At 40.2% G+C, this 288,358-nt stretch overlaps 1 protein-coding gene across 3 annotated transcripts; it reads left to right on the top strand.

Moving 5' to 3' along the window:
• Positions 1-154,923: 154,923 nt before the first annotated feature.
• On the top strand, positions 154,924-285,760 carry LDAH (lipid droplet associated hydrolase). Of its 3 annotated transcripts, XM_054194790.1 has the most exons (7): positions 154,924-155,034; positions 170,295-170,453; positions 188,624-188,758; positions 210,128-210,297; positions 241,845-242,085; positions 266,683-266,765; positions 282,462-285,751. In XM_054194790.1, the coding sequence occupies exons 2-7, from the start codon at positions 170,300-170,302 to the stop codon at positions 282,651-282,653; spliced, it is 975 nt and encodes a 324-aa protein (XP_054050765.1). In that variant the 5' UTR covers positions 154,924-155,034; positions 170,295-170,299; the 3' UTR covers positions 282,654-285,751. The 3 variants fall into 3 exon arrangements, with proteins under 3 accessions (XP_054050765.1, XP_054050767.1, XP_054050766.1); XM_054194792.1 differs by lacking the exon at positions 188,624-188,758 and having other exon boundaries at positions 282,462-285,760; XM_054194791.1 differs by lacking the exons at positions 266,683-266,765; positions 282,462-285,751 and adding an exon at positions 250,346-250,613.
• Positions 285,761-288,358: the final 2,598 nt, after the last annotated feature.

The following is a 288,358-nucleotide window of genomic DNA, read 5'->3' as shown; positions in this document are numbered from 1 at the left end:
TCCCCCAAACTAATGAAATTTTCAACTAATGGGTACTTAAGTTAATAAAGTGTGCCACACATCTGCTAGAAGCCATTTGTAAAATAAAGCACTGGAGTTCAATTTTGAGATCATTGACATAATGTTTGAGTGGCATCCCACAGGGACCCAGCATGGCACCAAATTAAGGAGAGTAACACAATAAACGTGTGAGAAATAACGTTAGTATATAAACAGTAAGTAGGAGCTTCTCTTTCTTTAAAGGAAGCGTAATACTACTTGGGGTTCATACCATCGCTAATGAATTGAACGGGACAAATCCTGATCTCCCCTCGCAGCCAATGAGTATTTGGACAATGACTTCAATAGGACCAGGATTTAACCTGGGGAATTATTTTGACGGAAATTGGCAACAAGCTGGTTCTTATAGCTAAAAAGTATCTTTTCACTGAACTTGTGCATGGCTAAAATTCCCCACTCCACTCTATTTTGTCCTGTCTTTTGTGGAGGAAATTGGAGGGAAAAAAAACATTTCAGCAGAGCCTAAGAGATTTATTTTTTAATTCCTGAAGTTACCTAGATTGATGCAATTCAAGCTAAATGTCTCTTAGCAGTAACAAAGCTCTCCTTTTCTATAGCCCTTAGGGATTAGACACAGGAGTTGTTCTAGAATATCAGCTGAATTTTAATAGTTCACTTTCCTGTGCCACTCACTGCAAACCAAGGAGCAGCCTGGAATATCAGAGACTGTTTTCTCACCTCCGCTGGCATTGCCTTTTTAAAAAAGGTACTTTTCAAAAATTGCATTATTATAGTTGGCCAACATTTTTGCATGAAAACACATTTTCCATTGAAAAATTGAAAACAAGAAAGTTCTGAGAGTATTATTCATAATCTTTTTTTTTTAAAAAGGTAAACCAAATATGTGAAAAAAATCAATGGATTTTTTTTAATAAAGAAAAATCATCTTATTTTTTGTAGTACTGCCATATTTTTTGAAGAGATAAGCTAGAGAAGTTGCTACATTAGTAGAACTAAAATTTTAATTCAAAAACAGCGAGCGGGATTTGCAGCTCTATTTACTAGTGACTCCCTTCCTCAGAGTTTATATAGAGGAGACATATGTTGGTTTTACAAGCAAGATCTTTATACCTCCTCGTTAACATACTCCTAAAGCAGTTTTTCAGTGAAATCGGCGGATGCCAGGTGATACGAAAGGTTATACTGAAGAATCAGCAGAGTTTATGCCTTGACGTTGCCACAGGTGAATAGTTACTCTCCCGTTGCAGATGGGACGAAACCTGATTGTAGAGAAGAGCTCCAGGCCTGCCTTTGCTCTGCAGACCCTGCAGTGCAATCCTGGAAAATGATGTTAAACTGTGATTGCGTTTACAACAAACATTGGAAATGATTCAACCTATATTTTTTCCTAATAAAGCCTCACCATTTTTAACCTGCTTCGTTCATACCCCACATAGCTTAACATTGTAAACATGCTTCTTTCCCTCCCTTCATTCAGTTGTCCTCCTTTTCAGCTTTTAGCTTTGGAAAACAGGAAACAAATACCCATCCAAGTTCCTGGGCTGAGCCTAAATCTGGCCTTAATCTAAATGTGGTTGAAGCCCCCTTTAACCACCCCACACTGGCACACGTTCCCTCTCATCCCTCAGCACATACATATGCTGTTCCAAGAATAATGTCTCTCACAATATTTCTAAGCTTTCAACACTGAGTCCAATTGTCTTTTACAGTACATATGGGGGGGGCGGGGGGGAGTAGCTGGGGATGTGCAGAGGAAGATCCCACTCGAACATCACTGCTGTGAGGCTGTTTTTTCCAAGCTGGTTCACTCCAGGATACGTTCATGCAATAATGCCATTTCCCATAGCAGACCACTTCTGTGGTCATCATCTTATATCACGCAAATCTATGGGAGCCTTCTGAGCGACTACAGTGGGTTTTGAACCACAGCCTGCTTTTTTCCATAAAAATAACCCAACTTGAGTGGACTTTGTGTCTGTTGTGTCTGCTGTGGCTGCCCATGGCTGAGCGTGTGGGTGGGTGAACATGGAGTGAAGTTTGACTTTGGTCAGGGCAACATCCACGCTGGCTTGGGTCACTCGGCTGCTCGCCTTGCCTGTTTTACCCTGCTCTCAAATGTCACCCTATGGCTTCGCCTCTCCAGGCTTGAGTGGTTGTCAGTGCAAAGTGCTAAATATTTGTTTTACTGAACCCCTCAGCAGCTGAATTTGGCATCTTTGAGTCGTCTGTCTCTGTCGTCATGAACTCTGCGGGTTGTTAGGGAGGGACGAATCTGGAAGCCCAAGAGAGGCGAGATTGCAGCAGCTTCATGCCCCAGGTCCAACCAGCGGTGGGGCTGAGCAAGTATTCCCAGTGGGCACTCTTACACAAACACACACAGACACACTCAAAACATAGACAAATGCAAACAGTTCCCCCTCTGGCTGATCAGGATGAAGGTCTGTTGGTGGAAAAAATACAGTGTGTATATACAAATTAGCAATGCATATCCCTCCATCAGCTGGGCTCAGCCACCCAGTCTGCCCAGTAGCTGCCTGTGATCCCAGTCTCCCCAGTTGCTGGTGCCTGGACATACAAGCCCCCGAGGCAGCAGCCCCACTCCAGCTGCTGGTACAGACTATTCCACACACGTAAGCACAAACACACATACCCATACACATACAAATACCTCCACAGCTCTTCAGCAGCTGGCCAGGACTCCCCTGGCCCCCTCCAGTAGCCAACCCACCCATGGTGTCACTCTCAGAGACCCACATCACCCCCACGCTCTGGACATTTCCTCAACTCAACAGCTAGCCCAGCCTGATCTGCGCCATCGATCGCACACCCGCAGTCACGGAAGTTGGGGCTCTATGGACTCAGAGACCATCTGACCAACAGTCTGACCCCAGGTGCTGGCCCTCAGACCCCCATACACACACATCCACTCAAAATGGGGAGTCCCTCACCCAGGAAAAGATTTAGAAATGGAGTTTAATAAGAAGACAGGACAGAACGCGTTGATCTGCTGCCAGGAATGGCCAGACGAGCATACTGACTGGCAAACTATTTACATGCAACCAGACCCTTTTAATGCTTTAACCCTCTGTGTGCCCATGCTTGTTCCTCCCCAGATCACCTAAATAACTCCATTTCCCTACCTAAACGTCACATCATAAGTCCAATGCAATCCTGAAACACATCCCATAATGTGTCCTGCACCCCTAGGGTAACCCCCCCCTCAATCCAAAAGGCACTCCAGCATTGACTCATGGCGTCGGGTGTCACATCTGGCCATGGGGCTGCGGATCTTCTGGGACAGCCCAGGGAGGGGTCCAGACTGGGTGTCCCTTCCTCTGAGTCCCTAATTTGGGTTCCCACCTGCCTTTTTGCCTCTGGGGTCCTCTGATCTTGTAGAGATGGCCTGTGATGGGCTACTGGGATGGACCTGAAACGAGCCAGAGCAGGGTGTCGTTTGGGTTTCTCCCTCACCACTGCCTCTCTGTGCTCCTCCATGGGTGTGTGGATAAACTTTTATCATGTAAACTAACATGAACAGTATGTGACCTTAATGAGTTCAAGCATGGTATTCTAAACATAGACCAATAACGAAGCCCAGGAGGTTTTGGGATCTCAGAAGCTTGACGTTTTTTCAACTGTATCTCTGGCATTAATAAAAACTATTCTCTCTCTTTATAAACTGTGCCACAATCACCCTGTTGCAGAATGTTTCAGCTGCAGGGGTCAAATTTCAGAGCAGTCTGAGCATCACAAATTTTTGTAGCGGAAGAAACAGAACCACAGTGATGTGCTAACCTCACCTACAGAGTAGGTCAATGGTAGGGCCAGGAATATATTCCCAGCTTCCCAGGTGCCAGGAAGGGAGGAAGACTAACCCAACATATATCTTAATTCTCATAATTGACCCCACCTGAAATTCTGTGGGTTCATTTCTAGCCAGCAAGACTCTCCTGCTTTTCATTCTGATTAGACTAAGCCATTTTGATGCCAGGTGAAAGCTGATGTACTTCTCCTGGATTGCAGACTTAGTTATTGGTTTGTTTGTTTTCCCTGCAGATGGATCGCTTGTCAATTTTTCATAAGCACATTGGCAATTCTTCCCTGCTTGGACTCACCATTAAAAAGAAAAGAGAAAAATAAAGAGAATGAAAGAAAAGGAAAAAGGAAAAAAAAGAGTCCAACTTGACTTGTGACTTGCTCACAGGAGTTACGTGTTGAATTAATTTCAACACATCACTTATTTGTTGAGATACTGAGTGATTTCATTTTGTGAAAGGAGAAAAAGGAAGGAACTAAAAAAAATCACGCAAATTGACGAAATTTGCCTCCCTTTCCAAGACTGCTACTTACTCACCTCCCGTTCAGTGAGACCCAAGGAGAGACTGGGCTGGGTTGCAGCTGTGCTGGAAGACAGAAAGGCGGCTGTGCAGGCACGCAGGGGAGAGCAAAGGATGAGGGTCGGAGACAGAACTGGGCAGGTTTATGGGGGTTAAATTGAGGTGCATTTGGGCCAATACTTGTGAGGTGAGAAAAAACAGCCAAGCACAGCAGGGACCGGCCGGCGGGACAGGGCAGGCAGCTCGGTGTGGCCGCCTGCACCCCCAGTGCCATCGGTGCTCTGGGAAGCCCTGACCTGGTAGAGAGGATTATGTATTTTGGATGAAGGGTCGGTGGGTTCCTCATCCTATATATTATTCTGTTTCCCTTCTCTTGCCTTTTTCTCCCTCCCTCCAAAGAAATTACTCCTACTCGTTTGATCCCACTTCATGACCAAATTGCCAGATGTTTTGGTTCAGTCTTCCTTGGGGTTTGTGCGTGCGATGGAGTGAGGAGTCTCAGATGTTAATCCATGTCTTGGTTGCTGGTGGGTAAATCCTCGCCAAAAGACGAAATACGTAGCATAAAGATACATACATGTGTGTCTATACCCATCTTGTTTGGTTTTATGCCAGAAAACAGCACAGTCCCCACCTACCAGTATTTAGTTCCATTTTTTTACCTAAAATCTTCTGTCCTTTACCCAGCTATGCTTCTTCCTGTGTATTCCTGGACACGTCTGAAATGTTAACGACAATCCAAAACCTTCTTTGGCCACAGAGAGGAAAAGATTGTGGTTATCACAGCAGACATTTGTCCATTCCCTCAAAGCCTGAGTCATTCCAGCACGAAACAGATTGGCCAGGCACTTGACAGCCATGGTCTTGTAGGAGTAAATCTGTGTCTCTACACAACATCGCAATCCAGTCCACATCCAACACACTCTAGTGGCCACTGCACATGAAATACGAAGGGATGAGCAGAGCCTGGCTGCTTTCTGATCCAGAGATCTCACTTAGTACTTCCAGTGGTATAAAACCATTAATGGCAGTGGAAGTAGCCCTGGCTGAAAGAAGTCCACGTAACACTTGGCAGCTTTCATGGACAAAAGGCCCTTCTTTTTTACTCCCAATTCACATTCAGACCTCCGCTGACTTTAACTGATTTATACCATTACAAATGAGAGGAGGAGCCACCCTACAGATTGCAGTTCTGCACTCTCTACCAAGGTGTGACTTCAGCTGGTGTCCTTGAGGATGAAACTGCTGTAACTAAGGACATGGTGGGACCTGCCTTTATGTATTTGGACTGATCCTGGCACCTGAGGCAAAGGAAAGTAATCTCCCCTCCGAGGCTGCTGAGGCAGCAGGTTAAGATTTAGCAATGCCTTCTTGAAATTGCCAAATAGAGCTGATGAAAAAAAAACCGAAACCTTCTCTATTTCAAATGTTTTCATTTTGAAGTATTTCTCTCTTCCATTTTCCTGATTCCTCCCCATGTTTCTAATTCAAAAAGCATTATGGGAATAGCCACCAACATTTTTCATTTATCAAATACAGAGGTTTTGACACATGATATATTTTAACATAAATTTCATTATGCTTTCCATAAAAAAGTATTTAAATAATATTGGGGAGATCACAAATTATTTCCTGGTCAAAATTCATGCCAAAAGTCTACTTGCCCATGCTATCTTTTAGGGGGAAGAAGTTGCCACTATATCTATTATAAACTCTTCCTTTTTAGGGAAACACCTGCACAATCTGCACAGGGGAATCTGGCAGAACTCCACTTCAGTCTCCTCGGGTCTCAGAGTTACTATTACAGCTTGAGGTTAAATTCTGCTGGCAACACACATTTATGTTCTGGAAGCAATTTTTTGTTAACACCTATGGTAACTCTTAGCGTCAAGTTACTTAACATGACAATTAGTAGGAATCATAGCAGCGGTGCTCTCTTTTATGCCAAATTCCTACCAAGACACCGAAAAGGGAATTAGCTACATCATATGAAGAGAAGAAACACCATCTAAGCATCGTTTGGAATAAGAAAAAAAGCGCCAGACTCCATGAATCCTATTATAAACTTATTTGTGCCGTAGATTTTATGTGAGTAATCGTTAGACATTACATATGCTGTCAGTGCATGTTTTAAAACAGAACTAAAAATTCTCTTTAGTCCTTCCTTTCTCCAAGATGGGGTAAGTTTTTGCATATCTACAACTTTGAATTGGTACCTACACCCTCACCCAGTTTTTCTTCTGGAAGGTCACATTTTTCCAGTTAAAGAATATTTGCTATGAGCTTAGCAAAAGGACCTTAAGCACCTCCTAACAGATAATGATGTTTTCAAGTTCAGGTCCCACCTTTCTGGACAAATGAAGTATGGATATCAGACACCTAAATGGTGATTAAGTTATTTCTCATGTGCACTTCAAAACGTGTCCCCTGCACATCAAATCAAATGGAGTTTCAGTGCACAATACCGATAGCATATACCGCAGATCTCCGGAGCAGTGTTAATTACCGCACTGTGAACACAAGGTGAAATCCCTCTGCAAACCCATTCCATGTACCTAGCACTTGGAGGAAAAAGCTGCCTGGAATGACTGCACTTCAAAGTGTGTGGCCAGGATGTACTGCTGCATAGAGGCAAGAGAGGAATCCAGATGAGAGACTTCTAAGGATCATAGAATCATAGAACCATAGAATGGTTTGGGTTGGAAGGGACCTTAAAGATCATCTAGCCCAACCCCCCTGCCATGGGCAGGGACACCTCCCACTAGACCAGGCTGCTCAAAGACTCATCCAGCCTGGCCTTGAACACTTCCAGGGATGGGGCAGCCACAGCTTCTCCGGGCAACCTGTGCCAGTGTCTCACCACCCTCACAGTAAAGAGTTTCCTCCTAATATCTAATCTAAATCTCCCCTCTTTCAGTTTAAAACCGTTACCCCTCATCCTATTGCCTTTCAGCCTTAAATTATCAGTGTGTTTATGCGGCAGCAAGTTGGAAATGGTAAAGAAGATGAGGTCAAGGGATCAGTAGCTGGACCTCATGTGGCAATCATGGCCCTGACCCTTAAACACATCTTGGTGCCTAAATATTTTTGTAAATTTTGATCTCAGCATCCACATAAGAAGAGATAATCTGGTCTCCAAAGATGATTAATTCATAAATTTCATAATTAGACATGCATATTTATGAAGAGAATTAGAAGTGCATATTTCTAAAGAGAAATCACTAATTTCTTGGAGAAGAAGAGTGGAGGGACAAACACGTTCTGCCGCAAGGGAACTGGAATCACATTGTGCGAGCAGCATCAGCAAACTCCATCTGTAATTGTCATCTCCCTGGTGGGCCACACTGTGAAGCATCTCTGAGGTCTGTCATGGTCTCTTTGCTCTGTAGCGAATAAGGATATTCATCAAAAAGCTCCAGGTTCCCAGCTCTCGCACATGGGTGGCTCCACTTGGGAGTGAAAGGATACAACTGTATTGGAAAATAGCCACTTTATAAATCCAGGAAAGGAAGGGATTTTGTAATAAACAGGGAATATCAGAGACAAATGAGAAATAAAAAAGTAAAGAGCCCCCTCCAGTGTCACCACATACGTGATTAATGAGACTTAAGGAATTCGCCAATAGACTCTCCAAGCAACTGAGTTTTGTTTCAATGGTATGCAGTCAGGTTGTATTTGTATTCAGAAATCCCAGCTGTACTCGATACCCAGGACTATTCCATATATGTGAAAAGAATTACACGCAACTCAGTTACGAAAAAAAGGAATCACCATTCAAATATAGGATATTTTTAAGGCCAGGATATTGCTATGGGCATTTTTGCTATCCAACAGTTTCTCCCCTCCTTCTTTTATGTGGAATGCAGGGAAATCAGAAAGAGCTGAAGTTATTAAAAAGTCGTAAGTTTACAGGAATCTTCAGAAAAGCTCACTTTGCCTGGTACAAAATGAAATGATTGTACTTTCTAAAAGAACAAAATACAAATACAATGTGGTGAAAAATGAAGATAATGAGGTTCTGTCTGCCTGACCTTTGTCTTGTTATCTAACTCGCATGCTTAGCTTCTCCTTGAACCTGATCTCACTGCCAGTGGAAAGAAGACACACTTTCCCCAGGTACTTTATTTTTCAGACTGCTGGCTTAGATCTGAAAAGTCCCCTGTGCATCCTGCACATTGGTCATCTTTCCATGTGTTGGAGGCCACACACTGGGTCTTTGAGATTGTGGCAGTAAGACTGAAGACTAATCGACTTCACATCTGTAGAAAACTTAAGGAGAGAAACCTGAATAAATATTTCAAGGGGTGGATAAAGTAGCATTTATACAATTCTGGTCCATTTCTTATGCCCACTGAGATCCCTGGCTGTTTCAGTGTGAAGCCAGAAGTAAACCAAAGTTGAGTTCCTTTCCCATTCATAGTTGTTCTGTCTCTATTTAAAAACAATATTTTAAAACATTTAAACCATATGGTCTTTTTATAGATAGTTTACATTTTTCTGCAGTCAAAAATGAATCAATAGCTCCCTATTAACTGATAATATGATATGATGATAATATCTTAATAGTTGGATAAGAATTAATATATAAACCAGGAATAGTACCTAGCCTAAAAATCAAGAATCCACATCTTAGGACAATCCAGAAAGGGCTACGGTGGTTGTACGCGGTTTGGATGGAATGTTCTATGAGGAAAGATTATGTTTAGTCTGGCAAGGATTCACTTGAAAAGTGGTTTAATGATAGTATACAAAACACAGACAACTGAAATCTGGACAAAAGACAGAGGTATTAAAGAACCTAATTTCTTCAAATACTGTAAGATGATTAAAGTAAAAAAAACAATCAGATCTTATTCTACCAGACAACTGCTGGTCTTGTGTAGCCCTTTAGCCTTTTAAAAATAACCAGGAGAATTGCAGAACAATTAGTAGAACAAATATTTGTTCTTACAAAAAGCATATTGAATAGATTTGGAACACAGGATGCAAGTAATTATTAGAATCAAAATAGGCTAATGTTCTCCTGATGCTATTTGTAAAGCAATTTGAGTTTCATTATTAGAATGTGTATTTAACATATCATTTTGAATCTCATTACATGCTATTTGGACTAAACTTAATAGGATTATTATTTTTGGCATTCATGGTCATGCAATATCCATAAACAATGTTTCCAAACCCTTTAATACAAGAAGCAGACATATGGTGTCAAGAAATGAGCAGACCTTTCTGCATTTTTAACAACACACTTATAACATGCTTTTCATTCCTATATTTCTAAGAATATTTGTGATTGTGTCGCTGTTAAAGTATTACTTGTCCATCTCTGCTTATCTGCTCTGCCTTCTACGGATCAGAATAACTATGGCTTGATTAAAAACCTTATTATATTATTTATTGTCCCCAGTTATGGCTCATTTTGAAATTTTTTCTAGCACATTTCTGGAGAATTGCTTCATGCTTACAAGGTGATAGAGAAAAAATGTTAGCACTCATTTTGTTCTAAAAGTACAAGAAAAGGAAACAACATAAATCTTATTTCTCAAACGTGAGAAGTCAAATTGCCTCCGCCCTACATCTAGCATATTTTCTAATACACACTGCAAAGCCCCCGTGCCTGTCAGTGGGCTGCACTACAGCGAATGTCAACAGAGGTGTTTGAGATCAACCTTGAGTAGCCCAAAGTCAGAACAAGGTGAAAGCTGCCCTGCCCTTCAGATATGAAACCACCATGCGTGTAGCAACAAAGCTTAGTATTCTTCCTATTTATCCACTGGGGAACATATCTGCTGCTTCTTCCAAGCTATGGGCCAGAAAAGAAGGAAGCAGAGAGATAGGGAGCAGGAGCAAGAAGGGACTGTTTCCTGCGCTTGAGGTCTGCAGCCGCCTGAAAGATCAAACATGGGAGAACAGCTGTGATGAAATGAACTCATACATGAAAATCAGGCATGGTTTCCATTTTAGGCTGGATGTCCATCACGTGCTGATGCTATAGATGGTCAGTGAGCTTCAAGGTGAACATTTATGAATGGATATTTAAACATAGAATTACAGAATTGCAGAATGGTCTTGGTCGGAAGGGATCTTTAAAGACCATCTAGCCCAACATCTCTGCTGTGGGCAGGGGCATCTTTCACTAGATCAGGTTGGTCAAAGCCCCATCCAACTTGACCTTGAACATTTCCAGTGATGGGACATCCACAACTTCTCTGAGCAACCTGTTCTGTTGTCCCACCACCCTCATTGTAAAATATTTCTTCCTTATGTCCAATCTAATTCTACCGTCTTCCAGTTTAAAACCGTTGCTCCTTGTCCTGCCACTACAGGCCTCGGTAAAAAGTCTCTCTCTGTTTTTCTTATAAGCCACATAATGAAAGGCCACAAAAAGGTCTCCCCCAAGCCTTCTCCAAAACATTAAAAGCTTGCTTTCTCCATGCCCCACCAATCTCTGCTTGCTCTCTGTCACCCATCCTGTAGCACCTCTTTTGAGAAAGGCTGAAAAATCACTTCTGTCGCTTACTTCTGCATCATGGCAAGTATCTAACTCGGCCAGCTGGGAATCTGCCACGTTTCACTGGAGATGCCAAAGAAGAACACAGGACTTGGACAGAATAGACCTTTTGTAATAAGCCATCAAGAACTGTTTAGTGGTTTGATCCCTGTGAAGTCAGTCATGATTGCCCTGATAATTTGTGCTGAAGGGAGGGAATGAATCTCCTGACAGGACATCAGATGGAGCCTTCTTCACAAGATGTTGTATTTTTGCTTGTTTTATCCATATTATTTAACCCAGTGTGATGCCTGTGTCATGCACAAACATCTGTCAATGGATTTTGTGTGGGAGAACGAAATAAAAAAGACTGAATATGCGTGAGACTATGGTGATTTTAACTGTTAATATGGAGTAGGAAGAAGTTCAGAAGAGGAACTGAAAACACTGCAGTAATAGTTGGTGCTGCCTGACAGAATTTATACCAGCCCCATCCAAGTGACTTGCTACTGAGTTTTTTTCCTTTAATCTTGCCTTGACTAAGTCTTTGTGCTAAATTACAAACTCTTTGGGAGAGGGACTGTGCAAATGTTTAAGGAACACCTACTGCAAAAGGGTCACAATTATGACTTGGCAGCATGTAGGAAATAATGAAGAAAAGACGAATGAGAATTGGGCTCTTGAAATGGCATTGTTCAACCTTCAGTATCCCACAAAGCTACAATTGAAAGTAACTAAACAGTAGGCTAAATCCCACAGGTCTGAAAGGATTCCTGAAAGAATTTCCAGCCTCTTCAAAACAACAAAGGAAGCTGCCAGTCTGGCATGTAAGGATAGATTGGTGCCTGGTGGAAGTAAATTCCTCGTCTGAGGCAAACATTTCAATTACATAGCAGGAAATCCTATAGCAAAAGAGTTTCTGCCACATTCAGGAAGATTATAAGGGCTCAACTCTACGCCTTGCACAGCAGAGAACGCTGAGAACATTTCTCTGGCTTCTCTGAGCAAGAAAAAGGGGGATACTGTTCACTTTCTGCCTTTCGCCCTTAAACAGGTGCTGTGATATGAGATTGTACCCAGGTATCAATGAAATGTAGTTCATGGCGAAACGGCGTGCAAGTAAACAGGAAGCAGGGGGAAGAGACGCCATCTCCTCTGGAACTCCAAACTGCAGTCAGCCTGCGATTATGCAACCAGAAACTGGCCAAGGATGCGAAGTTTAGTAATTTGTTGTTTCCCACAGTTTGTTAATACATCCTCCAAGATCAAAGCTTTGCAGCAAATGTTGTTTTCATCAGAAAATTTTAATTGCTTTATACCAAAATTTAGGCTTTTGTAATTCGGTGCAAGCTTTCAATTACGTTTCAAAAAATGTGTGTGATTTTAACTTCGCGTTGTATTTCAGCACAGTGAAAAAATGAAATATTAAGAATTACCAGAGAACTATGTTGTGCTCAGCTCAAGCTTTTGTCTTACATCTGAGACATCCCTTTTAGAACTGAATGCTAGCTCATTCAGTAACTCACTGGATTAATGGGCTTCCTACTGATTTCTCATGTGATTTTGGGAAGTACTTAGTTATTTGGAAGAATCCTTTTCCAACACTGTTTTGGCATAAAGTTGCTTAATTAATTAAATATGACAGAAATCAAGGCAAAAAATAGATCACAGATTCATGAGATTTATGGACAAAAGGAGAATATTGTAATGGTCCTGCAAATATGGGCTAGCATGGGAAAAAAGGACACAGACACAAGAAATGGGTTTAGGACAACAGTTTGCAATGGGTTACTTCTCTTTTTCCATTCAGCACCAAACTGATGGTAAGTCAGAAAAGGCATCTGGTCATTACAAGGGAAAGGATTGTTATTAAATATGCATTTTTCCTCTGAATGAGAACAGTGATAGTGCTCGTAAGAGGGGTTTCAATATGAAGTGCTTGTCTATAAACAGTTTTATACCGCTGTGACTAAATCAACAGAAAATTGGTGCAGCCCCGTAGCGTAAAAGGAGATTTCTTGAGGTGTGTATATAATGCTGTTTGCACTGTGTGACATTTTAACTAGAGGTTTTTGCCTCTGTCTTTGTCCGTTCACCCAGCCAACGCCATAATGACTATAGGTCCACATATACTCCAAATACCCCTGTGTCCTGGCACTGCTCGTCCCACTAATAGAGGCAGCAGGTCGTACGGTGAGGTTGGGAAAAGGGCTGCCACAATGTCAATGTGTCTGCCACCTCCGTCCTGTCTTCCCCTGCTTTCTCAAAGCACCTTATTTCAAGTGCAAATGAACAAATGGTCCAGAAGAAAAGGGGCCCCAGATTTACTCTGTACCTCTGCAAGGCGAGATTTTTAGCTGTACAGCTCTGTTCACCATCAAACTCTTCTTTCAGCTTTCAAAATGCTGGTTTGGAGGAAGGCAAAGAAATGGAAATTTGGGGAAATATATCATGCAGTTAATGTTAATTTAAATGACCTAAGGGGAAGATGAGTGAAAATAAGAAAAGCAGGTACAAAGAAAGCACAAATGTTGATCAGAAGTAGAAAGGCTTTAGCACATTTATGAATGTGATTAAAAATGGCTTTCGCCCTGTGCTTAAGTACTTAGAACATTCGTGCTTAGAAAATTAATAAGGCAAAAACATCATTAAAATAGATTTTGAAACAATATTCATATCACGCAAAGTGTATAAACTTTAATAAGGCTTTCACATACAGCCTGTTTTGTGAAAGAAACCACTCAGAGGTAACGGAGTCTCCGTGACAAGGAGTACATCCCTGCATGAGAGAAAACAGTACCACGTTTACTCTTGGAGTGAGCCAGTCTGCACTGTCTGCCTGGCCAAATCCTGCCATCGTTAGGGCTTGAGAAGCAAGGAGGCGCGTAGAGAGGCACGGGTGTTTGAAGGCGCCGGGTGGCTCAAGGCTGGCTCCCAGGGTTAGGTTTTGACACTGAGCAGTCCCCACCAACAGTGAACACAGCTGAGCCCCTTGGGTCTGCTCGGGGGACAGGCGGTGCCGTACTGAAGGTAAACTCAGCCTGAACAACTCAGGCTAACCCTCAGTTAAAAAACAACTCATATGCCAGAAGTCCAGGAGTTTTATGTATGTTGGTAACGTAAGAGAAAGCAAAAAGCATGAGGCTGCCAAAAGGCATAAAATAGAAATCACAGTTTGCTGAGCAGTCAGGACTATTTTCGCACTGTAGCTTGTGTTGCAGCAACCCCTTCTTTACAGTGTTTCACTAGATTATAAAGCATGGTTTCCCCCATGAGGAGTGTTTTTCTTTCAGGCTAGATACTGCTCCAGCTTGGACCGCTGCACCCGAACCGTCCCGCTGAACTCATGGGACACTGGAACTCAAGTGCCTGGCCACAGCTGGGCACCAAACTCAGATCATCGTCTGGGTCAGAAGTGACTACAGCCAGAAATAAAGGTATAACGCACCCAAACTTTTTCCAGCCTTTACCACATCTTGTATCCTCGCACAGGTTTACTTCCTAATGACTACTTGTAGCCATATGCTAAGCAAACTTATTTGCTCATCCCACTCCTCATTTGAAATTCAAACACGAAGAGTGCATTCCCAGAAGACTTCATAAATAACAAGGGAGGTCAAAAAGTTGAGCCCATCTTAAGACCTGCCTCACTCTCCCCACAGGGGAAATGACCCCCTGCCGACTGAAGCCGCCCAGAGAACCCTGCCTCTGCTGCCCCGGGATCTGCAGAGGGGCACCCTAGTCATAGCATAAGCCCAGCTTTCACAAGAACTGGCAAGACACTAGAGGGCTAGATGGCCTTCAAAGTGGACACGCTCTGCGTCTGCAGTTTACGTTGCCATTCAGTGAGAAAGAAACACAAGTCAGTCATTTTCAAATGAAGCCACCAAGCCACAGAGCTTGTGTTTTATGCGCTTCCACAGACAGTTGCGATTCCCCAAAGGACTAATTTCTTGGTGGGGGCTTTTCAAAAGGCACGCTCTGAGTGTTATATTTCGTTTTCCGCTAGCGCTACATATGCTGGTGTTGTTTAATAGGCAGCAAATAGTGAACTGTAACTTAAAGTTCTGCTTGCCATGGCTAAGATCTTAGAAATCTTAGAAATCTCTTGCTTATAGAGGATGCTCTGAGATGTGTAGCAAGTTGTTATTTTTCTACAATGTTGTGTTTTGGAGTCTTGGGGGTTTTTTTGTTAAACACAGATGATGGTCTGTTAGAAGCTAGAACCAGGGAGCCTCTAGAGCACTGTTCTGTAGATAAATGAAATATTTGGAAAAGGCAGGTTTATTTATGTAAAATATTTATTTTGATAGAATGTTTGCTCATGTTTTAAAAAGAGAAAAATGTATTTTAGTCCACAGCAAGGATTCGTAGTGTTTGTTCTCAAAGAAGGCAGCTCCAGTTCTGTTAAGTTGGTGTAACTTGGTCAAAGAGCTGGTCTAGACTCTGTCATCAAATATGCTGAATGTCCATTTCACAGACCGATCTTGGAAGAACAGAACCTATAAATGAGACATCTCAAAGAGAATTTCTTATAAGGCAGTAAAAAATGGTCAAACATATAAAGCAGCTTAGAAATTTTTGTGGAAGAGGAGGGGAACAAAAAGAAATCAGGAAAAAGTCTGTTTTTTTCACAAAATATGCCTCCCTACATGTTTCCCAGTACCCAAACTCAGATTCAAGTGATCTCATTTCAGGCATTTAGCTCCAGCAACCAAGACAGAGGAGCCTACACATCTTTGTGTTCCTCCTGTGGCCAGTGGATGGAAAGAAGTTTCCAGAATGTGGTGCAGCTTCTGAATTGTCCCCTGGGAGAGTCTTTTTTCACTGACTGTTGGGTTCCAGAGGCACCTGGTTGTCAAACAGCTCTGGGTACGCAGGATGGATCTAGGTTGCAGAACGGAGTGAAGCATTTGAAACATCAACCTCATTTCAAAATTGCCAATATTCTAAATCAAAATAAGTATAAATTGTTCTTATAAGTACTCAAAAACCTCTTAGCCTTTGAGCTCATGTAGACTTTACCAGCAGCAAAAAACAACGGAGAGCTCAAGCCTACCATCAATAGCCTAACACGTTATCATAGAACATAGGAAGTTCCGTTCAAATACACGGAAAAACTTCTTTACAGTGAGGGTGACAGAGCACTGGAACAGGCTGCCCAGGGAGGTTGTGGAGTCCCCTTCTCTGGAGATTTTCAAGACCCGCCTGGATGCAGCCCTGAGGGATGTGCTTTAGGCAACCCTGCTCTAGCAGGGGAGTTGGACTAGATGATCTCTAGAGGTCCCTTCCAACTCTGAAGATTCCGTGATTCCGTGACTCCGTGATCATACCTGACTGTGTCACTGGTTCTATGTTGTTAATATCATTCCACCTCTCCACCAATGCACTTATGGTAATGAGGATACACATCCATCAGGCATGAAAATGAGGTCAGTCTTTCTCCTCATCATCATTTTCACCTTCCTTTCGATCTTACACTACAGCTATGTTCAGCCAGTAGCTAGCTTGCAAATAGAGCTTAAACCAAATATTAAATATGTGTCGTCCATCAAACAGTTTAACTAAACTGCAGCTAGGTTGCCAGGTGACAAGTATGCACATATAGATGTATATAAGCCCTATATATAATAAATATAAGCCCTATATATAAGAAAATAAAGTAATGCCAACTTAATTTTTAATCTCTCAGACTGCATAGTAATGACGATGAAAGATTATTTTGAACGTACATTCAGTTCGTGACTCATCAGCATTCACGGATGGTAACCCTGCTGTATTGCTAGGGGTTTTTCTCTTTTTCCTGGAGTCTGATGGAGTGAGTACCTTATTGACTTCTATGAGGCAACTTTTCTTTTACTTACTTAAAAGCTGTCTTCCATGCGGGATTGACCATGCCAAAATACACACCTGATTTATGTGGGGGATTTGTTGCAGCACAATTGCCACTACACATAGTCATAAATGATGCAAGAAACCCATTAATATCTCTAAGTCAGCATTCAAAGCTGTTTATTTAGATGTAGCCAAAGCCATGAGGTGTCTGGATAGATCCCAGCCTGGACAATGAGTTCAGCCATAGCTCTGCCAAAGACAAACTCCTCCTTTGCTTCCAGGTGCTTGTCTACCACAGAAATTACTTAACACCTAAGCTGTCATTCAGTGACGTTATGAAAACATCCCAGTTTCTTTAGCCCTGGTCTGCAGAGTGTGGATGGCACCAGCTTAGTCCATCAGAGCGCTGGAGTGAGATTTTCCACTGTGCTCATTTCACTGGACTGGTGTGCAATTACCTTCGGAGGAAAATAAATCTTTCTAGAATAATCATTTAGCTCAACAAGCTTTAATCCAGCAGAGCATGCTGGCATCACCTCCGTATATAATAAATACATGTCTAATAAATAAATGTCCAAAGGAGGCTTCATGGCAATAGAATCACATTAATGGGGGTCAGGGTTTTACATCAATGCCTATCAGAGCCCTCTCCAAAGCAGTAGGCTGCTTTTCAGGTCTACTGAGGAGGTTTTGCTTTCTTATACAAGCGAATGTGGTTCACCTCAAGGGAAAAGAAAACAGATCATTTGATCGTTCACAGTCGGCCTGCACGCCACGCTGCTAATCATGAAGGACTCATGGAAATACACCAGGTGAAAGGCACCACCATCTAATCCAGCAGACCTTTCCCTGGAGCCAGCTCTGGGGACCCGGTCCTTCAGAGAATAATAAAACGGTGAGGGAAAATGCAAAAACAAAATGCAGAAAGATTAATTAAATAAAGGGCATCCTTCCAAAAAAACTGTAACAACTCTGTGAAATGTGTTTTCAACACCACAATACTCCTTCTCTGTTTTGTTTCACAGCAAAACCATTACATGTAAGTGTTGCCTTTGAAACTCCAGAGAAAGACACTGATGAATGTTACACAGCAGACCAGAGGCTGCCAAAACTAACAGATTTCTGTTTAGAGACCCTAAGAGTGAAATCCCTGTGAAGTAGCAGAGCTTGAAGAGTAATTAGCCACAACCATAACAAAACAGTGAGCTACTCACCACTCAAATCTCTATGACTTCTCTGTTGTAACTGACATCGGTTTTGCAGGTTGCTGAGAACGGACTGTCCACGACAGAAATGCTTAGCATAAAACCAGCCAAATCAATAAGATTCAAAAAGGTCATTTGTTATAACATACAAAAAACTCTCAACATTAGTGAGCACTGCTTTACCTGTTCCCACCCTTTAAAGACTTAAGGCAAAATTAATGTAAATACAACCCCACTCATTCCAGTGGAGACAACACCGGGGTAGGTGTGGCCCAGCAATTACCATTTCATCATCAAGGATTAACTCAAAGGCTTTTCTCTGAGTTCTCATTAGCCGGGTAAAAGGAACTTTCTCATCAATTTTTTTTATACCTTGCTTGGGAGAATTTTTGCTATGATATTCCTGCTTTTGCCCTAAAAAAAGGCAATAGTCAACAGAAGTCCGGTCTGCATATCCAATGAACTGACATTTCATTTGCCGTGCTTTCGGCATCCGCTGTGTGTGCGATGGCAGAGCGGTAATGTGCCGATAGCTGGTTTACAGCGGTGATCCCGCATTGGCTGCGATCAGTAATTTCCAATAAAGCACCCAAGAAAAAACTTACAAAACCTCATAAAACCCAGAACTACCTTTTTGGTTCTTCAAGGACAAAGATGGACAGGCTAGAAGAACATGAAAAGAAATATTTTCATAATATCCTCACACATTAATAATAATTTATCCTTAGAAAGGTAGGGTTTTCTTATTTCTGCACTTCTGCACTGTTTTATTATTTTCTTTATAACGTTGTTTGTAAACTAATAAGCACCTGCCCTTCACTTTCCAAATAATAGATTGATCAAAAATAATAGTAAAATAAAAAATTAATAAATCTGAAGTTTAAACCCTATAGAAATGTGAATTAAGTAAAATAAGTCCACATTAAATAAAGTAATAGGCATCAGATGTTTTGATACGACTGATCATTATTTTCCCTAAGCTTCAGTGAAGCAGAACCTCAAAAGAGAACACCTTTAAATTTTGCAGAAACCCAATGCGAGATTTCCGAGGACTTCTAAGGGAGACACCTTAAGAGTCATAAAAATAGCCAGATCTAGTTAAGTTGTCATCAGCTTTTTGTAGAGATGAAAATCAAACAGCAGGGTAGTATTTTATTGAATTTCGTCTACTTTTTATTGTATATATTTCAGCCAATTGCCTTTTTGACTATCCTGGCCACCCTTTTGACAATTCAGTTTTTCTGTAATTTCAACACATCAAGAGACCAAAGTTGGAAAAATGCCTTTCCCACCAAAACTACCCACAAATTGCAGAATCAACACTGAACTATTTTGTAGCGATTATTCCAGCGACAGGATTTGAACTTAACATCCTCTGATCCAGGGGACTGAGATAATTTATTCACTCTTTATGAAAATAAAACCCAGCAATGTCCAAAGGAATTACCCTCTTCTGTAGGCTGAAACAATTATACAAAATGGTTTCCTTGTCAGCCGCAGGAACAGTAGTCCTTTTGACACCACCATTTTTTCTAATGCTGTCTAACTGGAAATATTAGGATTCAGCATTATAGCCTCAGACTTGCTGACTCGGAAGTGTCAGTATTACCCTACGATTTAGTTAAAGCACCATCTTTCTTTCTGAACTGTTATTCTGTTATTCTATAACAGTTATTTGTATACTGTGGCCTCTGCAATAACATGCATAAAAATCCAGGTTGCAGAAAAGTCAGGTCTCAGGTCATTTTGAAGTGGAAACAGAACTTTGTGTGCTATCTAAAGAAGTTTGCCACTTGACATAGTTACACAAGTTTCTGTAATCAGACCGTGATAAATCCTGTCACTCGGTTTAGGATCGATTTTGACATTCCAAGGCTTTGCCGTCGCAGATACACATGGGGAGGCCTTTGCTCACTTTAGCAATCTCTAGAGACTTTAGCATAAGATTGGGAAGATGTGGAGCCCTAGCTGTCCGGTTAGCACAGGTCTGTCAGTGGTGATAATCATGGAAATTACTGAGCACAGGTGTGTGACCTAGACAGCATGGTGGAAAAGTATCTCTGTCTCCTCCACGTCACAGCTCCTATTTTACCAACATGCTGACTTTCCATATTACATTTTTCACTCCTCCTTAGCTTCAGAAAGTCTCATGCTGAAAACAGCAAGTGTGTGAACTGGTCCCTTACTGTTGATAATCTCCTTCTCAGCTGCCCTTAATCAGTAGCTGGGTTATCCCATTAATCTTCAGTGTGAGAGAGGAGCCATCCAACCTTCCAGCTCACAACTCATTTCCTCCGGATCCCAGTGGACCACCAGTCCTTCCAGGAGCTTCTTCCTCCGATTTCTCTTGGCAATTTCTTAGAGCAATGTTTTCCTGACACAGCATGTTAGACAACAAGGAATAGCTCCGGCAGGACTATAGAGAACAGCAATAACGTTGCTGGGAAGAGATGTGTGATGGGGTTGTTTATAAACCTTTCTGAGTCTCCATGTTCAGTAAAGATTAATTTAAGATGTGACAGAAACAAAGTCTGTTTTTATAGGAAGATGCAATCAGCACCTGTGCAGTCTAGAACTTGTTGGTCTAGCTGTAAAACAAAAGGAGCAACGGTGTAATTATTCTTTAAACCTACGGGAGAAACACAGGCATCAGGAAAATAAATCTGCTTGAAAGTGAAGAAAATGTTGACAGAAGAATAAATGGATATAAACTCATATAAATATAAGTTAATGTAGAAAATTAAAACCAAATTAAATTAAAACAATTAAAATTAATCAACTTTTTAATCTTTGGAGTGGAGCACTGTTGAAATGGGGAGGGTGGAATAGAAATAATTTCTACCTCTACTCAAGAGTTTCTAATGGGATTGCCTGTCCTGCAGTGGGCTGGGTAGTGGCTCTTTCAGGCCCTTTTCACACTTTTACACCCAGAATTCTACAGCCATCACCCAGCTCCCCCACACGGCCTAGAAAGGACAGCCCTGATGGCAAGAAAGAAGCCACCCCATTTTTTTCATGGTGTTTTGCCACCCGCTTGTCATGCGTCATTGCTGAGTACCTTGTCTCATTTGATGTCATTTTTGGTCTTGCTTTGCAGTAAATACGTCAAGACCTCTTCTACACAGAGCTAAGACATGACTGTCGCTGGTTTGTGTAACAACTGACCCTGCCTCTGCCAATTTCTGTTTCCAGAAAATAGGAAAAACAGAGAACACTTTCAAAAGGACAGAAAAAAGGCTTTATTACAGCCTAATTTTCTGTTAGCTAGGTAATTACATTTCCAAAATCTTTCTGAAACCTTTCCATATTGCAGTTCTCAATTATCTAGCCAGAGGACACTTGAAAGTGATAATTAGGTGTTAAAAACCAGCCCTGTTCCTGCAGATAGCCCTCCTACCAGCCATTTAACACTTACTCTGGTGCTAAAGCTATGAGTGATGTGTTTTTCAACAGCATTTAGGTGCTAGTAAATTATCACACAGTTTGAAAGCAAGGGCCTGCCTAGATGGGAGAGGCCGTGGGCAGTGATCTCCTTGACCTGCAGCATCCGGAGCCATCTCATCTCGGGAAGGGTGGCCCAGGCTTGCTGGTGCGGTTGCTGTATTTCCACACAGTAGAGGCACCCCTGGACAAGTCAAGGGCGATTGTCTCACACTTACAAATGCCTCTTTTTGAAATGGAAAGCTAACTTAGAATCATCAAATCGTAGAATGATTTAGGTTGGAAGGGACCTTAAAGACCATCTAGTTCCAACCCCCTGCCATGGGCAGGGACACCTCCCTCTAGATCAGGTTGCTCAGTTTATCTGTGGGATTAAGTCTTGAGATCCCTCTCTTGTGTGTCCAGAGTTTCATACTGCCAGACGGGGCTACCCTGTGCAGATACAGTCGTCTAGACAGGTAAATTCCACTTCTCCTCTTCTCTCACTATTAAGTATGACTGACTTAAATCTTTTCTGAAGCAGGACTAAGCTAGAAATGCTGCCTGCCAGCCACTAAAAGGATGTCAAGAGTTGTAATTCTTCTGGACTATGTATGTTACATTCACCTCCATAGTTTATAGCAAATAAATTCTCCACTTGAAATAATGTTTACGTGGATTTACAGTTTAAATCAAGAGCCCCAAAAGTGGTTCAGCATCTAAACTCCTATCTGGCTGCTAGCACATGTTTCGGAGGTGCTAACAGAGTAGACATAAAGACATCATGTCAAAACTGCCCCTCTGCGCTAGATACACCAACTCCTGTCCCAGGACTGGAAATTACTTACAATTTTATGCTTCTATGCCTATATTCCTCATACCTAGGTAGAGTTTGCTGTGGAAGACACATGGCCTCTATAAGTGATCTACAGTATATGATACCAACATCTCTGGCAGGATTAGAAATGGGCTCAACTGGGCTAAAACATGATTTATCTATCAGTGGCTAGATAGATAAATATCCACACGCACATACCTTCGCGTACATTTTCCTGACAAGTGTTTGCTATGTTCTGAATCTGTTTTTTCGCTCAACAGTGGAATCAGTCAAGGATCACCACAATGCAGCAATATGGCTTCATGGAAGGCAAAAATCTCATGGGAATGAGACAAAGGCAAGGCCAAAAGTGATAGATACATAACATAGGTATGCCTAAAATAGGTATCTTTGTTTGTCCTTAGGTGCTTCAGGGCATCCTACCTGTCATCTATTTACCTGTTGCCTCAGGCAGGCTTCAGTAGGTCCTGTCTCACATTCCAGCCTCCTGTGAGTACCCTGGTGTACTGCAACTTGTTGGGATGGAGATAACCTTCTTCACAGCCACCTGTATGGTGCTGTTCTTTGAATTGGTGGCTGAAACCGTGCTGGTTAACACACCAGTGTTTTTGCTACTCGTGAACAGAGCTTGCAGAGCATCGACTTTCTCTCTTTCCCACTCTGCCTCCCAGAGGGTGGGCTGGGGGTACATGAGAAGCTGGGAGGGGGCACAGCTGGGACTGCTGACCCCAGCCGACCAAAGGGATATCCCATGCCATATGACATTGTGCTCAGCAGTAAAAGCTGGGGGAAAGGAGCAGGAATGGGAGGTAGACTTTCATGGTTATGGATTTATCTTCCCAAGTAACCGTTACGTGTGACAAAGCCCCGCTTTCCTCAAATTGGCTGAACATCTGCCTGACAATGGGAAATAGTGAACAAATGCCTCTTTTTGCTTTTCTTATGCACACAGCTTTTGCTTTCCCTATTAAACCATCATTATCTTGATCCGTGAGGCTTTTTGCCTTCTACTTTCTCTCCATCCTTCTGGGGGAGTATGAGTGAGTGGGTGGGCAGGTGTTTGGCTGTTGGCCTGGAGCAACCCCACACACCTGGACACCTAAGGATAGCACTAGATGTCTATATTTAGGCATACAACTTAGTCTCCTACTGTTGACCCTTCGAGGAAGTTTTGTGTCAGGGTAACAGGTATACAAAACCTGAAAGAGTAGGAAGAAATGGAAATGAAGCATAGCCACAAAAACTTAGCTAATATTGTCCATTTTGTATGGTTACCCTCAATGTGAAGGATATGATGGGATAGAGGCTTACAGATCTTCTGTTCATGTATTGCCTGAATCCAGCCCTGTCTGTGTCTGTTCCCTTTCCTGTTATTCTGTTCATTCTAAGCTCTTGTCCATCCAACAGGGCTAATAAAAGAAGCTGCAGCCAGTTCTGCCCTCACTGCTGTGAGAAATGCTGGCTTTGTTCATTACCGCGTTTATTTGGGGATTCCATTTTAACAGCTAGCCCAAGGAGAATTGCTCACTTATCTCCTTCTGGAAGAAACTGAGCCAAATGCCATACAAATGTACATTTGTACTCTATAGCGGCATTGTCTTTGATAACTGAGGTTCTCTGCTGGCAACCAAACATCTCACATACTGCAAGTCTTCTGTGAAGAAATGAAAACAAACAGTTAAGGAAAAATCACTTAAGAAAAAATTTCAGCCAAACTGGACCAAATGGTTTAAGGCTCGTCTTTCTCTGTAAATAAAGTGGGGAAGAGAATGAGATGTTTCAGTGAAGTGCTCAGCTCCAGCAGAGGTACAGATGAATGAAACCAATGTATGCACAACTAGAAAATGTTGAGTTAGGGAAATTGTTCTACAAATGCCTTTTTTCCTTTCTTCTTATCCCCCTTGTGTATGCATTCCTCGGGGAAAGTGCTGTTTTGTTATGGCAAAGGAATTTTGCAAGTACGAATATTCATCTGTCCCTTAACAGAAGGAAATGCTTGAGGTACAACGTAACTTGTACCAGTGTATTGGAGTGGTCCAGTCAGTAAGTTTTGTGCAAAGGCACTGAATGATTCAGGATTTATACACTCTGACGAAGAAAAAACGTTTCCCATCCTCTATAAGTAAAGGCTTTAGAATAAATTCTTATTTATATTATAGATATTTTATATCCACTATGCCAATGTAAGAAGACCTTGAAATACGTATAATGGGTGTCTTATGGCCTCTTTATATTGCCAGAACATTTCATAGAGATTTTATAGATTTTATAAGATAGAGGCTACGAATCCTCATTGCTGTTAAGTTTTAAGAACAAGCATCTGCCAGGTATTACACAGCTCAAGCTGGTCTGGCCTCAAGGGAGAACAGAGGAGATGACATTTTCCAGCTACAGAGTTGGTGGCATCCTGCATTTTTTGTACCGAGAACATGCAGCAGCTGTACTTGTATTTAGTTCTTATACTTGCACACACCTACAGTGCTACTTACAGAGCAAGTATCTCAAGAACCTGGGAAAGGAAGCTGGGTGGCATCAGCAACACTCTGATTTTCATTAAGTAGCCGTCACTCTCACTAACCACCTTGCTCGGAATCAGGCATTACAGGAGGTATTTGCAGACAACTTCTGATTGACTTTCTATTATCATTTAAGGTGGTGATAAAATGGCTGGAATCATAGTAAATGAAAGCATCAGAAACTAGCTTTCTGCAACTCATTGGCAAGAAATTTTGTTAACAACGGCAGATAAAAAAAAAAATGAAAAATATGTTTAAAGATGTGGAGTGAAGGTATTCCTGCTGGTTTCTCATAGCTGAACAGGATAGTACAGAAGAGGAAGAGAATTCAGTGAAAAATGGTGGAGAGGGGTAGCAAAGTTGCCGAGCTACTAAATCAAAGGAAAAAATGCTGACTTAACCTGAACAATAATCTGGACTATGTATTTTACACGTTTTCTGCACTTTCCACTATTAAAATTATGCCTAATACATTACTCAGATTGGAACCCTGTTTGTGGATGTAAGTTGCAAAGACATTTTGAATTATTTCAATCATTCAGAAAAAAAAAAATCTTTAAATGAAACCCTGTATCAGGTTTGAGGTTGAACTCTGGGTTTCAGTCCAGAGGCTAAAAATAAAAATTTTATCTACCAGGCTAGGGTTTCAGAAAACACTGCCAATTTATCATAATTGTTGATTAGAAACCAATACCATGAAAAGGTTGTTAAATTTCCATCTGTGGATACATTCGTAACCTTCTTAGGAAAAGGCACTGAGCAATATGGTCCAGCTTTGGATTCAGCACTGCTTTGAGCAGGGGATGGGACCAGATGACCTTCACATGTAAATTGTTCTGTGATTCTATGAGTGGCAAAATATATTTTCTAATCTGCTGATATTTATTTATTGTAATTGGGAAGAAATTTATGAACTTTGCCTGCCCTTTGGCTTTCAAACTCCTAATCAGTCTTGCTATCCAGAAGTATTGCACAGAATCACAGAATCGTAGAATGGTTCAGGTTGGAAGGGACCTCTAAAGGTCATCTAGTTCCACCCCCCCTGCCATGGGCAGAGACACCTCCCACTAGACCAGGCTGCTCAAAGCCCCATCCAGCCTGGCCTTGAACACTTCCAGGGATGGGGAATCCACAGCTTCCCTTGGCAACCTGTGCCAGTGTCTCACCACTCTCATAGTAAAAAATTTCCTCCTGATATCTTATCTAAATCTACCCTCTTCCAGTATGAAGTCGTTACACCTCATCCTATCACCACATGGCCTCACAAACAGCCCCTCCCCAGCTTTCCTGTAGGCCCCCTTCAGATCCTGTGAGGCTGCTATAAGGTCTCCCCAGAGCTTTGTCTTCTCTGGGCTGAATAACCCCAACTCTCTCAGCCTGTCCTCATAAGAAAGGCTGCATTCTCTCATGATTGTTGATATTAGGGACAGGATTTGTGTGAGTGACTTGCTATTTCAGGTACGCTCTTTTTTAAAACCTTTTAAGGGGCAACTACCTGTATGCATGGCCAGTGGAGCATTGTGAACCTGAGGGGTGTCCAAAGCCCATGTGTCGACAGCTACTCAGCAAGTTAAAAGGTATCAGTGGAGCTGCTGCAGTTCTCCAAGCACGCAGCCTTCCCTATTGCAAATATAATGTAATTTAGCTTTAAATGCTCTATCCCTGGCAGCCAAGCTGCGTTACCTTGCCCTTTCCACGTGCGAACAGTATGTTCACAGCCAGTGGGAGCACCCCAGATGTATTGTAGCTTGTCAAGGAACAGGGACATGATGATCTATCCGAACCTTCCTGTGCTTCTTTCTGAACTTTGACTACCTTCATTATTAGTCTCCTTTATTATTAATCTACTTAAGAAAGCAAGAAAGAGTGACTGAGTAACCACTGAAAGGTGATAAATTCCCAGAGCGGTTCTTCAGAAGGTCTAACGAAGCCCGAGCATCAGTCAGGTCAGCAATTTGGCACACTGGTGGCTCCAGGGTGCAGTTCAGCCCCCCCTGAAATCTGTGAAAAGGCTCTGGGAACTGGATGATGCCCTAAATGAACAAGGGCTGTTGTTCCACAGACTGAGTGACATTAAGTATTCCCAAAGGGTTTTCTTTTATTAGATTAGAATCAGTTCTTAAATCACTAAACTGTGTGGAAATTTCCCATTCCAGAAGTAAGCAAATATTCAAGAGTATATATACTTTACTTAGCAGCTACCACAGAAAAATATACAAAGTGGGAATCTGTTAAATACAAAACCTAACTGGATATAAAAATGTGTTCCCTTGACAGGTCTGTTTCTTTAATAGAATTTCATTAAAGAGGGCACCATTGTTTTATGGAATATTCTGTGGTTTAATATATAAAATATGCAGCCGTTTAATATATCTCAAAAAGTTCAGTTTTGCATTGTATTTTAATTTTTCATCAGTATAAGTTTCTCTCTAATAATTCTCTGTAAAGAGGCTTCACTTTGCTTCAGTGCTTGTAAAATGCTTTCTTGGATCAGGTTTATTACCTAAGTTAATTTGTAATTATCCAATTCAGATAGGTGACTTTAAAGGTATAGTACATTAATTAAGAGTTGAACAGATTCTTGAGACTGGATTCTTATAAATCATAAGTTTAGGGTCACACTAGTTGGGGCCAAAGGAGGTCAAAAGGGTGAAAGCTGGGAGATATTTGTTGAGTTTTGTGAAATATCTGAGTTGTTTAGTTCTTTTTGCCTAGCGGACTGGTAATGATGACAGTAAAACCGGAGCAGGCTGTGACACACTGAAAGGAAAGGAATTCCCTTAAAGCAAAAAGATTAAAATTCAGAAAAGCCAAGGTGTTTTTACTTCATGTCTGCTATAGTCACCCAATCCAAAGCCTGAGCACAAAGAGAAACCTGCACCTCTGAACACACATGTAATAACAATAACTGCAGAAAGGCCAAAAAAAGTAGGTCAACGTCAAAAGTTTCCTCGTTTAGCCCAAGACATGATGCTCCTCTGCCAGAATGAAAGGATGGCAATCAGTCAGGCCCTCTTTGTGTTAAATATAGTTTACTATATATAGGAAATTATATGTATAAGACAATTCACAAATATGGAAATATATATCTACTGTATAGATATATGTGTATGAGGCATCTGTAATGCAAATGCATAGTTAGAGGAATTAGGACTGAATAGAATAGTCCTGGGAGCCAGGAGCAGCTTTATTTTTATTGTTATCCTGGTTGATTCGTCATTTACAATAAGTTTAAACAGATAACATAAAGCAGGCTAAGTGCTGCAATTGTTTCTGCAGGGCATGCTGTCAGCTTACCCGTTAGCAAACAGGTGCGAAGGACTGTGTGCAAGCGGCACATCTCAGGCCTGATGGAAGGGACACAATATCTCTATTTTAGAAATGCTCGATTTCACCTGAGGAATAAATATTTGCAGCGCAAATGCGCTCCCAACTCGAAAAATCTCGGCCAATATTCAGAGTAGAAGCGAGACAAACATTTTACCCCACCAGAACAACATATGTTTGAAACAGCTTTTGTAGGACAGACCCTCCATCCTTTGATTCAAGCCTGACGGTCTTCTCGGCGGCATGCCTCAGCTCACACATGGGTAACACAAGTGGTCCAGGCCTGACTTGAGTAATTTTTTATAGTGCTCTTTGTAGCATATCACACAATGTGGCCACAGAAGCCTCTTCAGGTCTTGAAGGAGCCAACCAGGAGGACATACGCAATATCTTTCAGGATACTTGGATACAGGGGCCTCTGCGTCAGACCTGCCCACTCACAAGGTGAAACAGTTTAAGGCGTTATCCGAAAAAAACGGGACTGATTCGCCCAATGCAGTATTACAAAATTCTCATGCTTGCACAGTATCGAACAAAACTGCCAAATTTAAAAGGATACCAATTTAAATTTCAGTTAGTTTATTAAATAACTTGGCCATATTTCAGACAACGTACCTGCCCTCTTGTTTCTCTTTCTTTGTTCTGGGGGCTTAAGATCACAGTTTGCTTCATTTGACCTTCAGCTTGTCTAAATTCCAATTAACACTAATGGAGGTATGCTAATGTACTCCAGCTTGGACCTGACTCACCGAGAGATTTGGGGATTTTTCACAGAAGTGGTTTGTTTCCCATACAAACGGAAAAGGCCGATTATGGACGGGGAAAGTGAAACCGCCGCACCGCTTCCACACGGTGCTGTCAAATAAATTAATGTTCCCGTCCCAGAAGGCGAATTTGGTGTGCAGACCTGTGAATGCAATCGGTGCCCGTTAATGCAAACAGAAGGACGGAGGGGGAACTGTGACTTGCCTGCTAAAGGCTATAACCAATTATTCTCCTCACTTTCCCATCCACCGATGCCCCGGTACTTCTTCACGGTTGCGATGTTTTCAGCCTCTGCTTGCCTTGTAGCGTTAAATGGCTCATCGGCATACCACGTTAATAGGTTCCCTTGTGAAGAATGCAGGGTGTAATTTTCACATTGCAAGGAATATTACACGTACAGCCTGGCGTGCATGCAGGCGCACGAGTGTCTCAAACCACTCTTCCACACTCCCCTTCCTACACAACAGGGCAATAAGCCAGTATAAGCACAGGTCTACTGTATGCATGGCTTTAATGAGAAGAGGAGACAGTGTAGATCAGCCATGATCTGGAAATCAGTCTGGAATTCAGTCTGGAAAAAAGATGACTGAGGGGGGATCTTATCAATGCTTATCAATACTGAAAGGGTGGGTGTCAGGAGGGTGGGGCCAGGCTCTTTTCAGTGGTGCCCAGTGACAGGACAAGAGGTAACGGGCACAGACTTGAGCATAGGAAGTTCCACCTAAACATGAGGAGGAACTTCTTTACTCTGAGGGTGACAGAGCCCTGGCACAGGCTGCCCAGAGATGTGGTGGAGTCTCCGTCTCTGGAGACATTCCAAACCCGCCTGGACGCGTTCCTGTGCCACCTGCTCTGGGTGACCCTGCTCTGGCAGGGGGGTTGGACTAGATGATCTTCAGAGGTCCCTTCCAACCCTATGATTCTATGACTCTATGATATATCTGGTGAGGATGTCAATTTTTCTAGCCATATTCAATAACTGAGACTTGTTCATCATAGTAGCAGAATGTCACAGCCTCTCTTATGTCATGTTGCGGAGCATGATGCTGCTTTTGCCCTCTGCTTCTACGTCGATGTAACAAATGGTACAAATGCTTCCATCAGCCCTACACATACTCCATACCCATTTTAACCACACATATCATTGCAACAGCAACAGTTTTCGTGCATTGTAATCCCATGCTGGTTTAGTTCTAGTGTTAATCACAGAGTTCGTACCCATGATGAGCTCTGCTAAACTTCAGAAGCCCTAAAAACCCAGTGAAAGAGTGAATTTTATCTTGCATAGAGAGTAGGTTATAAAAATTTTCAGACCCACAACCTCAGTATAGAATCATTGAATCACAGAATCTTCATGGTTGGAAAGGACCTTTGAGATCATCGAGTCCAACCATACACACACCAAAAACAAACAAACAAATAAACAAACAAACAAAAACAACAAAGAAACCTACAAACAAACAACCTACAATCTCTGCCACTAGAGCGTGCCCTGAAGTGCCACATCTAGATGTTTCTTAAACACCTCTAGGGATGGTGACTCAACCACCTCCCTGGGCAGGCTGTTCCAGTGCCTGACCACTCTTTCAGTAAAGGAATTCTTCCTAATATCTAACCTAAACCTCCCCTGCCACAACTTCAGACCATGTCCTCTGGTCCTGTCGTTATTCACCTGGGAGAAGAGGCCAACACCCACCTCTCTCCAACCTCCTTTCAGGTAGTTGTAGAGGGCAATGAGGTCTCCCCGCAGCCTCCTCTTCTCCAAGTAGTGCAGTCAGCTCCCTTGTGTGACTCCGCTCACCGATTTCTTGTGTGGAAACAGCAAACCAACAAATCTTCAGCTCAGCCTGTGTTGGGGTACTCCAAGTATCTCAGCTAGATTCCTTTTGCTTAGTGAATAACGTGGTTATGTATACTATAGCCTGTTGACAACATACAGTTACTTTCTACACTTGACTATACTGTACCATAGCAATAATAGCACTTGAAGATGCCAAAATTAGTGTTTCGGAGCCTTACAAATATTGTGGGGTTTTTCCCATTATTGAAATTTAAGTTTCATGAAGAGAGTCCTGCTATTAAAGCAGCAATAATTCTCCATTAGCCACAGCTGAATGACACTGTTGGTCTTTCATTCATGTACTTGTTCTGATGCTCTTACTCAGCAAACTCCTTGTACCACTGTTAATCTGTCACCTGGAAATGACACTACACATGCTACTTACACCAAGCAAGTTCTACAGGAAAATTCATCGTTTGTCACATGGAATATCAGTTATGTAATGTTCAGGCTCTTTTTCCATGGTTTAATTACAAATTTGTTTTAAATACAGGCTGAGAAGACAACAGCAGAATTAGACCCTAATTCAGCAAAAATCTAAGCATGTAGTTAGCTTCCACTGCAAGAGTAACACAACTAAAATCATGATGAATTGTTTGCTGAATTTGCTTTGCTTTGATGAAGCCATATCTATGGAACAAAATCTAGGCTGCTGCACTAAGGGATGCAGTAAGTAGTTTTTACTGGTTGAGGATGAGTTATAAGATCTGATCCCTTATTCTGCCCTGACTCCCTGACCCCTACAGTATGACTCCCAGCTTAACCACAAAGTGGAGGAACAGCAAACTGCCCAACCAGAAGATGTTGGCAAAGCGGCAACCATTATCTTCAAATGCAGTTTGTTTGAAAGTGGACAATTTTCGGAGTTCACTTTTCTCCTATGCAAAATGGGATCTCCTGACTCCATTTGCTTCCACCTTTCTCATGCAAACCTGTGGTCCAGGACAACTAGACGGGTCTTCTTTGGGGAATCATAGTGAAGACAATAGTCAAAGATATCCCCCAGTAGGATAACCATAATTTTCAGTGACCTTAGCTCTCACAAGTCATGAAAATTGTTTGATGTTTCCCACCACAACATCATTTACACTTTGTCTGCACTACTACTTTGCCTTCATCCCACGTTTGTCATGTCTGGTGGGATTGCTACCTCCTCTAGCCCAGGTTTACACAAAGCTTGGAGGACACAATCATATTAATTTCATAGCTCCTCCTTAGGCAATTAACTACTGAAATTCAGAATAAAACAGTAACAATGACACTTTGCAATCCAAGGTAAGTGCCTCATCTCAAATAACAAATGGGGCTCCTTGTAGGTCAGTGGAAAGAAAGACACTTCAATACCTAACTGCCAAATGCCTGAGTGAAGGCATGAATTCTTCCACAGAACTTCTTACACATCTATGTAAAATCCAGACCTCACTGCGGAGGCCAAACTTATATTAACTTCAGCAGCGCCAAGATTTCACCCTCAGTTTTAAGCTCCAGCAAGGTAGAAAGCCAGCTTTGGAGAAAGTGATGGAACTGGGAAAAAGGAGAAATTAGAAAGTTGGGGGTGCAATAACAATTAAAATTAATGATGAATTTCAACTGTGGTAGAACTGAGAAAAACTGTCAATACTGACAATGCTGTTTCAGCTGGGATTTGATTCTACTTATTCTATGAAGAATACTTCAGCAGAACAAAAGCAATTTAACAGGGTCTTTTCTGAAAACTCTCCAAGTTTGTCCAAAGACACAGCCTGTTCTTCCTTTTCTTACATGTTTTTTTTACCCTTTTACCTATTTTTACCTTCTACTCACCAACACTTTTCCAAGTTGCTCAGCTTGGTTCTTCACTCTCTCCATAGTATGAAAGCTTTATTGTTCCCTGTGAATGCTCCATCACTTACCCTTCCCAGCTCCGCGTTTTGGCACAAATGGACTCTTTTGAGCTTCTGTGTGAAGACCACCTGCAGCAGACCTTGAAATGACTAACGCGGAGGCAGGCTGAGATCAGCTTAAACCTAAGTTTCAAATGTACTCTACAACTCTTGCTGTTTCCTACTCCCCAAAACGACTTCATTTCCTACACCAACTGCTAAAGCAATAGTCCCGAAAGAGGGAGCAATAATTTACAGTAACTCTTCTTAATACATGAACATTAATTTTATTTATTGTACCAAGAACCAAATTTACTAGAGACACAGTCCATGATTGGCATTTTGAAGGAAATATGGTAAATTACTCAAATCTATGGATATAGCTGTAGAGATTTATAAAACATTGCCTTCAATAGTTAGAACATGATATATGACTAGCGCTGAGGTCATGTCCAATGTTCATTTTGCTCATTTACTTTTGCAGGTGGAGTTGAAATAGTTGCCAATTCAGAAAATGAAGGGGTTTTTTTCGATAATAATATATTGAAAAGTAGGTTTGTGAAGACAGACTAAATAAAATCTGTTACTTAATAGCAAACACATAAACTCATAAACTACTTGTGATACTTTATCCTTGAAAAAGAAAAAAAATAAAACCTAGTAATGGTCTGATCTTATGAAGACTCAGTACTAGTCAAAGGGCATTACTTGACTAGTCCCATGCCTGGTAGAGAGTGCCGAAAGGGACTACTCACAGTAGTCAAGCACTGCAGCCGATGATATTTACAGGGTCGGTTATGATAGCTCAGTTCTCTGCTACACTCTTAATCAGGTAAGGAATACATTGAAACCAATGAAATTGCTCAGCTTTAAGAGTGCGGAACCAGCCCCCATAGGAAAATTTCTTATTGTGCAACTAAGCAGATAAGAAAAAGCTGCTGTTTTCAAATATCCCAGACACGCACCAGCCAGACACACGCACCAATGCATGTGCTGGGGAAATGAAATTAGCAAGTGTTGTCATATGTTTTAGCATATGATCGCATCTGACAGGTATGAGCTTGTCTCTGATGTGTTTTCTTGTTGGTGCTGGAAAGAAGAAAAATGTGAAGCCCGTTAGACATGTTTCCGAATGCGATGCTCTCCTTTTCTCCCCCCTTTCTTTCTTTTTCCTTTCTTTCAGTAAAAACACTGGAGATGTTTAAAATCCCTAAATCATACAAGGCATATTTTTAATATCTTGTACTAGGGATAACCTTTTTAATAGTACTGGAAATCCCCATATACCATATCTAGGTGTATCCAGATGGATTGTTTCCATATGAAGACATTTTCTTTTGCCATTTTTCATTCTATTGTACGTATCTGTAACGTATGCTTTTTATAATGAAGGGCTACTCTTAATAACCTTGTATTTATTTTATTTTATTTTTTTTTAGAAAGAGCAGATGTGATGAAGTGAATGAGAGCTATTGGTTTAATAAAGCACAGTCATCTTCCCTCAGATGTTACAATAAACCAGATTAGATAGAGCTCTAATGGAGAAAGCTCCAATGTTACTTCTGCTGTTGATAAATGGTCTGAAATTTCATTTTCTCTGCTCTGTGTATCTTGCATACGTGCCTGTGTTTAACTGTTTAGAATCTGGCATTACCATAATGACATGAAAGCAAAGAACCCTAGGATCTCAAAATAGCTGCTTATACAAGTGATGATTCCTACCTGATAGGGAGAAGTGAAAGGTGACAAAGCCTTCCCTCTCAATTAAATTCCTTTCATGAGAGTCTTCAGTACATTTCTGACTATAATGTCAGTCAAGCAATAACAGAAAACTCAGTGTCATTATGGAAAAAAGACATTAAAACCTTTTTAGGGGTGGAGAGAGGGGATATGCGAATATACTTCAAAGAGAGGGTCTTATTTTCCTTTTATTCCCTCAGTATTTCCATGAAACCTAAGGCAATGACATCACAACAAAACAAGGTTGCCAAGATATACTATACAAAAACATGTTTTCACATGGTTACATTTTCTGCAAATTATAGTTCTTGGAGTATAAATCAGAATAATTGTTTAAATCAGAGTGACTGTTGAAACAGATTTACAGAGATCAAATCAAAAATGTAATAATTCTTGTGGTTTCACTAATGCTCAGAGCACCAAATACTTCTGAAAATTTTGGTTGTCAGTTATATATAGTGTTTACATTAACATGCTGCTTGAACAGAGAAAATATATATTTTAAGATGAAAATGTGAATCCAGGGTTACAAGAATGTTTCTGAAACAGCTAAGTCATCTTGTTTCAAGTAAAACCAGATGTTTGCTTAAAGTGAAAGGCAATCATTTCTTTTAATTATGTTCACTGGTTAGGCCACCAGGAATATCCATATGTGCACACAATGATCCGATTAAAATCAAAGACCTTACGATGGAGAAAGCAATCAACAACTGAAAGACCACCAAATGACATGCGAGGCACTGACCTGGATTCCACTACCTCCATTCGCTCATTTTCACTCAGCAAGTCAAACAGGAGAGACCGCTGGAGTCCACCGAGATCCCCTGGGTGAGTCACGTCCCCAGACCCTGGAGGTATCTCCAGGAGCGATGGCCTCCTAAACAGTTGCTCCAAATTGATGAACCTGGACTAAACACATTTCTCAACTTTGCACGGGGTCGATATCTGCAAAAAACATTCAGTATGCAGTAAGGAATCAGCTGCATCGTGCTTCTTTGTTCATTTCAGGATGTGTGATACTGTGGTGAGTCTAGTGGAAGAGGGAAAAACACGGAAACAAAGTGTTTTGCATGAATACTTCAACAGAAGAGAAGTGGATGGATAAATGGATCAAAGAAGTGGATTTTCATGTCCTTCTGAAATCCTGCCTGTAGGTGCTATGTGACTTCGTTTAGCAGAGACCGCAAAGCACAAAACATTAGCATGAAGCTTCTAAAATAACCCATGCTGTAACAGTTCTTCCTGTCCTGGATGTTTCAAACACACTTATCACCTGAATTTTTATTGGTGACTGATTGCTTTGAAGCTTTACACCACTTCTCATAGTTTGAAATTTCTATTCAAAACTATGTTGCTCATGAATACAGGCATCTGTTCTTAGCTCTTCTGTGAAGAAACACCAAAATCTCTGGCCTATGGAAGGAGATGCACGTTCTACTGGTTTACAGGGCAATAAACCATTGTCTGGGAACTGGCACCTGCCTCTTGTAGGACCTGCTCAGCTCCTCTGTGATCCTACCAGCAGACATGCACAGCTCTATAACCATCTATTTCAATGACAACTATGTATCGTATATCAAAAATTGTACATTACATTTATTTATTATATAATATACACATAACATTCACATAAACACACATGGACAAAGGGAAGGGAAGGGAAGGGAAGGGAAGGGAAGGGAAGGGAAGGGAAGGGAAGGGAAGGGAAGGGAAGGGAAGGGCAAGGGAACTTTGCTTCAGTAACAGATGTTCTCTGGCCACATGCATTTATCAGAAAAGTTGGCCTTTTCAGAAGGTCAGACTGAATACATAATCAGGTGAAAAAATATCTTTACAAAAAAAATGGATAAAACGTATAGCTCCAGTGAAGCCATTAGGATTTTTAACCCTGATTTCAATGATCCCAACCTCTCTCTATGTTTCCATGCTACTTCTATCATGGCAGGGTACTTTATTTTACACGTACAGTTTCTGTGCTGATGGTGTTCCCCTCTCCTGCTTGTGCATGATCTGCGCTCAATCACTGTATTGTTTTGCATTTGTTTTCTAGTCCACTCTTTTCAGCAAATCCCCTCACCGAAGGGGAGATCCTTTCCTTCCATCCTCACAGCTCTGCAAGACAACCTTTTCCTCACCCAAACATAAATCTTAGAGTAAGTTCAGCCCCTACATTGTCCTTCGATAAACATGTATCTGTGTATGTAGACATCCATCTCCATGACAATTCTATTTTGGTCTTGAGGGTCCTGTGGCTGTGTACAGTCTTTTAACTGTTCCTCTTTCACATGGCTTTACTTAAGTGTCAGTGTTCTCACAGGGCCCTGAGTGCGTTGCATCCAGTCCCTGAAAGCTCCTCTCATTGTTTTGACTAATAAGCAGTTACATTAAAACTTTGGGCCAGGATATTTAGAGGCAAAAAATCATGCAGACCCTGCAAATTTCGCAGCAGACACTTGATCTTTGCTGATTAGCTCGTAGATGATGTTGCCAGCAATATCTTCTCCAAGGCATACTCCTGTCTTGAAATATAACATCTTCACCAGTTTTCAACATGAGACAGGAACCGAAACTAGTTAGCATTGGAGTGGATGACCTCCAAGTACCTCTGGCGCTGCTCGATGGAAAGTAGATGGCATTAATGCTGATACAGAAGAGCAGCAGGCAGGCTAATTTGTAACCCAGCAGGATCCCAAAATATGTCCAAAATATTATTTATGACTAAAATTATAAAATAGAGTTAAGGCAGATTTTATTGTTTACTTATCCAAGTCATAAAATATACAAGCACAGCAAATATAAACAACAGCAAAACCAGCTGAGCAAAGGCAAGCTTTCAACTAGCTTAATCATCTCTAAATTCTAAATATTATCTCATGAGGGATGGCTGCTGGAGTCCGCGAAGGACGATACCAAATCCCATTCCCTGTTCCACGCAGACCACCCCTATCGAGGACACTTCCATCCTACTGCATTATCACAAATCCTGCCTTGAAACAGAAAATTTAATTTCCCCATCACCATTTGGTGAGTCTTATGCTGGAAAAGGGCCTGCTGCCTACCTTTCCCCTGACCAGCTTTTGCAGATTGAATTGTTCTTTTCCAGTGTCTTTGAAGGAACAGTCAAGAATGTCTCCCCTAATATGCTGATCTGGTGAGTTTTTCTAGTCTAGTTTTTATACCCTTTACGTGACTAAATTCTAAATATTTACCAGTGGTATGTTAAGTGCTACAAGCAATATCTGTTACATATACTGTGAGCTCCGGCTCGTTCTCATTTATTACTCTCCTTTCCGATACTGCTTCAGAAGCAGTACATACTTCCTTCTGCACATACTTCTTTCCACACCGCACCACTAAGTACCCTACTGCTTATCTGAGAGTGGCTCAGGAAGAGGACATAAAACCAGAGGATTACATAAAAAATGGCCACAAATGATATAAACAGAACATTTAACATAACTACGTGCCCATGCAGGGTCCATATATCCATGATGACAGACACATGCATGTTTGGTTTTAAATCCTCCACTGACCAGGACTCTACAGCTTCTCCAGAAAATTTGATCCACTCCTTCACTGTGGCTTTTTTTCCCCAATATTTAACAAAATTGTCCCTCACTGCAAGTTACACTGGGTACTTCTTCTACACATCATGGCTGTGAAGAGCAGATTATTCCACTTTCCTGTGACTGAAAGACTCCTAAAAAACAAACAATTGTTTTTGAAGCCCCCTGACTGCATGGGCTGGATTCAGCATATCTGGAATAACTTAATTAACAGAATTAATACTATGAGACTTGATCAGTCTGAACCAATCATCCTATTTCAAACTAGGCTGAAAAGAGCAGTTCTAGAACTTACAGACAAATTGTATTTTGGATGGCAATGTCATTGTAAAATACCATAAGTTTGCAAAATGAATCAATTTTTACAACTACTTTGTGAAGCTGGAAAAAGTGAGGCTTAAATGAGAAAAGTCCAATATTTGTCTTTTCCTCTCCCACTTCTCATTTCATTTAGCCAGAAAATGAACTCAAAAGTATGTTCTATATCAAATAATATCTAATTACTACATTTGTTAAATAAAGATTAATAATTAAGCAGCCTGAAATGCAATCACTATTACAGTTTACAGATAAGAGAAAAACATTTGAAAGGATCTTAAGTAAACTACAAAAGCATGGGCTAATCTTACAGACAAATGAAAATCCATAATCCTGCTTAGGCCACGGTCTGCTGATAATGCATTTGCAATTAAAGTACTGCATGATTTATGGAAGTCAAAAAGGAAATTACTCAAAACCATCTACACTGAAGGCTTGTAACTAGCCCCCCCTCTCCCAAAGGACAGGACTTCAACCATCCCCATGGCTCAGCTGAGAAGATCTTTGACTTGTTTTGCAAAACGTTTGCTTGACTTCTTCAACTTCATCGGTCAAATGTGCTTAGCCCAGTAAGATAACAACTGGCACACAAGGTTACGCAAGACTTGTAATTACAGTATCAATCCTTGTAAGATATTTTGTAACAAATGGAGGAGTCTATTTTTACTCTATTTTCCTATTCCTTGAGGAAAATGTTCAGACTAACTAATTTCCATTAATATCTATAACTCAGCACACCAATAAATATAATCATGATCTCTTTCCATTTTTAAAATTTTAGACTGTTTCAGTCTGTTCTAGTTATTAAAAGATCTATCCAGGATATGCATATTAGTGACAATGATAAAAATGAAAACTTTTTTCACAAAGAATCAAAATTCCACAGTTGTTTTCATTTTAAATTTTTTACGATAGACTGCTTTTACCTTGTTTTTAAAAAGCCAAAATTGTTTAAAGTTGCCACATTAAAACATATTGAGACCATTTTGATGGAATATATAGGTTACAGTAAAAAAAGAATTAATGAAACCTGAAGCAAAGTATTTGTAAGTTTTCTTTAGTCACGATAATCCACCAGAAATCCTGAGGGGATAAAATGCGATAACAGAAGATAAGAAAAAAAACATCTTGCAATCATGAATACAGGTTGCTCTCAACTTATTGATCCTGCTTTAATCATATTTATCTTTTTTATAGGAAAGCTGTGAATGAACTACTGATTTGCTGGTATTGAGGAACAAGATGTGGTTCAAGGCTTATGGCACAGTAAGCCCCGCTTCATGCATGTTCACCTGTACTTTTTGGTCTTCACTGTAGAAGAAATCCATTGCGGAGACACAAGTAGCAGAGCTGATTCACAATACTGGCAGCATTAGTCCTATCCTGAGAGATGGAACTGATTTTATGAGTGAAAAAATAACACTGACCTTGGGAAAAAATGCCAACAAAAATATTCCGTGGCACTTCCTGACCTGAGAAGTCATCCTTCCTAAGTCTTTTCCTGCTTATTGGTAAGTGCAGATGTGCATTTTGAGAACTACTGTAACTGATGGTCGTGATTCAGCTGGGATCTGAAATTATTGCACTTTTGAACTTCATCAGTACAGTGAACATACAGGATCCACAAATTACTGGTAGGTACTTACAATCTATTTATCTTCACAATGCTGTTGGAAAAATTGAGTCTAACAAATAACAAATGTATTTGAAAATCAACAAAAAGTTTTGTTCAGTGGTAAAAATCTACACCAAATGAGGTTCTAATTAATCTTTCCTTTGAAAATCTGTAAATGTCAGATGGCCGGCTCTGCTCTGTCATCTGCAAGATGACTTTCAGCTAGTACCTGGAGAAGGAGAGACAGTGAAGGGCTGCAGAACCCAACTGGAGCTGGGAAGAGGCTGGAAGGACAGGCTGTCCATAGTGGTCCTCACTAATTACCAAGTGAGTCAAGAGATGGTGAGACCCCAGTTCTGCAAATACAAAGAGACCTGCAGGCAGAATGTTGTCAGCTGCAGCCTCCCAGACCACTGATGCTACTCACAGATTACTTCCATGCTGCAGCCAAAAAACGATCACGGTATCATATCAATGTACCCAAGAGAACTTGAAGAAATTGTGCAAATTCTGATTGCAGCCTGGCAACCCTGGTAGGTTTAAGGTGTGGGGGCAGGAGGTAAAGGGAAGAAGCTGAAGCTCCAAACACTCCCCATCCCTCCAAGCAGCAGCTCCAGAAACAGCCCGGAATTTGGGTGAGAAGACAAGAAGATGTCTGTTGGTGGAATTGCCACCATCACTATCACAGTTGCATCTGCCCTGGACCTGAAAACAGCAGCATTATAATAAATTTCAAGGTATTTCTGGCATTTCTCACTTTAAGGGATGAAGATCATCCTTGAGATAGGGGATGTGAGTGCAGGGAAGGGTTTTATTTGGCCTGTAGTCATGTTATTTTGTCATATATCCCAGCTTGCCAATAAATTTAACCTTGTTCACCAAATTCAACCACACTTGTCAGCAGAACAGACAGTTCATAAATATTCATTTATTCTCATCTGGTGGATGAGAAGCTCAACATGAGCCGGCAATGTGCGCTCGCAGCCCAGAAAGCCAACCGCATCCTGGGCTGCATCAAAAGCAGCATGGCCAGCAGGTCAAGGGAGGTGATTCTGCCCCTTGGCTCCACTCTGGTGAGACCCCACCTGGAGTACTGCGTCCAGCTTTGGAGTCCCCAACATAAGAAGGACATGGACCTGTTGGAATGACTCCAGAGGAGGGCCACGAAGGTGATGAGAGGGCTGGGTCACCTCCGCTATGAGGACAGGCTGAGAGACTTGAGGTTGTTCAGCCTGGAGAAGAGAAGGCTCCAGGGAGACCTTATAGTGGCCTTCCAGTACCTGAAAGGGACCTACAGGAAAGATGGGGAGGGACTCTTTATCAGGGAGTGGAGCGAGATGATGAGGGGTGACAGTTTTAAAATGAAAGAAGGGAAATTTAGATTAGGTATTAGGAAGAAATTCTTCACTGTGAGGGTGGTGAGGCACTGGAACAGGTTGCCCAGAGAAGCTGTGGATGCCCCATCCCTGGAAGTGTTCAAGGCCAGGCTGGACGGGGCTTTGAGCAGCCTGGTCTAGTGGGAGGTGTCCCTGCCCATGGCAGAGGGGTTGGAACTGGGTGATCTTGAAGGTCTCTTCCAACCCAAACCATTCTATGATTCTATGATTAAAATTCTAAAAGATCTGGGAAAGATCTGGACTAAGAAAAGATGGCAGGTTAGCATCCCTCCTGTCAGAAAAGCTGCTCTGTCTGCATGGTGACATTACTAGACACCAGAGAAGCCATTAAGAAAGATTCCCCCCAAAAGCAAGGCTTGTTCAGGTCTGGTCTTCATGGGAATGATTTGCATTTTGTTTTTGTTTATTGGTTGCTTGCTCAGTGTTTTCTGAGGGAGCTGGATGCTTACATTGTTTCTCACTTAATGGTGAAATACTTTGTCTGAATACAAGTTGAGGAAATGTCCCAGGTTTTCTGGGAAACAGCTTTCTGGATGGTGGTAGAATTATCACATCCAGTTGATTGGTATTTTGTCACCAATGCACACATACTCTGTCCCCCAACAAGTCTGTCTGATTGGAGTAAATAAGAAACAACACTTTGTTTTACAGGAAACAAAGGAGAAATCCCATTTTCCTTTGTGTACCATGCATTTATCTCTTAAGTGCTCTTAGATATACAGCTTAAATTTTAAAAAATTCACCTTAATAAAACTGCACTTTTTTTTTCTTTTAAGCTCACAAAACTCTATATGTAGAACTAAAACCACCATGGAACACAGTTTAGGAACAATAATATGCAGTAGGTTTCTATAATCTGTCCCACTCAGTTAATGTAGGAAAATTCCCATTTCTACAATTAAGTTAGAAATTGGCATTATATAAGTTTCAGAAAACCAAAAATGAGGATTTGAAGACAGAGCATTAGATCACTTCACACCAAACGATTTCTGAAGGATGCATGTTTTGCTGGATGCGTGTTCTGCTGAACGCCTGCGTACAGCATTTCTTATCCAAACAGTGTGCATGGAGCCTTTTGTCAAGTTTTTCAGTCCTTCTGGGATTCTTATGGTTTCCTGAAAGGTAATAATTTTTTTTCCCAAAGGAATTAGGTGAATTGCAACAAACTTGCTGTTTGGCGAAATCAAGTTGTGAAGTCCGACAGTAGATCATACATATGGGATGAAATCTCTTTCCATTATTTCTGCTTTGCTGTGATGTCTTCTTAGCTGAGTTACGCTTATAATCAGAAAAGCCTGTAAAAAATTCTATTCCAATGTAGATGTCATTCTAAGCATTGTTATAAATATTAACACATTACAAGATCAGATTACTTAAATTCCTAAGCTTTAAAGATAAGTTTTGTCATACATTTTGAAAGAAATTCAAGCAGTTTCTTGTCATCAAAAGTATCTCTCCAGCACCTTCGTGTTCATCTTTTCTGACTTACGTGTTCCTAGTCTAATAGATTAATACACAAAGGTAATTTCAAACAGCTTGAAACCAGTTTAGGAGCTTTTCCTTTGCAAAACATATACCAGTTTATGCATTGTCAAATTATGGAACATACTACTTAAGCATGTCTATGTAATTAAATTTAAAAAATATTTCCTTGAATTAAGTAATTTTGAAAATCTTTTGGAACATGAGAAAAAATATTGTTTCTCATTTTAGGCCTAGGATGTTTCTTCTACAGTGCATTTTGTTGCATTGTGCAATTTATAAAAAGTGCAACTTGCTAGAAACAATGCTCTTTCGCATTTTGCGCTGTACACACACAAGCTGGCGTTTCACAAAATCAAGAGGCTGCAAATAGCAACAGAGTGTCAACGTTTATTTTTTTCTTTTTTTTTTCTTATTTACTTGTCACATTTTCAAGTACTCTTAAGTGTCTTGAAAATAATTACACAGCCTCAGATTCCTCCATTGCAGCAGCAGTAGTTTATCTCAAACTTTTGGATGTCTCTGTGGTTTGAGGCATATGTGACTATATGAAAAAATAGGCCCTTCCCAACCATGTCTGTAGGCATCCTCACAACTGAAAGAGAAGCACATTACTGGGAATATAAGAAGCTTTTATCCTACCAGGATGCTCCACGAGCCTTCTGCAAGCCCCAAGCAATATGTACGATTCTGTCACAAGGAGGTGATCTACAAGAGCGACCTTGGGTAACAACACAACACACCTCTATTGCTTACAGAGCTTAACCACGGTTTCAGCAGGGAGGGAGGGGTTCTCCTTAAACATTAGGCTAGAAGAATTGTTACAGTCCATTTCACTTCATGCTTTTTTACACCTAACAGCCCAATATGCACATCTGATTCACTTCTGTGTACACCACTTAATAAAAGCCTTACAGTAGTTTTTACTGATACATGCAACATCATCTCCCATTTCCTTCTGCAAAGAGGAAGGATTCTTTCCTCTTTCTTTCAGGAACTCATTGATAAAACATTATGACCCAAACAGTGACCCTGGTGTTTTATCCCTAACAGATATTTCAACCCACGAAAATCCATAAATAATATTCAGATGCAAACTTCAGTGATTATCACCCCTTCTGCTCTTTACTTCCAGTCTTAAGTGGTCTCTGGGCTCAGACTCTGTGACTAGCAGGTGGTTTTAGCCATTGCGATGTATGGAATAAAGTAATTGTTAATATTGAAGCATTGAGTATACAAGTAAATCATGCTGCAGTCATTTTAGACAGAATTATTCTGTAACTATATTTCAAGTTTATCTTTTGATATTCCAGAGGCAGTGGAATTAATGTCTGTATGAAGTATGTGAAGAAATCTAGGATCCTTTGATTTTAAACTATCCTGCAGCATTGATTTATGCATGCGAGTATTTACAAATTGTTAAAGCCCAACTCTTTATCTATCTTCTGAAAAAAGGACTTACATTCGTGTGAGTTTTTCAGTACCTGATTTACTCTTTGGTGCTCTTCTTTGACACCATCTCATTGATCTTCAAAGATCTTTGCACTTGGACATCAAAATAAGGCTCCAGGGTGGTTTGTACCAAATTTGAGGAGCTATTGATGACTGAATGCTTCCCTTTTATATATTCAAATATCACCTTCACCTTTGTATCCATTAGTCCACATGGGGAGTCTGTTTGCAGCTGATAATCCACTATGATTTTTCATCCTTTTTAAAGTTATGACCTTTTTTTTCACCTGATAATGATTCTCTGCTTAAAATTATTTATTGGGATCTATTCCTTAGGCAGATTACATCTATTATGTTAGGTTGATTCCATGCCCTTTCCATCTCTTAATGAACAAACATCAACAAAAATTAAAATATATAACACTGACCTTTTTCTCTTATCATCAGTATAATATGTTGCTGTAATGTTATTGCTACATCGAAGTATTTTAACATCTATTTTCATAAGCAAATGCTGGTTGACTTTAATTAAATTCTTTAAATTTATTATGAATGAGATTGACTAATATGTATTCCATGCTTTTGTCTGAAACCAGTTTTCTCCCAACAATCCTGTAATCACCAGCATCACCATATTTATTCTGTTTATGTACAGGCTTGGCACTATCTTTCTTCCAACTGTCTGGCATTTCCGAAGTCTTGAAATACTCACTGAAAGTGAGCATTATTGATTCTAAAATCTTCCTGGGGCAGCTATTTTAAACCTCTCAAATGGAAAAAATCTGGATCTAATGCTGATCGTTATGTAAGAACTTTGATTATTACTAGATAATGTTTTTATATAATATAAATGTATTACCTACCTTTTTCTTTTAATTCTGAACAAAAATATTTATTAAACACAGATGTCTTTTTAATGATTGCTATTTACTGTTCTAAAAATGGATCAATAACTCTGTTTATTTTCTTTCTTTCCCCCAAAAATCCTTTCTTCATATTGCCCTTAACATTTACAGCCAGATTTCCTCTTCACAGTGTCAGTTTTCCACAGCTTCCAATATAAAAAACACAACAAAACCCACATTATAAATTGTTTTCTTGCTACACCTGTTATAGATATAGGTATTGTTACTGCTGCTTTCATCGGTAAGCATTTTTGGTTCCTTTAAACAAGCTTTCCAGTTGTGGGATTGCACTGTTTAGGGTTTGAAGTAAAGAGTTTTTAATTACCATTCACATTTTTCTGATTAAATTTTTACTCCCAGATGATTTGATTCATAATTGTTTTCAGCCTTGTGAAACTGATCCCTGCAAAGCATACAGGGGATGCACACACACACACGCACACGCACACGCGCACACACACACACACACACATTACAGACATTAATACCTGCGTGTCTGTGTGTGTGTGAGAGTATTCAGGAGTGCGTGCGGGTGTGTGTCTGCATGTGTATTGCCCAGCCTTGCACACATGGTTAGCATTTTATTGTGTTTACACAAAGCAACTATAATCAAGTCGCAAACACTTGAGCTGAACCACAAGTGCTGGGAAATTCTTCTACTAACTTGATGCCGAACGCAGAGTTGTCCTGTGCTCTATGCAGCACTTTCTGACTTAGACGATCAACATGTACGGTATTTTGAAATTCTCAGGACATTGAGTACTGGCAGCATGCAGACACCAGCCAGCATTTCCCAGCCTCCTGAAAACGCCCCGAAGAAATCCTTCATCCTTCCCTGGGCACTGAGATCGGTGCTGCTTGTTTGATTTGGTCGTTGTGACCAATACTGACAACGATTTCGAAATAAATTAAGATCACAACAGGAATAGCAGCATAGCAGAATATGAATGCAAATTACAGATCTCTCCATTATTGAAGGGATTAAAACTAGAGATGGGACGATTCAGACTGGACGTTAGGAAGAAGTTCTTCACCATGAGGGTGGCGAGACACTGTAACGGGCTGCCCAGAGAGGTGGTGGAAGCCCCATCCCCGGAAGTGTTCAAGACCAGGTTGGATGGGGCTCTGAGCAACCTGGACTAGTGGGAGGTGTCCCTGCCCATGGCAGGGGGGTTGGAACTAGGTGATCTTTAAGGTCCCTTCCATCCCTAACAATTCTATGATTCTGTGATTCTATAATCATGTTAATGCTAAATAAGATAGTCAGAAAATATTGAAGAGGCAGAGATTCAGAAGTTAAAATAAGCAGGTGATTTCCATGGGCAGAGATCAAAAAGCCAACCTGATCAAACCCAACCAAATGTTATACATTCTGTGGTGTCAGATAGATAGAATAATTTCGTATTAGAAATCAGAAATAAATACATCTGTCTTACACAGATAGGGGTAATTTAGCATCAGTGGTATCTGATTTTCCTATATGTAGGGGAATAAAAGTTTTTATCTTTGATGAACTTGTAAGAGAAAGGTTGAGCTCATTGATACTCTTTATTTTGGCATTGTTTCTACAGCCACACATGTTACCCAAGATCTGTTTTGAAACCCAGGGAGAGGTTGCATTGCCTAAACAGAAGGATTCAGTGTCATTTTAGGCACTGAGTTGTGTCCTACCGGGCCTCCACCTGACTCTGTAGAAGGGAGCAGAGTTTCCTGAAGTCCTGAGACCTATCTCCCACCTTGACTTAGATATCTTGGATAATTTGAAGCACCTCACATTTAGGCAACAGAATCCCACTCGTAGCCTCAAACTTCAGGTTGGGTGGATAGGATTTCTTTCTTTACAGGTTGGCCATCTGCTAAGAATTTTCTAAGTAAAATTTAATTTTCACATTTAAATACTTAATCTCTTTTTTTTATTTGTGTTTACTCTTTTTATTGATCTGATCGTGTATTTTATACACTTCATACATGTATGAACTCATATCTTAGCTGTATCGTACCAATCCTCATTTTCTTACCAGTTCTTGTGTTTCAGATTTTAAGTAAAACTGACCTTAGTGTTTCTGATGCAAAATTTTGCATCGTTCTCAGTTCAGATCTGGAGGCAGGGTATCAGCATTTCTATCTTTCCTTCATTCCTTTCTTCTGTCAGGTCAGTGCCTCCTAAATGGGTTCACTGTGAATTTCCCAAGAACTTCACGGGTTTTCCTGCTGCAATGATGCATGCCTGAAGTACATCCTTCTTTCACCACCAAAAATAATCAAATGCTTCATTAAAATGCAAGACCTTTGCAAAGACTGTGAGTGTGTTGGACAAGATGAGATATTCAACTCTGCATCCCACGCAAGAGCAGGGTATTTTCCACATTGCCAACACTGAGACATGACAACCAGGGAGAACCTTCAGCAATGTCTCTTTCTCCCAGACTCTTCCTGCTTGTGCTCAGAACATGAGCACGTGACCCCTTTTCCTGGAGTTATGCAGAACACTGCCTGATCCTCATGCTTTCAAGTTCACAAACATAGAATCATAGAACCATAGAATTGTTAGGGTTGGAAGGGACCTTAAAGATCATGATTCCTTTCTTTCTTTCTTTCTTTCTTTCTTTCTTTCTTTCTTTCTTTCTTTCTTTCTTTCTTTCTTTCTTTCTTTCTTTCTTTCTTTCTTTCTTTCTTTCTTTCTCTCTTTCTCTCTTTCTCTCTTTCTCTCTTTCTCTCTTTCTCTCTTTCTCTCTTTCTCTCTTTCTCTCTTTCTCTTTCTTTCTTTCTTTCTTTCTTTCTTTCTTTCTCTCTTTCTTTCTTTCTCTCTTTCTTTCTTTCTCTCTTTCTTTCTCTCTTTCTTTCTTTCCCTTCCTTCCTTCCCTCCTTCCTTCCTTCCCTCCTTCCTTCTTCCTTCCTTCCTTCCTTCCTTCCTTCCTTCCTTCCTTCCTTCCTTCCTTCCTTCTTCCCTCCCTCCCCCCCCCCGTCTGTCTGTCTGTCTGTCTGTCTGTCTATCTATCTATCTATCTATCTATCTATCTATCTACCTACCTACCTACCTACCTATTTATCTATCTAATTTGGTTCCCTGGTCATCAGGCAATTATTTCTTGAATAATAAATAATAATGAGTAATGATGAATAATGACAATAATAAATAATACATTCTCCCAAAGCTATCACACACTCTTTAATGCCTAATTGTCAAAATACTTTTCAACCCCTCGTTAGTTTCTGCAGTATAACTAGTACTGGTCTTCCCCAAACAGAAATCTTTTCATTTTGCAGAGCCAAGAAAGAGAATTGAGGACCACAACTGCTCATCAGAGGAATCACATACACATCTTTCTAGTAGGGCTTGTAGTGATAGGACAAGAGGTAATGGTTTTAAACTAAAAGAGGGGTCAGACTGGATACTAGGAAGAAATTTTTTACAATGAGGGTGGTGAAACACTGGCCCAGGTTGCCCAGAGAGGTGGTCGATGCACCATCCCTGGAAGCATTCAAGGTCAGGTTAGACGGGACTCTGAGCAACCTGATCTAGTTGAAGATGTCCCTGCTCATTGCAGTGGGGTTGGACTAGATGGCTGTTAAAGGTCCTTCCAACCCAAACTATTCTATGATTCTGTCGAACGTGCTTTTAGCGCACTGTAATTTTGAAATAAAATGTTTATTTAATGGATCATTTTTTTATAGACGCTAGTTTGCTCATAGGCAAATTTATCCACGTTAAACATATATTTGCAGCATAATCTTCTTAGGGAGGGGCCAGATAAAAATAAGTAGATTCATTTAAATGTGCTGTCTTGGGACCACTCAATAGTCATCAGGAAAAGATGAAGGAATCTCCAGGGAGAGTTCATTCCACTCATTTCAGGATGGAATTAAATAACTTTCTGATGTGTCTATTTCCCTACAAGGAGCATGTAGCTGCATATGTCAGACGCTCAGCATTCAGACAGCTGAAGTTAACTGAAAAGAATCCCACCCTAAACATTAAACTGAGAAATCCCCTTTTCTATGAATCATTATAAATGACCAGTAAAAAAAAATACATCTACCCTCTGCCTTTGTTAAGAGCTTGATTTACAACAGCCCTTAGGACATTATCTACTGATTATGATGACAGATTAATCAAGTAAAGTGTGTTAACAAAATTTATGGCACACCATATCACATCTCCAATGTGAGGAAAAGGGAGAAAGGAATAGCATGCCTTAAGCTCCTATTTGAATACTGTTTTCATTTGGGCTCTTCTGATGCTCTAATGTTTACATAACCAAATAATAAATCAGGATGTATTTACCATAATGGTTATGTAGCAGCTCACATAGCGGTTAAAATTAATGTTCTCATTAACTGTGTTAAAGATCAAGCTATTACATACAAGTATTCAGACACAGTGATGACAGGCACAGTATATGATCTCAAATGGACATGTATTGGTTGGGTCAGTGCATACACGGATGTCTTGAACCATAACTAGAGCTTCTGGGACCTGCCAATACACAAGTAGAACTTCTTACCATCAGTAGCAATTGAGAAGGGACACTCAGTCAGCTAACACCTCCACGGGGAACCACCACACCTCTCTGTGTGTGAAAGAAAAAGAAAGAAAGAAAGAAAGAAAGAAATCATGATCTTTAAGGTCCCTTCCAACCCTAACAATTCTATGGTTCTATGATTCTATGTTTGTGAACTTGAACTTTCTGCAAGCAAAACTGAAGGCTCCCAGTCTCTGAAGATGAGCTTTATCAGAACACAAAACATTAAACTGGGAAAAGATGTTAGATAATAATAAAAGTTCAAAATAAATCTTACCCTAAAGCCAATGTATCCTAACGTGGCAAGTTCTGTTCTCCTATCTAAGGCTTAGTGGAGACCTAAGAAGGCTTAGGGGAGACCTTATCACCATGATCCAGCATTTAAAGGGTGGCTTCAAAGAAGATGGAGGCTCCCTTTTTTACAAGGAGTCACATGCAAAAGATGAGAGGTGATGGGTACAAGTTACTCCGGGAGAGATTCTGATTGGATGCAAGAGGAAAATTTTTCCCAGTGAGAACAATCAGCCATTGGAATAACCTCCCCAGGGAAGTGGTGGATTCCCCATCATTGGACACTTTTAAGATTCAGCTGGACAGGGTGCTGGGCCAGCTTGTCTAGACTGTGCTTCTGCCAAGAAAGGTTGGACCAGATGACCCTTGAGGTTCCTTCCAACCTGGCATTCTATGATTCTATGATCTTGCTCTCTAACTGTTCAGTATTTTCGTGGTTTGAATAAGCTCTACTCATTTCCTTGGGAAAGACTCCTTCTTTTTTAAACTTGCCTGTGTATTTCTTCCCTGCTCCTCTTGTGAGCTGTGAAAGTCAGGCAGTGCCACACTGCACCTGAGGTCCCATGGGACACTCTCAGCAGCCTCTCTTTTACGTGAGCAGAATCTGTACCTACACTTCCACTGTTATGCTGTTCACAACACAAGCCTCTTGTCTCGTTAAATACTAGCTTGCTCCTCCTCTTCTCAGGAGGACAGGTTAGCACTGTACATGATGCAAAGATAGGACTGGCTGCAGAATGACAGGCTGTGTGCCTAGATCTGAACAGCTCCACCTGTAATCTTCGGCCTTTCTCCATTTCATCTTAGGGGTGCCTTAGGCCTTATTTCTTGCTCCACGTTCGCTATTACCTCTCTCTCCAAAGTGCTTCTCTCCGTAAATTGATAGGGTGAGAATAGTTACTGTGTTCTAGAGCAGCCTTCCCCTTAAAGGACTGATCAGAAATTCAAAAAGTCAACAAAACCACAATGATTTTGATTAAATTCTCGTTGGATCAAGCATTTCTGCCTGTTTTCTAGAAAGAGAGCACCACATTACAAAAGCATGGAACAAGTGACTTGCTCCAAGTGTGCTCCATCCTCATCGTCAAGGATATTTGAATAGCTACAAAAATGGATATCCTTCTCCATGATCTAAATTAGTAGGAGTATCAATCATGGTTTTGCCATTAAACTACTCCGTGATCTTGTGCAATTCATTTCAATGTCTGGGCCTGCTTCCAACCTTTTCTTTCTTTCTTCCTTTTGTCTGCTTATCTATACGTCTGGCTTTTGATTTGTGTTTCAGCAATGCTGGGTACCTTTTGGCCTGATGCTGGGTGGGGGTCCTATGAGCTACTGTAGTATTATCGTCATCCTCATCCTCAGCCATGCATGCTGGATTGTGACCATGTGGCCCACAATACGGGAACATCCATGTGGAGTCCGTGAAAGGTGCTAGACATGGCCCTGACATACATGAGCATTACTCCCCCTGAAATCTCTGGGAGTTATGTGTACATCTCAGGGCAGAGTTCGGGCCATAAAGTTTAAGTACAAGCATCTGGGCACAATTTTCTCCAGTGAGCAGGATTCCAAGTTTCTGTAACATCTGCTGTGGGAACTATAAGTACTTTATATTAATGTTTTACACTGTGTTAGCTATAATCACCTTTTTAATGGGAAAAAATGCAGTCATCTCCACCTGGTGATTCCAGTGATGCACACACCTGTCTGCTACGAATTGGAGTGAGACCATCAGTGCATTTCACGCAGGCAATTGAAGGGCTAGGAGATGGTAATGGCCTTAGGTTATAATTTGCAAGTGACCCATGCATGCTGGGTTTTTTCCATGAGAATATCATTTTTAGATAAGTTCTTGTTTCTCTGTAGGGATTCAGCCGGTTCTGTCACTTCATATTTTTGCAAACTGTTTGGCTGAGACATAACAAACGCGTTCACACATAGGAAAGAATGCTTTAGCAGTGCGGTTTGCACAGAAATCAGACCAATGCTGTAGAATCTATTATGATTCTCTTCATCTTTTTTCTACATCTATATGTAAATATATAGCTACTAATGATGTTTTAATGTTTTCCAATAACATCAGTAGTCCTCTTAGCCGTTTGTGGTTTCTTGATGTTTGTTGTCGATCTCATTATGCATGTGGTCCTGATTAAGGCAAAGTACTTGACTACAGTTTATACTTAAAGCTAATTTTTCTCATCTATCTAATTAAGAGAAGAGTGAAAAGCAGCCTAAGTCACACAGCCCCCACTCAGGTGTATGTTGCCATTTGTAGACTGTTATCAATACTTGAGTCAGTCAGATTAAAAGAAGCTGGAATAAATCTCCACTGTCACTTTTTAACTACAGTTGTAAACTTGAACTATAGATAGTTATGAAGAGCTAGGTATGTACTCAGGTGCGTTTTAACTAAAAATAAATCCTGCAAGAATCTTTCTATCCGAGGAGGAATATTTTACCTCTCCTGCTCCTATGCTTACTTCAGTTCCAAAAACACCCAAAAGGTATTATTTTCAGCTGCATTTTTTATTTAGTTCTTACTGCCTGCCCTGTGGAAAACGAGTTGAAGAAAAAGTAAAATATAGTGGTAAACTTTTCCCATAGTTTCCCATTTTTAATGTGATGCACTGTCAATAAGCAGCATACTATTCCTTTTGAAAAGGAAGAATATATTTAGGAAAATTGACGGGGATTCAGTCTATTTCAGTACCAAAGTAAATCAAGACCTAGATCCCTGCCCGATATAGCACCCGGCTGTACCCTGGTCTGGTGTCAGCATCAAGAGAAGGTGTTTCTGAACTTACGAAGACAGCTATATGGATATATACATGTATTATTATAAACAGAATCTGTAAGATGAAATGTGTACCTAAAACCCAGCATCCTACTAAAAAGACATGCAGGAATCCTTTTACCAGCAGTAAAGGAGAAACCACTGAGTGACTTTCGTCTTCACTGAATGAACCCCAGTATGAACCTCCTGGAGATAAAATCACCCTCACTCAGAAGAACGGTGCCCAAGGGTGTGCCACGTGCCTGCGGAACCCCAGGGAGAAAAAACTCTCTTCCTCTGCAGTTCTAACTCTCACGTCGCAGCACCTAAATGCAATTTTGCCTTCTTGGATGAACATGAATGAATTATGAAGCTTTTTTATCATCCACCGTGTATTTGCTAAGTTGTAAAACCAAGCGACTTCTAATACTTGCCTCTTAGTCAGGGCCGAGTAGGCAAGATACCAACATAGCTGAAAAAGGTTGGTTTGCTAAAGCCAACTCAAAGTCAATATGGGAGTATAATTTTCCTCTATTTATGAGTTTCTTCCCAGTGATTCCAGCTCCAGGCATTGAGATGGGCTGATGAATGCATGTTTTTACTGGATAAGCAGATAGAGAAGTCACAGACAAAAAAATTCCATGGAACCTTTATTTTTACCGTACTTAAGTTGTTGCTAAGGAGTAGGTTTTCTTCCATGCAAAATAAAATGAAATTGAATAGATTGAAGTTCTCCAGCTTAAACTACATGTTATTAACACTGGCTAAGAAAAGTACTAATTTTCTGGCACCTTCAAGCAGTATGCCTTCAAAAGGAAAAATTAATAACTTGCTTCTTACCACAAGAATGGACCATAGGCAGTATTGCCAGTCAACAGCTTTAAGCTCTTCAGTTGTCTGGATGTGAATGGCCTACGAGAATCTTTCTGGATTCACCAACATTGTGGGAACCTTCCACTTACGCTTGGCTTGGGAAGTGTGAATTCTTATTTTGCAAAGAGCCTGGGGATCTTGCCAAAGCTAATATTCTGGGGTCCACATGTGTTAAGTGATTGGCAATTCTGGAACATGGCATCAGGGAGTCAAATGGGGGAAGCCTCTCAGAGACACTTCAGCCAAGGGTAGGAATTTGGATTTTTTCAAGAATAACTTTAAAGCAGAGAAACTGCCAAGAAGAGATCATTTGAATTTTGGAAAAATCTAAGACAAGAGAACTTTTGTCCAGGCTATATGTATCACAAGCGGTCTTGAGGGGTGCTTTTTACAGCAATTTTCTGTGTTGCTTTAAGTGACATGCACTTTCCTTAACACTGAATGTGTAAAATGAAATGTCACTGCACTCAGGATAGTGACCTCTGAGACCACAAAAATACGCATTTTTTACTAAACCTTTTCTACATCCATTGGAATGAATATATGCCAGTTATTGCAAGAATCCTGAGAGTGATAAAGCACCAAATATTTACACGTGGTACTTGCCCATTCATTACATATCAAGAACGCAAATCATTGTTGTGTACTTTCTGATGTTTTAACAGAATCTGGCTAGAACTGAAAAAAGCCCCAAAAGTCTCATCTTCTTCTCTTTTACATTTGTCCACCAAAGCTCTAAATGTTATGTCATCCATAATTCAAGGGCTTATAGTTGGAAACACATATTCCTAACCTCACTCTTTCTGAGTGATGCTCCCATTGATGTGAATGCATGCAGTCATGGGTAGGTTTCTAAGCGTTATTAAACACATATTCTAAAATATCTTTGAGACATTAATATAGTTGGCTATAAGAAGCGGCCAAAATCAGGAGAAATTCATCCAGTTTACAGCACACATATAACAGCTCTGATGAATATCCTCAAAATATGACTTAAATAATTCCAACTCATTTACGCAGCAGTTAATTTAATCACACATAATAATATGCATAGTATCTACAATGAAGCTTCATAACAATACCCACTATAGAGATCACTGCTTTCCCGGCTTCCAGGAAAGGTGAACTGTTCTTAGAAAAACATGAACAAACATTAACACTGTCTCTGGGATCATTCCGTGAAATTATTTTTGATCTCTCTTTGTTTACTGTATGGATTTTAGTATCACTCTGCTAAACCAAAATCCCACATAATTTCATAAGTAAAACTGGTATTAAACATTAAACATACTGGACTTTGTCAGTTTTTCAATATAAGTTTGATAGTTCGGTGCTAGAAAAAACAATTAGCATTGAAGTTTCAGGTTGCCTGACTGTTTAGAGTGAAAAGTAAATATCCTAGTAGTTCTTCATGACTGCAGCTTTCTTAACAACTGACGTCCTCTGTGTAATATACGATGGCATTGGCTTAGCAAAGTTTCACATATATAATTCTATTAAAATGTATGGTTTCATCAAACAAAATCATGTCTCTCTCCTTAGTTAACTCCCTCTCCAGAAGTGAAGAATACTTCTACTAAGGAAACAGCAGGTGGTTTTTAAGAGAGGTTGATGTAAACATGGTAACAAGAGGAAGGGCCAGCAAGCAGATGCTCTTCTGACTTCTCATTTTAGAGCTACTGTAGCAGGTGTTGAAAAAGCCTTCCACCCTCTTGATGTAAAAAAGTGGGGAAAACAGCCTTTTAGGAAAACCACAGAAAAGAGTAATGACTGTATTTTCTGTCATCTACCAATAGGAAATGTTCAAAAATGCAATTCCTTTCATGGAACTGATTAATATTTCAAACAAATGTGTACCACACAAAGGAGATGTGGCTATTCACAGTGGCTATAAATTACTGCAGATTACTCCGAAGAAAGGTCTGGGAAATGAACACTCACTGTTCACAAGGGCCAGGATGTTGGCATGAAAATAGTTTGTATTTACATTCTAGCATTTTCATAACATCAGATCAAGCCATTTCAGAGTAAGTGTTCTTATTCTGATTTCGTTGCATTGCAGCCTTTTGTGTTTTCCTTGGCGGCCTCCCTGCCACTCACCACAACACAAGTGCATGTACAAACACAAACACACACACACACACACACACACACAGAGTTAGGCAAAAAAAAAAAGCACATTGCATCCAGTTGTTAGAGAAGGTGTAGAATTGTCTATCATGCAATAGCTATGAATATTGAAATAATGAAAAAAATAAATTTCAGTTAATTCCTTTCCTCCTCCTGTTTTCCTATTTAGTGCGGAAAAGGGGAAGAATGCAAAGAGGAGGAAATACCAAATATGTTCAGGATTATAATCCAAAGAGAAGTTCTCCCTTGTGGATTTTTTTTAAGTCTAAAACCCAACTGAGATTCTAAATTTCTTCTCTCTTCCTTCTGCAAAACTCTACTTTATAGCCATCACCGCCCTTTCTGAGATCTAACATACACTCATGAGGTCAGCTGGCTGGAAGACACAGTTCCTTCATTTTATTGACTCCATAAATAGTCAAATAAGAATGATTGTGCTCAAGTTTCAGGGAACATCTAGTTCACACCAGGCAAGCTCAGTGGATTAACATTATAAATCACATCCTTTACTCTTCTTCACAGCATTTCTACAGTTAATCTTGTAATTTGAGTATGAACACTCAAACACATATGAACCAGAACTGAATATCTGAATAGGAAGGATGCAGTTCATCTAACAGTCTAAATGACTGACACCATTTTTATTAGTATTCATTTAAATCAATTACAAAAATATAAAATCATAGTATTCTGTACTTATTTCAATCACTGGGTTTCACTTCTGATCATCAGATTTTCAGAAACAGTCTCAGATTTTGAAAGGATTTGGGTTTGCCTATTCAATTTGAAAAACTTATTTTTTATTTTGTGGACATGATGTATTTGCTGCTTTTATTAACTGCAATTGAGTTACAGCTTACTAAGGCCTCAACAACAAACATTTTTTTTAATTAAATTAATTAGATTAAATGAATTTTAACTAAATTAATCTTAGGCATCAAAAATCAGTAATCATGTATAAAACCATTTAGAAACAAGCACCATATATCTCAGAACTAGTACTTATTTTACTTTGCTGAACACACAAACTAAAAATAATGACTCATCGGAATTGTCTTTTCTTAGTACGAACCATAAGTATTTTATATGAAAAGAGTGGAATTACATGAATGTAGACATATCTGGTGTAAATAAAGGGAAAAAAATCCAAATAAGTAACAAAATATATGCCTTTCTGCACTTAGAAACTTAAAGTACTAATAATCCACAAGGGTGAAGAAGATAAATTTCCATTAGATTTATCTCCTGGTTATTATCCTAGACTCGCAAAATAATTTACGTTGGAAAGAACCTCTGGAGATCTCTACTCAGCAAAGAATCCCCTACTCAAAATAGGGTCAATTTGGATCAGGTCCTTGTCCAGTCAAGCTTTGAGTATCCCCAAGGCTGGAGGTTGGACAACCTGTTCCAGTGTTTGACCACTTTCATGGTGAAAAACTGTTTCCTAATATGTCGTTGGAATTTCCTGTGGTTTTTAGCCTCAGAATTTCATCAATGAGCATCTCTGAGAAGAGTCTGGCCCTGCCTTCTCTATACTACCACATTAGGTAACCATAGGCAACAGAAAGACCCTGGTTGCCGTTCACTGGACTTGCTCCAGCATGTCCATGTCTTTCTTGCACTGGGGAGCCCAGAACTGGATGCAGTACTCCAGATGTGGTGACACAAACGCCAGATAACAGGGAATAGTCACTAACTTAAAAGATATTCTGTCTTCTCCTTTTCTGCAAGACTTCAGAGAAGAACAAAGAAATGGTGAGAAATTGACTTATAGGAAAGCATTGACTATTAAAATCAGGTGAAGAATGAACACAATAATAGGGTAAGAAATATTTCAAGGATATAAACAATGGAGGAGAAATACTAATTTTATTATTTAAGATGGTCATCTGCAAGAACAGACTGTTGGGATTAAATGGTCTAGAAGTCTCCAGCCTAATAACAGGGAAGGTCCATCACTTAGCAAAGCAAAATAAATGGGACAATAAAGACTAGATCCAGTGGTTTCTGAAGAGAGTGGAAAAAATACATCAGAAATAACAGGATTAGAACTGTAAGGAAGAAACATTCTCAGTCCTGAGATGAACAGTTATATCACAACACAGCACGTATCCTTACAGCTAAATATTCAAACCCTACCCCTTTTGGTGGCCTTATCACACGTCCAATTGTGAACGGCTCCTGGCCCACCCCAACCCCAAGCTGTACCCAGGTACTGGCTGCAGAAATACTATCTAGCCCAGAACTGTGTGAACAACTTTACAATATGGGTGATTTGCATGCCACTGCTTGAGTCGATGTCCTGGATCTGTTTGGTCTGCTAATGTAGGCAAAGAATCCTGTGGAGCATCTCAGGAATCCCTTTCCCTACCTTCCCCAGGTGTTCAAATCCAGAAAACTTAGCAACAGAGTTTGATGAATGTAAGTCACGAAGACCTCAAAGTAAAAATCAAAATCTATGTCCCACAAATAAGCAATTTCTGTCCATGTGCCAGGAAGAGTAAATAAATAAAAATAATTAAAAAAAAAAAACCAGACAGAACGTTCCAAAGATCTACAAATCAGTATTTTATTGGACGAAGCAGAAGAATGTGTTTCAGTGAGGCAAAGAGTATATTAGTAACAGTCCTTATCTTCCATCAGAGAACAGCTAGCTGGAGTGTCCCTGCAGGAAAGAGAGACATCTATGTGGCAGCCAAAGTCCAAAACATCTTTAGCTTTATGGGGGGAAGACAGCATCTTTAATTCCAGTCTGGACCTAACCAGCAATCTGTGAAGTTGCATCATCTACTTCCTGCGCAATGCACCACTTGCCATAAGAACAGATGTACTGGGTCAGATCAAAGGTCCATCTAGTCCAAAATCTTTTCTCTGACAGTGGCCAGTAGCAAAAATGTTAATAAAGAGGAATGGGCGAAAATCAAAAGCAGGGGTCTGAACGGCCATGAACTTTGAAATCCAAATCATCAGTCAGGTGCTAAATTATTCGGACAGTTTCTAGCCCTAAACCAGGTCCAGTCAATCCCCTCTCACACTGCAAACCCTATCTGAAGGCGCTGAATTTGGTGTGTGTCAGTGGGTGTGAGTGGAAAGAGGCAGGAAGCAGAGAGATGAATTCCACACTTTGAACTCCATGCTTTGTAATAAACATTGCTTTTAAAACATCGTGGAATTGGCCCAAGAGATTTGAATCGTTCTGCTGCTTGTTTCAATAATCTATTAAAGACGTACAAACTTGCATATTCTCTCTCCATATTTTCATTTTCTGACCAGCTGGATAAATGTTGGTAACATGGTAAACATTTCTATTTTTAAAAAAGCTCCATACCTCAAGGATGTGCATTTATAGGATTATTGGACTTCTTCATGACATAATATAAACTCTTCTGCCAAAGGATGGACTTGATGTGAAGGCCAAATTTTAACTGGAAACACCCTTGTTTTTTTGCAGCAGAATGCCACACACTGTGTGTGGGAAGACTCTTGTCCAAGTCAGCCTTGCAGGGATTACTGAAATATGAACGCTGTTCCTAAAGAACTGCATTTGAAAATCCTCCGATCACTTGTATAGTTGTGGATTAGTTTGATTAAAAATACACATAGTCATCCGTCCTCTGGATAACTGGAGTACGTAGCGGAAACAGGATGCCAGAGATATGTAGATTCTTCCAAACTGGCGTTTCTGGTGCTTTTATTTACGTTATAACCATCATCACAGTACTTCACTTTCAGAGATCACACCCATAAATCAAATCCAAGTGTGCTCAATTTGTTCACTGCTGCCAGTAATGAATCTCAGTCTTAACTCCAAGCACGAACTGTCTTCTCAGAATAAACCAAAAAAAATTCTCCTATTTCAGACTCAGTCATGACCACAATGTTTTGCACCTGCAAAGCTAAAGGGACCTAAGAAAGCTATTTTTCCCTAAGAAGGCAGCTCTCACTATGGCAAAGGGAGGGAAGATCTGTAGGAGGAGTAGGCAGTCACGGGCAGGGACGAGTCTTGAGTCCCCCCACCCCAAATGGCCCAAACAGGTTGGCCACAGGATCAACAAGAGAATCTAAAAGAGCCATTTTTTCCCACAGAAAGAGGTAACATCTCTTCATCTCTTCCGAGTAGGAGTATATTTTAGTCCCCTAATTATCACGTATACACACATCTGTGTGTTGGTGTGTACACCTGTAAAGACAGCATTTGGTCGTGGTCCAGAAGACACCCTAGTATTGAGGTTTCAATTTTTGCTCATCAAAAGGCACCTTCCAACATCTTCCCCCTCTCACTGTTTCCATTCTCCTGCAGCTTTCAGGCCTTGGATACCGACATCCAGGCACCGGAAAGCATTTCAACAAAATGTTTACTAATGAAAAAAAAAAAAAAAAGAAACAGCAGGAAGCCATGCATTTTTATGTAATGCCCATGAACTCAAATCAATGAAAATTTCAGTTCCCCTATAAACATTTCAGCCAGCTCTGAGCAATATACAGCTGACACTTCCTCTACTCCAGGAAGCACTAAACAGCAACAAAGGTTTCAGTCCAAACTATTACGTTAATGGAGCAACAACAGAGCGTTGTGCCATCTAGCTGACTTCTAAAGGTCCGCTCATTGCCACACCTGGCAAGGCAGTTTGCACTGACGCTGCTTGTGTCGCGAAGGCAGGAAACTCAGGAGTCACCAGGGGTAAACCATGGAGCTGACAGGCAAAAGAGAGGGACTTCTGCTCTACAGGTCTAAGCAAAGCACTCATGGTTCTGTTTGAATCTCTTAAAGTTTGCTGTCCCCCACACTTTTGAATTTTCAGTAGAAGCTAAAGTTTTTCAGCCCTATCCTTAACCACTCCATAAAAACAGTGGGGGATCGACTCGGCTTAACTTACATGAAGGGAACAGGGCTGGCTTTCCAACCTGGCAGTGTCTCTCCTTCGCTTGCCGAAGCCAAGCGCGCTGCCAGCAAGCCCCAGGTGTGCGCCACATGAGCAGGTGAAGAAAATAAAAAATGTTTATGCGCATTGCGATGACAGTTCTGAGTCCATATAAAGCATAATACATGACAAGGAGTGTGGTTATCCCAAGATACTAACATTCCTCATGTGCACAAACAGGCAGAAATCCAAAGGCACGACGCCTTCATCTTCTTGGAAAATTCATTGGACTGTTGCTCTTTCGCGTGGATTTTTATTTTATTTTTTTAAAGTTGATTTGTTTTCTCTGCTAAACTTTTTTTTTTTTTAATACATTTTAACTTTTCCTCAAAATAAGCAGCAAGGAACCGTTTTACAAGAAGACAGGATGTCATACTACATTTACACAACTGCATCAATTTAAGTGAGATCAGAATCAAGCACAGACAGGTCCTTTCAAAACCACTAATTAAACCAGCCTTTGAAACCAAAGTTTAAATTGGATTTGTCCCTGTGACAAAACTCTCCATGCTGATATAGCTCAAACAAGAAAGATCTAATACACAGCTTCCTTTGAGACACTAACAAAGCTGGTGAGGGGTCTGGAGCACAAGTCTTGTGAGGAGCGGCTGAGGTAGCTGGGGGTGTTCAGCCTGGAGAAAAGGAGGCTGAGGGGAAACCTTCTCGCTCTCTACAACTGCCTGAAAGGAGGGTGTAGAAAGGTGGGGGTCGGTCTCTTCTCCCAAGTAACAGGCAATAGGACAAGAGGAAACGGCCTCAAGTTGCACCAGGGAAAGTTTAGATTGGATATTAGGAAAAATTTCTTCACTGAAAGGGTCATCAAGCATTGGAACAGGCTGCCCAGGGAAGTTGTTGAGTCACCATCCCTGGAGGTATTTAAAAGATGTGTGGATGTGGCGCTTAGGGACATGGTTTAGTGGTGGACTTGGCAGTGTTAGGTTAATGCTTGGACTTGATACCCTTAAAGGTATCTTCCCAACCTAAATGATTCCATGATTCTACTCTATGATTCTACATGAAACTCCACCAACTTGTAGAAAGCATCCCAAGTTGATTTTCACCTGTTGATAAAAAGCTTACATACAACCAAAGCCAAGTGAACTTTATGATAAAAAAAGGAAACTTCTTGCCCTGTGTTCCCATGAGAGGAGGCAAGAGGTTTGATCTTTAAAGAACCAATCTGATTATATTTGTGGTGTATCTTGAACAAAACCTCTTCTCTTGGGCAAATGGGAATTAATACCATATGAACACCAACACCTATCCACTAATGCACATTCTATCAAATTAAAAAGAGTGATTTTAAAAATATATGGTAAATATGGCAGAAAATACAACAATCAGCAGACCAGATCACCAGAGTCACTGTGGTACTTATATGACTCTATGAACAGTGAGAAAGAGACAAAGATGCTTTAGATGTGACATAAGGGGATGCGGTCTTGTATATTAAACCTCAGGATATTTTATATACCAAAGTATTTCAGCTTGGTACAGGCTGAAACTTTCTGTTAAGAAAATAACACATGCATTATCCAACTAATTCAGATTCTAAAATGGGGTTTTGGAGTTGAAGATAACATTTGCTGTTAGGTATAGAAGAATCTTTCTTTTTTTATCTTAAAATCTCATGAGATTTTTAAAAAGTATCCAAAATAGTCATACACCTGCTTGATTCAATGCCTGTTTCCAGTGTGCTTGTTGGCACAGGGGGGTGTGTGTATGTGCGTGAGCAAAAGCAAAAGAGCCCGCGAAAGAGCGTGTGTATGTATATGTTTTCCTCTTATCTAAGCAGGGACATAAATTTCAACCACAAGAATGGGATCATGCTAGGTTTAAGTTGAACAACGGAAAACAAAACTGGCCTCTTAAGATTTTATTACCATCTTCACCTTTAAAAAAGGAATATCTTTAAATTGTAATCTACAAAGTAAATGGAGTATGTATATCTAGAACTGCATCTGCTTTGGAAACATGAAACAGCCCTACAGTTCAGGTTGGGAGGTAGAGAGCTGGTGGCTTCCAACCAAATGAGTTACTAGCTACATTCTCTTTCCTGAACGTGCACTGGCTGCTCTGCTCTGTGGATTGTTACCAGCTTCAGCATTTTTAAAATATTTCCCATTACCCTTTATTTGATATTTTATGCTTCCCCTCATAAACCCTTTAAGCAGATTAATTGTGCCTGTGATGTTTGTTTGTAAGTACAGCTGCTCTTCCTTCCAGTTTGTTTTATAATTGTGATGTCTCAAAGATATCCTCATAAAACTGACGGGTGGATCTGCAAACAACCAGAGTTTTATCAGAAAGGAAATCCAGATTAAAGTTATTGGAGAAAACATTTGAGTAATGCTCAATGTTACAAAAAAAAAAAACAACAAACCCACCAAAAAAAAAAAATCACAAAGGAAAGTTTAAAAAAATCCATAACTTGAGCTACATGTTTATTATATATACATAAATACTATTAATCCTGTAGTTTATTTTATTCAGCATATACACATATACAGTTCCGGTAAAGTAGGACGTCTTAGAACAAATAATAAACCCAACCTCAAGAGTCTAGGAGTAGTACTAATTGGTTCAGGGGCTGTCATGCTGTACCTCCAACAAGTGCTATATTTCAGGGTTCTTTTGGTTATTAGTTGGAAAGGATGGGTGAGGTTTCAGACCAAAGCAATTGCTAACTATAAAACCAGATCAAATAAAGGCTTGTTTGAAAGTGCACCTTTAAAGTCTATTTGTGAGATACACTGTTCAGCTGTTAAATGTCTTGTAAGTTTTCCAAGAACTTTGGTGAGCTTTCTTCATAAAATGTATATTATTTTCATTGAAGATTAATGATAGGCTTATTAAAAAATCAAAAACTTGGAGAGGTTTTCTGTGATTATGAGCAAGGGTCATCACACTACATTACTTTGGAATGTTTTTATAAGCTTTGTCAGTAGAACTACACTTCAAAAAAAAAAAATCTATAGACCAACTTCTTCAAGTCTGTTTTTCATTTTTAAAGGATATAATCTATTTTTTCTCTTTTGTTTACAAGTACATGCACAACAGCAAAATATCATCCTCAGTTCCAGCCACACAGTACCATTGGATCTAGTTTTGTTATCGTTTGTAACGGAGCAACGGTGGTCAAATCGACATGGCTACGCAGGTATTCGACAGGGAGGATCTTCCTGGTGGACTAGCAAAGGTCTGCACACTGCAAATGAAGACAGAGCATGTATGGAGGGGAAGCAGGCCCTGATCCTCCAGTTGGTGGCCCAGAGTTGGGCTCCTGCCCTGTGTTGGCCTGAGCCAATGCAGGATAAAGGGTGCGGAGTCTCATATGGCTGCCAGGGTGGACTTGTGTTTCAGGATGGACAACTTTCATAACACAAACAAGAAATGCTTTGGGGCTACTACAGGTAGTAAAGAATGCCACAGGAAGCAACCGATGTGAACCAGGGAACAAATAGTCCTTCCTGCCCCTTGACAGCCCATCAGGGTGCAGTGCTTTCAGCGCCTGCTGAGGGACTTCTCTTTCTTTTCCTGCAGAGTAAAAATTATTATCAACTACTGTGGTAGTTGGTGTGGTAAGAGCCAAGCAACAAAACAAACAAACAGAAAAGTCCAGACAGGGGTCTGGTTATCGACCTGACCTCTCTCTGTTCACTGCCTCCACGATGGAGGACAGGATTACTCTGCCTTTTACCCAACAGATGTCCACAACTGCCTCTATCTGTTTAAATGGACTCATGAATCAGAAAGTGGTTTAGGTAAAAGCATAAGCCACATTTTCCACAACGCCCAATTTGAGATACTCTAAAAGCAGCTGAAAGCCAAGAAAGCCAGCTTCTCTAAGACATCAAAAACGGGCACCCAAAATGTAACTAGCTACCTAGAGGTCTTGGGTCGCAGCGGCCTGGGTTCGTGCCATACTGGGGCAGCACTGCCATGGACGGGATTGGTTTTGCCTTCACCCATCAGTCAGTACAGACAGGTATCTGCAGAAAGCAGCTGAGGTCTTACAGAGCAATTCAGGTGCTGAAGGAGACCATATTACTCCTGGTGGTGCCTATTTCTCCATAGTCAGAAAGAGAACAAACCGAGGCTGTGTTCCTAACTCAAGCACCTTAATTCGGTTACCTGAAACCAGGCCTCTGTGTTTAAATATCTTTCTTTAAGCTTCTGTAACATAAGTAACCACCTGCAATGGTATGCATATTTTTAAACAACTTCTTGAAGTGCAAAGTCATCAGTCATTGCTAGAAAGCACAACATTTAACAGAGAGAAAGAATATAATTTAGAATAAAGACATCTATCATTTTTACCTGGAGGAAAATTAGGACTGAAATGGTAGAAGCACATTGGGTCATTCTGGACAATTCCTATAAGCAACAGCGTCAGGATACCACCTTCTGTTGCTAAGTACCTGAACTTGAAATCAAGGAACAAGTATAAACAACCTAAAACCTTTTTCTACAGAAAAAAAAAAAAAAACCCAAACAAACCAGCCATGCTGGAATCTGTTCCCTCTCCGAGAGAACCCTATAGTCATTCAGATGTCCCTGCAAACAGCCTTTCCCAGTTTGCAAAAATCAAGGCGAGGAAAGGTGTTAAATATATTTGAAAGAGGAACACTGCAGATGTAAAGTGTGGTTTGGTAAAGCCTGGGATTTTTTTAGAGGATGCAAAACTTCTGTTAGCTTAATAATTAACAAAACACTTATAATAGTAGATTAAAATTCCTGAACGTACCCTTCACTGGGATGCCTGCCCTTTTTCCAGGGTCTCTCTTCCCCAGTGTGAGGAATGCTGTGCGTTTTTCATCCTCTACCTTTCCCTACCTTGTTGCCTTTCTTCCTCCCCACGTACCTGGGGTTTCCCTCTCTTGCCCAAGCCGTGCCGTTTGTGTGTGTGCTCCCCTGTGCCTCCTGTCCTCCAAACCAAATGCTCCGTGACGCTCAGCTCCATCTGCCCCAGGAGCCTGCACTCCCCTGCAAACGCCCAGTGGAAGCTGGAAATAAAATCATCTCCATTACACAACTGGTTCTTCAGTCTCTTCCTTCTGGTCCGTAACTGTCAGGTACTTCGCAGTAAAGGCAGCAAGGAACAACTTCTAAAATGCCCAGTACCTGTCTAGTTCTTACATGAAATTAGTAACATTCTACCTATTCACACCATGCAAATTCCTTGAAATTTCAGAACTCATTAGGTATAGCATTTACACATTAGCATAAGAGAGATGGAAGCAGAAAAATGACACCAGCTAGAGGAGCAGCACCTTATGACTGTTAAACCTCAACTCACATACAATTATTTGCATACCAATCCTAGACATATGGGTCAAATTTGTTGCCTTTTATGAAGCATGGCTCAAAGAATTGACAAATCTTATTCTAAAAACTCTAAATGCACAAAACCCAAAAATGTCGCTACTTCCACTTTAAAGATATTTAACTGAAACAAGGAAGACAAAACCTCTTATCTAAGGTCACAGAGGTCTCCTTAGCCTACTGAATTAAAGAGTGGCCAGGCACGTGCCTAGCACCAGAATGTCATGGCTTGCACCATCACCCTGTCAGATGGTCCCTGGCACAGTTTTGGTCTGAGCCAGCTAATACTCCTCCAAAACTGTTCCTCAGCACACTTTGAGCATTAACATAGGTCAGGGACTCTAAGGAGTTTTATTATGAAGTCCTGCTCTGGACAGAAAGTGAGTTGAAGGGTGTGGATGTGGGCGGGTCCAGGCCAGCTGGTCTGGTTGATAGGAAATGGGCACCAGCTGCGTTTGGGTTCCCCAGCACGGCCGCAAAGGAGCGGTGACGGGCAGAGGACTTGAACAGATGCAACTCTCTACACATCTGAAATATGCAACTTTATTCATTTTCAAGTCTAAAATCTACACCTCTGACCAAAAACTAAGGGTTCTGTTGCTTCCCAAATGTGAAACACCAAATAAAAACTGAGATAAACTCTCACACTTTGTCTTGTCTTCTAATTACCTGCTAATAATTAAGTCACACGGTTCTCCATCAGCATGGCTATTGCAATGGCAACTCATAATGACATGAGTATTTCCTAATACTTCCATGCTGACGTTCTGTGATGTTCAATCTACAGAAAGCTTTCCTGTCTCCATCACTGCCAAGTTGGGAGCAAACTCCCAACAGGTTCCTAGGGATGGGAAAAGGCAGGCAATTGTACAGTTCTGTGGGAGAGGTGCTGGGGTCCTATACCTTTGCAGCCACCTTCATGGTCTTCTCCGTGGTGACACTAATTCCTGCAGAAGTGACAATAGCCTGTGGTCGTCATGCCAATTTAGTCATTATGGTGGTGGACTCTGAAAGCTAGAGGGCACCAACCTATTATTAACCCTAGTCATATACTGCAGCAATCATTTTGAGTTACTACCAAGCTAAGCCAGATTTGAACTGCTGACCAAGAAGTGAAAGGCTTTGTATCCTATTACCAATATCCTAAATCATCCAGCCTCCCCTGCAACTATATTTTTTGGATTATTATGTAGGAACAATAATAGAATACCCCATAAACAGGTTCTTTAGATATTCAAACATGTCAGGTTGTACTTTCTACATTTTCAGATAATTGTGGAGTAAATATTTGTTAAATGAAGTATTTTACATCTGTCTTGGACCAAAGCGATCTTTCTGTCAGTAATACCACTGAACACTTGTAAAAGTATGCCGGCCATTACAGAGTTATGCACTCTTGGCAAATACAGTCTTTGAACTCATGTTACTGTGCTGCCAATAAAAAATATGTTCTTTTTTATCAACTGGATGTCTTTCAATTATACAATCATTGTCCGACAGAAAAGCAGTTGAAATAGATTTTAAAAAATCCTTTTTTTTAATTTCACACCAGTTGGCAAAAGGTTGACGTTTGTTTGCCTAACTCTCAAAGAGACATTTGGTGTGGTTCAACAGTACAGAGAAAATACTGTGTAAAGATCAAAAGGAAAAAAAAAGCATGTACACTTTCCTATGAAAGACAACACATGGTCCTTGCAGAAGGAAATGCTTCATTTCTTTCCCATACATCAGAGCTAGTCCTTCACCTCATCATATGTTCATCTGCAGTCAAAGTGAATGGTGCTGGAGCTGGAGGCCTGGGCTGACCAATGTTTTCATAACCCATTTTAATCCTATAGAACACCAAAAGCAAACATCTAAAAAGCAACTGTGCTCGCAGCCCTGGCCTGTTAGAATAAAATAGCTGCTTCAGTCTAAACCGCAACTGTACAGATGCTTATATATGCAGTATAATTCAGACTACACTTAAAATTGCTAAATTATCTTTCCTATCACTGTAATCACTGAAACTCAACGAAATTACTTTTCAAGGCAATAATAGCATTCAAAACACCCCCGCGTATTCAGAACCACACACGACAACATGGATGCACTTTGTGCTCCACCATGTACCACACTTTATTCATTACAACACGACCTCCCACATACCCAATATCTGCACAAACTTTACTTCATCCACAGGTTTACAACTGAAAAAATACACTTCCAAATACTAAAGGTGTGCTGAGGTGTCCCCATCTCTGAAATACATGCAACTCCATCAGTTTTTACAAGCAATGCAAATTTTTTTGTTGGCACTCTGAAAGCTAATTTAAACTACGGCCCTCTTATGAAGAAAGGACGTGCTTTTAATTGTCATCCGTTTAATCACCCTCTCTGTCTACTCTTATTTCTGTGTGCAATTATGCCAGTAATTGCCTAACTGATGTGTGATTGCACTGATGTGGAATGCACTTGATAACCCTTTATTGTCTTTTCTGCCACATGTATTGTCCTATTTATGTTTTGCATTATATCACTTGAAAATTTTCCCTTTCCATGTGCAAGGTCCCACCTCATTTCTTCTCCCCAGCTCATACCACTTAGTCAATACTTTTTCATCAGCCACCTGCCTCAGTGTTGTTCATGTTCCTCTTTTCTCCTTGCATTCTCCTCTATACAGCTACTATAATTATCTTTTCAATGATCTGATTAGTAGAAGGTGTGAAGACACCTCAGGTCTTGCCCATTTGTGCTAGATGAATTTTTTAGTCAAATCAGATACTTTCTCTTCCTTTTAGTCGTGTTCTCACACAGAACATGTTCATTGATAACTTTCCCACGTTTGCTATTTTTCACCATACTTTTGAGCTCCTATGAGCTGTTTCTTTTTCAGTGTGGACAGACAGTTAAGTAGGCTGCACTGGGCCAGTGGAACGGGAAATACTAATTCCAAAATACCAACCAATTCGCACATTTTAATCCTGCTGAAGGGAAAGCTTCACTGATGGGCTGCTCTACCCACTTTTTCACCTCTCCCAGCATGAATCACTTAGAGGTGCTGCAGTCTTCTGTCTCCTGGGAAGACGGTGTTGTTTCAAGGGTAGTGAAGGCAGAGAGAAAGAGGAATGAAAGTCTCCAGAAGCCCAAGACGGCCACCTCTCTTCCTGTTTTTGCTGTGATGCATGGGAAAGCTATACTTCTTTCTTCATCCCAGTGTCTTCTGCTCATGGCACCATTCCCTACAGAAAGGAATAGTTACTTGATCCACCTATAGGCGTGGGAGAGGAAGATGCTATAGCTGAAACAGACGAAGTCTGAAGGAAGGATGGGTAGAAGGAATAGGCTGAATATACTTGAGCTTGCTAGAGACATGTATGTTAAGGAGACTGTATGATCAAAACTGCTTCACACAAAGATTTGGATTCACTGAGGGCTGAAGCACATATCATTTATGTCTTTAGAGTTGTCTTTAGACAACTCTGATATCAAAATTTCCAACCCAGACAGAATATTTTTGTGTTTCTGACTCAGGATTTATAAAACTTTGTACCCTGGTACTTCTTTGTATGAGAAAGAGATTTGAAGGTGTGGTGAGCATTCCGTAACACATGTGGCACATATCAACTCTCAGGTGGCAGTAGACAGTCCAGAAATGGGCATTTACAGAGAGCTGTTCGCTCCACCTAAGCCCCAAATCCTCCTTTGAATACGCTTTTCTATTTCTAGTGCATATAACAGAAACTGTAAGACGATTAAAAACTGTAGGGCAACTTTTGGCAACTGGATTCCTAAATTAAGCACATCAGTAAAATGCCTGATTTTACTGATGTGCTGTAAAAAAAAAATGATGTGCTGTAAAAAAAAAAGATGAAGCTGAACACTTCAGTAACAGTCATCCATAAAGAGCAATTAATCCTACCTACCTAAGATACCCACATCACCTCTCACCCTGCCTATTTCGCTGTCTTGTATAAACAGAGAGTATAGATTACTATATTTATATTTGAAATATTCATCTTAAATTGTCTTGTTGACAACGGAAATAGACTCCTTCAGAGAATGATTCACTTAACTTAGACTGCATCCTGAAAGTCTCTGTTCCTCTCCATTGACTATAGCAGGAATTTTGAGGGTTTGCTCAGACTTGTCTGCATTATAGCTACCTACATTTGGCTATACGAATGCTGTTCGAAGTATCTACATCCTTTGACAGGAGGCTTGTGGAATTTAAAAAGCCAGAATCACATCACTTGATCCTCCTCAAATAACTTACTGCAGCTCTACCAATAAATCTACAGCCATAAAGGGCCAGCTCCAAACCTTTCCTCATTTTTATAACTTCTCCGTAACTAAAAAACTTTTCCATCCTTGTAATACACTTGTGTCATGAATCACCAGAGATCCTACTTTTCTTGTTTCTTTTATGGCATTTGCTGTGAGGCAGGCTCCTTGATAGTACAGCCCTCCGTTCTGCACAGCTCAGTGGTCCAAATGGATGTGTTGGTCACCTACGTGATTAGACCAAACAATTAATGAATGATTAGGCATTTCCCTTCTAAAATAACTCAGCACAAAAGCTCAAATACACTGTGGAAAATAGAAAAAGTATCACATTGTGTTCTGAGCCATTATGTCTTGTACAGGCACTTTCCACACTTCACTCATTAGATACAAGATGCCCAGATGATGGAAAGAGGAAAGACACAAATGCAGAGAATAATCCTGCCAGGTCCTGAAAGGTGTTGGGCGTCCAGTGAGTTTTTATAGCTAATGATAACTATGGACATTCTGCATCCATCAAGACTAAGTTCATACGAAACGTGCTTTATCTGTATGTGTGTAGCTTCTGTGCACATGGCCATCAGGTTCCAGGGGCACAGAATCTCCCCAAGAAACTGTCTTTCCAAGAAACACACAATAGAAATGCTACTTCAAGTCTTTCATATCCATCATTTTGAACAGTGAACTGACCTGAATAACATTAATGTTAATGAGATAGACAATCCGTGAAGTGGGGTTTCTTTTCACTTTATCATTGAAAAAATTCTATTATACTCTGGCTTGCAATGGCAACCCTCAAATAAAGGCAAAATGTGCCAATTTTTGAATGAGAAATATCAATTATGAGCAATAATTCAGGTGAATTTTTTAATGTATTTTACCAATGAAAACAAAGGAGAGCAAAAGTCAAGTAAATGGACATTTTTTAACATTTATATACTTCTGGCTGTTTGCCAACTTTAATAATCCAACCTCTGTTTAAATTAAAATATCGTGTCAGCTTTTAATACAAACCCTACATGAGTTGCAAATTCACAATATGTGTTAAATCTAAAAAAATCATCATCTATCATTGCACTATTTCAGCAGTGGCAGCTGGGTGTTTTTAAAAGGTTCCTATGAACACAGATATTAGTTTAAATGTAATATTATGTTATATTACTCACACTTGAACTGACCTTCATAAATATCAAATCCTTACAATTATAAGTCCTGACATTTAATACTTTCCTGCAGACTAAGCGGGACCATGTTACATTATAAGGTCACTTGTCATTTGCAGCTTTTAGAGAAACTTATCATTTTAATGAAGACACTAACTCAGACACATACAGTAATGAAATTGTGGACAAACACACTTCAGATTGGCTCAGGGGTGCATATTCTCGCTGCACCGTACGGCACTGAAAGACTTTAAAAATGCCTTGCGAGTTCCCTGCTCATCTGTATTAACAAGCAGCATATGCTTTGCATTCTTACCGTAGGAAATCACTTCTTAAGTGGTCCTAGTGAGCACTGAAGGGTTAACCCTTCCTGGGATGAAACTAATCGGCTTCCCCAAAGGGTTGCTCTTCCCCAGGCAGTAAGCAAGGAAGCTGCTTTTGCTCACTTGACCGTTCAGCCAAGCAACTGGGCAAAACGTCAGATTGATCCAAGAATGTGTTGTACCCATAAGTTTAAATTATGTCACTTTAAGTGCTTTGCTGAGCCACCTACATCCTAGGCTCCCGCTAGAGTGAATGGCATCTCTGGGCAGCAGTTCAACCCAGCTGAGATGGAACACCTTGAATAAAAGACTGAAAATTCTAAAGCAAAAGCAAACAGGGATAATTTCAACACATGCACATTTCATCTTACTTTGACACCAGACCTGTTACAATGCCTATAATAGTCAGGTCCAGATGACAACAGAACAACAGTGGAAGAAAGAGGGAATGTTTTCTTTCTTGCACGCTCCACAATCGAGTTCCTGCAGATCTTCCTAATATAAACTCACAGCCAGGTTTCTGATACTGTATTTGCATTTGCTTTTGCATTTGTGGGAGAAAATAGTGCAATACCCACAACAAGTAAGTATGTTATGTTACAGGCGATGACGAATATGGTAGAACCACAAAAACCAACACACTACAACCAGAAATGTTATGCCAGATTGCCTCTGGCTTCCAGGTGCGCTTCCACAGCAGATATTATAACCTTTGTGAAATTTTCTGCTATCCACCTGCTTTTCTATAGATGAACTTTCAAACAATATCAACCTTCATTCAGCTAAAAGCCCCCCCAAACTCCCAAAACGCAGCTACTAAATAAATGTACAGTATGAGAAGAGACAGAAAGAAAAATTACCTAAAGAGAAGAATAAGAGATCACTGTTTTTCAAACCATTTTCTTTACGTTCCAGACTTTCACTTATCACCAATAACAAGGGTGGAATGGACAGCAAAACAGACCATAAAGATGTCAGAGATGTGTCTCCCGCATGAAAGTGATATCATTCTTTTCACAATAGCATGACTTGTCTACTAATAGGATTTCCAAATGTGCTGAAATGGCTGATAGAAAAAAATAAATCAGTACAGAAATGGAGTCACATCAATATGCAGACATGATAATTCTTTCATATGGTGATCATTATCATTTGAATAATGTAGAGTACCCAGTCCAACAGACAGTTTTGGAAACGTCTTGGACCTGTATATATTCCATTGATATTGTGCACCTGAATAAGGATGCCCATCATCCTGGGATCACTCTGAAGTCAGTGGAGAGAAAGAAGTGCCTTCAGGCTACTTCTATACATGGAGCCAGGGCATGAACACATGCACTACAGCTTGACCATGCAAATTATTAAGTCACTTGTCCATGGAGTATGCTGACCCAGATAAGCTTGTACTCTCCCAGACAATTTGAGAATTGCCACAGGCCAAGGACCTTTTGCCATGGGCAGTTTCAGCATGGCCATCTTGTTTTGGAGCGTAAGATAATTTAATAATATGGACCTTATCAAAGAGTACCAGCTGGCCTAAAGACCAAAGAAAGAACCTTAGCAATATTTAATTTATTAGTATACATAGCCCTAAGAGGGCAGTTCAGATGGGATGCTTGCTGACTTGTTCCCTGGAATTGTCTAACCCCTCATCAGAGAAGCCTACAGCTGATTGCTATCCCAACTTCAGGGCTTTAGATAAGTAATATAAAAAGCCACTGACAAAAAAAGAACATTAGACCTATCATTGGGTCTAATACATCTGACAGCTGTCATCTTCCAGAACTGGGACAGAAAACCAGGAGGTATTTCAAGTATGGAATCCATTTCACAGCATCATCTAACAACAGTCCTGAAACTGTCAAGAAAAATCTCAGGGAAGATCCTTGTTTCAGTGTTTTTTATTTTCTCACTTAAAGAGATGCCTTTTGTGAATCTCCCTCTGAGCTGGCTACCATTCACCTTTACATATCTCAGCAACTTTGGCACACACCCCAATATTTTGAATACCACTCCTATGTATCACTTTGAAATATCGCAACACTGGGCACTATAATGACTCACAGAATCACAGAATCACAGAATCCTTCCCTTTCAGGATCTGGTGCTGAGTATCTAACAGCAAGAAACCAAGGACAATTTATTACCAAACGGCGTGGTAAGAAGTGGCCAGAAGCCCAATAGGGACAAATGACTGACTCCTTCCTTGTGACCTTCCTTTCCAATGAATAGGAGCTAACTGAACTGATCAGGAAGAAAGTAGGCCCGTGTTCCTACACACATCTAAACCCCCAGAGAGGTTTTAGGAAAGGAAAAGGTGTACATATATTGCCTTTTCTTCAAGAATGACATATCACTGAAGACAGCATGCACAGACTGGGAAAGCCCTCGGAGTTTATGGTTACAGTGTTATCCCTCAACTCTTCACTCTTAACGACGCACAAGGCATGATCTAGCCCTAAGCATGATGCACTGTGCTGTGTTTCAATAATGAGGAGAGATTCCATGTTTCAGGTCCTACAGGTGATTGATACCTGTGTAATTTTATACTGCTGCCAATAAAGCAAGCAAGTCCTGTGTCTGAAACAGTTTTCAGACGGATGTGTATATGCCTACTTAGTCAGGAAACCACATCCAGAAAGGCTGGATATATATTACGTTTTGAATGTTTTATGTTGTACATTTAAAAAAATAATGCCATTCCAGATAAAAAATGGTCTGATCTTCAAGTACTCACCATGTTCTAAATGGAAGTAACCGGTATCATTTATAGGAAAAATAACGGTGCATTGAAAAAGAAGAAAGACAGGTAAATTGATGCTGCAGTGTTTACTGCAGTATTTGTTACAACAGACCTAAGGTTCTCATTCTCCCCTAGGAGCTATATGTCCCATAAATTTGGAAAGACCCATTAAAACCCCAACTCCGAACAAAAACAATCAAAATAGTCAAAGGAACTGAAACAAGATGCCTTAGGTTGGAATAATTACACATTATAGCTTCTATTGCAGACTTCCTGATCACTCTTTAGTTAATTCCTTTTCTCACAGTCTTCCACTATTATTTATATCTGAAGGTGTGAGCTTTGTGCAAATAAAGCAATTCAGTGTTTATACAATTAAAATCAGCTGTACTTTACCATCAGTATTTACGAGTCTCTATGCTTTGTGTTAGACACGAAATCTGAATTGTACTCACGGGTATGTCAAAGAAGAATGGGGAGATCCAAGAAGAAGTGATAGATTCCTAAAAAAAAAATAAAAAAAAAAAATGAAAAAATGAAGAGAAAGCAAAGACTGAAGAAGAGGAAGCTGGACAGTTGTGATAAAACATATAATGGTCACACAATAATTATGACCCCCATCGGTAATCCTTTTCTTTTCTTTTTAAAACCATCAGACAAGGAAAAGCAACAATGGGTACATAACTAAAGCTTCAGATTCCTTCAGCTTTTGCATGGCAAGCCCTCTAAATCTGCTATTGCTAATAATCATTACACAAGTCACCAGACTCTGAAGATGAACAAAGTTTCTTCTTTTGGCTGCAATCGAAAACCAAATGTAGTATTGATATATTGCCTAATGATAGCTTAATGATAGTCAGACTTACAATGAGATCGGTTGATCCAAAAAGGTTATGCAGTGTTTTATACCTTCAGAATGTCTCAAAACTATTTCCGTCAACACGACTCTTTGCCTGGCAGTCATAACCCTGAATGACCCAAAATGTCATCGGCAGGATAACAGAATGATATTTGTGCTTAAACATAACTGTTTTTCTGGATTAGCATGTGAAAATGTACAAAATGGACTTTAAGCATGCTTAACCCTGCATATCCTACCCTCTCTTCTTTTATTTTCCCCTTTAAGTAGTGGTGCTGTAAGGTGATGCGAAATCTTGCGTTTCCATTCACAGCAGAGGACTCCGTAGAGGGCTCTGACTTGTGACCCTTAATCTTGCCACACATCCTTGCTCAGGAGCATGATCACTTTGGACAGCCTGCTGTGCCCCACACTGGGATTTACAGTAGCACAGACTAAATATTATCCATTTCAACTTATACCTATAGATCCCAAGCAAGCAAAGCTGGAGACATTTCCTTCTCAGTTCCTAATATCAGAATAAACTAATACGGACTTTACGTATGTATATGTAGATATATATATACATTGGACTCGATGATCCCAAGGGTCTTTTCCAACCTAACTGATTCTATGATTCTACGATTGCACTGTTGATCCCTCCTTTATGGTCTACACTGGTGGCAGTGCTTTCTGTTTCTAATCGCCATGGCCTTTATGATACTGTACTTAATGAATTATGCTCCTCAGGAGGAGGTCAGTGAAAGAATTAAGCTAAAAACCCCTAACAGTGTTGTTGGCCAGGAGCCAGCTCTTTCGAGGCTGTGTTTCTGCATGAGGTCTACCACAGCTGGAGCGAAACGACTTGCAGGTGGCTCAGTGGGCAACAGATCACACAGTACTGCTCTGTCCGCCCCTCGACAGCAAGGAGGGAGTCACCTATGCCTGCCGTTGGTGGCTGAAAATGAGCAGGAAACGTCTGACAATCTTGATTAAGAACTCCCAAGCACTGAACTTTCCATAAGGAAAAGGCACACTCAGATCTCTTGGCTTTGACGTTCCAACTTAAAATTCCAATTTAAATACTGTTTGGGCTCCAGGAGAAAACACTAACGCTTGTCCTTATGATGTTAGGCTGTGGATGCCTTAATAAAGATGATGTGCATGGCCCAGTCCGCGCAGCAAAGGCTGGGTAGTGAAGTTGGTATGCTCCGTTCCCCACCCCCCGCCCCCCCCGCCCCGTTTCATTCATAGAGAATTTATAGGCTTTATTTTAAAAGTAGCTGAAACATACTAAGTAATTTTCTGGCGTGTTTTTAAACTATTAATTTCTAAATTACATGAACAGATGCATATGCACAGTGGAAAATAGCATCAAATAGCTTGGGGGAACAGCGGAGCTCAAAGACCCAGCCAAATAAAGTCAGGTTCCACTAACAGCCTGCTTGGATAACTCCTTTCACCTCCCTGGGAACCCCACCACTCATCTGTTCAGCTTCACTTTCTTGCAGATTAATCATTTGTGGTTTTAAAAATACATAAATCTTAAATATCTACAGAAATTGAGGAACAGAAGGCTTTTCCACACCTCAGTGGACAAAACCTACTGTCCATTTGCTGCAGGACTCATTTGAGGCTCCTCAGCAAAACAGGCTTGGATGAAACAGGAGGACGAAGGGCTGGAGTGACCCTCCCATACACAGGCTGGGAGCCAGCTGGGCTGTGGGGCAAAGACCAGGGAGCCTGAGGATGGTGGTCATGATGAATACTCATAGAATCACAGAATCACAGAATCACCTAGGTTGGAAGGAACCTTTCAGATGATCTAGTCCATCAACCTAACTCTGACAAAAACCATATCTCTAAGCACTACGTCTACCTATCTTTTAAATACCTCCAGGGATGGTGCCTCAACCACTTCCCTGGGCAGCCTGTTCCAGTGCTTGATAACCCTTTCAGTGTAAAAATTTTTCCTAATACTTCCTCACAAACACCTTTCCATCAGTAACCACAGGTAGGTAGGTGCTGGGTGTCACCACAGCAGTCACAACTCTGCCTCTCGTAGACACCTTGTAAGGCTCCTCATAAGCAAAAGCAGACAGCAAACCCAGCACACAGCAAACCTGACCGCACGACTGCAGTGTTATTATATGAGGGTACACAGGAACCTCAGATTTACATGTGCTCATCAAATCTGCCGCTGCTTTCAGCCACTCGGCTGTTTCTCAGCTATCCCCGGTGAGAATTTTGTGCGGTTCTAGAAACCCTGTGGCTTAGAAGGAAGACCGCTAGTGACAAGAAAGCTGGTGCTTTTCTCCAGAAAATACTAAGTCAGTCCCGTTCTAGAAATTTGAATGCAGTGTGAGGAACAAGCATGCTGAAGTCTTTGGTGCTGGGGGTCCTTGATTCTGGTGGGACAATAAAGCAGGGGTTTAAATTTGGGATCAGCAGAATGCTTTGCTGAGCCTTCACGAGCGTATTCAATTCTATGCTCCTTATAGTGATGCAGGTAGACACTGATGTCATGATCCACAAAAAAGGAAAGACCTTAATGATTTCTACCATACTTTTCTAATTCTTAAAATGGCTGCTACTCCTCCTGCAAAAGTAAAAAGTGAACGGCTTGATCTGTGGCCTCCTGTTCTTTACCAGCCCTCCTTACTAATTAGATTTATGAAATGAGGAATGAGAAACGATAGTATGTGACTAAGGTGAACATAAAATGGTTAAAAAACACAACAAAAAACAAACAAGAAACGAATGGTGTTTATGTGTAAGTATAAAAGTCGATATTTTGTCATTGAATATAACTACCAAACAAGTTAACGAAGAGATAACTAGGTCTGTGTGCAAAGAACTGGCTAAAAGTATATAGAAAATGTGCTTGGCCAAACTTTAATGAGCAGCCTCTTCTGGCTCCTGATTTACCTACTGAGTCTTACAACATCTACCGCACAGTTTCTTCTCCATTTCCACCATGCAAAGCCACACAAATTCACAGGGACCCAACCCAAAGTCCCACAACTCCAGGAATTTTATTATATTGCAGACAGGCCCACATGATCTGGAGAGAGCCACACAGAGCCAGAAGAAGCTAACGCTGATAGGTGTATTCTTAATTATCTCCATGCTCATCTGGTACTGCAGTACTTGTAGTACTTCTGGACAGGACAGGCTCTGGGATTAACAACCAGTAAGAGTCAGTGGCACAGCGTGTACAGCAAAGAGCCCTCAGCTCTTCCCATCTGCTCTCTAATCCTCATTCCTGCACCCTTGATCATTAAGTCTTACTTTATTGCAGTTTAAACAAAAAAATGTATTACGAGTAACATACAAGTTCACGTTCCTGGTAGCTCTCATTCCCTATAAATTCCCACTACACCTAGGAAACTGTGGTTTGATTTTCTGCATTGCTAATTGGTGAGCGCAGCCAAAGAAATTGCTAGCAGGTTTTCATCTCTTGAATTTATTTACCACCGTGGAAGGGGAAGGGGGACGTTCCCCCAGGAAGGAGAGAGAAGCTGGAAGGATTACGTTATTTTGACCTCACGTCTGAGCTGACATCTAGCACAGCACTAAATCAATGCCTTGGCACGGGAGACGGGATTAGCACGGGTGGGTTACAAGCAGTTTGCAGGACCGGAGCTGCCCTGTGGCTACCAGTGGATGTCAGCAGAGGCTCCGCTTGCAAAGGAGCCAAATGCAAAGAGACAAAGGAAAGAAAACCCTCCAGGTTCTCTTAGTGAAGGCGGTGCAGAATGCACAAGCACACTCCAAAATGGCTAGTCTCTCCCAGCTAATGATTTAGGACTACCAGCGAGCAGTAGTACATTAGAGGATGAAGCAAAGCTGATCGGGCTGCTTGTAATTCTTTATGCTTTTACCTTTCAAAAGCAATATTTTTTCGGTTAATTTAAAAACAATGAACGAAGTCTGAAGGCCCACTGTTGGAATAGTAGTGACGCTGGACGACAGATTAAAAAGAAGCAAAACATATATCATCTGCTCCCTCTCCTCCGGCAGAGCAGCCACTGCTCCAGGAACACTTAAATGCAACAATAAAAAGCAAAGCTCTCTAATTACTGCTTTGCAGGGGTTGGACTGCAACCTTTTAGTGAAGCAAACAATTTGGACAAACTAAGCACAGAGTTTTAGCTAAACTCTTAACAATTTTAACTAGAACATACAAACAAACAAACAAACAGACACACAGACACACAAATGGAAGGGATTTCCGTTGTTAAATTATAGCCCATCACCTTGTACAAGCAAAAGCTGACCTCACTTCCCCAGTGAACATTCCTGGTGGTGGAGTCACTGTCGAGGGTGACTGAACTCCCTGTTCAGGGACAAATCCTGATGCCATCGCTTACGCTGAAAAACATGGTTCTTATGGGCAAATAAGGTGTTACCGAACAAAACAGGCATCTCTCAGTTTTAAGAGGTTTCATCCAAGAAAATACCATCACCGTTAGACTTTTCCTCAAAGTAAATGTGGACTTTTCAGGTCTTTCCATCCCGAAGTAGCGCAAAATAAGTTCATTTATCAGATAGGAACCTGACGCTATAAAGTTTTGTCAGTGCGTGAAAGCTTTCCTACTCCCAGCTGATAGAAAGCAGTGTCCTGTGACATAAGGGCTGAGAATCCCTCTTAGTTATTCTAGCTTGGGTGGATGCTGTTTGGCTTAACATTTTCTGCTCTTCCAGTCTGCCTAGTCTGTAAATACAAATTATTATAGCTCCTGTGGTCACTAGCGCTGGTCATGCGTTTCAAGAAAATATTTTTTCATTGGAAAAAAGCCAATCCTAGAAACTGACATGCTTCATGGGAACATACAAGTTTTAACAAACTTTTGTTGGGAAAATTTTCTTGGGTCCAGAATGGAATTTTTGGTTAAAACCACAGAGAGAGAAGGAGAAAGATCTACCTCATAATAACAAATACCACAGTGATCATCTTGCCTCATAAATCAATCCTTTGAGGCTTCCAACTATTTTTCAGCCCGGTTTCCGACCCAAATGAAAGTTACATGATTGCAGGATTTGTCTGTTTATCTCTCAGTCGTCACTTTAAAAGATTGGAACCCATTGACCAAATTCAGTATTTACAGAGGTTAGCCTGCGCTGTTTGGGAGTTTTGGAGGAACCAGGGGCTGACTAAAGGAGAGAGATGTAGCTACTCTGCCCATTGTGGGAAAGTCTTCAGCATGAGAACAGACATGATTTTTTCCTGCTAGCTTGGGAAAAAGTCCCACAGACGTGAGGTAGGGAATTGGAGATGCTCCAAAGACACTGAGAGGGAAGGCGATCGTAGACAAAATGAAGGAAGAATCTGAGATAATTGCAGTGGATGGGTGATGAGAAGAAGAGACACACGATTCATCCATAGGAAACGTGAATTCTCTATTAGTTCTTCCCAGAACCGCTTGCACTATTTTTCTGTAGGTTGTCAGCATTTTCCTGATAATGCCGTTTTCAGAACTGAGCAGCACAGAGGAGAAAGCACAGAGCTGTACAAAGATCTGCTACTTTCCTCTTTTTTGAGCCCCAAACTAATTTTCTGTATCTTTCAGCCGTATCTTTTCTGTATCTTTCTTCACAGGCATCCCTATCTGCCTCAGGCACTTTCCATTTTATTTTTCCCCATGTCTTTTGGCTTGATTTTACATCATTGGTGTTCAAGACTATATCTCAGGTGCCCTGAAAGCATTAGTTTCTGCTTTTCTTGTTCCTTTGATTTCGTCTAACATGAGAAGCATCTCACGTCTGAACTGTGCTCCTCCTCAGCCATTTCCCTTCTCCCCTTCTGTAGCTGTAGGAGTACACTCACCGGGGATTATGAGTCACAAAGATACATCAGCCAGGGTTTGGCAGTCTTTGAGACAGGTAAAGTAGGACTTGAGAGACCAGACAAGTCTCACTGGAGGATAAAAAAAAAAAAACAACAGGCTTCTGATTTACCAAGAGCAAGGAAGCTTCTGTGGAAAAATACTGGAGAAAGCTATTAAAAATGAGCAGGTGCATTGCTGTGACTAAAACTTTTCTGACACCAGTTTAGCCACAGAAGGGGGAGATTAGCTTCAATTCAGCCTCTGAGTATTTACAGGTTATGAACAGATTTTGCAAAGCAGGCTGAGCTTCACACAACCGCAGGACACGCTCTTTTCAGGGTCTGAACGAGCTCATTTAAAAGTGTGATTGACATGTATTGGCATCTTCAGAGAAACCCAAATAAACATAAAATAGCTCTAAAGCCTACTCCCTACTGGTTCATCTGAAAATATTTTATGATTGGAACGGGCTTTCTTCTTGTAGCCCTCAGCACTAGAGTGGGTGCATTGTCCCTCTTAACTAAATTTATCAAAGGGATGTGCAAACCCAAAATAACAAGAGGAGAAAACCAGCATTGTTCATAATGAGTTATTTTATAGGGTGTTTCCCATCTTCAGCTTCAGTGTTCTGGTAATTCAACACATGGAATAATACCAGCTAGTAATTTTGGCTTTGAATGTTGTTATTTCATGTCTTATGAGAAGTTAATTGCATCTTAGACACAGTCAAAAAGGAAAAGAAAAAATCCCTGAGATATGGGGCAGATTTCTTTATATTGCTGCTTTCTATTCATTCAGCACCAGCCCGTGCTAGACCAAGCAGAACTGAAAATGGAGGGGGGGGGGGGGGGGGGAAGTGGACACAGCAGGTGTAACAGAGAGCTCAGACCACAAAAGGGTGCTATCATTTTATAACATGAGCTAGCCTTCCATAGCGACCTGCAAAGAATGTGGCCTTTGAAATAGCTGCACTAGAATTAGTAGCCTTTCAGGAAATATTACTATTGTTCTGAATTCCACTTGAAAATTTAATTTGCCCCCTGTTATTTTCAGGCAAATTCCAGCAGAGCTTTATTCTATGAAATCTGCGTAGGTGCATAAGAAACGTCGTCTTGACTCAAGAAATACATACGCCTTTGTACCCAGAGTGATCTATTTGTCGTGTGTGTTTATCTGCTCACGAAGAAAGGGCTTGTGCAGAAATAATTCATGTGTAGGTGTGTGTGTTCTGTACTGAAATCACATGCGTTCTATAAGCACACTGTGTTATACCATGAAATGCCTAATTAATGAGGAAGTATTGAAATGTTAACCAGTAAGTATTGAAATGTGAAACTTCAGAGTTTGTTCTTAAAAACATGCATAATACCAATACTTCAGTACAGAAAAAACATGACGTGATGCAGCTTTCATACGAACAGTGTGCCAGAAAAGACCTTGCCCACTGACTAGAAGTCAGACTTCCATTCGGAACACTCTTGGTTTGAGCAGTGTAAATCAGGTAGCTCTGAGCTGAATCCACTTGTGGCTGTCTCAGACAAAGGATGGCTCGGTTGTCTTTCCATCATGATGCCAAGAAGGAGGTAAGTCTAGCTGGTTACATCGGTGTGGTGATCAGATGTGGTTGACTTCCAGAGACCTGCTTAAGCTTATTTTACCAGCAGCTATCAAGGTAGCCATGCCGATGTGGCTGCAGTCCCATCAGTGGAGTGCAAGAAGCCAGGGCAGCCAGAGCCCCTGTGGGTCAGGAATGTCCCTGTGAGCTGGCATCGCACCTCCACGCTGCACTGAAGACATGGCCAGGATCTCAAAGCCAGATGACGATTTAAATGAGTGGATTGCACACGCGTTGCTAATTCACAGTGGCTCCAGTTGCAGATGACATAGCCTTTTACTTTACTCAGATTTTCCCCAAGCTTATAGCAGAAAAAACACCCAAAACATTATCAACCATCTCTTTAACATTATTTATTTAGTTTAGGAATCTAACTTCTTTTAATAATATGAAAAATATGAGGTGTACGATACAATTTGGGAAACACATTAATAAATTGCCCTATTTCTGCATTGAAGAATGTCAATGTTTTGTTAAATGTGTCGATAAAAATGACAATAACTGCCGGGATCATCTGTGTAATTCTGAAACTTACTACTTTATAAACATAAAACTGATTTTTTGGGTTGGATTCTGATGTGCTCAGCTAAACAGCCAAATTTCTCGCTCTAAACAAAAAGGTGAACAGATCTTTCATTTATCCTGCTTTGATATAGTATATATTGTACATTTTGTAAAGAAATATTGAGCAGATACCACTTTGTTTAAAGTCATTGTGTAATAAGATTACTGGATTTGTATTTTTTTGTCATGCTAACTTTACTTTTTACTATCTGAAAGAACCTTCAGATATGTGGACATCTCTTCTACCCAGCTGTACGGCCAGTTATGACCGGCTACCAGTAGTCACACTCTGCTATTTCTTACTGCCATCTCTGACAAGATGTCTTGGCAGAGCAAGACACGTCAGAAATTCATGAGCTAAAATACACATTTTGGAAAAATAAAATAAAATAAATAAAATACCAGTTCTCTGTAATCTAACCAAGTAGCAAATATGTGACCAACTAGTTGACGGCCAATTTGGAAAGGAACATATACCACTTCCTTCCCTCTCTATACAATTAGTGGGTGAGAGGGGTCTGTCAGCAGGGGAAGAAAAATGTGAAACTAAGGGCAAGAAAGTCCACAAGAGCTGCTTATATGGCCTCCACTTTGGTTTGGGTTTTGGTTTTCTTTATTTTCCTTTTTTTTTTTTTTCTTGCAGGATAAATTAATAGCTCATGGCATTTTCTTTTCTGCTGTGGAAAATGTGGGTCCAGAGAAACCGGACATTTTATGAATTCTAATCAATTCCAACAAATTTTTCTTTAACAGAAAAGAACTGGAAAACACCCTAGAAGTTGAAAGATTTCTCGTTTTCCATTTGAAGTGACTTTTAGCTTTGAAATGTATTTCAAATGTATTTTTTTCAAATGTCAAAAAGCAATATGCCTTAGGAATCAAAATAATTAATTTGAAGAGAAACAAAGCATTTTTCGACTCAAAATATTTTCAGTTTTTTCTGTCTGAATAAAAAGCGATATAGTTTAAACTGCCTTGACTGACAATTATTCCCCTTCCATGTTTTCTGACCTGCCAAGCTAAACCAAAATTTATTATTTTCACTGCAATGTACCAAAATATGCATAAATCTATCTAGTTTTCTGTTGGATGTCAGTCAGGAAAAGCAGGTGGAAATTTAAAATCAGTCTGTACAGGGAAAAAAAATGAGGTAGAGGTTAACCAATAATCTGTTATAGATAATGTACACTAATTTTGGGAACCATAACTCGGAAAAGAGCTTGCTAGAATTATTGATAGCAATGCTAAAAAAGAGAGTACTTACGAGCTTTCTATGAATTGATCAGAATTTAAATGAAATCACAGTATGATAAAAAGCATCAGATATACATGTATGTATTTTAATTACACTCTAGTTTCAACTTTTGCTATAAAGTTTTGCTGTAGCACAAGCAAAGGGCAAATTTCCAGACACCTGGGGAGTCATACTTAGCCCTGCACCCTCTCTCTTGTAATGAGGTCATTACTCACTCGTCACTCCAATAATACTGCTATAACTGCAATAAACCTTATAATAATCAGGGTAGATAAAAACCAAGAAGTAATTTTTAATAACTAATTATCTTTTCTTTTTCTTCACCGGATATAGAAGATATTTACAAGTTTAGCAACGGTTAAATCTCCTGCCTAAAGTGGCCTGGTTTAACTTGGCAAAACCATGACCAACTTTTCATAGTGGAACTACCTCTTTCCAGTTTCTGCCATTTGTGTCTCTGATCAATCTTCATTCTGATGTATGTGGCAGAATAAGTACGGTGCTCACACGTACAGCCTAACTGTAAGGACTTTGATGATACAGTTCATGTAACAGCTGAGTTTTTAGGATCTGCTTACCACTGACTTTGGGATCCCTGCTAACCTCAGGACATGTCTTCCCTGAGCAGTGGACTGCAAGGCAGAAATCTCCTAGAGGCCCTTGGAGCAGGTCCAGCAGAGGCCATGAAGATGATCAAAAGGCTGGAGCACCTCTCCTATGAGGACAGGGTGAGAGAGTTGGGGTTGTTGGGCCTGGAGAAGAGAAGGCCCCGGGGAGACCTTGTAGCAGCCTTCCAGTCCCTGACGGGGGCTACAGGAAAGGTGGGGAGGGGCTGTTTGCAAGGGCATGTAGTGATAGGACAAGGGGCAATGGTTATCAACTAGAGCAGGGCAGGTTTAGATTAGACATTAGGAAGAAGTTCTTTACAATGAGGGTGGTGAGACACTGGAACAGGTTGTCCAGAGAGGTGGTGGAGGCCCCATCTCTGGAGACTTTCAAGGCCAGGCTTGATGAAGCTCTGAGAAATCTGATCTAGTTGAAGATGTCCCTGCTTACTGCAGGGGGGTTGGACTAGATGACCTTTAAAGGTCCCTTCCAACCCAACACATTCTATGATTCTAGACTCTGTTAGATCCAGAATGAGCATCAGCAGTGTCAAGGCAGGGCAATGGACAAGAAGATAAGCCCTGCTTCTCAGCGGCAGAGACACACACAGCTCTGATGCGACTGACCTTTCTTCTCATGGGGCTAGGCTGTGCAAAGCTGATATATCAGATGGTGTGGGTGCCGGTTTAGGTGTCTTTGGACATTGTTCCAATGCCTTTGTACACCCCCTGTGCAAGGCACAACTTCAGTTCTTGTGTCTGAGCTTCCTCTCCCTCTAGGCTTCACTCCTGATCTTAAAATAACACCTTTTTCCCTGTAGTGTCTACTGTGGAGACACAGCAGTTAATGAAAACTCAAAATGCATCATGCTGGGCGTGCGAGCCCATTCTCAAAAGCAGTTGGGCTGTATCAGTGCTGCTCCCTGTGCAGCCTAGTAAGGTCTCCCTCTCTGTAACATACTTTAGCTCAGCTGTAGCACCAGAGTGTTGTGACAAGGCTGCTTCCAGCCACCCCACGGCAAAGCAATGGCAGAGGCCTTTGGTACACAACCAGGGTCCAGCCCTCAGAAACGTCCCTTGGCACTGACTGATTTACTGTCATAGACACAGCCATGGAATTCAACTTGCTGCAGCCTTGCAGCACTGATGCGACTGATCTCACACATCTAACCCATGAAACAAATGTGAAGTCAATTTGTACATCTGCAGTGGCCATTTGCTCAGGATATCTGAGCACAGGGCAGCTTCACTGGAGCTATTGAGCTTCTCCAAAGAGCCTGCCAATTGCCTGGAATTCCTAGACTAGTGGCCAAAAAAGCAGCAGGACAGTAGATGATGTATAAAGATTTGCTGCCAGATATGGTGGAATTGGCACCTGTGACTTTGGCTCAGTACTGCAGTTCCCACTGTGAAGATCAGTGATTATTGCTTTAATAAGCAGTTCTTAAGTGAGGTACCTGATATGTGTTGTTGCAAGAGATGGAGTGCCAAAGGCACAAAAGATGGGGAAGTTATAAAAAAAAAAAACAACACCCTAATCCTTGGGGCTCACCATCCAACTTACCTAGGGTTTTATTATTATTGAAAAAAAATTCTTTGAGGTATTTCACCAAAAAAACAGTACACACAAAGAGATTTCTCAGTAGGTTGCTTATTAGTTGAGATTTTACAAGTTGCCAAGAGTGCCTAGATTTCTGAGTCCCATTTTACAAGAATCAAAACTGCACAAGGCCTCCAAAACTTGATACTAACCTGTCTGCAATAGCACAACACTGTCCTACAATGGAAGACATCACCATGGTGTTGGTTCATAACTCACTGATGCCAGCAGGACTCCGAAACGATTCTTATTCAAAAACCTCCATTAAAGCCTGTGTCTCTTTAAACATCAGAAGTGGACATGCATTTATGTAAACATATTATAGGTAGGTCAATTCTGTCGAGCGTGTGTGTACTTTCTCTAAGTCATATTAACACTAAAAGAAGGAGGAAAGGGAGGGCAATGTGATGTTCAGCAGCAGTTTAGTTGCTGTTTATCTTTACAATGGAAACATCAATCGTACCGTCTGAGACTTGCCAATAATTAATTCAGATGTAAAGAACTTTTGTCTTTGAATCTATATGTGCTGTGCTTTTCAATAAATGTACATTAGTGAAGTATTTTATATATGAATCGTAGTGTCTTAATTGGTCACATATTTTTCAGTTAATATAGAACATCAAGTCTGGAGAAAACGGTAAAAGGTCAGCGTTGTAAAAAACCCTGTCCTTAAAACCAGAGGTTGGATCTCTTAAGATTGCTCCAAATAGTATCTCTTTCTGAAGCACAGAAGGTCACATTCTGTAGTCAAGAAAAATCTCAGGACGATGTGACTTGTGGCATACGTAACTATTATGCCCAGGCCTTATGCAAAAGTTGTCAAAGAATGTTTCCATCACTAAATGGGGAACAGAAGTTTACAAAGGTAGGTTTGTCTCAGGCTTACCAGCAGATGGAGTTGGAACCAGGGTCTTGATACGCATCGTCATTAACACAAATAAGGTTCTTTTCTGGAATAGCAGCACATAGCTGGTGTACTAGTGACATCTCAATTTCTAATAGAACAAGTATGCAAGATTTAAGTTGGAGAGAGATTTTTTTATTCAAATGCAAGTGAGAAAATACACTTGAGATGCCTGGAATCTGTGCTGCAATGTCTAGCGCGATTTGGAAAAGCTAAGAAAAAGGACAAATCTGGCTTTTTCCATTCACAAGCAACTGACTGGGTTATGAAAGTGACGTGTAAGGCTTTAAACTACTTCCAGAGAAAGTAAGCTTATGACAAAAAAAGCACTGTGCCAAAGAATACATTGTTACAGATCCTCTTTACATACAGTTAATTACTATAGCGAGTGACTTATTTACATTAATAACTCCAGTGACAAAGATGTTACCTGGATAGTTTGGGACTGAAAACTTTAAGGATTTATTTAATGAAATCAAGAAGTTAAGAAGATATGAAAAAAATCTTACCTTTCCCCTTCTTCCCTTTCAGCTGACAACGCTTCAGCTGTAGGTATAGATGCTTCTCACCTAAAACAATAATGGAACAAAGAGGCTAATGAACATGAAAGTGTTGCTTCCACTTTCATGAAACATATGAAACAAAACTCACCCTCTGACTATTGTATTTTGGTATGAGGACATTCCATGAGTCTTTACATTGGAAGAAGCTGTTCAGATTGCAGACCACAAACCTCTCGTTAAAATTCTTGGAGCAGAAACTGATTATCTGGCTGATACATTACAGAAGTGGACATTAAGGCAAACTTCTTATCATTATGATATCATAGCTAAGTTATCTGAAAAACAAAGGAAAGCTGCACTTTTCCTGTTGACTATTAGAGATGAAAAAGTTGCCGCAAAGAATCCTTCCACTTACTACTCCTGCCTCCCTCCCCTTGTGGAGAAGTAGGACCATGTACCTTGGCATGAGTCACAGCAGAAATGGAAAAAGTCCCTCAGCGTGATTTCCTGCTGCCCTGCAGCTTGTGTAGGCTTTAGAACCTGGGCAAAGTAGGTGAGAATTGTTGCCATCTGGACTGGCAGTTTTCTACACTCACTCTGTACAGGTGCAAATGGTTGCAAGGTGTTGGGCAGTGAAGGAGCAAGAACACGCAGTTCAGAAAGATTCAGGAATTTGTGTACAAATAGTCAAGCCATCCTGCTCACCGGCAGCCCCCAGATGAACTCTGTCAGAGTGACTGCAGCACTATCTCCCTCCAGATGTTCTGGTAAACAGGTAGGAGCAGAGTCAGGGACAAACACAGAAGTCAGTTAATTCTCAGTGGCCCACCCGAGTACTAATTTTGATGTCGGGGGGTTGAAATGGCTGCTATGAAGGTGAGAAAGTCTTTCTTTTGAACACCGAGAGGCTTAACCACACCTGAAAGGAAACTTGTGTGATCACCTAAAACTTTCGCTTAGTGCCTCTTCCCAAATGCTTCACCTGACCGCAGAGAATGCACCTAGGAGCATGCTATCAGTTGTCAGAATGATGAACTCTAATAATCTGAAAACTACATGCGTCTTTTTTTTCACTTCCATTTTACCTTTAATCTGGTATTGCCCCTTAAAGCCTAGAGTAAAAGGTTAGTTTTGCCTTTGTGGCCAAACATCACCAATGCACATACATGCCTACAACACTTGCTGTAAACACTGGAGCCTTCTTAGCTGCTCTTTAATCCTGGCAACGCTCAGAGGTGCTCCTTTTGCATATACTTGACTCTTTCACGTCTCTGCTCAAATGGGTTTCATAAACTAGATACAGAATCACAGAATCACAGAAACTTCAGAGTTGGAAGGGACCTCTAGAGATCATCTAGTCCAACTCCCCTGCTAGAGCAGGGTTGCCCAGAGCACATTACTCAGGACTGCATCCAGGTGAGTCTTGAAAATCTCCAGAGAAGGGGACTCCACAACCTCCCTGGGCAGCCTGTTCCAGTGCTCTGTCACCCTCACCGTAAAGTTTTTCTGTGTATTTGAACGGAACTTCCTATGTTCTAACTTGTGCCCGTTGCCCCTCATCCTGTCACTGGGAACCATTGAAAAGAGTCTCGCACCATCCTCCTTCAACCCACCCTTTAGATACTTGTATGCCATAATAAGGTCTCCCCTCAGCCTTCTCTTCTCCAGGCTAAAGAGTCCCAGCTCTTTCAGCCTTTCCTCATAAGGGAGGTGCTCCAGTCCCATAATCATCTTGGTTGCCCTACGCTGGACTCGCTCCAGTAGTTCCCTGTCCCTCTTGAACTGGGGAGCCCAAAACTGGACACAGTACTCCAGTTGTGGCCTCACCAGTGCAGAGCAGAGGGGGAGAATGACCTCCCTCGACCTACTGGCCACAGTCTTCCCTATGCAGCCCAGGATGCCATTGGCCTTTTTGGCAGCAAGGGCACATTGTTGGCTCATGGATAATTTACTGTCTACCAGGATCCCCAGATCCTTCTCCTCAGAACTACTTCCCAGCAGGTCCACCCCTAACCTATACTGGCGCTTAGCATTCTTCCTCCCCAGGTGGAGGACCTTGCAGTCCTTGCATACCTCCCAGTTAGATTTACCTGCAGTGTTTAATCTAGGAGGAACCATGTGGCTGCATCTATACCAGTACCTTAAGCAGCACTAGCACAACGGCATATGTAATGGCATTCCATAAGTTACTCTGTGAATTTATTAGAGTACTCCCTGGCATACCTACGGGCCAGGCCAACTAGCGATCTCCTAAATTTCTGGGCACAATCAAGAAGTTAGGAAAAGCCAAGAAACATTCCCAAGAGACCGTTTGCATCTGACCATCCTGTTCTATAGGAGGACATGGTCAGGCTGTGACAACTCCTGCACTGTTACATTTACAAGCTGAGATGTAAGCTCAGAGTTCATCTACAAGACAGGAACCCAGAACAAATGCTGGAGACCAAAACCTTTCTTTAAAAATACAAAGAGGAAGACCTCCTTCGGGTTTACTCATCTGCTCATTGGCAGAAGCTCTAAATGAGGGTAGGGGAAACGATCTTTGGAGGATTGGTATCCTCACTCACCCATACACGACTGTAGGGAATCAGGCTCACTCACGGTCCCTCTTAGCACAAGAAAACGTGAGGTCCTGTATCCAAAAAGTGGCATAAATTCAATCAACACCATTGTATTGCCCAACACCTGATTTTTTGAAGTCACTCCTCAGGAAAGGAGAATAGATTCGAATACTCATACATTTCCCACACCGCAGTGTCCCGATCTGCTGCAAGGAGGAGGGCACCATACACGCATCCTGCTTCAAGAGCAAAAAACCCCTTTTAACTTATCACCAAAAAAAGACAGAGCGCTATTTCAACAAAGACAACTCAACTACAGATCCTGAAGGAAGGGATTTGTGTTACTGATTTCAGAAACTTGCAGGTGTTCAGCATTTGGGAAGCAAAGGCAGCTCAGAGTGCTGCATTTAGGCATCCTCACTCCTGAGCATCTCTCCACAGGGTGCTCGGGCCCTTTCTCAGGGCTGTGGAGCCCACTGAAGGGCCAGGCTCCTTCAGGTGCATTAAGGGTAGCAGGACAGTGAGGTTCTTCTGCAGATCTTAGGCCAAGGCTTATCTAACATCCAGTCTTTTCTGCAAATACTTCCTATAAGTTCACTTGGATACTTTGCAGCTCCACATATTTCCATAATCCACGCTTTAAAAAATAATGGTCCTCTCTCTTTTCTCATTTATGTGCATGTAAATCCCACACAACTCCACTGAAACCAGTGAAGCAAAAGCGTACACAAACAATAGGAAAAATCAGGCTCTGCATTTCTTGGTTACGATTCTCGTATGTGACAAATTATTCTGGGGCCCTATTTTGGAAGTATCTAACTTGAAACAGCTTTTCAAATCAAAGTACTTAATATTGTCTAAAGATCAGTCTTCTGTAGGGCACCCAAAAGTGAATTTCCCAGTATTGCAAGTCACTCTTAAAAATCTTGGCCATTTTTTCAAAGGACGTGTCAGTGTCTCCAACAGATGCAAAAGCAATGACCACTCAAATAGTTTGGTGTTTACAGGTTCATCAATCAAAACGAAACACTTTGATCACCTGACATGATTCAAACAACATTCTTGATATCTGATACCAGACCGAGATCATACAGATCTAATAAACTCTTGGCTCCTGCAAATTTCTTTTAAAAAATATAAAAGAGGATCAGTTATAGAGAAGTTGATTAATATGCACTCTGCTCAAACAGTCTTGAACATCTGTGTATTAAATTCATTTATTAAATTATACCAATCTGTATTTTAATGAGTAAAAGATACTTATTCTGCCATCCATCAAAATAAACTCAGGAAATACTTAACATTATAATCATTTTTCTTGTTTGAACATGAGTTATGAAATATGAATCCCACACTAAGAATGCTGTACTTGCCATTATGATCAAATATGTTTTTACAGGTGCACCAAATATTCTGGTTTCATTTCATTCTCAAACTGTTGAAAATATAAACCATGTTTTATATTTCTTAGGTAGGTAATATTGCCTTTTTCCCCCCACATGGCACCCATTATTAGTGAGTTATTACCATGCCTTTTTTCAAGCACACACTACATATCCTAAAGTTGCTTAGTAATGAAAATACAGATTTATGTAACATCTAGTATCAAATAACATTTAGGGCACACTTTGGTATTGAAAGGTTTGGGGCACTAATAACTTTCAAGTGCATGTTAATATTGCCAGATAAGGTGTATACAATCTGTTGGGTCAAGTTCAGTCTTTTACCACTTTGCTTTCTTTTCCTGAGGACAGGTAACTTTTAGGTACAACAGGATTTAATATATGCATGCATTGAATTTTTGTTTCTTATTGTTCTGATAACTGTGATTTTTATTTCCATTTTCTTGGTCTCCTTTTATTAAGAGAAAAAGAAAAGGAGAAAATCCTGGCAGACAGACAGCAAGCCCAGCTGGGACAGCAGGTGAGCTAAACTGTAGACTTCTTCCCAGTATCAATCTGACACAATATCAAACACTAAGTACAGTCATTAAAAAAATTCCTCCCTTCTATTTATACAGAGTAAATAGCCGGTTAAAGACAGAGCTTAGTGCTGGAAACCATATTCTGAAAGAAAACAATATTTGAGAGAGAGCAGTGAAGAAAAGCAAGATATGACTGCAAGGCACAGAGCTTCTCAGCCGGTATTGAATCCGCATGCCTCTGGTGACTCCACTGGAGCTGCAAGTCCAATACGGAGGTTTGGCACTGGGACTGTAATAAGCAGGTAAAACTCACCATATTAATAAGTGAGACTACAATGCTACTTTCAACAAATAAATAAACAAACGTGAATTTTTCTCCATTGATTTCAATGGGAGTGGGTTCAGACCATGAAAGAACATATCAGCAGTAGAGCCAGCACACTATAAAAAAGCAGCCACATTCTGTAAAGCAAATGTAACCGCACATTAATCCGTTCTCTTGTAAAACAAATCAAGAGAGTAGGAAATAATTTGGCATTTTACTGGCAAAGGGGGAACACCCTTCAACAAAGCCGTCGCCTCATACAGGTGCAACCACAGCGCCCGTTACCATCATGCCAAAATTACAGCTGAGGCAATGTCAACCCTTTTCATGGGTACATGGAAAACAGCTGATATGAGAAAAGAGGAAAATGGTAGAGAGGAAAATCTGTATACAGAAGTTGTATGGTGAGTGAGAGAGACCAGTAAGTCTGTCATAGTTGATTATGTCCAAATATGGCACTAGGAATGGGAAAATTTACCACTTCTAATTTAAATACGGTATTTAGAAAACTAATTTTCATCAAAGAGATCTCATTATTGCCACTGCACTTATGATTTTTACTCCCTAGCTAATTAGTCAATATCATACTTTACATTTTAAGTAATTTCTTGTTGAAAACGCCACCTTTTTTGTTCTGTACTAACAGTTTGTATAGATCTAGAAAGTGAAGAAAAGCCACTGGTCTGAACTCTCAAAATATACAGGCCAAAGGGCTTGACTAATAGCTAGTACATCATATTCTTAACTATTTTTTGCCTTGAACTTATCATCCTTAGAAAGATATCCAGTCTTGACTGCAATACTTACCATGATGAAAAGAAGCTATCACATTCCAATACGAGTTATTACAAATATTACTTATGGCTATTGAATTTTCCACCTTATTTTTAAGCATAATTAATGTAGGATTGTGTTCTGAATACTAGATTCCATTGAGAACACTTATGCACCAGTCTTCAAAGATAAGGAAAAAAAATTACATCTGACAGAAGAACAGAGCACCACCTGATCTACCAGAAGCATCTGGAAATCTAGCAAATTCCTGTCTATTGTATATCTACTTAAAAAAAGAGCACACAAATCCCTCCAGTTGGCAAAGCCGACATCCATTGACTTTTCTGTATTATACAGAATAAAATATGGGCACATGTACACGCGTAATAAACTACAAAGAGCATTTTATTTACCAGAGGTGGCATTTTTCCTGACAGTCGTCAGGAAAAGTTCCTTCTTGACTTAATTATTTGAAAATTGCCTTTCTAAATTGCACTCTAGGGATAGGTTGCAAATGTTTGAAATGTCACATTTATTGTTTAGTTGGGGTGATCAACACAGATTCATGATTGAATGCAAATAAATTATTCATGGCATGTTCTCTCCATTTTACCATTTCTAATCAATACAGCAAAAGGAAAAACTTCAACTTGAGTTGGTGGAATGATTCCTGGATCCCATTGGTCTCAACTGATTTCAGGAGGAATCCCTATCAATATAGAAATCCACCCTTGTCAGCCACAAACAGGGCTTTAATAGTCACAATTCTCATAAACTCCTCAACAATAAACATATAGAAAAAGAAATCCGCATTAAGTAGCAACCCAAAAGCTGAGTATAGATTGAGTTCATATCCAAGATAATACTTAGTTAAATGCTCAACAAAGTAGTGTCAGAAATACTGAGGACGCTTTAAGTCAATTACTCAAGTCATTGAATTGTTTTGGGGAATGTCCTTCACTGCAAGTCTCTCAGCATTCAGCTTCAGTTTTGATCATCTTTTTCAGGCCTGAAACATATATGAAAATTTAGCGATTATTTTATGACAAAGCAGGAACCCCACACTCTTCTATAAACTTGTGAAAGTTGGAGTAGTTTGGTAATTTCTCCTCCTCGGTCTCCACCCTTATTTGTAATAAATAAACCAACATAACATTTCAGGCTAAACCGGAAAAAGAGTCAATGAGCAACTCTTGGACTATTTCTTACCCGACCCAAATCTAGAAGTTAAATTCTTGGTCCTTACTAAAGAGATTGCTCAACCTTTTGCCATCATAAGGAAACTCAAATAGAGGAAAGCTACACTTCAGACTGTGGGTGGCTATCCTGTTCATAGGAAAAATTGGCAGCAAGAGTTTTCTTTCTTTTACTCATTAAGACGCCAGATGGCTGCAAAAGATTTTGCATGGGAAGAACTTGTTAATTTAATTAATTTTTAAGACAATAAAGAGAAGGAAATAGCATTGTGTTTATCAGCGTTCCACAGAAGTGCTAACTGCAACATCTACAGGCAGAGGAATACCATCAGGGTGTAATTCCTGGTCCCAAACTCAGACACATTATCCCCACCCAAGAATGCAACTAACAATCTTCAGAATCAAAAATGTGCTTTTCTATCTGTAAGCATTTTCCTTTGCCCCTTGTGGGCTACCATGAGTATCTGTGAGACATCCTCCATTTTGGTGTCTAGTGGTCACGAAGTAAATGTAAGTCTTCAGTAGAGAGAAAACTCAAGCTAAGACTCTTTAAGTGAACTGCCTACCACCAAACTATTGCACCTATTGGGTTTTGCATATTTTCTATTTTTCTTCTTTTAAAATTGATGTTCCTAATTATTTGCCAAAGGGAATTTAACTTCCCCGTGTCCCAACATATGCTTCACTGGATTTCATTCTTCACATACCTGTTTTTAACTGCCATCTGAGGCCCTTGGCAAGCAATATACTACTGAAACTTTCTAATCATTATATTAAATAATAAGTTTTTCAAGACCCTCTGAATGCACATAATTAACACAAGGGTGTAGAAAATAAAAATCATGATAACAGATAAAAAGGTATTATTTAACATGAAGAAAACCTCTTAGAACAAATAACTCGAAGCAGAGACAGTTCACACTGAAGAAGATACCTAGCTAGCGGTAATGCTGGGAAAAGCTTTGGTAAAAGAGGCAAATGCAAATTCAGTGCACATTTACAAGGTTATATGGCTGCAACAGAGGCAAATACAGCTCTGAACTACATATATAGAAAAAGAAATGTTCTTTTCGCTTTTATCTCCTGAAGTTTTCTGTGGTCCTACCTGCCTTGGTCCTTGGAAGTTACTGACAAATTGGAGGGAACTCACAGGAAAGTACATAAATTGTCCAAGGTTTTATAGCAGCTGATTCAAAATGAATGTGTGAACTTCAGACAGGTAAGTGCTAAGTAAAGAGAGAACATAATAGCAACGTACATATATTTCAAAGTCCTAAACACTGAAGTTGTAACAGAATTATTTAGGATGGCAGCAGGAAAGTGAGAATTCAGGCAAAATTAACTGAGAGACCTATTTAAGCACAGAATAGTTTACAAAAGAAAGTAAAGGATCCGAGTATTTAAATGGGGCAGTCTAATGTGTTCAACGTTATTCTTCAGAGAAGGATTTAATTTTTGCAAGGGAATAAATTAGATCACTGGTGTTTAACCATCCTGGCTGGGTAAGCCACATCATCTTTCATCAACATTTGGAGACACATAGGCCTTACCACAAAAGTCTTGGTTCACATGTTCAATTTTTATGTGTGTATAGGTGCAGAGCTCCCAGAAAGCAGCAAAGGTACTGCAAATCTGTAAATCATCTGAACTGCACATGCGTTACTTCCACATACCCGAGTCCTGGATTCATGCTGGTCTTGGAACCAGCACGCTTACCCCACGTACATTACCTAACACAAGTCCACCCAGAAGTCTCTGTGAGTTCTTAGTTGGCTGTCAAAGACAGACATCTGCGAATGGGCTACTTCCACTATTAACAGTTGGACAGATTACTCCTGGTTGCCTTTTTCTTCTCAAGGCAACTTGGGGGTATAAATGCTTTGAGGGCAACCTCAAAAAGACTTTATCCTCCCAGCTGTAATGAGAAGAACATTGCTATTGCTGCAGTAGATCAATTGAAATATTTATTTTTGTTTATACTATGTATCAGATTTACATATATCTCTCAGAAGCCATATCTTGTCAAATCTGTCTGCTAACGAGATCATTGTTGTTTATTTCCTGTATGCTGTCTTTTTTATTCACTACACCAAGAAAAGCAATTGGCAAAGAGCAGACACAACAAAGATAATGCAACAGTAGAGAAGATAACCATAACTGATAGGCATTATTTACCAATTTACCATAAAAATATTTTAAGTGAAATATGAACTGAAATTTTGTCTTGGAGATAGTTGAAAATAGTCCCTTAAGACAAAGGAGTAAGAGATTGTTTATAAGAGCTGGTTCTCAGCAGAGGTTTTGGGAAGGAAATAAGCATTCTTCACCAGTTGCACAGTATATTGCCTTAGGCAGAGGACAATGATACTAAAACAGTTTGTCTTATTATTCATCTGTGTTCATTTCTGCAGTTGGTTTTGGTGTTGACATGAAAATAAATGAATAACAGAGTATCTAAACAAATGTTTTGTCTAATGGAGATCTTATAAATGACATGCCAGTTACATAAAATGTCAGATTCTCTTCTGTCGCTGTGTTTTGCATCAAAACAAAGTATGTGATTTATGAGGAAAACAATTAAATACAAGAAAAAGAGCATGGAAGGACTCTCCCTAAATTCCACAGAGCTACAAAATGGATTTTATTTTTTTTAATAAGAAATAAAAGTTACTGACAAAAAAAAAATTAACCTCAGAAGGCCCATGGGGATATTAAGAAAATTACACTACTCTGAAAAGAAAGACCTAGTGGAAGCTCCACAAAACACTTATAAAGAGGGATGGCAAAGCAAGAAAATCAAAAAAAAGACGCATACAGTAGATGTAGATTAGATTACCATAATGTAATCCATTAATATTTTGTACAGAAGACTACAATTCCCCCCAAAATATAATTATAAATACAAAAAGTTTCAAAGTGACCAGTATTTCTGTCACCTAACTTACAGATTTCTTATGGTGCTAACAGAAGGAAAGAAAGACTACCAAAAAGAATGATTAAAAGCATCTAAGTGAGGTTTCTGCCCTGAATTCTTCAGTGGAGTCTAGAGAAGGACTTGCAGGGTCACGGATTTGCAATGCCTAGTCCTACGTATCTCTCCTCTTGCTACAGCTAGGAGAGTAAGCACCTGTGTCTTTCCATAAAGCTTCATAATCATCTTGTGGAATAACTTCAAATATTCATCAGACTTGAAGTGGAATGGTACAAATTCCTCCAACAAAGACTTGTTGAGTGTTCTTCCCAGGTCTTCATTTCTGACTGGTCACAAGCTGCTTTTTCTCACCATTGAGTATGAATATTACCAATACTCCCATAATCCTACTCCATCATGACAGCCCATGGTGCAACTTACCCACTGATTAATTACCGCTTCAGAATGCATTTCTAATTCCTCTTGTCTTCTGGGGACTCACGCTTGCCCAGACACATGACTACACTGCACACTGTGTGAGTTACAAAAATTGTCACAAAGCTTGGTGCCTATCGTTAGGTCTGAATTCCTTCTGTGAGAACATAAAGGAAATACTTTTTTTTTGACAAAACTGTGACACCTACAGATCTATACATTTTATTCTATCGGTTCCTTTCAGATTATTTAAAGGAAGGGGACAAGAAGACCACCAACGGACCAAGTCAGAAAAACATTCTGGACCAAGTCAGGAAATGCGGATCAGTCACGTCAGTCCTTGAGTCAGTCAAGGATGCTGAAAACTCTTCTTGGGATGAAGCAAGGATTGTTGATCAACACTTTTATTGGAGCACATATCTTAGGTTCCAATGTGACTTGATTTCAAACATCTGACGTCAGGGCCCTGATTGGCCTCACTTGGGACTGTCACCCTTACCTCCTGCTGACAGGACCAGGAGCTCCATCTCGGGCCAGTGCCTTCAGTTCCTCCATGAGCTGTGTCATAGATGTCTCCATGCCTGACCATGTACCCTGTTGATTTGGACTCAGACCTGTGGACCCAGTTCCTGGCTTAACCTTGGACCAACCTGGGGATCACCGGACTGTGTCTGATCCTAGTTACCATTACCCAACATGATCCTGACCCTGATTCATGCTCCTGGCTTCACCCTGGCCTGCCTTGTCACCAGGTACTTGCATGATGATCTGGACTCTTGGCTGATCCCAGCTGCCATCACTAGGCCTGCCTTGCTGTCTTGCTTGGAGGCAGTGGGACGGGGCTGGCAAGGCCCCTGCCCTGCCCATGGCTCCCAGCTACCCACCCCTTAGGGAGGAGTTGACCCTCACTTGCATCCTGATACCTGGCCTTGGAAGAGTGATCCAGTCATCCCAGTATAAATGCCTAAATTCCTCTTCGTGCAGGCTCCACTCAAGGTATTAAAAACAAGGCACTCTTTGCACAGTAGGTCAACAGTAGCTGTATTGTTCTCCCCCATGCTCTACACCCTGCTTGCCACGCACAGAATTGCCCCCTGTACAGAAAATTCACCCCCATGTTAAACTTGAGGGGGCTTGATGCCTCATCTTCTGCATTTCAAGAGAACTTTCCTCAAGCATATTGTTCAAGACTTTCCTTGTCTACCTTGGAGCTGACTCAATGTACATGCAGGAATTCAAAAGCGACAAGCCCAGAAGGGCAGAGGAGGAGATGACCATCAATCCCCTTGGAAGGGGCACATGTGGGGTCCTAGACCCAGTTCCTCAGAACAAGCATTGCATTAGGCCATCTCTAGATAAAAGAAATGGAAGCAGTTCAGAGATCAGACATTATGTGTGTTCCCTGTTCCACTCATATCCTAATAGCTAGATGAAGGTTGCTTTTGCCTTTTTTCTTTCTTTTCCTAGACATCTGCATTTACAACCACACAGCCAACCAGTTTCAAACATCTTCAACCTCAAGAAGAGGTGAGCTCCCTAAGCAGTACAATGTTATGAAAGAAACTCTCTAGTAACCGGGTAGGGTTTGAATACCTCTGTTCTATGCAGGGTTAATGCGCTTATTTTAAGACAGATGCTATTTAGAAACTGCAGAAATGAATTTATAATTAATTTATAAGTAGCATGTTAATTTAATAAGCTGAAAAACTGGAGAAAAATTAGTGCAGAAAATGTCTTGCGCATTCTAAATAACACTTTTTAACTCTAAACTGTACTTGCATTCAAAGGCACATGACAAAAATTATACCATGCAAATATAAGGTAGAACCCCTCCACACACCTGTAGAGTCATCTGAAACTGAACCACCTCTCAAAGTAAAAAGAATCTTGAACTAAGAAGGGTATGAATTATAAACTAATGCATTCCCAGTTGTTTTAAAATTCTGTCAAATAAAAGAAGAATTATACCAAATTAAGATGTGGGTAAATTGCTGTCAGTTATACCTACCAGTGAGTTATGCCAAAGCAAAACAAAATTTAAAAAGCTGAATTTAGAATTTTTAATCACAAAGTGAAAATATGGATTTGTTTACCTGGGGAAATGAAGGCATATTCTACTATAACTACTGAACAATGACTCTACCGAGGTAGTTTTAAGAAACATAGTGGTTTTATTCTTAAGTAATTTCTAAGAAGATTCCTTTATTCTAGAATCATTTTGACCAAAGGGCTTTAACTAAGTTTCTACTAAGCAGTTGCAAAAGAATACTAACTAGACCTTAGAACAACTGTGGAATTTTGTGTCTACCGGAAAAAAAAAGTCATGGCTGTCTATTCTTACTAAGGAAGAACGTACATTTGCACTGATTTAGGTAGTTTAAATTTCTAATGTTCAATTATGAGACTTCCCTTTGATTGAACTATTTATGGGATCATTGTTAGTCTCATAAACTCTAAGCACATTAAAACCCTGCTCACAATCTGAAAAAAATCTGGATGGAAGAGGCCAGATTTCAAGTTTCCTTTTAATATAAAACTGTTACTTTAGAATTCTATAGAATCAGAATAAATACACCATTGAGCCCTATTGTTTTACGTAATTTGATTTACTAAAAGATCTAATATAAACTTTAAAAAAAAATCTTAATATTGCTTTTATTTAACTTTAAACTCTGCTTTGAATTCATAGAGTTGCAAAGCAAGTAAAAATTAAATAACTTCATAAGAAACATGTTATGGATAATTGCCTAATTAAAATTCCTGAAGCAGTATTGGTGTTTTGTACTGCACTCACCCTAATATTTGCCCATTGCGTATGTGTTTATTAATCTTCTTTTATTTGACTGTGTAGTTTCTCTCCTTTTCTGGGTTATATATTGCGAAAATAATATTGCTAGTTCTCATTTACGTAATCAGAATATACTGTATTCTCTTAATTTGTGCATTTCTCTTCTCTAGCTTGATACGGTTATTAACATTATAGGCCAGAACATGGCATGGTTGGTGAAGTTTTTTCTGAAAGACTGTGTGCTGGTTAGAACTGAAATTACCATTTGTTTCAAAATGTTCCAGGGAATGATTGCCCACTGAGATAATGTAAGTTAAGTAAAGAAAACTTCAAACAGAGTTTAACAATGAAGTTATATCATTTGTATTTAAGGGAAATCTGATGTATTTAATACAGTGCCCTGTGTTGCAGAGTGCAATACTAGTCTTTTTAAAAAAGCTTTTTCTTCCTTTTTTTCTAATAGTACCATAAAAAATCATTGTTACAATTCATCATTCCAAACAGTCAAGGCTAGCATTTTATAGAAGCACAAGTAATTATAAGGAAAGGATATGTTATAGAAATAATAAAACCCCAGTATAAATGTCAAGCTATGTGAAGCAAAAAGCTTTTATTAAAGAACCTCTAGTTCTGACCTAGAGACCCTCAAAATCATTATGATCATCCCTACCTCTGTTAAAATTAAATGGTTCGGTCAAGAAACATATTTTAATACCTTCAGCATAACTTTTACTTAGAATGCATTCTTGAAAGATCAAATTGTAGCAATGCCAGGGGGATATGTGTACAGAATATCAGCATTTACGAATAGCAACTGTACCCAGTCTGTCTCCTACTTTATTTTGCTCTTCCTTGTGCTTCTGATTCTTTACTTCCAAGAAAAATTTGGAGCAATATTTAGTTTCGTCTTAGTCTAAAAACTATTGAAGCAAATTCACTCTGGATTAACCTTTTTATATACTGTTACTAGAGCAGCCAGAAGGTCCAGCTTCGTCAACCCAAATATTATGAAATCTTGTAAAAACTACAATAACTGTACAAAAGTCTTAGACAGGAGGTGATAAATTCATGAGCCCAAAAGGCAGAAAACATAAAATAACAGTGAGAGGATTATGAACAGCAATTGCTCAGTGACCATTCATAACTGTTCTGCAAAAAGGCATGCGACCAAAGAAAAAAAAGGGGGATACAAACGTGTATTTGAAGAGAACACAAATGAACACAGTTCTCCGACTACAAAGGATAACTCATTGACAGCTCATTGTAATATACTCTACATGATTTTTCTGCCTTCCAGTGTCAACTCTTCCACAAAGTATTTTCAGATTTTTTTCTTAGCTATTATTTTAGCTTCGCTTGTTTCACAGTAAAAGGCAAGGGAAAAATATTTGCAATATAAGCTATAAAATCTAAGACACACGTAACAGGCAAGTGTCATTCAAACATGATGGAAGATGCTGAATGAGATAGAACCACATGGATAAGTGAATAACTGTGAACTTGTCAATTTTTTGCTAAGCTCCTGGAAAAGCAACACTGTTTAGGAAGTCAGCTGGATGTCAATGAAGCGCACTCTGGTCTGTAATGGATGTAGAAAACTCTAAGGCTAGGATTTTTTGAACAGTGCCTAAAAGGTTCAACAGTTGATGAAATTGATGGGAATTCCATGTCTCATTTTCAGAACTGGATTTGAAAACCGTTACTTTAAGTGCACTTTTCAACTGGAAATATGAAGCATTTCTATGATGGAGAATGAAAGTCTTTCAATGTTCTTCCACAGACCGCCCAGGCACTGACGAGAACATCCTTCGTATTCTTCCCTTCTCTGCATCCACTTCATTCTTCTTCTCCATTCATAGAAACTCTTCTTCAGCATAAACTCCACGTTTTTTCTATTTTCCCCATCTTTTTAACTCTATTGCTTATTGTATTCATTAACAGGTGAACATATATTTTAATTGAACACACATGTATAAAAAATAACATTAAAAAACCTTTTTAAAGTCATATGCAAAAGTGAGAGCATGCCAGAAATAAGCTTGCCACGCAACCTCAACTGATTTATTTGGGCGTATGCATTTTGATACAGGCTTTAATTACACGATCACAAACTTTTTTCCATAGCGGCCCAGCCATTTCAGTGCTCAGATTAGATGGTGTTTACTTAACGAACAGCTGTTCAATATTTACTTCATTGTTCAATACATGGTCACATTGTTCAATGGATGGCCTCGTGCCATCTTTGTTGCACACTATTCAAACCCTTCTCTAAAGACATTTATTAACTTCCCCATGAGTTTTCTCTTATGATGCTCATCAGTGTAGTTTTGAAAGCTTTAAAAATATTAATTATATCCACAATATCCATATGAGATGATGGGTTTCAGGCCCATCCTACAAACGCGGAACTAAAGCAGGGAGGTTACAGTTAATATCCATGAATTTTAAGTTTCCAGTCTGAAATACCTTGGGTTTGATTTGCAGCTCCCATTGACCTAAGTTGCAGCTGGGAGTCCTCAGCACTTCTTCAAATTTCTTTCCACAATCTCAGGCTGGGTACCAAAAAAATGAAGCACATTCTGCTAGCAGAAATGTATGCAAAGTTGGCTTTAAGTTACTTTCCCAGTATCTCAAATCTAGCACTGAGATGGGAAGAGAATTCAACTGTGTAGTCTAGCATCAGCATCTTCATGATAAGGCTCTCGCTTACTGAAATCTCTTGCTTCAGCTTTACGTTCCTTCCCACCACTGCAACAAACGGGTAATGAAGACAACCTTATCTGTCATACACACTCCAGAGAGATAATCTCCATCCTCTCGTTGGGACAGAGATCCTAGAAGTAAAAACATATGGATCTATAACTAAAAGTTGTATCTTGATACATAGGCAAACTTTTAAAGTAGAATTTCCTACTCTTGGATGCCCTGAATTTTCAACCCAAATAATGTCTCACTTCCCACTTCCAGCTTTCCCTATTATTGACTCTTTGCCCAGGTAATCTCAGTTTCCTCTCTAGTTTCCTCTTTGTTTTCCTTTAGCTCTCCCCTACATTCCTGAGTCCTTGTTGCTCTAGATATGTTGTTTCAGTCCAGCCCTTCTCTTTCCCAAATTCACCTCCTGTTTCTATTGCATCTACTCAGGCGGTTCCTTCTTTTCATGATAGAAGCAGGGTTATAGCTGACAACTGATAATTGTCATAAAGAGCATAATGCAAGACCAGTTCCCTGCTCTCATTTTAGTGTCCATATAAACCAGAAAGTCTGTCTTCGTCTCCATCACGGTGAGCTAGGGCACACTCAGTCACTCGGTGAGGGTTGGTGCCTACCGAGTACAGAAAGATCTAGGGATATTGAGACACCTGAGGATGCTTTGGAATTTTTAATCCTTAAAACTCAAGGGTTTTTATCTGCATCTTTAATGAAGTACCAAAAAAGTCACCAAAGGCATATCTTTTCTTGCCAAACCAATCCCCTGAATATTTTCATATTTCTTTCCCTAGGTTTAGGAGCACTGGCACATTTCAAAGCACGGATTTCAAGAACGTCAGTGACATGGGCAAAAATACATATTTTTTCCTTGCATCATTCCTAGAAATGGCCGAAGTATTTTGTCTGGAGCTTTCCAGAAAAGTACAGCCTGGGACAGCTACTTGGCACAGAAAACTTCAGTCAAAACAGTTACAGTTTGGCACTATTATAAGTAGACAAAATCAAGGTTTCATAATAGGAAGCATTAGGTAATTTTAATAATAGGCAGTTCTACCACCTATAAAACCTTTAAACATAACAAAATATTATGTGTGTAAACAAATATCAAGAAAAGACCTATTAAAAAGTGTCCCAGTGCAATGAAAAGGAGAAAAAACAAACATGCAAAAATATGAAATATCACATCCTGACGCTGAAAAATAGACACATACACTTCTCCACCTTAACACAGCAAGTGTCTTGAGCTTTCTTCACCTCAGTGCAAAAACAGAAGAACACAAAACATAACTTTAATCTGCCAGGAAAAAAAGAAAAGCAAATATTAAGTTAGAGTCCTTGAGCTTCCTTGCTTCCCTGAACCAAAGCATGGCTAGTCTAGGGCCTAACCTCTGACATTCTTCTGGCTGCTTTAATGTAACATAATGAATCTGCAGATGTATTTTCATTTTCTCTGTGTATTACAATCTGGTGAACCTTCTTTTTTCATATCTCTCTCTCATTTTCCCATTCTGTCAATATCCAAAATTTGAAGAACACCCGATTGCCCTAGATTGCAGTCTCGTGGGCCAGGACTTACCTCAAAACATTAAAATGTCTTTTACTGACTTTTTAACAATTTTATTACAAAACACTGTCCTGGAATGAAACACAGTAGTGATATTGAAGGAATATCAGTTTGGAGTGCTTTAGTTAAAAATCACATTTATTCAATAGTTCCTACCATTTAAAGACAAAGAGGGTTTTATGACTCCCTAATCTGTCTTGCATAACATACTATAAATCTCCCACAATATTTTCTGCATTATTCGTATAATTTTTTTTATTTGCTACAGAACATGATTCAGAATCATATTCACTCTGGATTTAAAATCTTCGTGTAATAGCAAATATATCACATCTTTGGAATGGTGGATTTAGTCATGAAAAGTAGACGATCCAGCACCAGCCCTACGTTGAAAGAAACCCCCCAAAGTCTGTTGTACTGAGTGCAGCAAAGGATTGACTTGAATAAAACTGATCACAGGCTATGCGGATAGTTCAGAATTCATATCAACTAGCACAAAATCCCCGGGATGAAAAGAGTTATCTAAATTAAAGGGTTATACGGAGATATACAATGCAATATAACTTGTAAATATTGCTTCTATTGTTTACCATAATCCTAGGCAGTAAACTCACAGGACCTTGCTGGTTTAAATAAAATGCAAGAAGGAACTGACTGAAGGATACATTTTAATAGCCCTCTGTCAGAGGGAGTTAACACACTTGCACCTCTAACAACAGCATTTTTATTAAATCTTTATTATGTTGTATTAAAAAAAGTCCCCTTAGCCCACAGGTAGTTGGTTGATGCTGAGTTTTCAAATGAAATATTTATGAAGTTCTTTGTTTAGAAGTTTAATTGTATCTTTAAATGACTTTCATATGTTTATATGCTTTACCCTCCAATATAAATGCCATATGATGCTCTATCATACTGTCCGGAATAGTCATTATGCATTTCACCATCACAACTGTTACATAACAATAAGCAGAAAAAAAGGACAAAAGGATAACTAAGTTAAACCAGATCCTATACATACTTATTTTGTTGGTAACACAGATCGTATCTCCAGGAAAATGTGCTTCTAATCATGTAACATACCATAATACTGTAATACTTTCCATATTTAAACTTTTGGTCAATGTCTGATACTATAAAAGATACTAAGATGTACTCTGTACTGACCTTTCAATTTCTCTGCCATGGGCAGGGGGAAGGAGAAGACTCTTACGGATAAAGAACAGCGGTGGAATGATGAGACCTAAGGTCTAGTCCTTAAATGAAATTCAGTTTTGCTTTTTATAAGGGCTGTAGAGATCCGTCACTCTTATGGTACAACATTTAAAGGAAAAGCATGGGTTAGGACATTTGTTATCTTCCAAAGTAATGGACGACAATTTTGAAATCACCTTCCTGATTTAGGAGTTAAAGGGACATTCTCTAAAGTGAAAGTGTGCTAGGGATCCATGTCACTTCATATGGAAGCGGTGCTGCATTAACTCTGATCCCACTGTCTTCTACAACGCTCTTTGGGTGTTTCCTGTAGAACAGATTTTGGACATCTCCAGGCAGTCTCTGTGGCTAGTCTTCAAGGGGTTTAGGCCAGCTAGATGACATGATAGGAGATCCCAAATAAACCTGTCCAAAGTTTACACATGGAAGACACTCACCCGTCCACCTATGCAGCCCTTTTCTGACCCACAACCAGGGAGTCATATCATGAAACCATCTCAATTTTCTTGTGAAAAGTGACACCCTTCTCCATGTCCTGGACAGGCTGGAGACTCATTCCAGGCAGAAAGCAGAGGAAAGAAAAAGATGAGGCAAACTTAAAGGAATAAAGAAAATTATAGATTCCATAGGTGGGATACTTGCTTTGGTAGTTGTCAGCGGGGATGGTGAAGGATATGATAACTATGTTTTATATTAACAATACATTACTATTATACAATTATAGATACTAATACAGTATGTTAGCTCACAATGCTACTTAAATACACTTCGCAGACTTTTTTGTTGCTCAAGTACTACCTTACAACCCTTTGAGGGAAGTATCAGTTCACAGCTCATGAAAGACATTAGTTTTGCAAAGCCAGCATAAAACCCCCTGTTGATCCAGAGGACTGTCAGTGTACGACTGAATAACATTCCCTGTCTTTCTAAAATAGCAAATTCTGTCTTGCTAAATTTTTTCTCTTGATGAAAATTTTCATTGTAACAAATGCCCCCTAAAAATCTGTCTGTCCCGTAGAAGGAACCTACTCCAGTTATTATACTAACAGCCAACATCAGCTGAGAAATAATCTCACTTATCATTTAAGGTAGAAAACAGGATTTTCCTACATAATACATTAGAATAAAGTCTATTTTAAAAAGGAAAAGCAGTGGAAAGTACCTATGAGGACCACTGGTTTCAGAAATGAAGTTAAGGAGCTTTTTTTAAAGCTGCTGCTAGTCTATCGCAAAATCCACCTGCAAGAACTGACAGTTTTGCAAGTTTTTATAAAATTGCTCCGGCACGATGTATGCGGCTTTTCAGTTCCGCATGTTAATTGCATTAGTTGAAAATTAATGGAACTCTTCACATCAAAATGCCTATTTTGGAAAGACAAACTTTAAGCCAGACATGATCAAACCCGGTAACCTTTTATGTCACACCAAAAAAACTAACTGCAAGTTTTTTCAATATTTTATAGTGTGAACACCATTTTCTGCTATGATTTTACACCCAAGTGACAGAAGTATTTACCCAATTTCAGCAACTAGTTAGTTAAATGTATCACACATAAAACAGAGACTTTTCCCTATTTTGTTCTCATACAAAGGCTGGATTTTATTCTAGTCTCATTGATATAATTCTATTTATTTCACAGTCATTGCTTATTAACACCAAGAGGAAGAGAAACAGAGCCATTAAATCTGAGTTTCCTCTTTTTTCCTTGATGCAACCTGATGCTTTTTGGTTTACCATGGAATGGTTGCATGGTGAGACAGATTTGCTTGTGTTTTTAATAATGTGTTCTCTTCAGAGAGAGTCAATATTTGTCCTGCCTAATTTGGCTGGCTTCACTTTAAAAATCATTATCTCTGGTTTAAGAAGATTGGAGATGGTAAAGAACGTGTTCATTAGGACTTGCTACCACTGGGGACATGTGACTGAGAGGAACATCCATTTTCGTCAGAGAGAATTATATTATGCAATTTCTTTTGCGAAGTGAGCAAGTTCTGCCCTAAAACTAAATAAAGCCCTTTACATCCACTGGAATGTCATCCAAGAACGTGACGCTTAAAACCCTTTCAATAATTCTCCGTGTCAGACTTCGTAACCATTTCATCTCAATTTGTTCCTGGGCCAACCCTGTCCAACAGCCATTCCTTGTGTGTATTCATCCCTTTCTGATCCACTACTCGACAGCAAGTGTGTACCCCTTGCCTCTTTTTTCCTGCACTGAATTAGCTTGGTACTTCCATCTCATCTGATAAGAACTTAATTCCCCTTATTGTGCTGGATTTTTCTGCTTTCTTGAAAATGCTTACCAGAACAGTACACACTATTCCAGATAAGGTCTTATCAGAGAGCTGTATCAGGACAAATAGCCTATCTTTATGGAAGAACTGTTTTGGAAGGATTTCAATTGAAATTTAATGGAAATGCCATTAAGCTTTGTTTGGCTTTGTAAAAGGTGATACAAAATACTCTGAATCAGCGCAGCTGAAAAAATACAGCCCTCACTGATGCTCACTGAGAAAAAAAGATAATTCCCTTTTGAGAGGACTTGGTTAATTATTTTGCTTATTTGTGACCCAAAATGAAAAGAAAAAGCAAAAAGCGCTGTCATTACTCATTAAGTACACAATTTATCACAGAATACAGTTCTGTCCCTCTGCTTATTAAGCCTCTCCCAGACATTCTTTTGTGTTCTGGGCTTCTGTAAAAGCCTTAAGTAAAACCGATGCTACCTAACTGAATCACTGCAGTCTTCTGCAAACCTCTGAGCTCACTGCTGCTTTCTCACTAGTATACTGAAGCTGATTTAGGATTTTAAATATTTCATGTGCTGCATGAAATGAAAGAACATGATTATTCAGGCATCATATGGGTTACTCTCTTTTTTACTATGAAAAAAAACCACCTCAACAATTTGTACTAGTTATATTGCATTGTGCTCAGGCTGGACTCTACCCTGCTCATCTCTCCAGTGCAGCCTTCTGTGAGTGAAATATTATACGTGGCATGAAAGGGCGAGCAAACGTACCACTCGAGAATGAGAAGGATCACTTTGCCTTGCATTTCTTTCTCCTTCTCTGACTGATCTCTCCTTTGAGAAACTCTTGCGGGCATTTAGACGGGCTGTCCAGGGAAGTGGTGGAATCACCATCCCTGGAGATATTTAAAGACGAGTAGACGTGGTGCTCAGGGACATGGTTTAGTGGTGTTTTTGGCAGTGCTAGGTTAATGGTTGGACTCAATGATCTGAAAGGTCCCTTCCAACCTAGACAATTCTATGATTTGCTGGTGCAGTTACAGTCCTCTGCTGCCCCAACGGCGTGTAGGTCTGTCAAAAAGATCCAGGTGGGTTGTGTTGATATTAGCTCAAGAGACAAAGGCTAATTGCCTGGTGATCCTTGGAAGCCATCTGGAGGGAGTCAGCTCCAGCGGTTAGCCAGGAGTGGTGGACAGGAACAGCCCGCAAGTGTTTCTCAAAGGAGAGATCAGTCAGAGGAGTCTGCAGCTGTAGAGCAGGGAGGTGCTCTGTTATTGCTCCTCTTTTTCTTTTTTTTTTTTTAAAGTAGATTATTTTTCCTTTAAGTAAATCAGGCTCACCCATGTTAGCCTTTCGGTTCAGCTCTGAGTGTTACATTGGAACTCTATGCTGAAAATAAGGTTGTGATTTTCAAAATGCCTATGGACTTTGGACCGACAGAACTCAAATAAAAGCTGAGATATTTTATGTTGGCATCTTTTGAGTGAATTTCACGGTCTGAATTTGCAGTGAGACCTATGCAATAACTGAACCGCATTCCCATTCCTCTGGAATGCTGCTTCTCCCTTGTACTGCAGAGTAGAAACAGAAGGGAAGGATCAGGCTGTGCTGTATCAGGCAATGGTCTTCTTCATTCTCTTCCTTCTCCCACCTTTTCTCCTTTGCCATTGCAAGAATGAGAGGGAACGTAATCCCAACACCACGTCCGGGGTGGAGCAGTCACAACCCAGTTTTTGCCCATGGTAGATAGGAAAGGTTTAGTGACAAACCATGAAGTCACAGGCCAAGATCATGCCTCTGCACGTGTTCAAGCAGGTTTATGAGCCTCCTTCACCTCAAAGTCCCTGGCCATGCCCTCCTGCCTGCCCCAGGGAAGCCCTGCTCAGCAGCTCAGCTGCAAAAAGCTGCACCGCTCCAACACATCACGCCTGTCAGACTGTATTTCTTCGGGAACAGATTTGCAGGAACGGATGCTGGAATCTAAACCTGAACTAACGCCGAACACTAGAGGTGGTATCAGGTATTGGTGAATTGCTATTAGTAGTAGTAAATAAAATTTAACCAGGTAGCTTGACTTTACGGTGCCTCTGTCTACTGTAAGAGCTTTTCCTGGGTGTAGGTGTATGGATGGCACAACGGACTCCCCCACGGCAGGTGACACTAACAGCCAGCAACAGCTATTCAATTTCTAGCTTCTTAACAAAAACACAATGAACTTTCCTAGTTAAACTTTTACGCTCATTTTTGCAAGCCCCAAACCCCTCCCCTGCCCCCAAAGCCCAAATCTTTTTACCAGGGGTGGAGGGGGAAGAAATAGAGAGGAAGAATATTTTTTTGATGGGCTTGTACAGTTAAAAATCATAAACAGTAAAGAAATCCACGTGCTAAGGTTCCAACAGAAACAGAGACTTGGCTGACTTCTGTAACGTGAACTTTTCATTAATTAAGTGTTTTGAATTTGATTAGAATAAATTAGCCATCTCGTTTGGTCCAGCATTTGCCCCTTTCCAGCCGTTTTAAAAACCATATCCAAGATGATCTGGGATCCTAACCAGAGGAAGGAGAAGGGAGGGAGGAGGAGGGGGAATTGAGGGCAGAAAGATACGCAGGGACCAAACTGAAAAAACAGCTGCCATCTGCCTAGGATTTGCATTTGGATTGTGTATCTGTCTTACCTTGTGAGTGCTGCACTGACAACACTCCCACCTTAATACTGAATTCACATATTTTATGCATGTATTTTTTATTGGAACATAATTATTTTATGAAACTAAGAAACGTCAAATAAACATGGTAACAATTATTGGTGCTTTGTTCCTGCTTTTGTTGGATCTTGGAGAGGCACTTGACAACCCAGACGAGGGCTACTTTGACAGTGTTTGAAGAACCAGTTCAGTTCAGCCATAGGTTGATGTCATCTGCGCTAATCAGAACTCTATCAGTCGATAACTGTATTCATATGTTCCACTAGACTACTCAGATATGCGTGGCAAGCTCCATGGTGGACACGGGCTATTTGACTTTAGCTTTCTTTTTCAGACAATTTATTTTGAAATTATTAATTCAGCTGCGGTGTCACTATAATTTTTCCTTCAAATACAGATTCACCCATTCCTGTTAACACGCGTAGAAGCGTGACCGCCTCGCTTGTTTTGAAACCTTGGAGGAGTTCACTGCTGCAATGCCTTGCAAGGAGAGCGCAGGAGCAGCAGGAACATACCTGTAGCTCAGTTCCCCCTTCAGCTACAGAGAGCCTGAACCCTCAGACCCCATTCCCTGCTGCCCTGACCAGCCGGCTACGCGCCCCGCGCTGTTTGTGCAAGGACGCGAGCGTGTCCGCCTAGAGAGGAAAGGGGGAAGGTGTTGAAATCTGTTCTGTGCCGCAGCCAAGAATTCAAGATTCCTGGGGCCAGACAGACACTTAACCGAGTTCGATTGTGTAATCTGCTGGGCAACCCACCGTCCTGGGAAGCAGAAGCAGAAGCTGCTGATCTGAATTCCCCATCTTCTCCCTCGACTTTGTACTTTAAGCGTAGCTGTGGCTGTTATGCTCCATATTGGATTTAACATTGCCTACGCATCAGGCAGCTCAGGGACCATGCGTTGTTTCCTTGTGTAAAAGCTACGCCTGTATGGCCTTCTGAGGACGTGCTTTCAAAACATGCAGATGCAGCAAAAGGTGCCTTAAAGCACACGCTGCAGCTGAACTGTAGACACTTAAAGCTTTTAGCAGAATATTTAGACCCTGTATCCCGGTTATTATTCTTGGATTTAGATGATTCACATCAGTTGTGTTCCGGGCAACTTTGTGTTGTTCTGGATCTCATCTTAGACATCCACAACTTAAGAGACCTTTAGCTCCCGCTGTTAACTCCTGCAGTGCCCCAGTGCTTTTGGTTTTCTACTGAGTTGAGCAGGGAGATGTCTGAACTGAGTCCAGTAGTTCATTACTGTGCCACTTAGGATGTATGTGTTTCTGCTCAGGAATTCAAACACTCGTAGAATAATTGGGCACGCTGAAATATTTCACTTGTCTTTTGATCATCTAGAATATTTTTCCAAGTGCTATATGTAGTTTGAAAAGCAATTTTATGCTAAAACCTGCTGCTTTTTTAATGCAGAAGTGAAAAAGAGAACCTGCAAACAGTTTCCTTTCCAAATACATGGTGAAACGGTGTGTTGTCAGAAATTTGCTATTCAGTTGCATCAGGATCTTAGTCATGGAGTTTTATCACTTGAAGACTCATCTCATGGGAAGCACAAGACCCATGTTAGTAGGGGGAATGTATGCTGAGCAGAAACTGGCAATACCATGTCTGTTGATCCAGGAAGTTGCCAGTTTGGCCCCTCCAATACTGCTGTAATAGTGGCAGTAGAAACAAGGTTTCTTCCAGGTTTCTGACCCAACCATGCCCTTTACCCCTCTGTGTGCATCTGGAGCCTGCAGCCAAAGTCCGTGGTCCCAGGCATTTCAAAGAACAGTTTAGTTTCTATAAAATTATCTAGAGCTACTGTTTCATATTGCAAAATACATTTCCTTTTGTAACACCATGCCTTTGGCATGGCATGGTCCTAACTACAGCCCTTGTCCTGGCCCAGGGCTTATGTATCAGCAAAGCTCCGTTTTGCTCGGTAGGCCTTATTCTGCTGTATGTCACTTGGAAATTTGTTCGCAAGACAAAGCTCACAACCCCAGTGCTCCACTTATCTGTATTAAGTTACTCGCCCTGTTGCTACACAATGAGGAAACTTGGTATCAGTCAGTTTTAAATGGATTGCTCTACAATTGTAAGAGACCACAAAAGGATTTCTGAATGCTCTGTTTATAATAACAAACAGGAGTTTTGTTTCCACCCCATATTTTCCATGATGTCTACAAAACACTTAGCGCTAGTGAGAATGCTAGAGTGCTGAGATCACTGTTTGTCATCATGACCAAAATTATTTTACAGTTTCCCTGTGCTCCCCATTCCCCTTTAGCTCTCTGCTCTTGTCTTATAACCAGACTGTAAATTCCTCCAGGTATCTTTTTCTTTGTTTTTACAACACTTAGCACAACAGGATCCCAAATGTTTCAGTAATACTGCAACCAACAATGAAATCTTTGGTGTTCAGTCCAGTGTGTTTTAGTTGCAAATCTGTAAAGATAGGGAAAGAAAAGAATTATCTTTACAGTTCATCTTTTCCACTTCCTTTCAATACTGTTCAGACAGTTTGTACTGCTAGGGCTGGGTTGGCTGTGGGGTCAGTCCAGCAGTACAGTTTTCTCCAGCCAAGTCCTCTGTCTGCTGTACAAAGCTGAGCTCAATGGGCATCGTTATCTGCAATGACACGGGCTACGGCCTTCCCCGCCGCTCTAGTCATGTTTGTATATGTTGGGGTTTTTTCAATTTACTTAATTGAGACTACTACATAATAAATCAACTCAAAGTCATTCCTAAAGACCCTCTTCAGTACCAGAAGTGTCAGATGTGTCAGATCACACCACCTAAACCGACAAGAAAGCATCCACTAGCTATAAGCAGATTTCTACATGGAGTAGCCACCCGAGAAGTTAAATGATCCCCTCTCCTCTATTACAGAGGAGATGTCTCACTTTCGAGACATCAAGTGGCCAATGCTTCAGAACAGAGAATCCAGAAAAGACTGAGGTTACACCCGAGGAGGAACAAAAGACATAGGTAGCATCTGTGCAATAGAACACTTCCACTCCCACTGTCTCACTGCTCAGATTAGACACAAAGATTATTGGGAAATGTATTTGGAGGGGCTGCTGTGAAGGAAAAGGAGAAGAAAGCAGGGCTGATGTAATATTTTGGCAATTGGATGAAGAGGTAGGAATGGTTTCTGAAGTCACAATGGAGAAAGTAATGATAATAATCAGAAGAGAATTAAAAAAAAATAAGAAAAATAACATCCATCGTGTAAATATAGACATCAGTGAGCAGGTGCTATTGCCGGTGCTGACAGGTGGGAAGGAAAGTGAGTGGTTGTGCTTTGGTTGATTCTGCTGTAAGGATGAAATGTTTCACTGCACGCATAAAAAACCAAAGTGGGTCAAAGAGAGGGAGATGGCCAAGGAAGAAGGCTCTGCGGTGCTACCCGGAGAGCTGGGAGGCAGAACAGGGGAAGGAAGAGGGGAAAGGGGAAAAGGAGAAGAAGGGAAGGGAAGGGAAGGGAAGGGAAGGGAAGGGAAGGGAAGGGAAGGGAAGGGAAGGGAAGGGAAGGGAAGGGAAGGGAAGGGAAGGGAAGGGAAGGGAAGGGAAGGGAAAGCCGAAAACAGAGAGAGAGAGATGATCAAGCAGCACACCGATCAGTAACATCAGCGGCCTCAGGAACTCGCTATTAAAAATCACTCCTGTAGATGCAAAGAACTGAAGAAAAAGCTTAAAAAGCTTTTCATTTTAGGTTTGCTTCCATGTATTTAAGTCAGATTTTTTTCTATGTTTTTTCCATATGCCCAAAGTGAGTTTCTTAAATTACTCTGTTTAGAAATAAACACATGGAAACAATAAACATTTAGAACATTAGCTTGCATATTTCCTTAATATATGCATATTTCTCTCCAATTTTCCACATGAAATGAGACTAATTCACTTAAATTTCTTGGGATCCACCCTCTGTCAAAGTTTCCATGATTTCAGAGTTAGCTCAGCAGTTAATTAATACCTTTGAGAGGTAATACGTAGAGTTGTGGACTTATAAATTTTAAGTCAGCTGCTCAGCTGGCACATAGCAAAATATTTACACTGAATTCAAGTGACCTCTGTCAATTTACACAGATGAGAAATGGCCCATTATTTATTTTTCTTATCATGAAAAAATAAGGAGAATATTATGCATATAGAAGTCACTCCTCCTAAAGTAATACAATCAAGGTTTCCTCAAAGGTTTTTCTACTTTGGGATTATTTTGTGCCTCATTTTTTATATATTCTTGGAAATTTAAATATGCTGGTTTACATTCCACAGTTATTTGCAAATGTAAAATTAACTCACCTCTGCTCTCGTTCACAGTCTTCCTCTGGATTAATACCGTAAGCAGAATTTTACTCAATATGAGCGTTCCTTCACTACTTTTTTCTTGCATTCCTGGAGCAGAGAACTTGTCCTCAGACCGTTTAACCCTGCTGTCCCAGCAGCGGCAAAAGGAGATGCACATGACAGCGCATGATCTTGGCTACTTCTTGTACTACATTCCCTTCAAAAACTCCTGTACCCCATAGCCATCATAAGAGGGATGCCAGAGAACACATACCTGCCCTTTTAATATCTGCTAATGGACTGTTGTCCATTAATTTGACTAATCCAGTTTTGAACCTGCTGACACCGCCTCCACAACATCCCGGCACGGCACATTTCAGAATTTCATTACCTCTTTTATAAAGAATAACTTTTTCTGGACGGTTTTCCCTTTTTTTCATTATTATGCCCTGTGACAGTTTAGATTCTGTATAGGTGACTCATGCCAAATTCTCACTGACTACTGTTATGAGTTACCAGACCCAATTCAACCCAGAGAGGCTATGGCTTGTTTTGCTTTTAATATAGTAGTGACAACAAATTCCCTGGCTGGAAGGAAAGCCTGGCCCAGTTTGCAGGAAGGGTAAAAGAGAGAGGATGTAAGCACAGCGACACGCACTCCGGGTACCATGAACAAAGACAACAGGTCATGGGCAGCTGAGGAGATCTCTTAATATATTAAATTATTCTCAAGGACTAGTTTAACATATGGTTGGGATCAAGCAAAGACAAAAAAAAAAATAAATCCAGAATTTGTGTGTCCCTCCCCTGTCACTTATATTTTCACAGAGTTCTATATGTTACCACTAAAGATTTTATGCTGTTCTAACCCAGTGGTCCCCAACCATTACGAGCTCATATGCCATTAATACTGATTAGAAACAACCTCTGTGTACACCCTCTTTTGGACTTTCTGTCTGATTTACTTCAAATGTCTTACTGTCCTGCAAGCATGAACAATACCAGAAGACAGAGTCCATCATCTTCCAAAGCATGGCATTAAGATTTCATCTGTTGAATAGCACAGGCCAAATACCTTAGCATGCTGTTATGGAGCCCCAGAGTTTATCAACTGTCAGCTAGAGTTTATCTGTTAGAAAGATTTCCATTATTTATCTATTTGACATGATGTCAAACCCATCGCAGTCCTCACTGCACAACACTCACTGTGAACTGCATGACTGTGAAAATCAAGCTGCATGCTTCCATTTTTTTCCTGGTCTTCAAATTCTGTGCTATTGTATTCTTTCATCCCTTTTCTTTGTTACACTGAAGAATGCTGGAATATTAAATATTTTGTTCTCTGTACACACAGATGTGTTTTAATAAATCTGTTAATTTGGTTTATATATCACTGAACTCCTTTGTGCTTGTGAACCATGCTGTTCTGAACCATGCTTTTGCTTCTTCTTAAGTCTTTTAGTTTTATAAAATATGGACATGGGTAATGGACAGAGCATGCCAGAAGTGGCTGTATTAAGTGTAGAAGTTACACGCGTGACAGAAAGACAGAATACTGTCCTCACTTCTGCCCGCTATTTGCCAGTCTCCATGTCACCTAAGGGTGTGCAACTCCACGCTTCAGCTGTCCCCGGGATAGCTCACTGCTTGTTGCTACAGATTCATCGTTATGTATACAACTACTTCAGCGGTGATTTTTCATGTAGGAGATTCCCATTGATGTTTATTTTTAGGCATCCCGTTTATTTTCTTATGCTCCGTTTAAACCAGCATTTTCTTCGTATGATACCTTCTTTTTCTGTGATCAACTGCCAGTGGTCCTCCCGTAGAATCTTATCTCTCTTCTCCACCATACCCTTAAAGGTTGTTTCATGTAAAGGCTATAAAAATGTCAACATGGATTAGCTACATTCATATTTTTAATTATCCAATCATTTGTGAAGGACCCGCTTTCAACTGAATGGCTCTGCAATTGCTTCATTCCCTTCACTCATTGCTTTTATTAAAACCGACACGCTGTCCAGCCTCTTTGGCAGCCACGCAGGAGTCGCACAAACAGAAGACAAGGAGCTGACAGACTTTCACCCAGGTGTTTTGACATCACCCCATCATGTACACCTCTTTGGAACACACAGTTATGACTTTCAGGCCTACTGCCGGATAATCAAGTCTGTCAGATGATGCTCTTTTTCCCGCTGCTGCCTGTACTCTCATAAACGGATAAAAGATTTGCTCTATTTGAGAATTACTAAGTGAATTTTAAATCAGGCAGATAACAATTTTCTATAACTGAGCTACAGCTGAACTTACGAGAATGATCCCACTCTATTTTTATGAGGTTTATGACTTTTATTAGATACCATCGTTAATGTCTCAAAATTTAATATTTCAAAAGTTGCCAAGTCCCAAAGTCAAAAAGGAACACTTGAAACTTTTAATAGGCAAGCTTTTGTATGACAACATACCTACCTACCTAGATATAAGTACAAGTCTGAGGCAGAAAATTCAAAGTAGGAAAAAGTACTCATTTTCGTAAGTATTTGCTGGAACAAATTACATGGCAACACGATATCTTTTTTTCCTCTTAGTATCTTCTGATCAAGATTCTTCCTGCAACTACAGGTTAACCAACTGCAAGGTATCACATGCAAGAAGGAGTAATTGTTTGAAATTTACAATATATATACTGCATAATAAAATTATATTGAATAATATAACATTATTCTGGCCATGAACTCCGTGAACTTTTTAGGATGTACGTATTGCAGTTGCAATAGCAATTCATTTACTTTGAAGTTCACATGTCATTCTTATTCAGTAAATCTCTATTTTCAAATTTTCGGGGAAAATTTTCTATACAAAAATGTTGTACTTCTTGACACAGCCCAATGACGTTCTGCCAAGATGTTAAGGTAAAAAAAAATTTCCAGTTGGGCAGAGGTACATGAAGCATTCTCAGGAGAAAACTTGCTTCTATGAGAGTAAAAGCATTCATTAATTCCACACTTTGACCCTTCTATAAAAATAAAACTTTCCCATTTTTTTCCTAAACTTTCTAAAATCCATTGAATATGCATTTTTTTCTGTAGTCAGATTTATCTATCTATCTGCCGATTTTCCATCCAGCATGTTTCTCTGCTTGGATTGTTTAACTTCTCAGCTCTTCCTCAGAGAAGCAGGAATGGGAGACCTCGGCTTTCCCTATGGCCTCCAGTGAGGTAGTGGTTTGATGGATAGGATGGAGACAGACAGTAAAGGTAGGTCTACTTTACTGGACGGTCAGATGGAAAACATGACTTCTTTTCCTCTTGCAGCATTCATGTTTCTCCTGTTTGCAGGAATAGGTCCTGTTGGCACTCAACAGGTGTGGTGATATGGAAATAGCAATCCCCTCCCGACCTATTAGTGAAGAAGCGTGTTCCCAACTCTCATCACATTTTAAGCTCCGCAGACCCCAGGCTGCAGTGAGGTACAAGACTCCTTGCAATTGCTCCTCCTAGGAGCTTTGGTTTCTTTTGTGAGATGCAGCATTTATTTTATGGATGTCAAGAAGCTGGAGAGGATGGTTTGTTAACAGAGACTTTTTCTAAGATAGGCAAGTTGAATCTCCGCTGAGGAGGAGCGAAGGCTGGATGCAATAAGGGCTGCATCCCTATGTACGTCTCAAGGGAACTGCAAACAATACTCACAAAGGTCTGATAAATTTCAATGAGCAGAGGATCCCAGGCACAGACAATGAATGATTTTTTACCACCTTCCTCCAAATGTATGTCCTGTTCCACAACCACAGACTTGAAATCAAGCCAGACCAGGGGCTGTGAATGTATATGCAATAAGACTTGGTCAGCTCACGCTGCATGAAAGGTATATGTGATGTGCCGTTGCCTTCCCCTCCCAATTCTAGTTGGATGTTTTCTTAATTGTTAGCATGCCACATTTTGTTTTGTTTCTCTTTTGACTATATTTTATAGTTTATTTATAGTATATTTTATTGGGAAAATATTCAGACATTTGCCCTGAAATAGAAGCTGGAAATCAACATGAGATACGGTGAGGTGAGTACCTGTTAGCAGGTGATCCCTCCCAGCCCTTTCACATACTCAAAGTAAATGCTGGAGTTGGAGTGGAATTCTTTGTTCCCAGAGGTTCAACACAAAACAGATTTTAATCTACAGTTTGTGCTTTTGCTGGTAACACACATTAAGACACTTGATATCTTAATGAGTTGCCATACTCAAAGTACAGAATGGGGAAAAATAGATTTCAGATGGAAGCTAAGCCCCTTGTAGGCACCCTGAAGCAAAACAGCCATTCCGACTGTATGTTTTCCCTTTCAGAGAGGCACACATGCAAACGCATCATTTAGGGCCTCCTCCGAAGCAGTACAAACCTCAGGAACTTCAGCCGTGCCTCTCTGCAGAAAGCATCTTAATGGCCCTATTTCCAGCAGTAATGAAAATGAATCAAGACTTATTCTCTGCCCAACTGACATAGTAGAGCTTTCATCCATACAACTGACCCGTCTTACTCCCCAAACCGGGTGGTACCTCTGAACTGCTTTCTGGGAACCACCTCTGGTACACGCCACCCTTCGGTCTCTGTTCAAGCATCACCTGGAAGACACCTTCTTGGCAGAAGTGAAAAGCACGGGCGGGACTGTGTGCTGACGAACAATATGGATGACCATGCGGCAATGCCTGGATCCACGCCAGCACTGATCATTGTATTAGCAGAGATGGAGCCAAGGTATCTATCTAGCTCTAATTATTTAACGTCAAAGTGTTCAGCAGCCATGAGAGCCTAGCCTGGGCTACCTTCAGTGCTGCTTTTGGGTGCCTTATCCTCTAACACTCCAAACAAACATGCTGCAATGAACACATAAGCAATGTCTAGGAAAATGCTCATTTATCAGGATGAGAGGCCAGGGCAGCTGTGCTTCCAGTAGTTTTTGTTGTCATAAGTAAACCCAGCGGAGCTGTATTGGTCAAACTAACAGACCATCCATCCAGTCTGCTGTAGAGAGAAGAGACTGAGTTATCTTTTGTCCCTGGCAGTAATTCTTCCATAGTAATACAATGCAGTTGTATGGGTGCTTTCCAAACACAGTCTACACTATTCTCACAAGCCTGGAGGGCTTCTATTTATCTGTGCACAATGTTTGTTTTTTAATTGGACATTATGGAAACTCTGACAGTAATGTAAAAGATGATTAGCAATAAAACAAAGTATGAACCAATGGCTTCTAAATTTAATAATAGGCTAAATGTCTACATTCAGACATGGTTAATCAAAACCAGTTTGTAAACTTCATTTTATTCAGGTCAGCCAGTCAACAGTACATGTAATGCATACTATAAAACTGATTTAGGGCTTTTGGACACCCAAGCATCTACATAAACCAAGCAAGGATTAACTAGGTCTGTCTACTCATAAATTACAGCACATTGTTTTTAAGTGAACAGGATAAAAAGCAACATGCCGTGAACCATCTACATCATGCTTTTTTCTCCTTTGACCAATTTCCCAGTTACTCTCTCAAATTATCACTCCAGTTCCTCCTTTGTTCATCCCTGTATTGTTTCCATATAACTGTCCAAATCCGCCTGCAAGGCAACTAATCAAAAAAGGCTGAAGCAGAAGAACATTGACCACTTGATAGTTTGCCCAGCTTATTAAAAATATGAGTTTGACATCCTGCAGCATGTTTTAACAATTGGTTCGCAAATTACAGCATGGCTAAATACAATTAAATTCATTCCATTGTACACAATAACTATTTAACATATGCTGTGAATCTTGTACACAGATCAGGACTCTGCAGTGTTTTTCTACAGCTGTTAGTCAAGCCTTGTTGCCTTGTGCTACAGACTCATCAGATCTCATAACATAAACAGGCTTGGGCTGGGTCATAGCTTGGTTGCAATTTTAACAAAACAAAACAAAACAAAAAAACCCTCAAAACCCCTTTCAGATGGTTTTTAGATGCGGCGATGGCCTTCCATAAGGTGATGGCCTTCAATGCTCTGTACTCACTGAAAATCACTACTGGGCTCAGTCACGGCTGTACTTGTAGAGGTGAACCATCCCCAGCAACTGGAGCAGTGCCACGACTCCTTATCTCAAATACCTGACCACGTGCAGAGCTGTAAGCACTTACCGCTTATTCCAATAGCAGGTTTTGCATAACTTTATAGTACTTTACCTCCCCTTTCAGAGGCTGAACCTGCAAAGGACATATTTTACCCAGCACAATATATGTGATAATATATTGGCTCATGTGAACTAACATGATATAGTATCTGTCCCACAGAAATTACATGCCACTCCATACGCACCAGATCTGAGAAGCACGTGATATACAACTCTCGGGGGATATGAAACACATGTGGGTCTGATTCGCCACTTTGTTATTCCAACTGTACACCGTTGCAACTCTAACGAAGTTACACCCGTGTAAAACTGTTGTACTGAAGTGGAGGATTAAGCCCATATGTCTTTCTATATGAGCCAAATTTATGGGACAAAGTTATTCAGATACATTCAGTAAACTTTTCAGACCTCAGTCCTATACCTGTTTAGTCCTCAGACAATACTTTTCCCGCTTCAGGAAAAAACTTTACCTTAAAGACAGCAACTGCTGTTTGTTAAAAGGATGTCAGTAATAATCTGAGTTATTAAAAACAACAAAACAAAACAAAACAAAAAGATTGTGAAGATTTGCGATGCACAAAACATTTAAAACAAGACGGCATTTCCTCCAACTCCCTCAGCTATGATTAAACCCCCCTTTCCCTGCCTATATGCATACCTCTTTGCATAATTAGAAGCACGACACATCACCATTTGCAAATTCTTGTGATTTCACTGTGCAACTTTTCAAGTGTTTTTTCTGGCCTCTTTCCAGAAAGTACACCTGCATAGTAGTTTAGCAACATTTTACTGCAATTGAAAATTAACTAATTCTGTTTGATTTGGATTTGTATAAAATTCTGAAAACTATATGTTTATATACTAAGTTGGATACATTTATCCAGCAACAGATAAAGATATTAATAAAACAAATATCAGACTGACTCTCATAAAGTGCTAGGGATCTGTGCTGGTGCTCTGAGAGTACGTGATTAATTTAGTTCAATGGACAAACCAAAAAATTCAGATTAACTCCATATATATTTCTTCACAACATTTCACTGTATTCAAAAAGTTGAAATTTCCTTATGGTTGAAGAAAAATTATTCAATCAGCCTAAAGAATCAGGCTTCATTTCCCCCCACAATTTTGATCGCTGTTTTAATGCTACACAAAAAGTACTGACGTTATGTAATAATTATAATAATAATAAATAATAGTAGTAGCACGGTACTACTACCACTAGTAGTAGTAATAATAATAGTAATACTTTATTTGGAAGACATGACAAATAGAGTGGTAACTTTTTCTGCTTTAAATTTATTTATACAATTCACAAAAAATACACTTTCAAGAAGTTTCAGTCACTTAAATGCTACATTTTCCGAAAGAAAAAGCTTTTCCTGAAAAAAAAAGAAAAAAAAATCCATCCCCACTCCCACTATGTTCAATTCCATTGCTACTGAACTCGATTACTTAACGAGCAATTTTTATGTCATATATGTGGTGACTGCAAGATCAGTTTTTTATACCATCTTCTGGGAAGTTTTACTATTAAAAACATTCAGCGATATTGTTCCAGTGTCAACCAAAATCATTCTAAAATAATACAATAAAAAAAAATCCTTATGTATTTTAATTTCAAACACTTATAGCTCAATTCTGACTGTATGTTACAAATTCTTTTCCTCCTGAAAGTGTCTTTGATAAAGGCATCAGTGTATTTTTTTGTTAAGTATTTAAAAACTATTCTATACCTCACCACTTAAACCTGTAATGTGATTAGATATGGCAATCAATAATTAAACTCTCTGACCGGTTTTATATTTAGTTATTATAAGATTACGTATTTATATAGTTATTAATATGGTAACAAAGAAACAGTAGTGACTTCAGTTATTGAAGAGCATAAATAATATCTCGCAGAAATATTATTCATGAAGTAAGTACGTTAGAGCCAGAAGGGCATATCTAAATACCAAAATTTCTATGATATAAATACTTCTCTCTTTTTAAAGAATTATGTCTAGACGCTTCTTCAGGGTGTGATTCCTCTCACCTAATTCTAATACTAACAAATGTTAGGGAGTTGATTCAGTCACTTAAATGTAGGTGTCGTGTACTCAGGTGAAGGTGCTGAACACCTAGGGGGTGAACAGTAGGGGACCCAAGGCACCCACAGGGCTGGTAGCTCTGACGTACCATTTGCAGTCTTCTGGAGCAGCAGCTGGCAGTCAGTCAGGAAACAATTATATTCCCATTATAATCTGAATTTCCAGTTTCAGCAGTACAGTCAGTACTGCCATTCAACTCACCTGGAACACTTAGGGGAGGATTCAGTTACTTAAACGCAGGCATCTGTTGCCATTGGGAAGCATGAGGGTCCTCTGAGAGTAGCATCCATCCACTCTATTCTAATAGAGATGTGTAAAATAGGACAGAGAAAGTGACCATTCTTCATTGAAAATAAAGAGACTTTCATAAAGCTGAATTAGATGGTGATCCCTGGGATTCCATTCATTTGCCTACACACAAGTGCCTAGTGTCATTTTAGATTCCCTACTGTGTCTGAGATGACCACATAGTGATGGACATTCTGCAGCCTTCTTCAGGCCTTCTGCAGCAGCAGCTAGGATGCAACGGAATCAAGGTCTTATGGTGGGATCTAGGCGTTAGGAGCCATTTTAGATGCCATTTTAGGTATCTGAAAGTTATGCATGAGACCAACAAGTGTTAAACAGAACCTACAGAAAAGCCACATCTTTCACCAACTGAAAGCCAGGTGGGATCTCACATGTGATGTCTCATGAATCCCACCCATACAGTCTAACACCATTGTTTCGTCACTTCTTGGGATTTGATCCAACATCCATTAGCTGGTAGAAACACTTGGATTGTTGGGAGGAGCTCTGCTGTATGGGAATTTACTTAACATAATTGACCAGCGAATCAATTTCACCTCCTCCTTAGTCTCCTCTATGCTCTCTCTGGGTTCATTCCTGTTTCTAGCATAGCTTTCACACAGCTTTCTGGAGGATGACTGGTCACTTCACGTGTGCTGCTGTTTCCCAGAATATCAGTCTCAGTAAACGATATTTTGCAGTACTGTGTTCTCATGGACAAGATCTTACAACTAATGCTGCTAGAAATACACAATTTTTGTGTAGGTTCACCTCTAAATCCTGTAAACACCGAGTCCAGGATTTGGGTTTTTTTCCCTACATTTCTGAGGCTTCAACATTTTTTTACATAAGACGATTAAGCACCATTCCAAGCCTCAAATGTTACAGAAATGGGTAAAGATGGCAAATCTTTGGGCTAAACCCAGCTAGGAAAACAGAAGGAAATATTATGACAAAATTCTTGTATATCTGAATATGTATCTAACATCTGAATCAAAATAATTTCTACTTAAAGGAGAATTACATTACAGGTGCCTCTAATAATACTGCATACAGCAAGAGACATCGCAAAATACAAAAGCCTCCGTGATGCTTTGGAAATGCATGCAAATTTAAATGAGATAAAAACCAGACATCTTTTAATCCTTCTTCAAGCTTTGTCCCATCTTTTCTTCCTGTTCACAACATGACTCAGAGGGGCAGATCCTCACCTGATATAAAACAGTCAGGCCAGCTTTATCAAAGCCAAAGAAGTTACAGTCACACCAAAGGAAAATCTGGCATGGTGCACCTAAACTGCAGATAGAACATTAACTGTGAATAATTGTGAGTGCTGTAGATGTTTCCTTCCTACGCATGGTTATGTCTTTACCTGAGTATCTTTCTGCTTTTTATTATTAGGCTTAAATAGGACATCAAAGGTTATTTTTTTAAAATCTGCATGGAAAAATGTCGCTCATTTCCATACCATTCTCTAAACTTCTCCTTCTTACTTTAATATGCTTCTGAGGACTTCAAAACATCTTACTGTCCGCAGTAGAAGAAACATCTGTTGAAGTCATACATAGTTTATTGGCTGGAATCAGTGATAAAAGACAGCATAGAGACTCACCAAAACATTTCATTGCTATCAATGTAAACCAAAATATTACAAAAAGCAAGCGTCTTTTTGTGTTTGGTTTTTTTTTTTTTTTTTTAATAAGAGAAACGTGGTGGAAATTTTGCAAGCCAAACAGACAAGAAAAACCGTGACTTTAATTCATCAAGCCTCACATGACTGGATTTTGTATCCCAGCCAGCTAAGGCCTAACCGCGCTACAAAAAATGGTTTTTAATTAGCTAAGAAAGAGAAACAATTTATGGACAATGATACTTCTCTCCACAGAATTTCCTGTTTAGAGGAATTGCTTTCCACACTACAATTGATTTTTGCTCTTTCTACCTACTGATCTGTTTTACCACTTGCCTTCTGCAGCCTGAAATTAATTACTGCTTTTTTTTTTTTTTTTTTTTTTTGCATAAAACACCAACAAGGCCCCAACATCGCATTTCAGATCTAAGCCAGCCTCCTAGGAGGTGAGGTGGGAAGTACATGCAGTGGATTTAGCACTGGCATATTTTTTTTATCCTTTTTATTAGTCTTCTCCAATTAATCACCTCTCTGCATCAGGCAGAGAGAATTCGAGAATGATGCCCGCCTGGCAAGCTTACTGAAACCCCACTGTCTTACTGGCATGACAACACACAGGCAAATCATTTGGATAACGCCTCTGGTAATGAGGAGGAAGAATTGCAAGATGGTACGTCTGAAGTTTCGTTTCCCAAGTTACACTTCTTGTGTGGGAGCAACGACTGATACTTAGCAAGTGTGATCCCCTTTGGATATTTTGGCAATTTGATACACTTGTCTATTCAATTTCCATCTAGTCGCAGGTCTTCAAGGAGGTTCTAGTTCTAGTGCTTTTGCTCAATTACTCTTTACTCGTTTGTATTTTGATATTCCATTTCCTTTTGAATGGTACCTTACATGTTTTTTGCTTTACCTGTTTTTCTTTCTGCCTTACACCCTAGAAAATTAAAATCTGCCCGTTTTCTCATTATATAGTTTAGTCTTTTCCTTTGGCAGATTCCACTTTCCATCATCTTCCTTACTTGTAAGCACAATTTGATGTGATTCACCTTTTCTCCCTCCTGATTCCTACCTTTCTTCCTTTCCTCTTAGCACTACTTATTAAATTTTATTTTCCTTCATGTTAATTTTTGTCTAGTTTATTTTATTTTCCATTTCCTTCTCTGGCTTTTTTTGAGGCTCTCCGTTGTACCTCAATCTCCATTGTACACACACATTAGCATTAGAGAGCGTGGAATAAGGCAACAAATGCAATGAAGCCTACTGGTCAAAGCACTGGGGATCCGGTTGTCTCTTGCATTTCTTTTCTGCATTTTTCTCCAGCTTGGTGATCGTTTTGTTCCTCAATGTCCTTCACACTTTTCCAATAGCATCAGTTGTTTTTGCTTGAGGTAAGCACTGTTTATTCAACAAAAAATGTTTTGCTTCTGCATATACAATTGTGGAAAAGGCGCAACTATTAACTATGGATGAACAGATAGGTTTTGCCTTTTTGTGCCAGATTTCTTAATTCCAAGGTTCAGAGGTTTATGACTTGTTTCTTGTAGTTCCAGATCTGCGGTCAGGATGCCCTAGCATTCAGTTGGAAGGATCTATGGCTTCTTTAAATATTTTTTGCATTTTGCTATTTCAGACAACTCTGTAACACTTATGTCAAGCATCAATATCTTAATAAACGCACAGTAGCCATGAAGATCTTCTTCATAACCTTTTTTCTAAAGCAGGTAAGCATTCTTTCTCCTTCAAGGAAGCTGCAGAATACCAGAAAGATATGAAATACAGAAGGATAAGGCAGTGTAAATGATTCAGAGCAGAATCTTTACAAAATATAGTTTAGCAAGGTAAGAAGTAATAAGTTATAGATATCTATAAAGCAAAAAGTAGAATCTGTAATAAACAGTCCTTGCTACTTGCTTCTACTCTGAAAAGTTTGTTTATGCACTTGGCTGTTTCTAGAGATGTTAGAAACAGCACAGAGCTGTTCTGTTTCTACACCTGAGTTTCTAATCTCTTCCCATAATTGTGGAAAAGAAAAAAAAAGTCTTAGGATACTACTGGTTTAAACATAACAAGATTATGTTTCTCTGCAAAGATGCACACTTTAATGGATCTTGGGTTTTAAGATGCTCATCGATACTTACAGATTATGTGATGAGCAGAAGCTCCGAGATACTATCAAGATTCATGGAGTCAGAGAATGGAGCTGTATTGTAACTTAACAACGAGATTTTTAAAGTCACACTATTGTTTTTCCTTTTCTAAAAAATGTAGTAAAGCTTGGCATAACAAGCAGTACGCCATATTTTCCAGTGTAACATCTTGTTGAATTTCTGTAGATGACCTACCTAGAGCTCTACTACACAATCTTGTTTCTATAACCTTAGTCTTGTATATTCTAAGTTCCTGAGAATACAGACCTACTATATTTGTGTCTGTTATAGTGATTATCAAGCCCATGAGCAATCGCAAATAGATTGGGTCAGCATTCAAGAGGTAATCTAAAGCAACCCCCCCACTGGCTGCTGCAACAGAGAGATATATTTTTGCTGAAGAAACCAAATCCTGAAGGGACTGTATGAAGGTAACAATAAAGGGAGAAGTTATCGTGAAATGCCAATATATAATTAAACGCCACATTATTTAAAAAAAAACCAAACAAACACAGGATCATTTCACCAGTGCTAAAGAGATCTGAGAATATAAACTAAGTAATTTTTGGCTGCTGGTTATTACCACTTGACATTTTTTCTATAGCCTGTGTAAAATGGAAAGGTAGTCTTAGCCACCTCCTTAGGACTGCAGGCCATAACAATTCTTTTTGTGCTAAATATTCTTTCCATAGGAACTAAAGGTTCCATAGGAACTAAAGGGAATCTTAGATACCCAGTTCACATGCAGTTGCATAAATACTGACATATATTCAAGTTTAGACTCTAAATTATGGAGGATTAATCCTACCCTTCATGTTATTCCCCAGCATTTATGTCGCACAGAAAGGACGCTGCTTTTTAATGCTAGAACGTTAGCTATTGCTATGTCAGGTACTAGTTTGCAAGCTCTTAGTATTGAAGGCTGTTGCCTAAACTTAAAACCCTGAGATGGCCTGGAGTATCTGAAACACCCACGTGGCACCGGCAGATGCAGCTTAGGAGCGAGAGGAGATCCATGCCTTTCTGAGGTGTCAATCTGAGGCCACGTGGGGATCTCAACTGGCATGCTGGAGCAACGGGACTGCACCACAAGCATGATTAGTTCACTGCTGGGAGTGTCTCTTCAAGATCAGAGACGATGCACAGTAACAAGGCGACGCCTATTGAAGTTTTTGATGCATTTCATAGAATCATAGAATCATAGAATGGTTAAAGAAGGGACCTTAAAGATCACCTAGTTCCAACCCCTCTGCCATGGGCAGGGATGCCTCCCACTAGACCAGGTTGCTCAAAGCCCCATCCAGCCTGGCCTTGAACACTTCCAAGGATGGGGCATCCACAGCTTCCCTGGGCAACCTGTTCCAGTGTCTCACCTTTCTTCCTAATCTCTAATCTAAATCTACCCTCTTCCAGTTTGAAGCCATTACCCCTCGTCCTATCACTACATGCCCTTGTAAAAAGTCCCTCTCCAGCTTTCTTCTAGGCCCCCTTCAGATACTGCTATAAGGTCTGCCTGGAGCCTTCTCTTCTCCAGGCCTAACATCCCCAACTCTCAGCCTATTTTCATAGGAGAGGTGCTCCAGCGCTCTGATCATCTTCGTGGCCCTCTTCTGGACCCACTTTCATTTACTGAATAAAAAGACAACTGGAACATTTCTGTTCCGCCGGCAGTGTATTGGCCTCTGTGAGATTTACACTCCCTGAGAAAACAGAGGGGAAAAGACAAGCATAGTTGCCAGGCATCTCAAAGTTGAATAAAAAGTAGGCTATAATAGGAAGGAATATTTGCATCCTTTGAGTTTGAGATGTGTTAAAACAGTCAAAATAGTGAACAGACTGTATCAAAGGCTGCTTTCTTAAATTTGTTTCCTTAATTATTCTCAGTAGTTTTGGTCAAATAGTGTGTGTATTTTTCAAGTAAGTGCAGCTGATCTTCGGGGTTTGCAGCCCCTTTATAGTTGGTAGCCTCCACTAACTCTCTGGTTATATAGACCTAAAATGCCAACTATCATTAAAAGGTATATTATTTTTATTACAGAATGATGGAAGTGGACTCTCATGGAAGTTTCCGTGAGATATACTGCAAAAATAAACAGTTCAGAAAAAGTAAGATAAAACTTCCAGAATTTTCAGATCATTCATCTAACAAGCTCCATACGTATGTCAAAATATGATGAGAAAGTTGGCAGATAATAATATGGCAAGGCACTCTGTTATGTTTAGTTGCATCACACAATGCTTGTTCAAAGAATTAATAGTAACAGTTGCTGTGTTTGATCCGGAGCAGATAGCCAAAAAGGAAGATTCGCTTACGTTATGCTCTTAAGCTAAAGTCTCCCCATATTTAAATTGTTTCAATTATTTAAATTATTAAAATTAATATATTACTGACTCTGCTTGGGTCAGAATTATGTCTTTGTTCATGAGGATTTATTATCGGTGCTTCCCTGATGACTGATGGTTGCCTGCAACAACTGAACCACCATAGGTAGTTATTTCTGCATTTAAACAAGTTAACAATTCCAGTGCTTTATACGATACTGTGCAACAAACTACTAATAACGCTTGAGGGTAGGAAGGCTCTACAGAGGGACCTGGACAGGCTGGATCCATGGGCCAAGGCCAACTGTATGAGGTTTAATAAGGCCAAGTGCCAGGTCCTGCATTTTGGTCACAACAACCCCAAGCAGCGCTACAGGCTTGGGGAAGAGTGGCTGAAAAGCTGCCCAGCAGAAAAGGACCTGGGGGTGCTGGTGGACGGCCAGCTTAACATGAGCCAGCAGTGTGCCCAGGTGGCCAAGAAGGCCAACAGCATTCTGGCTTGTATCAGGAATAGCGTGGCCAGCAGGAGCAGGGAAGTGATGGTGCCTCTGTACTCGGCACTGGTGAGGCCTCACCTCGAGTACTGTGTTCAGGTCTGGGCCCCTCTGGACAAGAGGGACATTGAAGTGCTGGAGCGTGTCCAGAGGAGAGCTACCAGGCTGGTGAGGGGTCTGGAGACCAGGGCATATGAGGAGAGGCTGAGGGAGCTGGGCATGTTTAGCTTGGAGAAGAGGAGGCTGAGGGGAGACCTCATTGCCCTCTACAACTACCTGAAAGGAGGTTGGAGAGAGGTGGGTGTTGGCCTCTTCTCCCAGGTGAATAATGACAGGACCAGAGGAATGGTCTGAAGTTGTGGCAGGGGAGGTTTAGATTAGATATTAGGAAGAATTCCTTTACTGAAAGAGTGGTCAGGCACTGGAACAGCCTGCCCAGGGAGGTGGTTGAGTCACCATCCCTAGAGGTGTTTAAGAAACGTCTAGATGTGGCACTTCAGGGCATGCTCTAGTGGCAGAGATTGTAGGTTGGTTGGTTGGACTCGGTGATCTTAAGGGTCTTTCCCAACCATGAAGATTCTATGATTCTATGATTCTATGATAATATTTGGCTTTTCTGGTAACCACTGAATTCAGGGAAGTCAAAGAATTATAGATAATCTTATTATTTTTGGCTTCTCAGTGGACATTTACTTCAAGTTCATATAAGGTGCACTAATTAAGTGATAAAGGCTTATCTATCTAAGTGCCTCAATATTCATTAATCTCTGTAATATTCAGAGCTGAATAAATGCAGGGCAATACAGGATACACATAATTCACTGAGTTTACTTCTCTGCTTTGGTCAGTCTGCATCAGCTTTAAAGGCTATCCTGAACTGATCAGCCATGTTATCAGGATTATTTGCTTTCTGGTAATGTCAAAGAGATCAATGAGGACTGAAACCCCATTACTGCAGGCACTGAGCCTCTTTTCCTTTAATAGCTGATCTCTGCAGCAGTGCTTCCAGACTTCAAAGGCAAGAATCATCGAACTCTTCTTGTAAAATAGGCCAACGTCTACCCAGAGAGTGCAAAAACATGTGTAAAATTGGATACAAACTGACAAGGTCTTCAGATGTACTGTAGGTAGTGAAAGAACTCTAAAAACATGAAATACGTGACTGAGGCTGGAGCCTGTAAAATCACTGCGGTTTTGCCAACATAACATTCTCCTACAGACTTGGAAACACACAAGAAATTTAAACATTACAGAACAAAGCTGAGAGAAAATGAACCAAAAAAAATCAGGATTTTATGCACTTTATAGTGAATTATATTTTTATGATCAATCCAACTGATAAATTTCCAAGATTATACAATGAAAGGGTTCCTACTTAATTTGAGTACTTAATTAGCCAATGTGGTGGGCTGACCCTGGCCAGCAGCCAGATACCCACCCTCCCACCCACTCTCTTGCTCCCCTCTCCCGTGGGACGGGGAGAAAGAAGAAGGAAGGTGAGAAGACTCGTGGACTGAGATAATGACAGTTTAACAGGGAAAACAAAAGTTGCACATGCAAGCAAAGCAAAATAAGGAATGAATTCACTACTTCCCATTGGCCAGCAGATGTCCAGCCTCTTCCTGGAAGCAAGGCCTCTGCCCATGCAATGGTTAATTGGGAAGACAAACGCCATAACTCTGAACATCCTCCCTTCTTCCTTCTTTCCCCCAGCTTTTCTTGCTGAGCACAGTGTCACATGGCATGGGATATCCCTTTGGTGAGTGGTGGTCAGCTGTCCTAGCTGTGTCCTCCTGCCAACCTCTTGCCCTCTCCCAGCCTATCCACTGGCAGTAGGGATGCGGGGAGGGAAAGCCTTGACACTGTGTAAGCAGTGTTCAGCAAGAGCCAAACACTGGTGTGTTACCAACACTGTGTCAGCCACAAATCCAAAGCACAGCACCACACAGGGTGCTGGGATGAAAATTAATTCCATCCCAAGCAGACCCAGTCCAGCCAAACCAAAAAGAAATTAGTATTTGTCTGAGTGGCTGGATAGTAAATACATAATAAAGACTAATTCAAGTATAACTGGATTAATGAATTGTGGAAGGAAGGATCTAGAAAAGTCACCAACTACCAGTAAACAAGGACTTAATTGAGGATTCCATTGTCCAACACCACATGCTGCAAGCGCTTCAGTGACCCCACAAGAAGGAAGGAGAGAAGAAAGTAAAGTGTTTCATGAAGGTGAAGGATCTCATCACCATGCAATAATATACAACTGGCAATTACACCCATTCTGTGAGGAGAAAAAAGGGGGCTGTAATGCAAGAAGGGTAATTAGAAGAACTCTAATAAACATTTTCTTGAAAACATTGCAATATGAATAGTACGTGCAAATTCTTCCTTATGATGAAAAGGAATTATCAAGCCAGCAATCAGGCAAATTATTTCAAAGTTCTTCCAGTTTTGAGCAATTTCCATAGATCTAGGCACACTCCCTGCTTTTCACACTGTTTTACGAGAGAAAGTGGTGATTTTCTTTACATTAGCGTTTCCCACAGACCCAACCACATGTGAGCTCACTCGCCCACTTGTGCAAATGGAAGTGGGTTTGCAAGCCTGGTGTTTTACGCAAAAAAGTTTTGGAACCCTCCTTTGGCCTGGAATCCATTCAAGTGTCGCAGAGGACAAAACTTTTGCCATTAAAAAAAAAAACACCAAAAAACACCCAAAATCATCTTTTCTTTTGACGCACTGCTCTGTACCTCGGATCATTCTCTTCAAGAACTTGGCTTACCCTGTTGTCAATGCAGATTAAGTTTGGTCACTGTTTTGGACTTCTTACTATGCACAAGAAGTTTTCTCACTATTTTTTGTATACTCTTCCAAGAATTAATCTGGCAGGGTGCTGACCATTCTGGCCTGATCCAGAAAAACACTTAAGCCTGTCTTTAAGCACCAGAGTAGTTCTAACCAGATTGAGCTCATAATACTATTGTTTTACAAGATGTTGAAATATCTGTTTACTCATTAAAGTCTGAATATTAAGATTCAAGATTGCTCGTTATATCCATTACAGATGTTTTCTCCTCATAAATGACAATCAAAATTTCATTTGTTTGATGTTTATATCTTTGTTCAGTTCTCTACTCTATTGGATAACTCACAGTGAAAAATTCCAGGCTCTTCTTGAACAGTTTATTGTTCTTTTCTCTTTCTTCATTATTATTAATGGGAAATTCCAAACTTTGCAGATAAGATTTATATAGTCTTTCAAATGGGTCAGAACAAGACAATATCAGAAATGTTTAAAAAGCCTGTTTTGCAATTTATGGCTTTATTAAAAAAAAACCAAAAGCTTCAACTCCTTTAAAAAGTATAAAATTGCCAAAACCTCTGAGACTGATGCACCACAAAGGAATCTGTCTTGCAAACGCTTATGTGCCCAATTAATTTTAAGCACATGAGTAGCACGCCACATTGTATACTTTCATTAATGACCTAGATAATAGGAGACAGAACATGACTATTACGCTTTTAGATGACACCGTGAGAGGAGAATTAACAATGTCATGTCGTAAAAAAAAGTTAGGCTTTATATTTGCTGCATAATAATAGATTTATTTCCGCTTTTAAAGGGATTTTTCTGCTTTTAGTTTTAAATTAAATGTAATTAAATTGGGGACCATAATGATCTTTCAACATGAAAAACCTCAGATGACTGAATATTTCCAAATAGCTCAGCACTGCATTTAGCACAAAACTATTAATCTGAGAAGTCTTGCCCAGCTCTAATCTGCAATGCCTATTATTTCTTGCAGCAAAAGAGTTACCTCTACATCCTTATTCTCCCTCAGGATCAAAGCCTGTAGGGTCCTGACTGATACAAGAGATGACAGCAATAAAGTCTTTCTGGCTTTTGCAAGACTTTTCTGACTATTTCTCCGAATTCAGGATTATTCATGTTTATTCATAATTTCTCATCTAGAAATTAAGTTGCTGTTTCTCACCAGAATACCACTTTCAAGTTCAAGTTCCATGTCATGAAGTCATCTCACACCATTTGAGGCTTAACGGCTGGAAGAACACCCTGAGTAACCCCATCCAGTCACTTGTTGACAGAGGTTGAATATCACAAATTCCTTCCACAAACTTTTTAAAATCCGTAACAGAAGGGGTAAATTTAGTTGCCCTTGCAGGCTGTTTTCTATTCTTGACTCTTGCAAAGGCCATGGGTCTCTTTGCAATGCCCAACCTAAGTTAGTCACAGCTTCTTTATATCCATTTCTCCTTATGCTGTTCTTTAGTTTAACTAGCTCTTTTCCCTCTCTGGTAGTCACATTCTTGATATAGCTAGAGATAACAATTATGCCCTTTTCCAAACAATCTATTTAGATGCTCCCGTAATTCATCATCTTCTCATCGTGCTGATTTTTCTTAAACACATATGACTCAAACTGCACAGTGTATCAAGCAAGTGAAGCATTTTCTTTCTCCTGTGACATTCTGATTCTCCGTGTCTTGGTATACTTCTCAGCTTTGTGTCAGTGGATTTTGTTAGAAGTGTACATATATTTCTTCTGTACTCATGAATATTTTTTGCCTTGGAGAGTCCATTTAGTCAAGGGAAAATTCATTCAATCATTATTTTTTCTGAGTCCTCGAGCTTAATTTTGTCTCTGGAAGGAATTGAAGGTAGTGGCTTCTGGATACAAAACCCAATGTGATTTTGGTCATATAAAACTGATAGATATTACCGCTCTTTATAAACCATTATAACAGTCCAGCTTACTTGCATGGGTCAACATTAGAGCATACAGATTAAAACACTAAAGTCTATCAATAGTATGGTAGCCTCAGTGATATTTTATGTTCTAGGATCCTTCAGCTTTTTTAATCACTTTTGGGACAAGGTATGACTTTTCATAAGACTTTGCTCAAGATTTTTCTCAAGCTTTTGGCTGTGCCTTTTTGAAAAGATGAGTGTTCATATTTCAGCAGAACTACAATAAATTTTAATAACCTTAATATCTAATATCTTAGTATCGATCTTCTCAGTGTCACCCAGTGACAGGATGAGAAGCATTGAAACACAAGAAATTCCATTTCAGAAAAAGAAAAAACTTTTTTTTTGACTGTGAAGTTGATGCAACACTGGAATGGGTTGTCCAGAAAATTTGCAGAGTCTCCATCCCTGTAGATGTTCAAACTCCAACTGGATGCAAACCCCTGTGCAAGTGGATCTAATTGACCCTACTTTGAGGGGGTGGGTTGGACTATGCAACCTCCAGAGATCTCTGATAACCTCAGCCGTACTGTGGGTTAATGATTCTATGAAACTTGACTCTTCTTTGACGATGTTCAGGTCCACTCAACAAGGACGTGGACAACTGTCTTCCAAAAACTACAGCAGTAGAACATTTGGTCATCTTACAAATTGAAGCCACTCTAACAATAAAGGTTGATAGGAAACCCAATAGCAAAGAGTAAAGGTCATTCTGCTGGGATTGTAGATGCTGACCCTAGGATTGTTTATATGTTTATGTCAGACAGTCACTGGATAACATAAAACCAGTTTCTGTATTTCTTAGCAGTCAATATTGAGTAAACTGCAAACTCGGGCTTCCTCTCCTTCCAGCCACTGTTAACTTCCTCGTTCACAGGTGTACAATGTTTTAGCTTCACCAACAGAGATAAGGTATGAATCATCTTACTTCTTCCTTCTCTCTTGGTGGCTAGCATACTTCTCTCTTCCTTCTTGGTGGTTAGCATACTTTCTTAGACTATGAGATAACTTTCCAGTCCCTCCAATCCTATCTCTTAGGTAAATACCTTAACTGTGAAACTTCTGTATCAAAGACATTGCTGCTGCTCCACTGGCTGATGCATAGGGCCTTAAAATCTGAGTGCTGACTAAGGAAGTCTTAATTCGACCATGACTAGATGTTTAATATCATAGCCAAGTGCTCTTGAGCTTTGTTCTGAGCGATAAGCATAAAAGCTTATAAATCAGTTAAGGGGTTTTTAAATCATTCTTTACTGAACGTATATAATACAGCAAAGAAACTAAGAGTTCAAACACCAGTCATAAGTAAATGATATAGGAAATATGTGTATATATAATTATAGTTTGTGTCCCGTAAAGATAATCTTTGTTATGCAACACTGAAAACAAATATAGAATCAAAACCACAAAAAATGGGAAAGAATGGGCAGAAAGGAAAAGAAAACAAGTGAGATTAACGTAATCTGCAGTATATTATTCTGCTATCTGATACTCAACCTGAGTGTGTTCTGTAACACTGAGCTATGACTCGACTGATCTGATCGGAATAAATTGGTCAGTCAGTCAGTTTGTGAAAACCAAAAAGTGTAGCCATAACCGGTCTTATATATTCAACTTATTTACTCTGATCAGGTCTTGTTCTGTACAAAGCTTCTCACCTCTGGTAGCAAATGTTAACATTGCATCATAAGATAGTATAATAATAATAAAGGATATTATTTTGATCATATTTCCATCGTACACTTAATATTCTTTACAAACGGGAAAGTAAAATAAAAAGAAAAATCAATTTCCCAATTACTATTTTGTAGGTGTCACTAATCTTCTTGTAGCACAGCATTTTACAGAAAATATTTATCTTTTTCAGTTGTTAACTTTTCTTTACTCAAGAATATTTGTCAAAATGTGTCTGGCTAATGTCACAAGACCAAGGGTATCAGTTTTCAAAAGTGCTGTGCTGTACAGGCCTGCCAGCTTATTTGGAAACAACTCAACAATGTCTTATAGGGCAGTGTTTAACAGCGACAAAAACCTTAACCTAAAAGTGCTATGTCACCTTTGAAAATAGGACTAAACTCACTTGGCTGGTACCACTAGAGCCCCTGGTGGATTTTTTTTTACATTGCAAAACTATAGTGCAGATACTGAATTCTGTGGTTGATAGGACTGTTATTCTGCTGGAGAAACAGTGAAAATTCACAGGTTCCAATACAACTGTCTCATCTAAATAGTATCATCATGACATATTCTCTTGAGTACCTAAAGCAAGGCTTTTCACCACTTACTTCCAAGTAACCTTTCACACTATGCTCAGATTTTGAGGAAAGACTCTATGCCTTTGTCTGGAAACTGAAAGTGCTTTGATGACAAAAACATGCGTCTTTATTATAAATATAAGGAGCCAGAATCAGCTGCATACACATAAACTGCTCATGTTATTTTAGATGAAGCAGGATTTACATTTACAAGCACGTAGATGCTGCTTGAGTAAAGCACCTTTTTTCCCTACACTACGCCAGCCTAATGGAGATGTCTTGGATATTGTAAAGCATCTCAAATAACAATGTACACATATGTAGGCAACAGAAAGGAGCCTAAGCGATGGGATTCAGATCCAGACATCTGAACTTAGATGTCTACCACATAAAGTATCTACAAGTGAGCTATATGTTTAAGCTCCTATTATAACCAGTGGAGATCTACTCAATACAATCACTGCAGCCTGGAGTGCTCTCACCTTACAGTAGCCACCTAGTTCCTTATGTACAGGCTGCATTTACAATGCCCAGGGTGTTCCACCCGGCTCCAGCCACCTCCCCAGAAGGTGAAGAAGCTCCTACAGATCCTGCATCACATCTGCCATAAGACACAGTTGTCTCGAATGCCCAAGGGCACCTCAAGTGGCAGTAGACACTTAAGTGAGGACAGCTGAATCAAGTCCATATATTTTGTTACTTACCTAGGTCATACATAGATACCTATATTGTAGACATCTTCATCCAGATGCCTGCATCTGAATCTGACTCTAAATCCCAACAGGGGTGTTGACTTGGTGTTCCATAACTAGAAAGAAAGTATTTTCCAAACCAGCTTATTAACCAGAAGTCTACTACAAAAATCTTAAAGAAAGCCAGTGGTAAAATCCCTAGATTTTTATTATATACTTAGAAGTAGATACTTAGAAGCTTTGCAAAAACCCATGCTGCACATCTATGCACTTTGGTACTTACATATTAAGTGATGACATCAAATGACATAATACGTGACAGTCTGCAAGCGCAGGACTCCAAAAAATCTTCTGTATTCTTCTGAATAAAATGAATTTTACAGTAAAATAAATACCTTGGCAGGAGTAGAGGATTTTGGTGAAATACTTCAGAATTTGTAAGCAATATTGACATGATGACTGCACAGTACCACTACAATATGGTGCAATTACATGCAAAATGGGTTTTGTGCATCTTGGTCATTATATTAAATGGGCACATTTTCTCTTAGATTGATTTAGCATATTTTTTAAAAATTGTTAATGGTTTCTTATAGTACATCAAATTATCCCAGGAAATGCATGGTCACGTTTGGAAGCATGAAATCTATTTTGCAAAATTGCTTTCACATTTTAAGAAAAGATTTCATTCTACTTATTGTGTTTTAGAGCAATTAATCGCAGTAAGAAGAAATTTGTGATTCTTCTTCACATGTCAGTGGCTGGCCACGGTTTTAGTTTTTAAAGCAGAAAAGCTCTAATTAAGAAACAACCGTGCACCTCTAAATGACGGATAAAAGCTAGCAGGAAAACTGAAAAGGCAGCCTACTGGGTTTTTTGGATTTTTCTTAGTAGATTTCTTTGAGGATTTTTCATTTTGGAAGTTCATCACTTAATCTTTTTTTTCAGCGTACATACTTTAAACAAAATCACCATGATTTTCAACAGTCTATTTATTGTGCTACACATCACAATTAGTAATTTAGAAAAATTAACAGTTTCTCTAGAACACATTATCAAAGAACATGTATAAGTCTTATTTACCAGAAGGATTTTTTCTCCCACAAAATCCACTGATGCACATCCAAGAAACCCCTGGATAGAGCCTGCTGAAGATCTTTTGCACTTCATGTATAAGACTACTCAATTCAAATAATGTGTGCGATGCCGAACCTAAAAGGCATTAATGCCAGAAACAACAACTGCACTATATCAAGCCCAGGAAAAAGTAATGGGACTAGAAAGGGAGATTTTCCAAAAATCAGAGTTTTTATTTCATCTGTAATATCGTTGATAAATGGAAACGCTACCATGCAAAATCTCAGCACTTTTTTGGCCGGAAAGGCACTCATGCTAATATAATGAGTCTGGATTACAGAGGTTTGCCAAGCTTAGATCATGTATAGATTAATAATGATGTCTTTTAATGTCTTAATGATCTCTTAATGAAATACATTTATAATGCTACAATTTGGTGAGGACTCATTAAACATTTTTCATATCAGAACACGATGTTCAAAGCCAGGTTCTTAATAATAATTAACACATGTACTGCGCTTTTTCTCTTCAAAGTGCTCTAGGAACATTAGTAATTAGTTAAAAACTCATGTGCTGAGTGTACACTATCTGTTTAGGCTCTAAGAGGCCCACAACAATCAAACTGGAGCTAGCCAGGAAAGTCCAAGCAGAAAATAGTAATTTCTTCTGTGTTCTGAAGAATTTTAGATCAAGGCAGGAAAGACATGTCACAAGTTAAATTAAATGCAGGTGGCGGCCACTTCATACAAATACTATTAAACAAATAATATAAACATGGACTACACTCTAAAAAATGTATACAGAATATTAAGCCCTAATTTTTTCTTTTCTAAAAGAAGTGAAAGAGAAGGCAACCTCTGAAACAGAAGACTCCCCCAGACCATCTGAAACTTCTTATTTTGCTAATTTCTGTTCTCAGCATCCAAAGTGAGGATTTTAGCATAAGCAATCTGAGGCTTGCGGTGATGAATCAAAACTCGCTAATACTCAGTATTGGCAAGCTATAAGAAAACCCTATATAAATCATACCCACTTGCTCCTGTGGCTGTTACCTGGCAGCACAGGGGTTAACTGACCAAATAAGAGATTGCAGCTGGCTCATTTGCTAGGGTTCATCATCTGCCAGACAAGTACAGATACGAAAAGAAATCAGAGATCAGTTGTAGCCAAGCAAGACTCGTCTTGTGTACTCAGAGAACATGGTAGCTTGGGAAGAGAGGCTTCCCTTCTCAGGTTTACCATATCCCCCAAACCAGGCAAAAATTTATGCTGAGAAATTCCCTTCCATGCTAGAATAAAAGAATTGTTTTGCACCATTGTATTGCTTTGGATGGAAGAATTAACTAACTCATGATAACATTAATTGAGAGACTTTGTTCTATATTTGGGAATATTAAAGAATTTTGATTTTCACAAATATTTCAAATACATCTTTGAAAACTCATGCAGGAAGCTAGCTGTATTTACAAATCTGGATTTTCTGTTCAAGCTAGATTTTAAGGTTTGAATACCTAATGCAACCAATGTGCTTTTTTTCTAAGTACAGACAACAGCAATTCCTACATTCACAGGGATATTGTGAAGATAAACATATAAAATATTCATCAGTAATAGGGTTATGTGCTTAAAATAAATCTGTACCTAGATTTAGTCAGCTGAAGTTGTGAAAGATTTGGTTATCTGCTCATGATCTCAGTTTCAAGGAGAGAAAAAAAAATCTGAAGTGTTTGTATTTAACTGAATTTGAATTTCAGCAGTGTTAATTTTTATCACTTCTAATTTTCTTTGTCATTTTTCAGCAATGTAAGATTTAAAATATTGTAAGATTGTAAGATTTACAAGTATCTTAAATCTTACAAAAAATTGTAAGATTTAAGATACTGCCAGCTTAATTAATATGAAGCCCTATGAAAAAATTCTAATAGTAAAGCCAATATGTTTTAGCAAAACAGGTTTTTTTTTTATTTAATTTGAGAAAGGAAGAAGTTGGGGGAGTAGAGAATTTGGCGATGAAAAGAATGGCAAGAGATATTCAAACACTAAAGAACTGGTTGTAACAAAGGAAACACCTTTAGTAAAGGGCAGAAGCTGAAAGACTGATTATTTACACATTGCACTCTCTTGGACTTCTTCCAGCCATATACTGGAATTTCATTTTATCTTATGTTAATTTTTTGGCAAATGGCAGCGTGATGCTTGTGAGGTCTTCAGAAATATGACCCCGAAAAAGCTGATGGCAAATTCTTGAACACACTTGTTTTATTTAAATCATACAGACAGCACAGGAGAAATACAAAGTAAGGGAAGATGGTTGAAAAATGCAGAGTGAGGCTATGGGATCTCAAGCTGCTGACTTCTGAGTCTGAAGAAAGAGGTGACCAATTTCCATTCTTTTTTTTGGAAGCCGCAGTGTGGCCAAGTTTCATGGAGCAAGCCTTGCCCTACGTAGCCACCTCCCTCCTGCCTGCTGAAGAGTCAGTCTACCCAGTAAGGCAAGTGATTCTGATAGATCTCTGAAACCTAAGGCAGGAAATTCCTTTCAGCACAGCTTTCAGCAATGAAACACACTGTCAAAACATCTTCCCAGAGGATTGCAGGGCTCCTGCCCAGGAATTAGCAGAGAAAGTTCGGCACTTACATTAGTACAATACCCCCCAGCTCCACTTCAGCCATAACAAGGGCAGCTTTAACATACATTTATGCTGAGGCTAGTTAACACTTTCAAGCTCGGTGCAGGAATGTCACTTTTGTAATATAGGCTATTAAGAACTTCTAAAAAGACATCAAATGTAAGAAAATGCTTCTTCTTGTCTAAAGTACAATCTAGTGCATGTCCTTCCCAGCTTGTAAATGGAGTTGTTTTCTTAATGAAATATGCAATCTTTCTTATTTATGTCCCATGTCTTACATAATTTTATTAAAGACCTTTTTATAGTCCTCCCAAAAATCCCCAGCCAATCATATGCCATCACATTCTGCATGTACAGGTGTCAGAGGAGGTATGCATATATGTGTCTTCTGCCCTCTTTCAGCCATAGTAAGCTGGTGAACTTACTGGCCATTGGAAATGTTGTTAATTATAGAGGCTTTTTTAATTCAATTGATAACATGGTGCTACTCACTGGAATTCACTCAATGATGGCTGCCTGCCAGGATAGGATTTGGTTCCATAAACATACATGGAAGTGCCAGCCATGATGTCGTACTGTATGTTGCTGTGTCCTGAGATGTTCGGACACCAGCTGCCAGACCACAAAGTGCCTGATAGGTCCTGTCTCATCTGTGCCAGACTCCTGCAGATGTCTTAGATGCACAAGAACACCTCAAAAAAGCACTAGATGCCAAGGTTTAGATGCCAGCTGAATCCAGTTACCAATGACTATACAAATAGAATGAACAGCGTAACTGCCACAACGGCAAAACAGCTGAGAGCTCAGTAGCTGTGGTAACAGCCCAATCCCATCTCTGTGCTACTTCAAAAAATCATTGTCTTGAAAATAGCACCCCCTCCCCCAAGAAAAAAACCAAAACCAAAACCCAACAGGTTCCCCAAGACTATAATGGAATATAACTGTAGAACATTACAGAGTATCACTGAAATAGAATTGCTTGGTTTTATTACCATAATATGCTTTGTAACTTAACAGGAGTTTCTTGACAGTCATATGCTAGTGAGCCGCAGAGTAAAATTTGTATCATTTGCTATAGTTTTTGTATTTTTAAATAGGTAAGTATCCCAGGGAAACAAACAAACAAAGATCACAACCCCTGTCCTCGTCCCCTCCCTTTCTCCAAATTACGGAGTAAATGCACCTGCCTTGGACCCGAATGATAAAACCAATAGAAACTGGAGAGATGTGTCTGTCTGTAAGCCAGAAGGAAACGCTGCCATCTTTTAGAAACTTGTCAGGGAAAAAGTGGAGTAACGTTACAGAAAGATAGAGCCTTGCTGGAAAGTCAGTGCCCAGGCAGCGTTCTGGAGGGAGGCATACGGGAAAAGCTTCTCCACTATTGCTAAATGACAGAAAATATAAACCAGCCCAAATGAGATTCCCTTCTTCTGTACAGAGGAAAAAGATACCCTGTGAAGTCAGAAACAAAGGGACAAGGAAAAGGCAGAAGAATTTACCCAGGAATAACAGATGAGTCATTCTAGGTGCTTTCATTCAAACTGTAAGGAAATCTGAAGCACTGCATATTGGGAAACTGACAGAAGCCACCGCAAAATATCAACAACTGTATTGGGTTTGGGTGGCAAGGTTTTGGTAGCAGGGGGGCTACAGAGGTGGCTTCTGTAAGAAGCTGCTAGAAGCTTCCCCTATGTCCGACAGAGCCAAGGCCAGCTGGCTTCAAGATGGACCCGCAAGTGGCCAAGGCCAAGCCCATCAGCGATGGTGGTAGCACCTCTGGGATAACATATTTAAGAAGGAGGAAAAAAACCTGTGCAACTCTGGCAATTGCAGCCAGAGAGAGGAGGGAGAATGTGTGAAAGCAATAACTCTGCAGACACCAAGGTCAGTGAAGAAGGAGGCGGAGGCAATGATGCTCCAGGCGCCGGAGAAGAGATTCCCCTGCAGCCCATGGTGAAGACCATGATGAGGCAGGCTGTCCCCCATGGAGGTGAACAGCGGAGCAGATATCCACCTGCAGCCCATGGAGGACCCCACGGTGGAGCAGGTGGATGCCTGAAGGAGGCTGTGACCCTGTGGGAAGCCGTGCTGGAGCAGGCTCCTGGCAGGACTTGTGGACCCAAGAAAAGGGGCCCACACTGAAGCAGGTTTGCTGGCAGGACTTGTGACTCCATGGAGGACCCATGCTGGAGCAGTCTGTTCCTGAAGGACTGCACCATGTGGAAGGGACCCACACTGGAGCAGTTTGTGAATAACTGCAGCCTATGGGAAGGACTCATGCTGGAGAAGTGCATGGAGGACTGTCTCCTGTGGGAGGGACCCCACACTGCAGCAGGGGAAGAGTGTGAGAAGTGAGAAGTCCTCCTGAGGAGGAAGGCGCAGCAGAGACAACATGTAAGGAACTGACCACAGCCCCCATTCCCCATCCCCCTGCACCATTTGGGGCAAGGAAGTAGAGAAATTGGGAGTGAGGTTGAGCCTGGGAAGAAGTGGGGGGGAGGAAGGCATTTTAAGATTTGTTTTTATTTCTCATTATCCTACTTTGATTTGATTGGTAATAAATTAAACTAATTTCCTCAAGTCAAGTCTGTTTTGCCCATGACAGTAATTGGTGAATGATCTCCCAGTCCTTATCTCAACCCAAAAGCCTTTTCTTGTTTCTTTCCCTTGTCCTGCTGAGGAGGGCGAGTGATAGAGTGGCTTTGGTGTCCAGCCAGGGTCAGCCCACCACAACAACCAAGAGCCAGAACTAGACAATGGATAAGCTTCATTTTGAAGAACAGGCTGGGAATTTAAGGAGGGCAAGTTCATAATCTCTGCAAAACTAGGCTCAAATGCAAGGAGCTTTGCTTTAGACAGGATAGAGTCAGACGAGAGATTCTAGAAATGGATCAGAGCGGGTGTCAACACAGGAGACATCATAGCACAAATCTGCCACCAGCTCCCTTGTTGAGAGCACCTCTGTAAAGCTTTTGACACTGTTTCCCATAACATTCTCATAGACAAACTGAAGAAGTGCAGGCTAGATAAATACTGGCTGAACTGCTGGGTTCAAAGGGCTGTGATCACTGGCATGAAGTTCAGTTGAAGGCCAGTCACTAATAGTGCACCCAGGGGTCGATACTGGGACCAACACAGTTTAACCTCTGCATTCATGACCCAGACGACAGGGCAGACTGCACCCTCAGCAAAACTGAAAGGAGTGGGGGTGGACGTGCTGCCATTCCGAGGAACCTCAACGGGTTGCAGAGATGGGCATAGAAGAACCTCATGCAGTTCCACAAAGGAAAAAAAAATATGAAGTCCTGCACAGGGAAAAGGAATAACCCCAAACACCCATGCAGGCTGGGGACCAACTACTTGGAAAGCAGTTTTGCAGAGAACGACCTGGGAGTCCTGGTGACAATAAGCTGACTGTAAGCCAGCAACGCACCCTTGCAGAAAGGAAGGCCAACAGTACCCTGGGCTCTGTCAGGGAAAGCATCACCAGCAAGTTGAGAGCAGGGATCCTTCTCTTCTACCCAGCAGTGGTGAGGCCACATTTGGAGTGCTGTGTCCAGTGATGGGCTCCCCAGTGCAAGAGAGACATGGACTTACTTCGGCTAGTCTAGCAAAGGGCCAGAAAGAAGACTGAGGGATAGAAGCATCTGACCTACAAGGGAAGGTTGCAAGAGCTGAGACTGTTCAGCCTGGAGAAGAGAAACCTCAGGGGGGATCGTATCAACGGGTGTAACTATCTGATGTGGGGAAGTAAAGAAGATGGAGCCAGATTCATCCCAGTGGTGCCCAGTGATGTGACAAGAGAAAATGGGCACAAACAGAAACACAGGAAATTCAATTAAAAAAAACCAACCAAACCAACCAACTTTTTTACTGTGAGACTGGTGAAACACTGGAAGAGGTTGCTCAGAAAACTCGTAGCATCTCCATTCTTGGAGAGATTCAAAACCCAACTGGTCACAAAACCCTGAGCGACCTGCTACAGCTGACCCTGCTTTGAGCAGGGGGGGGGTTGTCCTAGACTATCTTCAGAGGTCCCTTCCAACGTCATCCATCCTGTGAGTCTGTGAATCTATAAGTGTAGTTTAAAAGTGCAGATGAAAATGGTGAAAAATAAACATTTTGTTTTATCTGTCCCATCCTTTACTTTAAGAGTAAAATTATATCTACCTAACTACACTTGTCCGGGTACTCTATTCCCCATTTGTGCAAGACTCAGGAGCAGACAGGTTGACCTAACTTTATTTTGATGTCTAAAACTCATGTTTATTTTGGAACTACATCTCTTTCCAAAATTACACAACGAAGTAGAAAATCAGTCACCTACTCCACCCTATAAAGTTCTGCACCAATATAATGGTGGCAGGGAAGGGCGAACGAAGATTATAAGATGTCACTAAATTAAAAGGCTGTGGTCAAAGTATTAGATTGTATTTCACCAACAGGACACAGTTTTAGAATATGAAGAATATTGCATTATCATCAAAGATGCAGACACAACATATATAGTTTTTTAGGGGATTTAATGTAGCTAAACTTGGGCAAAAGCTGTTGTAAAAGAGAAAAATTTCATATATTTAAAATGACTGAAGCAGAAAGAATTTTAATTTACTATCTGCTGAGGGACTAAAACCAAAACATTACCACAGCAGGTCTTTGCTGCATATTGACCTCAAAGGAAAAGTAGTTGGTCACATCAATAACAAGAATGAAAAAGTGTAGAAAGGTGTTTGGAAAGCTCAACACTTTCTAGTGGTTTAGATTTCACTGTCTCCCTCTAACTCTGCATATGGATCTATGATTGTTTAGTGGTAGACCATGTTCAGGTAATCATAAATAACAGTTGAGAATAAAACTCACTATTTTGCAGAGGCTAAGCAGAAAAGTGATTCATGGGCCTTAGGCAATGGTTAGGGATAGAACTGACATTTTGCAACAGACTGAATTCTACACCTGAGCTGAAACCTGCACCCTCTGAAACACCAGAAAATCTCTGATGAAGACTCTTGGCCAAACCCTGGTGTGATTTACGACTTACAGTTCTCATGGTCAGTTTTAGATAGCAACAGGGGAAGGCAAGGGAAAAAAACCAACAAATTATTTGACTAGTTCTCAAATGTACTTATAAATGGAATTTACTTTCATGAAATTCAATGTTTTATTTCATATTACAGTTTGCAGCTATTAAATATGAGGCAGTTGCTGTGTGAGTTGTTCCAGTACACACAGCTGCATTAACAGCTAACTACAAATACATTTTACACTGGTGGGTACTTTCAAGAACCAAATGTCTCTTCAGGAAGTTTTACCAGCAACTTTTTTTCATGTATTTACGCACTTTCAGCTAATTCTGTATGTTACTTTCCACATATATGCACTTTTTTTTCTGTCTCTGCTGCCTGAAAACTAATTCCCACTCATCCGTGGGGCAAAATTAACAAAGACATTACCATCTGTTCCTCGACAGGATTTGCTATCATATAACTGTTGACATGTAAAGGGTATTTTATATTTTGATTGGACATTAATTGTGCTTTTTTTGGATTAAGTATTTTAAACCAAACTATGAAAATAGCCTTAAATATATAGGTCATAGCAATTATTGTGTTATTTACATTACTAAACAAGTACGCAGCAGATGGCCTCCAGGGCCCTAGCCAGAAGAACCTATCTCCTGCAGATTTATTTGGTGCTTGGAGATAGTACCAACTAACTTCTCAAACCTGTTTGAATGCCATTGTGCCTCTCATTTGTTGCCAGCAAAAACATTCCAGGCTTGTTTGTTTCAACACCAATATTTCTCAAGGCCTTCCTGGTACCTGGCTATATAAAATGTTCATACTTGGGCCTTGTCAGAGGCCATGCCCCTGCAGTTAAATGAAATAGCACCAGGCACCCTTAACTAGTCAAATGGCCATGGTATGGCCACATTGACATTTCTTAGTACTTGGCCCAAGCCCTGGGTGGTACCACTGTGGCCATTAGGCATAATTGTTATATTGTGTAGGGTTTTTTTTTTCATTAATAAATGCTGAAAAATGCAAAGACTGTACTGCAGCCCTCCACTGTGATTTCTCCATTCCACTGTGATTTCTCCAACTTAGGTTGTATGCAGCGTGGGAGCATGTGATGTTTGAGAGTGCAAAGCCAGCTAGGACAGCTTTGGAAGACCATGTGAGGTGGACAACACCACGTTTGGCGCAGTCTTGTCCATGCTGCCTACTGAGCATGGCTTCTGGTGCAAGCCTGTACCCTGAACTGTGCCCAGGATTGTTCACAAGAGTGTTCACAGGCCCAAAACAGGTTAGTACTTAACCTGGACAATCAGTGGTACGGCACTGGAGGACGCTCACTGGTCCTGTTTTACATCGCAGTAAAAACATAACCACGGAAATCATGCGAAATACTCAGGAATATCTGACCTTATAAAGCACTACCCAAGCTTTCATGACATAAATTCTTTTTTTCTTTATTCCTATCCCTGAGTTAAACTGGCCCTTAAACGTACTTATTCTGTTCCACCTTGATCTATCAAAATTTTTATGCATGTGAGCTGCTTTAAGCTCACTGTTTTCAAGGGGGCTGTTTGTATAAGCAAAATCTACGCATGCTCAGAAGCTCTGGGACCATTGCTTTATGTGAGACCATTCACATGCTCCAAGTTTTGTGTTTGCTGTACTCCGACTTTACATACTTAAAAAAAAAATCACACGAGAGCAATACTATATATACAATATATAAAAATATACAACCTCTAATTAACTTCCATTTCCAAATGCCTGCAGTTAGCTTATTTAGTCTTATAAGACAGTAATACATGCTAAAATATTATTGCTGCCATTTACAACATGAACATACTCAAATGCATACCACAAGGTCTGCATGTGCCCACACAGAAGGGCACAATGAGCCAATCAATAGTATGTCAAGTCCATTTTTTTCCATAGAGATGTGGAATAACAACCTTTTCTTACTTAAAGTTTCTCTTTCTTACATCTTCTTTCACCTGCAAAGCCAGCTTAGTCCTTGGAAGACCTTTACTCATTTGCAATGTCTGTTTCAGTTGTTTTGGGAACTGACAATGCAACTACTTTTTGAAACATTTCACTGTCTCTTGGACATCACTTCTAACTCATCACGTAAAAATACATGAATTTCCAACTGCTATGCAGTAAAAAAAAATAATTCGAAAAGAACAAATGATTTATTTACGTAATTATGAAAATTCTCTTCAGACAAAATGAGTATGCACACAATAACTGAACTGTTCAGTGTTGAAATCTACTTCCATGAGAAATCTAAATCTTTATATCAACCATGTATATTTTTTAATTCTTAATATCTTGGTTATATAGAAGTTTGTGATATTTAATTCTGAGGGAGTGAATAGTTCCACTGAGAATCTATTCAGGATCCAAATGTTGAGATCTATTGTTTGCCTTCCCTGTGCAGTCAAATATCTCCATTAGTGCAGTGTGTGTTTACAGAATAGGACACATAGGTTAAAAAAAAAAAAAAAGAAAGAAAACAGGATTGTATATAAATAAAAAAATTGTAATGGAAGCTGGACATGAAGATGCAGGGAAACCCCTTTTTTTCCTCCCATTGATTAAACACGTAATTTAAAATATTAGTGACACTGCAGACCTATGGACTTCTTCAAAGAGAATTATATCAGTGTCCTGTGACAGATCCTATTTATCATTATTGTAACTCTACCTTTAGCAAACTGTCTCCAAAAATTTTATGCTTTAGCAACATGAAGACTCATGTTTTAACTGTAAAATAATCACCGAATTATTTTATCTTGACCATAGGTTACCCTTTTGGCATCGCCTTTCCCTCTGTCACCTTTAATTCATTACATTTTTTCCTGTGAGTCCATCAAAGAGGAGTCACACAGACCAGAAACACCTTTCTATTGCGTTCAAAGCACCAGACAATAGAAGAAACAAACGAGCTGGAGAGTAAAGGCAGTTATATAATTTAGTGACTATTAAAGATGACTAGTTTTCATATTTACAGATAATCTACTGAAAATAATAACTACTTAGGTGTGTCTTATTGATACATATGTATGAATTCATAGAATCATAGACTCATAGAATGGTTTAGGTTGGAAGGGACCTTAAAGATCATCTAGACATACACATGAATTCATAGAATCATAGAATCATAGAATGGTTTTGGTCAGAAGGGACCTTAAAGATCATCTAGTTCCAACCCCCCTGCCATGGGCAGGGACACCTCTCACTAGACCAGGCTGCTCAAAGCCCCATCCAGCCTGGCCTTGAACACTTTCCGGGATGGGGCATCCACAACTTCCCTGGGCAACCTGTGCCAGTGCCTCACCACCCCCATAGTGAAAAATTTCTTCCTAATCTCTAATCTAAATCTACCCTCTTCCAGTTTGAAGCCATTACCCCTTGTCCTATCACTACATGCCCTTGTAAAAAGTCCCTCTCCAGCTTTCTTATAGGCACCCTTCAGATACTGGAAGGGCAGTAGCAGAAAGCTGCTAAAAGGTCTCCCTGGAGCCTTCTCTTCTCCAGCTGAACAATCCCAACCCTCTCAGCCTGTCTTCATAGCAGAGGTGCTCCAGACCTCTGATCATCTTCGTGACTCTCTGGACTCGCTCCAACAGGTCCATGACCTACTTATGTTGGGGGGTCCAGAGCTGACACAGTACTCCAGGTGGGGTCTCACGAGAGCAGAGTAGAGGGGGGGAATCACCTCCCTCAACCTGCTGGCTACGCTTCTTTTGATGCAGCCCAGGATACGGTTGCCTTTCTGGGCTGCAAGCGCACATGTATTCATATATACTGTCCCACTTTACTGCTAAGCTTATAAATTATACAGTCAGAAATTGGGAAAAATTTGTGATCTGTTGAAAATACATTCTCTGGACTGAATGACAATGAATCTTTGAAGAAATATTTGAACACTGAAAAGATTCTAAATCTTTGATTTCTACCTCACATAGAAATTTAGCTAAAGAAATACAATCATAAATTGGAGAACTGATGATTTTAAGGGGTTAAGGAGAGTTTTCCCCTTATGTGAGGATACAAGTGATGAAAACACGTATCTAAAAATCAATTCTGGAGATGAAAGGAATGACTGCCCAATGTCACAGCTGAGTACACAGTGGCTACGCACGTGATGAGCTGAGATGGTGGGCTATTAAACAAAACATGTTGCCCTCAAAACACCCTGCTTTATTGACTTACATTCCGCCACTACATCACTGAGTCTTTAGCATAGACACTGGTTTGATTAACCTCTATTTTCATTACTTGTTTACTACATTAAAGCACCCAGATCAACTACAAGTCTGTAATCCATAAAGTTAGTTGTAAATTCACAAAGAATACCTACCAAAAGAAGCACATTACAAACATCAAGACGGAAAACAAATCAACAAATAGCTAGCTTATACTGAATTATTATTAGTAGTAGTACTATTCCTATTAAAATATTGGTGCATATGGGCAATGTCTTTGATCAATGCAAATGCACCACAGAACCCTGTCTGAACAAAGCACACATGAGATGCTTTAAGTCACCCCTCTGTGGATCACACCCAGTGAGAGTTGTTCATGCAGTCCCTTCCCTGAGGAAAACCACTGTGAAAATTCATGCTGATCAGCAATTTTATGGTCTCACACAATTAAAAGTCACTGAGAACTAGCCCTCTAAGAAACATACACCAACCACACATAAAATCATGGCTTATACTTTTCCTGTGAGGACAACTACCAGTTTTCTCAACTATTAAAAAAAACCTAAGAAAATAAGCCCAGCCAAGTTACAACACAGCCACTGAAAACCAGAATATTGGCCTGATCATACTGCGGTGACCATTCCAACCCCCTCCTCCCACTTTCTGTCATCTGCCGTCATCACAATTAGCAATCAGATCACAAATTGCTGAGCAAAAGCCTAATGTTGATCCTCTTGCAGGGAAGAAGGTGATGCCAGCAACCTTGGAATTTACATCTAACCATTGTGATTTAGGCTGCTGTTATTAACATTTTTAAGTGGGGAACCTGAATGTCAGAACATTTAAATGATTTCTTCAGGAACAGAAATTCATGTGTAAAATCCAGGACAAAACTGAGGAATTCTGATTCCTTTGAGCATCCATTCAGAACAGACCAGGGAAAACTGCCTCACTTTTCCACAAAGTGAAAGAAAGTATTTTTTGTGACTTCACTGCAGGAACTTACCAACTCCACTTCATATCAAATGTAATACACACAGTCATTGTTTTGATATTCACCCAGAAGCTTACCTGCTGCTGACAATTAAGTTTTATAAACAGTTTAATAAAATAGTGTAGTCTGATCAACAGTACCTCAGGCATCTTTTGATATTTTAAACACACATTAGGCAAACTGAGTTCTGGAATAAGAAATAACCTGCAGGACTTGACATGAATTTCAGGAAAAAAAGCAATGTTCATTGCAAATAGGAACATGAAAACTGTATCAGATCAGGCCAACAGTCCATTCTGTCTTTGATAGTATCCAGCAGTAGGTGCCGAGGAAAGGGCAAGCACATTGGGCTACTTCCCTGGTACAACGTCCAGAAGACTGATGGCCTTCGGGCATCACTGAGCCTTTAAGCAGCATCTTCACATGTAATAGCCCCTGATGGATTTGCCTTCCATAAATCTGCTTTATCTTTTTGCAAACCACTGTAAACTTTTAGGAATCTGTGACATTTCCAATGGAGTTTATGACTACATTAAAATACTTTTTTTGTTTTGAAACTGCTGCCTATTAGCTTAATTTGCTTTCCACAGGTTTTGCATTAGAAATTACAATGAGGAATCACTGTCCATTCAACTCAGTTTCACAAAGCATTGTATAGGCTTTTGTCGTTATTTCCCCAACATCCTTGTCCTATGAGCTTGTCTTCCGACTTCCATTTTATTTAGTGCTCCCTATGTGGAAGTATTTCAGACTTGTGAAAACCTTTGTCACACCTTTCTTTATCTTTTGCAGCTTTACTGTACCCTTTCTGAGAGGTGGGAACTGCCAGACTTGGCAGTCGCCATCCAAGCAGTAAGCACATCACCGTCACACAGAGTGAGAATGACGGCACCGATTTCCAAATGGTTACTAAATCTTACTTGATTTTGACCACTGGAAGCACAGAGCACTGAGATTTCACAAAGCATCTGTTGTGACTCCAAGGTCTTGCTCACAAACGGGAATCATTTGTTGAGAGCCTATTATTCCATCTAAACACTCAGTTTCTTCTCGTATGTCAACACGTCTATCATTTTACTGCTCTCAAAGGAATTCGAAGGTCCTTCTGAAACCTGAAAATGATTTTTACTAACCTGAATTAACTCAGTACGAACAACAGATTTTACTACTCCACTATCCATCCCTTTTTCCAGACTATTTATGACTTTGTTTAACAGTACTGATCTTCACACAAATTCCTGTACAACCCCACCTGTTCGCCAATCCATTGAAGAAGATGGTAATTGATTCCTACCTTTTCTTTCCTATCTTTTCATTGGGTATCCATCCATCTGAAGGTTGTAACCTTTCTCTTGACTGATGAGTGTTCTAAGAACCTTTGATGAAAGCTCTTGCCCAAATGCCTTTTGGAAATCCAAGTTCATCGATCTGGCTTGCCTTGGCCAGGTGTGACCACTTGGCTCCTCCAAAGACTCCCACAGGTTTCTGAGGCACAATGTCCCTCCATAAAAGATGATACTGGTGGTTCTCTGGTGCATCATATTTATTCCTGTTCCACTCGCTCTTGTCTTTGTTATTCTTCCCACTGATTTGATGAACATGCACGTTGACCTTAGGGGCTCCTCTTGGAGCCATTCAGGTTTTGGCTACAGGCGGCACCCCCCCAGTCCCCCAACACCGTGGTTACATGGTACGCTCAGCAGCCCTAATCCCTCTGTAACTCCTGGATAAACACCATCTGATCTTGCCAATTTCCTATGATTTATTTGCTTATTACCTTCTACCCTAACTTCAACTGGAAACACCTCCTCCAACGCTTTTCTCCAAAAAGCAGCATTTCAGCATGAAAACCTCCCTAAGGCCTTCTTTGACAACCAGGGGGTTTAGTTTTTTCATTACAGCCTCATCTTCCCTGAGCTCCCCTCACACCGCAACGAGCGGACATTCAGACTCCATGGCAGGATGCTGGTGGGTTGGGACAGGATTTACTGCTACTTTTTCTGTCTTTTGCGAGCTGATCCTCAAAATCTTTTTTTTTTTTTTTTTTTTTTTGAGGGGAGACTGCTTTACCTTGGTGTTACACTCCAGCTGCCCACGTCCAGTTTCCTCCTTTAGATGCAACTTCAAACTCCCTGAAGGATGAGTCTGTGATTCTGCTACCCCTTTCTCTGCCTTTTTTTAAGCACCCCACCTCATTTTGCTCCTGCGAAAATACCGATTTTTTTTCTTTCTTTGCCAAAATTCCCAAAGAAACTCTGAGATTTGGGCAAGCGTGAATGACAGAAATGGAAGGAAACTCCCAAAACGTGCGTCCCTGAGGAACTTGGCTCTTGCTCCCGCCTTTCCCTACCGGGCGACGGGCCTCCTCCGGGCGGCCCCACCGGCCACCGGTCCGTCGGGAACGGCTTCCCTATCGCCCCAGGGTAGACGGCCGCCGGCGGGGGAGGCGCTGCTCGGGGCGGCGGCCGGCCTGAGGGAAGGGGCGGCCATTCCCCGGCCACCGCCCTCAGGGAGCGGGGCGGCGGGAGGCGGGGCTGCCCTCAGCCCACCCCGCGCGGCCCCGGCGGAAGGAGCGGCCTCACCGGCTGCTTCCGCCCGGTTTAGGCAGACGCCGCCGCCGCGCTGGGTGTCGGGGAGCCTGCGAAGGGGGAAGGTACGTGCCTCAGCGATGGCGGCGGCGGCGGTCGCTCCGCTGTCCGCCCCGCCGCCTTGGGGCGCCATGTGGGGCGGGGGCAGCGCGGACCGGGGTGTGCTCCCGCCGAGGGCGGGTGGCGGGGCCGGCCGGGCCCCTCACGGTGTGCCGGGCGGGCCTTCCCCTCCTTTCCCTCCCCTCCCTTTCCTCCCTTCCCTCCCTTCCCTTCTCTCCCCGTGCCCGGCGGGCGGTGTCGGGTCCGAGACGGCCGTGCTCCTCGGGCCTCGCCGCTCCCTGAGGGGCGGCAGCCGGCGGTGGGACTGAGGGGGCGCCTGGCTGGGCCGTGAGGGGAGGGGGTGTGTGTGTCTGTGTGCCCCGGGCCTCATACAACGGCCGTGGAGAAATCAGGTTTATACATCATACACTCGTGTTCCATGTTGTCGATTTCTAGGCGTAAGGTTAAGGATGGAGTAACACATCCCACGCAGTAAGCAACGCTTCGTACCTGCTCCCTTGACTTGTTTTTCCTTGGGTTGGGAGGAGGCTTGAGGAAAAAAGACCTTAAGCAGCGTCTCCTTGTCTAAAAAACAACTGCGGTGATACTACTTGCGGTGTTTTTGCTATATGTCAGTAGTTGTTCCTGTGAAGCATCACTTGGAGCCGACTGATGCTCGTTATCTAAGCAGCAAGTTATAAAACAGGTAGGAAGAAAAAGTCCGTGGCCTGAAGGGTCTATAAATGAAGAAAATAAGGTAGTGAATGCTTATAAGTTAAAAGTGAGGTGAGATTTGTAAGTAGAAAGCAGCATGTTTTAATAGAGGAACTAATTGGTTTGGAAAAGCCGAGAGTCTGGCAGGCGTACACAGCCCGCCTTCAGGAACCCTCTGTCTGTCAGTTTTGCTCTTCGGGCTGATCCCCGAGTATCACCGCTGTTAGTAAATGCAGGCTTGAAGGCAGCTGCTAGGAAAGAGAAAAAAAATGCCTGTGCCAGACAGGAGGTGAGCAGCCGGTTCAGGAAGCAGTGTGAACGGTGATATGGAAATGAAATGATGATAACGATGAGGCACTGTTGAGTCATGACAGTTGTCACGGGCTTTCTCACCGGTAACTTTTTCATTGTGTTTGCAAAAATGATGAAACGGCTTCTTTTCGTGCAACTTAAGTATAATATCAAAGCCTTATCATCAGAAGACTTGAACGGCTTGAATGATGCAGACCCTGATTTTTTTAAGGTGCGGTATACTCCTAGCCCTCTGGGATTTTATGATAGCCAATTAAGGTCTGAGAGTCCATCTGCATGGACCTGTTGCAGAATCTGGATATGAATTTGTATTTTATGTGTCTCAGAGACTAGAAGCCTTCAATTATTAATTAGGATTATGGCAGTTTCCTATTTTCTTGCGGCGCTTGCTTATGATGTCAGTGAGGGAAGTGGTCACACGTTTACTGGGTAAGCGACAGCACTAGCATTTAATATTTTCCATCATGGAAAGCTACTAGAAGGATTGTATAAGATCAGTTGAAGTCAGTGATCTTTCAAGAATCTTTGACACTACCTTAAGCAGATGCTTGTGAAAGAGGCAAGCATTTTTCTTTACCTCGTCCTGCTATGTAAGTATCTATCTACTCTGCCTGCAACAAAGTGCAGCCCAGGAGCTTTCTGGAACAGATGTACTGAAGACTTAAAGCTCCGCAGTAGATTTCTTCTCTACCAACTCCTCCCTGCCTTGCATCCGTGTGGAGCTCTAGTGTTCACAATATCCAGCCTCAAGTAGTTCAGTGAGTCAAAGGTACGCTATCTCAGGAGGCACCTCTATTGGTTTTGAATATGCTTTCTGCTACTTCTGTTTGGTATTTCCTACTTTGTAAATTAGATGAGACACTGATGGGTTATTACCTATTTATCTGCCTCATGTGAGTCACAGAGGCAAATACAATAGATTGTGTATGGGTAATGGTAAATCAGAATTTCCAATATGACTGCCAAGCCAAAGAATTTAACAGTATATTTGACAAGATTCACTCTAAAGCTTCCTCATAGCACTGTTCTTACTGTTTGGTTTTGTTTTTGTTTTTTTTTTGATAGCTTTGATTTCTTTTAAATTACATTTTTGCCATTATTATAATGAGGGCACCTTGGCTGGAAAAAGGGGTAGTCCCCATTTTGGATAATGTCTAGGTTATACTTACCACGTATTAGGAGCTGAATTTCAAGGTTTAAGCCTTAGTGATGTTGTACATTGGTACAGATAACACGCATGCAGGATATGAAGGACAGGTAGATTTTGCTTATTTAAATCAGGCATGCTCTTAATAGAAATGTGTTGTGATATTTTGTCTAGCGATGTTTTGTCTGCTTTTGACAAACCAGTGTGTAATACCGAATTTTCAGTAAAATGTTTGACTAAATTTCATTCCAGCTTACACTTTGAACGATAACATTTAGTTGTCCAGTAAGGTTTGTGAACAGGTTACTCTGGGGGAAGTCAGTCATTCTGATGAAAGAATGTTCATAATAGGAAACAAATGTGTAATATGAAAGGTCTGAGCTTAAAAGAGTCTTAAGCTTAAACAAATTCAAGTTTTTACATAGAAATACTAGCCTGAGTACATAGCCAAAAGAGTGAAATGAAGGAGAGAACTGTTGATTTACCTAGCTAAGATTGCCCAATCACCTAATGCAGCTGTGCATTGGGTGGTAGGTGGCTTGTTATCATATGTTAGGTAATCCTGATGTGCCAGAACAATGTCTAAATAGAGATATTACAACTCCAAATATGGCAGGATTTCTTTCATCAGTATCCTCATTTCTTTCCTCAGTCTCCTTCCTTCTTCCTACTGCTGCTGGTAACTGTGCTGTTCTTCTGGTACTTTCCTTTTTACTTCTCATCTCCTGCTTCTGTTTATATCCTGTTCCTGTTGTCCTTTGTTTAGACAGATTCTTTACTCAAATTTCTCGTTTTTTTTTTTTAAACCTAATAGAAAAAAAACTAATAGAAAAAAATAGAAAAAAAAAATAGAAAATTCTTGTGGAAATCCAACCCCCCCAAATTTTACCTCTTAAAAGAAATTGTAGCACTAATTGTAAATAAAAATAGTATCAGATGATAACTGGATTACTATTTGCACCTATGATGAACACAGGCTTTGTTTATGTATGTATTTGTATGTTAGCATGTGTTGTCAGGGTTTGGCAGGATTGTTTTGATGGGAGGAGCTGGGTCCCTGCGCACAATAGTGGTACTTCAAGGGTTATCCTCCTTTTGAGGAGCAAGCTAGCAATGTTTCCAGCATGGACTTGGATCCTCTTGTTACTAGAACTGTAGGTCTGTATATCGGAGCACTGGTGTGCACGTCTTCCAGCAGCACTGTTTCTGGGAGAAACCTTTTGGCTACTGCAGCACTTTCTCCAGCCTGGCTGTTCAACTCCCTGTCCCATCCCCCTGATCAGCAGAGTGATGAACATCACCATTGCTTCTTTCTGGGAAGGGCTTGGACTCCAGGCCTCATATTAATAGTATAGACAATTATATTACTGTAGTGACTCAGAAAGGGATCTAATACTATCTGGTATTATTCTTTGTAGTCTCTGGTTTATGTCTCCTGTTTGATTCTTCTGTTTGATTTCCCTTGTCTTTTACACAGAGCTGCATACAGTCTATTTGTTTTCATGTTTCTGCTTACAGTGCCTTCCTAGCCTGTTTAGGTTAGTAAATGAGTGTCGGAATGTACACCTGCTGCAGTAAATATAAGAAGGAAGTGGTAAGCAGCAGACACAGGTTAGTGATTACTGGAGAATGCTGTTGTAACCAGTAAGTTGGTCTACTGTAAATAAATGCTATTTTGACTAATCCTTTTATATCCTTATTAGAAAGCTAGAGAGCTAAGTTGAAAGTGAGATAAACAGTTGATGTAAGAATACATATAAGTCGAAATAATAAAATGTGAAGAAAAGAAAAAAAAAAGAATTCAGAGCATATGTTAGGAGAAAGCTAATGTGGAAATATGGAACAAACATATAGAAATAAGAGATAGTTCATTAGGGAGATTCATGCTGAACAGCACAGTGAAAGATGAAGGAAGTTAAATCAAGGACAGCATGATGCTAATTGGATTGGTGTATGGTGTTTTTTTTTTTTTTTTGCTTTGATAGCTACTTCTTGCTAGTATTTATTATGCTCTTTGAGCTTTCCTTTACTTAACAAGAACAAAGAAAGAATAGTGCTCTCCATTGAGTAGTGAATCTTATTCTGATAGGAGGTAGAAAAGGAGTTATTTAACATAAGATGAAACAGCAACTGCTTTTTACTGCTTTTGCCTGTCAATACAGCTCCTGAAAGATGGAAGTTTCTGCAAATGTTCAAGTGTTTAACTTTTGGGTGCGGTGGTTTAAATACACAAATAGGTTACTGTTACTTTAAATTCTTGCATTTTTGTGTTTCACTGAATGTTGTCCGGATTACCTGCATGACTTAAATGGTTGTCCAAGAGAATTGTAGGGCTTGTAGGGTTTTTGATGTAGTAGAAAAAAATAAGAATATAGAACGTATGGTTGCAGAGCCAAATAGTTCTTTGACTGTTTTTTTTCTTTTGAAAAGGTGCAAAGTTCTTGTTTTCCCTAGATATAGTAGGGATCAAAGGTCAAAGAAGCATCATCTTTGTTTAGTGAGCAAGCATTTTTTCAAAACCCTTAGGCCACAAGCAAAACTTTTTGCATGTGCATGTTTTCTCTCTCTCAAACCCGTTTTCAGTTTCTTCTTGTGCATGTGTCCTTGATTATCTGTTCTTTCACTTTTTTGTAGTCTTTCTGCTATTTCTCACTCTTCTATTGAAGCAATACCCCATGAAAGGCTGTGTCGACTCTTCTTGCACATAAGTCACATACCTGTTCAATTTTGAACATGCTCTGTCTTGGGTGGTGGTATGTACCGAAGTTTGAAGGCCACTGATGTTTTTTTCTCTGTATCCAGACATAAGCATGATGGGTTCTTATTCATGAAGTATAACATTCCTACCTCTAACTTCAGAAAGATTTTAGCCCAGTGTGTAATCATGGTGTTACATTTCAATTTTGCCCAGTAGATCCCAAAATACTGATGTTCGACATAATCCACGTTCAAATAAACAATTAAAAAAATTGCGTATTTTGCAGACTTTACTGTATTTGTAGCAATTTTCTCATGGTATCCATTCCAAACCACGATTTATTTCCCTTTGATTTTCTAATGTAGAATTTTTGCTTTTTGCTTGATTTTCCTGCAGGTAGCTGTGAAAGTTCATTTACAAGAATCTCTTGATGTGAGTCTGCTGTTTCTGTGAAATTTGCTGGTCAGAGGAGACCTGGCATAGTTTTCTCCCTGGAAACCTTCTTTACCATGAAGATGATGTACTTCAGCAGCAGCTTTTTATATTCTCACGTAGAAATTCCATCTTTACTTGACTGAGGCTTTACTAACATTGCAGTCTAATCTCAGAACATATATTTAAAGTATATTTATTATACCCACCTATTATTCATGCTCCCCACCTTCTCTTTATTTATCTGTCAGATTTCAGTTTTAAACTCCCTGAGATTTTCCTTTAGGTCTAATACTTTAATGCAGTATTTGGAGGGAAAGCTGTCTGAAAGCTACTTCATGTGTCCCGTAGATCTTAATACTATGTGCAAAGGAACAACTGTTTCTTCCCTTGGGGCTAAAATGTTTCCCGAGATCCCACTTTCTGTTCTGAAAAACATGCCATATTACACCAAATTAAACCATTATGTTTGTTTTCATGCAAACTATCACCACTTCCTCGACTGCACTTGTTTCTTTAAGTGATGAATTTCTTGCTTGCTTCTTTTCAGGCTTGCATATTAACTGGAAAATGGTGGAGTTGCTAGGAGTATGTAAAGTATTACTTTAATGTGATCTGTAGGATTCCCCACCTTAATTATGCTTATGAAGTTACTTTAAAAAAAAAAAAACAAAACAAAAAAACCCTCACAGTCTTTTGGGATAATTTTTATGTTGGTAGCTCTGAACTGTTCACAAACTATTTGTGATGCTTTAGCTCCTTTGAAAAAGTGAAAGTTACCACCTGGGTGTGATTAAATAGATTGACAGGACATGATATGTAGGACCTCTTCCACAATGCTGAAATGTGTTCAATAAAACATTTAGAATTTCATGTGTGTGTTTTTTTTTCTTTTGGATCCATTTATAGTTGCTGGTATTGTATGAAGCCGCAGGGGATCCTCAGCCACACCAGGGTGACTTCTGGGCTTTTTCTTCTGCTTGCTATGACTCCAGTGCTACATGTTTCTAACTGGGTGTTAAAAGTTGCAATGGCAAATGGAGGATCTCTTCATCTACCTAATAATAAGGGATGTGGACTCTGCTATTTGAGTGCTGGGCAAGCATAACTGGGTTTTTGAGACCCTTGTGAAAGGAGCGTCAGCACAAGCAGAAACTGAGGTCTGTGATAGCCAAAGGAGAAAGAGAGACAAGACATAAAACTTAGTGTTTTGTTGCCAGAACTGCAATGAAACATCAGATCTGCTTGCCGACTATGTTGAGTGCTGTAGGCCAACAGTTGATGCTTTCAAGCTTGTGACTGCTTTCATAAACATTGCCATTGTGCCTGATTCCCTTGGAAGCCTTTCATTTGCTGTTTCATCTTCTTGCAAGTAGTGTGGAAATCAAGATCAAGAGTGCTGTAATAGTTCTATTATGATAATTAACAAGAGCTCCATTTATTTATTTATTTGTCAGTCATTAGGACATGCTGAACTCTTTAAAGCCAAAACTCTCAGTGGGTTGTTAAGATTGGTTAAAAGTTATGGTTGGCCTTCCTAATCTGTTTCCCCAGGGTTTTGACCACCCTCTCTGTTGAATAAGTTTGTACCAGACCAATGTAGACTTTATCATTGTGGGATCTGAAAATGTTTTTTGATTTCTTGATTCCTTACCCCTGAAACTCTTCCAAGTTGTTCATACCAGAGCAAAGCACCTTGTTAGAACAAGGTTGATGAGGGATCCATCCATTCCTGATTTGAATCCACAAAATCTGGACCTTTCCAAGCTAACACTTTTTTTGATTTGCGAGTCCTCTGCTGCTTTGCTGAAAAGCTGTCTCAATAACTGATTTTATAATGTTTGGCACTGACAAGGGGCCACTTGTCCAGTACAAAATTGATACCCATAAGTTATTTTCCCTGCTTCCCTTCCACCAGAACAGTACGTGCTTTCTTGGTGACTGCTACAAGGTTATTAGCGGTAATGAAATCTAAATTTAGTGATGATACTGTAGGTCCAAGTCTTAAAACTAAGTTTCTTCCTACTTAGGTCTATGCACAGTCTCCTGTATGGTGTCTTTGTACAAGGTTCAGAAATGAAAACTGATTCCCACTTTCGTTCTGCGCTTCAGCTTTTTATCATTACAGCTCTAAGCATGAGTAAGCTGTACCCCATTTCTATGCATTTCCACAGATATTTTTGCATGGTCATCAGTGAAATTCTCCTAGCTTTTTTTTTTTTTGCTTGAGGGAGGGGCAGGGGGGGAATGACACAGGAACAAAACAAATTGAAGGCATCAAGGCATCAGATTGCTAGGTCATTGAATGATCCCTGAAAATAAGGCTGCCTCATTTCTTCAGTTGTTTTAGACAAAAACAGCCTGCTGCTCTGAACTGCCTTAGGTAAAGATGGTTGAGTTTTATTGGGATATTTTCTATAACTACATTTCTTTATTTGAAGTGTCCATAGTGTTAACTTTTTAGTTTTGCTCCCTTTTACAAATAACACCTAAGAGTTTTTATTTACTAATTCAGAACTAAGGTGAAAGGGGCTAGTGGGTCCTTGCCATCATACGACTTTGACAGAGAATTGTACTGTAAAGTACAATGAAGAAATGTTTCAGTTTTATGTGCTACTGGCGGCTGCTGCTGCTTTTCTTGTACAGAACTGGTCAAGATTTGTGACTGATGTCACAACAGCTTACAAAGTCTTTGGCCTACGTTTGGTGTTTTTCTGTAGAAAATCTGGCATCCAGTGTTTGTCTGTAGTTTGTCCAAAGAAATCCTTGATGAGATCTAGGCATCCTGTGTTCCCCCCCTCTTCCCCTTGTTCATCGTTGCAGGTTTCCTACCAGGTCGGTCAGTCTGTCCCTTCTGCTTCTAGTTCTCAGCTATGAGCATGTTCGTTCCAGTCTGCAAATCAAGGAGCTTACGTCAGGTCGGGATGATTCTCTTCTGGGGATAATGGTGCGGAAATTGTTAGAGCCTTAGCATAGCAGGCAGCTGAAGGAATCTTGCTTTCTATTTTTCCAGTTATTGTTTTGCATTGTGATACTGAATTCAATCACATAAGCTCACCAGTTAGGGCAGTGTTTCTTTTTTATTTAGGCCAGTACAGATAATCCATGAAATACATCTACTTCAGTTTCCTATGGTTCGTGAAGCTTTTCCTTAGAATTTGTGTGCTCTAGGCTGCTCAGCCTCTGGGTAGTTATCGACTTGACCCTCCTACATTTCCCTATGCCTTTCTTGATCTCGTGGGGTGAATAAAACTAGGCGCAGTATTGCAGTTATGTCTTCGTGAGACTGTTGAATAGAGGGGAAGGGTAACTTCCCTCAAACTGCTGGCTACGCTTCTTGAATTTCGGTCTGGTTCATAGATTGCCTTACTGTGCGGAGATTGCATTGTTGTCTTTCAGTTTGGCATCCATCATGACAAACATATCTTTTTCAGCAGGGCTGCTACTCAGCCAGTTATTTCTGAGCTGCTTCTGAAACATGGTGTTCCACTCCACGTGTGGATCTTTGTGCTTTCCACTGCTGAGCATCATGAGGGATTTGTTGGCCCAGTCCTTAAGGTTCTCAAGGAAACAGCTCTCTGAATTAGAGCTCTGCTCTGGCTGTAACCACTAACCCAGATGATTTAGCATTGCTTGCATTTTTTGTCTCATCGTCTCCAACTTTCTGATGAAAGGCTCCAGTATTGACCCAAGATTACTTGACTTGTTTGACATTCAGCTGACAGCCAGTAGTTGACTATCTTTTAAGCTTGTTCAGCTAGTTTTCAAACTGTGCGAGTCAGTTTATTCAGCCTGTGTTTCCTTAGCATGGAAAGGAGAATGCAGTGGGCAACAGTGCCGAAAGTCTTGATAAGGCAGTGTGCATTACATCTACCTCTTTTCTTTCATTCTTGTAGCTAGGTATTTTATCATTGAAGGCAGTGGCATTGTTTAAACATGATTTGCCATTGGGAAATTGGTTTCCTATTCTGGATTAACGTCTTTTCCTTTATGTGATTAGAAGAATACATGCTCCTGTGATTTTTTTTCTGAGGATTCAGCTAAGCCACATCAGCCTATAGTGCCTTGGGTGCTCCTCCTTACCTTTCTTGATTGAAAATGGCTATGATTTTCGACAATTTTTTTTCCTGGCTTCCCCCCACCACCAACCGTGAAGAGCTTCTCTGATTTACCGTGATTCTGTGAAAAGCAGCAGCCTGCAATTGCATCAGCCATTTCTTTTGGCACTTCCCAGGTGTATCTATTCCAGTCTCATGAATTTACATACAACCAACTTCTGTAGGTCTTCCCTGAGCTGTAGTCCAGCTCCTTTCTCAGAAAGAGCTAAGTAGGTCAGGTTGCTGGAAGCATTGTCCAGTCAAGCATGAATATCGCCAAGGTTAGAGTTTCTCTGGGCAACTTCTTCCATTTTTTAATAATCCTCAGTGTGTGTGTGGGGAAACCTCTTTGTCATTAGAATTTCCTTCATTGCAACTTTTGACTGTTTGTTGGTCCTTGTCCTTTGGACATACATCACATGCTTCAGCATTCATATCATCTAATTGATTCTCTCCAGTATATTGATATCTTCCTTGTACTGAGGAGCCCAAAACTGGACACAGTACTCCAGATGCAGTCTCTCCAATGCCAAACAGAGGAAGATAATCACGTCCCACAACTTGCTGGCTACTCTTGCTAATGCAGCCTCTAGTGTTCTTGGTCTTCATGGTTGCAAGGACACACTACTGACTCATTTTTTACTTGTTATCCACTAGTGTCTTTTTTGCAAAGCCACTTCCTAGCCCTCCAGCCCCAGCCTGTGTTGCTGCATTGGGTTTCTGAATTCTAGATACAGGACTTTCCATTTGCCTTTGGATTTCATGTGGTTCCCATTTTTCCAGCCTGTCAAGGTCCATTTGGATAGTAGGCCTGCCCTCCAGTGTTTCAGTTGCTGTGTCTTCCTTGCCCTCTCAATCTGGTATGATGTACAAACCTGCCGAGAGTACATACTGTCCCGTTGCCCCGGTATTTAATGAAGACATTGAACAGTATTGGCCCAATACTGGTCTCTGAAGGACAGTGCAGCTAAGTTAATGGTTTGGGATTTTTTCGTGTTGTGGGTTGGGTTTTTTTTTGCATGTGTGTTTTATTTTTTCTTTTTCATCTTCTCTTTTTTTTTTTTCCCCCCCAAGAGCTCCTCATAGTCTGCTCAGTCCACATCTCACTAGCTTAGCTACAAGAATACCATGGGAAACAGTGTAGAAAGCCTTGCTCAAGTTATGTTAAACAGCATCTAGTGTTCTCCCCTCATCCACTGAGCCATTCATCTCATCACAGAAGGCAATGAGGTTATTTGAGCATGATGTGCCCTCATCAGATCTATGCAGGGTGTGCTCCCTGTTGCTTTCATGTGCTCAGGTACAAATTTGGGGGATTTTCTTTGATAGCTTTCTGAGAACTGAGACGAGGCTGACTGACCGGTAGCTGCCTGCACACTTCATCTTTAACATGTGCATGATGGTTGCCTTTTTGCAGTTTTCAGGCACTTCCTCCAGTCACGGTGACGTATCAAAAAGGGCAGAGTGTGGCCTCACAGTAACTCTGGCAATGGGCACCCTGGGTTGTATTTCTTACAGCTTTGTGGAATCCCGTATGTCAAATCTGCTTAAGTGCTCCTTCTCCTTTACTTTGGTTCCACCACTGTTTTGTGCATCTTACCTTTGCCCCTGTGATTTGCTATTGCATCTCTCTTTAGCATCGCTCTTCAGATCGGGTACACCAACCTGTTTGTCCTGTTTTATGATTGGGTAGTTTGTAGGCCATATCTCAGTCACTTACTCTGGTTATATTATGCGGTGCTAGACTGAGTTTGTGCCAGTTCTTCCATTAAACACTATTTTGGATGCAGATCACAAATTTTGTTATTCCCAAGTTATCTTTCAAATAAAACGACAAGTCCCAGTAATAGTGTAGGAAGGAGCAGTTAATACGCCATCAGGGCAGTTGCATAAATAATGAAGCACAATATGTGCAAAGGAAACTTAGTTTTACTATCAGCATTTTACTTTGGAGTCAGTTGAACCAAAGATGAATATGAAGAGACTTAGTTGTGTGGCAGAAGTAATCTGCTCCTTGTGGATAATTCTGTTTCCAAATGTTATCTGAAACAAAGACAGTAGGTCATTGCCAGATCAGTGGCAAGACACCTAAATATATGTGTTTGTTTGTAAGTGCAAGTGTATGTCTAAGTTCTCATTATAGGTTTTGCCAACTCGGGGATGATTTGCCTCATCCGGAGGCAGAAGCCTAGTGGCTGGTGCCATGGTTGTTCACTAGTCAGTCCGTGTACTGTCACTTAGATCTTTGTGTCCTGTAATAGGAGTTTGCGTTCAGGTAGGCACCTACATTAAGGGTATGTTAATCTAGTGCTAAAGCCCTAAGCTGTAAATCAAAGCCCATGTTTATGTATTCTAGCAGAAGGTTTGTTATTGGATTAAGTGTTGTTGATAGAAGCTGCCTTTCTTGTAATATTTTTCCATGTATGTTTAGAGAGTTTACAGACAGGGGATGGAGAGGAAGAGGAAAATATTGCATGGGATGTAATAAGGCCTGATCTCTTACATAGAGCAAGAGAAAGAAATGTAACTATTACTTTCTTCTGTGATGACTCATACGAAACTCCCACCGGTCAAGTTTGTGGGTCTGTCTTCTCCGTAGCTTTCTGGTGCCCTCTCCGCAAGCTGACTGGGCTGGTAGGAGTCTCATCTCTCGAGACGTCTGCCCATTAAATGTGTTTGGAAATTGATAGGCCATCTTAAGGTATTTCTAGGGGAAACACAGGCAATTCATGCCAAAGATAGATGCCTATAATGAAATTACTGTTCTTCCAAGCTTCATTTATGGAGAAGGAAGGAGATCCAGAGGTATTTTACTGATTTAATCTTAAAACAGGTCTGAACAGTATCCTGGGAATATATCCACTCTCTTTTCTCTGTTTTTCTCGTCAACCCATTTCTATTAGTAAAGGCCATAAAGTTGCAAATTAAAAACCCAACCATAAATAAATAAAAATCCCTCAGATGTTACATAGTGCTAGTCCTAGGAAACCTTTTAGGATTGTCTCAGATGGGAAGTGTTTCAGAAAACCTTTTCTTCTCTAATGTGCAGTCTTACTTTCAGGTACTGCAACACTGTGCATATTATAAGTTAAGATAAGTTAAAAACTGGATAAAAACTACTACAAGAGTCTGTGTGAGCCTGAAAAGCCTACCACTCCAGTCCAAAATGTGTTGCTGAGCTTCCTTTTTTCATTGCTTAATTTATGACCTTTTGTTGCAAGTGCTGCTTGTGAATGGAGAGTTGTCAGTGGGATTTCCATTTGGAATTGCTCAGTGAAATCAATTCAAAATGAAATTTTACAACTGATTTTATTGGTTCATGATCGGAAACATTGTATAAAACCTACTTTGTTGGGTAAGGACTTGCAGCTTTTGCTTTTTGGATCGTAAACACCTCAGAAATCGGATGACAAACTTAATGTTTACTTTGGTTGCTGATGTAACTGGGTTTCTCTGTCAGAGCTGCTCTTGACTTCTTTCAGCTTTGAATAATGAAGAAACGAAAGCAGGAATAATGCATTGCAAAATATACCTTATTGTATTTTGACAATATTCACTTCAATTACTTATGTTCCAGTCACTGTAAGTTAAAGATGATAACACGGCGAATAATGAATGAGTAAAGATGTCTCCTTTGGCATTAAACTTTTTCTGGGGGTGAAGGAGGGAGGTGGGAAAATAAAACTTCATCCAGAGAATTGTGCTGTAATTGGAAGTATTAAACAACACTTCTCCCTACAGAAGCGTTTTATTTTTGCATTATACTAGATTTTTTCCAGATACTTCTTGCTAGTCCAAAATAGAGCATTATCTGTCTCTTCTGCATTGCCTGTTATTTTAACTTGATGTGACAGCTTCATTCAGATCTGTTCCTTTCAAATTGTGTAGCACTGAGAATTTTCCAGTGACTATTTGTGAAGGTAGTGCTCCCACCTCATGGTCCTGCAAACTTTGTAGATTTTAGGCTTTAGTTTACATGTTTAAAACTTCTTAAACTGATTAGGAAGTAGGATTTGGGTCCTCGTACTCAGAAATGAATGCTCCTTTTTCACTAAACAAAAGCATTTGAAAGGCCTAATGTTATCCTTAACTAGATGCTTCTGATGTTTTAAAGATCATGGTAGTATGCAACAATACACAGTTTTACTGTAATGTTACTTTTTTTTTTGTTGGATCTTTTTTGATCATCTTCTCATTTTGTGTGAATTATTTGTCCTAATTCCATGTGCTGATGTATCACTGGTATATAAGTTATACATGAAATAGTGGCTTTCGAACTCAAGAAAGATCATTTTCTTGAATAACATTAAAGGTGGTTGCCCCTTTTGTCTGTTAATTTCAAGATGAGGCTTATCTAAAATGTTTTCCTTGGCTGCATGTGAAGTCCTTGAGAGTTGCTTTTGAGAATTGGTGGCCTATAATCTTGGGATTTTTTGCTCGCTGTCTCGTTATACTTTTTTCTTTGCATAACGTATTTCAGTCAACTTTCGGGGTGTACTAGGTAGAGACAACAAAGACTAATCTTTTAGATTAGTCATTAGACTTAATCTTTTTTTTTTTCCCCTTGTGTGTGACTTGAATTACAATTTAATTAAATTGGAAACAGTTAAGTGGGCAGCCTTCTCCGTTATAGACGGTCATGTATTGGATAAAGAATGCGTAGTCATTTGTGTACTGATTTAGCCAAGTTTTTCAACTCTGTTTAAGCCAGATCTGTTGCTTCAGAAGCCTGAAATGTGGTTCTTATAAGATTTGAAATATTTCGTAGAGCTCAAATAGCCCTTGAAGTTGATACAGCTTTGTGGACTTACCAAGCACCAGTCTCTGTTCCAAGTGATGCACGTGTGTGACTGTACTCCAACAAGGACAGGCTTCTGACTCTGCGTTTGGTAGATAGGTTTTGCACCTGTAGTTGCAAATAGTAAATGGTTATTTTGGCAGATGCTTGTGTATGTCTTTGTTCATCTTGATGACATTTTAATTTGTAAGTAGTCACTTGATGAAGTGGCTTTTTTACTGAAGGAAAGATATGGGAGTTTGGTCAATCAGCCAGTTCCAAAGTGCTAGCCTATTAGGACATAATGATTTCAGACATGATAAATACCTGAACTGATGAGCATGCCTTGTTTATTTGGCAGCATGCTGTTTTATTTCCCATTGCTGCATTCAGATGATGAAATAATTTAAGGAAAGTTATAAAGGTGAGCATAAATATTTGACTGAACTGATCAAATCTTGATTAGCTTTAACTGACAAAGACTCCTCCTTTAATCCTTTGAAAATTTCTGGAGAAGTAAGTTATGCTGCACTGAAAATGAGGAGCCCAGCTAGTGCTGGAAGGCAACGTAGTAATTAGCGTGTTCCTTTTGGTGTCTGGTATTTTCTTTTGGGTTTTTTTTTTGTTGGTTGTTTTTTTTTTTGTTGGTTTTTTTTTTGTTGGTTGTTTTTAAGTGATGCCGTGTTCCCATAGTTGAAGCAGACAGATCTTGCGAAGGCATTTGTGCAGTAGTTCTGTTTCTTTGGTATTTTTTCTTTTGTTTGCATCAAATAGGTTTCAGCTGAATCTTTTCAGTGGATATTGTGGATAAGAAATTTAAAATTATTTGCTTTCAAGGTAGAATAGATCTTATTGTCCAATTCACCACCATATATTTCTGGGACAAAAACTGATAGACACTTTCTGTCATATAGTAGTAATATGTATGGACTTCTATGACCTATTTGAACATCAAATACTGAATTGGGCCTCTGTTTACTGGAGATGACAGCTGTTTGGGGAGTTTGGGGTTTTTTTTCCAATTATTCTATGGGAAGGTATAATAGCAAAGAGACAGCTATGTAAACATTTGCTGATCTGTTATAACAGTATCTTATTCTATCTAACAGCAAACATGAGGTCGGCATCAGAAGAGCCAGTCCCATTACATGAAGAATTTATTTACTGTTGCGGAGCTGCTACCCATGTCTTAAAGTGTGGGCCCTGGAAGGACCTCTCCAAAGATGAAAGTAAAAATCTACCCAGGCTCTTATTCATGATTATTCCTGGTAAGAGTTTTTTTGTTTAAGTCTAGAAGTGCGATGATTGGAAAGGGTATGTTAAATTGCAAAAATCTAACTAGATGTGGTAGAATTTGGCCCATGCATATGGCCAAAAAATCAGTAGTATTGCAATGGTGAAATTTCTTTGTTATATTTGTTATCTGTATTCGTAACGGTGCCATAAGGTAAAACTGAGAAATTGGGATATCTCACTCATTTACTCTGTGGTGGTGGTTTGATGACAATATTGCGTTTTTTATGCTCACTTTCCATTTATTTCTTGCATGTTAAAGTGGTACTGCGATGTCAGCTGTGTGCTAACTGAAAGGTGCAAGTTACGATATTTGAGGGAAAACTCTGGATACAGTAGGGTTTTTTTAAGTTCTTTTTTTCATAGTAGATGTTTTTTAACTTATCTTTTTGCACATTAATTTTTATGGTAAGCCTCTTGAACTCAATGAGAATTCTATAGTTCTGAGTTATATCTAAATCTGGTCATTTTAAAATGCAAGCTTTAAATTTTCATTTAGCATATGTTAAAATTAATGGAGAAGTACTAAATTATTTGAAGTCTGACAGTGAACTGTAGGAGTTCTGCCATTAGCAAAAGTAGCTTGAGCCCTCTCAAGCACAGATATTGGGACTCTTTCACTGACTTAAGAGTTTGCAGATTTCTAATACTTCCTATAGTTTATTTGAATGTTTTGGATACTATTGTTACTTCCCCAAAATCAGTGATACAAATAATGTCTCTTCTGATTATCCACATCTTTGGCTTACTGTTTCTGTTAGAGCATACTCTGTTGCTGTTTATGTACCAGTGTGTGGGTTGGTCCTTAATGGTGAAAGAGAGCACACTATTTTTGTGGTTCCTTTTTTTATTTTTTTTAATTTTTTTTTTTTTGCAAGGTTTTGGAACCCTCGTAGAATATTTTATGTTAGTTTCTCTGGGCACAATGATTTTATGCCCTTGCCTCCTGGAGTTAATAATAGTGTAATTTCTAACCCAGTGACAGTGAAGTTTAAATTCTTTCTGTAACTGAAAAGAAGAAATAAACCTCCTATGATTACATCTTGCTACTGTTTCGTGGGAACAATTTTTTAAGCCAGATACTGCATAGTGTAACTCTTTAGTAAAAGACTATCTGTATGGATCCACATCGTCAAACAGTTTTCCAGAGGTACAAGAATGATTTGATGCTTTTCAATTACTGCTTTCTTCCAGTTAAGGCATTTCTGGAAGTCTTAAGTGAACAGCAAAGTGTTTCTTTTTCACCCAAGTTCTGGAGCTTTCACCTGTCTTGAGGTTGTGACACCCTTGTGTTTGAGTTGGTATTAGAGCCTGTAACTAGGGTAAATCTGTAAAGCTAACTTACATCAGTAGAAAGATTTATAGGGGAAGAGCACAAAAGTCAAACATTAGCATCCAAGGCAAGGTAGTTCTGCAAGGCATGTAAGTTATTCTGCTCAAAATATACCGAGTGGCACAGACTTTATGCTCTCTGTATTCATGAAAGGAAAATTTTTGTGCAAGAAAATGTAGTGGCAGGGCTACATGGAGCTTATTTCCTGCGGAACAGTTCTGTGAAGACTCCTTAATAACATCTTACATTAAGTAGATAGGTAACCAGAAATAGACATCAGTGAAATATTCAGAGTGCTTCTGTCATGGTCTGCAAGCTTTTGCAGGCAGCTGATTTATGGTTTTGCTCTTATTTCAGAATTACCTTGGTAACAAGCAGGAAGTTCTCTCACTGAGAAAACAATTAAAAATCACAGCAACCACAATAATGCTATTTTCATTTTAGATACCCTAATTCAATAGTGAATCAAGTTACCCAAGCTCCTTGCTGTAGCTGGCAGGGAGCTGACTAGGACCTGGCATAACATAATGCAGTTTTGCTTCTCATAAATCAAATGTCTTTTTCCTCCTGGTATATACCTCATTTTTAGCCTTCAAGGGAAATGCTGTCTGCCAACACAAAAAACACAGCCTTAGGAGAGATCCGGGCATTTGGGTCATCTGGCAACGTGTTCGTGTACCTAAACAGTTAGGATTAGATAGCATTCCCCTCATGCTTTTGTAACTTCCTGTGTATGAAATGCGGAGCCCTTCTGGAGTCCAGCAATTTTCACACTTGAAAGGCATGTATCCTTAGTTGAGATTCTTTATGGAATGAAATAGAAGGGCAAAAGGATAGCTTGATACAGGTCAAGGAAAGAAATAGCCAGACAAGGGCGACTCTCACTCAGAAAGGAGAGGAGGCACAGCGGAGTGTGCAGTGATCTGAACTGAACGTGGTTGGTCCTACAGCATGTGATACATCGTTCTGCACATTAAACTGCTCTGGTACATACTTTTCCAGTCTTGATGAAATTCATGCATACGCTTTTGTTTATAGGTAATCAAACAAAATGGGGCTGGGAGGTGCATATAGAAGAGAAAGATGGTAAAATTTTCAGCTTCTGCTGGAATCTAATTGTTGCAAGAGATTTGAGGAGAAAATCCTGTATACTTATTTTATATTTTTTTTTAGTCAAATTTGTTTGTAATGGGGAGGATTTCTCTCTGGTCTGACATAGCTTCCTCCCCCTTCCCCCTTTTTTAAAAAAAATTGACTCCAAAACATTCTTCTACTCTGAAACTGATGGCAAAATTCCCATTGACTTTAAATGAGGCAGAATTCTGCCTCCTGAGGACTGATCGTCTGCTGTGTTTGAAGCAGCTGGAATACAGAACGTGCAGCAGAGTTCAATCTCATTTAACTACAACAAGCTAATGTTTTTATTAATGGCAGACTGTGTAAACTTATCATTTGAATAAAGTTTTGCTATATTAGTTGAAATATTTAATGTATACTTTTTTTGTTCCGCAACATTTTCTCCTTGTGTAAGCAAAACCTCTGTATAAGAGTAATAATGTGTTTACTGTAGTAATTACTGTGTAAAAGGCCCACATTTTCTGCAGTCCAAAATATACGCATATACTTGTTTGCCTTTCTTAATGTAAATTATTTCCTATTAAAATCGATGAGATTTACTCATGAGAGTAAAATTAAATGTGTACTATTGAAGGATCAGGCCCATGGTTTTCTGGAAATGTAGGCGTTATGGAAAGGACAGGAATTACGTTTTTTTCCTCTTGTGTCATAAAGGTCTATTTTCCTTTTTGCAGTGTTTGTTTAGTGTAAAATTAGCAGTGAAGTATAAACTCTACTATAGCAATATTTAACATTGCTTGGGTTCATTGAAAACCAGGATCCACAAAGTGTAATGGAATATTTTTTTTTTACTGTTTTAAGAGTATCTGTCTATTTGTGTCTGTGTATTTATGAAACATTTAACTTTGTAAATAAATACAGTACAAATTTTAAAACCGCCGTGCTGTTTAGCTCATGAAGTTTTGCTGCTCATCAAATTTTTCTTGCATCTCATTGCAAGAGTGCATTGCGATACCTTATTTCTAGGCTTCGGAATTTTTGTTACCATTGCTGTAAACTAGGCAACTTTTTTATTTGTGGTCTTTTACAGGGGAAGCTTAGTTCATGGTTGATGATGTGTAATGTAAATAATATTTTTTTGTGGTAAAGCATGCTACAGAAGTTTCGTTCATTAATTAATACACAGAAATAATTTCAGAATTCCGTTCTTTGTCACGCATGCAGAGTAGTCCCTACGCTTGCCGAGTTTCTTCATCTGCCTGCTTGCAGTTGGATTGCTGCTGGGTTATTGGATCATCTTCTTGTTTTACTTACTTTTTACTTACTTGTAAAGGCTGTATTTACTTACTTTTACTTGTTTTACTTACTTACACCAACAGGACTGTTGTCACTTGCAGACTACTTAACTTTTTCAGCAGTGAAAATAGTGCAAACAATTTGCCTGGATTATGACAAGCCTTTAATGTGTTCTCCATTGAAGTGAGGCTTCCTGTTAGCTTTAAAGTCTTTGAAGTTCTGTTTTTTATTGTAATGTAGGGACTCTGAAAAGCTTTCAGTAAATCAGCTGGCTTTGTCTTCACCTGCTGTTTTGATATTTAACAGTCATCACCCTCAACATTTGCATAAGAAAAGTCACTATATAATAATACTTTACTCTAAAACTAATTGTATAGCCCTGAAGCTTACATCTGTTGTATTTTGGTTTTTTGGCTCCCACTAAACCAGGTTTTTGTTTTTGTTTTTGTTTTTTTTTTTAAGTTGTTAATCATTCCCCCTGCTTAGCAGTCACTGGAATGAATAGTTCTTCAGAGGTCTACTGTCACCACTGAGACCAAGGGCTTTCCTTAATAATAAAAGAGTCTGTTTCCTCATTTTACAAACTGTGTAAAGCATGTTTACTCCAATTCTCTTCAATTTCGTGCTAGGATGTGCTTTGATACAAAATTTATGTGATTAAATGTGCTTGTTGGTATGTAATCTGTATGTTATAACCATTTGTCTACAAGAACTGCATTGGATCGAGTGAGAACTCACAGTATTGACAGATTAGGTTGTAGCATGTAGCTTCTGTCAACCTCGGCCAGAATGTAATCCTGTATGTGAATCTTAGTACTTAATGTGTGACTAAATCAATAAAAAGAAGATAGATCCAAACTGTTTATATGAAGCAAAATCTGATTCTGGAGTAGAGACCACCGAGTTAATCAAAGAAGATATTTCCATCCTCTCATGCTACTTTTTAAGTCAGCAGCGGGTGTCTCCTCCCCCAGGGCACAGTAGTGTTCACTGTTTGCGTTTGTAATACAACCGGAGGAAAGGGGAACGCTGCTGGCAATAGGCCGCCAGGTTACGAGGAACGATGACTTTTTACCTCCTGGGCAAGGGGACCTCTGGCTCTGGCTCATGCTCTGTTCCATACGCTTTGTGCTCACTGTCACTGAATGAGCTCCAGCAACAATTCTATGAATGAAGTCGAGAACCTGTTCTACCTGAATACATTAGGCAGTGAAAGCTGCTTTTTCCTCTTTCTGGTTTTGTGGTTTGGTTGTTTTTTTGATGGAATAGTGACAGAGCATCAGCAGTAGGAAAAAATGACTGTCCAGCCTCACCTCATCTCTTACCTCTGCAGTTTTGTCACTGTCAGCCTTGTTATGAGAGATCTCCTGTGGTGTGGTTTGTTTTGGTTTTTTGGTGGGTTTTTTTTTTGGTGGGTGGGGGTTGTTTGTTTTGTTTTTGTGGTTTTTTTCTGGTTCTGGCTGGGTCCATGTCACCTAGTTCAGAAATGAACTCTAAGGCCCAATTTCATCCAGCCGAATATTAAACACCTAATTAAGATGCTAAAGTAAGGAACATAAATTCCCAGGTATTTTGTATAATCAGTAGCTAGAGATGGGCACTGCCATGAGTATTTCTGCCTACTGAGATGTTAGGTTGTCCTGAGATGTTGTGAAGTCTCAAGCTGTGGAGATAATCAAGACTTGACTGGGTGCAAACCTGGGCAACCTGCTCTAGCTGACCCTGTGTGGTCAGGGGCTGAGCTAGGAGATCTCAGGTGATCCCTTCTGACTTCAGTGATCCTGCAAATGTGACCCAGAGGCTGGCCATCCAGGCTTCTTGTCCAGGTGTGGATCCTGATTGGGATTGATTTTTGGGGTACCTTTTGAAAAAGGTAGTAAAGATAAGTATATGGATAATCTTAGACAAATACTTGCTTAGAACTAGCCATTCATTCAAGACCTGTAATTTAAGGTGCTCTCTCTTTGCCTTCACAGCTGTACTGCGTAGTAAGTGCCTTAACACTGAAATTGGATTTGTTGAGTGTTAGGAACCAAACAGAATTAAAAACTGGTAAGGAATGAAGTATGGTACTTAAACAGTATAGAAAGAGTATGCCAGAAGAGGGAGCTGTTTTAAAGATTAGAAAAAAATACAGTGTTTTTTGGAAAGCTTATTGCTGTAATAGCCACCTGTACCATGTACTAGTTTGCTATGAATGCTTAGGTAAGAACTGACTGTTTCTCTACTGTATGTGTATCACAAAAAAATTAGTAGTTTTATAAGACCACTCATGTGACACTGATTCATTGGTTATGTTGGCTGTTGAGGTTCATAAAAATACCTTTTATTTGCATTAGGAGGAGTGAAATAAAGGAAGTCCAGTTAGAGCAGAGAATATAAGGATTGGAGAGCTGTGGCTTCTGTTCCCAGCCTTTCCACTGGGTTGCTTTTCAATAGATGGCCAGTCATCCTCACAAATTGTGTACTAAACCACCAGACAAATCTTCATTCACGTATGCAAAATTTATATGATCTATCACCCAAGTATCTAAACTAGCATTCAGTTACAACCAGCTAACAGTGAGTAAATAAGTTAACAATAAAAGCACAGCTTCATAGAGTGAGACAACAAATACTTCCTCTCCTGGCATGTTTAAATCATTGACCAACTCCATGGGTAGCTCCGCTTTTACTGATTGTGTGGATTTCTTGTGCCAGGGCATATACCATCTTCTGATGTACAGCAGTAAATACCCAAAGGACATTAAGGAAAATATCTAATCTCATTTAAGTACTTCAAGTCTTTATTAAAGGAATAATTCATTTAACTTTGGAATTCGGTGGTTTGATTTAAGTAATACTTTTAGATGCAATGAGAATTTTTAGATGAAAGTCATAGAGTGTAACTGCACTGGTGCTAACGTTGAAACAAGCTACATAGGACTCCTGTTTACACACTAACTTGGGCTTTATTTTGCTTAGTCCTGTATCAGAGAGTTTTGATGACCTAAAGGTGAGGCTGAAAAGCTGTTTCCTTTGTGGATGTATATTTTCCATCATATTAACACCATGCTTCATGTATTTGTCTCTACTAGTGTAAGATAAAAGAAGTTGCACGGGTTCTATTACTTTTGCTTATTTTGAGCATACCTTCCCAAGTAGAGCAGTGCTGCTATTGTCCATCCTCAGCTGAAGCAAGAGAGCGGAGAAGAAGGGAAATTTAGGTGTTAAAAAATGGAGATGATATTATTTAACACACTTGGTCCAGGGAATCAACTTAAGAATCTTGTTTGGTTGGAGTCTTGGCTCCCTTGACAAGGCATGTGGAGGATGACACAGCTCAGAATGGCATCTAGTCCAGCTGGCACACTTGAGTCACATGTGGCTAATCAGCAGGAACCAAAAAAATCTCAATTTTGCATCTAAAGTTCTGTCCTGAGATACATGTTTATATCCAAACAGCTGAGGAGGTTCCCCTCTCTGTGTGTACACAGATACTCCATTTATTTATTTAAGAAAGGTTCCTCTCTCACATGTTAGCTTAGCAGCAGCCTTCATCTCTTCTGTGGTATTTGCACTGTTTGAAATTAGTCCTGAAGATAATATACTCTGCTCGAGTATTCACTGTAGAACATCATGCCCAAGTGTGAGTTAGCCAGGAGAGAATGGCAGTGAAGCTGCAGCCCTTTGATGGAGAGAGGAAGAGAAACACTATGCTCTTTTTATCATGGCTTCTCCTGCACAACTACAGCGTAGGATGTGAAGCAACCCCTTGATGCTTTGAATGTATTACTTGCCTGCTGGGCTGCTCCTCAGGCTGCCTTTGGGAAAGCTAGCTGGTGTTCCTAAAATTTTCAAGAGCGTCTTTCCCTGTATCCCACCTGTCTGTGTTATGACCTTATGTGATCAACATCATGTAATCAGAGTCTTACTGGAAAGTCTCTGCCATTCCTTGCTTTATTTTTAAGCAGGTGAGACTGTGTTAGGATTTGGGCAGCGTGTAAGGAGGCTGGGGGGCAGGACTGGGCTGTTCATAGAGCTCTTGCCTTCAGGTAGCTTTTAGAACCTTCAAGTAAGAAATAAAGCAGACATTGCTGAGTCTAAAGTAGTACGGAAGTTAGAAACTGTTTGTAGAGTGTATGTTAAGACCCACCAGGCACTGGAAGTCTAAGATCTTAGTGCTTGAAGCACTTAGAAAATTTGCTAAGGCCATTATTTCACAATCCAAAATGTTTGTCAACAATACTGGCAAAAGGTATTCCTGTTCCCACCACACTGTGCCACTCCACCCCTCGGTTATGCCAGAACAATAGTTTGAGAGATCATGCTGTGAGTTAAATAAATACATACATTTATTTCTGGGGTCTTTTTAAAGCTGGAACAGTTCCCTGTTTGGGTTCACAGCATGGCCCCATAGAGTTGTGCCAGTGTAATTCAGGGGCTGGTGAGCCATGGCAGGGGGGTGGGAATGACAGTCAGGGGAGAAGGTGGGAGTTCCTTCAGCTGGACTTGCTGCTGAACTTCCTGTTGTTAAGTTATGGTGTCAGTCCACAACACGCAGCACATACATATATGTGGGTTCACACGGAACCTGCTCAGGCTTGAGACTGATCTGGAAGCAGTTGGTACCTCACCAGTCACACCAGGTGGTAGCGATTCGCTGAGAATGCCTCTCCCTTGAGACTTCAGCTCTTGTTTACAGCGCAGCTCCAGAGGAAGCTGCTAACTCGTTACATTTGACCCTGAATTCTCAGATTTTGACATGGAAAACTTGTGTTTTACATTGCTTTGAAATTTTTATTTTTTTTCTGAATAAAAAAAATGACAGTAGAAGAGGAGAGCGGATAAGGTAGGAGAGCACAGCTTTCTATTTCAGTGAAACACAGCAGAACGCTTCTGATTCCTGTTGGAACAGAGGAGGGCCACGAAGGTGATCAGAGGGCTGGAGCACCTCTCCTATAAAGACAGGCTGAGATAGTTGGGGCTTTTCAGCCTGGAGAAGAGAAGGCTTCAGGAAGACCTTATAGTGGCCTTCCAGTACCTGAAGGGGGCCTACAGGAAAGATGGGGAGGGACTCTATTAGGGAGCGTAGCGATAGGATGAGGGGTGACGATTTTAAACTGAAAGAGTGGGGACTTAGATTAGATATTAGGAAGAAATTCTTTGCTGTGAGGGTGGCAAGACACTGGAACAGGTTGCCCAGGGAAGTTGTGGATGCCCCATCCCTGGAAGTGTTCAAGGCCAGGCTGGATGGGGCTTTGAGCAGCCTGGTCTAGTGGGAGGTGTCCCTGCCCATGGCAGGGGGGTTGGAACTGGATGATCTTTAAGGTCCCTTCCAACACAACCCATTCTATGATTCACATGCTTGCGTGGGATATGTATTATACATGACCATGTTTTTTAAGGTTGCTGCTGAGCAGGAGCAAAAGCACATGACACACACACCCCGCCCCCCCCCCCCCCCCCGAACCCTATCTTCCCTATGCTTTTCAAGCCACTTCTTCCAACTTTCCTAGACACTTCTTTATGTCTAGTGTGAATATTCATGGCTTAATTATGAGATCAGTCTTATTTTCATCTGAGCACGTATTTTCTCAAATGGCAATGCATATAAGGTACTGTTAACTGGTGGAGTTCTTAGTGGTTGGTAATGCTTTAATTTTCATGCATAGATTTGCATTGTTTATTATTTCTCATAAAGTGGGAATAATGAAATTTGAGTCAAGTGCTTGAGGACTTGTCAATGGGATGTGCTGTCTTGACTCATACCACAGTTCTTTGAGGGCTGTCCCCTTTATTTCACTGAGCCCAATGGTTTTACCACTTGAGAAAATTATTCTTAGAGGATAACGCTGGTTTGTATCTACCTGTCTGATTTTACTTCTTAACCCAATGAAATGTCAAATACATCAGTCATTTTTCCCTGAATCTTTCTGAGAGGTAGAGGGCTCAAAGTGATTAAAAATAAAATAATGAGGAGTTTGGATAGAAGACACGCATGCTGGTAGGGTACCCCCTGCAGGAAAGCTCTAAGTGTGTTGTATCCCATATTAGATATTAGAAAACTCAGTTCTTAGGACACTGCGCTCCAATATTTTTGCTGCTTATGGACTACTTGTTTGTGACTAATATTTTAAGATACGCTGACAGTTGTTGTGCTTTGTTTACTGGGTCAGCCCACCAGCTTCCATTGTCTTTAGAAAAGAAAAAAAAAAAAAATCATTAAAAATAAAAACTTCCTCATGCAAAGAGCAGCCTGTATGTCAGATCTAGGCTTGAAATATGCCACTTTTGTTGAATTTCCCAGTGCTCCAGAAGTACCTCTGGTGGGGGCTTGGCACATTTGAGCTGGTTAAGTTTGAGGAGGCAAAGCAACGACAGGATGGTTGAACATCCAACTGTGCTTGACAGCATTTCCCTCCGCTAAATCTGGGTGGCAGATGTGACTTACTGAAGTGACTTACTGAAATGTCTCAATCCGCAGCCTTCTCTTGGTGTCCTCTCCCTGCTAATGAGGTGTTGTTTTCAGCACGGATCCGTCCTGCCTGTCTGTGTGTAGCATAATCAGGAGAGGAAGCGATCCTTCTCCTACAGCACGCAAAGGCTTGTGTTGTCCATAGTTATGGAAAAGTTGTGTTCTAGGGTATTTTGCTTGATTTAACCATTTTAAAAAGGATCTGTTTCTTTTCACATGATCTCTGAGGCGGAAGGGAAGAAGAAATTACCTACTGAAGGACCTATCTATGAAGGAAATCCAGTGTCTTCGCGTGCATCCTGTACAAATAATGCAATTAAAATGTTTAAAGTTACAGCATCAGTGTATAATGTACTTTCTTTCTGGCAGCTGCTGCCAGAAGTACCTGAGCTGATACGGATTTGCCTTGATATTAAATATTTTGACCTAGTTATATCTGAAAATAATAAAAAATAAGTATCTCCTTTCAGATTCTATTTAACACATGGCCTCATTTCTGTCCCAATAGTAACTCCTATGGATCATTGAATCTATATTAGAAATAAATTTGACCCATTATGTTCAATATCTATGGAAAATAGTAGAGCCAAAAATTCGGTAAGTCATAGGTCTTGATCTTGTTTTTCTGTTACGGGCATGATGGAAGATTTTGATCACTGTCCTGATTTCCATTTTTGAAAACAATTCTTGCTCATTCTTGATGGATTTAAAAACTCCCATAAGAATAAATAAATATGTAGTAACATACTTACATAGTGCCTTCCACCATTAAGTTTTAGATCTTTTTTATCTCTTATCGCAGCCTTCTCTTAAGAGGCAGAACCTTTTCACAATAGGTCCTAAATGGCTAAACATTTGTGTTTGTGACGTACCTTGTGTTTATGAACGAGGAAATTGTTTGCCTGAAGTGTTTGGGTTGAAGTCTTCATGGAGCAGCTACTCAGGACCAGGACTAATATCCTAACTGCACGGCCTTTTGCCTCTGTTAGAGATACACTGATGTCAATGCAACATTTTTTTTCCTAAGGTTGTGGATTGGTAAATCTTGGTTTATCCATATGCAGAACAGTTTGGTTTTTTGTCTTGCATTTCTGAAGACTGATAACAAATGCATAATTCGTTTGCAAAATCACCAGAGACTATTAATTTCAAATATTACACTCCCTTGACAGTCTTGATACATAAAAATTGCAGAAACACGTTTTCAGTCTTTTTTCTGAAATTAGCTGTCTTTGTATTCCACATTGCTATTTTTTGTTTCCCGTCAGTCTTTATTCTAAAAATTGTCTTAAAAGCAAAAAACAAACCCCGAAACCTAATAGCCCCAAAGCCTCCAAATCTATGCCTTTCTTTTTCATAACTCTGACTAACGATACAGCATAGAGTGATCTGTAATACAGATTTGAAAATGCACTTTCTGGTGCCTTTTGAATGTATTGTTTGCTTCTTCCTTGTATACTATTAAAAAGTGATCAAATCTGCGGAGCTGTTTATCTGCACGAAACAAATAATTTGTGGTTATCTTGGGGTTGAATTGTTTGTTTTTCTTGTCTTTGTCTTTTTCCTGCTGGTGTTGTCTCATCAGGGTTGTTGTTATTCAGTTGTGTTGCATAGGCTTGCTTGTGAACCCATTTGACACCAAGTCTCATGTTCCTCTTCTGCACACTTCCTTTGTTCTCCCCTGTTCTTTCAGAAGGAGGTTTGTTTTCTGCTGCTCCAATTCTGCTTCAGCCCCTGAAGCCGACTGAAAAATTCCCGCTGGGAGTTCTCGACCCTCTGCAGAGCTCACTGCAGCCTCTCTGCCAGCGTCGGTTGTAGTACAGATTGGATCAGAGAGACCAACCGCATCTGGGGTGTTAAAAGTAGTTAAATTAGTAGTTAAATCTGTCTTCATCTGCGTAAGCAGATGCTTAAGAGAGTCTGTATGTTTAGGTGTGTACCAGGAAACCCAGTTAGATGTGTTAATTTTTCATGTACTGTGGAGAAAACAGAACAATTTTTTTTCTTTAATTTTAAGCACTAGAAAATTCTGGTTTCTACCTTTAAAAAATGTAGTGAAAAATTCACTATTCCATTATGAACTCCATTTTTTTCAGTTTTATATCTCAATCTTAACTCCCTTCCAAGAACCATTAGTTTAGAGGCATATTAAAAAAAAAAATAAAATGAAGGCTTTTTTGTATTTGTGTGCCTATCTTACCTGGTTGAGACATTAGAGGTAACTATTCAAACACATCTGTGGACTTTATAACCCTTGCGATATCACTTAATCACAAAGTCCAGTAGGTTTGCAGTGGGCAAAATCAGGATTTCAGACTTTGTATCTTACATGTCTGGATAGATGCGGTTAATCATTCGTATGAGAAAACAGGCAAGTACTGTCACAATTTCTAGCTGGGAATTTTTATTCACAGGCTTCAGGCACAATTGTCACTTGGGCAAAAGCAGCTGTGTTAGGTTAATTCAGGTTTATCAGGCTGTCCACGGGATTTCTTTAGAGGTAAATGAATCCACATTTGTCCTAAAGGTAGAACAGTGTTAGAGAACAGCAGGCAAGCTTATTTGCTCTGCAAAACGCGTATAAAGAATGCCTATTATAACATCCTATATGTAAGTTTTATAGCTGTTTTAAGCTAAAAACTGTGTGTGTATATATATATCGCAGGGAAAAATGTGAAATGTTCTTGAAAAACCTCTCTAATAAGCTGTGTTACAGGCACCTGGCTGAATCCTTCTGAGATTTCCTATTTTCACAATCCAAGCAAATATATTAAGGTGCTTTCTAGCCAAATTCATGATTCCAGAGTCAGAGAGGATCAAACAGAGTTTTCACATGTGTTTCTGCATAACGTCCTTGTAATTGTTTGCTCTTTGGCTGATGCTGCTCCCCTGGTGTATGGACTATAAAGAGAATGCTGCACGAAGAATGCCAGTCCCCTAGACGTGCAAACAGGTGAAAGCTTAATTGACGTGACTTTATGTTGATCATTCAACTGTTATTTGACATGTTTTATTTGAAATCCCTTGACCCTGCGCGTCAGAGAAACCTGTGTGTTTCCGTTTAAGGCCTGATCATCAGCCACGGTGTCAGTTCTGCAGTTTTCCCCCAAGTGTGAGAACACCATTGTGTTTTTCACATGCTCCATTTAAATCCTTATGACATCTGCGTGGGCTGCTTTCCATTCATTAACATCGGGGAGTTGCATCTTCTTCCATGGTGGCTGGTCAGACGCCAAAGGCAGATTAAGTTTCCCTGAGCGAAGAACTTGTCATTTAGGCTCTTCGACTTGGAGCTGGGACCTTTGGCAGCTCTGTGAAGAGGCAGTGAGAATCATTGCCACAAAAATGATTTTTGTGTGGTCCTGCTGTGCACCCCTGGATTTCAAATTTGATTTATGGCTGCTCATTTTTTTTAAAAAAAAACACAACAGCCTGCATTTGGTTTTGTTGCAGGAGATTATCATGTAAATACTGTGGCATACATACTTAATTCTAAAACTGTGGATTATTTCTAAAATTAAACTCATGGTAATTGCTGGCATGTTTTCCAGTTCCTCAAAGTTCTCTGTAAACCCACTCTTGGCTGTGTATTTCCCTTCTTCTATTCATGTAGCTGCCTTTATTCTTTATAGTCCTGCTGAGGTCCCAGAGCAGACAGAAGGCAACTGCTAGAGAAGTGCATGAAGCACCACAGCTGAATGCCAGCTCCTGCTCCCACAGATGGTCAGACTTCTGGAGACATGGCTGAAAACACCAGGGAACGCCTCACAGGACAGTGCACAGAACCCAAAAGCTTGTTTCAAAACAAGGTGCAAGAAACCTCATCGCTGTTGGGGATGATTTAGCTACACATAAATTTTGTCTCCTTCACTCATCACCACTCTTGGCGTTTATTATAGGCTGCTTAGATAAATCCTTTTCAATTTAGATATCCCTTCCAGAACTGCTAAGAATTATTTTCACTTTGAGTTCTAGTCTCAATTTCATTTGAATAAGCTGTCTATATTTTTGACCTACCCCTTTCTGGAAAGAAGGCTTTTGCCTATATGTTTTGGTGTATATTTTTGTTTCTAACCTGAAACATTTTGCTGTTGTGGTTTACGTTGTACATTCCTCAGTATGTCTGGGAATTATTTTTGCACAGGGTTTTCTAATGCTAGTGCTCTCTTAATTATAGTTTCCATTAATATTTTCTGTTGAAGAAGAATTCAAAATGCTCAACAATTTGTAAGCCACAAAAGCTGTCATTGCTTGTGGGGAGTAGCTATGGTCTGTGACTTTTTAAATGAGCGTTGTATGTTTATTGTTTTGCATTTGTAATTAAGCAATTTGATTGAATTGTGTTGATGGCTGCACTGAGTTTATGATACTGTAACTGAGTTTAAACTTCCTGAGTTTGGGTAACATCTTTTTTGTAAGTGTAGCATCTCAAATATGTATTTCATTTTAAGACAGGCCAAGTTTGACTTCATGGCACTTTGTATAGGAAATCATGTGAAATCAGGATAAAAGTTGTTCTTTGTCAGTGATACCCTGGGGCAGATAGGTAGTTTGTACAAATTGTTCCCTCTCCACTGCTAGCTGTCTTCATAAGAAGGAAGTGGTTAGTTTTTAAAATTTTTATTTGATGGGAAAAGCATGGTTGAAAGTGAAAGGCAGGCAAATGCATATTATTCAATAAGTTTCATGTTTTTAAATATGTGGGTGATTAACGAGTAGTAGTTCCTGTTCTTGAAAGCCTGTATCTACAGTATATGTATGTGGAGAATATTTACCTCCTAATATAGCTCGAAGTCCCACCTCTGCACATTCAGTCGTTCTGTACTGTTTTGCTTTAGCTGTGGGTGGAACAGATTGGAAAATGAAGAAGTGGATTCCTGTCTTCAAATGAAAAATGGGAAGACTTTGGACTTAATGTAGAATAGCTGGGTGAAATGCCGTAAACTATGGAGAAGAACAGAGAAGGTGCCAGGAGTCCTTTGGTTATTGAAACTGATTGGTACACCAAATAAAGTGGCCCCATCGTGTTCCAATTCATTGTGCAAATTGTCCATTTGACATATTCTTCCCATGAAATGCTTAGAAATCTTTTGCAAATTAAGCTAATATGCAGTGTATTGTAGTTTTGTGTCTTTTTCTGTTATGGTCACCATTTACAGCTATTGTTTAAAAGTTTTCTGAAACAACATAAACACTGTTGAAAATTAAGCACAGTTGAAAGTAACTGCTCGAGATGTGCTTCTTGGTTCAGATGACTGCAATTTGAGATTTGCTGGCATGCACGAGTGATTCAGGTGCCCGGAGGTGTCTGAGGATTGATGTGGTATTCAAATAACTGGAGTAACCTTCAAGTCATGGAGGTTAACATTGCATTTACTTATGGTTTCCATTTTTCGACGCTTAGATGCTGAGTGAAAGAACATAGGCAGTTTTGGTGTGATGTACTGGGAAATCCTTAAAATACACAAAAGAGCACGGCGTTGCCTGGGTGACTCTGTGATGAACCTAGCTATAAAATATCTCTATATGTCTATACAAAATATCTATATATATCTATATAAAATATCTATAAAATAAAAGTTTCATTGAACAATATTTCAACTGTAGTAGGTGAGCCCAAAATATTGTTGATCGCAGACTGTTGTGCATATTAAGCCCCAGTTATTTCCATTAGCTGTTACTGTAACTGTTGTATGAAAAAAAATCTTTATCCATTCAGGTTTTTTGTTTGGTCCCCTTAAAGTATTTTGACAGATAGTAGCTAAAGTAAAAACATATAAAATGGCTGAATTTGCAGAGACGCAAGTTTGAGCTTTATTAGGAGATAAACGTTCTCCACTTATTGTAGATGCAAGCTTTCAAGAACAGGGACTATTAATCAGCATTTACTTAAGTCAGTGCAAATCTGGAATAACTCCATTGACATTGCAAGTTCAATAAGGAATAAATTTATTGCTGCTTCACACGTGGCGATTTCTCTGTAGAAATCTTTGCTGTTAAAATCGTTGCTGATTTTCCTTAACATTTGTGCCAGTGGTTCTCATTCATACCCCTTCAAGGCATTGTAAAGTCTCAGTAGCAGTTCTAACAGCTGACCCCTCAGAATGGCTTTTACCACGAGCAGATGTTATCAAGAGTGGGGAAAGGGGCTTTCCTTTTCATTTATGGATCTTCTCTTCTACCTGCCTAAAATCCACACCCCGTTTGTCACATGCTAAAAATCCCCTTTCCCTCAAAAAAGTGTTAGAGTGCCTTGAGTTTTGTACGGTCTTTGATACAAAACTTCACTGATCATAAGCTGTTCTTACTTCACTGCTCTTCAGCTGATGACTGAACCCGGGTTCACCTGGCTGATGATGGGAAAGAGCACCAAAATGTGGACAACAGCTGTTGCCATTCCTTCTTCTTTCCTTGTTTTGCGTTATTAAATAAGAGAGTTAATTGAAACTGATATTCAGAAAGATGTAAAGACAAAAGGCTGTCTTTGAGATTAACTTGGTGATTCCTTGATCTCGGCATGACCATTTGTACTACAAATGATACACTTTATTTTGGATTGCTGCTACTTTCATCTTCAACCTTGCTGAAAGACAGGTTTCCTCTATGCAACGTCAATCCAAGGAGCTTGACAGATAACGTCTGTATTTTATTTTATTGTCTCTGGGGCCCTGTATATGATATATTTTTGATGTATGAAAATGAAAAAGATGAAAATGGCATTGGGGGTGTGGGAGGGGTTGAAACATACAGCTGCGGTACAGTTGTGGGGATGTGTGACCCCTATGAATTTAAAATTTTTTTTCTGGAAATCAGTTTGCAAAAATTTGATGATGCATTCTTGAGTCTGTATATACAACAGCTGTTGTTCTTGAGTCTGTATGTACAACGGTATATAATGTCAGGCTTACAAAGAGATGCTTAGAAACATGAAGTAACTGATATTGTTCTCTTTTTTTTTTTTTTTTTTCATTTCCAAATCCATGTACTTCAGTAAAAATAATACTGTTTTAAGATCAGGAATTTTATTAAGGTTTAAAAACTATTGGAGACACTTACATATGAGAGAGAAATGAAGCATGTGCAATATGTTAGCTAGAGTGGAAGGTTTCCGGGCTCTGCCCGTGTATCACCACTGGTGTGAGCAGCAGCATCAGCTCCTACTTGCGTGTCTGTGCTGGAGGTGGCTATGGGTACCTGGCGCACGGCTGCTCTGCGGCGAGTGGGCTGTGTTTGGCAAGCACTGGACTGACCTTTTGAGAGAGCAATGAACTTGTTACCTGAAGAGCAAAAGGGTTGAAGTAAAAGATGACGAAATGAAAACGCCCACTATAGAAAGGGCAGAAGTGGAATAAACCTACTTTTTACCTCCATGCACCATTTCTACAAGTACTAATTTGATTACTTCTCTGTCTTCTCGAGAGGCATGGAAGAGGACAGAGAGCATATGAAGATGCAAGCGGAAAAATTTAATTTAGTCCAATAAGTTTAAAATAAAATAATTTTCTCTTTTAGGATCAGTAAAGACCTTTGTATTGTCAGGATCATATCTATTCTGAAGTGGTAACGCTGATATTTTCTGGAGGGCAGACGTATGGATCAAGTGATATATACTGCTGTCGCTGTGATATTTTTATAAAATCTGGTGGTTTTTTGTATTTGCCCAATTTTCCTGTGTCTGTAACATGATGGGATAGATAAGGAAGCTGCTTGACCTTTAACGTCAAAGGAGATTTTTCTCTTGTGTTGGGCTTCAATTTCAGCTTCTGCAATTTCAAATTAATTCAGTAAAATGCTTCTTGTGGGTGCCATTGATCAATGGAATTAAACCAGTTCCCTGAAATTGGGAAAATAAAAATTGGAAACGCACTAGAGAAAAGAAATTAACAAATTTCTGTGTAATGCTGTTAAGTTTACTTTGAAGCAGATTGCTTGCTGATGAAAGGTTAATATTGACTGTGCTTGTATGTTTTGTTTTTTGGCAGGTAACCCTGGACTGGCAGGTTATTACAGGACCTTTATACAGGCCTTATATTGTGGACTAAATCAGCAGTATCCTGTTTGGGTTGTGAGCCATGCTGGACATTGTAAGCCTCCTAGTGGCATGGAAATGATAGAAGGTACAAAACTGTAACTTGTACATGCAAATATTTATATCCCACCTGATTTTACTAGCAGAATTTGTGCCTATTAAAAACAGCACGACGTGGTTTTTAAATGTCTCCATTATACTTCCGCAGAACAGTTGTATGAGAAGAGAAGTTACTGAGGAAAATAGTCTTTTTAGGTAAATTAGATTTGCCAGTCAAATAGGTGCTATTGAGAGAATAAGAGAGTTTGCTGATTGCAGTCTTTAGAGACAAGTTATAGAAAAGAAGGTCTAGAATGTGTTTATGTTGAGTAGATTAGAAAAGTACATATTTCAATGAAATGTCCAATTCAGAGATCGAGTACTTGAGAGGCTAAATTATCTCTGAATTTAAAAATAGTTGTACTAAATTAGCGAAATTCCAGGGAGCAAGTATATGTTTCTGAGATGGGGGTATGGGGCGTTTGCAGGGTTGAGGTTGCTCATTTGTCTGTGAAAAGTCTTTTGACTTGCAAGTCACCAGCAAGACATGGCAGCCAACTCTAAGTAGATATTCTTAATGTGCAGCATCATAAGATGGGGGGAACCAATAGCGAATCCTGTCCTGAAAGCTGCTTAGTGTCAGAAGACCTCTGGACTTGGTCAAGCTGCAGTGATGTAGCAGTAAATCAGTGCAATTCCATAGGACCCAAAGGTTCAGCAATGGGAAGCAACGTGAAAATTCTGAAGAAGAAACTGTTTTAGCTGTTTAGCATAACTTTTCCTCACTATCCTTTGCACCCGAGCTTTTAAGCATTTTTATTGGTTTATTTAATCTCAGGTTTGAAACTGAAACCTTTATTTCTTTGGTAAAATTCTTTCCAGTCATCGTCTTTGAATGTCAAACTAAAAAATGCTAGTAATTGCCTCTCATAGGTAAGAAATCCCTAGGTTTGTGATTTCTGGTACAGTGTTAATCATGGGATACAGGTAGAAGTCTGGCAACTAAAGGAGCTGAGTTTATTGCAGAGAACATTTGTAGGTCTGATAATCTGTAAGTGTGCATTTAGTGAAGAGTCTTTGACAGTGAGAGGTGTGTTTGGTGGCTCGAGATGGCAGAGCTAGTTGAAATGCAGAGGTTTTTAGATGGGGCCAGCAGGAATGTTGAACAACTGTCCCACTTCCACTGTGACGGTCCCTGTGCTGGTAAGGAAAGTGTAAATCTGTGGGAAGGAGAGCATCCAGTAGGAAAAAGGGAGCTGATATCTAAGTTGAAACCAAACCTCCAGCTGACTTCACTGTGTCCTTTTGCACTGACAATGCTCCTGTGAGAGGGGGGATTTTCAAGAACGTGGTAGTTTGTTAAGATGGACAGGTCGGAAGTGAAATACCATAAGGACTGGTGCTGTGTCAAATTTTATTCAATGTATTCACCCATGACCTGCAGAACTTCATAGCATTTAATTACTGGGAAGATATTAGTTGTCAGAGAACTACAGAAGTATCTTACAAAATGTAATTAGTGGACAAAAAGATGGTAGACGAGTGCCAGGGTAGATAAATATGAGTTAATACATCTGACAAAAAAGATCTCCTTTAACAGTGCCTGGGTGATCCTGAACTTGGAATTAATTTTTAAAACTCAGGAAAGATACTGGCATCATCACTGACAGTAAATAAAGTAAATACAGAATAAAATCACTTAATGGTACTAGCAGATTTGAAACAGACAAAAGAAAGTATTCTTTATGCGACAGGTAAAAAATTTAGGGAACTAGCAGCCAAAGCGCTGTACTGTGGACAAATTATATTAGTAGACTTAAAGTGATAAAACAGCCTCAGAGACAACTGGTCCATAAATGGTTGCTGAGAGAGCCAGCTTCTTTGTTGTACAGGTGCACTGCTGTCCTTGCTTTGGACACTGAGGTCCTTGCTTTGGACGCTGGCCTTCTCTACACTTCTGCGCTGCTTCTGGTCCCAATACCATCTTGTGGCAGGGTTGTGAGCCTGAGGGATTCACCGCAGGGAGAAGGGATACGGCAAGTGGCCAGACTTGGTTTCTCACTGAATAGCATCTATTCTTGCCGCTGCTGAGCTTGGGGGACTCACTTTCCTGACCCAATAAGGTGTTTTGTGTGTTCTCAGTATCATGTGCCAGGATTTGTACTTACTGCTGCACTTACTGTAGCACCATGGAGCTAAGAAAAGCATAGAAAGCCACTGATGGATCGTTTAAAAAATAATGAAGAGACATTTATGAGATTGTTTTCATATTTATTTTATTAGGAGCACAGGAACAGGAAGCTCACGTCCTGTCATTAGTATACATTTAGACAGTATTCCAGAATATTCCATAGGGAGCCTTTTTCAACGTAGTAATCTAAGGAAGCCCTGAAAAGTTTAGTGACCTTTCTATATAATGGTGTTACTGCAGTTGCCATGGGTAATACGCTGTGCTTTGCAGGAGCTTTGAATGTAACGAAAGAAATATGGTTGATTTGATAGAAACTCAAGGGAAGGCACAAAGTGGTTGGAAGGCCTTATATTTTGCCATTTTATGACAATGTAAGTTGTCTGCAGTGGGAGAAGAGATTTGGGATAATTCTCCCTCATCCTTACGATGCAAAACATATTAAAAGCAACTTTTAGTTATTGGAAGCTGATTCCCTTTCTTTTATTTATTTATTGCCAAAAATGTAATTTTCATTAATTAAAGGTGTCATCAAAATCGCTAAACAAAAAAATTGAGCACCTTTGCAGTTTCCCAGGTGACTGACTGAAAGGAAAAAAGTGTCATGGACTCATTGCTGATGTCCTGCTCCTGTATCCCACAGGAGTTCTTAATTGATGTTTTGTGGCATTATAGCAAAAAAAACCCCAGAACTCCAAGGACCAGCATGCATAGGGACGGATAATTTTGTTCTCTGCAGCTCTTCATTGCCTTCTAGGTTCTGGATTTCTAAGGCAAAGTTCCTGTGTCAAGGACCACTATATAGGATTGTGAAAACCATGTCAAGTATTACTATGCAGCATAAAACTAGGAAAAGGGCATATTTTGGCAAAGAACTAGGCATGGAACTTTGTAAAAATTCTGTGTATTCTTTTGTGCTTCTGATGGGCATTTCATAATTCTTCGTTTGAAATAGCCCCCTGCAAATCCTCTGAGGAAGTTCAGTATTTCTTGATAAGAAGGATGAGGGCATAAATTGACAAAGACAACATTTCAGTCTCTGACACCACTGATTCTTGAGGTTTTTCTGGTTGGAGTCTAGCACATGAAAAAAAAGGAGGGGGGGGAAGCTACTGTGAAAGACAAATTCATACTGATTCATTAGAACAAGCTTTTTGATCAGGCACTCCTATCAATAAATAATTTGTATCAGTAAACAATTTTTCAGCATGCACCCTCAATGTATCTTTTTGTAACGAATACAAATTGCATACATGTGTTACTGAATTTCTGATGTTTTCTTCGTGCGCCCCTATGTGCGTGCACCTCACTTTGGAGACCACAGATTTAGAGTGTGAAAGTATGTAAATAGTACACTTAACATGTAAATGGTGCTGCCCGTAAAGTAATAAAGGGTTAAAAACGAAAGAAACTGTTGGAATAATGTGCTTGGTTACATTTAGATCAGGTAGATTTTGAAACTCTCAGAAAGACAAAAGCAAGTTTTCCAACAGCAGCCATCAATCAGAGACGACTTCCTAATTTACTGGAGGCATGTCACAGAGTGATGTGAGAACCAAACAAAATCACACCTTTCATTTTTACTTCTGTTTGATATCCTCTATTCAGAGAGCTCTTGCAAGCTGTGCTGCACAGAGACACGCAACATTAATTGAACTTTTCATTGCTGTAATTCTGTTCTAGCAATCAATCCACGGTGCAAAAAGATTTGAAACTTATTTTTACTCAGTGAATGCAAAAAGTTATACCTCAATTTCAACTTCTTTATCCTCTTCCTTAGCTTTTAAAAAAGCAGTTGTTTTGAATGCTGCTGTGACTGTAAAACAGGCCAACATCAGTCCCTAGCTATACGCAAAATTACAAAAAGGAGAGTGGTTTTCTAGCTCTCGATTATTTTGTTTAAAACTGGCATAATCTATATGCTTTGTAAATGTTCATACAATCTTAAAAGTTGGGTTTTTTTCTTTTCAGTGCCTGATAATGAGACTTTACTCGTAGTTTTCCTAATGATTAAGCTGTTAATGCCTCTTGAACAGATGCTACCTACGAACAGGTTCTTTCATAGTACCAAAACCTCTGCCTACTTACTTACTCACTCTGATAGTTTACTACGCCAAATATATTATGATTGTATTTTAAGTCTTTTTAAGGTGCAGGTATTTGCACATCATTTGGTTAATTTCTACGTTATAAAAGACATGTTCATAAGAAAGGAAAAATGTATACAAACAGATCATAATTAAGATGGGGCATTTCTTTCCTTAAAAGTAAAAGTAATAGGCAGGTATACCCACAGGTGATTTATTCTTTTAAGTTCTGTAGCTTCTTTTAGTGTGTCACTCCATTGAAGAATTTGCATTACACTTCTTCTGAGATTTCTGATCTGATAAGATATTCTTCTACGTCTAACCAAGTCACTTATTAGGTGTTGTGAGGGTTTATTTTAAGTGGAACTTATTGTTTCCTATATGAACGTGTTAGAAGTATGCTACAGCTCCATGCCCTTGCTCTCAAAACAGAGGCTACAGCGTGAACACTAGTATCTGTAAGTTAGAATTTTCCTGGGGATTAAATGGGTGGTCTTCTGACTTAGTTGCAAGGCAGGTCATGGTTTCGTGGTATATAGCCATCACTGAATGTTTCATTTTATAAGTAGTGAAATTGGAAGAACATAAATTGTGTTGCATTGCTCTCTCTTAAACATATGATTTCCTTTAAACAGGAACAGAAAACAGTTTAAGAAAAGAATGAAAAAGTACTTTGGTGCTTTTAAAAGAAATTAAATCATTCAACAATATTACCCTTAAATTCTTTGTAAACTTCTTGATTTAAAAAAAAACCAACCAACCCAGGTAAAATTACTCTCTTAAAATGTCAGTATAGCTACTCAGCTTGTGGGGGTCAGCGTTATAATACATTATGAATTGTGGAGACTTTATATTATGAAATCCAGTTGAGTAGAAATGCTTGAGTACTGCAGAAGGACTAAAGACCCATGTTTAGGAGTAGCACCTCTGATGGCAGTGAATAGTAGCCAGTTGGAAGCTTTGCAACAGCCTTTCAACTCCTTTGGATAGGAATCAAACTGCTAGTTAAAACTAACACATATCAATGCACAAATCCTGAAATTATTCATTGCTAATTCTACACGCATTGCTAGTTCAAGTGCCGTGTTATGAATATCCCACTTTAAAATAAGGACGAAAAGTCTCAATCTTGACCAAAATTTCTTTAAAAGCTGTGGAAAATGGAAGATTAGATAGGAAACCCTTGACACTCAGTCCCTCTAATACATCCCTCACCTCCCTTTTTTAGCACCTTGGTTGGCTTTTGCCAGTAAAGGCTGTAGGTGGACATCAGCAGGTGTGCATACATAGCCATGTCTTAAAATGGTCTAATTCTGTGGACATCTGTTGTGGTTTGATAAGAAATCAGAATAGTAGAACACAGCTTTGGGTTTGTTTCTCCTCAAGACCACCAAGATACTTTTCTTTGTAGCAAAGTAAGATTACGAAGAAAAGAAAAATGAAATCGGAATTAAATGATTTATTGATTTTTGGTAATATTCTGTGTATGCCAAGTGCTATATGACATAGTGTGATTCATATCTTAATTGCTTAGAAAGACATAATTGATGCATTACAATATCATATACCTAATAAATGGCTAGTCGTCAGTCATGCCTTAATAATACAGTATTTGGTCTCATGATAAATTCTATTGAAGATAAATCTCTAGAACTTTCTAAACTGTATAGATTAGTATTGAGCTATACACAGCCATAATACAAGTACTTTTTATTGTTTTAGTGAGGCGTGTTTATCCTTTGGAACAGATTGTCTACTGAATTTGCTGTTGTTTTGTTTCTGAATCAATATTAGGTAGCTTCTGAATGACAGGGAAGATTGAGTGACATTCTTAGTAGCCAAGTTACAAGTTAAAATTCTTTGATCCTTTATCTCTCATGGACTGTAGAAGGTAATAGTGTGTCCTTAAAATCTGTTAAACTATCCTTAGTTCATTTTCCATGATAAATAGAGGTAGGTAAGGATTGATTTATAGTCCAACAAAAGAGAGTTTCCATTTCTTTCTGCAGGAAGAGCAGGGCCTTCAGACCATTTTGAAAATGAATTATATCCGTAAGAAGCAATATGGGAAAAAGCACAGAAGTAGTGCAGGGATAATAAATTATCTATGAAGACATTGATTATACGATCCCAAAATGTTAATGTACCACCAGTGTGAAGTGAAATGAAGTTTTGTATCAAAAAAAGAAAATATTTCTGGTGTTACAGGAAAATTTGGAAGCCATGTGCAGCTTGAATTTATTTGATGTATTGCTTCTTTGCTGTTGTTACAATTCATCTGAATGGAGTTTGCTTTTACAGCCCTCTGACGTCTAATGAAACTGCAGAATTGACTATGAGTGAGATTCTGCCTCTAGCTAAAGTAATATAAATCTACAAAAAAAAAAAAAAAAGACTGAAATCATTTGGGTAAAACTGAGTTTATACTTCAGCAAGTTAATCGTCTTGTTGATAGCTAGATAGTTGTCCCCAAATGACAGATGTAAGTGTGGGAATGATTAGCAAATATGAGCTGTGAGTTTCTACCATCATGATATGCAGTGCTGGCAGCAAAAAACCTAAAATAGTAGCCTGAGCAAGACAAGGAGCATGGTGTGCTATAATAAGAGGGTTGTGAGTTATTTAGGAGAGTGATTCTCAGCTGTGGTCTGTGGGCCACTGGTAGTTCCCAGGACACTTGCTTGTGGTCCAAGAAGAGCTGGCCGATCAGATGGAGTTGGCTGTCTCACTGGTTTCCACTTGCTAAGTGGAATTAATGGTAGCTAAGAATACTTTTCCAATAACACTTTTTTTGTTTAAGCATTTGCTTGTGATGCCCTTAGAGATGTTGTGCCACCATGAATGTGTGGTGGTGTCGGGGCGTGGGATTGTGGTTTGTGCTGCTGCAAACAGGAGAGGAGGAGATCATGGAAGTTAGGTGTTCCAAGAACTGGGCTCCTAAAAATAGGGACTCGTCCTTAGCTAACAGCCTTTGTTCTTCTTGCGTATAATGCCAAAGGAGAGAAGTTACCCAGGCACAGGGAGTCAGTATGCAGTTGGTAATCTTAGATAGCTCGTGACTCGCATTTATTTTAAGGACTACAGTTGTTTTTAGTGGTTGCTGATGTTGGAGGATACCTACACTGTTGGATCAGGTGAATCAGAGCTACTGGCAACCTGTTTGATCAGTACAAAATCACCTCAGTATTGGCGTCTGTAGTGCTTAGAAGGTTTTTGACCAGGGAATCCTATCTAGGCTTCGGCACAGCAGTAGTAATGGTAGGTATTTGGCAACATTCAGGTACACAGTGATAGCAGTGTTTAAAAGGCATTTGTGTCTTGTCTTGTACAAATAAAGGGAGAAAAGCAGAAGAAAGGCAGCTGAGCTGGCATCTCACATGCATATTTTAAGCTTATGCATACACACATGTAATTCACATTACACACATTTAATTAACATTAATTTATATTTCAACAATATTTTCTGCTTCCTAGGCATATAGATTAAAATATCTGAGAGTCACTGCAAGATGGATTATCTTTAATATAATTTCTTTACAGGTTTAGTTAGTTATGTTTAAATATTGTAGACTTGGAGAACTCTGTAGTCATGTTTGTGTCCCAGAACACATAGCACTGCTTAATTTTAATGCAGAATTATGTAGCAAGGTGTCTCCCAGTCCAATGGTAGATTAATTAGATACATTAGAAAGAACCAAGTTGTAAGCATGCCATCCAGGTAGAATTAAGCTAGTTTCATATCAAAGTGTCATTTTTTTTAATGTGTAGAGAGGAGAAGTTTCCTGTTTTCGAAGCTGGCCTCGGCACTGATTAATCACATTGGTGTCTTCACATGGTGAGCAGCGAGGGATCCCACATCAGGATCTGGAGAAACTGGATGTTTTCACAGGAGGGGCCGGGAACCGTCAGCTCAGTGCAGTGCAGTCCTGCTGCCCCTCCTGGCACAGCAATTGCTGCCGCCCAGAAACATTATTCCTTCCTTGTCTTTGGAAAAGGCAGCTTAAGGAAGGAAGTGTGGATGTGTATGTAAAAGTTATTATGAGGCATTTAAATCATGAGGTTTTTGTCTTTGCCTGGTAAGATCTGCATTTCACTCTATGGTTTTAGTGTTAGGTGTCTATTTTGAGGAAACAAATGATCATTTCATGTTATGAACCCACTGGAATGTTTTAAATCTAAATGTGTGAAAAGTAAGCAGCCCTAGGGATGCTGCAGTACTCCGTTCACTTCTTTCCTTTGAGCCACATTCTGTTAATTATTCATAAAGGTCCCATAATAGTGCCCATAATTGTGCAAATAGATCTTTTGAGTGAAATCTTGGCATTTGGCATTGACTTTATCAGTTCTTGCTTAATTTTAAGCACGTGTGTAAAAATCTTGTTCCATTCAAAATCAAAACTAAGAAAATAAAATTTTGCCATATGTGAAGGATTTCTAAGTTCCTCTGTTGTTTTCTTTTCTAGCCAACTAAAATGATAAGTTTAACTGCTCATAGCGTCGTACCTTAACAGCCACGTATTTACTTGTGGTGATCACTAAGACACTATTAAGCTGATTCTGGTACCACTTAATACATTGCTTTATATTCCATTGATTTTGATGGAGTAGTGACCAATTTTTGTTGATGTCAGTAAGAAGAGGATTTTGTCTTTACATTTCTTATAGCTATATGAAAAATAGGTTCTCTGTTTTCTCTATTTCTTTCAAGCTTTTCCACTGACTTTGTCAACATAATACCTGTAGGCATACTACTAAAAAATGTCCATGAATAGCTTTCTAATCCATTCTAGTACTTTATTCAACTAATTCCCTTGTTAAAAGAACCAGAATTTTTCATCCATACCTACAAATAAAGGTAATATAATTCTATTTTTATAGATGTGTTTTAAAGTAACAACTTTCGAAACCTGATACGGTCTTCCGGATCCTTATCCAGAAAAAAAAGATGTTTAAAAAAATATATATAAAAATTGACACTCATCCATTGTAGAGTATAATGTTTTTGCTGCATTCCAGGAAACTTTGGATGTAGGTTTTGAGGTTGTTTATGGATCATTTTCCGCCTTTCACCCCATGACATAGGTATGTTCTCCAGCTGATACCATCACTTCTAATTAGATGCAGGTGCCTGTTAGTGGGGGGAAAAAAAGTATTCAAGAATGTGAACCCTGTGAAAAGGTAACATTTATATTTTTTGGTGTCTTGACTTTAGAAGGCATGTCACAGCTCACCGAGGTGAGCAGTGCTGTGATGTTTCAGAGTAACTTGTTTGAATGTTTACCATACTATTGTAGGGAAAGTAAAAAAGTAAAATAATTTAATAAACAAGATACTGAGATGATTCAGATTATTTTCCCAAGGGAGAACGCTTAGGACTCTTTTAATCCAAGTCAGTTTGAAAGATATATTTGTATCTGCTAACAGAATGAGAACAAGCTCTCCCCATCACAGAGAATAATCCCTTCTGTCTGAAGGTGTACCAAGTCTGGATTTGTTTTGATAGTTAAGTCAAAAAGTTTATTCACTACATAGGTTAGCTGTAGGAAGAAAGCTGATCAATACTTTTATTTATTAATAAGAGTTTCTAGTTCATGATACAGACCTTTGATTTAATTTTGATACCCACAAAGGTTGCAACAGATGGTGCAGTCCTTCATGGGATCAAGCTGGTGTTTAATGGCAGTTTTATTTTTAATTCACAGTGATCTACAGTTGTAAGACTGAGGAACCATCCGCAACGTAATTCCAGATTCTAAAAATAATCAGGTTTGGAACGTGGAGTCTTTCTGTTTGCTTTGGTTTGAGGAGTTTCCCTTTCTTTACGGAGCAACGTAGGCGGTTCAGGGAAATACAGGAGCCTGTCAGGCAGACTATGCAGGAAGAAGTGACCGCAAATGGCGTCATTCTTAGATAATCAGCATCATTAATGAATTACTTTTACCTGTAGTGCATCTACTTAAATCTCTCAGCAAGATCCGAGTAAGGGCTTGCGCACTTGGAGAAATGATACAGCGTTGTGGACTCAGGTTGAATGAGGGGGTCTCATTGCTGCTTGCTGGATGAAGGGGTTTTTCTTTTTTCCTCCTTTAGATACTGCATGGGACTATTTTTCTTTAAGTTAAACATATTCTTATCTTTCTAAAGGTTGAATTTTATGTTTTGTGCATTAATACGTTTATTAAAATAATCTAATTTACTGCAGCTATCAAATTACTGGTGTGGTTAGGTGACAACTTAGTTGCCAAATTAATTCCCATTGGGTTAAATGTTATAGCAGACTACTAAAATTCCCCGAGGATTGCCATTGTACTGTCATTTTTTTTCAGAACAGAACTGCACTGACTTCTCCACTAGTGTTTACATGATTTGGAGGAAGTTTTCTCCTGCAATTAATCATGAAGAGACCAATTTCAGTACTTCTGAATGCACTTTGGTATATATTAAACTCTACATGATCATATTTGGATCTCTTCATGTGTAGAGTGCGGGTCAAATTCAGTTGCTGTCCTTTTATATAAATTATACTATAAAGCCACAGGCAGTTTCAAAGACTTTGTAATGAGCTATGTCTTCGACATGTGCTAATGTAAATGAATAAGAAAATCAACTTTTGCCCGATGGTGACCCTACCACTACTTGTGGGTCACAGGTGAATTGCTTTGCTTTCTGTGTAGCACATCTCACCTGTGTAAAAATGACGACCAAAAAAAAAAATCCCTTATTCATCTATAATGACAGATCAGCTTTGTAGCAGTGGCACTTTAGTCTCTATTTCAGCTATAATGCAAAACTCCAGGAAAAATAACGTCATCGCAGTATCTTTGGCGCGTTGCCATAGTTGCTGCGCTGAGCAGTTCAGCTGGGCAACCAAGAATGAAACCTTCAGCGTTTTCTTCAGGAAGGTTAAAAAGGAAACTGCTATCTTGGTAATAGGGAATAAATCTGCCAATTAATTTTTAAGTAGTGTAACAGAACACTGGAGAAGAGCAGATTTAAATCATAATTTAAAGCGGTCAATTTGACAAAAATGTGTTTCATCCCCAAAGATACAAAATTTGCGCTATACAGCGCATACAGACGGTTATTTAAAGCATCACCAACTGATAAGGAAACCTGCTATATTTAAAGAAAGTACAAGGCGAAATTCTATTTCCTCTCCTCAGTTTTGCCACTGATTTTAATAAATTCAGGCTTTTACATATGTTGTTTTGTCCAATTCTCTTTCGCCTTATGCCGTGCCAAGTAATGCCAAGTTCCTTACTCAAAATCGTGTCCGTTTCAGATGACGGCAGAAAGAGTAACTCAGTGGAGATGCTCTGACATCCAGGGGATCAATGCCGGGAGTTCCTGAGCCACAGCTGGTTCCCTTTGCTGTCAGCATGGGCTCCTTCTGCAAAGAGGAGCCCAAACAGAGCCTGACAAGGCTTTTCAAGACAGGTAGCGATTAGAAGCATTGATTGAGTGCTGGGAGGTAGCACGGCATTGCCAAATATTTTGCATACGTTTTGTGTTACAGCCCCCAGCGCTGGTAGCATGGGGTCATGTTCTCTGCTGGAGTAAACTGACGTAGCTCTTTGCCGTCACCAGCGTGGCACCAGTTTGCAACATCAGGGAATCTAAGATAATAATTTTGAAAACTTCTTATAATCCATCAGTTTTGAAGGATGCAGATGAAAGATGGGGAAATGTTATGTTTGCCACGGTGGGTCATTTACTACTTAAAATAAAAAGGATGCCTGACAGTATTGTTAAATAATTTGGATCTGTTTACTGCAGGTAGTTATTCTAGATATTAAATTTAACATTTCCATGGGCAAATGAAGACAGAAACCTACACTTTCCTTTATACTTCTGTTAAAATAGTATCATCCAAGGTGAATATACCCAAGAGCGAAGAAAAATGGCTAAGTTATACTGAATGCCATCCATACGCCGTTAGAGTAGCTAGGGAAGGACGGAATGTCTTAGTGTTATTTTAGCATTACTCTAAAGATAGGTGTTATTTTAGTATTATTCTGAAGAGTCATACTTATTTGACCATTTCAGTCTTGGTCTACATCACAGTTCTAAATAAAATTTTGGGATGGATTTTCAAGAGAAATCGGGACTGGCCTAACAAATTAAAAGTTTTAGCTTGGATTCAGTAAAAGCGCCGAGCACTTCAGAAAATGTCACCTGTTGATCTGTCGAGTCGCTGTGAAGTACAAATTCTCCGTTGTTACTTGTGCTGCTCTATAACTTGTGCCCCTGCAGGTATACTCTCAGCTGCTTGCTTTTTCCCCTTTCCCCCTCTTAGCGTTGTGGTGTGCTCCTTGTCATTTTTCTCCTGCTTTTAAAATTAATACTTTGTATTCCTTGTCTGTGGAATAACATGGGTTGTCTTCCTTGGCCAGCTGTCTGTCTTTGCTACAAACTTCGGCTCTCCCTTGTTTGCTCTCAGTCCCTCTTTCACTATTTGTATCTGTTTAAACTTCCCAAAGTTTTGAAGTGCTGTTTTCAATAGGTGTGACTGTTAGACTTGCCTACTGCAGCGCAGCACCTCATTCATCATACACTGACAGAATCAGTTCCTGTGAAGTGATATTCATCCATTTTCGTTCCCTTCAACACTCATACGATTGCCTCTGTCCTTTCTTTATCTCCTATGCTATATCTGCCCCGTCTTGGTGGTGGGTAGAGCATCATCATTTTGTTTTTCTTCCGTTATTAAACTGTACAACCACAAGTTGTTGTTGAAGTATGCTACTTACTGAAGTTACTTTTAGCTGCTTCATCCAGTAAGAAAGCTCTACGCCTTTCAAGACTAAATTTTCGCCATGTTGAATTGGAAGATGTTAGATCTGGCCAAAAATGAGAACGTCTTGATACTGATAAGCATTTCAGTAAAGAATTACCTTAAGGAACAATATATTTTGTGTGCATTATTCCTGAAGAGGCTCGTATGTCACATGCCTGGGGCTGGTGGAGCAAGATAATTCAAATACCAGTGAAGCGCATTTGCCCTTGCAAAACTGTGTCATGCTATTTCAGACCATACATGAAATGAGTATTCATAAGGGAAGCACACAAGTTAGACATTTGCAGGAGTACCACCAGCAGCATTCCCTTGGAGAAGCTGGCGAATCATGGCATAGACAAGTGTACTCTTCGCTGGGTTAAAAACTGGCTGGATGGCTGTGCCCAGAGAGTTGTGATTAATGGGGTGAAATCCTCTTGGTGGCCGGTCACCACTGGTGTCCCTCAGGGCTCAGTTTTGGGGCCAGTTTTGTTTAATATCTTTATCAATGATCTGGATGAGGGGATTGAGTGCACCCTCAGTAAGTTTGCAGATGACACCAAACTAGGTGGGAGAGTTGATCTGCTTGAGGGTAGGGAGGCTCTACAGAGGGACCTGGACAGGCTGGATCAATGGGCCAAGGCCAACTGTATGAGATTTAATAAGGCCAAGTGCCAGGTCCTGCATTTCGGTCACAACAACCCCAAGCAGTGCTACAGGCTTGGGGAAGAGTGGCTGGAAAGCTGCCCGGCAGAAAAGGACCTGGGGGTGCTGGTGGACGGCCAGCTTAACATGAGCCAGCAGTGTGCCCAGGTGGCCAAGAAGGCCAACAGCATTCTGGCTTGTATCAGGAATAGCGTGGCCAGCAGGAGCAGGGAAGTGATGGTGCCTCTGTACTGGGCACTGGTGAGGCCTCACCTCGAGTACTGTGTTCAGGTCTGGGCCCCTCTGGACAAGAGGGACATTGAAGTGCTGGAGCGTGTCCAGAGGAGAGCTACCAGGCTGGTGAGGGGTCTGGAGACCAGGGCATATGAGGAGAGGCTGAGGGAGCTGGGCATGTTTAGCTTGGAGAAGAGGAGGCTGAGGGGAGACCTCATTGCCCTCTACAACTGCCTGAAAGGAGGTTGGAGAGAGGTGGGTGTTGGCCTCTTCTCCCAGGTGAATAATGACAGGACCAGAGGAATGGTCTGAAGCTGTGGCAGGGGAGGTTTAGGTTAGATATTAGGAAGAATTCCTTTACTGCAAGAGTGGTCAGGCACTGGAACAGCCTGCCCAGGGAGGTGGTTGAGTCACCATCCCTAGAGGTATTGAAGAAACGTCTAGATGTGGCGCTTCAGGGCATGCTCTAGTGGCAGAGATTGTAGGTTGGTTGGTTGGACTCGGTGATCTTAAGGGTCCTTCCCAACCATGAAGATTCGGTGATTCTGTGTTGGAATGACCTTACTTGAGTTTTACAACAAAGTTGGCTACACGAGCATGGCATTACAGGTCTTTTTCTTCAAAATAAAAGCGGTCCTTAATAGTCCAAGCAGTGTCCTGCCATCAAAGATGCAGCCTAGAAGTGAAAAAAGTATGAGACTAAAAAAGTCACAATGAGTTTTATACTTGTTCCTGTATCAAGATATGTTTTACCTAACAGTCTTCCTCAGCAAGGAAGTCCCTTCCAGTTTTGTTTGTGGGGACAAGTGAAGAAGGGAATTCACAGAGCCTTTCACTTGGCTTCAGCCTGTCCAAAAAAACAGAAATGTGACATGAACAATTGGCTTCCCATAGGCTCAGACCTCTTTGCGTTTGCAACTTTAGGTCACTTTGTGATGGAAATGTAGATCTGCTCCTATACAGTGATGGTTCTCTAACCCCTGCCCTGCCAAGTCTTTTTGTTTTGTTTTACTTTTTAAAAAAAAAATAAAATATATGGTATTGAGAATTCTTATAACTTGCACTTTCACTTAGTCAGCTTACTGCCTGTAAAATGGAGTCATTCAAATGCAGAAATCTTTTCCATCTATGTTATGTAAAACACCCATGTTAGATGTATGCACATTAAAGTGATTCTGGAGGCATAGATTGATGTAGAACTGCATAATAAAACACCATTTAATGGTGTTTGCCTTGCCAAAATTGGAGACAATCAACAAAATTTTACTTCCAAGTTTGTAGTGTTATCTCGTCATACCTTGTTAATAGTTACTCTGATCAGCTTGAGGGAAGCGGGCCTGGGAATGCAAAATAAAAAGAGATGTCTCTCAGATACGTTAATTTGATAAGTTCAGTGTGCTCCTATATGCTTTTAATAAAAATATAGGGTTTAGTATTTGTCATGTTTATTAGTTCATTCTGTCAGACTATGCTTGTACTAATTTAATTATAGGACAGCTTCCTTTGAAAAACAGATTAGGTGTTAAACAAGCGTCTCAGCAATAGGTATGTACATAGCAAAGGTAATCAGTAGTTCAATTTGTAAATTAAGGTCTTGTTATTTTTCTAATAAGGAAAATAATACATATGACCACTTCAGTATCTTGAGTAAATGGTAATTTATTTGTGGAGGATACCTTTACAGAAAGTAATTGCTCCAATAAACACTAATGAGTGGTGTGTTTATCTTAAAAGTTGCATGAACAGTTCCTGAGGGTACTAGGGCCAGATTAAGGTCTAAGGGTTAATCTAAAACACAATGCTTTAAGACCTGGTCCTGGTGTCAGGAGGAGTTCTTCAGTATTTATTGAACATTCTTTCACGGTTTTCATCCCAATCCTTTGGCATTTCATCGCTTGCTGATACAAATTATCCAGGGTTCAATAATCAAATGAAAGATTGGGTGAAGCATACAGGCTTTAAGCTGTATGTCTTTAGGAATATATTTTCTAACACATTTGCCTATACTACACCCACAAACCTGAAATCTCAGTTTTTAAGCTTACAGTTGTATTTAAACATTTTCAGATGGCATCATTCAATTGTAAGGAATTATTGTGTTTTGCTAGAAGGATAAAAACAATGAAATGATTTATTTAATTTCCGGAATTATACTTCTGACTATGCACGCCAGTTTAACAGGTAATCCTTCTAAGTAATTTAGTTGTAGGGTTGCCTGTCGCTACATGAAGGTGAAGATAAAACTTTCCACGGGTTGCTCCATCCAAACAGTAGTTACTCAGTCACAACTGCTGCTTCTCCCAACAGCGTTTGTATGTATTTGTAGTGGAAAAAGGAGGTGGGGCATAAAGTCTGAAAGACTTGGCCCTATATGTTGGTCACAGTTATGGTATTTGATGGAGATGCAGTGGACTCTCCTCACTGTTAACATTAAGCAGTAGGGTGATGTGTCACATAGGTGAAATGAGCAGCATCTTCAGAGGAAGAGGTGAATCCCAGGGAAGCAGTGGAATCGCCGTCCCTGGAGGTATTTAAAAGACAGGTGGATGTGGTGCTGAGGGACATGGCTTAGTGGTGGTTTTGACAGTGTTAGGTTGATGGACTCAATGATCTTAAAGGGCCTTTCCAACCTAGACAGTTCTATGATTCTATGATTATAATCTTTTTCCGGTACCCTGGTTCAGTCTCCAGATACTTACTTGTCCTTATCCTGTAAAAGGTCCAGTTCTGAAAATTCTTGACCTCAAGAGTTTATATGGGTGGTTCATTAGAGTTTCTCCTTAGATATCCTGGTACTACCTCCTAGAGTAAATGACGCAGGGAAGAAGAAGATTCAGTGCAGGTAGGGCATTGGGTTTTACATCCCTTTCCTTCCTCCCAAGTCACCTTTTCACACAGTTCCTTACTTGTTCATGAGTAATTTGGAAGCCTCATGTATGAGCAGATCCTGGGACAGACTTTAAAGTCACTCCATGACAAGTGGACAAGTGTCCATATGTATTGAGCTGAAATGTTCAGTCACCTGGTGTGACCAGGGTAGTTGGGAGTTCAGATGTGCAAACATTCCCTTGTGAGACTAGGGAAGTACAAAAGCATGCAGAAATGACATACACAAATGTGAGCGTACTGTTAGAAAATCTGGCCTTCAGTATCTTTTTGAGTCATCCAGTAAAAAGGAGTCTATGATGTTTGGAGACTTCTTAATGAAAGGCTAAATTTTATGACTCTCCAATCTTAAGTCCACTCATATAACTGATATGCTTGCTTTTTCTGCCTAAGAATTTCCCTTGCATACACAGCAGAAAAACAAACAAACACAGTTCTCTGCTATTTCCCTGAAAACCAAAGTCCTTTTTCCTAGCAAGATTAACTTGTCAACTAATCTTAGAGCAAACACTTTATTTTAATCTATCATTGTTTTCTGACTGTGGGTTTAGCAGAGGTCATAAAAAGAGATTCATTAAAGTGATGGCGCATTTGTTTTTCCGAAAGTACATCAGAAGATTAATGCTTTGCCAAAGAAAATAAAGAAATACAGTATTTCTTTTAATACACTTTTAATGCACAAAGCTAAATAAAGTCTTAAAATCACATGCTTTGGCCCAGATGGGGTGTTTGCAGCATAAGGTACAAGTCGTATAATTTCTACTATCCGAAAACTTTCCTTCAGCCATACCGTTTATCCCACACCTGAGGAGAAGTAACTCTGGTCCCTTCTCTGATGTAGAGCCATCGGTGAGCTGACTGCCAGTGTGTTTGTGCAAATCTGTTTGCTTATATAAAGAACCCATTCAAGCTTCTCCACCCAAGAAATTCATGTTGCTTTTGGATAATCCCTGGGCGATTTTATTCTGTAAAATAAATAAATAAATCTTCCAAACCTGTGATGCAGCCCAGCTCTCACACATTTTGGACTATTAGAAGTGTAGCATTTGTGTTGGGGAAACATGAACTGACACAAGGCATGGGCAATTTTATATTTGTCCAGAAATAAAATAGGATGTGTATTTCCATATAGGGTTAACTGACGTTGAAGTTTCACTTGACAAGAGCGCAGGGTCAGTTGGTGATGAGGAGAGTTTTGTGTGTGGATCGCCAGACCCCACACTGCACGCCCATCCTCCAGTGTGGCTTCTCTAGGAGTGGTGCCAACGTGATTTGGTTTGGCAGCGAACCAGTATTTCAGAAGAAAAGGAAAAGTTGTATTAAACAGCTGAAACAATTCTCCGGGGTCAGCATTGGCTGTCAGGGCTCGCTTTCGGTCTAAGAGAGGTTGTATGTGTATGTAACGTCGGCCAGTAGAGGTGGGAATCTGAGCATCCTTGCGCTGCGTGGTGCTGAGCAGGGCTGCGCAGAGGATGCTTTGGCCCAGTGCAGTAGAATGGGTCTCGGTGATCATCATCAATCATAACTAACCCATCCGATTAAAAATCGCTTCGGCAAGCTTTGCTTTCCCCTGCTCCCTTAAGGAAACACCAGTGCACAGGCTTGAGCTAAGTATGCTCAAGTCCTAAACTCAAGTCTGGGCAAATGTGAGGAGGAAAAAACCCGAATTTTCACTCTGCTCTTAATCTCCCCCCATAGTCTTCCTTGGAATCCTTGCTTTGGCAACAAAACTGGTTGTGAATAGACACACCTCTGCTGAAATCAGTAATAGCTATGAATATGTTGCTATTTATTAGGTAACTAAATATTAAATTAGACATCTAATGTCTTAATAAGTAAAATAATTAACTGTATTTGTCTAACATAGTTATCTACCTTAACTTGGAAAATGTTGAGACTGGGATAGACTGTCTTTACTATATTGTTTATTAATTGCAATGCAGCGGTGTTCAGCTGCAGATATTGATATACATCTCTTGTAGCAGATATTGAATTTGTGTAGCGAAAAGCGGACATTAACATCATGAGATTGAACAATACAAAGAGAATTTTGCTTTGTTTCTTGCTTGTTTTCTGGGGTCTTGTGAGCCATGAGAAGTTCTCTAGAAGATTTATACACCTACTTTACCTCTTTTGCCTTGCTCTAACCTGGAAATAATCTAAAATTCTTGTAAAATCACTTATTTTCAAGAATTAAAGCTATGAATGGAATGTCAAACATTAAGACATGCTGATAAATCACTGGAGATGGCAGTGCCTCAGTAAAACAGTATGGAAATGATAGCAAATGTTTACAAGGGAAAATTGACCTGCTCAACCCAAAACATGGTAATATACGTATATTCGGTATAACATACACTTTCACTTCTTGCTGTATCCAGTGGACCATCATATTTCTAGTATTCTGTGTTTTATGTGTGTTATATATGCCCTTAATTAGATGTGTGATGTAGACAGCCCACTCCTGCATGAGGTTAAGCTGCTGTGTAAATAAATAAAATGTAGGAAAGACAGCTTTTGCTAAAAACAGAAACTAAATTTAAAAACAATGGTTTGGCCTTAGGCTTTTATTTAGGGTTTTGGAAAACGGAACAACCTCTTGGTTTTCCATTATTTGTAAAAAGTCTAATAAGCAAAATATTACTTCTCATCCACTTCTACATTCCTTGAGTGTGCTTCAGTAAACCCTTTTTTCATTTAGAGTAAACTACTATAAATTATGCTGGGATATGATCATTAGTAGTTTTAGTAGGAATATTAGTTTAACTGAAGAACTGCTTTGTTGTGACCTCTGTGGTAGTAGTTTAAGCTAAGAAAAAAAGACATCAGAACACATTCTTGAGCAATTATTTTGCTTCAAAAGGTTATGTTTCACATAGATGACCAAAAAGACAATATAGTGACAACTCACTTAGGCTACCAATTAATACTATCATTGTCACAACCCCAATAACTTCACTACAGTAGTGTTAGTAATTTGTAGCCTTGAGGTTACTGACCAATTGCCATCAAATTTACCACATGCATATTAAAAAAAAACAGTCAGCCGTTATAGTTTGATGAACTATGTTCACAGGCGGAGGGAGGAAGGCTTCTGTTATGACTTTCTCCAAGCAGGCGCAAAACCAACTACATCTGCAGTGGATCTACACTGCTCTTCCTCGAACTGTAGTTTTTGAGTGCCCTTCAGTCTCTTCAGTGTATGTATCTTTACAGTATCTCTGATGGATACTTTTTTCCATATCTATTTTTCACATAGGGATGCAGAGTACATCCAAAGAAACCAACTGGGAAATTAAACACCTAATACTTGGGCTGCTTAGGGCTGCGTGTGTGCTACCTCTGTTAGCTGCTCCTGAATTGTTAGAGGTGGGTGGTTTTTGCCAGGAACCTACATGCTGTCTGTAGGACTGTGGCTCACTCAGGAGCTGGTCCCCATCATGTGTTTCAGCCTTGCTGCAAGGAGATTTGGCTTATTCCAGGTTAAAGCTGCATTGCAAGTCAACATGCAAGGAGTGTAAGAGATCAGAGGTTTAACTGGAGTATGAAGTTGAACCCTGAGATAATAGCATGGATTTAAGAGATTAAGTGATATTAGTACCAGTACACCTCTTTTAGATAAATTATAGGCATGCGTTCCTTCATGCTTTCTGCCTCTTTTCTTTCATTCTTTTTTTCAGTATTTCTTCTTAGTCTTCTCCATAGAGTAGTCCAGCTTAAACTGGAGTTTTGTAACCTTAACATAGCTTTTAGTTTAGTGGGTAGAGCACTTTTGTAGCAGATGAAAGAGCTGTGAACCCCCTTAGATTGGGGAACGTGAGAGCCGTGTCACCCACCTCATGAGCAAGAGTTAAAGATGCCCAAATTGCTGTAAATTCTTACAGGCACAAGATATCCTTGCCTTGCTTGCCTTGCCGGGAAGCGAGTAATGAAGTCGTCATCTTAAGTGGTTGTCAAAGCTCCTTTTGAAGGTCCCTGGCAAAACAGGAATAAAATTGATCAATAACTTGATCTTCCTCTTTGTGGCTGGATTGATAATGATAAGAACCTGCATAAATAGGGTTAGTTCAAGTGCCAGTGCTCCATGTTGACACAAATGCATTTCATATTTTTCCTCATTCCATGTGACTTTTTTCTACGGCTGTATTTTAAGACGGGAGATTTTGAATATCTGAAAGTTCTTAATGCATGATAACACATATGATAGTTTGTTTTGAGTGACAGGATTCATTCCTGGGCAGTATTGCTATTGTAGGTCCTGATCGCCCAGTGTAAAGTTGGATTGATTTAAGCTGATCCAATGCCTTGAGTTTGGTCTTGGTCTGAATGAAGGGGATCACAGTGCTAGACGATGTGCCATGAAGCAACATGTGTTTCCGTATCCTTCCCTGGTTCCCCACCTACACATAAGGCTTCACATCCTGTACATATGATCCGTCAGTCTATATTTACCAGTGGTGGTAACTTAAATTTTTAAGTTTGGTGGGTTTTTTTTTTAATTAATAAGTTTATTTATTGCAGAGTTTTCCAAAGTGGGGGAAAAAAGAGATACTTGAAATTTCTGTCATTAAAACAAAGGACTTTCTTTCTTTTATGTTTCAGACACAGATATTAAGGAGCTAGAGGATGTTTTTGGACTTAACGGACAAGTAGAGCATAAGCTGAACTTCCTCAAAAAGAACGTATCAAAAGATATAAAGCTGGTACTGATTGCTCATTCTATTGGTTGCTACATCACACTGGAGATGATGAAGCGAGCGTCAGAACTTCAGGTACATTAACCTTACAGAATGGGAGTTACATTATGAGCAAAGCAGTGCACGTGCTTAGCCTGTGGGTAATGCCATGCCTTTCATGTAGAAACTCTATTCTGCTATACACAAACCTTCAATTCAAATTAAATAAAAACATTAAGGACTAATCCTAATTACATATAATAAAGTAGTTTGATGAAAAATTAAGTTCTGAATCTGAATTTGGACCTTCAAATGTCCTTGTAATATAAATAATTAATGATGGTGATAAATATATTTAGGACTTTCTTGTTGTCTTCTCATCTTTAAATAATTTTTAAACAGATCACTAGATATTTGGCAATTACATTATGTTACTACACCAAACATTTAGACTGGGTATGATTTTAGTAGCAGTTTCTTATCTCAAGGCAAGCAGATTGCTGGCTTTACATGGGGAAATGTATGGAAAAGAATAGTAATATAAATTGTGATGAGTACTGCTATGAAGGACGTTGTTTTAAAAATTTAATACATTATGCATATGTCATTGCTTCTGCAACTTAGTCTTGGTTTGTGTAACTTGATGAGAATGGGAGGTGTTACTGCATGTTCTTGTCTACCTGAAGATTTTTCTTCGTCACCGTGAAGCAATAAGAAGGCTGAGGAAGGACTGTGTCCTTGCAACTCTGGAAATGGCAAACTGTTAGTGCTCAGTAGTAACTCACTCTACTAGCGGATGATGAATGAAGAATATTGAATTTTTATTCTTAAACATTTTCACTCTTGCTAAATCGTTGCCTCTTCCTTTACATTATAAAATCTTCAGTGGAAGGAAGTGCAGTGTTAGCATAAGGTCTGTGTTTAATATACGCATGAGTAGGTTCTTCCACTTCTTCATAATCATTTCCACTGCACATCTTTTTTTTTCCCTTTAAAGGAAACAGCAACTAAAAACGTGAAACACGAGGTTAACCTGATGTATTTCCACAGGCATATTTCACTTTGTGATTATAAACAAGGGCATTTTTTTGAGAGAACTTTTATTACTGTTTTATCTTTTCAAGAGGGAGTGTTCTAGAAAATATCATATGCAGTAATTTGTCCAAAAATATCAACTTCTCTTTGGTCAACATCTGTACAGTCTCTATTACACAAACGACTTTATCTGGTTTCAATTAAAGTATGAATTGTTGAGTAATTTTTTTACACCTGGCTCACTGAATGCTGGCAGCCTGATATTCATCAATGTTTTGAAACGTAGGTATCTCTGGGACACTCTTAGACTGGCTGCATGGTGCACTGTGTGCATGAAGTTGATATATGACAAGCTACATTTAAGATGCATTTAACAATAGAAAATATTTGTGTAAGCCAGAGTGTTGTGCAACCTTTGTCCCTTTGCCAAAAATAAGTTAACCGTTAGGTTTTATAACATATGAAGTGTGATAATAAGAAACTTGTGTTTCCATCTCTCCCTTTATTTTTACTGGAATATTTGATTCCCACAAGATTTTGAGCACATATGTGTATTTTAGTAGCTAGATCGTTTGATTTTATTTTTGTGTAGTTCTTATGTGATATTCTTTTATTACATGAGTTTTGGTTTTGGTCTTAAATTCTCTGCTTTAAGAGCCTTTGATTGCTTACAGTTTATTATTCTGAGCTAGAGGTTAATGTGTTGTATTTATTGTTCAAATAATTCAGTAAATGTTTATATTTGGAGTGTATGTTTAGCGGATTTGATTTTTGTTACCCAATTTAAAGACCTTGGATAATCTAACCAAATATGGACTTGATTGTCTCTCTCGTACAATGATGAGGGAACCTGATGAACTTGAGCTAGCATGGATGAAAAGGGCAAAGTACTATCTTGTTATCTCTCATTCTTGGGTGCTCTTCAGCTGTCGGTTATGAATGGTACTAATTTCTTGGGCCCTTGTGCTCTGCAGATTAATGGGGTACTTTGTTGTGTTTTTTTTTTTCTTAAACTTTTGTGAAATAATGCTTTCTTATTTCATTAGAAGAGAAATTAAACAGGAATTGCCAGTTTACCCCAGGATAAATTCAGTTTTGGACCCCATCCCTGTTTTCCTATTGACTTTCAAGGAGGCTTCTGTTAAGTTTCTTCAGGAGACCCCTTAACACAAACTTAGGCTTAGGTTGATGCCTTTAATTAAGGCTAATTGGCAGATAAGGGCCATAGAGGTTACTTCCATACTTGTAACTAAGTGGGGCTACTGCACGGGTTTGAGTACTGGGCCAGCTGTGCAATGACATTTTTGGATTAGTCCATAAGAGGCTTTTTGGACTAAAGCAGCCAACAACTGCCAAGCAACACCCTGGCATGGTTCTGGGCTTGGCAGAGGCCCAGGACCATTCCCAATGGTTTGTCTGGATGCAGACATCCTGGTTTTAGGCAAGGGGAAATTCAACCATGTTGACGCAGACCATCCCATACCATCCTGTTCCATGGCAGGACCAGGGAATAGTTCCTGGCCAGTCTGTTGGCTGGCACTGATGTAACCGTGAATGCTTCCCAGTTGTCATGGTGGGCATCAAATCTTAAAAAGATTTGCCTCTTCATGGGAAGTGGAGCATCCAGAGTTTGTCAGATTGCTAAAAAATTTTGACACTGGGAGGGAAAAACGTTCATCAGCCTTACTCTGTGGAGATGGAAAAATGCGATAATGTACAGCTTACTTGATAATTGGTCTTAACCTTATAATCGTCTTCACTCTTCATTAAGCTGGCAGAACTGAAAAATGAAGCTGAGTGACAAAATGATTTTCTCAGTTGTTGGAGCTTGAGCCTAACTCATAAATATGCTACATCCTCCAGGCATTCTCTTCAAAAATACAAATCCTTACTTGGAGGATCTCCTTGTGCTTTGCTGGCAACACTACTGAGTGTTTCCTAACACACTCCATTTGATCATTAATTTTATCAAAAGATTGACACATTGCCTTGCTAATGAAATTCAATCTGTTAGAGCATTAGACTTTCATTTGCAGTGATGCTTTTGAAATGCCAGCACCTTTGTGGTAATAAATTAGCACCTATTAATGAGTGAAACTACCATACAAGATAAGCATTGCTCTTCCTGTAAAACTCATTGAAGAGGAAGAGTTTTAAAACTTCTGAGTATGTATCAGTTTAATCAAATAAACTTTCTGTAATATATAATTCAAACCCATGCATTGCTACTATGTCTCAGCGGTGCCAAAGAATTTTGGGTATTGCTAGAACTTGCTTGATTTCATAAATAGTATCTAACAAAACATAAATTGGAATAGTTGTATATAAAACAAGTTCATACCTTGGAAACCCTGTCACATCAGTTCTGTGCATGGGATCACGTGCATCTGCCATATCTTTCCTTCACTGTGTTCTCTTCTAAACAGAAATCTTTTGGTCTGTACTTTCAAGAAATCTGATGAGCGTAACAAAATAACATAGTTTGCATTGAATAATTGACAAATTTATACAGTAGCATAACCATATTTTCATATTTTTTCTTTTGTCTATATACAAATTGCATTCCCGTCTTTCACTTGAGGAGCTACGTCTTGTTCAGGATCTGGTACTGTACGTAGCTTAGATGGTTTTCTTCACTATGTCTTATTCTTCAGAAATCGGTACTGACTTTCACCCATCAGGAGGCTGTCCACTAAACAAGCTTTCTTGAGTTAAGCAAACATTTCTTCATTGCTGACTATTCTAAATTATTTTATGGTGTATAATATGTTGGTGCTATTCATTCCCTTTTATAAATTAAACATGCCTCACAGGAGGTACTGGGCACTTTTTGTTAACCTTTAGAGTTACTGAAACTGGCTATATATCCCTGCTGTTGGTTTTCTGTCTGCTTAGCCTGTTTCTAATCCATATAAAAATGTTTCTATACCCCATTACTAGTATTATTAGTGATCTTGGGGATTGAATGACCTCAATAGGTAGCATTTTGTTGGAGCTTTTGGAATATAGTTATTATAGATGATGCTCCTATATGTACACGGTAGCTTTATTTCTTTCTTCCTTTTTAAAATTTTCAAAATATTCAGTTAAAAAAGTAAATGAGCTTTCATCTAGATACATTATTGTTGTCACTTCCGATGTTACAAAACGTCAGGAATATATTTTACCATTCTTTTTTAAATTTAGCTAATAATAGATTACTCTTTTGTTCTGTCATTCCAAAGTTTCTTGGACTTTCCGAAGTGCATTGTTAGGAGTGGGGTCTTTTATTACCCTTGGTGCTCCCCTGAATTGCACGCACCTTTGGCATGACATATGTAGTCCTCGTTTTGTGGTTTCATACTTGAACCAAAAGGCCACGCTCCATCTGTTGTGAACAGCTTGCTTGGAAACATTGATGGCCTACAGGTACACAACAGAACGGCAGATGTCACGACTCTCTTAGCTTTTTTTTTTTTCTATTGTCTAAAAAACTGCTTCTTTCCGATTACCTGCAGCCCTTTGGAGCACATCTTAGCAGGACAAGATTTCTCTGCACATGACCCTTCTGACAAAGACATTGATTGGGATTTGAAATTTTGGAAACGCTGTTTTCTTTACCATCTCTTGGCCTGGGAGGTGTTTATTTTCAACGTGTGTGAGAAATTACCTGGACGTTTAGAAGTTTGTTTTAAAAGAAGCTTTTAAAAAGGGCAATAGATAGTTTACATTACAATGCGTCTTTGTATGCAACATAAAATGCAATAAATAATTATTCACTTACAGAAGAATAGCAATGTGTGAATGTCTATCCAGAGATACTATTTTGCAGTAAGACAGAATATGAAGTTTAAAGCAAATGAGTTGTTCCTGGATAAGGCATGTAAAACATTTTGATCCTAACCCAAATGTCTTTTTCTGATATAGCTTAATCTGTTTTCAAAATAGCTTAGGGTAATGGTTTTGAATGTATTCTAGATTCATTCTGGACAGGAGTGTCCACACATGAAGTTATTCAGGAGTATTTCTATGTTTAGATATTCTTTATTCAGGCTTTAATTTATCAAGTCTCTTGGTCATCATCAGTTCTGTAAGTTATCAAAGCTTTTCCAAAACTGCTGGCAGAGGTAATCCACTTTTTGAAATACAGTTTCCTGCAGACAGAAGCTTCAAGTAGGTGTGATGAGAATAGTTACTTATGGGAGGGAGGAAGAAATGTGTAAGTTCTTTTGTAATGGTTTAAAATCTCTCACTTGGACAAATATTAGATTCTGTCACTGCTGCCTTTCTGCCTCAAATCAAGTTTGTTCTTTTGTCTCTGATTAACACTTAGTTCCTTTCTGTTGAAGTACTTGGGAAGCTCCCCCAAACTTTAGTGAGAGTAGAATTAGGCCATAAGAGAGAAAAACATGTCAGAATTCCTCTGCTAAGTGATTTATTGTGATACAGAATTCAATGCAGTGACCCTTTACGTTAATTTAGTTTCAGTTGTACTGAAAGCTTGATTATGAATTTAGGAAGCACTTTCCTAATGTTAGGTAAGAGAGAAGTCACCATGTTTTTAAATACAGGTATTTCCAAAGAAAACAAAATTCTTTAATATAGAATTACTGGAAATCCACAGGGACAAGAAGATGAAAAAAGGGAGATTTTTTTAATGGTCCAGGAACTGCTAAGCATGTCTGACCTTTGAGATAATAAGGGAATCTTTTCAGCAGCATGAGTGAATGAGGGAAAGACTGTATGAAGGCAATGGCATTTGTTCAGTTCCTGTTTTGCTGTTACTGGAACCTGTATATGTAATCCGAGACTGGCGGTGTCATCGTTACAGAAAACAACTTCTGAAAGGACACTAATTTAGCAGGTTCTGACTCCTTAGAAGTTATAGTGCGTTTTGGCAGTAGAAAGAAAGTGAAAGATAAACCGGAATATAAATTTTATTTCTATTTTTGAAGGTTTTATTTAATATAATAGCATCTAATTAAAATGTTGATTACCTAAGTTATGTCACAATACTTTAAACAAAATCAGTTTACATAGCTGTTGTCTGGGTACATTAACTTCTGATGATTTCACTGGCGATTATAAAGTTTGAAATTTGCTTAGTGAACAAAAAGTTTTTTACTACCTTGTATACTCTCTTACAAAAGTAAGTTTGTCTCACATCTTTTGCAGAGTACAGTGAGACTGCATGAAATAGCAAAATAGCCAGAAGATTTCTGAAGAGAGGTGATGTCTTCTCTCACGTAGAGGATTATGCCTTGTATGTGTGTGTGCCAGGGTGCAGTGTAACCAACAGCACAGGAGAAGTGTGAATAAATGTCCTTGGTTTGGGCAGCCTTGTTTTGATTAGTCCTTGCCGACAACTGTTTGCTCTTGGTTCCTTAATGGATTGCAGTGATGGGTGGAATATGGATATGTAGTTATGGCTAGCAGGAGGGATCATGATCTGGAGAAACGCTATTTTTATATGAATTTCATGTTACTTGCAGGCTTAAATGATAAAGTGCAAAAAAAAAACCCATAAAAATTAAAATGTGTGAAAGACTTACGGTAACACAAACCCAGTGACAACATTCGCAAAATTATTATGCAGAAAAAAAAAAGATGGCTATACTTAGCAGACCTCACAAGGGAATTGGTACACATTTCAAATAAATACGCATCTTGTGAAGGGAACTGCAAATTGCTAGGCCATGATATAAAACTAAACTGAGTCTGATGTATTTTTCTTCTCCTTAAGTCCATCCGCTCCAGATAAATGAACTACATATTAAAAAAACAAGTAAACGGCACTGGGCTGGTATACACCCACCTTCATCCCCCTTTAAGTGTTGAGGGAGCAAAAAAAGACTCTAACACAGTTTTGCACAAATTTAATCATGACTTTTAAGTTCAGCTGCCTTCAGTGAGGCATGCGTGTTAATTTACCTTTATGGATGTTTCAAGTTGGTCACTAAATTGGACTATTTCTATGATACAGATATGTTTTTTGACAGTTCTATGAGTTCGTGATAGAGAGCAAGCCTTTGAGAGCATATACAAGGAAGCACAGGTGGTCTGAGCCAGTAATTAGACTGAAATTTGCTTTAGTTGATGTTATACACATTGCAGAGTCTGCATAATCCACCTTGCAACAGATGACAAAGTTCTGACGGGTATGTTCTCTCAGTGACGCCTCAGGCAGTATCAGTAAATCTAGTGGAACAGCCAGTAAAGCCAGCAATAGCAACTTGGTGCATATGCAAACATTATGCAGCTCTCCATCTCTCTCTTTTTTGGAAAAAACAGGTAACACAAGTGATTTATTAAACCCAACCAAATAAAATAAGTAAGATACTGTATCTTTGAAGCATCAAGGAAGTTTCTACAAAGATTTATGGAGAGATTTATTTTTTTTTAAAGGAAAAATGAAAACAACCTTCATATGAAAACCTAAGACAAACATAAAACCCTCTCTCTTTGGGGTGGGAGGCTGCAAAGCAAAGAGCAATAGAGGGTGAGTTCATAGCAAACAAAGATTTGTTAAGGAGATACTGACTTTTGAGTAAGACACTCATAAAAGGCCACTGGACTGAATTTAAAAGCTCAACAAAACTTCAGAACGCCGTCGGTGAAAGGCTGATAACTGTGGGATGGGGTTGAGAGTATCAGCTCCCCCAAGAGACTGCTAGCTACCATTATTTTCACTGGCTCGATGACAGACTCCCTAATCCTAACGGTCCCAGTCATAGCCTTTTCTACCTCTCCCCACCAAAAAGAAAGCTTTAAAAAATGTAAACTGTAAGAAAAAGCAATCAACACGCAGACGGGATTTTTTGTGTAACCCTCACTGGATGCCGCCTTTGTCAATAGGAACAGGCACTGTCTAGCTTGCCGTGTGCTGCGTAGGTCTGCCTGACGTTACTCTTCCCTTCAGGGACAAACAAGCCACCTTTTACTATACAGGACAAAAGAATGTGAAATATCTCAAGGATACAAAAAATTCTAGGAAAGTTAAAATGTCATGAGAAATAAACTGTTGACGGTGATACATCTTCATGTGTAAAAATGCCCGAGGGCAAATTAAATAAAGAGTCAAATTTTTTGTCTTTTTCTTTCACCGGGGAGAGGCGTGCATCTTTCTCCACATTAAGAACATAATTTTTATCACCAAAAATTGGCTTCAAGCCAAAGTGGCATGAACTATCAATTATCAGCAAATAACTGAACATATCAGGAACTGAAATGTGATCAACAGCTTCAGAATAGTCTTCAGTCATGCTGTGAAGACACCTGGCCATTGTTGCTTTGTGTCTGTCTGGTTTTCTGTTTTCTGCTTCCTTGTCTTAAGCAGATAAATTAGCTTTTAATCATATATTGTGTAGTCTATTACACATGATGCCATCTTCTGACTTGTATGTTGACCAAATATATTGTGGTCAACAGTGTATAACTGCCTGCTAGCTAACAATCCAATTTCCTCTAAAATGAGGTAACAGGATTTATATTTTAAAGTTGTCCCCCCTCGAAAAGGAGCAAGAGCAATATAAAAATTCAGAGAGATTTCCAGAGGGCTCTACGTTATATATCTGTCCAGTCTGCAATCCAGACTTGTTCTTGCTTATAACTGTAAAGTAGCAAGCCAGAAACAATGAAAGGTGAGAGGCAAGTTACTGGCACATGATGATGAAATTCTGGATTTTTTGGCAACACAAAACTTTAGGGTCAGGAACATGTAGGATTTTTGATGTTTCACGTTGGGAAGGATTACCTGTTGAACTGTGCCCCTTTTCAAGATCTTCTTTGCAGTTGAGATCTTAAACTTGTAAACCAAAACCTTGAGTACACCAAGGAAGTGTGAGTGGAAGGTTTGGGTTAGGCTTAGGGTCCTTGTCAGCCTACTTGGCCAAAGCTCATGCCTGATCATCTGGTCTTAGAAAACAAAAAGCTTAAAGATTGCAATATGGCAGTCTTAAGAATAGCAAAAAAAAAGGGATAAATTAAATTAAATTAAACAAAACTCATTTTTAAATCCACTCTTTTTGAATCTACCAAATATAGAAATATAGACCAAAGACTATAGGCTGTCAGTTCGTCTTCTTATTTGATTCCTAAATGTCTCTCCTAAAAACAGAAATAGAGCTACCAGAAAGACAAGGTAATAAAGCTTTGTGTTGCCTTCTAGAAAAGGCTTTTGAAATATATATATAATTCATTCTTAATACTGCCTTATATGTGTTTAGACAAGAAATAATGCATTTCTGAACAGTGTTGCCATGTGTATACATGGAGTACCGTGTGTAGTTTTTGAAGTGCGTGAAGCAGGTAGATATTACCTGCTCAGTCCTAGAACTTTGCGGGAAATACTAGATTACCTGTAGCTCAGTACTATTCTGAGTCTGGAAAACTTCCAGCCTAGAAATGTTGAAGATCAGATGAGACTGGTAAATAGTAGAGTGATAATTAAAAGCATAAGTGTGAATTTAATTAAAATTGGTGTCTGGTTCAATTAAAAGACAGGCTTGACAAAATCATTAACAGTATATCCGTCAGAACGTAATTACCTAGCATAGGAATACAATTTCTGGTTTAAACATTGATCACATTCTTAAGGGTGATTCAGAGTCAGTAATAACACTGCCTTAAGATTAACTTGCTTAGCTCATAAGCCTGTGATAAGAAGGCCTGAGGAAAAAGGGAAAAATGTATTCCCAAGACTTTCTGAGGAAAATCCTATTTTGTTCATAGCGTTCACTGAAACTTCAACTTCTGTCACCTTCTTTGACGTATTGGCTTTACGTCTCAGTTGAATATAGAAACAATATGAAAATCAAGATTTTGGTCTGTGTGATTGAAAGTAGGAAAACGTAAGAACAATAATTTAGATTTCGAGACACTTGAATTTTTTTAATAATGTTGTGTTTATTTAGCTATTAATGAAACATCTGATGTCTTTTCAGATGTATGTAGTCAGAATTCAAATAAACTTGTAAAAATTATTTTTTTCTAGGAAGTTAAAAGACATTAAAGTAGCCAAATGTACAAACAGAAAAGGAAGAAAAATAAACCGAAAAGCGGAATCTGTGATCATTCATCAAGAATCCAAAGTAAAACATGAGAACGAAGAGGAAATGAAGGACTAAAAATAAAAAGATGGCTAGAATGGTGAATGGCAGAATAACAGGATTTATTAAGTACTGTGGATTTTTACAGATTTGTTCATAAAATCTTGTTATTTTGAATCTTGAAGAATTTGGATTCATATTGTAATAACTAAGTGAAATGATTCTATAAAAATCAGGGAATCATAAACATATAACAAGAAGTGAATTTCAAAAACAATTAGGATTTATAGCCCGTGTTTTCAAAAGAGCTCAACACCCCTTTGAAATCCAAATTTCCCGAAGAACTTTTTATGTTGGGTGGAGAGATGTGAAATTCTGCCTGCAGATGTGTATGCATGGCAGTTGAAAATCACAGACCCGCTCTTTAGAGAGCTGGACCAAGCAATCAAAATTCAGTGTCAAGGTATGTCACACACAGCTTAAATTTGTTTTGTTTTTCTACTGCGATTAACATGCTTTTGCAGAAGACAACAGAGCCAGAAGTCAGCAGTTTTCATGCTAATTTAAAATTGAGTAGAGAAAAAGGGGAAAGCAGTCGATCAGAGCATTAAAGAATTGCTCATGAGAGGAGCATGTGGAAGGAACACCGTGGAATTTTTGAACATAGGTTTTGCAAACACGCAGTTAAACTTTGAGCATGGCTATAACTCTAGTAACCAATATCTGTTCCTAGAAGCTTTATATTAAAACGTAATTTTGCTGGCCATCCTGAGCCCTCAACAAAGAAGTTGAACTGCTTCATCAGCTCTTGCCTTTCATTATATATGATACAGTTAACTCAAGCAGTGAGGAAGGACTTGGCTTGGATCTTCTAGTTAGAAGAGGTTACTTAGAATGGACGATGTTGTAATTAAAAATATTTCCCACTCTGCCATATTGTTAATTCCTTCATTCCCCATGGTCTACAGTGAAGTCTAGGGATGCTTACTTTAGAAGCTAGAGTAGAAAAATGCGCTCCTCCGCATTAGCTTCTGTACTGAGAACGATGTGTCCTGTTTGCTGGGTTTTTGAAGGGTTTGCTGCAGGAGTGAAAGGAAATGAAAAAAGACACAAAATTTATACAAAACAGTTACAAGGTCTCTGAGCTTAGATTGTACTTTCGCTGCATTTAGGACATTGATAATACGCTATTGAACGAAGTTCAGATAAATACTGGAATTGTTTTTTCCTATCTTTTCAGTATTTCTTTGATTACTGATTATTTTAGGGGAATTTTGTCCAATGCCACAGTGGATCTTTCAGATACCTGAGGATGCATTGAGCGATTGTAAACCTGTGTTTAGAGGATTAAATCACGCCTTAGATTTCTTCTTAAGAATCACCCTCTGTGCTCTTATGACTGTGGTTAACTTCAAAGTTAAGATAATAGATAATAGAAGTCCACTTCCTTTTCCATTTATTTCAATGTATAAATATTTGAAATGTTTGATTTCTGTTGTTTGGACACAAGTCTACTTAACTGTGACATTTTGGAAAATAAGTTATTGAAGATTTTCATGTGGGATTCAGTGTTAGGTATACATTTAAGCGGAAGTCCAGGAACCACAAATGTACTTAATAAACTTGTTACCTTTGGAGTCCTGTAAGAAAGTTCAATTAATGTTAATGAAAGTATGCTTCTAATAACTTTGTTACATTTCAAGTCACTGGAAAATTGTAAGAACATCCCACTTAATTTTGAATTTCAGAATGAAGCATAATTCTGTATAAGGAGTAGAGTTCACTGAGTCCTAATTGTTCTTGAAAACATTAAATTTCTGCTCCTCTATTTTAAAACAGCAGTATGACTACTGTAAGTGTATTTTACTGAAATGAAACTTACAAACCCCGGATCTCAATAAAGATAATTTGAATTGTGGCCTTTAATGGCAGCTGGCAGATTTCAGACTTTTTATCTGGCATTGGCAATTGAAAAGGTATTCTCCAAATTCTTGTTCTCAGTTGCACTAAAACCCTTCCTACCCAATGACCGCTTTTATTTCCATGATAAATTAAATATGATAATTTTGCTCTTTTAGCAGATTCTTGCCTATATTCCATTTGTCATAATAATCAAGGCTAGAAGCAGTCTGTAGTATTGCAAAGGAATTTTATATTTTTCCCTTGCTTATAGTTCTGAGAAAGTCAACGCAAGGATGGAAAAACGTGCTGACAGAGAATTCCTCGCTCCCTCCTCTCTCTTTCTCTTCTTCTGGTACCCTGACAAGACTTTGGGATGTAGGTCTATCTTGAACATCAAATATTCCTTGTTTATTTTCTTCTTTTGACAAAAATACAAAGTTTGCCTTTGTGTTCTCATTCTTCTCAGTGTATACTTCCTAGCTCACTCATCCTTCTGGTCCTCGCTGATATCACAGGTTAAGGCTTCTTCTGCTCTTCTTTCACAGTACATTAAGTAAGCTGCTTAAAATGGCTAAAATGGTAATGGACTGAACTCCTTCCAACATCAAATGTCAGCTCAGCTTTCCTTATCTGTCTATTAACCCTTCTAGCCAAGTAGGGCTGTGGGCTTGGGTTGACTGGGTGCCTTTTTGACTTGAGTGAGTGGTGAAATATACCGCTTCCAAATGTCTGAAGTAGAGCACTTAAAAATAGAAGTCCAAGGATCTCGAGGCACTGATGGAAAATCGTATCCTTCGTTTTTCATCATCAAAATGAGATTATAATTGTAAGGCTGGTTTCTCATTCACCTTGTTCAGTCACTTTTCCTTAAACCGAATGGATTGTCGTTGAGATTTATTGGTAGGTACGGCTGTACATTGATGGCTGTGAAAGCAGTTGGTTCAAGACAACAGAAAATCTGATTCTTCATACTTTCTTTTTGTTGAGCCATCTGTCTACTTTAAGGGCATATCGCTGGTTCGTCATAAATGGTAGGTGTCCCAGATCATGTCTATAAGGATCACATTTACCAGTCCGTGTACCGTAAGGGTACCTGCAGATGCAATGTGGTGATCTCATGGGAGTGCTACACTGAAAAAAAATAATTCCACCGTGTACTTCCAAAATGAAAACGGAAAGAATTTCTCCTGGAAAGTGGCAGCTGCGTTCTGACATTCATGTAATGGGAGCAACTGAAAGCTTTATGGTGTGTAACTGTGACACTGCATTCCAACATAAGCTTCTCCCTGCCCTTCTTCCAACCAATAAACTATTCTTCCTCTCTTTTCACTCTCACCCCTCCTAATCTTCTTCTGTTTATATGCTTTAATCATAATAGCAACAAATCCATCCCTGCCGGTATTATCACACCGTTGCAAATTTTGGCCGTCTCCTTTGGCACTTCCCTTGTAGATGGAATGATACTGCCCACTTTGATGGGGCTTAATTCTCTATGTAAAATACTGCTCTGTCAATGAATATTTTCTCTATTAAACTATTTTCAGTCCAACAATAAGATACAGATTTTTGGGAGAACAGTTTTCTCATTATTACCTTAACCCATAAAAAGGCTTTTTCTTTTTCTTTTTTTTTTTTCAAACGTTTTGGGCAAGTCTTCAGTTACCCAAATATTTGTAGTGCAGAGTAATTTGCATTTCAGCCCTGTGAGACTTGTAAATGTAACGAACAGTCTGTGTGTTTAATATTTTTTATATTTTTAATAATTCGCAAATAGTTCGGTATGTAGACCTGACCAGTTGAGAAATAGTTTGCACTGTCTGTAGAGAACACTTCTGAGTTCTAGTCTTTTGTATGTTTAGCAGAATTCTGGACTTTGTCTGGAAAAATTCTAAGAGTACTTCTTACTGGAAAATATTTCAAGTAATGTGAAACAACAGATAATTTTTTCCTGTGCTATGACCCACTTGTAAGGTGAGGTATGGATGGTCCCTCTCCTCTTGCCATTAAAAAGGTTTCAACATTGGAAGTCAGGTATTATGGAAGATACTGACAACGTTTTGAAAGGTGTGATTGAAAACGTATTGATTACAACGGGAATTGTCAAAGGTGTCAATTTACTTCTCAATACAAGAGGTTATTTTGTAACTACCATGATAAGTGTATTACGGCAGCCATGGTCTTCATCTGTCTATCCAAGAATAGATAAGAGAGTCTTGGTCTCTAGAGCTGGGAATGTTCTGTCTTTGGTGAGATCTACATTGACTGTAGACTGTCATATATAATAACTGAAAAATAAATCATTTGATCAGGATTTATTAATGGGGCAGAATTAAGGCCCATTACATTGAGGGAAATTTTGCCACTAGTTTCAACATGAGCAAGATCACACACCCAGCCATACAGCAGGAGGAATCACAGAGGACCAGAAGCATTCAATAGGATATCAGACATGCTGCAGTCTGTATAGGCAATCCACGAGACTCCTGGAGTGCATGGAGGATAACTTCTTATGTTAGGTACTTAAGCGATACTCGACCTGATCGTCACCAACACAAGTGAGCTGATCAGTGACATCAAGACTATAGGGTCCTGCACCTGGGCTTGGGGCAATAAAGGATGAAGGGATTGAGAGCAGCCCTGAGGAGAAGGACTTAGGGGTACTGGTGGATGAAAAGCTGGACATGAGCGGACAATGTGCACTCGCAGCTCAGAAAGCCAACCACATCACAGGCTGCATGAAAAGCAGTGTGGCCAGCAGGTCGAGGGAGGTGATTCTGCCCCTCTACCCTGACCTGGTGAGACCCCACCTGGAGTCCTGTGTGCACCTCTGGAGCCCTCAGCACAGGAAGGACATGGACCCATTGGAGTGCGTCCAGAGGAGGGCCACAAAAATGGTCAGAGGGCTGGAGCACCTTCTGTGGGGACAGGCTGAGAGAGTTGGGGTTGTTCAGTCTGGAGAAGAGAAGGCTCTGGGGAGACCTTACTGCGGCCTTTCAGTACTTAAAGAGGGCCTACAGGAAAGGTGGGGACAAACTTTTTAGCAGGGCCTGTAGCGATAGGACAAGGGATAATGGTTTTAAACTAAAAGAGGCTAAATTTAGACTAGATATAGGGAAGAATTTTTTTATGCTGAGGGTGGTGAAACACTGTCACGGGTTTCCCAGATAGGTGGTAGGTGCCCCATACCTTGAAACATTCAGGGTCAGGTTGGACGGGGCTCTGAGCAACCTGATCTAGTTGAAGATGTCCCTGCTCATTGCAGGAGGTTGGACTAGATGACCATTAAAGGTCCCTTCCAACCCAAACTATTCTATGATTATACGATTAGGGCTCTACTTTTTGGTTACGCTGCTTGTGACGACTGTTGGCAAAGGTAATTTCTTACTCTTAGCAGCTGAAGTTAGATAACTACCAAGATTTCCATGCCTCTCACTTTTTTGCTAATGAAAGATAATTACTGGCTTATTTTCAATCCATTTTAGTTCTTCTGTAATTAAACTCCGCAGAGCAAGTTTTAGTATACTCCTAATAACATTACATGAAGTTAATACTGCAGAAGCCTGATTGTGATTCACATTTTAAAAGGACTTTGTATGTCTGTTCCAATGAGTTTGGATGCAGGATTACAACATACAATGCTCAGAATCAAATTTATGCTCAGTCAGTGGAAAGTGGCCTTAAAGTAGACATAAATTTAGTCACACCTCACCTTGGCGCGAATGACACTCAGGCGTACATACCTAAGGACGTAATCATTGTACCCAGCTCTGTATTTGTCGTTACACTAAAAGCTACAGTTTGAAATACAAGTACATTTAAAAAAACGCTGCTCCTTGAATTTTGTTGCTGTCCAAGTGGAACAGCCAGAAAGCAGTTGAAGCTTGGGGCATTGAAGATGTACTTCAAATAAAAATTGGATAATGTATGTTAAATAAAGAGGGTGCCAGGACATGGGAAAACCTTGTGATCACTGTAGAGTGTTTTAAACAGATGAGAATATTGCCTGCTATTTATATCATCAGGCATAATCTGAAAGAAAATAGTAAAAAAAAAAAAGTTTTCGTTCATTTGAAAAATGTGTGTTTTATAGATATTTGAATATAGTGGGTCAAATTCAGATGTTGAAGGAGGTGATGATGAAGGACTAGATGATCTCCAGAGGTCCCTTCCAGCCCCTATCATTCTGTCATTCTGTAATTTATACGATAATATTGTATATATTGAATGTAAGAAACTGTAAGTCAGTATGAGTGATAGATGGACAGACTGGGAGAAAGTATAATTTCTAAGATGGTGTGGAACAGATACATTAACTTCTATTTTCAAGGCATCCTACTAATTGCTTTTTCTGCTAAATTATTCTCTTTGTACCACATAGAGTAGAAGCAAAGCCGTGGTAGGTACACAGCTGAGTTAAGGAGACTCTTGGCTGCTGACAAAAATTGCCCATAGTTGTGTTGGTGTACACAAGGGAGTCCTGACGTTTTCCATCATCTGGGGAGCTGAGTTTTCCTGTTTTCCTGTCATTGAATAGCATCAGCTAAAACTTAACATCTACTTGTATCTTAATCTATTCCTGTCTTCTTTTTCCAGGATAGTGTGTAAAAGTACAGCACAGGTTAGCTGCCTGTGAAGTGCTTCGATATATTAATTTTGCTTCTGCATTTCATTAGTAAGGAATAACTTGGCTATTTGTAACTAGTGTATGTTCTACAGCTAAAAGAATGCCTTTGACTAACTTGTCCCAGAAATGGTGACGTACCTCAGGCAAAGAATATACCAGGGGCAGAGTATGAAAGCAGGATATGCTCCTTAGGTTTTTTTAATAATAATATTTCTCTGATTAAGTCATGAAAAGTAAGGAAAAGATTTGGCATTGTGAATGAGCCTGTAGAGTGGGGAAAGATAAAAATTCAGGTTGTCGTGGCCCATTGTATTACATTTGACTATTTCAAAAGGAAGGTACAAGAAAACTGATGGTTGGGAAAGGATGAACGAACATACACAAAAAAGAAGTTTCCTCTTGAATTTCATTAACTGTTACTTGGCTTACGTATATTTATGTGCCATTTACAAATAGTGACTTTGTCTAATATCACTGAGGACAGTGTTGTCCATACAACTTTTAATCTTCCCTTTAAAAAAACCCACATCTTAATACGACCTTATATTTTGCAACAGTTAATACCGCAGTAGAGTACTGTGAAGCTGTGAAGATTATGTGCAACTTCACAAGATGAATATCGTTGTGTCCTGTATCTTTCATTACCCTGTATCTTGAAAGAAGTTAATGCTGCTGAAATGTTTGGAAACAATGCATTTCTGAGGTTTTCAAGAAGATCCCAAATGTTGCTTCTTAGAGAAACTTTCTGTGGAATGTATGAGGAATTATGTATGTATGTATACTGTTTCCTGAAGAATCAATATAGCTGATACTTTACGTGTATGTCCAAATAGAAATAGCTAAAAACATTGGATATGTGGTTGTTTGAATTTGTGTTACCCTGAATCCAGCCTGTTGCTGTCTCCAAAGTTCTCTCTCTCGTAATTCAAAGCGATGGAGACATATCTAAGTTGACCAGCTCCCTTAAGGTCAGTAATAGTCTTGCAGTTTTATGCAGTGAGAAGGGGTCTGCGTGGGTTGTACCTGCGGTCACAGAGAAATGAGAGTGCTCTCTCTCTCACGCACTTTGATAATTCTCATTTTGCCTCGTTTGTTCAAATCCAGAATATGGATGGGATAGAATTGAATTGAATTGAATTGAATTGAATTGAACTGAATTGAATTGAATTGAACTGAATTGAATATCCCAATCTATTAGGCTGTACTATCAGTAATTTTAACTATAAAAACATGAAGTTAAGTATGAACAAAGGAGAATATATCAGATGCCAAGAGGCAGAGACATCCCTGACATCAGACAAAGATAAACGGAAAACAGCACTCGAACAGGAAACAGCCCTTGTCACACAGCCAACCTGAGCTTAGGATGTGATGCAACACAATATTAAGGCAATATTGTTTTGTTAAAAGTATGTTATGAATTTCTAGTTGCTTTGCTTTGCAGATCTCTAGAGGAGACATTGATTGGAGCTTGGCTACCCCTTCTCCCCTGCCTCAGCTCTTGCTGACTGTGCTCTAGTTTGACCTTGGAGTGACAATCTGGCCAAGGAACAAGAGTGAGAAGGTTGAGAAGACAACCATGTCAGCAGAGCACTTGAAGGAGGCAGCCTCGCCTCTTGTACACATATTGTAAGAATTAAAAGTCTGGGTGTGCAGGAGAGGGACTTAAAATGTTATCATCATATTCTCTGTACTTACTATTTCTTATACATCTCCCGAGTCATATTTGCACAGATAGAGTTTAAGAAAAGCCTGTTTTTTCTCCCTGCATGTGTGGAGTGACAAAGTATACAGAAAAAGGCTAAGGGTCTCCATCAGTGCTGTTGTGAAGGTGAATGACATAGGTCACCATGGAGAGAACTCACACGTATTTTAGTTCGGCATAATATGGTTCAGAGGACAGAAAAGCTTAAGTACTGTCAAGTGCATACAAGGTCATTTCTAGCCAGCTGTGTTCAAGAAAGAGGAATTCAGGCTGAAATAAGTAGAGAGAAAGCCTAGGAAGATAATAGGGAACCTAAATTATGGGAGGATCTCGGGATATCTTGGCTAATTTAACCCTGTTAAACAGAAAATGTGTATATGAGTGCCTTCTATAAACATTACAAGGAGTAAATACAGAGAAAAAATAGAACTGTTATGCAATTATCTGTTATATTATATTAGAATACTTACATAGGATCAGATGGCTATAAATAAATTCAGAATTTTGAAACTGGTTTCTGGACCTGAAAATATTAGATTCAAGTAATCATCCAAATAAGTAACAGCAAGAAAACCGTATTTTTAGTGAATATGAGTGGTTAATGGAAAAGACTGTAAAAAAAGGTAAGAGAGTACCTTTGTTATGATTGCTGTAGGTTGTGCATCATGTATAGTTATATAAATTCATATATTTAAGTTATATATCATAAATGTCATTCATATATATATGCGTCTGAAATTTAATTATTAGTATAAAGTATGTCTTATATTTTGGTACCTTAACTCCAGTTTGTGGGCTTTCCCATAGTTGTCCAAGAAATACTTTTTTCCCTGGCTTGGGGTATATCTTCTGTGGCCTCGATTGCCTTCCTTGGAATCAGTAAAGACTGACCACAAGTAGACGGTGTATACAGCCTTCCCCATAACACTGAAAACTTTGTAGATGGCAACCGGTGTGTCTCGTTCACATGCTCACGATAAAAATCGTCAAAGATTTGAAGTCACAAAGGAGTCCTCCATTGGCACTGATCCCTGTGGTTTGCTTTGGTAGCACTTTCAGTTGGCTGAAAAAAAAAGTCCTTTCCTGGGATTTTTTTAATATTGTAATTTAATGAGTTCCGTATCAGAAAAGGGGGCCCACGCCAGTGGTAGTGCTGTGAGTCTGCCATCTTCTCATCCTGTGCTGGATCGTCGGGGTTTGGGGATTTGGATCTTTTTCCAAAGCATCATAAAATATGTCACTGGGTGCTGACGGATTTCTTATGGCTTGATGGGAAGGAAGTGCAGAATGGTTGTGGACTGGGTTTGATGATCAGTCTTGTGCTGGAGTGTTAAAAAGTTTATTTTATTACCAGAATTCTTTGAATTAGAGAGAAGTATTTTTTTCTGTAGCGTTCTGAACTTTGTGTTTCATTCTGATTTTCTGGAGGAGGGGTAAAAACTTTGCAGATAATGTTTGATTGGTTTTCTCCTGAAAGGATAAGTTTCTTTCCTGGGCATAACCACTCTGCAAAGCTTCTGCCAGCTTGCTGTATAACTGAAACATGCTTTTCTTTTATTTTTTTTTTTTTTTATGTGGGAACCATTTACACAAAGGAGGGATAGAAAGAAAAAAAACCACAACCACATTTTAAGTCAACACATTTAGTTTTCGTTCTTCCTGGATGATTAGTTTAGTCAGTGTATGTAATATGCTGTAGTCCCAGGACCGTGTAGTGACAGGAGAGAAGTGAATGTGTAAGTAGCATTATCAGGCCTTGTGTTAACTTTTTTATAGCGTCCTGCCACAATGTTCTGGGTTTGGAAATCGAGAGTGTCTGTCACATCCATGTAATTTCTCTCTCTTGCACCGTTCCTGTTGGGATGGTTCTATAGTTGGGGCCCGATAACTTGGTTCAGCATAAAACTTGATGTCAACACAGACTTCTGATACCTGCTTTAACATTTGAATTTTTTCATTTCTTCCCATCACATCTACTTATGTCACTTGTCCCAGCCAAAATATTCCAACTCTAACCATTCTGTGATTATTTTGCATCCTTTGCATTTATAGCCCTTAAAAGTTTGTGGAGTTATGGTTGTCCGCTCCGTTGGCTTTTTGCTCCCACTTTGCCAAGCTATTCATATTCCTTTCTCCAGAAATTTTATCATCCAAGCTCTTCATTAATTTTATGCTGTATTTGTGGCTGGCTTTCGGTTGTACGGAATGCAACCTGCATTGTCTCCCAGGGAAATGGAGCTTCCTCTGGCATTTGCGATGTGTTTCCTCACTATACGTAACATTAACTTGCAGAGCTTCTCTCTCACTTGCTTTCTGCACCGTATCATATTGCAAGCTTGCATGTCATTTGCCGTTCACCATCTCCCATGTGTCCTTTCAGCTGTATTACTTGCCTGTTTTTTTCCCACTCATTCATCCTTTAGATTGTTTTTCCTGGGCATATTTAAAGATAGTGGTAGCTTCTGAGTTGGTTCTGTGAGATGAATAATTAAGATACCAAATTTAACTAAATAGAACCTCATTGTTATACTCCTCCTTTCCATTTTGGGGTTGGTTTTTTTTTGTTTGGGTTTGGGGTTTTTTTTCTGTACTTCTGCTTGGAAAAACTGTCTTAAGTATCTTGAAGCAGATACCCAGGTTGGATCTCATAAAGCTGGTTTGGCGCGTACTGAAGCACTACATTCATTGCCAACTGCAATCTAGCTACAGAAGAGAGGTAGTGACCGTCATTATGAAATACCTCTAGCTTCTCTTCTTCTACTGCCTCTCTGTAATTTGAAGACCAGATCTGCAAACAGGGGGGTTCTTATTTTGTTCCATATGATGAAGGTCCTAATTAGAAATGTTAGGTCTTCTGTATCGTTAGTGGGAAGCAGAAGACTCTACTAGAAAGTGAGTTCAGTTCATTTGACGTCTTCTGAGTATCTGTCCGTGACTGAATTCAGTTGAGAGTCTTGTGTGATTTAAGTCTTAAATTAGGCGCCTCAGTTAAGGGCCAGGAGTGAACTTGGATGAAAGTGAGACAAAATGAGCTCTGAAAAGGGCAAAGGTTTATTCTCATCCATTTCCACAGCATTTCATGGTGCGATTTCAGCAGCTATCATGAGCATGTATGTGTGTAAAGACATGACGAGTTAGTGACAGGTTGCTCTTTCCTTGCTGAGCATCTGATGAATGATGTCTTGATAACAGAAGGGAGGATCTGCATATAATTGCCAGGGATGACAAAATCAATTATTAAATCCCTCTGAACAGTTTGAGGTATTTCTGATTGAGTGAGGTAGATACACTAAAACTAGTATCTAAATTATTTTTCTTTATAAAAAAAACCAGGGCCCATCATGTGGCTCTTGACAGCAAGTGGCACAATATAGCTTATATTCCAATAGCAAAACCTCTTCCTTTCCCCGTAGCCCCAAACATCATTGCTTTGCACAGGTCTTCTATTAAGAACAGTTCTTGGTCTGCGCTATTTTCGGTCCTGTGCCCAGACATTGTCTTGGAACATGGTGGCTGGTTTTGACCAAAATCACGCCAGAGGACATAATAAAAAGTTTTGGTCTTGGAGCCTAGGTCCTAGCCCAGTTTAGTTTACCAGGATGGAGGCTACAATGCAAACTGGAAGCCACAAGTGTAGGTGATAAAAAATTTTCTACTAGTTTCACCACTTTGTATTTACAGGAGGTATGCAAGGGGAAAAAATCACGTAGGATAGTCAGTAATCAGGGACTCTGATATGATAAAGCTTAGGTTATTTCTGTACTGATACCATAAAACTGTTTGTCGTATTCCTGTTCTGGTCATAGCTCAGCTCTGTGCATATGAGCCTACTTTACTGTGTTTAATTTTGAATTTTCTCTTTTACTGTAGGATGTCGTTAATATTCATGTAACCAGTGTACTGGATGGGGATCTCTAGGTTTTGCTATATTTACTCAGCAAAGACTTAGAAGCGTGTACCTGGGTGGTAGGCGTACGTGTGTGTGTGTGCGTGTGTGTGTACACGTGTGTTGGGCTTGGCATGAGCCCAAGGCAATACCTAGATCTAATGCCTTAGAGGGAACCACACAGAAGTTGTCATGCAAAATTGGTAAATGGGTCTTATGGACTGCTTGCATGGTTTTATGCTTGGTCCTTAAAAGTACATGTTTACATACTGATGTTTTATATCTTTGGCACTACTGTCTGAATTCACAGGATCAGAGAATCTCAGATGTGTCTGTATAAAAGCAAAAAAAAAAAATAATCCTGACTTTTTAAATAATGTTCATCTTTAAACACCTTGCTCTCTGCTGTTATCCTGTTGCATTTTGCTACTGCGCTCTCACCTACATAAAAAAGCTGGCTGGGTCATTGCATGCTTAAGGATGGCAATAAGTAGTTCTGCTCAACTGAACCATAATTTCTTCAGATACTGTCAGAGAAATTCTGCCTGTGAACGTCCGCACATCCTCCACGTGCCTTCACAGCCCTGCACGTGCCCGTTCCCTTGAAGAACTCGATCCCTAGCTGCATCCTCAATATGCCTATGAAAACTCTACCAGAAGGTCCTGTGATCAGGAGTCTTGATCCAATCTGTGCTCAAGCTATGAAAACTCAAATAACCCCTACTAAAGTCGAGCTGGCAGACATTGCCGCGATGCTGTTAGTGGCACTCAAAAAGTTTGCTTTTCCTAGGGAATAAGAATTTCTTCTGCCCATCAGAGAAAATGTACGCGTATTATTTAGAATTTTAACAGCACGTTCACAGACTAACTGTGCTTTTGTTTGGAAAACAAATTAAGCTCTGCAGGGAGCAAATTATGCTCCTCGTGTACAAAGGGTTTAATTTCTTACAAAATTAAAAGAAGAATCCTTATTTCCGTCACTTAGTCTCATAGATTATACGTAACATCATGAGAAATCTGGAGTGAAAGGAACAGAAAAAAATAAATGAATCTGGTGCCAAAGTGAAAATCTGGGCACTAATAAATAGGAAATGTAGAAAATTTAAGTTGAAAGCATGAAATCAAGTGCACGTGCCCCTGCCTCGTAGCAGTTGGGAGCGGGCTTTAGAAGATGGTAACAGAAGACTGTCTTGAACTAAGCAGCCGCTAATGAACTAAGCCACCATGATGTTCATGCTAAAAAAATGCAAATGTTTTGACAAAATGCTGGTTATTTACATTTTTTTTACCACTTCGTTTTACAGAAACAGTGTGGTTACCCAGAAAAGTAAGCTTTGGTTAGAGCAGAAGATTGTGAATTACCAGGCAGTTGTTTTAAATCTTTCTACTTTCACCATGTGTATTTTCATGTGGAGTCATGTAACTTCCTAAATTTCCATTTATTGAGCCATAAAATAAGTATGGTAAGACTCCTCTGTGGGACTTAATTCTTATAAAGCACTTGGAAATTTCCAGTGATAAGATTTTCTATTAACTGTGTTTGAGATCTTTATTCTATTGTTGCCCATTTGCTATGCCCAAACCTTTGTTGAGGATCACAGGAGATCTGTAAGATAAAACAGAAGAAAGTGCATGCTGTATGTTCTTAATTCACACCAGGAGGGAAATAATTTTTTGTCACTTGTGTTCACTCTTCAGTTCTTTTGCTGCCATGAAATCACGTGGGTTGGTTGATACCGAGCTGTGACAGGCAGCTTGCGGATACAGCAAACCAAATGGCATCTTGAGCAACTGAAGAGGAAATTACTCACGGTTTTAAAATATAATTCTGTATTATATATATATATAATATTGTATTGTGTATTATGCTATGCTATGCTGTGCTGTGCTATGCTATACTATACTATACTATATTATATTATACATAATTCATGACTGAGCAAAGTGAATGGCCAAGTCCAGAAAGTCCCGCTCTGGTGAGAGGAGAGCTCAAGCCCACGCTGTCTGATTTGTCCTGTGTGGTTCGTTTTTTCCTTGGAAATCTGCTTGGCACAGCTGTGGTAATAAAGCAGGGGATACTTCCCTGACCCTCGTTGTTTTGCCTGCAGGTTTCTGCATACTTAGTAAAAGAAATTGTGATTGATGTGGCACTCCGTGTCAAGGGTAAACGGTAGATTACCATTAAGTGCATCATTACGTTATCTTTCAAAAATTTACTAGGTTTCACCTGACAGATAATAGCTTTTCCTCTGCCAACACAACAGAGGAAGAGTAAACTAATATATGGGATGAGCCAAAATATATCAAAAGAAGTGTTGCTTTTGACAGAGAAAGAGCTTTTGCATTTCGTAGGGTTTTGAAGGAATCTTACATAAAGCCGCCTCACTCGTTTTCTTTCCAGCCCTGTGATTTGCCGTCGTGCACGCAGTGATGCTATTGCTGCGGAGCAGGGACGTTGTGGCTGCAGGGTCTGCGGGGCTGTGGCTGCACAACTCTACTTGGCTGCTTCATTGGCCAAAGAGGCCAATGGCATCCTGGGGTGCATCAAGAAGAGTGTGGCCAGCAGGTCAAGGGAGGTCATCCTCCCCCTCTACTCTGCCCTGGTGTGACTGCATCTGGAGCACTGTGTCCAGTTCTGGGCTCCCCAGTTCAAGAAGGACAGGGAACTGCTGGAGAGGGTACAGCAAAGGGCTACCAAGATGATGAGGGGACTGGAACACCTCTCTTATGAAGAAAGGCTGAGGGATTTGGGTCTTTTCAGTCTGGAAAAAAGACGACTGAGGGGGGATCTTATCAATGCTTATAAATACTTAAAGGGTGGGTGTCAGGAGGATGGGGCCAGGCTCTTTTCAGTGGTGCCCGGGGACAGGACAAGAGGTAATGGGCACAAACTTGAGCGTAGAAAGTTTCACCTAAGCATGAGGAGGAACTTCTTTCCTTTGAGGGTGGCAGAGCCCTGGCACAGGCTGCCCAGAGAGGTGGTGGAGTCTCCAACTCTGGAGACATTCCAAACCCACCTGGACGCGTTCCTGTGTGACCTGCTCTGGGTGACCCTGCTCTGGCAGGGGGTTGGACTAGATGGTCTCCAGAGGTCCCTTCCAACCCTACCATTCTGTGATTCACCAAGCATCGACCAGAACGATGGCTCGGTTATAAAACATAATAGATCGCTGCCTTGCTTCTGCCTGCTGGCTTGATCTCTGGTGTTCCTTGTGGGCTCCGAGTTGCATAACTGGTGCAAAATCTGAGACGTATATTCTTTTTGTTGGTGATTATTATATTACCTGTTTCTGCACCCCCGATGATTAAGAACAGGTTATGCAGCAGGAGCAAATACTTTCCGGAACCTTCCCCACTCAAAAGTCGATGTGAGCCTTCAGCGACTGCTGCTTCTGCCATTAAAGCAGAGTGAGCCAGCGGGTTATTTCTGAGGACGTTTTACTTTCTGACGGTGTAGGAGGGATAGTTTCTTCAGTGGGTCAGAGTCTTGTTGGTTTACAATGTTGGTAGAGAGATCTGAACATGCCCGTGAGGTGTCATGGGCAGGGACGGTCTGTCCGTTGAGGGCCAAGGTAAGGGACTGAGAAAGCCTGGCTGTAATTGATGGATTCAACTACTTGGGGTCTTTTCTGAAACAAATCTTTAAAATGGCTCCTGCTCCCTTCTGTCAGTCAGCGTCTGTCTTTTCATGTCCCACCTGCTTTTCTCTCCCATTTTGTTTCTCTTGGCAAAACATCACTGTCTGTGAAGAGCAGGGGGCACAGTGTGACCGCTCTCTCCGGGCCCTCCGCTGAGGTCTCTGGGTGGCCTCAGGAAGGGACACACCTGAGGTGCCTTGATTTGTAACCGCCATTTCTTGTGCATAATCAAAACCGCCTGATTTCAAAATTATTGAGCTCCTCTTGTTTGCGTCACAGGAGTTAACAGCTCTGAAAATCATGTCGCTCTTGAATGACTGGTTGTAAGTGACATCCAGTTTGTAAGCGTTGTGTTATATCCTCAGTGCCGTCCTTTACCAGTCCCTGTCACAAGTAGTATTACCCGCTCAAACTTCAAATTGTAGCTGGCAAATGTATTTCAACTCTTTCAGTAGAAGGCATTAATGAAAAATATTACTTTGGGGGTTTTTTTGGCTTGATCTGATTTGCATACTTTTAGCATTTTTCTAAAGAAACCATTTAAAGATTTTGCAAAAATCCTTCGCTGGTGCGGTTGAGACTATTAAATTGTGCAGTGATAAACAACAATCTGTTGTAGATTTAATTGTTTGTCTTTTTGTACTTTGTTGTCATATTAATCAAAACAAGAAAAACCTCCAACTGTTCCTGCAAATCCAAAACCATGTTGACGTAACCATTATCCAGTGAAGACTTGAAGGTACTCAGTTGTCACCTTGTCGTCTTGTTTTAGATTAAAAGTTGGATAGAAAGCCCAATGGTACAGGAACATATATGTTCTTTATGTCAGTAGTTTGGAGGAAGCCTTTGTTGTATTCTTTAACATTTATATGAAGCAGGGATATAATCATAGAATCATTGTTTTGGTTGGAAGAGACCTTTAAGATCGTCAACTCCAACCATTAACATAGCACTGCCATGTTACTACTAAACCATGTGCTTCAGCATCACATCTGCCCATCTTCTAAATACCTCCAGGGATGGCAACTCCACCACTTCCCTGGGCAGCCTGTTCCAATGCTTGACAACCCTTTTGGTGAAGAAATTTTTCCTAACATCCAATCTAAACCTCCCCTGGCGCAACTTGAGGCCGTTTCCTCTTGTCCTATTGTCTGTTACTTCAGAAAAGAGACTGACCCTCACCTCTCTCCAACCTCCTTTCAGGTAGTTGTAGAGAGCAATCACATGAAGTGAATTGTACTCATTTAAGGATCCTGCCTGAACAAAGCTCCTTGGTCAATGCCCTGCTTTCCGGGAATGGGCATTTAATATTCTTTGCCTTGAGGGCTCACTTTTCCTATGAATTAGGTAGTTTCTCATCCCTCTGTGTTGTAAATCTACTGTGCAGGTGAAAAGTACCTGAAGTTGATGGACTGATAGCTCTAGACACCAAAGTATATAACCAGTGGCAAAAGTGAAGCTCCAGAAGTCCTCACACCTTCCTACTATGGTGTGCGTTGAAGGAATAAAGGGCAGAACATCCTGAGGGTTCAGGCTGGTTTGTTCTCTGGACACATGCTCAGGCCATGCCCTGTTCATGTTTTCAGTGATACATATAGAATCGTAGAATCATAGAATTGTCTAGGTTGGAAGGGACCTTTCAGGTCATTGAGTCCAACCATCAGCCTAGCACTGACAAAACCATAACCAAACCATGTCGCTTAGACTGCTTGACTAGGGACTAGGAGCTGCCTCGGCACCCACATTGAATTATGTGAAGAGCTTGCAGATAATGATAGCTTTTTGTTGTTAATAAGATCTGAAACTTCTGAGACACTGCATCGTATTATAGTCCCTTGAACCATTCAGGTCTCGAGCCCTGTGTAATTTAAAGAGTTAAAAATTAATGATGAAAGTAGAAGCAGCTGCCTGGTGACTAACCCAAAGAGCAGCTATGAATTGCACATTGAACTTCAATGTGTGCGTCATCCTAAGTGTTGAAATCTTGCAATTTAATAGCATGTTAAATAAATAACTGTTAAATAAGTTGAATAACAGTTTTACAAATATTGTTTATTGTCACAACAATCAACAGTGACAATTCCAGTATAATGTAAAGAATACATGTACTATTTTTATCAGGTCAACCAAAGCACAGCATGGGGAGGTGATGTGACCCACGCAGCTCTCAGTGACTTGTGGGCACAGGGCGTGTTTGCCTTCAGTAGATTCACTGGCCAACTTTCTGAAATCCCCAGATCCGCTCAAGTCTCTGTGACTAGCGTCTCTACTTGCCCAGCTCTCTGCCTTGCCATGGGCTTAGCCCATAAAAAACACGGGCCTTTGAACTGGGAACAGTTTAAACCAGGTGAATCTGGATTTCTCTCTCTAGATACGTGTAATATTTTTTGTGTTTTGACTGGTTGTTATCACAATAAACTTCTATTGTTAAATATGAGAAGTTTTTCCATAAATAAAGGGTCATTAACCTTTACACATTACTTAACGGTACGTACCGTGGCATTCATAGGTGTGTCAATACCTGGTGCTTATGATAGGCGATGTCCCCCATCTTCAGAATGACTGGTCTTATAATTATTCTGCAAGTTGTAACTTGAATATAGTTTGTGCCCTCTGCTAGATTTCAGCTAGTGTAAATTGCACATAGATAGGGTCCTGACAATTGAAAAGTAAAAAAGAAAATTGAAGAGCATTTGAATCTCATTTATTTCCTTCATTTTACCTGTATATTTCTACTTCACTTATTTCGAGATACAAATACGACATACTTTTTCATGAAAACGTGTGTCATTATAATAAAATATGTTAAATCTGTTGTTTTCACAGTGGTATTGCAAAGAAATGGAACTACATCTTCAGGCGATTCTGCAGGCAAATGCCCATTTCAGAATCCTGGCTCAGGAATCTAGCAATAAACTAAGAAATAGTTGATAAGTGTTTGAAAAAATACAAGTTTTTCTATTTTTCTATTATTATCTGCAAAATATTAAAAAAGAAATTCAAGAAAATTATCCTCCACCTTACCACCATCTTTTCAATTTGTGTGCCGATAAAAAATGCAGGAATGCACAGGTCATTGTTACAGCTTTCTTGGTTTGTCCTTTTTCCGCCCAGGTTCAGCAGCTTCCCCAGCGGTTAGCAGAGCACTCCAAGCAACTAATCCTGTATCTATAAACTGTAATGTCAAAGGATTAATGTGTGCCTGGGAACACGGGTCAAATCTGCTTTAGATCACAACAGTTTGAGTTCAGCTCCTAGCTGAAATATCACAAAACTACCATATAATTTTGTACAAGTCGTGCATTCCTCTACTTCAGCTGCTGGTTGCCTTTAATAAAAAGAGGCCCAGGATTGATTTCCCTGAGAATGTATTTTTCTTTGTCTAAAACTAAAGTAGTATCAGCTGGAAAGCAGAAAGATTTCTTAAAATAGTTCTGTAATAGATATAAATAGCACTTTCAAAGTCCACTTTTAAAATAGTGTAGAAAGTACAGGATGGCAAGTTACTGATATTTCCTGAATTTCTTCTGCTTGCACTGTGGAGGACTGGGGAAGTGATTGTCCCCCTGTACTCGTCACTGGTGAGGCCCCACCTCGAGTACTGTGTCCAGTTTTGGGCCCCTCACCACAAAAAAGACACTGAGGTGCTGGAGCGTGTCCAGAGAAGGGCAACGGAGCTGATGAGGGGTCTGGAGCACAAGTCTTGTGAGGAGCGGCTGAGGGAGCTGGGGGTGTTCAGCCTGAAGGAGGCTGAGGGGAGACCTTCTCGCTCTCTACAACTGCCTGAAAGGAGGGGGTAGAGAGGTGGGGGTCGGTCTCTTCTCCCAAGTAACAGGCGATAGGACAAGTGGAAATGGCCTCAAGTTGCTCCACGAGAGGTTTGGACTGGGTATTCGGAAAAAAGTTTACACTGAAAGGGTTGTCAAGCATTGGAATAGGCTGCCCAGGGAAGTGGCTGAGGCACCATCCCTGGAGGTATTTAAAAGACGGGCAGACATAGTGCTTAGAGATGTGGTTTAGTGATGGTTTTTGTCAGAGTTAGGTTGATGGTTGGACTAGATGATCTGAAAGGTCCCTTCCAACCCAGGCGATTCTGTGATTCTATGATTCTGTGCTACGTTACAGTGCCCAGACCTTGTGAGCGTCTCTGGGTGGCATGCCCTGCCTGCCGCTGGGTAGCTGCTGAGACCAGTGGCGCTGGTCGTCATCAGCTGAGTCTCATTTAACAGCAAAGGCAATTATTTTAAAATATTTTTTACTAAAATATCAATCTAATTTGTGCAATAAGTAGAATATGTGCAGTAAGCAGATGTATATAACTACATCTGTTTTATTTATGTTGAGTCACCAACAAAGCACAGCAATTTATACCTAATTATGTAATATCCAGAATCTCTCTTACTTTGCTTTCTTGGTACTTCCGTTAGGTACTGTAGTCATGTGTCTTTGACGGGTTTTCCTGTAAGAGTCCTTGTAATATGTTTTTACTTTCCAGTAAAAAGTGGCAGGTATCCTTTTATAATATTTGTTTGATCTTAACATTGAAATGTAATTGAGAGTAAGTCTATCAATTCCCTTTCGGTTAACGTGGGTGGGGTTTTTAAATAATGTCATTCTATTTTAAAGCTACAGTGTATTCTATTATCATAACATAAAATAATTACCAGCTATAGAATATGTCTATCTCAGTATATAAAATCCGATATCGTGCACCACTGTACACATCTTAGTGAAGGGACTGTGTGCTTAGACTCTTGTTCTGACCAGATTTACCTATATTGAACTGCAAATTAAAAACCCCATGTGTTGTCAAAGTGTGAAGATACTGTCACGGTGGCCGACATCTTTTAATTTGGTTGTTTGGTTTACGTGGAGAAAATAGTTTGCCAGATGAAATAAAAAGCAGTGTAGCTTTGGTGACGTAAAAAGCCCTCCTGGTCTGCAGCGAGGGTTCCTGCCTGCTGCCCTCTGGTGGGGTCACCTCCTCCTGGAGCAAGGGGCTGTGGTCATGCTCCTGGGCCCTTCTTTCAAAACCGATACACCCAAGCATTTCATAACCACGTTCTTCGTTGCTTCGTCTTTGTCATGGTTTAACCCCAGCCAGCAACTAAGCACCACGCAGCCACTCATGCACTCCCCCCCGGTGTCATGGGAGAGAGAACTGGAATATTAAAAGCGAGAAAACTCATGGGTTGAGATAAAGACAGTGTAATAGGTAAAGCAAAAGCCGTGCACAAGCAAAGCTAAACAAGGAATTCATTCACTGCTTCCCATGGGCAGGCAGAGGTTCAGCCATCTCCAGGAAAGCAGGGCTCCATTATGGGTAAATATTTACTTGGGAAGACAAACACCATCACTCCAAATGTCCCCCCCTTCCTTCTTTTTCCCACAGTTTTTATTGCTGAGCATGGCATCATATGGTATGGAATATCCCTCTGGTCAGTTGGGGTCAGCTGTCCCAGCTGTGTCCCCTCCAACTCCCTGTGCACCCCCAGCCCACTCACTGGCGGGGTGGTGTGAGGAGCAGAAAAGGCCTTGGCTCAGCAATAACTAAAACATCCCTGTGTTATCGACGCTGTTTTCATCTCAAATCCAAAGCATAGCCCCATACTATGAAGAAAACTAACTCTACCCCAGCCAAAACCAGCACAGTCATTTAAAAAATTTAACATGGGCATGCCGCAAGCCCTGCCAATGTGTCTGAAAGCCAACGCACCTTGAAACCCAATTTCATTTCAAGCGGACACTCATTTATAAATCAAGTCTCCTCGGCTGGGATGTGGTGCTGTAGGACTTTGCTGACAGTGGTTTTCTCGTGGCCTGGCAGGTTCTTCGCTCGGTGCTGCTGTTTCCGACGATAGAGCGCATGGCTCAGTCCCCTCAAGGAAAGCTCATGACCCCTTTGCTGTGCAAACTTCGGTACGTTCTGTACATGCCCGTCTACCTGCTCTCCTTTCTACCAGAGGGAGTCAAAGCCTCCCTGGTGCGGTTTGCTCTGCGAGGAATGAAGACCTGCGATGAATCTTCCATAACAACCTCCGTGAATCTCTTCAGCGTGGACTGCATTGGTGAGTACCTGTTGTTTGTTTCTTTTTCCTTTTGTTACACCAACTTTTGTATCGTTCTCACGTAGTAAATGGTGATGGCGTTTTGTAGGCAGAAGTTTAATACTAAAGCATGAATGAGTTTTGAAGAAGGACAGGTTTAATCTTTTCTCAAATTAAGACCATGGGTACAGGAAAATTTCAAATGAGTCAATTTTAGAAAAAAAGTTGGGGGGAGGGAATAACAAAATATTTTCCCAAAGAATATTTCTTCCCAAATATATTCCCAAAGGATATATTTCTTAAGAAAACCGATCTATACTTCTAACAGTATCTCGTGTGATTAAAACATGGTTTTACAATCTAGTTTATGTTACTTAGGTCTTCTTTTTGCATTTCATTCAGATTAGGTGATGAAAATAAATCAGTAATCATTTTTACAAAGGGTTCTTTGCATCTGTTTTTTAAAGCTATGGTTTAACCAGCTCTGTGGATTTTGTCATCTGAGTAGGAATATTGGTAAATTCAGAAAAGGGCCTTCAGCCTACAAAGACACACAGAAGTTACTTTATGCACAGAAGAATTTCAGCGCCTTTTGGAGCATACGAAGAAAGATTAACGTTCCTCGAGTGCATATTGTATGCATATTTTGCACATTATAGCAGGAGAAACAGCTTTAAGAAAGGGAATAATTTCAGATAAATTAAGTTTAGAATGAAAACCAGAACGTGGATTGTGCTATATTCCAGGTATTTTGCTAAGTTAGCAGTTGAAAACAATTTGGAATAGAATTGACGTGCTAACACGGTAATAATAGCAAGAAGGAAGTTTTGATTGTGTTAATAGTAGTAAAAACACATTCCTACATTTCCAGTTGTGCTCTGCCTTCTATCAGTTAAATGTTACCTACTAATCTTCCAAACAGATGTGCCAGAGTAACGGTGATTGCAGCGAGGTCCTGTGCCTTTGGCGGATCTCTGTGGATGTGTTGGTCTGTACTGGAGGCTCGCAGTGGGACTGTGGAGGGGCTGGGAGCGGGATGGCCAGTGGGGGTTCTTACCGCCAAAGCCCCGTTTCTGTTGTACAAACCTGGCGTAACAACAGTCACTCTGCTGCGGCACCCGGTGCCTGACAAAATCATGCTCCCGGTTGATAATGTAAACTTCTGATGGGGGTCATATTATCTGTTGCTTCAATTCCTATTAATTTATGTCAGTTTTCTGATGAGCGAGGAGAAAGCAACCATGCAGTTATACACGCACTGGGCTTTCAGGCTTCTTCCTTTGATAATTTAGTCTGGGAGAAAGGTATGTGAAGGTCTGTGAGGTCACATCTCCACAAGCCAGGAATCCTTCTCTGGTCCCCACAGATAAACTTTTACCTTCAAAACAGGTTATCCACATCCAGGGTTGTATTGGAAATGGTCCTTGGCCTGCATTAACCTCCAAAAAAGCATGGCCAGCCATTGTTTGTGCGGGCCCTTTGGCCCAGACCACAGCAGTGGCAGGAATAATTTACCAGAACGGATTTTGTGTGCTGCTGTTGGAGCCTGACTCTCCGAGCTCTTCAGCCCCCAGGGGAAGGAGCCCGGTTGATGCGTGCGTGTCAACCTCTTGTAGTTTTCTGTGTGCACCAGGGTCTGATCTGCCTCCAAGCTGTAAGGTAAATTCAGGCAAGAAACCAGGCTGAAGGCTCTTTCACTCACAGGGTGCGATCTCTGCCTATGCTCAGTTTATTGACTGAATTCATTGTACCAGAATGAAACCCCCTGTGAGCCAATGTCTTGTAAAACTTGCATAAATAGGCCTTATTGATGCAACTAGTTCCTTTGGGCTTGTGATATCATCTCTCTTGAGCAGAATTTCCCTTTGGTTTCATCTTTGGAAACTGGCGATGTTTTACAGCCCAGTGACTCAGGACCACATGTGTGGATTAATAATTTTAGGGCTTTCCGGATATTGCCCGTTAACCTTGTCTTGTATTGTTTGCGGACAATAGAAAATGTAACCATTCAGCAAAAATTCACTAAATCTAGCACGACAAACGAGTCTGTCTTATGGGACTGCTCATCTGTGAGTTACTGAAGCCTCTGAATTTGTGGTGAATGTTTTTCTGATTGATTCCTTGTTCCTTAATAAACTGCTAGATATGGTTCAGAAACGTTCAGCAAATAAAGTTGTTTCTCCTCTCCGGGAAGGTTGCATGTCAACTCATTAAAAATACACATATTGCCTTTGGCATGTACATCTGTTGCATTACTGTAATTGTAATAAAAGCTGTGATTAAGGGCAGAAAAGATGGTAAAAGTTTCCTTAAAACTAATACGTCCGTTAAAACAAACCAACCTGCCAGGGATTTGTTACCACATCCAAAGCTTAGTCACAACAATGTTTTCTCTCCTCTGAAAGGAAATGAGATTTGAAAACTTAATTATAGCGGAACTCTAAGACCGAGTGCCGCTCCTGTTGACGTGGAGAGGGAAAAGCTCCGCTCAGTGGCAGCAGAATCGGGCCCTTAGCTGAAAGAGTCAGTGAAGGAAGACTTATGTTACCTCTCTATCCCACTGTTTCAAATTATGTTTGCTCCTGCTTCTTATCCAGACCTGTCTTCCCAGTGTCCGGACTTTATAGTTGACGGTACTGGAAGCCCGAGTCACACAGCAGAAGGCATTGCGATGGCGCTGTGCAGAAGGGTAACATAATATAATGTCTTGTCCCAAAGCGGAAATAGCGCAGAAAGAGGAGAGACGGCAGGGACCGTAAAGAAAATGGATTGTAAGGAAGGATGGGAAGACATAGTGTATATATAATTAAGGACCTATTAGAAATAAGCAAAGAGGTCTGAAGGCAGTTTGCCTACCTGGATTAAACTTCTAGCAAAGATACCTTAGGGCAGAAAACAGCACTACATTGAACAAACTAGCATTTGGGTACTGGTATTCATGAGCCTAGGAGATGAATGGACAGAAAAATCGGACATTAATGACCTTAGTTATCTGAAACATTGTCACTCTGTTTATTCAGGCTAGCAAAACAAGGATACCCCTATCTAGCACAGCGGTGGTTGTTCTACAAATCATGTACAACCTGGCAGTGCTGGAACACTTTGGCACTCCAGCGCGTTGAAATTTGTAAACATTTCTTTGGTGACAGATGCCAGTAGCAGACTTACAGTGACAGTAAACCATTCTATCTACATGGGACAGGATTTATTGTCCAGCCGTTTGACTGGCAAACTTCCTCCATTTGTTTCTGTAAAGTTTCCACAAAAGCACAGACATTACTTAATGGGTAAACACCGCGAGGCTTTTTCGAGAGGCGGGTTCGCGGGTCAGGGGTGAACGTCTGGATGACAGTGAAGATACAGATAAGCACAATAGCAAGAAAAAACCTCCAACTGGCCCAAACGCGGTGCGTCCTTTGTGATCTTGAACCTGTGACTTCCCTGGAGGAATCTCCCTGTTTGTTTAACCTGTTCGGGGAGCAGGGGAGCACGGCGATCTGCGGCAGGGGCAGATCTGCTTTCTGCAATCCAGGTCGGGAAGGAGAGGACTCAGAAACCTAAAATGAGCGTTTTGGCTGGGTTTAGGCTGTCACACAAATGCCGGCTGGAGACAGTAGATTTCCGGTTTATTTTAAGTGTCCAAGAGATGTTGTAAGAAGACAAGAAACCGAGATTAAACTGCAGAGGTTGGATTCGAATTTTCTCTTGTTCCAAGTGTGGAGACATTCAGATATCACGTGGAGTGTTTACATTTCCCGCATTTTACAGAGAAAAAAGGGCTAAGGCAGTTTCAGGCACTCCACTCTTGCGCCCACAGGACTGCATAGGAAGCGAGAGACCTGACTGAGGTATTGGGGCTTGTCTCCCAGCAGTAGCTACTTCTCTCTGTTCCTTCCTGTTGCTATGAAAATGGAACTTAAGCTTTTACATTGACTAAGTTATTTTAAAATTTTATCTCCAGGGAGCTAACTGGAAAATTTATTTCTGGGTTTGAATTATCCCGACCCTGGGAGTTGTTGTGTCTTGAGATCTGTTTCTATTCCAATCCTTAATCAGAGAGATTTTAAATATGACATTATGGGTCATCTTCATCTGACCACTGTGGACATCATGCTATCCAAATAGTTGGCATCTAAAGCAGGTCAGGTGAATCACAGCCTCCAGATCACTAATTCTCTATACCGATACCTCTCTCTACTAGATACTTAAAATTAGAGAGGATAAATCCCACTCTGTATCTACCGGCTGTTCGTTTTGCTGCAGACAGCAGAAAACAACATGATCTGAATTGTCCGTGCAGCCTTTCCCGTGCCGCCAGGACAGGCAGATATCCCATGCTTTGGCTGCATTAGAATTTACAGCTGCTGGTTTCTGGTAAGAGTCCCACTAGAAAACTAGTCCTGTTTCTTTCCTGCTTTCTTTGAAAATTCATTTTACATCTCCACAGCCATTCCCTGACAAGTAAATGAGAAATTTTTGGAGAGTTCTTTTTCTGGGACTCGAATGCTGTAGAAATACCCATCTAACTGAAATACTTGGATAAGGGCAGTCCGTGGTGTTGTATTCATGGCAGTCAATAGCCCCTCCACCTACTCTGCTCATAGTTTTCAGAGTTAAAATATAGCATTTAAAGTGTTAGATAAGCAGTTGATAAATGAATTCACCTGAAATGGTGAAATAGGAGTGCTTTGCCTCCTAAAGAGTATTTTTAAAAGCTGTATAACCGCACAGCTAAAATTTAGTTTACTTCTCTTTCTTTGTTTTTAAATTAAAATGGTGTTATTTTCTTGCACTGAAATCAAAATTGAACTAAAAATAACAGAAGATATGATGAGCACCTCTAAATTAAGCATGGAAGGCAGAGGCTTCCATACTGAATGGAGCTAACACTCTCCACTGAGGCATGCAAGGCCGAGGGGCAGTTGCGCATTATATTCTCATCTAGGTTTTATTATTTCAAACACTGTACTAGCACATTTTAAAAAGAACCTGACATTCAAGACAAGCTATTGCCCAGCATCACATAGATGATCGGCAGCAGAACTGTACATAGACCTACATCCCAGGGCAACAGTTGATCTACTCGACCTGCTTAACCATGAGTTTAACCTTAGAAATACATGTGCATATGTTAGTCACGAGCAGCGTCCATAAACCACATTGGCCAGACGGGCTGATGTGCATGCACTGCATTTTAATTGCATTTTAAGTGCATTATAGACAGAAACTGATACCACAAAGGATTTCAGGGAGCACCTTGCAATGTCACACCTACCTTTTTCATAGTGGGCAGGAGAATAAAAGCTTTTCCTCCCCCCTCACCACTGGACAACTGTGCAGATCTTTGAAGTTAGACAAGTACATTTTCAAGTTGATTTTCCAGACTGACTGAAGTCAAAGCTCTGGCAGTAAAAAGTGATTCTTTTGTTTCTTCAGATGAATGTAAGTTTTAGATAACTTACGGCTATAATGCAGAAATCATTTCAAGGATATTTTTCTACTTTTATAATTAAATACTTAGAGAATTTCAGACATGATAGAATCATAGAATCATAGAATCATAGAATTGCTGAGGTTGGAAGGGACCTCTAAGATCATCGAGTCCAACCTTTAACCTGCCCTGACAAAAGCCACTTCTAAACCATGTCCCTAAGTGCCCCGTCTACCCTTTTTTTAAACACCTCCAGGGATGGTGAATCCACCACCTCCCTGGGCAGCCTATTCCAATGTTTAATAACCCTTTCAGTGAAAAAATGTTTCCTAATATCCAATCTAAACCTCCTCTAAACCTCTAAACCAGTTTCCTCTCGTCCTATCACTTGTCACCAGGGAGAAGAGGTCAGCCCCCATCTCTCTACAACCTCCTTTCAGGTAGTTGTAGAGGGTGATAAGGTCTCCCCTCAGCCTCCTCTTCTCCAGGCTAAACAACCCCAGCTCCCTCAGTCGTTCTTCATAAGGTTTGTCCTCCAGACCCCTCACCAGCTTTGTAGCCCTTCTCTGGACACGCTCCAACACCTCAATGTCCCTCTTGTAGCGAGGGGCCCAAAACTGATATATAGCTAGACACAATTTCACGGAGAACTGAAAGCGATGACGTGGTACATAAACTACATCTGCATAAAGTAAATAGTGTTAAACTTGGACAGTGTAGCGTAGGGTATCACAGGTGAGCAAAAAGGCTGGAGCTCAGCAGGTCTCCTCTCTTCTTCCTGTGTGCGTTCTTTGGCTCCCAGTGGGGCAGAAGGGGGTCAGAATGACACACCAGATGATCTCCCTCCCTCTCCCTAGCATCTAACTAATTAGGATTCAAGAGACATCATCTTTCCTGAAATCAGGTGATTCTACAGCTGTCTCTTACACGATGTTTTTTTCCCTCCATCTGAATTTCCACTGCCCGATACCGCCAAGGGCCAGAAGGCTGCTTTAGGGAGCCCGGCAGTGCGACCCGGCGCGCTGAATCTCTGCTTCTGCAGAGTTTCTCGGCAGGCTTCTGTGCGCTGTCACAGTTGAGTCCTATCCACTTCTGACGTTTTAAGTGATGATCGTAAGATGTATTTCTGCAAAGTGTTTAAGAGCGTGTTTCCTTACCTGTGGAAACACAGTAATATTTTATCACCTGCTTCGCAGGAAAAGGGGCCAAAGAATAATAGTCTTTAATATTTTCATGTTTCCTCTGCTACTGTTTATTTTCCTGTGTGATGCCTGACTAAAATGTTTGTTTAACGTAGTCGGACAACTCACCTTACCAAGGCAGCACTTAAGCTGACGGAAAAACCTCACATCTGCTTTATTCTTTCTGTGACTGAACTAAACTTTTCCTTTTTTCGGAGTAGGATGCTCATATTAAATTACTGGAGGAAGGCAATGACTTTTATGTATTTATAGTCCTATTTATTTTTGAAAGTCAATCTGCTTCCTAATTTACCCCATTTCCAAAAGAAAGAAAGATGTTTAACAAGGACTTTTATTACTTGCAAAAGCTTTTACTTTCCTGTGAAAGCCTTGTGAAAATAATAGTAATCATGTGGAAATTTCTCACTGGGTTTATTTCTGTTAATTATTCCTCTTTTTGTTCTTGGGGGGGAAAACCCAACAAAAAAACTCCCATCATAAATATTATTCATGAGGCGTGAATGTTTTGATAGTGGGACTGATGATCATTTCCATGAAATGTGAGGCACAGTTGGGATTCGGTTGGGGAAGGGGAGATTGTTTATTCACCCCTGGTGGAGTTTCGTCCCCAGGGATACGACTTACTCTCACGAACTTGCAGCGAGTCTAGTGATGTGTTGCAAATGGCATGAAAAAGGAAGGGGTAACGTCAACAAAGCAGAAAGGACGTTGAAAATAAGTGTATGCCAGTTAAGTGCTAGCAGCTACAGTTGCTTTGTGTTAGCCAGTGCCAGATAGTCGGCTGCAAATTGGCACTTTATTTGCCCTGGGCCCAATACAAAGCCCCCTGAATTCAGGGGAAGGATTCCCTTCTGCTTTTTGTCTCAGAGGTGTCTGTCTCAACTCCCCCAAGGAATACCTGAAGTAGAGCTCCTGGCTCTGTTACAACTTGTGTTTACTGGTTGGGAGTTTAGCTTGATTCGTCGAACTCTTTCATCACGCAGTCCCAGCAAAGCACTTAAACACCCGCGAAATCCGTACCCATGGGTAAACTATAAGCATTTGTGTCTTGGAATAAGGTTTTTTTGGAAAATGACATTTTCAAAGCTGCTAACTGATGCAATACCTGTCATTCCATGCGCCTAAAGGGGACACTGGTCTGGATGTAATTCCTACTGTCATCTAAAACAATATTGCAGTCAGCTTTGCTGCGGTTTCTTGTCCACCAGCGCTCACCGTCTCCCTTGCCTAATTCTTTAATGTGACTATATTGACAAGGAGAAAAAGCCTACAGAGTCTTCATGGATCTGGGGAAGGAAATGCTGGCTTATCTTGAGCAAACTCTGGTGCAGGAGATTGCTTACTAGTTAGTGCAGTGGTCAAGTGTATGGTGCAAGGGTCAAGGGTATTTAAAATGAGCTTTATAAACAGTGGTTTATGTTTAATGAAGGGTGCTGTAAAGGTCACCTTTCATACCAATGAAAGCCACTCCACCTGAGAGGAAGTTCACCTTGTTCAAAGGATGGGTGGTCCAGTTACTGAATTTCATCAGGGTTCCTCAAGGAGAGTCAGTGTCAGGTCCCAATTCAGAAAAGTACTTCAACTGGCCTCCATATAGCTACTGACATGCATAAACCCTTGTCTCGAACAGCATATTATTTCCCAGTAGAGCTCAGGCAGGAGCCACGGTGTGGAGATGCTAAATTGCTGCAGACACTGTCCATCCTGGCCACTGAGCACCACCTACAGCAGAGCCTTCTGTGCCACTCTTGCAGGATAAGAGAGCAGACACTTTCCATGACCAAAAATCTGGGCCATAAAAGAAATGTCATCACCACAGCCATCTGCAAGGATATGTGAGACCTTAAACTAGAGGTGAATTTCTCCAGCTAAGGGACGGTTCTGCCATTTGAAGATGGTGAGAGTTGTTCCAAAGTAACTCAAGGCAGGAAACTCAAGGCAGGATTAAGTCCATAGACATTGCAGTTTCCATCACACACCCCGCTTCACCTGCACGTGCTTCATCACACAAAGTAAATGAGTGTTTTTCGCACTCCTCAACAAAGTGTGTATTGTTTGTAAAGCACCTGAGTATAATTGAATAACTTTTTCCTTTTGCCTTCTCAAGCACAGCTGACTGATTTTCTCGTATAGTTCTCGTCTTCCTACAACTTTAATACCAAGCGGACTGGGGAAGTCTGTCATAACAATTGCAGCTTTTTCTGCCTATTTGTGTCAATCATGGTTATGTATTAAGCAGTATATTTTCATTCTAAATTCAAGTGTAAACTGAAGCAGAACCCCAAGTCAATGTTTACATCTTGTAAACCTGTAAACAACATTTTAGCTAATGTGTGTGTGCAAGTGTGGAGGCACATGTTCCTGCATTAGTCATTCTTGATACTAAGCAGTTCCTTCTGTTTGATGTTTTAAACAATAAGTTATATGATATTTCCAAGATTGCTGTTGGCAATAATTACCGGTAGAAAATATGTTTTCCCCATAGGAAATTACACTGCTGTTTGGTATTATTAGTTCTTACCACTGTTTTCTGACACTTTCTGAGGAGTGACAGAGATTGCTTCCTCAAAAGCAAAGGATAAACTGGAAAGGAAACCGGTGTTACACTCCTCTGAAGAACCTTACAATAAGGCGGGCAACTTACCAGGAAAAAAAATGTGACCAGATAGTGGTACATCGCCTGAGGAAAACTTATTTTCAAAAGTTCAATGTACTTTTTGCAGGGCATTTCCATTTGGAGTGGGAATCCAACCTAGAGTTGATTCATCACTTGGCAATTTGAGGAACTTTGCTTTAGATTTAGAGAACGTTTGAAAGAATCATATTATAGCATGTCAAAGTACCGATGAGCTCTGTTGCACATGAAAATGTCTTCAGCAAGAATTGTTCTATTGAAGGCAAATTGCTTTCTTCTTCTACCTGTAGTTCCTCAGAAGGGTGAGCAAAACTCTGCACGCGTATCTCTCCAACTTGATGTTGAACAGTCATGGATTTAGAAATAGACTGTAAAATCTGTGGAGCAAAAATGATGTTTTTCTTGATGGTTTGAATAGTCTCTGGCACACTGAAGCCAGCCCCTGACTGGGCCCTTTAGCGCTCCCACACAGTACAACTAATTCTTAGTTACAAAAAAGATCCAATCGGGCAGTCATTTAGGACTCTTCCCTTTTGCTACAGTTACCAGCAAATTATCAATTTACTTGTGTATTGTCCAGTTCACCTTTACAGAGGCCAGGAATGGGAATTAAAACTTGCCAGCGTTTTGCACATTTTAAAATATTTCTCAAGCATTTTGTAATACCAAATTATTGTGAAATTATCCTGCTGCCAGGCAGATTTACTAAGGGAGGCGTCAGGGAAGCCTTCTGGGAGGAGACTAAGAGTTTGTGGACGTTCTGTGGGAGTCCCTTGTGTGACAGAAGAAAGCATCATTTCAGGCTTTTCTATGTGCAGTCCTGCCCGTACCTGACAAAATGCGTCCCCAGTCTCTACTGTGGTCCTCAGCCAACACAAACAAGAGTCTAAAGTAATAGCAATAATAGCAATTAAATGGCAAATGGTGAAATAGCGGATGCATTCTGTGAAAAATTTGACAGTAAATGATAGTTTTGTAAGGCAGAGCATCAGAACTGTCCTGGGAAGCTTCAGTGTCAACGTGGAAAAGAAAGATGTATGGAAACAAACTAGAGAGAGTGAGAGACTAATGACAGTGTAATGAGATTGCTTGTTTTTCACAGGGTATAAGACATGGTATTAAAACCACTGTGCTTCCTCAAAAGGATATTTGCAAGTATGCACGAGTGTACAGAGACTGGAGCGCTTTCAGTCAGACCAGTGTCATGGGAGCTTTGGCTTCCTTAACCGTGAAAAGGTGATTAACGTTGAAATGTTTAGTAAAGAAAGCTTGATGATGAGTTTAAGGGGAAAGGTAAAAAATATATTCTGTATCATTATGAGCAAAAGAGCGCTCGTGAAGGATCTAAAATTATGGTAGACAAATCATTGAGAGATCAAAGAAATACTGGTAGGAAGACAGCAGATGAGCTAGATGATGTGCATGTAGTGTAATGTAAATTTGAAAAGTATGGAAAATAGTGTTGCAAAACTTTATAAATTACCAAAACTTTTAGTTAATTGGCTTAACAGACATAGGTGAGATAAATGACAGAACTAGAATATGAGTATGAAGGGACATAACTTGCTTGGGAAAGAAGGGCAAGGAGAAAGGATGATGGAGGGACTTGTCTTTACATCCAGATATTAAAGACAGGAATCCCTGTTGAATATGATGTCCACCAAACCATGACAGACGGATTCAAGAGACTTCTGAGAAATTTCTGAGCCATCCAAAGTGCAGTATGGGGTGTGCTTGATGTCTAAAGAGGAAGGAATCTGGCAACGTATAGACTGTTCAGGTAGTTGTCACAATGCATTGTCTAAAGCAGAGAAAGCAATTGGCAGAGAATATATGGCAGTTTGATACAGAGAATTTGAAGGTGAGAGGCTGAATATATTCACAAAAGGGTAACATTTGTGCTAGGACAGAAATACTTAACATGTCTACAACGTAGATATCTATTCACCCACTAATCCCCTTAAAATCCTGGCATAGTCAGTGGAGAGATAGAGGTAACACTTGTCTAATCTATCTAGGTGAACACTTTAGGATGAGATGAATTGTATTCTTTCCACTGACTGTGAAGGGAGAAAAATTAAGCTTTGGATAGCCACATTTAATCAGGGGAATCCCATGAAAGACACCAAAAAATTATGACCTTCAAGGAAAAAAAATAAATTAGACTTTTTTAGACTAAACAAGGGACAACTGAAGGACATGGCAAGAGTTTTCAAGTAAAGGAGAATAATGTAATCCACATGTCCATGGTAGATGAGGTAATGTGTAATGGAGCAGATTGCAACAGAGGTGATTCAGATTAGATTTATTTAATTATAAGACTGGAATTCTAGGCTGAATTTCTTGGGAAGATAATCATTTATCATTTGTGCTGCCTAAGGACAGGGTGAATAAGTATGCACTGAAAATGGCGCAGTATCTTTGATTCTTCTGAAGACAAAAAGACCAGTGGAGATCCCTTCAAGACCTACGGTTTCATACACACTGATTAAAGATGCCAGAGTACCGTCCAGAATTCCGGAACTGTAACGAGGGACAATTTACCACAGTAAGAACCAAACGAAACAGAGGAACAGATGCAACGCAGAATGTTTGAGGAAACCAAAATATAGGCAAAAAAATGTCAGGCATTAGTTAAAAGCAGACTTGAAAGTTCAGAAACCATCTGATCGAATATCTGAATGAATCTGCATTCAGGTTGCACGAAGGAAACAGAAATGTTACAGTAGGACCTGCCAAAGATAGGTTACCTCTAGAAATCAGCTAAATGAGTGTAAGACACGTGGTTGCACTGGAGTATGATCATCCATACTGTTTAATTATTAATGAATTTTCTGGTATGGTTTTAGCCTTCTCCAACTAGCATTCTCCTGATATTCAGGCACGATTCAGGACTTAGCACTGCCATGTGCTCTTCCCAATAAGCAGTTTGGGTAGACTGCTTAGACGGGCACAAACTTGAGCATAGGAAGTTCCACCTAAACATGAGGAGGAACTTCTTTACCCTGAGGGTGGCAGAGCCCTGGCACAGGCTGCCCAGAGAGGTGGTGGAGTCTCCGTCTCTGGAGACATTCCCAACCCGCCTGGATGCGTTCCTGTGCCACCTGCTCTGGGTGACCCTGCTCTGGCAGGGGGGTTGGACTAGATGTCCCTTGACCAGAGGTCCCTTCCAACCCCTACCATTCTGTGATTCTGTAGAGGAAAAATTTAATTCTGTGAAAATTTAATTCTGTGAAAACCAGCCATTCTATTCCGGTTGTCCTGAGGGCCACAAAATAGTTCCTGGCTCCATTTGGTATAATGGTGCAGATATAGCCCATGCTTACACCTGCAAAAGCAGCAACAGTTTGATCGTTGGAAGGCAGTTTGTGAGAAGACAGACTGTGGAAATCTGACTTCACGATTATCAAAGCACAAGCTGAGAAATTTGTATGTCAAAGCAAAAGATGGTGCATTTAAAGTTTGGAGGGGAGTAAGATGGACTAGCAAAGGCATTTTACAAAGGTAGTGATCAGTGAGAAGAGGAAAGGCTATCAAAAGCAAGCCAGTGTGGAAATATGTTCTTTACAGAGCGCTGTTTATGGAAAAACAGAGCAGATTGTTCTATAATTAATGAGTACTTTATGATGATGTAATTAAAGGCAGACAGTAATCATCATTTTCCAAACCATCAAGCCATGTCTGGAAGAACTATACTATGCTCTCGGTTTAAGAGTAAACCTGTAAGTCTCTCAACATCAGGGAAGGAAAACTAATAAAGAGCTTTGCTCAGACTTTTATGTAAGAAATGGGAACTAAGTAAATAAGTTGTAGCCACTCTTCAGTTTTTTACTTGAATCTAGTAGAATTGTTATTCAGTACGTGTGACCCTGATAGTACAGTACTAACCTAGCAGGACACTATCTTAGAGATGGTGACAAATATTGATGAAAAATTAGTTCAAAATTGGATGACTGTAAGCATTATTGTACTAACTGAGATATACTGTTGAGTTACACAGGAGCTAATACCTGGAAATAGGTCCAAAGTCCGTCCTGTCCAGCCTCTCATTTCCAACAACAGTCAGAACAAAATACTTCCACGAAAGGGGCAAAAACTCTGCAATAGAAAAGTCTGACAGTTAGTAAAGGCGTCGTTCTTAGAGATAGAGGCTTAAAGACCTGAGGCTTTTGTAGTAGTATACAGCTCTAAATTTTGGTTGTAGTTCGTTAAGAGAGTTCTAAATATTCATTGACTTCCAGTGTCTTTGTTGTCGCTTGCTAATTTCTTGGTCCTGAGAGGTTCTTAGTGTAACAGGCTGTATCCTCTGTGCTGTATCATATATGGTGTAAAACGGATTTCCTTTTACAGGTGCTGGTATTTCTACTTCTTAATATTCCTTGAGTTGGAAAAGATTTTTGAAGAACTAAAGGGATCTCTTCTGGGCCTGGTTGCACTTCAGATTTGGGTTGTTTTAATCATAATGAGCTCTCTTTTATTAAATGCCTCAAACACAGGGGAGGACAGAGACCAGCTGGAAAGTGTTATTTGGCTGAAAAATACAGGAATTAACTAAATGACATTCAACCTGGAAAAATGACACTAATAGAATACATACGAATTAAAAAAAATATATCTAAAGCATAGGTTCTCTGTAGGTGGGGAACAGAGTCAAGGGAGGCCAGGAGGGGTGATAAAAACTGACAGTGCTGCAGGGTCTCAGAATACCCTATAGAAGTACAGAGAATACCCACAGCCTCCGCCACAGTCATAGAATCACAGAATCTTCATGGTTGGAAAGGACCTTTGAGATCATCGAGTCCAACCAAACAACCTACAATCTCTGTCACTAGAGCATGCCCTGAAGTGCCACATCTAGACGTTTCTTCAATACCTCTAGGGATGGTGACTCAACCACCTCCCTGGGCAGGCTGTTCCAGTGCCTGACCACTCTTTCAGTAAAGGAATTCTTCCTAACATCTAATCTAAACCTCCCCTGCCGCAACTTCAGACTATTTCCTCTGGTCCTGTCATTATTCACCTGGGAGAAGAGGCCAACACCCACCTCTCTCCAACCTCCTTTCAGGCAGTTGTAGAGGGTGATGAGGTCTCCCCTCAGCCTCCTCTTCTCCAAGCTAAACATGCCCAGCTCCCTCAGCCTCTCCTCATACAACTTGGTCTCCAGACCCCTCACCAGCCTGGTAGCTCTCCTCTGGACACGCTCCAGCGCTTCAATGGCCCTCTTGTCCAGAGGGGCCCAGACCTGAACACAGCACTCGAGGTGAGGCCTCACCAGTGCCGAGTACAGAGGCACCATCACTTCCCTGCTCCTGCTGGCCACGCTATTCCTGATACAAGCCAGAATGCTGTTGGCCCTCTTGGCCACCTGGGCACACTGCTGGCTCATGTTAAACTGGCCATCCAGCTTAACATGAGTCACGAGAGGATCACTGGTCCCTTCCAAACTCCTCCAGTTCTAGCTACAAAAAGTTTATTCATTTCTCGATGAAAAAAAATCAATACCTTAGTACACGGTGGCCTCAGTAAGACAGCATAAGAAGTCTCTCCACTCTCTCTATTCATCTGCTCAGGGGGTCGGTTGGTCAAAATATGGTAAGAGAAGTGTCACCAGATTTGCATTTGGGAAGCGTAATGAAGGTAGGGCTGCGGTCTCCTCTTCCTCTGAGTTTGTCCACTCTGGAAAATCATACAGTATGTTCTTCCAAGGTTAATGCTGTTGAAATTGGGCTGTCTGGACCTTGAAGTAAAAATTTGGCTTCGTGTTTCTCCCTGTACCCATTCCAGAGCATAGCGCCTACTAACTAACAAAATAGAGCAATATTTTGATGTGTGGGACTTAATAAATTTACACCTACAGCCACAATCTTGTTGATAGAGTCAACATAATCTGAAGCCAACAGCAGTAGGGAAATGAAGTGAGCTCGGGTAACCCTTTGTAGTATTATGTTTATTTTAGTCTGATGAACAAGCTATTAAAGAATGTGTGTGTGCATCCATTAAAGTGTCCAGATTGGGGCTATCTTCACAACCACTCATTTTTGTTGGAAAAGGAACTATTCCGATTATTTCCTGAAATTCATTAGCCAGTGAAGTTGAAAAGGTGGGGTTTTTTTGCTTTGTTATTGTCAGTGTTGTTTCATTAGTATGGCATCTCTTTCTGTCCATTCTTTCTGTCACAGTAAATTCATCTCCTTAGCCCAGCAAAGAATACAATATTGTTTTTACGTAATTAAGATACCGACTACAGAGCAAAACCACACGAACGAGATCTATCATGACACCACAACACAGAGTTGATTCTTAAATTAATCAAGGGCATGCATATCTCTCAAAGTTTGTCAGGGTTAAGTCAGAAATACTTAAGCCTCTTTTATATTTTCTGGATATGTGCCCTGTGCGTAAGTGATTTTTTTTAAGATTTCTTTCCACACGGACATAGTTCCAACTCATCTTGAATTTACACAGACAACATCATGTCACCCCTCCATTTCTAGTGTGAGTTTACAATTAATCGAGCCCTTATCTAATCTTTTTCTTGCGAATAAGCAAGCAAATGATCGTTGCACGTTCAATACGGAAGCAAGAAGTTTAAAGGCTTGAGGAAAAACACGTATTTCAGTCCAAGCACAGGAAATCTCTGTATTGCTTCAAGAATCGAGTATAAAGAGAAGTTTATCTGTCCTGAGTTAGAATCAGGTTTCTTCCCTGAAATTAACACAGCTTTCCAAGTTCCAGTATAGATCTGTTGATATCTGTAGAGTCAACTGACAACATACTGGTTTAGGATATAGCTCTAAAATCCTTAGAAAGGAATAATACTGCGGCTAGACATGTGTTTCTTCAAAAATGGAAAATCTTCTATTTCATACATTATTTGCTTAAGTGCATTGTGGCTATATTTGTTTGAAGTTCAGCTCAATAGATACAGGTATTCATCTGACAACTGGCTAATTGAATTGGTGGCTAAATAACCCTAAGCACTGGAAAGCTTGATTGATTTCAGTCATTATTGTTTGTGGAAACTAATAATTTAGCTGAAGAATATTAAATCCTTGCTGTGACACTTTGGGTTAAAGAGCTACCAATGATATAAAGCACTCTTTTCTTTGCTGGATCCTTGATTTGAACCCAATCGGGGTTCCCCTATCACAAAACCCCCACAAATAAATCAAACACGTTTTGGCACAGTTTGTCGTCTCTGCTTAGCAAATGTATGAGACTAAACTGACACTGATCCTTAATCACCTTTAATCCATGGAGAGGGAATGATCCTACCAGGGCAGGAAAAAGGTCACTGGCAGGATCATGGGGAGAAACTAAGTTGGCAGTTAATTTCATAAGCCTGACCTGGGAATAAATGAAGGGCTTCCACTTTCGAGGTAATCTGTGTATACAAAAGATCTGCATATCAAAAGTTAGGATATTTTAAGAAGGTATTTATGCATTAAAAGCACGATAAACACAGTATTTGTCTGTTAAAACTTTGATTTCACTTTTCAGCTCTTATCCAGGCATTATTGGTTATGATAATTATATGGTTAACAATAGATTTTTTCATTATTAAACTCTGGTGACCTGGTTATGAATTACAAGGGGTATCAGCAACTAGAGATGGAGTAGAATGTAATAAAAATGCTTTAGGGTTCTACAGCCGTCGCCAGGTAAGTTGGCCACTTTCTGTAGGTTTGCAACCACGTTTTCTTCTTCCTTTTTTTTTTTTGAGAGATGCTTTCCTTTTCCCAGTTGCTATGTGAAAAACCCACGTGAAGGAATATTTACGGAGGCCATGATACTGCAAAGTTTCATGTTATATGCTTCGCTTTCTGTGCTTTGGATTATCCCGCTGACCCAGGCTGACTCATGATATATCAGTCCAGCACATGCATAAGCACAGATTTGAAGGAATGGGATCAGACCATGAAAATTAAGAAAAAAACCCCACTGAAATTGGCTTTAGACTGTTAAACCAGATAAACAAATTGAATAAGCAAAAATATGTTGGCAGGAAAAGCTAAAGAGCTTCTATACGTTCCTTTCTTAGAAATCCTCGGCTGATTCAAGACCAAATCTTTAGGAGCCTGTTTCTTAGGTGGGAATCGAGAGCGCAGAGGCACTGGGCTTTCGCCGTGCAGGCAAAGGATGAGAAAAGAATAAGCTTTGTTCATTTCTTCCAAAGTCTTTTCTGGAGAGGAGTGCAGTTTATGTATCCTCAGTGGATGGAGATGGCTTCTGAGTCAAATCTCTGCGCCTCAGGGTTTATGATTCAGCTCCAGCCTTGATAATACAAACCGTCCATGCCAAGTAAAGTGCGCTCAGGTCGTTGCGCGGGTCTCTAAGCGGAGTTCTGAAGGGCTCGCATTCGTGGCCGTGAGAACTCCCATCTCATTTGGGGGTCTGAATATCCAAGTTACCAAAGGAACCGATGTATTTTGGTGTTGACCTCGTTTACACACCGCATCATAGCTGTGCTGTGGTGGGGTTCTTCAGACGCTGAATGTTTTTGTGATTTATCACAGGTTTAGTTCCTCCTTCAGCAAGCAGGTAGAACTGGCTTGTTTCCAGTACAAAACTGTATCAACTGCACAACTTTTCATAAAGCTCATGCAAACACTGCATACGCCTTCATTTTATGATAAGATCAGCTTATTTCAGCTGAACGAAATATCAGTTAGGGATTGAAGGAAGACATACCTAGTTCAAACTATACGGTAGTTCTGATCCTTCAAATATTTACATTATCACTATAAGCATTCCTGTTAAAAGCAAAGAGGCGGCAGATCACGTGCAGAAGTGCCTGTGCGCGCAGAATTCTGCCCTCCGAGCCTTTGGCGTTGGTTTCGCTAAGCCAGTTTAGAGAAAGATTTGAAGCTCAACAAGTCAAATTTTCTCACAGAGACACATCTTGACCTTGGGTACTTACAGTCTACCCCATAGCTCTGTTTTTCATGTATTCTTCGTCAGATAGCTTTGAAGATTTTGTTATTTGCTCTCTGTAAAATGCAGTGTTCAAGGTAGCAGTGGGCAGTTCTAAAGGGACATGTTCAGTTTGGCTCTGTAAATTTCATTATTGTTAAAGAAGTATATTTTTCAAGAACTAATTGTGTTTACACAATGCTTTTTCACTTCAAGTATTTTTAAGGCAGTCTACAAAACCCACTTCATTGTCATAGCAGCCTGAAGCTTGTTTTTAAAATGAGGAAGCTGAGACATACAGATTTTGTAACTTGCACAGGGTCTCAGAGGACTTCAGTGATAGTTCAGAAAAATTCCAGGCCTCCTGACCTTTCATCTCACATTCAGTCCTATCTTTCACATGTAATGATTTTTCAGAATACTAATTTCAATCTTATTTTGTCTTTACTAAACCCCAGATATTTCTCTCTTCAATGAGGAGTGAGATAGAGCGGTGAACGCCAAACAGATTGAAGCTACACGTTCGCCCTAACTTCAGCACAGGCACCAAGGTCACAATTCCGATACAACTTCCACACATCCCATTATGGGAATTCCCCACTTCTGCGTTTTGAGCCAGGATTCTGCAGACTCCTGTGCTTTCTTTTGCGCAGAGACTCATTCTGCAGATTTCGGTGAGACAGCTTCATCACTTGGGACGGGGGCTCTAGGTTGCATTTTATCTTGTGCTTGAAATCGTGACGATGAAAACCAGTAAATATTTGTCCAGGGCTCTTGGTAATAGTTCTGGGAATCTTCAGAGATTTTCAGCTAAAGCAAGCATTAGCACTTGTTGGAAGTCTTCCCAGAGACTGTAACACCAGGTAGCAAGAACTGACAAGGTGATCTCACAAGACGACCTTTCCCCACGTAGCCTAAAGAAGGATTTCGGAGGCCGTTCATTTTGCATGTCTCAGCTTCTGGTTATGCCCAGTTCGCAGCCTGGTTTTCAGAGCTGCTGAAATGCTCATACTGACAGTCCCTGGGAGCCTTTTGAGATGGCTTTTTAATTACACACAAAAAGTGAGTGAATTCTTCTGAGTTACTTCCTTTGAAAAGGCAGCTCGGTATTCCCGAAATAAGGAAACAGAACAACCTTTTGTGAAAAGGAAAGAACTAAATATTCAAAAAATGCCAAGGTTAGTGAGTATAGCATTAGGAAATAGCAGGGAGATTTCTCCCTGAACTTGTGACTTAGCTTTGGAGAAAAACAGCTTTTCTGAAGAACCCCGGTTTGACATTCCACAGCAGCAAGAGAGAAAGTTACTCTTCCTGCTCTATCGTAGTATCTCTTCCAATATAGCTTTACACATAGACATTAAACATCTTACAGTGTGATGTGGGTTACAGGGAAACAGCAGATTTAGGATATTTTGACCTTAATAAAGATTTTTACAGTGTCTCCTGTTATATTCTTATAAAAAAAAAGTATGGGAAATATGACATACCTGCAACAACTATTAGACAGATACATGAATGTCAGGAAAATAGGATTCAGGAGGATTTTTAAAACTGGAAAGATGCAGCTAGCAGGGTTTTATAACAGTCTTATCTTCATTCCTTTACTATTCAGTAGTTGTGTGATGGAATACAGTGTGTGTTTACTGAGTTTACAGATAGTACGACGCTAGAATACGCTGCACATTTGCTGGAGAGGGACAGGATCAAAACGACCTTCACAAGCTAAGAGAAGAGGCTGGGGGGCTGGGAGGGAGGAATGCTGTCATTCCTTAAAGAGCCAAGTTGTCCTGTACGTCAATTAAGTACAAGGGTGGTAAGTCATTGCTTAAGCAACAGTTCTGCAGGAAAAATTCCTGGGAATATCATGGGTCACAAGCTGATGTGGGTTGACATGTCGTGTCGTAGAGCGACAGATGTGATTTTGGTACACGCGAAGTGGTACATGGGCTGAAAGAGCTGCAGCTCAACTGTTGAAAAGAGAGACATTCTCCAGCATAAACTGAAATGCTGCGTCAGTAAAATTCAAGAGAGAGATGAGCCACCGGACATATCTAGAGGAAACGAAGCAAGAACGATAGCAGCCCTAGGGAACAGTACCTGAAAGGAGAGATTGTTGGACGTTTAAGTTATCCGGCCTTTGTAGATGTTTGCCCTAAGATTAATTGCATTAGCTGTATTCACAATTAGAGGAGCTCAGGGCAACAGGCTTAGATGTGAATGCGGCAAATACATACGCTTATCAGTTTCCTGTGGCAGTAAGGTTCATAGTTAATTGCATATGACATTAAAAAAGTACTTCCTTTTATTGTTTTGCATTTTTAGTGTATTATGCTGTAAGAGAGGGAAAAATAGTGTATGATGAAGTATCACTGACATAATGGCAACAACACATCCTTAAATGTACTTTTTCACCACCATTCGCAGTTTTGCAGTGTCCCACAGAGGCTGTGACTGTCAGTGTACGACACGGTTCTTCAGGTGTGCTCATGTTATGTGATTTATATGACATTGCAGAATTCTCTATCATCATCCTCCTATTATTTATGTGACATAGTTATGATTTTACTGGAATTTCGAGTAAATGTGCACAGTGAATAACAGCCATCATAGGGGTCTCTGGGTTTCTGATTCCATTCCTTGTATTAATTTAAAAGCTTGCAAGGGAAGAGAATATTTTGTCGTTTTTCCACCTGTATGTTACTTACCGTTTCTTCAGTTTGAATTTCATTTGCTAGTGCGTTGCTATTTTTCTCTCTCCTCTTTAGGTCTCTCTCACATTTCTCACTGCCTGATCCTCACAAACTGACTAGCGTTGTGTCCTTTGCAAATGCTAACAATAAGCTGCTTATCCATTGACAAGACCATTAAGAAATAAGTTGCCCATGACTTTAATATGAAGCTGGGCTATAATCTTAGGCCAGGATTCATCCTACCTCAGTTTAGGCACTTAATTCAAGTTGGGCTGCTAAAGGTCTAAAGGCCTTATCACTGAAAAGACAGTCATCTTGAGAGGTGATTTAACCCACCCCAGAAGTGGTCAAATCAGCAGGTGTGTTCAGTGATGAGTTACAGGTTGTAGTAATAATCACTGCTTCCTCAAACGTATTGTGATAAATCTAGACCTTATTCCTTCCTGTGATTAAAACCATCTAATCTAATCTAATCTAATCTAATCTAATCTAATCTAATCCTAATCTTTGTTCCAGAGAATTTCTTAACACGTTACAACCTTTCATTTTACAGCTGTTTAGTTTCAACCAAAGTTTATTGTGTGAAATGTAACAGAGAGCTTTTAGAAGACCAGTAATTTCGGTCATGTGGTTGTGTTTATTGAAATGTTCAAGAAATTATAGATCAGTAAAATGCTATTTTCCTTTGTAAAATCAGTAGCAATTGGACAGTATTTTCTACTCCCCAAACCACTGGACAGGGTGATTCTTACGCAGCAGGATCGTTATCAGCTCAGCAATTCTGTATGTAGGGTTCTTCAAAACTCTTAAATGTACCTGCTGTATATTCTGTGTTCTCCGCTGTTGCTACTTCTCAATACCTCACTACTCAAAGAGAAATCATTGTTACTGCCAGAAAAAGTTTATAGGGAACAGAAACCTCCTGAATGTTTTGAACAAGAAAGGTGCGTGCAAAAAAAAAGGGAAAATCATTTAGCTCCCAAACAGTTATCTTCTGTCGTTATCAAACGTTATCCCAATTATCTTCTTTAGCCACTCCCTTGTCCTGTACAAATTCTGTTGTAGGCCTCTTGTTTCTGATATACTTAAGGAATATTTTATCGTTTGTTTTTAAATCTTTTAATGTTTGTTCTTGGAAACCTACTTTTGCACTTTGCAATTTCCTCTTACTTAACACCTGCTGAAGTTTAAGTTCCTGTTTATTGGCTTCCCTGGGATCATGTTTCCAAAATTTGAAGGATTTCTGTTTGGTTGAAATAGACTCTTGAACCTTGCCATTCATCCGGTTTAGCTTAATCCTGCCTTTCTGGTTCCCTTTCTTGCACAGCACACAAGCCTTCAGAGACAGTTCCTTCTAAAGCACTGGTATTATTGCATTTGCCGACTTACAGTTTTACTTTTAGGATCTTTACAACTAGTCTAAGTTTACCAAGTGTATGAATTCCACTTTTTTTTATTGCAAAAAAAAACCATCAGCAGCTCAGAAATACGAGCAGAACCCACCAAGAACAAGAGGTAGGACAGAGAAACCAGTAAGATGGAAGAAGGGGAGCAGGAGGGTACTTACTCTTCCTACTCTTGCTGTACGACTGGACTGGAGGTGGAGAGCTAAGATGTGTGCCCTTCTGAAAACAGAAGTGTATAATGCATCAGTGATTGGAGGTGAGCTGAGAAAAGGAAGACCAATGTCAGGGCATGATCTTAACATCGCTGTAGATAGCCAGACTTTCACCAGCTGCACCACAGGATTAGGTGACCGGGTTGCTAGACACAAAACTGCATGGAGGTCCCTCTGCCCAGTCCAATAAGATGGGATGGGCAAATTTGCTGGATTGTCTGTATGATGTCACATCTGCAACCCTTTCATCTCGTCTAGGAAAGTCAGAACTTGCACTAGCTGCGTTCAACATTTAACTGAAGAAGACAGAGCTCTGTAGGCATAGAACTGAATTGCATCTCCTTTGGCTGGCTCAGAAGTAGATGCTACTTTCTAGGATTTTATTTTTTTTTTAACTCGAGACCACTGGCTTTGTCTTTTAACATTTGATCTCTGGAGCCATCACTCATCTCTCTGGTGGCGTTCTGTTTCCTTAGAGCACTCCTGGAATTCAGCCAACTCCATGTTTTGGTCACCACCAAAGACCTATGTGATTGCCATTTCCTCCCCTATTACACATTGTGAGAATATATTAATCCTGTCTCAGAGCAGAATCAGATCCAACACTGTCATTAACTATTTGTGCACAGAACTTAATTGGTTCAGATTTAAAAGATTGTCAGAGTCTTTCCATTTTGTTCTGTTTTTCAGGAGAGGATTTAGTATTTTAGAATACTTTCAGTCATTATAGGACCTGGAAATTGAAAAGTTTTAAGGTAATCTAGCCATTCAGGGTCTTCCGTTGGTTTTGCAAACTGGTGAGAAAAGAATATTGCCCTTCATTACCACATGTAGGTCTCTGTGATCCAATAAGCGTAGAGGCTTCAGATTGTGAGGACAGGAGACGCTTGGCCATCTTATTAGCGCAGTAAGCTGACTGGACAGAAAAAAAGGGTAAAAGAAGTGCTTGTTTTTTGAATAGTGATACATGCACATTTCTTCAGTACAGCACTGCTGTCAGAAATGGGTAGCCCCTGTCAAAACTGTGTAAATCTGAACACCCTTTGGAGGACCTCTCACTGCCTGCAGACATAATGCAACATTGATGGTCACGTAGCAACTCTAGATTCTGCAGTTGAATACCTGAGGTTTATTCTAGCAGCAAAAACTCATAATCTAACAGTTATGTGCTTGTGCAAAGCCACGTTTTAGATTGTGCGCTGAAATTTCTTGCCAAGCTTCCGTAGGTTGTGTTGTAAGAGAAGCCAGGCTAGGTGGACACGGTGTGATCCTTCTGTGTCAAAATGTTTACATTTATGAATATTTAGGCATCCAGGCAAACCGCCCCACTTTTCAGAAGTGCTTCGTTCCCACTGATGTCTAACATACATGGGACCTGCCAGAACTCAACACCTCACAAAATTAGCCTGCTTTTAATTAGGTGTCCAAACGTTGGACTCAATCATTTATGTCTCTGAGACAGTATCTTGCAGACCAACTCACAATAAATTGCACTGAGCCATTTTTAATACTTTACATTCCAGAAAGGTAAGGCTTAGACATTTTGTGTCCAGTCCAGTCCTGTCTGGGTAAGTACCATCAATATTACGCAGGACTGCAATTTTCAATGATACTTGTATTTGCCATTATTTGTATTATTCGTTATGTTGGATATTTGAATGACTTGCATGTTGAAATGCCAATAATACAATAATCTATAGATTAACAATGCCTTTTAGTGTATGCTTGGTATTCAAAAGCCGACTCTCGCAAACACCTCATGGGCAATTTCTCACGTTTATCTTTCTAAAAGTATGTAGTGAAAGCTGGTCATCAAAGTTCCTTCAGTGGTCAGTAGAAAGTCATCACTGTGGGCTGATTCAGAAGTCTGTAAGATAAACGGATAGAGTTATGTTCCGAAGATGTCTTTCCATTAGTTATGGAAGTAATTAATTTACTCTATATGCCTTTTTAATGGTTCAGTTAGGTGAGATAAATTTTACCCTTTCTGTCAGGGGGATTCTTTTCAGTGGTATTGTCAAGGTGATGACTCTTCTATGTGCCTTACTTTCTTGCAGGGTTGGGCCCGTATTGTTTTTTCTAAAAGACTTGCCGTGTGCTTACATTGTTGTATGTTTCTTTTTCTGCAGCCAACATCTTGTATATGGCAAGCCAAGAAATGTTGAAGGTTGTGGAGAGAGACAGTACAACCATAAAGCAAAATTTAAAGAAGGTAACTATTTAATCCTCAGAGTTTTCATGGGAAGCCCACATGCATGGGGAAATGATACATCCAGTTATATTTGTGCAAAACCAGAATTTCTGCAGGATTGATTCTGATTTTGTGTTAGTGTCCTTCCGTTGACTTTGGCGAACCCATTAAAGGAGTCACCAATCATTAAAGTGTCATTGATCCACACCTTTGTAGATGTCGCATTCCCCACTGCCAGATGTGCTGTCCCATCTGGTACATTGTCCTTGGTGGAACAGAAACTGTGTATGTTCTGGCCAAGCCTGAGATGTGGTTCACAGTGAGACCAGTAGTTACCTGGGTTCTGATCAGACAGGCACATGGCCAGCCAGGACATGAGTGCAGGCTGGTTGACCAAATCCTCTGACTTTGCAGCTGGACGGATCAAGCAGAACATGTACCGTCTGCATTGTGGGGTGTCAATTAATATCCTGGGATTCTGCAGACTTGATTTTTCCATGGTATCAAAACATAATGGAGAGGAGTCAGCAAAATTATTATGGCTCCACAGTTTTAGCCATGCAGCTGCACTGTAAGAGAAAGATCATAGAATCATAGAATGTGTTGGGTTGGAAAGGACGCTGAAAGGTCATCTAGTCCAACCCCCCTGCAGTAAGCAGGGACATCTTCAACTAGATCAGGTTGCTCAGAGCCTCATCACGCCTTGAATGTCTCCAGGGATGGGGCCTCCACCACCTCTCTGGGCAACCGGTTCCAGTGTCTCACCACCCTCATTGTGAAGAGCGTCTTCCTAATGTCTAATCTAACCCTGCCCTGCTCTAGTTGATAACCATTGCCCCTCGTCTTATCGCTACATGCCCTTGCAAACAGCCCCTCCCCACCTTTCCTGTAGCCCCCTTCAGGGACTGGAAGGCTGCTATAAGGTCTCCCCGGAGTCTTCTCTTCTCCAGGCTGAACAACCCCAACCCAAAGATCACAGAATCACAGAATGGTTCAAGTTGGAAGGGACCTTAAAGATCATCTAGTTCCAACCCCCCTGCCATGGGCAGGGACACCTCCCACTAGACCAGGTTACTCAAAGCCTCATCCAGCCTGGCCTTGAACACTTCCAGGGTTGGGGCATCCACAGCTTCCCTGGGCAGCCTGTTCCAGTGCCTCACCACCCTCACAGTAAAGAATTTCTTCCTGATATCTAATCTAAATCTACCTTCTTTCAGTTTGAGGCCGTTACCCCTCATCCTATACAGAAAGTGAATTCCTTAGAGACTGGAGCTACTGCTATACAAGTAAATAAAGTAATTTAGTGGACCTTTCTCCTGCACTGAACTTTCTTGTCTGTACGGATTTATTATTGAAAGAGATCCTGGTACAGTTTTGATCTGGACCGATAGCATTCTTCCAGTCAATTCCCAGGGACGGTTCAGGGGTTGACACAGGCCAGGAGCTGTTCCTAATTGAAGTTTTGATGTGGTCACCCTGTTTTGGAAGCTGAGGGAATTTAATAGTGTGGCCATGGTCAGACAATTCCAGATGGCTTATGAGCCAGAAAACTGTCACATTTAATAAACTGCTATTGGTGCAGCCTCTGTGTGGGTAGATAATCAGGGTAACATATTATTCTACTGTGTCCACTTCCTTCCCTCCATTTTTTTTGTATCATCCCTGTCTTTTTGCTGGAAGAATGGTTCCAGCACTTGGCACTGGCAGAGATTTTCCTTGGAGAATGGAATTTTCTAGGACAGATGTCCTAGATCTCTGTAAGATTACTTTGTGCCTTGTAAATAGAAATGGTACAAAGTTCACTTCATAAATCAGTCTTTCTTTTTTTGGCTGAAAATGGATTTATTTTTTACTTATCCCATTTGCCTTCTCTGCACTTTGAAAGGTATGTTCAGATGTTTCAGTTCTGGTTTTTTTTAAAGGAGTTGAAATAGCACACGTGAACAAAAAATGCTACACTGCACTAGGCATGCATGGTTTTTCACATTTTTATTGCAGAGCATTCAAAGTTCTCCTGCACTTCAGAGGGAATTTCAGTGAAGAAACGGAAGGGCTAATCTTGCAGATGGCAAATATTCTCATTGTCTTAAACAAAACTATCCATGGGTTGATCCAAAGCCCAATGAATTCAAGAAAAACGGTTGCTTTTACTGACTGAATCACCTCTCCGAATGTCAGGGAGCTGCGGGGTCTGCGTGCTCCCTGAGGGAAAGGGAGCCATGAGCCGAGGGTGACCCCAGCACAGGCAGTGTCCTCACCGAGCAGGGTCCAGTCCCACAGCACCCAAGCGGAGCGAGGTGACAGGGTCCGTCAACTGTCCCAGACAAGGCAAGGCAATGAACCAGGTCCAGCGTCCCTCCAGAGAATCCAGTCAGGAGCAAAAGGAGACAGGGCCAGAGACAGGACAAGAGACAAGGCTATAACGTGGGTTCAAAGTCCATCAAGAAGACGTGACCAAAGACACCTCTCTTATGAGTAAAGGCTGAGAGACCTGGGTCTGTTTAGCCTGGAGAAGAGAAGACTGAGGGGGGATCTCATCAATGCTTATAGATCTCTAAAGGGTGGGTGTCAAGAGGATGGGGCCAGACTCTTTCGAGTGGTGCCCAGTGACCACTGCCCAGGACAAGGGGTACCGGGCACAAACTGGAAGACAGGAAACTCCATCTCAATATGAGGAAAAACTTCTTTCCTTTGAGGGTGGCAGAGCCCTGGCACAGGCTGCCCAGAGAGGTGGTGGAGTCTCCAACTCTGGAGACATTCCAAACCCTCCTGGACGCGTTCCTGTGCGACCTGCTCTGGGTGACCCTGCTCTGGCAGGGGGTTGGACTAGATGATCTCCAGAGGTCCCTTCCAGCCCCTGCCATTCTGTGGTTCTGTGACATGACAGAAGGCAAACTGCAGGGTGGGATCCATCCAGGTAACGTTATGTACAATGTGGGTCCGATGTCAATCCAGGACACAGGCCCAGGGCCAGGGCCAGGGCTGAAGACGGATACACTTACAATGTAGCCAGAGAGGTAGAAACTAAAGGCGAAGGACAGAGATGGAGACCCTGGGTCCCTGCGCAGGGAGGGTGGGTCAGGGTCCCAGGCAGGGCTGGTGGGGCCTGTTGGTGACCTGAAACTGCGGGTAAGGCTGCAGGTTACCGTGTTAGTCTGGGTACAAAAGTGAAGAGTTTGCAGGGGCAAGACTTCAGGTGCTTTTGGAAATTTTAATCACAAGCACACGTGCTTGAAGTTAAGCATAAAAGCTTCGTTGGATGAGGACGACAGTGGTGACAATCAGCTGCAGCTCCAGTGACTTCAGATGCTTCACATTACAGAAATGCTTATTTTTTGTACTGAATGAAGGCCCATAGCCAGCAGTAAGAGTTTGCAGGTGTCCTAGTCTGCTTCATCTGTGCTTTTGTTGATTCTGTCAATCTAAGCGCGGCTTTGGCAGGCAGGAGCTTTTTTAAACCTGTGTTGACTTTCTTTTATTGATTCTTCTATGTCCTCATACTTTCAAAGTGGCAAACATACTCAAGAAAACAAAAAGCTGCAGCAAACTCATAAGCAGTTGAGAAACTGAAGAAAAAGCAGCTCTAGAAATGAAGCTAATGCTTCTCTTTTTTCATCTTCTAGTAATTTCTGGGAATATAAGAATTAAGGAAAAAATTTAGAGTTGGCATTATGTTAAATTTGAAGTGTATTGACAATAAAAATGGGCTTAACTTATAAAGGTTGGAAGTTTATAAAAACAGGAGCTATAGCCCAAGTTGCTATAGAACTGGCAAGCTGTCACTTCAAAAAATTTATACTGTTTAGTAGTCGCTGTGATCGTATGCTAAAAGCCAATCTTAACACCTGGCTTTGCCAGCTGCTGTGGAATAGAAAAGTTATTTCTGGATCTCATTTGCATTCTGTGATCTGAAGAAGAAAGAAGAAGAGACGCTAAATTATTCCAATCTTTCCATGCTCAGGTTTAACTATAATTATTACTAGTTAGGGACCAGGAGAAATTTTATCTCCAGACACCAAATTCTTAGTCTGACAATGCTAATTGCTCAGATTTATGTTGAAAGAATGGGAGCTGGAATATTGTTTGGATAATTAAGTGGGGTATTTCACTTACAGTCTTCTAAAGACAGAAGTTGTGCGCATTAAATAGCAGTGGAACTGTATGAGGAGGATGGAGACCTGTCTTCTAACAAAGTAGTATATGAGAAAACATTTAAAATATTGGCTCTAAAGCTATTTGTCTGGACCAAGCAGTGCATGAATGTAGGCTTCTTACTGCAATGACACAGGGAGTTGTGATAAATCACAGAATCCAAACAAATAAGGTAGGGGATTTGTTCAGCTTTGATGGTTAATTATCGTTAGCTGACTGTGTCCAAGCCAGCTGAGCTACCTTCTTTCACTGTTAACACCACCAGCTCCCTTTCCTAAGAGAAACTGGAGGCAAAGATACTCCTGCGCTAGAGGAAGTTTATTGTAATTGTTGCTCAAAAGGAAGTGGGCGCAATTCCGTATTCTTAAAGGATGGATCAGCATTGAGCATCGCAGAGCTTTTACAGCTAGAATAAAAATTAAAGAAGGAAAGGGGAAAATGGTTGTGTTGGGCATTCACTAGCATGGCTGTGATGAACAATGATATTTCCGTATAGAGGCTCTCTACAGCACTTAACTTTTTAAGTCTGCATCATGCCACATTCATTGCTTTATTTTAAGACTTAGCCTTATTGACTCTTTCTGTCAAGTAAGCTTATAAACCTGTTGCAATCCAGAAGATACTGCATTAAAGGATAAACCTAGGGTGCTTACAGAGGAAATTTTGTTTAAAAAAATCACCCCTCGGATTTTATATTTATTTGGACATAGTTTGTTTGTTACTCCATGTGTAGTACACAGTAGTCCTATATTTAAGTATAGGATCTGCTCCAAAACCCATCTAAATCAATAGAGGAGCTCCCACAGACTTCAGGAAGTCTTGAATCGGTTTGGCAGTGAACTTTCTGTAGTGGTTCATAATTTCTTAAGACCACAAATCATCTCCTCCAGCAACTGAAAATCATGATTCTTTTGGTTGGTGTGTTAAACCAAAAAAGGTTTGTATGCTCCTCGAGTTCAGTTGTGCCAGTGGTCTGGTGTAGCAGATACATGGATTGCGTAAGGAAAAAAAGACAGGAAACATCTGAAATAGAGATGCAAAGATGAAAAAAAAAAATATCTGTTGTCTGAGAAGAATTCTTTTTAATCAAATGGGAAAAAGTATAAACTGGAAGCTTATGGACGCATGAACCTCTTTGCACTCAGATTGAGGAAGTCTGTATTGCGGGTGGCTTATAACCACCTATATATAGACGGTTAGGTGGGGAAGGAATTCAGTTTTGAAAAAATTAAATGAATGAAGTGTATGTTTACCGTTTCCTGCTTATTTCAATGGTATATTTAAAATTTAAAGTAAGACAAGTTTATATCACTCCAGTAATGCCACAGAAAATGTATTCTCCAAGAGTATCAACTAAACAGAAATAGGCAGAGATTTTGAGTAAAAAATGCAAAAATGAAGTGTTTCCTTTGCACAGAAAAGTGCTAGGTTTTTCTTTTAAAAAAAAAAGTCTTTGCTAGAGAAGAATTTTAAAACGGAGCAACCAAGAACTATTTTGACCCCTGAAGCAGCTGTTTTGATGTTGCCCGGTGTTTTTGTTTGCCATCCACAGGGGTTTAGTAATTATTCCCAGTAAGAGGAGCATGATGTGAAGATAAGTAGTTAAAAGAATACTACAAATACTTTGCTTGTCCACAGCCTGAGTGAGTTGCTTGCCTACATTTGTGAAAAACCTTCCAAACACTCTTTCTGAATAGGTGCAAAGTGGTCTCTTGAGCCAAGAACACCTCTTTTTTGGCTGGTCTCACATCCTTTTTGGCTTGCGCTCCCTGGAGGTGCAGAGTTGAAGTTAGGGAAGTTACACATGTGCCTGGGGCATTTGGTGCCTGTGTCATTTAACTACAAGAACAACCTTCTCTTTGAAGCACCCGGAATGCCTGATCAGGGACCAGCAGTTTCTCTCCCCGGTGGAAAAGGATCCCAGTGAGCATTCATAAAATTCAATGTACCACAATACACTTATCTGTGGTATTTCACTTTTTCTCTAGCCGAGCTCCTGCTAACCATTGCTCATGCTGTGTGGTATTCTAATAAAGAAGCGATGACATGAATTTCCAGGGGTTTGGGGATGGATATAAGGTGTGTGCTCCGCACAAGGAGCAAAGACAGCAGGATTTCCCCAGCCTTCTGAAGTATACTTAAGAAGTTACCATCCAACCCTTACTACCCCTGAATCGCTTACCTTCCCTCCCTCTGCCACAGAGCTCAGTGCACGGCGGTCAATAAAATTGCCGTTTACAGCCAGATGCTGATGCTGCTGTTGCAAGAGAAATCCGACTGATTCGTTTAGATAAAGTCCCACTGAATGTAGACAGTGTCAGGCTGATATTCAGAGGGAAGTACTGTTTGTAGTAAATATGGTTGGAAGAATCTGACCCGGTAACAGTATTGCTTAAATAGCAGCTTCAGGTCTGTTTGTTTTTATTTTGGTATTTATACAGACTTGACTTCTGAAATATTCATGTTCCTGACACATCTAAATATATACCCTCGAAATGCTTTTAAGTCTTTAAAAGTAACATAGATAGAATAAATCAGTTAATCACCCTGGCTTGTTGATAAATCCTGTGCATCCTTTATAACAGCCCATTTTTACTTTGCATTGAGTTTGACCCTTCCTTATCTGTGAGAAAGTGGAGACAGAAGTGGCCTCATGTGATCTCTTGGGTCTACGTGCAGGGCTGGGGGTAGCATCGCTAACAAACTGCAGCAAAGTTAAAGAGGAGCCCCTTCCCCTTCCTCAGTTTACCAAATTTCCAGTTAACACTGACAAAGGCATGAAAACGGGGAGCCTGCAGCCTGCCCCTTTGGTAGGACACCGTACGTGATGCCAAGGAGAGGAGTAACGCATCTTGAATCACGTGCAAAGTAGCCACTACGTCTGGCTGTGTCGCCGGGTTTGCGTCTTAATTTCTCTGAGACTAAAATGTTTCTCCACACCCCTTCCAGGTAGGGAAGCTAGTTTTGTTTATTGTTTATATTGATTTAACAAAACTGGCTACATTCCTTACATTAAATAAAATCACCCCAAATACTTGAACTACCATTGCACCCTTACTCTAACCCCTACAGGTTAGTATTTAAAAATAGCATCACGTACCCCAGATTGTCAACTGCCTCTTCTCAAAACGGTCCAGCAGCAAAAGTTTGGCTTTGCACTGTCCTTGGAAAGTTGAGAAATCCCGGTTCTGGTAAAAGAAGCTCAGAAGCAAGTTCCAAAGACCTTGCCATCAAACCAGCTGATCTCAACCACGGCAGCATCACGAGGAGAGAGAGATGGTGTCTCAGAGAACCAGATCCCAAAGCCTTTAGGGCATCCTACGGCAACGGCAGTTCTTTGAATTCTTCCCAGAAACTGATTAGAAAAGCCAAAGTACAACTGAAGCAAGCCCAAGAAAAAAGCATGTCCCAAACCAGTCTGTTCCCATGTCGTTTATACTTTTCTTTTGGCAGGATAAGGTGGAGACGCTTCCATAATTCCAGAGAAGCTAAGTCATTTTCTATAAACCTTGATTGAAACTAAAATTTAATTCTGGGCTAATGCCTTTTAAACGAGTTTTCATCCAAAAGCAAATGAAACTATTCGCTGGTTAGTGGGGAGAGATGTCACCCAGAGAGGAGCTGCTGTCTCATCCAGCGAGTGCCTGTGGGAGTAATACTGGTAAAAGTTGATGTATCGGAGAGCAGGACTGCAGCAAGGACACTGGTACCGTCTTGCTTGCCATTGCACGTGTGCCGCTAGTTTCTGTCCGCAGAGATCAGTCCTTCGCTCTGCCGTCAGCTGGAGCGGTGCCTGCCCATGTAATAAGATCCTAAAGTTGTTATAACACGTACCAAATTCCAGAGAGATAGAGGGAAGACGATTAATGTTTTTTGAGTTTTTGGATTTGTTTTTCATTGTTGACCTATGACAGCTACAGCCGAGGCATACAAGAAATCTCTCTGTAATTTATACTTCTGTGAACTGTCATACATGCTAAAACAAGTGCCAATGGAGTCAACTGCAGGAAATCTTCATTATTTTCTTAGAAACTCTTTAAAATGTAAACATCCTGTTGATAGAAATCTCAGATAGTTCTGATGTTTACTTAGCAGCTGCCATCATTGTGCAGTGTCCGCGTACACATACCATACTACAGGGTACGAGGCTGACAGAGCCCCATTCTCGTTTCTGTTTTATTTTTCAGAAGCTAAGGCTGAAAGTACTTCCGACCAAATTAATGGTAAAACAGCGTACGAGAACGTTGCTGTTATTTTAAAACTATTTGAAACTTAGAAAATGCATAATGCATAACTATTGCAAACACAGTATTGAAATGTTAATACTGGCAGATAACCCACGTCCCCTTTACTCCGCCCTCATTGTCAGGTCCCGAAAGAGGACATGTTTTAGTCACTCATAACAAGCAAGGTATTGCATCAGGGATCATATAAAGTCCTTGTCACATCCAGCGGTAGTTGCCATTTTCCTTCTGAGTCAGGAATACCTGGAAGTCTCAGCATTCGATATTGCAAAAGAATAAAAAATAATCCTCTCAGCCTCATGGCAGAAAAGTGACAAAGTGCAAATATTGCGAAGCTCAAGCCCAGAAGAAAAACAGAAAGAACCTTCTATTTACTGTTTTGTAAATCTGTTTATTTTTAAGCTAGTCTCATTATTTTGGGGGCCTGACTCACCGTTTTTGAACGCTTGGGTTGGCAGCAGCTTTCCATCGCTGGTACGGTGGTTGTGCTGACTCAGGATGTCTTCACAGCCACGCACAGAAAATATGAAAATATGTACTTTACAGATCCGTGCAAATCATACAGTGCACGCCAGTGTTTCCTGCCATTAATGAAGATCCCATGTGCCTCTGGTTACACATGGTTCGTTAATTATGCCTCCCTCCATGCTGCAATAGCAACGCTCGCGGTGTTAAAATGAAGATGAGAACATGTGGATTTTGAAAACCGTTGTTTAAATATTTCTAAAAAGAATCTGCCTTGATATAATTGGAAAATAGGTAACATCCTAACATCTGAACATTTTGTGGCTGTGTGTGACATAGGCAAAGAGCACAGACATTTTGTCATTCAAAGGGAGACCCTCAATGCCAGAAATGACAGTCAAGTATCTGTCAGGTTTCATAGGCCCTGGACCACCATCTGGATCACTGAGAATTTACACCTTAATTGCAATCCTGCTTTTAGATCTTATTGCATAATCCACTAACAGGGGAGCATTTTGAAAACAATTCTGAATTCTGTTGGCAGTGTGTAATTAACAAAGGTGTAAGTTATAGATTTGCTGGCATGTGCACGTAGACACACACAATGCACACACCAACATCTGCACACGAAAAAAGCAGACAAAATAACTGCAGCATCAAATAAAGTTCCCCACGTCTTCATATTATAGAACTGTTCTTAGTCCGTTATAATGTACCCAAACTTTAATTGCATATAAAATCATAGAATCATAGAATAATTTGGGTTGGAAGGGACCTTTAAAGGCCATCTAGTCCAACCCCCCTACAATGGGCAGGGACACCTTCAACCTGATCAGGTTGCTCAGAGCCTCGTCCAACCTGACCTTGAATGTTTCCAGAGATGGGGCATCGACCACCTCTCTGGGCAGCCTGGTCCACTGGTTCACCACCCTCAGCATAAAAAATTTCTTCCTTTTATATCTAGTCTAAATCCACCTTCTTTTAGGTTAAAACCATTACCCCTGGGGTTAAAAGCCCTGCTAAAAAAGTTTGTCCCCATCTTTCCTGTAGGCCCCCTATAAGTATTGAAAGGCCGCAATAAGGTCTCCTCGGAGCCTTCTCTTCTCCAGGCTGAACAACCCCAACTCCCTCAGCCTGTCCTCATAGCAGAGGTGGTCCAGCCTTCTGATCATTTTTGTGGCCCTCCTCTGGACCCATTCCAACAGGTCCATGTCTTTCCTGTGCTGAGGGCTCCAGAGCTGGACGCAGGACTCCAGAGTGGAGTGGACGCTGGTCTCTCCAGAGTGGAGCAGAGCGGGAGAATCACCTGCCTCACCCTGCTGGCCACGCTGCTTTTGATGCAGCCCAGGATGTGGTTGGTTTTCTGAGCTGCGAGCACACATTGCTGGCTCATGTACAGCTTTTCATGCACCAAGTCCCAAGTCCTTCTCAGCAGGGCTGCTCTCAATCCCTTCATCCCCCAGCCTGTATTGATAATGGGGGGTTGCCCCGACCCAGGTGCAGGACCCTGCACTCAGCCTTGTTGAATCTCATGAGGTTCCATGGGCCCACTTCTTGAGCCCATCCAGGTTCCTCTGGATGGCATCCTGTCCCTCAGGTGTGTCAACCACACCACTCAGCTTGGTGTCAGCTGCAAACTTGCTGAGGGTTCACTCAATCACACTGCCCATGGGATGAAGATATTAATCAGTACTGGTCCCAGTACAAACCCCGGAGGGACACCACTTGTCACCGATCTCCATCTGGACATTGAGCCGTTGACCACTACTCTCTGGATGCAACCATCCAACCAATTCCTCATCCACCAAACAGTCAACCCATCAAATTTGTATCTCTCTAATTTAGAGAGAAGGATGTTGCAGGGGACCGTGTCAAAGGCCTTACAGAAGTCCATCTGTAAGGCCTCCATATCTCCATCCATAGATTTTCCCTGCTCCTCCCTGCATCCATAGCTCTTCCCCGGTCCACTAGTGTAGTCACTCCATCATAGAAGGCCACTAGGTTGAGTCAGGCAAGAATTGCCCTTGCTGAAGCCATGCTGGCAGTCTTGAATCACCTCCCTGTCCTCCATGTGAATCATTTAGGTTGGAGAAGACCCTTAAGATCATCACAATCCAACCGTTAGCCTAATACTAACAGATATTTGTGTGCGGACACCTGAATCGTGCTTTACGCGTTTAATTCTAGGAGTCTACAGGTGCAGTAGGCATTAGGGGTGCAGATGACCCCATCAGAGTCACTAGAAATCTATTGAAGAAGTCAAGGTGGAATTTGTCCCTTAAACATGGACATCTGGTTTCATTTTGGGCACTGTGGAATATTTCCATCTGGCCTCCAGCTGTTTCGCCAGAAAGCTGTAGGTCACCTGTAAAATCGGTCATACCTGCCACTTTCATGCAGATGCCTCAGATATCTAAAGCATCACAAATGGCAGTAGGCACTTAGACAATTGAGTTCTTAGTGGAGCCTGAAGTGCAGCTTCACCCACCCTGCAGTAGACACATGTTGTTTCAGCTGAATAGCTTTCTAAGCACCGATGGCTTTATTGAGTATATCTTTCCTTACAGTGTCGTGGAATTTGGATGCCTGGTACACCTGTAAACACCACAGTACAGTTACCTGCATTTAGATCTTTTTATGCTGAACTGAACCCAACCCTGACACTAGGAACAACTGATAGTTTGAGAGATATTTGAGGAGTAGGGCTGGGAAGAGAGGTTCTAGATTCATAAAAAGTGGAAAATTTCTGGGGGAAAAAGCATCTAGGGTTGGAATTGAGATTCAGAATGGGATGGAGAAACCGGAAGACTAAAATTTCGACTTGTCGTGCAAGAATAAGGGATGGACTTGGCAGGGACTAGAATAAGAAGCGGAAATAGTGGAAGTTGGAAATTACTAGGTAAGGAGAATAGATTTGAAGCAATGAGCCCAAGTGGGGTAGAGCAGTCCTGAGACCAGAAAGGGACAAGACAGAGGAAGTCGTATTTGGAAAGACTGGACAAATGACTGGACAGCAAAGGCAGTAGCTGGTAAATATTCATCCCTTTTCTGTTTGGAATGGAACCTAAATTTCTAGAATCTTACCATTCTTCTTCTCAGAAGGTGTATTTGGCTATATTTGCCTTAAAAACAGGAGCAGCACAATAGAAGAGAATTTGTAGAGATAAATAGTTAAGTGGTGAGGACCTGATGTTCCCAGTGTAGGCATCTCAGAGGGTTGTTACTTCAGGCAACAGCTGCCTCGTCCCATGGACTCAATGTCTATTGGTGACTGGAGCTCACTAAGTGTCATCCTGAAGAGCATCTTTGCTTCAGTTTCAGTTGAAAGGGGTTCGTGCACTACTCCACAGTGAGAACCAAAGCATGCTAAATCTGGACAAACGTGACATTTACTTCAAAAACACAGAATAGATCCAAACTAAATCACCAGTTTCTGTGCCGAACACCCCCAGCGTGACACCCAGCAGGAAACCGTCCCATGTTCCTCCGGCCAGAAGCTGACAGTGCTGCTTCTTTCAATTACACCAGTACCTTAAGGGACAGAGACCTAAAGCAGCAGATCCAGAGGTGCTAACACTGTTGTAGCTGCCACGTGTGAAATACCTGGGTTTTCCTTTACCTCCTTGAGGTCTAGCAGGCTCTGCTGAAACCAGTTGATGTTGCATTACCAAGCATTTCAAAGTTAAGTAGCACAGATCTTAATTCAGATACCTTTTATTTATGCATTAAGAGGTGGTCTATCATTAAATCATTGCTTTTCCTTTTTTTTCTGATTCATTAACCAAAAAAGCTGTGTTACGAAGGAGACGGCAGGATGCAGAGCTCCTACCTCATTTGTGACAGACGCAGTAAAATGCCTGTTGAAAGAAACAGGGAACTATACGAAGTAAAACTGGATAGCTCATGGTAAAGGCACCTAAACTTCACATCCGAGAATGGGCCATTGGTGAAGTCATTAATGTTTTTCATAGGTGGTCACAGTTTGTCCTCGATTTTCTAAGTATCTCATTTAACAGGCAATAGGACAAGAGGAAATGGCCTCAGGTTGTGCCAGGGGAGGTTTAGGTTGGACATTAGGAAAAGTTTCTTCACTGAAAGGGTTATCAAGCCTTGGAAGCGGCTTCCCGGGGAAGCGGTGGAATCGCCATCCCTGGAGGTATTTAGAAGATGTGTAGATGTAGTGCCGAGGGACAGGGTTTAGTGGTAACTTGGCAGTGTTAAGTTAATGGTTGGAGTTGATGATCTTAAAGGTCTCTTCCAACCAAAATGTTTCTATGATTCCATGATTTAAGGCCTTGAAATCTTTTTACAGACAGACTGACAGTGTTTCAGAGCACCCGCAAATGAAGTCCAGGAGTGCTGTCCTTTGAGCATAGTCAATACTGTGTAACGCTGCACACACTGGAAAACCAGCTCTAGGTGTTTCAGACTACACTAAACACACTCAAATTAATGTATGTAGTTTGACATTAATTTCTGTGCTCCCCATCTGCAAAATGGATATAAAAATGGCCACTAAGGTGTTGCAAAACTAAGTTAATAGATGTGGTACATGCCAGAGGAGTGCACGTAAGAAAATAAATTCCGTCTGTAAACGATGAAATACGTAGTAAATAAATCCTCAGACCACACACAGAATTTAAAAACGAAAAGTACTATCAAATAGCAGCTCATCAGCTGAACGTCATCCTGTCAGTGGGCTGAATGAGTCAAGGATCCTTTGGATCATGCAATGAAAGATTGAACTGTAACGCAAATATACCAGGGGCAGACTAAGAATGCACATAAATCTTTTGTTTAGGCATTTCCAAATCTGTGAGTTCTCAAGTTTACAACCCTACCTGGAGAACAGCCCATTTCTGCAGTTCATGCAGACTAAGCCAAGTATTTTATCCACCTTTGGAAGTGTAAAGGACTTTTCATCTTTTTCTAAATGATCCTGTGATGAGACTCTGTGCCCAGCCTATCAAAATATCTAATGATTTCAAGGACTACTCCATTAAACTGGAGTTGCTCCGTTTCTTTTTTTTCTCAGTTTCATAATCTTTATTTCTGTATCTGTTGGTAACGGAGCCCAGGGTTAAACATAATTCGGTCAGATGTTTGGCTTTCAAAAAGCCTGAATGCAGCTGGCCATTTTACGTTGGCTTTTTTGAAGATTTTTTGTTAGCGTGACATCCTGTGATTTATGAATCGAAGGCAAGATCAAAAGAAATTTCCTGCTAAAGCCAATGACATACCTTGTTTCCAGCAATTAGTGAGTGACAAAAGATGTTTGTTAACATGGAATGGTTTATGTTCTATGTTCTACGTATCCATAGAAGTACAACTTCGGGTGTCTGTGCAACTGAGATACTGTATTTTGGATACAGCCAATAGTCAGTAACATCCAAGATTTGGGTACGCTTCAACAAGAGAAAAGCGAGTTAGACAAAAACTTGTAACATTTTGTGAAATGCAGTCTGGGCTCTTAGCCCACCTCTGCCCCAGTGGGTGCATTTATTTATATTCCACATGGCTACAAAAATGATGGAATTGAAGATTTTTGTGATGAAAGGAAGACTTCTTGTCCCCTAATTTATGTTAGCATTGCTCAATTATTCACTGAAGTACAGAAATTAAATATGAAACAAATGAGAGTAATGGAATTGGGCCAAGCTGTGCGTGTGATACGTTGAGCAATGAACATCCTTCTGGTACCTGCATTCAAACATTTTAGTATAGAATACTCATCATTAATCTTGTTCCTGTATAGTTTTAAATCCGTAGGTTTTTACTCTCTCTCGAACAACCACTCTCCCTTAAATTACTTTTTGGAAACTGAAAAACATTGCTATAGCATGCGAAGTTGAGATGAAAATGGGAGAACATGATGACTTCAGAAAGAGTGGCACTTGGTGTTTCTAACAGAGAAAAGACATTTCGTGGAATATGGCGTTAGCCTGGAATTTGTGACTTTTGTGTTTAGGTGAGCCCTGTAGCACCTGCTGCATGTATGTCATTGAGCAAGGTTATTAGGGCAAGATCAAAACAAAATGGACTTTGGTAGAACTTTAGTTCCACATCACAACCCAAAATAAAACACTCGTCGCTCTCTGGGAGGTGCCTGTGTTCTACATGGGCAGCACTTCATAAAGGTAAAGTTCTCCAAGCAAAAAAGTTTTGCTTCTGAGAATGACTGTAATTGCCATTATTCGGACATTATCCTGAGTGAATCACCTCCGTTTTACATCTAACACCTGGGTTAAGAAAATAGGTGCTCCTCCACTTAAGGCCCCAACTGGTCAGGTGCTTTGAGGTCACACCTAACAGATGCCAGTGAGACTGAGCTACTCAAAAATGCAGAAGAGCCTCCTACTTTCTCTTAGTTTATATCCAGAAGAAAGCCACAATGGGTAGCCCCTTCAGCTGGGACATAGCATTGCGTTTACTGGTAATTTTGCTATTTGACCAAATAGCGAGAAAGCTAACATAGAAACCAGCTAATAGCTAGGGGAAACACAGCAGCTTGCCTGGATAGGGGTGGACTCCATGGACAACTAGGTGTTTTGATCCATAAAAACAAATTTCTTAAGACAGCTAGACGTCGATCAGCAGGTATCGGTTTTCAGAGTTAAGCCCATATTGTTCTCCACAATTTTACAGATGAGGAAACTGAGTCGCTGAACATTTAACTGACTTCATCATAATTGCAGGCTTGGAAACAACCAAGAACTACCAATATGCTGTTCCTCACAGTGTATGTTGGGTAATGAAGCATCACTTATTTCCAAATCATTCAGTGCTCTTTTTTCGGATACTGGTTGCCTCATCGGTAACTTCTCACATTAATGATTTGATATGCTTTGATTTCTAGCTGATTTTTTACTACGGGACGGGAGACAGCTGGTGTCCGCAGCACTACTACGATGAGATCAAAATGGATTTTCCAGACGGGGACATTCGGCTTTGTGAGAAAGGGCTCCGCCACGCCTTTGTGCTAGATGCCAGCAAGGAGATGGCTGCCATGATCACAGACTGGTTACAGGATGATCTGACCAAATTATAAATGCGGATTCAGTGATTAACAAGAAAACGATGTAATTATTTTGTGAACGTGTAATTTTTTGTGAGAGAGTCTGTCCTATTTTTTTCTGTTTATTATAGATTATGGCTTGTTTTCTATTGAGATGTTTTAGAGAAAGTTAAAGAGAGACTGGCTGGTCCAAGTTATAGTTTTATTGATTGAATGGTGATGTACCTTCATCCTGTGTCGTCAGGACTCTGCAGGAGTTGACAGAGGGTGGAATATTTATTGTCTGATACTAGATTCACTGGCTACAAGCGTACCTGAGTTACTACCACCCCACTTACCTGCTGGAGAAGTGTCAGGGATGGGTTTGGGGCAGCCCAGCTGGCCTACTTTAGAAAGAAATACCAGGATAAAAATCCCGCTGTGGATGGATGCCGGCAACGGATCCTGATATGCTGCAAAAGGCCTGACCCTCTCCACGCGTCTCATCCGTCCATGTAACCCTGGTGCATGAAGCCAGAACAGCTCAAGGCCCCAGGACAGCCCTAATGTTGTCTCCTCCAGGTCAGATGGGGTTGGTGGTCAATCAGAGGTCAGGCTGAGTTCAGGATGAGTACAAGGGAGACGCATGGATGAGGTGTGCAGTTTCTCCAAGTCTCAGAATTAGGGCGCTGCCGGGACTCCACAGGGTATTAAAAATACCAGTAATAAGGTAACTGTGGCGGCTCAGGGAGGGAATACACATGGAGCTCTTGTCTGGAATATGGCCAAGTGTTCCATTTTTCGATTGACTGTAGAGAAGGTAAAGAGTGCTGATCAAAAGTGCCACTGTTAAAAGGTTAAAATGGATTGCAGAATCTAGATATAACTACTTATAGGTGGCCTAGATCGTGTAATGAAGTCCATGGGAACAGTGCTTGCTCAGCAACCTTACAGAATTGAACCACTTTTGATGCCTAAATTTCAGTTCTTTGCTCGAAGGACTGAAGAATGAAATTTTCTGCCAAGCCACAAATTAGATAAGTTCACTGTGAGGAAATGGCTATTACTCTGCCATGTTTGCAGCCGTGAAATGGCATGAAATGTTATTATTGAGAACCAGATCCTTCCTATAGCGCATGGCTGACAACTACACCCGTCCTCACCTTCGTTCATTCCTCTCCTTTACAGATAGCAAAAAAAAAAGCCTAGGAAAAAACATCCTACTGCTTGTGATAACAGAAGTTCCAAGCGATAGCTAGAAATGAAAATAATGTAAGTAAGGGGAGCAGAGCCAAATGTAACCAGGAAGAGCTTTCTAGCCATGAACCTGGGAAGCAGTCTCGCTGTGGAGTTTGTAGAGACATTTATAAATAAATAAAACACTACAGAATATAGTCAGGGGAAGTCCTGCCCTTGCAAACAGATGAATTTAGATGCTGCATTGGGTACCTAACTCGCATGATTTATTAACAGCTTTAATGTGGTACTAGTGAGAACGGTACTGGAGAATGTTCTCTGTGATGCAGAAAGACCGATTAATTCCTTACTCTTCTTACACGATGATATTCACGCCTTCCACTTTTCTCTAAACCCTCCTGGAATCTTTCACTGATTTTAGAGCAATTTGTACTAGAATTCAGTTTCTGGATATTTTGGACTAGTTTTCAAACCTGCAGACAGACAGTGGATTTAAGTGACCTTCTTTGTACCAGCAACTGGTTCAGCTTTTGAGACTAGCCAGTGGCTTTTCAGATGACACTGCCGCGGAATGAAACAGACACCGATGCTTGAGGCAGAACTGTTGAGACCGCGCTTGCAGCAGCACGGGGCGGAACCAGATGCGTTCGAAGTGAAGGGACTGTCCCCCCGTGCCACCGATTCTGTTTACTGGGGAGTCAGGGGACTTTCCTTCTTTCTACAGGGCCGTATTCAGTCATGATCAAAACAATTCTCGTGCTCATTTTAGAAATCTCTTGGTGTGTGTGTCCGCGTGTGTTTCAGCAGCCCCCAGGCGTTGGCGTGGATTCCTCTTGGAGGGCCTTAGGGCAGATGCTAAATGCGTGTGTTGGCCTCGGTGCTCCCTGGGGCAGAGTGAAGGGGGGAGTGTTCACATACATATATATATATATGTACACGTATACATATACATATGCACACGTTTGTATGTTAGCAGCATAAAAAATACAATTCATGTGGTTGTTTGGGTTTACACGTCGTTGTGGTTGAACAAACCCTTTGTTCTTCACGGTGTACGGAATCGGGTCATTGAGACAGGACTCAGTTTGTAAAAGTTCCGCTGTTGCAGTGGATCTCCTGAGGACAGGAAAAATCTTGCGTTAACCAAAGATGACAAGCAACTATTAACGCCTGGAAACTGAAGCACCTATGAGAAGCAGTTGTTTACAGTGCATTATTCGTATACTTTGTATGAGGAATTAATTTAGCAATACTTGTACTTGACTTGTGTATGCCTTTTATAAAATGTTAATCCGTTATAATAAATCCTACTGACTGCATTAAGACCTAAACCGTGATTAGATCTGGTCAGTGATGACCGTACCTACTGCAGGATAATGCCTTACGATTTTCTTAAACGAATTTTCTCTAAGATTATCAGAAGCGTATTGATTCAATTGCTACCTTCCTCCCAGATGCTGTTACCGTAAGGCTGAAAGATCTGAAAATTTGCTACTCTATTCATTGCAAAAAAGCACGGGTCTAGTTTTCACGGCTGTATTTCCCAAGGGGAGCAGATCTCACACAATGAGAATCCAGCTCCTCCGAAGCCCGTAGTGTTCACCATGACCCCAGGCAAAGAGTGTCAAAAGTGCTTATGGTCCAAGCGTGCCAACTTCCCCTGAGAACACCGCGTGGTCTTGCCTGTTTTAGACTTATTTTAGAATTCTTGGGAAACCTATCGCCAGTTAACTGACTGTGTGCAGTGGCACCTCGGCTCTGTCGTTCACATTTGTGCTTAATCCTCACCACGCGCGTTATCCTGCTCGTTTCAATGACTTTGACTCATGTTCAAGTGTTTTGCTAGATCGATACCTTTTATGAGAAAGTACACAATTCCAATAACAAAAATAAAGACATTTATGGTAAAATGGAACCGGATTCTTTATTTTGATAACTTGTTTAGTCTTGGTTCACCTTCTCCATTACTTCGCGCGTACAAAATTTACAAAAATCCTTGGCAGACCCCAAATTTCACATGCGATGCAGACATCGGCAAAGCGCAGAGAAAATCAGTGGGTGGTAGGCACCTGCCTCCCTTAAGCATTTTTATCCAGAGCCGCTCCAAAATAATCGATGTTTGTTTCCCCTTGCTCCCTCCCGCTCCATGTTTGCTGCGGTGAGCGTGCGGATCAGGGAGGTTTGTCCCTTCGGGAAGCTCCATGAGTGCTTGCCCGGTGTTCATGGTGAAGAATTTGGAGTTGGACTCCAAGCTAAACAGCGGTTTCTGGACTCAGAGGAGACAGATTGCATACATGAGCCACGACAGATAATCTCTTCTCTGCAGCTGAGGTCATTTATGTATTTATTTTACAGAAAATTGGTTTATACATGCGTCCACTCCCTGTCCCTTTCTTTGGTCTAGCTAATTGCCAGCAAAGACTTTAAACAAGATGTTCAATGATATCATTAATAAAGTTGCTCAAACTATTACTGGGTTTGGATAAACTCAGTAGACCCAAGGGACTTGTTTTACTGTGTGTCACAGGTCACACTCGGGCTCCCAACTACAATGAGTTCCTGAGGCTCTTCGCTTGCAGGAAAACGTTCTCTTTCCTGGCACGTTTACAAAACAAGAACCCAGAGAGCGTTTGGGAGCGACCAGGAACTACTAAAGCAGGGTGTATTTCTGGAACAGCTGGTGGGGTTTGGGTACCGGCAGCAGATGGAGCAGCTGCCAGAAGCGAGCGTTGCGGGGGGCGGCCTCATGCCGGGCTTACGAAACGGGCTGACCCCCTTTCAGGGAAGTACTTGCGCTGTGGAAAGTGGTTTGCGGCAGCTAATAAAAATGCAGAATCTCGTTTAAAACATCAGAGTCGCTCTGGATCTGACTGCAGCGTTTGCCGGGCAGACGCTCGAAGGAGATTTTTTTTTTTTTGCCAGCTGATTTGAAGCGTTTCACAATGAAAGAGGCAGCGGGGGGTGACCCCCACTCTCCCAGTTTACGGACATCTTTGACAAACTCACCTTAAAGCCCCCAAGCTCTAAAATACGCCGTGCTGCATCTATTAATAGAAATTGTTGTGTATGAAGATGAGGTGGCTTGGAATTGGGAAAAACAGGCTTTCCCAGTGTTTTTCCCTAATGGACACCCTTAGAATTTGGTAAGGATCCAGCTGTTCCCATCTAACTTGTTAGAAACAGGAATACCATTTACAGAATATAAATGTTTTGAAGTGCTACCACCACCCGCTCTCATCAGGCAGGGGGTACTGCAACTCATTAGTGTTTATCAGGAAGGAACCTATATTTTCACCCACAAAAAAAAAAAAAAAACCTTAGGATTTTAAGCATTGAGAGTGAAATGGAGTGTTTAAGTCCAATTACAGCCCCAGTACAGCCCCAGTAAAGTCAATGGTACTGTACACAGCTCAGGGAGACCCAAGTGATGGATTGACTGAGACTAGGACAACGGAGGTGACAGGACATGAACAAAGAGCTTCCGTACCAAAGTACTGCCCGCAAGACAGGAGTTTCCTTTTATCCTCATATCCCTACCAGTTTGCACCAAAAGAGGCCAGTCCAACACAGCAGGATTCCTTGGCAATTAGCACTTTGTGACTACAAGTGTTCATAGTAATCAAAGCATGCCCGCCTAGGAGCAGTTACTGAAAACAAGATGAAATTTTCATACTAGAATACGTTGGGATGGCAGTTTTGCCCCACAGCAAACACATGTCCCGGTGATGTCCCCAAGGACCTTCTGAATCGGCCTGCATTACAGAAGACTACGTGGGATGGCACACGAGAGGCTTCAGGTAAGTCTCAAGCTGGTGCTACAGCCTGGTCCAAAACCTACTGAAGTTGATGTCTATGTTAAAACAAACTTCGCTGGACTTTGGATCAGGTGCTAAGAGGAAAACTGTCCCTCCAACCAAAACAGACCTGGCTCACCAAACTTGCCCCCAAGTCATAAAGCAGTGCTCCCAAAATTAATGTCTAAATTACTTGTCTGATCTAACTTAGGTATCTAAATGTAGGGGTACCAGATCTCCCTCTGGAGGTCCTGGCGGGCACCAACTAAATTTTACCACAGGGATTTAGGCATTTGCTTTAGCGTTAAGTCACTAGGGCCCCAGTCAGACTGTGTCCTGTTTTAGCGATGCTCTGCGTTTTCTACTGCTGTATCAGTGTGTGACCTTGGGCATCTCACCTGTCTTTGCTGTGCCTCTGATTTCTCCCAAATATAAGCTGACCATGACAATACTTGGTTTTCTGAGTGTATATGAGGATTAACTAGTTTTTGCGGTAAATCACATGAGTAGTCTGAAGTTCATAATGTTCATACTATGGACTAAAAACCTGTCTCCACTGAACGCAAACCTACTACTCCCGCTGATCTCAGTGAAGACGTGACAGGAACCATTTGCTCTCACCTTTTAATGTCTTGTTGAAAATAACTTGTTAATACTTCCCTGTAAAACTGCACATAAAGTGGACGGGGGGCACGGTGGCAAATGCCATCCTGCACTCCTCCATGGGCCTACCAGGAGAACTTGTGCCAAAAGACCCTCTTCAGCCAA

The sequence above is a fragment of the Rissa tridactyla genome, chromosome 3 (genome assembly GCF_028500815.1).
Source record: "Rissa tridactyla isolate bRisTri1 chromosome 3, bRisTri1.patW.cur.20221130, whole genome shotgun sequence".
NCBI lineage: Eukaryota > Metazoa > Chordata > Aves > Charadriiformes > Laridae > Rissa > Rissa tridactyla.
Note: the sequence above shows the minus strand (reverse complement) of the source record. Positions and strands in the feature narration are given on the sequence as shown.

Coding starts and splice junctions, on each gene's coding strand:
- LDAH (XM_054194790.1), top strand. CDS start 170,300: ATGAGGTCGGCATCAGAAGAGCCAGTCCCATTACATGAAGAATTTATT. Junction 188,759..210,127: donor TGGCATGGAAATGATAGAAG/GTACAAAACTGT, acceptor TTTATGTTTCAG/ACACAGATATTAAGGAGCTA. Junction 242,086..266,682: donor CTTCAGCGTGGACTGCATTG/GTGAGTACCTGT, acceptor CTTTTTCTGCAG/CCAACATCTTGTATATGGCA.